At 59.6% G+C, this 243,793-nt stretch overlaps 7 protein-coding genes across 55 annotated transcripts; 3 read left to right on the top strand and 4 right to left on the bottom strand.

Annotated features, from left to right (window-relative positions):
- Positions 1-1,303: 1,303 nt before the first annotated feature.
- Positions 1,304-71,568, top strand: BAIAP2 (BAR/IMD domain containing adaptor protein 2). 5 transcript variants are annotated; one of them, XM_060135551.1, is made up of 15 exons: positions 1,304-1,445; positions 16,656-16,731; positions 18,250-18,336; positions 42,512-42,573; positions 43,263-43,334; positions 43,970-44,107; positions 55,237-55,389; positions 58,038-58,262; positions 58,444-58,645; positions 59,294-59,495; positions 60,452-60,520; positions 60,932-61,094; positions 62,929-62,963; positions 65,644-65,691; positions 71,136-71,568. In XM_060135551.1, the coding sequence occupies exons 1-14, from the start codon at positions 1,392-1,394 to the stop codon at positions 65,669-65,671; spliced, it is 1,566 nt and encodes a 521-aa protein (XP_059991534.1). In that variant the 5' UTR covers positions 1,304-1,391; the 3' UTR covers positions 65,672-65,691; positions 71,136-71,568. The 5 variants fall into 5 exon arrangements, with proteins under 5 accessions (XP_059991534.1, XP_059991535.1, XP_059991532.1 ...); XM_060135552.1 differs by lacking the exon at positions 65,644-65,691 and having other exon boundaries at positions 58,564-58,645; XM_060135549.1 differs by lacking the exon at positions 65,644-65,691.
- A 1,812-nt stretch (positions 71,569-73,380) lies between these two features.
- On the bottom strand, positions 73,381-111,714 carry AATK (apoptosis associated tyrosine kinase). Of its 13 annotated transcripts, none has more exons than XM_060135684.1 (14): positions 111,631-111,714; positions 89,488-89,621; positions 86,177-86,324; positions 83,702-83,781; positions 83,044-83,162; positions 82,799-82,886; positions 81,716-81,849; positions 80,348-80,432; positions 80,150-80,271; positions 78,573-78,722; positions 75,498-78,153; positions 75,255-75,402; positions 74,886-75,062; positions 73,381-74,549 (listed from the first exon to the last, which is right to left on the bottom strand). In XM_060135684.1, the coding sequence occupies exons 1-14, from the start codon at positions 111,683-111,685 to the stop codon at positions 74,428-74,430; spliced, it is 4,218 nt and encodes a 1,405-aa protein (XP_059991667.1). In that variant the 5' UTR covers positions 111,686-111,714; the 3' UTR covers positions 73,381-74,427. The 13 variants fall into 13 exon arrangements, with proteins under 13 accessions (XP_059991667.1, XP_059991668.1, XP_059991665.1 ...); XM_060135685.1 differs by having other exon boundaries at positions 73,381-73,777; XM_060135682.1 differs by lacking the exon at positions 111,631-111,714 and adding an exon at positions 106,475-106,633 and having other exon boundaries at positions 83,044-83,384.
- Positions 111,715-117,088: 5,374 nt separating this feature from the next.
- Positions 117,089-122,022, top strand: PVALEF (parvalbumin like EF-hand containing). The gene is made up of 5 exons (XM_060134827.1): positions 117,089-117,243; positions 119,848-119,960; positions 120,143-120,278; positions 120,618-120,733; positions 121,839-122,022. Exons 2-5 carry the CDS (start codon positions 119,855-119,857, stop codon positions 121,880-121,882), a joined length of 402 nt encoding a protein of 133 aa, XP_059990810.1. The 5' UTR covers positions 117,089-117,243; positions 119,848-119,854; the 3' UTR covers positions 121,883-122,022.
- Positions 122,023-127,462: 5,440 nt separating this feature from the next.
- CEP131 (centrosomal protein 131) lies at positions 127,463-146,002 on the bottom strand. Of its 9 annotated transcripts, none has more exons than XR_009537469.1 (26): positions 145,791-146,002; positions 143,156-143,357; positions 142,309-142,418; positions 141,750-141,864; positions 141,321-141,448; positions 138,840-138,953; positions 138,143-138,298; positions 136,764-136,881; positions 136,290-136,406; positions 135,937-136,087; positions 135,325-135,419; positions 134,680-134,862; positions 134,002-134,322; positions 133,764-133,892; positions 132,557-132,673; positions 132,015-132,117; positions 131,099-131,300; positions 130,730-130,837; positions 130,525-130,642; positions 130,158-130,232; positions 129,045-129,187; positions 128,788-128,965; positions 128,498-128,694; positions 127,914-128,026; positions 127,716-127,776; positions 127,562-127,640 (listed from the first exon to the last, which is right to left on the bottom strand). XR_009537469.1 is itself a non-coding variant. In XM_060133492.1 (25 exons), exons 2-25 carry the CDS (start codon positions 143,339-143,341, stop codon positions 127,566-127,568), a joined length of 3,300 nt encoding a protein of 1,099 aa, XP_059989475.1. In that variant the 5' UTR covers positions 143,342-143,357; positions 145,791-146,001; the 3' UTR covers positions 127,463-127,565. The 9 variants fall into 9 exon arrangements, 7 of the variants coding, with proteins under 7 accessions (XP_059989475.1, XP_059989477.1, XP_059989473.1 ...); XR_009537470.1 differs by having other exon boundaries at positions 127,914-127,948; XM_060133492.1 differs by lacking the exon at positions 127,914-128,026 and having other exon boundaries at positions 127,463-127,640; positions 145,791-146,001.
- Positions 146,003-151,928: 5,926 nt separating this feature from the next.
- On the bottom strand, positions 151,929-162,958 carry TEPSIN (TEPSIN adaptor related protein complex 4 accessory protein). 24 transcript variants are annotated; one of them, XM_060133332.1, is made up of 14 exons: positions 162,880-162,958; positions 160,983-161,636; positions 160,586-160,677; positions 160,325-160,418; positions 159,805-159,919; positions 158,110-158,177; positions 157,840-157,926; positions 157,651-157,722; positions 156,655-156,858; positions 155,494-155,671; positions 155,240-155,353; positions 155,034-155,112; positions 154,743-154,877; positions 151,929-153,792 (listed from the first exon to the last, which is right to left on the bottom strand). In XM_060133332.1, exons 2-14 carry the CDS (start codon positions 161,185-161,187, stop codon positions 153,232-153,234), a joined length of 2,004 nt encoding a protein of 667 aa, XP_059989315.1. In that variant the 5' UTR covers positions 161,188-161,636; positions 162,880-162,958; the 3' UTR covers positions 151,929-153,231. The 24 variants fall into 24 exon arrangements, with proteins under 24 accessions (XP_059989315.1, XP_059989331.1, XP_059989320.1 ...); XM_060133348.1 differs by having other exon boundaries at positions 160,586-161,055; positions 161,554-161,636; positions 162,880-162,941; XM_060133337.1 differs by lacking the exon at positions 162,880-162,958 and having other exon boundaries at positions 160,983-161,074; positions 161,501-162,820.
- A 261-nt stretch (positions 162,959-163,219) lies between these two features.
- Positions 163,220-165,837, top strand: NDUFAF8 (NADH:ubiquinone oxidoreductase complex assembly factor 8). Its single transcript, XM_060132752.1, has 3 exons — positions 163,220-163,379; positions 163,534-163,644; positions 165,587-165,837. Exons 1-3 carry the CDS (start codon positions 163,296-163,298, stop codon positions 165,614-165,616), a joined length of 225 nt encoding a protein of 74 aa, XP_059988735.1. The 5' UTR covers positions 163,220-163,295; the 3' UTR covers positions 165,617-165,837.
- Positions 165,838-168,307: 2,470 nt separating this feature from the next.
- On the bottom strand, positions 168,308-210,799 carry SLC38A10 (solute carrier family 38 member 10). Of its 2 annotated transcripts, XM_060132751.1 has the most exons (17): positions 210,398-210,799; positions 207,642-207,759; positions 202,071-202,116; positions 201,170-201,263; positions 200,823-200,966; positions 199,769-199,893; positions 196,980-197,082; positions 195,765-195,947; positions 193,375-193,486; positions 192,407-192,513; positions 181,791-181,977; positions 175,363-175,530; positions 174,712-175,164; positions 174,016-174,147; positions 172,816-172,839; positions 170,716-170,886; positions 168,308-170,432 (listed from the first exon to the last, which is right to left on the bottom strand). In XM_060132751.1, exons 1-17 carry the CDS (start codon positions 210,494-210,496, stop codon positions 169,393-169,395), a joined length of 3,306 nt encoding a protein of 1,101 aa, XP_059988734.1. In that variant the 5' UTR covers positions 210,497-210,799; the 3' UTR covers positions 168,308-169,392. The 2 variants fall into 2 exon arrangements, with proteins under 2 accessions (XP_059988734.1, XP_059988733.1); XM_060132750.1 differs by lacking the exon at positions 172,816-172,839 and having other exon boundaries at positions 170,372-170,886; positions 181,821-181,977.
- Between the last annotated feature and the right edge of the window lie 32,994 nt (positions 210,800-243,793).

Below are 243,793 nucleotides of genomic sequence, written 5' to 3'. Positions count from 1 at the left end.
CTGCACTTGAAGGGATGACTGTCCAGGGATGGGATGCTGGCAGAGACTGTCAGGTTTAATTAAAGGGAAACACTTAGATCTGGTGTTTTACGATGTAAAGCAATTAATTCCTCTACGTTAGTCTAATTTACGTAAATACTTCTCCAAGGGAATTGTACGGAACCCTCTGTGCCAACTTGGTCAGCTTATGCAGCAGAACCTCCCAGGAATCGCCTTCAAAAACCAGGCATCTCTGACCCCTTGATCCACCTAGGAAGGTTCCCCCTCCCCCAGGTTTTCCCACCCCACCAGAGTCCTCCCTGTCCCCCCTCCCCTTGAGTCCTCCCTCCCCAAGGAAACTGCCCCCAAAGAGGATCTTCTGCCACTACGAGGGTCCTCTGTTTCCCTAAGCGTTCGCCCTGAATCCTTCCCACAGGATCGTCTCCCCACACCCCCTCCAGAATCTGCCCCCCAAATCCCCACTCCCCAGAGTCCTCTTCTGCAACCCAGGGCCCTCCCCTCTCCAGAATCCCAGCCTCAGACCCCCCTCAAGATGCACCCCTCACAGGGTCCACCCTTCTCCAGCGTTCTCCCCAGGGTCCTCCCTCCTCCGATACTTCCTTCAGGGTCCTCCCTCCCCAGAAGGGCTGGCCCGGGGATCGCAGCCACCCAGTGAACTTACCTACTAAAATTCCGGGTCGCGGCCGGACCCCCAGGGCACAGCGGCGGCCTCTCACCATCCTGCACCAAGCCCGTGCGGCAGGCATCCGAGCGCCCAGAGACCCTCCCCTACCCAGCGAGGGCACCCGACCCCGACCGCGTTCGGGGGAGCGGCGCCCAGGACACGGCCACCCCGACTCGCCACTTTGCTGAGTGCCTCCCCCACGCGCGTTCGCGGCCGGCGTGCCCCCCCCCGCTTCTGCTCCCTTCTTCCTGCGCCACCCCGCCCCCGCCTCCCCGCCCCCAGCCCGGCTGTCGCCCGGGCCCCCAAGGCTGTTCCCAGGGCCCCAGCCTGAGCCGCGCCTCCGCCTCCTCCCCCGCGATCGACGGCGCCAAGGGCCAATCGCTGCCTGAAGCCGGCCCACAAGCCCCGCCCCTTACCCGCCCCCTTCCCCGGGCTCCGGAACCCGCCAATGGGAAAGGCGTTGCGGGGTCGGGGCCTGTCGGTTGCCTAGCAGCAGCGACTGGGCAGGGGCGCCAGGCCGGGGGCGGAGATCCGGGTGCGGCGGGGGCGAGCACGAGGTGGGCGGGGCCTCAGGGGGCGGGGCCTGATCGGCTATAAAGGCGGACGCCGGCCGGACGCCGTGCTTTTGGTTTGGCTCTGCGCGCTTCGCGTTGGTAGTCGTTGCCGCGTCCGCAGTCGCAGCTGCTTGCGCCCCCGCTCCGGTCAGTGGTGTAACCGGACCAGCACCATGTCGCTCTCTCGGTCGGAGGAGATGCATAGGCTCACGGAAAATGTCTACAAGGTGAGCTCTGCGCCACCCGCGCGCTCGCGCCCGCCCGGGCGGTCCCTGGGCTCTCGGGGGTCGTCCCGGCGCGGCCGCGGGGACCCAGCACCGGCCCGGCATAAGTTGGCGCGGGCGCCCTCGTCCAGACAGCCCCCTGCTGCCCCCGCGCTCCCGGGGGCTGGAGCCCTCGGACCCGAGTGAGGTGGGGGCACGGGCGCGGGCTGCGGTGTCCGGGGTCTGCCGGGGTCCGGGGCCGTGGCTGCTCGTCGCTCTGCGCTCTGTGGTGGTCCCGCCGGGCGCGGTTACGCAAGCCTCGGGCACTTTTTTCTCAACAGGCTTTTCCTTTCCACAACTCCTTCCCGGGCGTCTGTGGACGTGGCCGGGTGGGAGGTCGCGCAGGGGCAGCTTCGATGGGTGGACAGATAATCCGTCATCTTATGTAACCGCGGAGGGAGAAGACTAATTGTGTAGGAGGCTGGCGCGCCCGCCTCTGCTTCTGATGTGTGAGGAGTCGGCTCGCAGCCCCCGGTGCGGAACGCGGGTGTGCCCGCCGGACCCTCGTCGCCCCCGCCCCGGCATGTTTTGCGCCTGTGTGCACGTGGGCAGACACCCGAGTTTCAGTTTCTTAGCATCCATTTTTTCGGTTTGGACCCCCGCCCCCACCAGCACAGACCCAGGCTCCGGTGGCTCGGGGCTGTTCCCGGCAGTATTTCCTCACAGGAGATTCGTTCCTTGGGCGGTCCACGCAGTCCTCTTACAAAACCGTGCTCTGTTTCAAAACTGTGCCTCGGGGTTAAGCGGTGGTCGGGGGCGGGGAGGGGTGGGGGGTTCGGAGTTGGTATTTACGCGGCGGCGGCGGCTGGTTCATGGCGGCGGAGTGGGTTTGCAGCGCGCTGGCAGAGCAACAGTTTCTAATTGTGTTAAACAACTACGCTGTGCCTCTTTAGCCAGCGGCCTGCCAAGCCCTCTTTGCGCGCGGCGGGGGAGGGCGGGGAGAGGCCTCTGGGGGGCCGTTAGCTTTCAGCTGGAGTCCGGCGCGGCTGGAGTCGATCATGGCTGCTAATAAAGGTTTTTAAAGTTGTAGCTAGGTCACCTGGAAGAATCCTGAAGCTGGGTCAGGGTAGACTAAGTCAGTTCTGAAGCCATGTTAGAGGTGCTGGTAAACAGGAGACTGACGAAGAAGCAGCACGTAAAAGGAACAGCTCTTGGGGGTTTTATATTTGTCTCACGTAGAGTCGGTGGCATAGGTTTTTGGTCGTGTTGCTCTGTAAATGCTCTCAGGGGAGCGAGGTTTATTAAATTATTAGTCATTAGTTCTATTTCGACTTGCTCATTATTGCAGGGGGTAGAAGAGAAATGCCTGGCTTGGAGGTTTTTTTCCCCTGTTTTCCCTGTTTCTGCACTGAAACCACCAAACAGGAACTTTAATGGCGAGAACTAGGAGGGAGTGTGTGGCGTGGCTTTGCTCTGGAGAATCCCATGATCAGCCTTAATAAAACACTTAAAACCGAGCAGTCAGGCGTGTTGTTCCAGCTGAGCAGCTTCTGGATGGAGCTATGATTTGTCTGTAGGTCTGAAGTGAAATCTGTCGGCAGGATGGTGGCAGAAAACGGTTAGGATCCCAGCTTTGGGGGGTTGGGGCACACGTTCAACAGGCTAGTTTGCGGTCTGTGCTCGGCGGGTCAGCTGATGACTGAGCTCCCACGGGAAGGTGTGGCTGAGACCAAGGACTTTCACGTTGGACACATCGGAAAGTGGGTGTCCACAGGCTGGGCACCTCACACACTCCTGGCTGGTGACGGCTGCAGAGCCCGTGGGCAGGTCGGTTTGTGGGCGGTGCTCCCCTGCCACTCTGCGACCTGACTGGTGGGTTTTTGGTCCGGTGCTCTTACTGTTTGTGGTTTGTCACTGGGAGCTCGGGTTCTGCAGCAGAGCCAGGACAGGTTGGGCAGCTTCAGCACACTGGCTGGGCAGAGACCAGGCCACCTGAGGCGCAGTCAGGATACAGCCAAAGCCACTGTGTGTGGACCCAGGCCGGTCCGGCTGGTCCTCTGCTCTGTCCAGGGACGCTGCTGCCTCTGTGCCTGGGTTGGCAACTTGTGGGAGAGTGGCTGAGATGTGGCCCTGCTTAGTGTCACCCCAAGCTGCAGCTCAGCTGTTTGTTTTGGCCCCTGTGTCTTATCAGCTGCAGTTCTAAGTGGTGTTTGTCTTGTCAGAGAAGGGAACGGTGGGGACGCTTGTCCTTGGCCTTGCTGATTAAAAATGCGAGACTGAAATGTACAGTTTTGATTCTGTTCCCTGGAAGAAGCCCTAGCGCCGGATTTAATCTCTCTCCCTGTGGCCCGGTTCCCGTGGGAGCTGTGTCCTCGGGGAATTTCATGGAAGATGAAGGGGCGAGAAATGGAATGGTTTCCAGACATCTGCTGAGAGCTCACCCTCAGACCGCGGGTGCAGGGACAGGGACTGAAGCCCTCTGGGGGCTCCCTGGGCTGGGCCCCTCAGGGGATGGGGGTGCAGGCAGCAGAGCCTGGAGCCCAGGACTTGGCTCTCAGGCAGCCCTGGGTAATTGCCTGGGGTGAGGAACAGAGTTGCGGGGTGGGGGTGGGGAGTCTGCTGGTCAGGATTAAGCCCAAATTGCAGCTCTCTTGGGAGAGGCCGCCAAGCATCCCCTTGTGCTGGAGAGAGAGGGCCTTCTTTAACAGCTGACCCTAGACCCGGCTTCAGGAGAGTGACTGTCAGGTTCGTGTATTTCTCTCGGTCCTGTATCTCAAGAGAAGCCCTGGCTCCAGGCACCCTGATGACCTGGGAGGGGGGCGGCTCTGGCACCTTTTGTAGGAACAGCACCACGGGTCTCCGTCCTGTCCTGAGGATGTGGGAAGGTGGGGGACAGCCTGAGGAGAAGGATGTCTCTGGGAAAGCTTCAGGCATGGCTCTTCAGGGTGTCGTGGGCCTTGGGCCTTGGTCACCAGAGGCCGTCCAGTGGTCCTTACTCTGCAGCTGTGTGGGGAAGCTGGCCTGGCCTTGCGTACCCGCCCTGCGAAGGCTGCTGTGGCCAGCAGGTTCCTGCAGCCGGAGTCGGTCAGGTTTGCCACCATTGGTGCAAGGTGGTGGGCGTCAGCACTGGCAGGAGAGACCCCACCTGGTAGGTGAGAGCCCACTGCTGGCCAGGTCTTCCCCGCCACCCTCCTCCAGGTGGGAGCAGAGGGAAGCACGAGGGCCCAGGTCCTCTACTGCTGACCCTAGACCCCCTTCCACTGCTCAGCAGTCACAGCAAACTGTTGGCCGCCATCAGAAGCCTGGCGCCTAGAGTGGACAGAGCTCCGCCGGCTCCCTGTTGGGGATGGTGAAGTGCTGCTCTGACAGGCGCTTCCTTGGCAACAGAAACGCCTGCTGGGGAGCAGCCCTGAGGGCTGTGTGTGTGCATGTGAGTGTGTGCTTGTGTGACCAGGAACATGTGTGCACATGTGTGTATGTGCAGACGTGTGTGAGCTCGAGCACATGCATGCAGGTGCCTGCTGGTATATTCACAAGTCTGTCCAAGTGAGCACGTGTGTGCCTGAGTGCACGCATGTGCGTGCATGTGGTGCTTTGTTTTGCTTTAAAGGTGACTCGAGTGCCGCATTGGGGTAGAATCTTCTCATAAAAAGAGGGGCCTGATGTCCCTGAGTGGACTCAGAGCTGCCCTTCCATGGAGCGCGCTATATGGTACCCACTCTTTCCACCACCAGCGCAGCAGCAGTACTGCGCCTTCCATCCCTTCTGGAGTAGCCAGGGCAGTTTCTTTGTCGCACTGATCTCTGGGCAACTGGCTTCAGCAGCTGCTTGTGCCCGGGTCACGTCCCTGAGGTTGCTGCTGGACCTTGCCGAAGTTTGCTGATGGTCATGAGGTGGCTTGGTGCCTGGGGTGTGGTGGCTCTGCAGAGTTCCTCACTGGGCCAGGAGTGTTTTGCCTGCGCTGCCATCCCTATTGGTCTCTCCTGGAGAACGTGTCTTTTGTTGGGGAGGCTGCTCGGGACAGACCATGTGCACTTGAGGCTCTGGGTACTGGTCCAGGGCTCTCGGGGCATCAGTGGGGAGGGCCGTGGGAGGTGCTGTGGAAGCTGCGTGCTTGTTGCCACCTTGTTTTAGGCCAGAGCTCCTTTAGGCCTGAGAGCCAGCAGGTCCGTCCACCTCCCTCCCTCCCTCCCCTCCCTCTTCGGCACAGGTGGTGCTGGCTGGGCTGCCCAGGTTTTGGGGCCTTTCAGGGGAGGACAGGCCATTGAACAGAGGGCCCCGTCCCCTCCGGGCAGGAAGGCAGGCTGGCAGGGAGTCCGAGGCCCTCCTGGCACTCCCCCCCCGGTTTGCAGGTCTGGGTCCTGCTCAGGGGAGCCCTGCACAGGACTGAATGTGTGGCAGGCAAGGCTGGCCTTGTCACTCGGCGGTCCCCACTCAGGCTTGCATGGCCCCCGGGACGGGCGCTGCCTGGGCTGCCCTCCAAGGGCAGGCACACCTGAGCAGTGATCTGGTGGGGGGCTCCCTGGGGCACTGGCTGGCTGGCTACCGTCCTCCTTCCTCAACCCTCAAGTGCACCGGGCCAGGGCCCACCCCATGAGGCCTTCCTGGCCACTGTGTTCGGGCAGTTTCCCATGAGGCCTCAGAGTGGAGAGGCTGTCCTCATTACGGTGCAGGCCTGTGCCCGCTGAACACGCTGCACCGGCGTGCCCGGTGGGGCTGTCAGCACTCTGCTACTGTCTGCTGCCTGCGGCCGTGGCAATTACAGGCGGGTGTGGACTGTGCCTGCCCTGTACTTCCCCCACCCCCCAGCTCTGATTCATTTGGGCCCTGATTGTGCTGCACAGCTGTGAGATGACTCAAGGGGCCCCAACCAGAGGGTGCAGGGCGCACGAGGGTATGCACCCATTTCCCCCACCAGGTGGGTTCCCAAGGGCTCCAGCCAGCGGGCCTGGGAGGAGGTTGGCACCCAGGCTTCTCTTATTGGAGAAGATCCTTTTGTCCCTACCTGACGTGCTCCCGAGCAACAAGGTGTGGTGACTCAGGACCCACATGGCCCCTGACTGTGGGGACCCTGGCCTGGAAGGGTGGCCAGCACATGTGTGTCAGTGCTTGGGAATGGATGGACCTCGTTTCTGATTCTGGGGCTCTCGCTTTGCTCACTGTGACCATCTCTGTCGTGAGTCTGCTTTCTTAGCTGTTTGCTCCACAAGCAGTGGCCCAGGACCCCCGCAAGTTCTGAAGGTGGTGCCAGGCTCCTGTCCCCACGCAGAGTTCCTTTTTCTCAGGGCCTGAAGGCAAGCCAGGGTGTTAGCCAGAAGCACCTGGTCCTGCCATGTCCTGGGGGCCCAAGGGGTCAGTTGGTGTGAAGGCAGGGCCTGATGGGAGTCCTGTCTCTAAGAGGTGACCTTGGAAACCTCAGGAGCAGGCAGGGGATCTGCACCTGCGAGTGAGCATGCAGTGGGTGTCAGCAGGACCCCTTTCTGTCTGTCAAGGGGCGGTGGGGTGGCAGGTGGGCCCCTCCAGCTGCCTTTGGCCCCTCCTCCCAACTTTCACCGCAGGAGCCATCCTCTGCCTTGGAGGTCTTGTCTGGTGCTCTGCTCCTGCAGCGAGCACAATGACCAGGATGGCCCCAGGTCCCTGCAGGCTCCCCTTGCAGCTCCAGTGCCTGTCTGGGGCCTGGTGGAGCCAGTCCTGACGCCCTGGGCTGTGAGTTGAGCATCCCGAGGGCCTCCTGCAGACCCTCGGGGCATGTGCGTGAGAGAGGGACCCGCGCCCTTGGGTCACGAGTACCCTGTGCCGTAAGGGGCTGGGAGAGGTTGTACACCGCAAGGAGGAATCAGGGCCAACAGCGGGAACAGCGTGCTTTTTTTCTTGCTTGGGATATTTATTTTCTAGTTATGAAAACAGGTCTTTTAGAATTACTTGGACAGGTTTTTTAAAAGTCATATGTCAAAGGCACATGACATAGGGCTTCCCTGGTGGCACAGTGGTTAAGAATCCGCCTGCCAATGCAGGGGACACGGGTTCAAGCCCTGGTCCGGGAAGGTCCCACATGCCGCGGAGCAGCTAAGCCCGTGCGCCACAGCTACTGAGCTCGTGCTCTAGAGCCTGTGAGCCACAACTGCTGAAGCCCGCACACCTAGAGCCCATGCTCCTCAACAAGAGAAGGCACTGCAATGAAGAGAAAAAGAAAAAGAGAAAGCCCACGCCCAGCAACGAAGACCCAGTGCAGCCAAAAATAAAATAAATAAAATAAATTAATAAATTAAAAAATAATAATAAAGACATGAAATTAATTGGTAGGGTTTTCCTAAAACCTCTTCGGATTCAGAGTCTGACTCTTCGGAGCTTTGTTTCAGCTCACAGTCATCAGGGTCAGGGTGTCGCCTGGGCCTCACCTCTGGCCGTCCAGGTGTTGGAGAAATGGGGGCTTTCCTGAGCACGGCTGTGGGCTTTTCTTCCAAGCCCTCAAACCCTTCTTCTGCCACTTTCGTTTGCTGGCATTTTGTTTCTTGACCAAAGAAGGTTTCCCCACGACAGTCAGGATCTCTTTTCCTTCTTACTCGCTAAGTGGTCTGTAGATGTAATGTCCCCGCTTGCCCCTGCCCAGCGGTGCCAGGAACAGTCACCAAGCAGCCCTGTGCCGGGTGACGACACACATGTAACAGGTTGTGAAACGTGCTGGGATTTCACAGGTGTCTGTGCTGTGAAAGAAATCGACATCCTGACGTTGGAATGGGGGTGGGAGCTTTGTGGAGGAGAGGCTGTGCCCCCCACCTCTGGGAGCTAGAATTCCATCCAGCAGGGCGTTTGCATCTCTGGGAGCCAAGCATGGGCAGAGCTGACCTGCTGAGCCAGAGTGGCCTGGCTGCTTCCAGCGGGGCTATTAAAAGAAGGGGGTGTGGTAGAGCCTGCATTGGTGCTGATGTGCCCCAGGTGGAGGGGACCGGGGGTCCCTCCACACCCACTGCCCCTCTGAACCCACTGTGGGGCAAGTCAAGCCCCTCTGCCCTAGCCAGCACCTTGGCAGAAGCAGTTGTCGTCCACACCTCTATTTATTCCCTCCTGCCCCTCCCACGGAAGGCACATCCTTTGCAATCCAGGGACTAGTGGTTCCCAGGCTGTGGCCAGTCCTGCCCTTGGGGATCCAGGGCCTTGCTGGCCACAGGCAGGGAGGCAGCCAGGGGCTACAGTCAAGCCCCGGCAGGAGACCTGATTTCAGGCTTCTTGCACAGGCCCCCCTGGGCAGGGGACCATGAAGTTGGGTGAAGGGGCTGGACCGTCTCACGCTCTCATTCTGGCTCTGCGCTGTGGGAGGTGCTGTGGCCGCCTGGGCTTTGCAGTTGGCTGGTAATCCTGAATCATCGTGAAGAACCTTCAGTGGGTTGCTCGGTCCAGGCACCATGCTGGGAGTGGTGTGTGTGCCTCATTTATCTCTAAACCTGCTTCACGAGGGGCCCTGGGTGTCCCAGCGGGTGGGGGAGGCTCAGAGCCATGAAGCAGCACATCGCAGCCCGTCCCGGGTGCCCGGCTGAGCCAGAGCCTGCTTGAGCTGGGCCCTGTGGCTTCAATCCTGCTTCTCTGTTTATCCATTTGGGAGCCCTGAGGGCTTCGGGTGAGGGTTTTTAGCTTCTGTGCCACCGCTTTCTCATTCGTGATTAGCTGGAACCAGAGAACCCTTCCTGGCCGCAGGGAGCATCAGGAAAGTGGTGGCTATGGTTGGTAGCTTTCAGGATGGAAAGTTCTTGGAGGAGCTGGAAGTCCGTGGAGAGGGCAGGGAGGCCCAGCCAAGGCCTCTGTTGCTGCCGTCTGATTTCCTGGGTGCTGAGTGGCCTGTGTACCCACCGGCATGACAGCCTCCCCAGCTGGCTCGTCCCACCCGGCGGAGGGCGGCAGGAGGAGAGGCAGCTCCAGAGTGTTCCGGGACTGTGTCCCTGCTTGCTCATCGAGGCTCCTCGTCCAGCGGGGAGCCCAGCCCTGTGAAACTCGGGTCAGAGCCTTGTCGGGGACAAGGACAGGTCAGCGGCCCTAGAATGTTCTAACCAGTTGAGCAGTAACCAGATGATAAGAGAAGTGATGGTTGGGCCTTCATAGGGCAAATGGGGATCGGCCCAGCGACTGGGTCTGCTCAGGCAGCCAAACAGAGCGCCACGGGTGCTTGAACAGCAGAGAGGTGTGTCTCATCGGAGGCCTGGAGGCCAGGGTCCAGGTGTGGGCAGGGTGGTTCCTCCTGTGGTCTCTCTCCTGGGCATGTGCAGGCCACCTTCTGCCTGTGTCCTCACATGGTCTTCCCTCTAAGTGTTGTGTCCTGATCTTTTCTTAGAAGGACACCAGTCCTGTGGGAGTGGGGCGCACCCAGATGACCTCGTTTTACCTTGATTGTCTCTGTAAAGACTCCCTGCAAAAACAGTCACCAATGAGGTGCTGGGGTTAGGCCTAACACGTGAATTCTTAGGGGACGAATTCAGTCCCTGACACCCAGCAGCCGTAAGGCCCCCACCTCAAGGTGCAGTGGGCTGGTATGTGGGGGGCCACGTGCCCTGGGGCAGGGCTGAGAAGTCAGGCAGGTGTGGCAGGGCCTGGATGCTGGAAGGCGTCTGCGGCCTTGCAGCGTCCTGCTCCTCTGAAGTCGGGACTGGCCGGATGTGCCTCTGGATAGGAAGGAAGTGGCCGGGCTGGTGGGGCCCGCGTGTGGACCCTGCTGCGTGGCTCCTGGTCTGAGGGGGAGGCTCTCCCAGTGGCACAGACCCCACCCAGCGCTCACTGGCCCCTTCCCCAACCTGAGCCCACTTGTGGCTTCCTGCCCCCAAGACCTATTCCAGGAGGGGTCAGTCGGGTTGGGGGCACCTGAGGATCCAGGTCCTGAGGGAGAGCAGGGGTGGGAGGCGGGTGTCCACAGCCTCAGGAATCGGTGATGGTGCTCGGTCCCTGAACGTGGGCCTCTGGGGCTGTGGGAGCTTGGCTGCCCCTTCCTCACCTTGCATCGCCTATGCCCATCCCCTGCAGGGGCCCAGAAAGTTCCCGCCCTCAGATCAGGACCGGGAGAGTTGGCCAGAATTTTGTCTTTTTCCTGGTGTCGCCCAGCCCGTGGCTCAGGGCCTCCTGGGCCCCCTGCCTCAGGGCCGTAGGGGTGACGGGAAGGGGTACCCGCCCCTTGGTCCCTCCTCATGGGAGGCCGCCATGCTCCCTTGGTGTCACTCTGGGCTCCATGCCAAAGACATAAGTTGTCACTTTATTCTAATGTTGGCAGCTTCCCCAGAAGCTGGCGGAGGCCGAGAACCAACGTTTCGCTGCAGGGCCGCTTGTCAGCCTCTCACGCCCCGGGGCGACCCTTTGGCCGGGCTGCCAGGCCAGCTGGAGCGCCCCCCGCAGCATGAGGGCCAGCTCGGCTGCCCCCCAGGCCTCTCCTCTGGCTCCCAAAAGAGCCAGCTGTGCTCCCACCGCCTACCCCTCGCTCGGCAGCAGGGGACTGTCCTGGGCAGCATGGGTGCCTTGATTCCTGATGCTGGGTCCTGCTGCAAATGCTCTTTTGTGCGCCCTTCTTGAGAGGCTGTGGTGAGCTTGGCCTCTCTGTGCACTGGTGGGGCCCTGGCCCTTGTCCCCGCTGGAGGTGGTTGGGCTGAGAACATGCATGCCTGGGGGCGGGGGAGGGGTGCTCTTGTGGTCTGTGGGGGGCTCATGGCCCATGGGGGGCGTCTCATGGAGGACGTGGGGAGGGGGGCCTAGTGCTGTTAAAGTGAAATCAGCCGGAGTTGATCCCTGCTTGGTTTGTTCTTGTTCGTTCGGGGACTTTTCTGCAGCTACCACCAGCTTTGACTGTCCTGTCCGCACCTCACAGGCCATTTCATTCTGGAAGCTGCTGCGTCCACTCACTTTGTCAAGTGCAGACCCATTGTTATCTTCTCTCTGGCTGTAACCAAGAGAGATCCAGCGCAAGTTCTGCCTCCTCCAGGAAGCCCTCCCAGCACTCACTGAACTCCAGTTGGTTTTCTTCCCTTAAGAATGGTCCCCAGGACAGATGTCCCAGTTAATATAGGGGAGCAGAGGCAGGAGTCATGCAGAGCTGCAGTGTGAGCTGGGCCCTCTGTCCAGAGCCTCAGGTAGTCGGTGCTCCTGTGGAGGGCAGTTACAGCGGGCAAGGACAGCCTCCCTTGAAGGACGGCTGCCACCTTCCCCTGGCAGTGCCTGGACAGTGGCCCCGCGTTGGATGTGGGTTGTTGGCTGCAAAGCTGGCGCCTGCTCTTCCTGCCACAGAGGTGGGATGAGAGGACAGGTGGTCAGGGGTAGTCAGGCACCAGGCCCCCCCCTCAGATGACCAGGTATCCTGGCATCAGCCCTTGCCCTTGCTCTGACGTTGCTGGAACGTGGCTTGTGAGGGAGCCCAGGGCAGGCAGAGTTGCTGTGTGGCACCTGGTCCTGTCCTGCCTGCCTCGGTGACCTGTCCAGAGAGCACTGAGGCCCGTGTGGAGAAAGGGACAAGCTGGGCTGTGCAGCCAGCCTGTAGTCGAAGCCGGGACTGGCTCCACCAGGACCCAGAAGGCTGGCTCTTAGCCTCCCCGAGCCTCTCTCCATCCGTCTGTAAAATGGACAGTGGCGCCCCCCACCAGTCCAGTGAAGATTCGGGGTGATGGGGTGTAAGGCCGCCCCTCCCCAGATGGCAGATAGAGCCCAGCGAGGTCTCATCCCCTGAGTTTGTTATAACAGGCGTCGACTGTGTAGGGAGGATGTAGCCTGGCTTGGCCACGACACGCGTGCACACCCATACATGCACACATACGCACGTGTGCACTGGACGCAGGCAGACACCCCACCCTGCCTTCCTTGACTGCAGGAGGGCAGGAGGGGAAGCAGGAGGCACGTCACTTCCCTGTGTCAGCAGAGAAACTTTGCTCTTTGTTTGTGGCAGCCCTGCCAGGAAAGTGCTGGAGGGGGGCTGTCGCCAGGAACCAGAGCCGTGAGGGATAAATAGAATTCCCGCGCTGGCGAGTGGCAGACCCTGGGCGCGGGCGTGGGAGCAACTGGAGCACAGTCCCTGGACAGAGCCCCCTCTCTCCTTGCGACCCCAAATTGGGGATAGGGGCGTCCTGCTGCCCCTTGTCCTCACTGGCCAGGCAGACCCGTGATCCAGGTCACTCAAAATGGGCGTCACTGTGCAGACGCTGGGCTGCCCAGGAGCCGGCCAGGCAGGAAGGCCTCTGCGCTCACGGCTGCTGACACCACCGCCCCTGCAGCCAGGCCCGGCCCCTCCCATCGGCTCCCTGGACATGCAGGGCTGGAGGCCCGGGGTGGGGGTGGGCGGGCCAGCCCTACCGTGGAGATTTGGTTTAAGGCCTGGATTCCTGGGACTGCAGGGGTGGCAGGGACATCTAGTGTGGGGACATCTCGGCAAGAGGGCCACCATGAACCGCGCCTGAGCTTGCCAGGGTCTCTGGCAGAGATCCCTCCTCTCCCTGACCTTTCTGGGGCGCTTGTGTGGTGGGGTGGCAGGGAGCCCTTGTGGCAGCCCAGCTTCCTGAGGGCACCTCGTAGGTACTGAGCCAACCAAGGAGTGATAGAAGGTGCTGAGCGCAGTGCTTGGCCCACGCCCCCTGCAAGGGGATCGCACACACAGTCGCCACGTGCCACGGCATGGCGTTTGAAGGGATTTGGTTTCATCTGCGTAGCACAGGTGTCAAGTTTGGAGAAGGCGCTGGTCACTGCCCACGTTGTCGGGTCTCTGTGCCGGCTGCGGAAAAGCGGTCTCAGGATGCAGAGCCTCTCTCAGGCCCTTGAGTTTCACGACAGGCGTTTCACGACAGAGGTGTGTGAGGGGAGGCCGCCCTCCTGGCCTGGCCTTCGTTTGCACACACCCTTTGGCGTCGATAAGGAAATGCATTCCCTTCCCTTTGGGAAGTAAACAGGTCTCCCTCTTCCCGCCCTCCGTGGGAGGACGTCTTGGGGTTTGCATCTCAGTTCCCTCCATTGCTCCAGTAAAGAGTCCCATGGAAAGACACCGTCGTTCCATCACTTCTGAAAAAGTATCGTGGGGCGGGTAATGTGTAGCAGAGCCCCACGGCCTCCTCGCCATGGCAACCGTGCCTCTGTTGGCTTCCGGCTTCCCCTCCCAGGGCCCCCTGGTGCGTGGAGGGGCTGCGCAGGCCCCTGGTTAGGGGAGCGCTCACTTGCAGTGGGCGTGGCAGGGCCCCACTCCAGGCTTCTGATGGTGGGTTTGGGCCCATCATGGGCCTAGCACGGCCCCCTGGGTCCAAATGCCTCTGCCTGAGCCCTAGGATGGCAGTGGACTCAGGCTCTGAGAGGCCCCCAGTGTCGGGGGCCCCCTCCCACAGAGAAATCCCCTGCAGAGAGGATCCCCCACCAGAGGGGCTAGGCCCTTTTTGGGCCACCAGGGTCCCTCCTGACAAGGTCGTCTTGGACCTGGCTGGTCTCTGGTGGTCGCGGTTCTAGGAGATCGGTGACCTGGAGGTGGATGGGAGCCCGCTCTCTGGCCAGGGCAGCATCTGTGAGGAGCCGGGAGGAAGAATGGCTTTTGGCCAGGGAAGGAGGGCCTCCCTGGGACACCAGCCCCACAGCATTTATGCCTCTGCCACTGCCTCCAGGCAGGCGAGTCAGCGGCACCTGTGTGACCCGGCAGTGCCCTGGCCAGGTGTCCTGGCTGACACCCCAGCACCCCTCCTGCCCTGCCCCTCGCTCCCACATTCCTCGTGCCTGAGCTCAGCAGCTGTGCTAAGGAAGCGAAACCTGGCGGCTGTCCCCGTGTGTCACTGGGCGGCCGTGGGTGGGCTGCCGAGGTGACCCTCTTTGTTGGCCTGGGTGGCTGCTGGCCTATTTCCTGCTGTCATTGAGGATGTTTGGGGCTCTAGGGAGGGAGCTGTGGAGCTTCCTCTCCTGCCCCCGGGATGGGTGGGGGCTGCAGTCCTAGAGCTCTGCAGCCCAGGTCTGCCCTCACATATTCCCACCCCAGGGCCCTTTTCAGCCCTGTGCCCATCGCTGCAGCGAGAAATGCATCTTACACTGAAATGCTGTACACACACGCGAGCACATGCACAGATGTGCATGTGCGTGTCTGGAACACCAGAATCGGGGACAGAAGCCACCCTTACTGGGTCTATACCCTGCTTTTGGTCCATTTCCTTTGAGCAGACACATGCGCCCTCCAGTGCTTTTCTGCCCCGACACAGGTCTGGGTGGCGCTGAGCAGCGAGGCTGAGGGCTCAGCCAGCCTGTGCGTGCACCCTTGGCAGACAGCCCCACACTGAATTCCCCTCCGCGCCCTGCCCGGACGCCAGTCCCTCATCTGCTGCCTGTTACGTGACATCCCTGCCCTGACTGCTGGGCACTCCTCAGACTGGATGCATCCAGACTTGGGTTCCCCACTGCAGAGTCGTCCCCAGACCACTGAGCTTCGTACTGCCCCCTGACCCCATCCCACATTGCAGTGGAGCCAGCTCTCTGATCCACCTTCACATCTTAGGTTTCTGTGCAGCTCTGAGGGGTCTCCCGCATCTGTGCGGTCTCAGCTACAACCTGGGCTCCCTGGAGCAGTCAGGGGTACATTTCCTTTTGAAATGTAGTTGGATCGACCCTCGGCTTCCTGTCAGGGAAAGCAGGTGTCCCTGCCACGGGCTGCGAGGCAGTAGGTTTGGGCCATTAACTGCACACTTCCTGCCTCTTCTTACCTCCCGCCACCCTTTACCCTGCTCCTGGCATCCTGTCCCTGACACCAGCAGGCCCTGGCATTGGGGCCTTTGCATGCCCCTGCCTGCAGCCCTCCTCTCTCGACGACATGCTTCTCTCCCCTGCTGTCCCCTGAGCCGTGTCCTGCTGTCTCGTTCTCCAGGTACGGGGTCCTGCCCGGTGTGTGAGGTGGGCCTGCCTTCCCTCTTGGGACTTTGTCCCATGGGGTCACTGCTGCGTCCCCCTGTGTGCCTCAGCCCCGGTGCAGCACATGGCAGGTGCCCTCGCCTTTGTCGCGTCCAGAAAGGAAGGTGCACCTGCTCTCTGGACTCAGGCATGTGTCAGGTGTATCTCCTTCCCCGGTTCCGGGCACGGCGTAGGGCAGGAGGGCACCCAGCCCCGGATGTTAGGAGGCGGTGGCTCAGGCTCGGGGTCTCGTCACCCTTGGGCACAGGTCTCTGTTCCTCTTTGTGCTGGCACTCCAGGCTGCTCCTCAGGGTGGGCGACAGAAGTAGTGGGTTTTTCTGGAGCCCAGATCCCACAGCCCTTCTCGGAATCCATGTCGGTCCTGCTGGCTGAGGGCCCGGAACAGGGATAGAAGGGTGTTACCTGGGGCCGGGGCTGCCTTTGGCCTGTTGGCCGGGATGGGGCGGGCACTGCCTCTGTTCATGCAGAAGCACCTGGGGCTCTGCGGTCTGCCCACGGGGCCAGGCAACTTTCCCTCCCTGGTGACGTTTCTCTCTTACCCTGCGGAAAGATCAGACACATATCACAATAATTGACCCGAAGATGTAGGATGTGGCCGAGGTGGGGTTCTCCTTAGAAGCTCCTTGCAGTGTTCTCGCTGGCTGGGGTTGGCACCCAACCATCAGGGTACATTACCCAGTAGCGCTCACGTTTGGCTGTTGTTTGTGTGTGCCTGTTTTTATGCCTTGTAATTAAAACATTTATTTGGCCTTCGCAGTGAAAATCTAATTTCTTCAGTCTAAGGACTAGTGGTATTGGCACCAAGACTTGAGTCCATCAGGCGAGCGGATCCAGAGCCTGCTGGATTATTCATCGTGTGGTGTTTGCAGTCAGGCTGTGCATTGCTCTAATCAGAGCTGACGTTTCGTAATTGATGTGTTGAATGAAGATCGTGGTGGGAGGGGGCTCCAGGCAGCGATGAACCCTTTGTGTGTGGCCTGCGGAGGGACCTTCCTCGCTGACTCAGCCCTGCCAGACGGGGTAATGGCACCTCAGCGCAGCATATCTGAGCGCCGGATGTATGTCGGGTACTGCCCCACGTGTCATACGCGTGCTCACTTGTTTAATCTGCAAGGCCCCTATGGAGCAGGTTCTGTTCTTTCCCCCATCGTACAGGTGTCAAAACTGAGGCTTGGGAAGGTCATTTGCCCAAGGACATTCAACAGGGGCAGAGCTGGGATTTGGACCCGGGGCCCAGCCATGGCTTCGTGGTCTTGACCCCGCATGTGATGCTTGTGGGATTTTCCCCTCGCTGTTCAGGCCCCCAAGCCGCCGGGTGCCTTGCCTCTGATGCCGTTCCCTGCTCTCTTCCAGACCATCATGGAGCAGTTCAACCCCAGCCTGCGGAACTTCATCGCCATGGGCAAGAACTACGAGAAGGCGCTGGCAGGTGAGGCTGACGTCCCTGGCCCGCGGGTGCGAGTGAGGACATCTCAGTAGGTGGACAGCTCCTGGGGCCTGATTAGGGAGGGACTGCGGTGTTTCCAGAAGCACACCGTGGCAGAGTGAAGGTGTAGGTGCTGCACCACGGAGGGCCAAGATGTTTAGCGCACACTGTGGACATGGGGCCAAAAGTGGCAGGATGGTTCCAACCCTGGAGCTGGGGGGATCGGCCTGCACATTTCAGGCCGATGGTGGTTCCTTTCCTGAAAGCATCACCCAAGGACATCTTACCCCCGGCGGTTTTCTCTCAGAGTGACGTAACTTCATTCTCAGCTGCCCAACGTCAACGGCCTAGGGTGAATCCGTCAAGGCCCGGCCTGGGGTCTCCCACTCACATGCCCCAGCCCTTGGACATGAGGCACAGGCCTCCTTCCAGGCTCCTCCACCCCCACCTGGGCCCCCAACAAAGTTCTGTGGAGGGGGGGCCTGGAGGTGTCCTCCCTTCCCCATTTTCCTGGACTGCCCCATAGGACAGAGCCCCTCAGCTGCCCTCGGCCGCCCCAAGGCCAGGCCTGGGCCCGCTAGGCTTTCCTTTCATCTCTTTGAAGGAGCCCACCCTGCCCGGCAGCAGACGCGCTCCAGCTGCTGGGGTGCGGAGCCCGCACGCACTTCCAGACTGCAGAGCAAATTGCGTGTGCTTAATTGAAAACTACCTAAATAAAATGTGATCAAGTGTCCAGTAATAAGTCCCTAACTGGGTTCTGGAGAAAACTGATTAGAAATAGTAATTGTGCTGCTGGCGGGTGCTCCCCATGGTCCTGCTCCAGAGGCGCCCTCGTCCTCCTTCCAGCGTGAAGGGCAGCTGGGGGGGGGGCTCTTCTGATGAAGGAGTTTGTGGGCACACCCGGGGTCTTGAAGGGTCTCTGAGTTCCTGGAGGAAGCTCCATCCCAGGCAGCGGGCAGCGGGCACCAGGTGTGGTCCCAGGAAGTCAGCAGGCCCGGCGCTTCCCGTGCCAGTCCCTTGCGAAGTCAGGTTAGAGCAGAAGTTGCCCTGGGAAGTGGTGTGAGTCCCCCGGCTCCGTCCCCGTGGTGCTGCCTTTAGCCCACTTTGAGCGTGTGACTCACTCCCACTTACTTGCTCTCTATGAGACCACAGACGGGGACAGAGTCCTCAACCCAGGTTGGCTGGGGGGGGTCTTCCTGCCGACCTACTTTGCAAGTCTCCTGCCTGGGGTTGGTGTTTGTCTCGTCAAGACACCAGGCCTTGTGGTCAGGGTGGCACACTGCGATTTGACTTGAAAAGCTCTGGACCCAAGCGGTACACTGTGCTCTTACACAGAGAAGGAGCTCTCAGGATTGGAACGAGAGAACATCAACAAGAAATGGGCTTAGGTCCTGCCGGGGCTGGAGCCTGCTGGGCACAGGGGAGGCGGCTGACTGCCAGGCAGGCAGGATCGCCGAGTAGGTGCTGCGGGTGTTGCTACTTCCCAGCGAGGGAAGTGACTGCCCCTTCCTCTTCTCTCAGGTGTGACGTATGCTGCCAAAGGCTATTTCGATGCCCTGGTGAAGATGGGCGAGCTGGCTAGCGAGAGCCAGGGCTCCAAAGAACTCGGTAAGACCCCTAAATGTGGCAGAGACCCCGGAAGTCCCTGAAGTCGTTGGATGTCCCCATGCCGATCTGGGACCCCGCCCTGTCCTGTGTCTGGTCCTTTGATTTGGGATCAAGTTTTCCCTGTCCAACAAGGGAAGACTTCCTAAAATGGCAGTTCCCTTGGAGCTGGCGAGGGCTGTGGGGCACACACCCTGCTGAGAATGGGGCGCACCGGGTGGCTCCAGGTCCCCTGAGAAGCACGGTGTGGGGATGAGGAGACAGGCAGATCCACGTTTACGGGGGTGTTTGTGGCAAAACTTGAATGGTCGGCATAGGGGAGCCATGTGAAAAGTTGGACTCAGATGATGGTCTTTAATGGTGTGGGGAAAGGTTCTTGGTATAAAAATGAGCCAAAAAGGAAAAAAAAAAAATGAGCAAAAAAGGATGCAAACCCATAGCATGGTGTGACCAGATTTTGTAAAAATACACTGGGGGCCGTTTGTCTCATAATACAGGAGGAGACCCCAGAAGCTCAGCAGGTAGAATTCCCGGGATGGGTTATCTTCTGGGTTTTGCACATTTCCAGCATGAGCTCACGTTACTTTTATAGTCGAGGCACACAGTGTGAAATGGCAAGAGCTGTGGGCTCCCTTGGAGAGGCTCTCGGTTGTTGGCAGGTTGGAGGGTGTTTGTTTTCTCTGTGTGTCCATTAATTCCAGCTCCCAGAGGTGCCTCTGTCTTATCTATGGTGCGGCCTTTAGCAGAGGCTGCCCGCTCTCGCCCGCAGCACCGCCCTTCAAACTTTTCACACCGCCCTACCCCGTAAGTCAGGCCTGCCCACTGCCGGGCTTTGTGGTGCCCTCTGCTGCTCCCTGTTTGAGGACACGGTGGCCCAGCTGGCCCTGCCGTCCCGGCCCTGGGTCCACACCTTCCCCAGCAGGCCTGCCAGGTGTGTGTGCTGTGTGTCGTGACTGCCACCCCGGCAGAGCAACAGTGGCGTCCGGGTTTTCCTGAGAACAGAGAACAGTGTAAAAGCCAGACACAACTATGGGACCTTCCTGGGCTGGGAGCAGGGGCAGGCGACCATGTGCAGGCGAGGCTGGGCGGAATGAGTGACCAGGGCTGGACTCCTCATGTGGGCTGGGCTCTGCTCACCTGGATGTGGGCCTTTCTTCAGTGTCTACAGAGCTGGCTGGTGTCCGGCTCTGTGGCTCTAGAGGGAAACCTGCTGGCCTCTTGGGGATGCTCAGCTGACCTGCCCTGGGCAGCCCCGTGAGGACATGGAGGCCGGGGTGCTGTGGTCAGGCCTGCGGGCTCGGCCTGGCTGGTGACGTGTTGGATGTTTGGGCAGATGGAGGCCTGGACCCCTTTGTGATCAGTGATGGCCGTGAACCAACCGACTCTGAGCTCAGAGGCCACGCATGGGCCCCGCCCAGCACTCCTGGGCATCCCGGCTGCGACTCCTGCAGCCACTGTCTGGACCCCTTGGAAGAAAGTTGGGTGTTGTGTGTGATCCTGTGTGTTTATACACGGCTCCTGTCTGTGAAAGGGGCGCTTTCCTATCGTGGTTAATCGTGGTGGCCTTCTCCCCGCAGTCACACACACGTGTGGAAGGGGAGGGTCTGTCCACGGGGAGATCGGGTCCCACGTGGCCCCATAGTGAGGGTGGGCATGTGCGAAACCGCAGTGAGATTCCCGTGGGCAGAGTCCTTGGGAGTTGTTGCTACAGCAGGCCCCGTGAGCAGGACAGCAGGCAGACTTCTGCTGTGGAGTCCGCACATGGAAGGGGCGGGCGGGGGGTTGGAACATCCCTCCACCCACCACTCTAGGAGCTGTCTGGGCTCCGGCCTGAATCAGGGAGCTTCTGGTTTACTTGTGGGTTTTTGAACTCTCTCCAGGGGCTTTTGGGGCTTTGTGCGTCTGCGGAGGTGGCTGGCGAGGGCTCTGTTTCCTCTACTCCCAACGGTTCTGACACCAGATGTGGGTTTTCCTGCACCAGCCAGCCCTCCAGTTTCTGAGGACCCCAGCTGGGCGTCCCATAGTTCAGCTCACTTCTGACACCATCTACCCGGGGTCAGTGCAGACCCACAGGGTGAGGGCCCCATCCCGAGGGACTGCCCCCCACCCCAGAGGCTGGCACAAGTCATGGGTCCCCAGTTCACCACAACTCTGTCCAATTTGGCTACAAATCGGGTTCCCATCACTCCCTCCTCAGACCTGGTAGTTTGCTGGAGCGGCTCACGGGACTCGGGGAGGCTTACTTCAGAGTCCCAGTTTGTTGTAAAGGGTATAACGAAGGACCCAGGTGAACGGCCGCAGGAAGGCTGCACAGGGCAAGGTCTGGGAGGGTGCCGAGCGCAGGAGCTTCTGTCCGCGTGGAGTCGGGGTGCCCCACCCTCCCAGTCCATGGCTGTGTCCATCACCCTGGAAGCTCTCTGAACGCAGTGGTTTAAGGGTTTCCAGGCATGAACGATTGTTGGCTCCGTCTCCAGCCCCTCTCCCAGAGGATGGGGGTGGGGCCCAAAGTGCCGCTTCTAACCCTGGCTCGGTCTTTCTGGTGACCACCCCCATCCAGGAGCCCACCCAGAGTTGCCTCATTAGAACAAAGGATGCTGCTATCACCAGGAGATAACAAGGGATTAGGAGCTCTGTACCGGGAACAGGGGCAGAGACCAGTGTGCCTTTCTTCTCAGGTCACTGTCAGCCCTGCTCTGGGAACTGCATTTTTTCTTTTGGCGACAGCTTTACTGAGATGTAATTCACATGCCATACAACTCAGCACTGAAAGTGTACAATTCACTGGTTTCTGATGTATTCACAGAGTTGTGCAACCATCGCCATATCTAGTTCCCAAACTTTTCTCATCCCCAAAATGTAAGCCGTCCCCATTAGCAGTCCCTCCCCTCCCCCAGCCCCTGGAAGCCACTGATCTGCTCTCTGTGTCTGTGGCTTTACCTGCTCTGGACGTTTCGTATGGATGGAAGCGTGCACTGACCCATTGTGACCGTTTGTGTCCAGCTTCTTTCAGTTAACATGTGTCTTCGAGGTGCATCCACGTTGTAGCGTGTCGGCTCCATTCTTTTTATAGCTGAATAATATTCCATTGTGTGGATTCCATTCCCCAGTTGATGAACATCTGGGCTGTTTCCATGTTTTGACCAGTTTCCATAGCACTGGTGTCAGCAGTCGGCACAAGTGTCTGTGTGGACACTTCATGTATGCCTGGGAGGGGAACTACTGAGTCACACGGTTGGAGTTGAATTTATATTAAAGCAGCACACACCCTGGTTTAAAAATAAGTCTCCCTGCCCCCCCACGTGCCCGAGGCCCTCTTCTCAGCCCTGCATGTCGTCTGCCTGTGTTTGCTTCCATACATGTAAACAGGCAGGTTTGTGCTGCTGTTTTTCATGTTTTGTTTTTTTTTTTTAATTTTTCGGCTATGCCGTGCGGCATGCGGGATCTTAGTTCCCCGACCAGGGCGCAAACCCGCACCCCGTGAGGTGGAAGCACGGAGTCTTAACCACTGGACCGCCAGGGAAGTCCCTGTGCTGTTTTTTTTAATTTTGGACATTATTTAATTAATGTTTTTCTAGGAGATTTGGATTTAGCATTTTTATACCACTTCTCACCCCACCCAATAGAACGATGACAACTTTTGCTTAAATCGGTGTCCAGTATAGCCTTTGTGTGGTGCTGGCGGGAATACTCAGCTCAGACAGAGCAGTCTGACTGCAGTGCAGCGGACTGCACGTCTGAAGTGGAAGCATGATGAGATGGACATGAGTGCACACCTGCCTAGGTAGTACACACCTGCCCAGCTAGCAAACGGCCCTGTCACCCCCAGCATTTCCTGGGGCCCCCCCAGAAAACCTCGTGCCTCTCTCCCTCCGTGCCCCCCACCCCTTGCCAGGCAACCACTGCTGTGTATTCTGCCCTGAGACTCGGTGTGCATTTGCTCAAGTTTTGTGTAAATGGACTCGAGTAGTGTGTGCTGTGCTCTCTCTTGGTCTGGCCTCTTTTATCTCATGATTGTTTTGAAAGTCATCCCAATGTTCCACGTACCTCCAGACCATCCTGCCTTCGTGGCAAGTAGTTTCCGCTGCGTGGAGGTGACCCGTTGTTTATACATTCTTCCGTTGATGGACATTTGGGTTGTTTCCAGTTTGGGGCATTTCCATGTCTGCATTTCTCTAACAAACTAACGACATCGAGCATCTTTTCACATAGCGTTTGCCGTTTGTTTATCTTCTTTGGTGAAATGTCTCTTCAGATCTTTGTCTCCCTTTTTTCAGTTGGGTTTTTGTCTTATAATTGAGTTGTAAAAGTTCTCTGTGGGGGACTTCCCTGGTGGCGCAGTGGATAAGAACCCGCCTGCCAATGCAGGGGACATGGGTTCAATCCCCGGTCCGGGAAGATTCCCACATGCCGCAGAGCAACTAAGCCCATGTGCCACAACTACGGAGCCTGAGCTCTAGAGCTAGAGCCCATGCTCCGCAACAAGAGAAGCCACTGCAACGAGAAGCCCGTGCACTGCAACGAAGAATAGCCTCTGCTTGCCACAACTAGAGAAAGTCTGTGCGTAGCAACAAAGACCCAACATAGTCAAAAATAAATAAAATTAAATCTTACATAAAAAAGAAGTTATCTGTGTATTCTAGGTTGAAGTGCTCTCTCAGATACATACTTTGCAGATATTTTCTCCCAGACTGGCCTTTCATTCTTGTCACAGTAGTTTATTTATTTATTTATTTGTTTGGCCGTACCACATGGCATGTAGGATCTTAGTTCCCCAACCAGAGATCGTACCCCCTGCAGTGGAAGCGTGGAGTCTTAACCACTGGACCGCCAGGGAAACCCCTGTCACAGTGGCTTTAGAACAGAAATATTTAATTTTAATGAAGTCCAGTTGAGTGATATTTTTTCTTGAACTGTGGTCCATAGGTTTTTGTTACTATTTTGACAACTTTGTTTTTGCTGGAGTTAATAATTGCTTCCCTTCATTTGCATAGTCATCAGTTTGCGATCATTAACTCGCTCCCAAACCCAAGATCGTGCTCTGGGACTCCTCCCTGCCGGCCGCAGTCCCGTTGATCTGGCTGCTTCTCCCCCTCTTGGAACTTGCCTCCCGGAGCCCCGACCTGCTCTGATACCCTGGGCCGGTGGCTGGGCCATGCATGGGACACCCCTTCTCCAGTCTGGGACCATGTTTTCTGGGTCATGGGTCCTCTTTTACTCCCTCAATTAGGGAGATCATCCTTCCTTTTAATGGTTCCTTAGCGGGAAGAGGGGAAATAACGTTTCTGAGCCCATGTCTGTCTGCGGGTGTTTCTCTACCTCGCACTGATGGCTTAGAATTCCAGGTGGGAGACCGCCTTCCCTCGGGGTCCTCACCCCCGTCCTCTGACTTTTGGTGTTGCAGTCTTCACTGTCGTTTTGGCTGATTTTTTTTTTTTTTTTTTTTTTTTTTTTTTTACCGTGAGTTTTTTGTTTTTCCCTCCTGGAAGCTTTTGAGATCTTTGTCCTTGGTTGGCTGTTGTGAAATTTCCAGACGTAGCTCCAGTGTGTATGTTGGGGGAGGGCCCAAGGGGGCCTGGAGAACAAAGCATCCCAAGGGTGGGTGTGGTGTGTGGCCTCCCGGGCCACAGGAGGGGGCAGGGGTTAAGCTGCAACTCCGACCTTGGGTGAGGCCAGCAAGGGCACCAGGAGGGGCGGAGGACAAGAGCAAGGGTATGTCCACAAGTGCAAGGTGGACAAAAACGAGGCATTCTGGCAGAAATGGGAAAGTCTGGCGAGGCGGGAGGGGGGCGAGGCTGGGGGAAGGGGGCAGGGCCTGGCAGGAGCTGGGGCTTCTGGCCGTGGGAAGCTGGGTTTGTGCAGCCTGCTTGTTGTACCCGCATTCCGATCCGTCTGTTGCCTGCAGTAGCGGGTGTTGCGTTTTCACTGCTGTAGAATGTTCCGTGAACACGTGATGAACACAGTGTATTTCTCTGTCTTCCCGATCGGCGCTTGGGTTACTCCCGGTGGGGGTGGGTTTGCTGCTCTGAACGAGCTAGTCCTCAGGACCATGATGCCACCATGGCCACCCACCATGGGGTGACCTCCACGCGGTTCCACAGCAGCCGCTGCCCCAGGGCTCACCTGTGTGACGCCACGGGGCTCTCCCTTCTGGCCCTGCTGTCCTCCCACATGACTGGTGTGTGAGGGTTCGCATTGCTCCTGTCTGAGTGAGGCTGGGCACCGCTGCCTTCTATTGCCATGCCCTCGTGTCCCCCTCTGTGTGGGCGAGTCCCACCCGGCAGGCCACCCAAACCCCAGGCGCCGAGGCAGCAGCTCTGGTCCACCTGGTGCTGGAGGGGAGGGGAAAACCAAACCGGGACCAGCATCTCGGATACCAGCAGGACAATTGTTTCTGCTTTGTTGTAACTTGGGGCGTTCTGGGTGCCCATGTACCAGGGGCCAATGACCCAGCCCAGGGGGGATGCCCGTCCTGGGGCTGCCCTGCAGTGACCTGCTGAGAAAGCTGAGGGCTTCCAAGTCCTTCTGAGCTTTGAGGCCCTGGTAGAAGTGGCAGAAATTTCAAATTGGGGACCTTTGCCCTTGGCTGGAGTGTGGTGGGGATTGGGGTTTGGTGGTGCACTTTGGCCACCGTCCTCAGGGAACAATGTCACTGGGTCACTTGCTAGGAAACGTTTTCTTCTCAGTTTCTTGGTCTCGTTAGCTCTGCCCGTGGCCCTGGGCATCTGTATGAGCTCCCCCTCCCCAAAAGCTGGTCGGGACCCCAGGTAGGGGGGCCTGTGCTGAGTCCTGAATTATCTGAATCTTGGGCATTCACTGACAGGCTGTTTGGTCTGGCATGTGGCCCATGTTTATAGGTTTCTGTTATGTTTGAAGAGAACATATGTTCCCTGCTTATTCCGATTCTGGGTGCAGGGTTCCTAATTGTGTTCAAATCTTCAGTAATTCCACCTCCTTATTAGTAAGTGAGAGGCATTTTTCTTACTCGCCAGGAAGGTGGGCTCATCAGTTTCTCCGTGAGGTTTTTGCTTTATGTGTTTTCCAGCTGAGTTATTGAGTGCGTAAACTACAAGTTACGTGCGGTCGTGTTTTCCTGACAAGCTGAACTTTATGAGGGGAACTCCTCTGTTCTCAGTAACCCTGTTTTCAGTCTGTTCTGTTTCATGCTGAATTTGTTTTCCTCCACCCTTCCTGTCTGCAGCCCTGGGGAATTACTCGTTTCTGACCACTTTCTTCTCGATAGACCTTACTCCCCAGGATGGAAGGGAAGAGATGCAAGGTCTCTGCTGTCCTGGGGATCAACCAGAGCCCTCAAGGGGTGAGTGCCTCTGGGGAGCTGGTGCTCCAGCCGAGGTGTGGCAGCAGCCTGGAGGGAGCTCTGCTCACACTGATGACATCCTGAGCCAGGCGCCGGGCTTCTGACCAGAGACTTAATCTCGAGGCCCTGCAAAGTGGGGCTTCATCTGCCCTCTTGCTGCCCACTTCCTGCTGGGATCCCTCTGGGTGTGGCCCCTGGTGGCCTTGGGGTCAGGGATTGCCAGGCAAGCAGTGACAGACACCCCGGCCACGCTCCGGTCCCCCTCCTTCCTCCGCTGATCCCTGCCCCATTCTGTCAGCTCTTCTTGCCTTTTCTTTGCCACGAAGGGCAGGAGCTGTATGGCTCCCGCTCTGCTCCCTGGGCCAACAGCCCACTAGGACGGTGTGGGATTCAGCCATGCCGACCCTCGTCTAATGCGTTGGGGGTACTGCGCCCCCCTCCCCATCTCCCTATGAGCCTTGCGCTGCATCCTTCCTGCATAGAGTGAGGGTCCCGAGCAGCACATCACCCCCCCGCCACGTCAGCCAACCACGTACTGCCCAGAGCTGCACCCCTTATCACCAGAGCAGAGGCTTCTGACGTGAGGTCTCCTGCTGTGAGCGAGGCTGAGGCCCGTGGTGGTCAGAAGTCACAGCCCAGTCGCTGTGCTGCTGCCCCTTTGTTCCTCGTCCCTGTGGAGAGCGAGTGGCCACTCTGCCTTTGGTCCCGTGGCCAGGAGGCGGCTTGGGGCTGCAGCTCCAGACCTCACAGAGGAGACGGCCTCTCATCTTCACTCCACTCCGCTCTGGGTTCGCTTTGATAGGCAGGCTGCTTAGTCGGGGTGCAGGGATGCCCGCCTTCCCCATCGCCTCGCCGCCCTCTCATCCCCCGCCACCAGCCACTCACACTTGCCGTGGACTTGTCTCCCTAACCGCCCCCCTCACGGCTCCGTTGAGGCACACCTGGTGCCGCCCCCGTCTCTTTGATCTGTGTACTCGGGGCAGCTTTTCCGAGGCCCTGTCTGCTTGCTTTCCTCACGGATTTCTGTGCTCGTGGGACTGACCGGCAGCTCAGGGCAGCAGGGGTGTCCCATCTGGGTCCGAGGCTCCAGGCCAGTCCCCGGTGTGTGCAGACCCAGGCCTTCCCCAGGCCAAGGAGCCAGGATGGTGGCCCAAGGGAGGGTGACCCCGATTACAGCACCCCGAGGGGGCTCACTCTCCAAACTCGTTGACCACAAACTTGGGGGTTTGCTAAGATCTGGGAGTGAGCATGTTTTCATGCTTGTTTCTCCTGCTTCTGTCTCTACCTTGAGCCTGGGGGCCACAGGGCAGAGGGGGCAGGTGGCTCCTTTGCTGCTGGCCACAGCAGGGTGCACCCAGCCTCTCCCCGTCCCCCTGACACGGGCAGCCTGAAATGCCAGCATGGTGGGGAGTATGGCGCAGAGTGGGCATTTCCAGACTGCTCCGGCCTGGGCTCCGGGGCTGCTCGGGGAGGAGGTTGGATCTCCAGGCGGGCAGGCTCCTTTTGCCCTGAAGGAGGGAACAGTGCAGATGCTGTCCTTTTATCCTAGGCACTGTCAGCAGTGCCATGTCCCCTCTGGGCTCTCCCATTGCCTTAAGCTTTAAGTCACAGGACACTCAGGTCCCGTCAAAGCAGGGAGAGCAGGTGGAGACCCCCCACCGGTGCCTGTCACCTACTGGCACAGACCAAGTGCGGCGGCATCTCAGCCGCGCCGTGTCCCTGTTCCCCTGGGGTGATCCCGATGGCACCCCGTCGCTTCTCCATCCAGCCTCCGTGTGCACCGTCGGCAAGCCCGGCCTTGGCCATGGGGCTGAAAGCACACAGGTACCCCAGTCCAGGCCGTGGACAGGCTGGCTTCCGAGCCCTCTGCTCCAGCATCACGGCCACTCGGATGGGCCTGGTGCAGCATCAGTCTCTGTGTTGTCCTGCTTGCTGGATTCTTCCCCAGTGTTGGCTCCTGGGGTGCCCTGCTCCTGGGGGTGCCACCATGGACCTTGACCTCATCCTTGGTGCAGGGGAGGCCACTGTCCTGTCCCCCTCCCTGAAAGCCGTGCCACCATCTGCAGGAGCCCCCAGGGAGCTGGCACTCCTGAGCACGTCCTGCCCGCTGGGTGGCCCCCTGCAGCCAGGCCCCCAGCTCTACTCCCCAAAGCCACTGTGCAAAGAGCAGGGCTGAGCCCAGCACAGGCAGGAGTAGGAGGTGGAGGCCAGAGGCCAGTGCACCTGGGCTCCGGGCACAGTGCTCAGGTGGGCAGGTGACTCAGGGGCTCTGTACCAGAACCATTCATGCAAGAAAAGAGGGTCAGTCAGCTGCCCTGTGTCTGTGCAGGAGGTTACGGTGACATATCCTGTGGAGCATTCTAGGCGTTCCTGGCCGGCAGCACTAACATGAGGCCATCATTGCAGCGAAGGGCCCAGCCTGCCCTGAGCCCTCTGTTTCCTCCGTGCATGGCCGACCTTCATGCTGGGCCCGTCCCTCCCGAGCCTGTGTCCGGGGCCTCTGCCAGAGCCTCACCTGGACATTTCGTCCCTCTGCGCAGCCGAGGGCCAGCAGCTGAGCGGCTGTTTTGTTTGGGCCTCACCATCTCCTGAGGCCTCTGTTGTGTTCTCTGCCTTTGAAGAGCCCGCTTGTTTGTGATCCCGGGCGTGTGTGTGCTTGCAGGTGCCCTGGGCCTGTGCTTGGCCGCCACCTGCCTGCACCCATACTGGTATCTGCACCACACCCATGAGAGAGCAGGAGCTCCGTGCTGGGCGGGGCCTTGGGGCAGGAGGTGGCTCCCTGCACCTGAAACTGGGCCAGGTTTGGCCGCTGAGTCACTGGATTAAGGTGTGGCCTGAACACTCCCCTGGCGTTTGGCTGCTGTCCACGCCCAGCTACCTGAGTGAAGAACCGAGGCCGGCAGTCCCATGCCACCTTTGGAGACTCGCCCTGTGGGACTTGGCTACCTCTTCTGGTTCCTGTAGATGCCGGCTGACTTTCCCACGACTGCCTCATGCTTAGAGGCACGGGGTGGCCCTTTCCTGTGTGTGGGTCACTGAAATGCAGGGGCCATGTGACCCCAGGGGCCTTTGAGCCTGTTGCCGGATAGTTTCCTTGGCAGAGGTAGTTCTGAGATGGTGCCACAGGCCATCCACCAGGTCGGGGGGCTGCCCACCAGGTTGGCTCCTGTGCTCCCTGTGAGGCCGGGAGGTTGTCGGGCTGCATCACGGCCCCTTCCATGTCATGCAGAGCTGTCAACACCTGGCTGGGGAGCCCGAGTGTGGCCCTGCCTTCCCTGCAGGTGGGTGACGGTCTGTCTCATGTCCACGTGCTGTCAGACCCTAACAGCAGGACCCACCTTTGACTGCTAAACCTGACAGACGCCACTTGGAGGACTTAATTACAGCCGCACAGTGGGAGCCAGGTCGATTTCACATCCCTGAGGGTCCCGACTCAGAGGCCCCACGTCACCCTACACTGTGGTCCCATGATGGCCTGGCGTCCCCAGGCTGGCCTGGAGTGGACTCCTTCACCTCCTCTTCCCAGCTGATAACACCAGCAGCCCCCGCCATGGCACATGGAGGGAGTGTCCCTTAGCCCCTGGGAGAAGTGGCCGGCACACGGGCGGTCACCGGAGCCCCAGGAATAGGGTCCACGCTCTCCTGGCCTCCCTCAGGCCTCGAGCAGATGTTGACACCAGGCAGGTATTTTGCAGAGTCGTGGCCCTCATGTCCGGCTTTGGGTGGACGCTAGACCGGTCAAAGCCTGGGGCTGAGCACAGGGTAAGAGGGCAACCTGGGTCCCCTCTCAGGGCCCCCTGCACTCACATGACTGCCGTGAAGGGCCAGGGGCTCCAGCGTGTCCACTTGGCCTGCCCTGATGAGAGCTTTATGGGGCAGGCTCGAGCCTTTGTCAGGAGGGATTAATAAACGTCTTAATTGGATCTGCCTGTTCTCAGCGACTCTGGCCATAGCAGGAGAGACGGCTCAGGGTGTTTTCATGCTTCCTCGGTGTCCAAGGGCCCACTCCAGGGTGGGAACATCCATAGGGAACAGCGGTGTGTGGCTGTGGTGACCCTACACCCTCTGGCCTGGTTCCTGGGGGTCCTGCTTGGGAGGAGGGGAAGGGGGCCCCCAGCTGTGGTTCATTCTGAGCCTGGTTCTGGTGGTGAGGTAGGGCTGGCAGGGTCTGTGAGGACCGGGCCTGGGGCTTGTTCCCACTGGGTGGGGGGGCATGTGACCTGACCGGGGTCCACAGCAGGAGGCTCGCCGAGGTCTTTTAAAGCCCATACTGCAGCAGCACGCCTGTGAGGGCTCTCCCACCACGGCCAGTCTGACTCAAGTGCCTGGGTGGCTGGAGGGCCCTGGGGGCCCCCAGTCCTGTGACCCCGCCGTGTCTCCCGTGAATTGAGGTCCCGCCGGCAGCGTGTGCTGTGTTCTCAGTGTGTCTGCAGCTCCCCGCCCCCAAGTGAGAGGGCGGAGGAAGCGGTCCTTTGTTTATCCTCCAGCAGGGAGCCGGTGGCCCTGGAGCATCCCACACATGGCGGGGGGCCTGGTGGGCACAGGTGCCGGCTCGGGAGCCTCTGTGGCAGGTCTCCACCTGTTCCGAGGGGTGCTGGCCCCTGGGTCCCTGGCGTTGGCAGGAGGGCAGGTGTGTCAGAGGCACTGTGGACGCTCTGACCGCAGAGGCCTGCTTCCCTGATGAACGGTCCTCAACGGGGCCTGTTCCTGTTTGTGTCTCGCATGATTTAGAGCGAGTTGATGCCTGAGAAACCGTCCCCAGGAGAGCTGATGTCCACTTGGACAGTTAATCGGGGGCATGAGTGGGCAGGTTAATGGGGGTCCTCATGGCACTTGGTGAGGATCGGAGCAGCAGTGCCTGCCCGGCCTGGGGCGCAGCCTCACGGGCTCTGTGACCCCTGGAGGGTGGCCGCCCTGGAGGAGGGTCATCCACGCACCTTCCAGCTCTGGCCCTGGCCTGCCCGCCCTGCCGAGGTCCAGATGGCCTCCTGTGGTCGGGGATTGTGGCCTTGGCCACTCATGTCCCTGATCTGGGTGGGAATGTGGGAGGAAAACCCCTCCCTCTGTGCACACCCACGTTTCCCTGTCCCCTTGTGAGTCGCGTCAGGCAGGAGAAAAGACGGCATTTTGAAGCACGGTGATGCTGGCGGGTGGAGGGTCTGTCGATGTGAGTTCCTGCCCCACTGTCTCCCAGCAGCACAGCCAGTGTCTCGCAGCGTGCCCTTTCCTGCTGCTGCTGCGGGGACCCGGCTCAGCCAGCGCCTACCCGGCCCATGGGCAGAGGACTCCAGGTTGACCCTAAGTCCCCGCCTCCCTGTCGCCCAGGCTCAGCCCACGCGCTCCACAGCCTCCTGTCAGCCAGTTCCTTGAAGCAGCCCTCTAGTCGGCCTGGCGGCCAGCCTGGGACCCCCGAAGCCCCGAGTGTAACTGTGGATGCCTGAGAGCTTGTGGATTGGCCGAGGACACGTCCAAATGCATGTTTGGCTTCAGAAGGCCCGGGGCAGGCCTGAGCTTCTGAGATCTGATCAGACTCCCGGTGTGGCCGACGCCGGTCCAGGACCTGACCCGGAGTAGGTAGGGCAGAGGCTCAGGACAGGAAGGAGGCCAGCCCAGACGGTTGGGCCACGTGTGGTCGGTGCCTCCTCCACCTCATTCCATGACACTCCAGTGCCTGGGCGTCCACTTTGGACACAGCACTGATACCAACACCGAGGGGCTGTGTGGTCTTGCTCTCCTTCAGAGCAGCAGTCAGGGAGGGTCACTGTCCGCTATCATCACCATGGCAACAGCCATCGATTTTTGTCCTGGTTATCCTTTTGGCCACTTGCCATTTTTTGCCATTTTGTAGGCAAGAGAAGAGCCCTGCTTCTACCAGGGAGGAACTGGTGGCTTTGAGGCCAGCAGGGAGGATGGGGGGGGGGGGTTGGTAGCTGATCCCAGAGGGGTCCCTCAGTGCTGTCTGAGCTCCGCATCCCATACCGCTGGCTCTCAAGGCCGACGCGACACCCCCGCAGCCCTTGGCTGTCTGTCTTCCCAGAACGCGAGAGCTCTATATTTGTGCCTTGTTCAGGCGTATGCTAATGAGCTCTCAGAGGCGCCTTTCCGCTCTGGAAGCCGCCAGAATAATTGAGCATTATGGATATTTGCTTCAGAAGGCTTCAGGAGGCAGCGGGCGCTCCCAGCCAAGTTTGAGCAGCTGACCCCTTGGCTCAAGAGCCCCTTGGCCACCAGCAGGGAACGGGAGCTCTGGCTCCTCCTGAAATGACAGATCCTCAAGAAACAAGTGTTTTGGCGCCCTTGGTGGCTGCCAGTGACCAAAAGGAACGCCATGACCACTTGGCAGTAATAGTGCGTCCTGCTCTCCAGGTTCAAGTCCAGCTCTGCGAAGACAGGGCTGGAGGTTTAGTCTCTAAAGGAAGGTCAGACACCTTCTCTGTGCCCCCAGCACCATCTGGGGCTGCTGTACCTGGGAGGAGGCGGAGAACTCCTGCCCACCCCACCGCAGCACACGCCCGCACACGTGAGTCTCGTGGTCTCAGAGTCACGACTGTGCTGCTCTCACCTCTGCTTCTCCTGGAGAGGTAGTCAGGGGTCTGGTGTCAGTGCCCAGGTGGGGTGAGGGCTCCCGGCAGGCCTGTGGCTGCTTTGGTCCTCACCATGGTCCCCCAAGCTCCACCCCTCACACTCTGTTGGGCTCCTCTAGTCGGGGGGAGGGTTGCTAAGGTGGCCCTGGCTGGACTTGATCAGGGAGCAGAGGGGCCGTCCTGGCACCCCTGCAGTCGTGCCTCGTCACCCCACCCAGATCATCCTTCATGTGACACCTGCACTGGTCAGTCGGCTTGTTACTGGTCAGTAACCGTGCGGACGTTCTGCTCTCAATTCCACCTGGGCCACAGCCTCCTGGCCACCCCAGCCTGGTGTTTCGGTGAACCCCAGCCCCTGCCTGACGTGGCAGTGCCGGTAGAGAAGGGCCACTCTCCCTTGGAGAGACCTGGCACTGTAACCCCAGGTGTGGAAGGACTTTGATCTTTGTGGTGCAGCCGACAGCCCTGGGCCACCCTGCCTTTTCAGACGGCTTCATTTCTAGCTGCATCGGGGCTCGGCTGCCCCCTGACCGGTCACCCAGTTTTATCCCCAGGAGGGAGCAGTGTCAGCCACTTTGGAGTTGGGGCGGGGCCTCGCGAGGCGGCTCCTGGTGGTGGAGGGATGGTAGGACCCTCCCCAACGCACGATAAGGCTGCTCCTGGGGACCCGTCTGGGCTGGGAATCTGGCTGGGGTGCTCATGTCCTGGGGTGATCTGGCTTGACATCTACTAGGCGGGGGGCCAGCAGGTTACAGGGAGCCCTTAAGGATGAGCCGTGTGGGCAGCGACTTGGCACTGGATGTTCCCATCCTTCCCACATGTTCTCAGATCCTGTCCTGGAAGGCTTATGCTCTGGGAGTGCCCAGCATGGTCTGAGAGGTCCAGGTCCAGGCAGCTGGGGAGCCGGGCTCTCATCAGCGTTCACCACATTTGTAATGCTGCTGAAGACACCCACTTTCTCGTAGCATCAGCTCCCCCTGCACCCTGACACTGTGCCTTCATGGGAGCCCCCCGGGCTCTTGTCCACAGAGCCCTGTGCAGTGTCCCATCTTCACGGCCAGGGCCAGAGACAGGCACGGCCCTCTCACAGTGGGAAGGACACAGGTGTGAGGATGGGGGTTGTGAGCAAGAGACCAAGCACTCGGGACCCCTGCCCAGGCCTGACTTTGGCATCAGGGACGAAAGGCATAGGCAGGGGAAGAAAGGGCACCAGTGGTGCCCTTGACCACACGTGGGTGGTACCCTCCTGCCGGCCGGGGCCCAGCTCCTCAAAAGGACGGAACATGCATGTGGGCCGGGGGCTTTCCCTACCTTATTGCCCAGTTCCTGAACCTCTTCACCCACCATCCTCCTGCTTAAAGAAAGAGGGGGTGTGTGGCAGGACCGCTGGTGTCAAGGTGGAGCTGCACCCAGGTTCCTGGCTGTCCTTGTCACTGTTACTGGCAGGGGCAAACACTTGCCCAGCTCTGGGGCAGGGGCTGTGCCGTGTGCCTTGTCAGCCCAACCCCCTAATCAGGAGACACGTGGTCTTACTGATTTAATCCCGGGATGAGGTACAAACATGTACGTGTAACCCATGAGACAGTGAGGTCAGCCCAGGCAGGCCTGGAGCCCTTTCCCGCAGATGCCTGGACTATCAGGCATCTGATATCAGGCATCAGGACTTGTCACCCCCAGGCGGCCCCCCTGACAGGCATCCCCTGGCTGGTGGACGGGCACCAGGATGGAGGCTGGTCTCTGCCCTGGGGGGTGGTCCTGCTGTGTGGCAGTGGGTTTTGGAGGAGGCCCCCTCCGTAGGTGGTGTTGGACTCCCCTCCCCACCTCCACACTTCCCACCCCTCCCCCAGCCAGGGCTCAGCCACCTGTGCCTTGCAGAGGTTGAAACTGCCCTCTGACCTCCCCCACCTCAGGTCCCCAGCTTCCTCCCGCTTCTTGGGTTAATCAGGTTTTAGGAGTTTCACCGGGTTGCCCTCTGGACACTGATCTCGGGGGTGATGCTTCGCTGTGGGGGGTCACAGTGCTCTGGGGGACCTGGCCCTCCATGCAGCTGTGCCCAGCCCCGGGGTCCGGCAGCCGGGTCCTTACCCTCTTCATCCCGTGCTGTTGTTCACTCTTGCTGGGGGTCAGCTCAGGCCGCTGGCTGTCTTCATGAGAACCATCTCAAAGCAGGCTTTCTCGGGTCTGTGTTGCTTTGGCAAAAATGTGTTCTTTTTTAAGCCTAAATGGTGATAACTCATCTTCTCCTGAAATCCTGTCCTCGCTCCTTTGGGATTAGGAGTCTAGCATTATGGCCCAGGAGGGGCCCTCAGGTGGAGTCTGGTCCACCCTCGGCTCATAGAACAAGGTGGGGAGCTGCACAGATCTGCCGGGCGCCGGCCTGTGAGCGGCCAGACTCCGGGGCCTGAGCCCCGCTCCCACCCCGGCTTGTTCCCAGTCTCCCAGATCCACGCTCCCTCTCAGCTTCTTGTCATTTGCAGATTATAAGAACATGTGTTTTTTTCTGCAAAAAAAAAAAAAGAAAAGAAAAAACCAGAAAAGCAGCTTGAGCCTTTAAAAATGTCAGCATTGTGAGAGATGCAACTCGAGAGGACCCTTCTGGATTAGAGAGGCTGAAGACTCCCGACTCCACAGAGGAAAGATAAGAATTCTGGTGCCGCTGAACGTTAAGTCCTCATAACCCACGATTAAGCCTGTTTATGACTTACTTGTTCCAGATGCTCACAGAGCAGCATTTAGATAAACAGTACGCTGACTTATTGAGAGAGAGAGAGAGTGAGAGAGAGACAGAGACAGAGAGAGACAGACAGAGACAGAGACCTGAAGAGCCGCGCGTGAGGTCCAGGGTTGGGGAGCAGCTCACAGGCGGCAGTGAGTTGGGGCACCCAGGCTCCGAGGTGCGAGTGCTGAAGGAAGAGGGTCTGTGTCGGTGGCCGCTGTCCTTGGGTCGGGATGGCCGTGGGCCTGTGCACACAAGTCCGTGCTATCCAGGTGCAGAAGCTGACATGCTGGCCACGCCGTGATGTTCACTACTGTCTCAGGTGGTTCCGCCAAAAAGTGTGTGCACGGCTACCTGGGTGCATGTGTCGGAAAGAGAGCCGGGGAACCTGGTGAGGGGTGAGCGGTTACCCGCTCTGTTATTTTGGCCGCTTTCGGGAGGTTTGGAGGTTGGGCTGAGAGGAGAGTGTCTGTCTTCTAAGCGCTGATAAGAACAAATTCACGGCCCCTTTGATCTCCGGGCCATGGATGGAACCCTCTGGGTGTGGCTGTAGACCCGGCCTCCAGCCACACTCAGGTCCCCTGTGTCAGTATTCAGTGCCCTGGGGGACTGCCTGGTGCCTTGTGGAGCTCAGGTAGGAGGTGGGGCCACACCTGTGCTGGTCTGGGGCTCGAGAATCAGTGAGATGAGACTTCCTGCCAGACCTCCCCGCCGTCTCTGTGCCATCTGCAGCCACAGGCATCCTCGTCCTCCCGGCCTTCTGGCGGCCCTCCTTCCCGACCTGCCTGGCCCACTTGCCCCTCACTTTTCCTCGTTCCTCACTGGCCCACGTTTTGTCTGCCTCTCCCAGGAAAGAATGCAGGCACCACAGAGGCAGGGCCTCTGGTTAACTGTCTCACCTGGAGCGGCACCTGCACGGAGCAGGTGCTCACAGCGCAGTCGTCAGTGTGGTGATGATGAAGGTGAACGAGTGCCCCAGGCTGCGAGCGGGTCACCTTTATCTCAGTAACAGCTCTCACATGAAGACACCAACCTGCAATTTCTAGAGTCGGTCCCTTTTAAAAATCTGGTACCTGTAATTTTCTCTAGTCTTCTGGAATCTTTTATCTTTTCCCAAAGAGCCCAGTTTGGGGAAACACTTGAATGTTTCTGAGGTCTGAGATGTCAGTGGTGGGTCCTACGTCCCTGAACACGTGTAAATCGACTGCTCCTCCGAACCGTCTACAAGTTCTGAGGGCACCCGGGGTGGGTGGCTGATCCCTCTCTGTCGTCTGCTAAGAGGACGGGGCCATATCACAGCGGGGTGCTGCCCTGCTCGAGTCCTGACCTTGCCTGGAGCTCCAAGCGAGAGCAGCTCCGCCCCTTCCCCTCCTGTGAGCTGTGGTCCTGCCAACACTGCTCTGCTGAGAGTCTGCCCCACTGCCATCCTCCCGGGTGTGGGGCCTTCCTGCACCTGGGCCTCCCCCTCCTCAGCTGTGCCCTGCACCTTCCAGCTTATCGCCCCGGCCCCTCTGTGCTGACGGGGTCTCTAGTTTCTGCCTTTTTCTCCCCTCAGTGGGTGCCTTCGGTCCCCAGGTGCTGGCCAGCACTCACACTGGCCAGTGCCAGGCCCCTCCACCTTGTCCTTGTACTGAGGTTCTTGCCAGGGGCTGTGAACATTTTTGAGAGTCTGTTGGGAATTTTTTCATATCGGTGGTGAAATAAAACACTTAAGGAAAAGAAGCAGAGCGACTGAGCCGTGGTGCTCGTTCTGGCTCACGATCCCAAGGTTTGGCAGAAGCCAGTTCCTGCTGGGGGTGGCCAGCGGGGGCAGAGGGTCCCCCGCAGACAGTCCCCAACCTCCCCACTCAGCTGGGAAGCGAGAGGGTTGCTGAGTCACCCAGACTTGCTAGAGAGGCGGGCTCCTCGTTGTGGAATCAATTCCTGTTCCTATCTGCAGCCTCATCTTCCCAGGGGGGTTTGGACTAGCCTGGAGCAGGGAGCGGTCCCCTCAGAGATGGCAGTGGGCGCCTGGAGGGGCGCTGACCCTGGCGCCCTCCTGGCAGTGGAGGGCTCGGTCTGGCTCTGGAGGAACCTGGGAGGGCTTGGCGGCTCTGAGGCCCCAGCCCCCACGTGCTCACAGTACTGGCTGGAGACTCCCCTTTTACTCACCTCCCCCCAGGGTCTGCTGGCTAGCGGACTCTTGCTCTAAGCCGATGGGAAAAAACCTCAAAAATCATATTGCGAAGATTGTGTACAAAAAGAATTCAGAGTTATTATAAAATAAAACTGCTTCCTAGGGAGAGCTGATTATCACAACAGCCAACACTATTTGTAACGGCCTGAAAGTGGAAACGCCCAAATGTCCTCCGATGGACATCATGGGCGACTGGATAAACAAAATGCGGCTCATTCCCTGGAATGTCATCCAGCTGGGAAAGGAATGAAGCCCTGCCACACTGCCACGTGGTGAGCCTCAAACACCAAAAACATGCTCGGCGAGGAAGCCAGACACCAAGGCCTGTGTCACGGGATCCCACTGATACTAAACGACCAGGACAGGGAGAGAGATCCGTACAGACAGTAGATTAGTGGTTGCCCGAGGCTGGAGGGAAAGGGGAGTGACTGCTGATGGGGACAGGTTTTTGGAGTGACGAGAACGTTCTGGAATTAGGAGTGGTGGATGCTCCTTGAGGACAGAGTGGCCTATGAGGGGCTACACAGGCCTGGGCCTCAGCCCTCCCTGTCCAGCCACCCCAGCTCCAGTGTTGTGTCCTTGTTGGGGGCCCTGTCCCTGCTGGAAGGCTGGACCAGTTCTTTCTGCCCCTGTCACCAAGGGCAAGGCCACCACCCTGGGGGACAAGGGCACACCCTGGCTCCCGAGGCCGCACAGCCTCTCTTCAGGGGCACACGCACCGTCTGCAGGATGCGCAGGCTCCCAGGTTGCAGTCGTGCAGAGCAAAGGTGGTGGCGGCTGTCCCGACGTTGTGCTGTCTTAGCCACACCAGACAGAAGCAGCCTGTGTCCAGCCAGACTGTGTTGGAGGGGAGGGAGGTGAACAGCACATCGCCTGTGTCGGTGAGGAAGCGCAGCATGTGCTGACGTGTGCGGTGTGTGTGTGTGTGTGTGCGCGCGCGCGCGCGCGTGCGCATGCACTCGCGCTCCTGCGCTTGCTGCCCCAGCCCCTTCCCTGGGGGAGGGGAGTTGCCATGTGTACCGAGTTCCACTCTTAACCCAAAGACACAAGGCTGGTGTTAAAGGTTACCAAGAGTACCAGGAATTTTTACACTCAGAGCTGAAGGGTGTGCAGCCGGAGGTGACTCACTGCTGACCTGGCTGCCTCCTCACAGGGTAAACACTGGGTGGGAGGGCGTCGCCTCGTTCTCAGATGCCTGTGTTTCTGTCGGTGGTTTTGTCCTGGATGAAGCCTCATGGCACCCAAGTGTGCCCTCTCCTGTCCCTGCTCCCGATGGCCTGCTCCCAACCCCTCCTCAGTGCCAGGGTGGCCTGCCCGCTCCCCTCCTGTGGCGCCCTGGGGCCTGGCCACCTGCCTGCCTCCCGCTCTGTTCACACTCCTCGAGACCCCGGCGGTCCCATCGGTGGTGACAACTGATGACCCTCCTCCCCCGCTCTTTGCTCTGGCGAGGCTGGGTCTGGGCTCTATTTTAAACCTGGTTTTTCGAGTTTAGGGCCCACCTGTGCTGTGGACCGAGACCTGGGTTCCCAGATGAGGCCTGGTAGAAAGCCCGGTGGCGGCCTCCTCCACGTATGGGGTGGGCCTGGGAAGGTGTCCCCACCTCGTGCTGGCCTTTGAGCCCAGAGAAGGGGGGAGGCTCTGGCCGGCCCCATGGCTCCAAGGACCTTCACTCGCCCGCCTCCCAGGACCCGGAAGGGACCTGGGTGAGAGGACGAGAGAGTGTCCGTGCCAATGCCTGAGGCCCCCCGCATTCCTGGGAAGCCTAGTTCGGGGCACAGCCTCATCCCCGGGCAGGGGTGACCGCCCCCTGCAGCTGGCCCAGTGCCCCCACAGTGCTCCAGGGTCCATACGCTCACACCACCATCATGTACACGTGGCTTCCTGCAGCTGCTTGTGTAACGTACCTTAAAAATTCCCCGTGTGGACCGGCTTGTGGCAGCCACTGGCTTGCAGCTCAGAGCATGTGCCCACTCCCCGCATGCGTGCGCAGGGACACAGGCGGAGGCTCCGGTGGGCGGAGGCGATGCGGTGCAGTGTCCAGAATCCTCAAGAAGCTTCACACACTCTTCTTGGCAACAGGAATTCTTTATCTAAAGGACTTGGTGTTTGTTGTTGTTATTTTTCAAATGTTTTCCTTCAACTAGTTTTGTGTGGCCGTTCAAGGAAATACATGTGTTCAGTTTGACGGACACTAATTTACGATTCTGGGGCCTCAAGCGTGACCAACGGTGCCACTTGCTCTGTGTCTTATTTATGGACTTCATGTCCCTTGAGAGAGCCCACAGGGCCAGAGGGTGACCTGTGGGTCTGGCTTTCCTGTGCGTGCCACCCTTGATACACAGGACAGCATCCCCTCCAAGCATATCGGATCTGGGGATGCGGACAGGCCGTGGCGGTGCCGGGAGCCTCATCCCACTCGGGAGCTGCGGGTCTGAGCAGGTCAGGTCAGGGTGGTGGCAGCCTGGCCTTGTCCCCTGGGCTGCCTGCTTGTATTTGTCCTGGTGGTTCCTTTTCAGCCAAGGGCGGGGACCAGGCACCTTCTGTCCCCTGTTGTCCTCGGCCAGTTCCCTGATTCATAGACCGCCCCCTGGGGTCGGGACGGGGGGGGGGGGGGTAGAAGTGGGGTCAGGGCCAGGAGAGGATGAGTGAGACTCACATCCTATCCTGCTGGGGCTGCTCAGCCGCAGCTCAGCCCTCAGTGTATGTGGTTGGTTGACCATCGACCATGCTGCCCCCAGGCAGCCGCGGTGGGGGCGGGGCCTTCTTGTCCCCAGGTGCCGCCCCCCCTGCCCCGCCACACCCAACAGCACTGTCAGGCCTGAGGTCAGGCTGCCATTTGGAGCCTGAGTGGAAAGTAACTTCCAGGGACTCTGGGCCCCCGCCAGGCCTCCCCCTGTGCCCTGGTGCTGGTGTCCGTGGCCCTGCCAGCATGCGCAGTGCTCAGTAAATGTTTATCACTTTGGATTAGGGGATTTGTGCATCAGGAGCTCTGGTGTCTGCCCCTGCTCGTGCATCTCCCCGCTCCGTCCTCTCCCTCCCGGCTCATGGACAAGCATGGTCCTAGAGGCAGACCTGTGTGGACCGGCTCTGATCCCTGTGGCCCACCCAGTCACAGCCCGGTCACTTAGCTTCCTGGAGCCGCGCGTCCACGGGGCCATAGCAGCACCCCAGGGCTGCGGGGAGAGAGAATGGAGACTGAGGCACACACAGCCACACGTGTACCCCCTCAACACCCACGCCCAACACAGCCACACACGCTCACACCCACACCCCTGCATCCATGCACGCACTCACCCCCATGCACACCGTGTGCACCTACATGCACACACGCGTACACTCTGGCACCCACATGCCCTCCCCCACTCACACCACACAGACACTACCCACTCACTCACGCTCACACGGCGTGGCACTGGCCCTGACCGCAAGCATCCTTCGAAGCCTCGGGCTGGGCCTGGGCGTCTTCCTCTCTCTGCAGTAGCTGTAAGCAACTTGGTGCCTTGGGTGCCAGCCTGGGCCCCCCAGGGGTCTGTGCTTCCTCATGTGGTGCCTGGGAAGGGGTCTTCGCACTGTCGGCACAGGCAGCCTGCTGGACACTCAGCCCAGGGTCCAGCGAACCACAACTATGTGTGGTCTGACCCCATCCGGAGGGGACCCACCGGCATGCCTGTGTCTCCCTTTTTCTTTTTTATTTGGCCACATCCCATGGCTTGTAGGATCTTAGTTCCCCAATCAGGGATCGAACCTGCACCCTCAGCAGTGAAAGCATGGAGTCCTAACCATTGTGCCGCCAGGGAACTCCCCCGACCTTGTCTCCTGACAGGGACACGCGGTTGGCTTTGCAGGGCCTAGCCCCTGGCACACCGTGGCTCCTCCCGGCTGACAGGTGACCCTTGGGGCTCCTTCGGAAGCACTCTTCTCCCCTCCTCCTCCTCCCTCGACAGAAATCTGTGCATCCGAGGTGAAGCCAGGCCTTTGGGCACTCAGCCCAGCAGCGCACTGAGAGTGAGAACTCAGAACTCAGACGGGGGCGGGGCACCCGCTGGCTGGTGAGGCCGCCCTCGCGTGCACTCCAGCAACAGAGAGTGACCCTGGGAGGCAAGGCCCGGGGCCTGCCAGCGGAAGCCAGCACTGCGGCCATTTAACAGCCCACTGACCTCGGGCAGCCTGCCCCAAGGATTGGCGATCTGTCCCTAATTCTGCCTGTGGTGATCACTGTGCTCTGTGGTCATCAGGGCCACAAGAGCACCAGCAGCTGACCGAACGGCCCGATGACCGGGAGCTGGCCGTCCCCAGAACCCAGCTGTGCTTCTGGGAGGGCAAGCGACCCCAGGGGATCATCTACGTGCTGTCCTTATGACCTTGGAGGGTGGGCAGCGTCACCCCATTAGGGCAGGGGCCACAGGAACTGTTCTGCTTTCTGGCTGGCCTCATGGGGACCAGAGGTGCTCATTGTGGCTGCCCCCAACAGGATCCTCTGGGTCACGTGACCCCTGAGTGGCCTGGATGTGAGCAGGGGAGGGTCGTCCTGGTGTAAGCAGCACCTTGGGACAGGGTTAGTCAGCAGGTGACTGCCCCCGAGGGCAGGGGCGGGCCCTCCTCCATGTGACCACAGCGCATGGTTAGTGCCTGCCGCCAGAAAGGGCTGCTTAGCAAATATTTGCCAATGAAATGAATGGAGCTCACACTGCCCGTTCCAGACCCACCCTCTGCAGAGGAGGAAATGAGCCATTTGTGCAAGGAAGTCCTTCACGCTGACCCTGTGGGTGTGGGCAGTGGCCCTGAGGGTCTTCGGAGGCAGGTACCATGAGTGCCCCAGCTCGGAGTTTCTGTTCCACAGTGTTGATTTGGGGTGGGTGGCGGGACTCTGCTGACCATGACGTGTCTTGGGCCGTGAGGTCCCTCCTTTCACGGCCACCTTCCTTCCACGCCACGTCCCGGGACGCACAGGGGCTACGTGTTGTGGCTACCTCTGCCTGGGCCCGAGGTAGGTGGGCCGCTGGTGGTTGGCGCCTGTGAGAGGAGATGCATGTGCTCACAGGGTCGCACGCAGGGTTGAAACCTGCAAACATAGGGTCTCCGGTCTTCTTACCTCTGCCATGAATCTCAGATCCAGTGCAGATGCCTGAGGCCCCCAAACCCCCAGAGACACCAAGCCACTGTGTATCCTTGTCATTCTAGAATTTCCCATCTCCTCTTGGCGGCATCACCTGGAGAGGCACCCCTCCCCCTGCCCCCAGCACACCCCTGCCCGCCGGTCCCCAGACCACAGCAACCCCAGTGCCTGGCCCACTGGTACCTGCTCCCCAGCCGTGGAGGGAGTGATAAGACTGATTCTGAGTAGCTCACTTTCCTCCTGCTTTTCTCTCCTGCCATCTGCCTCCCAGGGGATGTTCTCTTCCAGATGGCCGAAGTCCACAGGCAGATTCAAAATCAATTGGAAGAAATGGTGAGTCCCAGCCTCCCACTACGACCCCCGGGGAGGGAGGGGCAGATGCAGGTGAGCAGGTGCTATTAGAGGCGAGGGGAAGAGCTGGGCATGTGCTGTGGCCGTGCATCCACTAGGGAAGTATGTGCCTTCCTGTGGTCATACCCAGAGAGGTGGGGGTGTCCCCAGGGCCTGAGAGAGAAGTCACACACCAGGGATGTGACCACCATGGGGGCTGAGGATATACAGACGGACCTGGAAGAAAAGGACACGGGCAAGATGGGGTGTTATTCTCAGCTGGCCGCAGGGCCACATGGGGACATCTCGAGTGGTGGCCTGGGGAAGCACAGGTGCACCGAGACTGTAGGTCCTGCCAGGACCTAGCAGGTCTACGGCTCGTGTCAGCTTATGCCTATGTTACCCACCAGCACGGGAGAGCAGGGACAGTGGGGAGGTGGTCTCTGTCTCCCCGAGGGAAGCGAGGCTCCATGCCTGTCGAAGGCCAGGCTTCAGTTCAGCACTCACTCCCGGGGCCGCCTGGCCCCGCGGGGCCCACTTGTCGCTGCGGGGTCATCGACTCCTGGATCAGACAAGCTCCTCTTGCCCATTGGGGTGCCCAGCGTCCCAGGTGCCATGGTCGTGGTGACCGCCCCCCCTCTCCCGGGGCAGCCACACGTCGGAGCTGACGGCTGTTTTCTCTCCATGTCCAGCTGAAGTCTTTTCACAACGAGCTGCTAACACAGCTGGAGCAGAAGGTGGAGCTGGACTCCAGGTACCTGAGCGTAAGTAGCCCCCACCCTGTACCTGCTGGTCACCCTGAGCTGCTTGGGCTCTGCTGTGTGTGAATCCTTCCCTGTCTGAACGGTTTTCATCTTCCTGTGAGCTCTCCATCCTGTGGGTTTCCTGCAGCTCCTCTGACATTCATGCCCATTTGAAACTAAATGTGACCCCGTGAGTGGACTCTTGTGTCTGATGCCCCACATGCCAGGTTCCACTACTCCCGCCTCTCGGCCGCTTTTTGTAAAAACGATGTGAGGCAGCCGCCCTGTGGAACCTGTGTGAACTCCTCTGACCCGCTGTCGTTTCCTGGAGTTCTTCATGCCCTGACCCTGCCCTGTCACCTCTCCCAGGTTGACAAGAGGGGCGAGGGGCTGGGCTCTGTCAGTGTTCATTACATGATTTGACCTGAGGCACTTCCGGCCCTGCGGTGGGAGAGAGCGAGGCGGCTCGGTGGGAGAGAGGGAGGCTGGCTGGTTTTCCCAGCCCTGATCTTTGCCTCCAGGGTGGGCAGAGCTGAGGCCTCAGGTTTGCAGCTGCACAATTCCTGCCGTCCACAGGGTCCGGGCCGCTGTGGCCCAGTTGAGAGCGGGAGGGGCGCACCAGCTCATTGCCCGTGGTTTTGTTGTTTGAATCTCAGGCTGCGCTGAAGAAATACCAGACGGAGCAAAGGAGCAAAGGTGATGCACTGGACAAGTGCCAGGCCGAGCTGAAGAAACTCCGCAAGAAGAGCCAAGGGAGCAAAAACCCCCAGAAGTACTCGGACAAGGAGCTGCAGGTGGGACTCGGCCGCCGCGTGCTTGGGGCTCTGCCTGGGGACACAGGAGTGTTGGGTCCCCGGTTATGGTTTTGGGACTTCTCGGGCCTTTTAGTGAGCGGTGAAGGGCAGGCGCTCTTGTCTGTCCCCAGCACTCACCCTTCTGGGTCTCGGGGGGGCGAGGCTGATCCCTCCTGATGAAACTGGGCAGAGCCAGGCTCCGCTCTCCTGGGGGATTTTGGGTGGTTGGGTGCCCGGCGTCCCAGAGCCAGCAGGACAGCAGTCCCATCCTGTAGCCTCGGTGGGTGCCAGAGGGCTCTCCACCGAAGGAGCAGAACCCAGACGGAATCTTCCTGCCTGTTGCTCTGATTCCTACCTCGGCCAGAGATCCCAGAGCGTTACTCTGACTGACTTGTGAATGCCTGCTCCCAGCACAGACCCAGAGACCCCGGGGCAGGCAGATGCTGGCTGGTCCAGCATCTCAGTGACTCTTCTGCGTGAGGCAGGTGGCATTGCAGGGCACGGGAGGGGCAGCCCTGGTTGTAGGCGTTACGTGCTGTGGTGAGGGGCAAGGATTTAGGACAGCGTGGCCTGTGACGGGCACGGCCCTGATACACCTGATTCACCAGAACCCTGCAGCCAGTTGACACAGATCAGGCCCAGACGCTGCTCTCCAAGGTCGCACGTCTCAGATAAGGAGGAACAGGATAGCCCCCAGTGGTCGGCAGTGGAAGCTTCCCGTGGGCACAGGCATGGGGGTGACCCCTGGGGTGAACCCCTCACCTCCTGAAGCCCCACCCTTCCTGCCAGTGATCAGGGCATTGAGCCTGGGGGCACTGCCTGGGGCCCTCTGCATGGTGCCCGCGCATGCCCCATGGTGCCCACACCGCTGCCCGCAAGCACCTCTGGAGCACGCCAGGGCCAAGAGGCCGGTCCTGCCCACTTGAGTGCGGCATAGACGAGCAGGCCTCCTGCTCCCCCGGGGCGGCCCGGCCTCTGCGTCCCTCTGTGCCTGGGGCACCCAGTGGAGAGGATGGGGGGGGGGCGCAGCGGCAGCTGAGAACCGCAACCTGCCGTGTGGGAAGCAGCCGCCAGTCTCCTGCAGCCCCTTACTCAGGTGTGTTCCTCATGTAGTCGCAGTGACTCAACTCCCGCCTCTCTGTAGCATCCCTTCCCCAAGTCAGACGCGTTTCCCCACATCCACAGTCTCGTGACCATCGTCTCAAAAGACCGTCTGTAATCCGTCACCACCTCGAGGCCTCCCCTCCCCGCAGCAAGAGCGCTGCTGCAGGGAACCCTCCCGAGTCACCCCCGCCCGGGATGTGCTCCTGGGAGAGGGTCATGAGGTCGGGGCTGGAAAGACACCTGCAGTGGTGTGTGTCCGTTTTTCTGTTCTGTCCCATCCTTGACGTGTTTTGCCATTTTGTTTCCTGAAAACCTTGACCCGCTGCCTGGGAGGGCAGTGGCCTCCTCAGAGCCCTGTCTGAGGGAACCCTGGGGACTGGTTTGGAGGCCTGGTGACAGGGACAGGAGGCTGGCTTTCCAGGGGTTCAGCCTGTGCACCCCCCGCTCCTTAAGGTGCTTTTTTTTTTGGTGACAGCTTTATCGAGAGGTAATTCACATACCATATAACTCACCCGTTTGATTTTGAGTACATTCGTATAGCGTTGTGTAACTGTCACCACAGTCCATTTTAGAATGTTGTCACGGCCCCAGAAAGAAAGCCCGTCTTCACTGGTCCCTCCCCGCCCCCCGGCGGCATGACCGGGATCAGACGACACGTGACCTGCGTCTGGCTTCTTGGCCTCGGCGTGACGTTTTTGAGGTTCGTCCACGTGTGTGTATCAGTGCTTTGTTCCTTTTTATCATCACGTACCCATGCTTCGTTCCCCTTTACGGCCATGGACTTGGAGGCTCCGTCCTGTGCCGAGGCCCTCTCCCTGGACGAGCTGGTGCTGCTGTGACCAGCTTGCTGAGAGCCGTCAGAAGGGACCGTGTCCCGGCCGGTGCATCCTGTGGCTGGGAGGGGACAGGCCGGGCAGACGTCAGTGCATGTGGGCTGGCGTCATCCATGGTGTTCACTCCTACGTGACTCGGAGCCACACAGGCCTGGGTCATCGTGGCTCTGCTGCCTGTGGTTCCTAGTGGCCCACTCCCCTTGCCCCAGAGCCCCTGCCACCCACTGCAAGACCTCTCTCTTCTGGAGAGCCCTGACTGCTCCACTCTGGAGTCTGGGCCTGCAGGGCCGAGAGGGTGGGATCTGCTCCCCCAGCCACGCAGGGCCAGGGGGACACAGCACAGGCTCTGCAAACCTTAGTCTTTCCGTATGGGCAGTTGGGTGGTGGTTCTCTCCTTGGGGGGGGCCTCCCAGCAGTTCCCCAGCTTGGTGAGGCCAGCCATGTCCAGCCTGGCCTCCTGGGACCTGGGAGACATCCAGTGCTGACCTTTCTTCCCATGTCCAAGGGTCACCCCACAACTGAGGCTCCCCTCTGCCCTGTATCCTCAGCACAGCCCTGCTGCCCCCGCTGAGGCCCAGTCCCCTCCGGGTATCTGCCCTGAGGCTCTCGCTCAGGGGCCTCCTCTTCACCCCCCTGTGGCCTGTCACCGCCTGGGCATAGCCATGAGGCCCTGGCCGTTGGGTTTGGATCCCAGCTGTGCCCCGTGTGCACTGGCCGTGTGGTCACGGTGAGCTCCATGTCCTCTCTCGGTTTCCCCGCTTCGGAGGGGTGTACCTCGGCCTTCCTCCCATCTCAGAGCAGGAAGGGCCCTGGGGCCTGAGCAAAGCGAGGTCACCCCTCCCCGTTCTGTGCACTTCCTCGGTTTCCTTTGTCTTTCCCAGACCCACCCCAACCCCCTCTCTACCTGCCCCTTGGCCTCCTGAGGGTGTTACTGCAGTGGTTCTCCCCCAGTAATCGAGTTCCTCCCAGGGAGGGCTGGGGCCTGTGTTCCACGCTGTCCCTCTCGCCGTCCAGCCCAGGCTGCTGACGCGGTGATAGGTGGCATGTGATGTTATTCCGGTTGTGGTTGTCTTTCCAGCGACAGTCCAGCCAGTGTGTTTTTTGTTCCCTGGTGGCGCTGAACCTGAGAGGCCAGGCTGGGGCACCCTCAGAGTCCCTCATCCCGCGTCTGTGCCGGAGGGGGTGGGTGCCCAGTGTGCTGTGAGACCGTGGAAGGCATGCTGGCCACCTGTCCCGTGGACGGTTCTGGCCTACCTGGTGGCCTTGTGGAGGTGCCCAGCCCACCTGGGCATGTGAGGGTCCTTTGGCACCTGGGTCTGTTCCTTCTGGTTCTTGGAACCTTTGCAGACCTGGCCAGGAGCCAGGACCTGATGTCTCCTTTGAGGTGTGGCTGCTGGGGGCTGGGAGGGCCTTAGGCACCTTTTGGTGTGACAGCCCCTCCCCTCCCCACTGTTTCCCCTGGAGGAAATGCCTGGGCAGGGCAGGTGTGTTGAGCCGGCCCTGCCCCTCGCCTTGCCTGAGGTCCTGCTAGTCACAGGAAATGGTCTGTTTAAGACACTTTTTTTTTTTTAATTTATTTTTGGCTGTGTTGGGTCTTCGTTGCTGCACCCAGGCTTTCTCTAGTTGCGGCGAGTGGGGACTACTCTTCGTTGCGGTGCGTGGGCTTCTCATTGCGGTGGCTTCTCTTGTTGTGGAGCATGGGCTCTAGGCGCACAGGCTTCGGTAGTTGTGGCACTTGGGCTCAGTAGTTGTGGCTTGCAGGCTTTAGAGCTCAGGCTCAGTAGTTGTGGCGCACAAGCTTAGTTGCTCCGCGGTATGTGAGATCTTCCCGGGCCAGGGATCGAACCCATGTCCCCTGCATTGGCAGGCGGGTTCTTAACCACTGTGCCACCAGGGAAGCCCAAGACACTCTTTTCCTGAGGAAGAGCAGGACTCTGTTCTCCCTGTCTCCATTTCGTAGAACGGCCGACACCCCAGCTCTCACGCAGTCCACTCCTGTAGCGTATCAGCCGTGGGGGCAGCTCTGTCCGTCCAGACTGTAGTTCATGGCCCTGCCCTGGAGAGCTTGGCCTCACCTGGACCCACAGGACATCCTGGCCACTAGACCTGCTTACTCCAAGCAGATGTGTTTGCACGCTGTCACCAAGTGGGGGCAGGATTCCAGACTGTTTGGGCCCCTGGGGAGGTGGGGAAGGACCCCAGGCACCCGTGCCCCACCCCCCCCGCTCTCTTGAAGCCCCCTCTGTATCCCCAGGGTCTCCACTCCGGGGACCTTCACCGGGGCCTGGGTCACATGTAGCCCAGTGGGCAGTATGTGTAGGTGGCTGTGGGCCTGGGCCCCACAGCTGGCACAGGGGCCACACCTGGGCATCACCGAGCCACAGAAGCCCCTGGGCTGACGTGAGCTGCAGCGCCTCTTGGTAGAGGAGGTGGGACCCCAGACCAACGGAGCCCATGCAGCTCTGTTTTCTAGGTATGGATATGCTGCGGCTCCCACAAGTGGATGCAGGTGTGGGCTGACTCAGTGGTCCCAGGATGGGTGGACTTCCTTGGGTCAATCCCTGGGGTCACCTGTGAGCCTTCTGGCGCCCCTGGTCCATGTGTTTTCCCTCCCTGACTGGAGCTCAGTGTGGGCAGGATGCTCGCTAGGGAGGGTAGAGAGGCCCCCGAGCACCTGCCAGGCAGGGGTTGACCCTTGGAGCACCTACACACCTCCCCCGAGGCACCTCAGCTCCTGAATGGGGCGGAGCCTTGTCCCCCGTGAGCGTGTCTGTCTGTCTGTCAGTCCGTCTGGGATGGGCTCCCCGTGAGTGGGACTGGGCCAGTTTCGTGAACTGCTGATAATTGAGACTGTGTTTTGGGATTTCCAGCGAGAGAATTGATTTTAATTATAGGTCAGGGAACAGGCACTTAGAGGCATTTGGGGCACAAACTAGGACAGAGAGTTTTTTCTAGAAGTAGGGAGCACACCAAGTACTGCCCACACGGCTGAGGTCACGCCCTGCACCTCTGGTCATTGCCGTGCTCGCCGGACCAGGCACTGACCGAAGCGCGCATCTCTGTGGAGGCAGCTACAGGGGACAGTCAGTGGAGGACGTACCGTGTGTCTGACAAGGCGTGGTCACAGGCCTCGTCTGGCGCCCTGTCTCTGGCCCAGGGTCCCCCTCCCCAGGCATGCGGGTGTGTGGTTGTACTTTAGCCTGTCAGGTTCTCAAAGCTTCGGGGTGATTCTGATGGACAGCCGGCCCCTGGCTGGCTGGCGGTCTCCAGGGCTTCTGACGGAAGGGTCCGGGCTGGGGTGGGACTGGTGCCGAGAGCCATCCCGGATGAAGCACTTTGAGAAGCAGTGCTGGGTGGAGTTGGTCAGGCTCTGGGTGCACGACCCCCTTATAGATCCGGAGGGGCTTGGCCAAGGATTTCTCCCGTTTCTGTTTCCTTTGGCCCCACCCCCAGCCCAGCTCTGATTAGGCAGGAGTCCTCGTCCTCCAAGGGACACCATGACTGTTAGAAAACCCAGCAGTCGTCTGTGCCTTTGGGATTCGCGTTGGTGTGTGGCCGGCCGGTGGGGGCCACGGGGAGGCAGTGTGCCCTGTCCACCCCTTGTGTAGGCTCTGAGCTCTGAGGGGAGGGGCCGCCAAGACTGCAGCAGAGGGGAGAGCCCAGGAAGAGAAGGCTGGAGGCAGATGGATGGGCGTGGGTGTGGGGCGGGGTCACCCCCAGTGTGGGCCAAACCTTCTGCCCGAGCGCAGAGGGCCAGGGCCCTGGATGGTCCCTGCCGGCCCAGTGCCAGGCTCTCAGCAGCCCAGCACTTGGAGCTGCTGACAGCTCCAAGGCAGGCTTCTGCTGCTGGGACAGCAGAGGGCCCACCCACCCAGCTGGGGTTTAGGTTGCCAGGGGCCCCCTCCTCTGCCCTGATCCATCTTCCCCGTTCCCTCTCTGAGACGCAGAGAGTGGGGCCTCGAGTGTTCTGGGTGTGGGGTGTGGCTGTTGCCGGGGCCTGTGCTGAGTAAAGCAGGCGGTTCCTGCAGTTGGCTCCCCCTCACTGGGCTCCCTTGTTCCCGGAAGGCGCCTCCAGATTGCCCTCTGAGAAAGGGGAGAGAGAGATTTGTTCTATTTCAAGGGATGTGTAATAAAGCAAAAACAAAATAACCATAATTTAGATCTTCAAAAAAGTTAATGGCAGAGGCTGCTCCTGTTAACCCGTGGAGTTTGATGGCCATGGTTTAAGCCCCTTATGCATCTGCTGTTCTCATTTTAAAAAGCTCTTCAGTGTGAAAGGCGGTCTGTGGACAAGGCACCGCATCCCAGCAGTGGGACATCTTCTTTCCTTGGGGTATAAGCAGTTAGGAGTCTTCCTGGAAAAGAACAACTGAGAAGCCAGAAGCCACTGCGCCCTCTTAGGGCTTCTGTGTCCACAGATAGTATCAGGATTCTCAGTCCTCTGGGGGACTCTTTCCCTTCCCTTGGTCCCCCCCAGACCTACCCCCAGTTCACCAGATCAAGCCACACAATTTCCCCTCCAGACTGGGCTGCCTACTTGGATAGCACCGTGGGAAATCGGGAGCATCTTATGCTGTCAGAGCTGGGAGGGCTCTCGGGGGCAGCACCGGGCACACGGCACCTGTCTTTTCACCCTGAGAGGTGAGCATGTAAAACAGTAAGAAGAAACAGGTGAAGTGCTTTATTTAGCGGCACATGTCTAGAGTGTTATTTAGACACGCGATCATTGTAACAAATACTAGTGAGGTGTTTTGCGTTCCTGTTTTTCTGCTGAGTCTTTGAAGCTGGATGTGAATTTTGTACCTGCAGAACCTCCAAGATCACGTGAGGCAGGGGCTGCCATGTCGGGTGCTGACGACCTGGCTCAGCCCCTGAGGAAACTGAGACCCAAAGGGTCCAGAGACTTGGCAGGGACCACCCAGCAAGGTGGGCACAGGAGCCCGGGCTCCATCCTCCTCCAGGTCCCAGGGCAGCAGAGCAGACCCCAGACCTGGAAGGCATGGATCCTGGAGGCTTGGCGCGCTCCCTGGTGGCCACGCGAGGCCTTGGCTCAGCGCGCTCACAGATTGCTGAGACCCCGTCCCCTTGGACCGCAAGCCTTTGTCAGCATGTCCAGCCCACTGGTGTGGACAGAAGTGGCCCCACGTTCTCTCCTGGGGTCTGGGCATGGGGATGCCTATGGGCGCACCCCTCCCAGCACATCCTTTCTGGACACGCCAGCGTGTGAGTGTGCTGCGCAGGGCGTGGGCAGTGGGATCTGTTTGGTCACGGACCACCACCACCACCCCACCCCACCCTCCAATCTAGTGATGGCTGTGGGCCCTTTCTCAGGAGATTAGGAAGCCCGGGGCCCATGGGTCCCTGATGCTTGCAAGAGGCACTGCACTTTCTGCCTAAGGGTGTGCCCACAGCACATTCCCCGCAGAGCTGCCTGCTAGCTGTTGCATCTGCTGGACCGTGGGCAGGAGGGCGCAGTTGCCCTCTCCCGAGCCTTGCTCTGAGCTCTTGTGTTTAAATGAGATTTTTAAGGGTCCTCCAACAATCCACTGAACCGCTGCCACAGCCCTCACCAAGCTTCACCCACTGACCCAGGCTGTCCTCCCTATTCTTGGCCTGGGTGCCAGGTGCATCAGACCAGGGAGTGGGCACGGGCCCGGTCAGCAGGGCTGCCCCCAGAAGGTGCCCAGTGGCTGAATGAATGCAGCTTGGGGGCGGCAGATTCTGGCTGAACCTTCCTGTACATCGCAGCTAATCGGGTCCCCTCCTTGTCTCCTTGGAGTAATGGTTACTAGTGGTGACAGCTGAGGCCCAAGGATTCCGCTGTCATTCACCAGCTGCAGTGGTTAGGGGCAGCGTTGGGGTTTTGAGAAACGTGGGAAAGCCACGATGGCCTATCCAGTGAGGGAAACCAAAGCCTCGGGTGTTTTCTAGAATGCCCCTCCCCCGCTCTGAGTCACTGGCTTGCTCCACGGAGGAGAGGAGACGTGTGTTCTGATCACTTTTGTCTTCTCGGATTACAGGGCTGTTCAGCCTAGGGTGACTAAGTGGGAGCGTTCTGTGGGTCTTAAATGCTTTCAGCTGGGTGTTTCTATAGCGTGGTCTCCATAGCACCCGCTAAGCAAGGAGCAGGGGAAGGTGGGGGCAGGGAGGATGCAGGACGCCAGGAGCCTGGCCACGGTGCCTGCCCGTGGCAGGGACCGGCTTGGGGCGTTTTCTGGGGCCTGTTGCTAAGTCATCAGAGCTGTAGGGTCAGGCACGTTCTGTCCTCTGCACGTCCCAGAGAGCGCGGCCACTCCTGCACATTTGGGGAGTGTCCCTGCCGACAGCGGCCAGCAGCCAGCTTGGCCTGGAGGCTGCAGCGGGGGGCGGGGCGGGGGTGTGTGTCCTCCTCCTCCGCCCGTTCGAGGGCGAAGCTCCTCACTTGGCCTGGATTTCTAGGATCTGCCCGTGAAGTGGTGGCCTCTCTCCACAAGGAGGCAGCGTCCTGGGAAAGGAGGTCAGGAGGGCCTGCCGTCGTTCCTTGACAGAAGTGGCAGCCAGTGTCCTGGCCGGCTAGCTCTCTGCCCAAGCCAGATGATTGGTGTGGGGACCGTGGAGGAAAGGTCGGCTCTCCAGGTCCTTGTGGCCCCCGCCTGGGCTGGCCCTCCTGGCTGGTGTAGCTCGACGTCTCTCCTGCCCTATCCCAGGCACCTGTGGTCCCTGGGAAGACACTGGGTGGCTCTCGTAGCCCCAGGTTCCCTGCCTGAGACCTGAGCTGCTCCTGGCCATTCTTGGGGCTCGTTTGAATAAATGGAAATCTTAAAAATAAACCACCACTCCCTCCCTCGGCACGGGAGGCTGCCAGGCAGCTAATGAGGCCAGTGCCCCGCGTCATCTCGTCCAGAGCTGGTTTCTCTCCCCTCCAGGGAGTGGGAGCGTTGAGGTGAAAGATGTTACCGCAGCCTGAAAACCCAGAAACCGTCGGCAGGACGGACGGGGACACCGGGCCGGCACGAGGAGGAGCCGTCCTCAGCAGTGGGCTCGGGGCGGGCGGACCCTGGGGGCCCACGTCCCAGTTTACGCTGCTGTCCTGGGGTAACCGCTGGAGGAGGTGCCTTGCCCTCCCCAAAGTCCCGAATTAGGGTACAGTGGGAGGTTTCCCTTGGGCCTTCCTGCATGAGGCTCCGTGCTGATCTCTCAGTGTCTCAGCCCCTCTTGCCTGGGCGTGGGGTCTCCACGTGCCTGGCTCACCCCGCGCCCACCCCTGGCCAGCACTGGAGCAGCCCCCAGGGAGGGTAGGAGGTGGTGACCCCGGTGAAGGGCTGGCCGGCTGGGGCTTACCCTGGGGTTAAAAGCCAAACTCCTTCCGGAGCCTCGCAGCAACTTTTCCTGAGGCTGCCCCTTAAGGGGCTCCCAGGACCCCAGCCGAGCCCCTGTATGTGCCCCTGTATGCAAGGATGGGCAGGACAGGCCAAGGGAGGCGTCTTTATTCAGGGCTGGTTGAAGCCTGCAAGGCCACGCTGACGTCCCACCATCCCCTGGATGTGGTAGGGCAGCCACGGAGCAGAGCGGGCATGGGACCCTCCGGGGGATTTCAGTCTAGCATTGGGTATTGTTTAGGTGATAGGGCAGGCGCAGCGGGGTTGTGCATCAGGGTCCCCCTCTCTGTGAGGGAGCCCAGCCCCTTCCAGGCCCTTCTGTCCAGAGGGTGTTCCCGCCCCCAGGCTTCCTGTCCGCATAAGGGCTTCGGGTGTGAGCCACTCCCCCTTGGTGGGCGGCACCTGAAGGGACCTCCCCACACAGCACAGCCTTGCCCACGGTGGCCTCCACAGGCCCCCAGTAGCACCCCAAATCTGCAGACTTGCTCCCCTACTTCCTGGAGGAGCTACGGTGCAGGGGGTGTTCTGCAGGAGCAGGGGCTGCAGGCTCTGATGCGCACGCGTCCCAGAACCCGGAGGAGAGCACTGGGAGCTGCTGGGCTGCTGGGGTGGGGGGCCGCGGCGGTGGCAGCAGGGCTGCCCTGGAGGCCTCTCTCCTCCTGCACAGACTTTCTCAGGCACACCCACCCCGAGGTGTGGCGGCCCTGCAGCTGCTCAGGAGGACCAGGGCCGGCTCCTTTAGGGCTGGGGTAGTGGACTGGCCCATTTTGGCTGCCCTCCCAGGGCGAGGAGAGGGGGTTCAGTGTTGAAGGCGGGGTGATCTGCAGGCGTTGGAAGGGGGAGCAGGGTCCCAGTCCTGGTGAGGGCGCTGGGCAGGCCCTGCCTGGGGTAGTGTGCTCACTCACGCTGACTGAGCTGAGCTGTGCACTGGTGAGAGCGCTGGGGACGGCCCACGCCCGGCAGGCAGGCCCTCGCCCTCCAGCTGAGCGCGCTGGAGGGGAGGGGAGGGGAGGTGACAGGAACAGCCTGCACTGCGCCCACCGGCTCCGCACCGCCCACCCACGCTGAGTCAGAGCTGGTGGAGGAGCCGGGCGAGTCGGGCAGGGGAGGCCGCCCCCTCGTGGCCTGGACCTGCCCGCGCCGCCGGGGATGGGGCTTGATTGGGCAGAGGCTGCTCCCTGGCCGGCCACAGGACAGCGACACCAGCTTGGGGCGGGGAGTCTGTGCCCCGTGTGGAGCGTGGAGGGGCGAGAGGGGAGACAGGAAGGGGCTGGCAGGGCTCCCACACCCGGGAAGCTGGGCCCTGCAGACCCACACCCAGACGTGGAGAGGGGCCTGCAGGCCCCCCTGGGACAGCTGCCCCTAGTCTTGCTGGTACTTTATTACTGAAACTTTCCAACCTGCAGAGAACGTTCTGGGGTGCCCCAGTATCAAGCGGGGTCTCCTGTGTCTGCGTTCTCTGCCCACCCCATGGGATCTGGGTGTGAATTAGTCATTCTCCAGCACAGTGCCAGCTGAGCTTTCCTGGTCTACCGAGCATTAGGGTGGCTCTTATTAGGTTCGGAGTCCGGGTCCGAGGGAGGTGACCACCGCCACCAGCCTCACCAAGCAACCTGCCAGCATGGTCCCCACATGGACGGCTGCTGGGGCACCAGGGGGCAGTGGCACAGCAGGGCAGCCCCATGGCCAGGGTGAGTCACACGGCCAAGCCCCACACCAGTGCGCCGGCCGGGAGGTGTGCTCCCCCTCCGTGGGGCCACCCAGAACTGGAGGTGAGCACGCGCTGTCCCATCGCTGGCTCATCTGCCTCTTCTATCCCCTCTCCCACCCCCAGTACATCGACGCCATCGGCAACAAGCAGGGGGAGCTGGAGAGCTACGTGTCCGACGGCTACAAGACTGCTCTCACTGAGGAGAGGAGGAGGTTCTGCTTCCTGGTGGAGAAGCAGTGTGCCGTGGCCAAGAACTCCGCCGCCTACCACTCCAAGGTGGGTGCTCACTCTGCGCGGGGCCAAGCCCTTGTTGGCGAAACGACTGCTTCCCCCGGGAGCACCGGGACGCGTCCAGCCTGGAGCTGTCGTGAAGGAACATTGTGCTGAACATCCCATGTGTTTTGGATTTCCCCAGGGCGGGAGTTCTGGAAGGAGAGTTACCAGGTTAAAGCTGCAGATGCTTTAAGACGCCCGTTAGAAGTTGCGGGCTGTGTTTTTGAGAGCACTTATGCTAACAGCCCACTAAGAGGGTCTCCTCCAGGGATCGAGCTCCTTGGGAGGGGCTGCAGTGCCAGGGAACCCCTACAGAGGCCAGCTTAGGCCCCCGGGGCCAGCGAGACCCAGAGGACACACCTCCCCTGCAGGGACAGGTAGCTTCACTGAGGCTTCTGTTCTTGTAGTGCACAGGTAGGAGCTGGGGTGGGGTCAGAGCTGTCTGCGGGAACATTCCAGAACGTTCTGAGAGTTAGGTGTGGTTAGGCAGCTCAGCCAACCAGGGAGGCCCTCGTTTGTGTCCTTTTTCCATAAAGGGCTTCTGCGGGTCAGCACCTCATACACATGCTTGATCTGACTCAGCTTCTGGTCCCCAGGCGGGAGCTGCCAAGGAGACAGATGCCCTCCCTCCGCGGAGAGGCTCCTGCTTGCCTGGGCCTGCCCAAGGGCCTGCCGCCACCACAGGTGCAAAGCAAGGATGGTGACAGGACTTACGTCCTTTGCAGGGTTGGGGGTCGGGCCACCCCACCGAGTGCGGCTTTGCCGGCAGGCCCTGTGCCCCGAGGGCTCACTGGCAGCAGGGCGGTACTTGCTGCAGTTCTCCAGCAGGGCCTCCGCAGCGCCCACGCGACCCCAGGCAATACTGTGGCAGGCATATGCGCCCTCTGGCGGCTGGGCCCCGTGACTGGTCAGGGAGAGCGCAGGCCCATACGTGCAGGAAGGGCAGGAAAGCAGTCCTTTTCCAGGATGCCACCACCTCCGTCTCCTGGGGGGCCTGATCACGTGTATGTGAGACACGACAGCTAACTTTCCAGGGAGCTGGACGCCAGCCCCCTGGTAGGTTTCAAAGAGGCACAAGCCCCCCCGGGCTGGGGCACCAGGGCACGAAGGCAGCACCACCCCAGCCTATTCCCAGCAGCAGGCGCCCGGCATTTCCCTGTGCCTGGGTTCAGGCCCGACAGCGACAGGGCCGTCATCAGGGTGGGAGCCCTGGGCTGCGGCGCCCTGATTCTGGGTTGTCCCTGTTAGTACAGGGTCCCTGCTGACCCGCTTTCTCACCACCAGCCCAGACCCATCAGCTATTTCTCTCAACCAGGAGCCAGTTAGTAAATATCTCGTTCTGGTTATTGCACAAAGAAGTGGCCACAGATGGGTAAACCAACGGACGTGGCTGTGTTCTAGTCAAACCTCGTTCACAGACGAGCAGCTAGCCCTCGGGTGGTTGGTTGTTGGCCCCTGGTTTAAACCAACAGGTGGTAGAGGGGGCCACGGCCTGCTCCAAAGGGCTGTTTGTCCAGCAACCTCCAGTTTCCCCATGTGGGCGCCACCTCCCTGCCCCAGACACAGGTCAAAAGAAGTGGGAAGAGAGACTTCCCTGGCGGTCCAGTGGTTAAGACACGGCGCTTCCATTGCAGGGGGTGCAGGTTCGATCCCCGGTCAGGGAACTAAGATCCCTCATGCTGCGCAGCACTGCCAAAAAATGGGGGGAAAAAAAGTGGGAAGATAAGTGAGGAGACACAGTGAGGGCTGGACAGACCCTTCCGAGGTCCTGGAGACCGTGACTGCCCCAAGCGGGGGGGCAGCTCCACCCGGGGGGGTCTGGGGTCTGCAGTGGAACATGGGTTGTGTCACCTGTTGCAGGTAGGGTAGCCCACTTTGGTCAGAGGGCCAGGAGAGGGGGAGGGCACAGCTGCACCCCAGGCCCTGAGTGTGTCCATGTCGTGGACACAGGGCCCCTGAATGGGCTGCAGGGAACCTCAGGCTGGTGTCTCACTCTGGCTGCACCCCCATCCTGGGGCCCCGGTCAGGCCTGTGGCTTCCTTATCCTTTGTCAGGCCCTGTGCTCTTCTGGCTAGCTGTGTCCTGGGCAGGCCCTGGTGCACACTGGAGGGACAGCTGGGCTTGTGGGCCCCTGGGTGGTGCCCTGATTGTAGCTGGGCTTTGGGCAGCTCTGTCCCTTCCCCACAGTCTCCTCTGTCCCTGCGAGGTTTCCTGGCCCTCAAGTCTGCCCAAGTGGCGCTCTTCCTAGTATCTCATGGTTTGCCCACAAAGGGCCTTTCTGTTCCGTGGCTGACCACTTGAGCACCTGTCCATTTCAGCTCCCTCGGGCCCCTGGGGAGGCCCGCCCTGATCAGGCCTTGGTTTGATCTCATTCCTGAGGGTCCCTCGACTGCACAGCTCACTGCATCTTCTCAGCCCCTTTCCTAGGTCAGGGGTCAGGGACCTACAGGTGGCTCATCTGGCTGTAAGGTACCCCACCTGGTGAAGAGCAGCCCTAGCCAGGTGTGCCCCTCCCGGGGTGCCAGGCGGGAGCCAGGGGGCTGCATCAGTGAGGTCGGCAGCAGGCCCTGGGCTCCCCCAGCCCTGCGGGCAGGCTACAGGAGCCCGCGGCCGGCCCTCACTGCCACGCTGTTCGGCTTTCTCCGCTTCAGGGCAAGGAGCTGCTGGCACAGAAGCTGCCGCTGTGGCAGCAGGCCTGTGCCGACCCCAACAAGATCCCAGACCGCGCCGTGCAGCTGATGCAGCAGATGGCCAGCAGCAATGGGTCTATACTCCCCAGCGGCCTGTCGGCCTCCAAGTCCAACCTGGTCATCTCAGACCCCATTCCGGGGGCCAAGCCCCTGCCGGTGCCCCCTGAGCTGGCCCCGTTTGTGGGGGTAAGTCCTTGCTCTGGAAAGCTTTATGGGGGTGTGGGGGGATGGCCCCCCTTGGCACCAACGGTTGGCATCCCGTAGCAGCTGGGGTGCGCCCCTGCTGGGGGCAAGGGATTCTCCACACTGGCCTCACCCGGGCCGGGCCCTCCTGCCACACCGCCCCCATGCCGCCTCTTCCCGACAGCGGTTGTCTGCCCAGGAGAACACGCCGGTCATGAATGGCGTCTCAGGCCCCGACAACGAGGACTACAACCCCTGGGCTGACCGCAAGGCCGCCCAGCCCAAGTCCACATCTCCTCCGCAGTCTCAGAGCAAGCTGAGCGACTCCTACTCCAACACGCTTCCTGTGCGCAAGAGCGTGGCCCCCAAGAACAGCTACGCCACCAGTAAGAGCTCCGCTGGGGCCCCGGCCCGGGCCCCTCCCGTAGTAGTAACATCACACCTGAGGGGAGGCTGGGGAGGTCCAGAGGCTCGCAAGTGTGCATGCCTGCGTGCAGCACCCCGGGGGCCCCTTTGAGATTGCCTTCCTGGACCCTTGGGCTTGGCCAGGCTCCCCCATTAAGTGAACATGATAGGGCGGGGCAGTGTGGGGACTCCAGCAGCTCAGCTGGTGACAGGAGCAGGTGGATGACGCTGGGGAGGGCTTTGCTGACCGTGGCACAGGTTCCCGCCCTCCCACGTCTGCCGTGGTCGGCACTCTCCCTCCTGCAGCCCCACCGGTGGCCTCGGCCCGTGAGGGTCTCCTGAGTAGCAGATGGGAAAGCTGAGGCTCAGGCCCAGAGAATTGCCCCTGCTGATGAGTGGCAGGTCAGAGGCTGAGTCCACACGCACCCCAGCTCCCAGGCCCTTCCGCAGTGTGAGCCAGCAGCCCTGGAGGCCTGGTAGTCGTCCATCAGGATGGACAGTCCACCTCCAGGCCCACCTGGGGCCTCCTAGCCGCTCACCATCGGGCAGCTGAGCTGACGGGAGGGTGACCGTGCCCTTACCCGCTCGGGGCAGAGATCCCCCTCACACCTGCCCTGTCGTCCCGGCAGCCGAGAACAAGACCCTGCCCCGCTCGAGCTCCATGGCAGCTGGTCTGGAGCGCAATGGCCGCATGCGGGTGAAGGCCATTTTCTCCCACGCGGCTGGGGACAACAGCACCCTACTGAGCTTCAAGGAGGGCGACTTCATCACCCTGCTGGTGCCTGAGGCCCGTGACGGTTGGCACTACGGCGAGAGCGAGAAGACCAAGATGTGAGTCCTGTGTGGGCAGTGGGAACGTCGGCCTCATGACCTGGTCCTCAGACGTCCTGACTCTGGGCTCTGGGTCCTCCTTTGAACTGATGGTCCAGGTCCCACGCTTCTGTTGGGAGGGACAGATGTAGCCGAGGGCCCCCCACCGTCCCTCACTTCCACATCCCCTGACCTAGCCCATCATCCCACGTGTGCCCTCCCAGTCAGCAGAGGCCAGCCTTCCACCCCAAAACCTTTACGTGCATGTGAGCAGCCCTCGCGCTGGGGTTCTAGAAGTGGCCTTGAGCCGGATGGGCCGCGCCGTCACGGCTTAATTGAACGCCTGTTGCCAAGAGGCTGTGCCAACGCCTGGCTCTTGTTCAGCCAGGGCCCGCCCAGGTCAGGGGCTGTCCCGTCCCACCTGCACGCTTCACACCCCACTCCACCGCCACCACCATTGTCTGCATGCGTCTGTCCGCCGGGTGAGAGACCCCTGCCCCGGGGCAGAAGCAGCCTGCCTTAGCCGGGAGGAAGATGCTGCGCGGAGCCTGGCTCTGGCCCACTGGCAGCCGCCACCCTTGAGGGGCAGCTCTGAGGAGCGGGGGCACCGGCAGGGCACCCGCATCCCCAACACCACACCTGCCTCCGCCAGGCAGCCTCTCACGTTGGTGCCGTGGTTCTGTGTGGCCAGTTGGGGCTCCGCCCAGCTGGGCCACGTGGCAGGAAACCAGCCCTGTTTGTTGAAGAAGTAAGAGCCCTGCTTGGGTCCTGGCACCTTCCCTCACCCCCAGCCTGGCTCCCGTCCGGAGCAGGGCAGTTCCGAGCTGCATGCATGCCCCGCGTGGGTGCTGCGGTCTCTTGGTCTCCCTGGAGCGCGCACACGTGTTCCCTCAGGTGCAGCCAGGCCGGGGAATGGGTGGGACTTGGCGCCGGAACGCAGAGGCCCTGGCACACTCTGACAGGGTCTGCTCTTCCAGGCGGGGCTGGTTTCCCTTCTCCTATACCCGGGTCCTGGACGGCGACGGCGGTGACAGATTGCACATGAGGTGAGCATGCCGACAGGGGCAGGTGGCCCATAGCTCTGGGAAGGGGCTGCGCCTTTGAGGCCCTAGGGTGCAGGGGTGCGGAGGTGCTCTGAGGGCGGCGTCTGAGAGCCCCGGGGGTCGCTGCCAGCTGTGGGGGGCGGGGTGGGGGCCCCGTGAGCCCCCCAGGTCCCTCTGGCCCTCGGGAAAGCAGGAGACTCGCTGCCGGAGCCAGCAAGGGGCTGAGCGGCTGCCGTAGGGCTCGGCTCCCCTCCCGCCTGCACGCTTCACACCCCGCTCCTAGGAGGGGGCTGGCCCACCGGGGCGGCGTGGCTGCACCCCAGGCCCCAGAGAGCAGCCTCTCGTTCCGCCTCCCTTGCGGGGCCCGGCGAGGTGGGGGGCCCGAGCTGACGGCCCTGCGCCACGTCCCCACAGCCTGCAGCAGGGGAAGAGCAGCAGCACGGGCAACCTCCTGGACAAGGAAGACCTGGCGCTCCCGCCCCCCGACTACGGCACATCGTCCCGGGCCTTCCCCGCCCAGACGGCCGGCCCTTTCAAGCAGAGGCCGTACAGCGTGGCCATGCCTGCCTTCTCCCAGGTGAGCTGGGGGCCTTGGCAGGGGCCGTTGATGGGTGGGCTCGGCTGCAGTCCTGTGTTGGCACCTCCACTGGAAGGCCGTGGGCTCGGGGGTCTGGGCCTGGCATCTGCACCCCTGCTGTGGCCACCTCAGGGGGCACGGCCAGACGTCCTCTATAGTCTCAGGGCTCTAGAGAAGGCACGGCGGCCCCTCTGCCTGCCCTTCCCTCGGGCTCGGGTGCTGCCGGCCTTGAGACTGCACTGGACGCTGCCTCTCGGGAGGAGCCCCTTCCCTGAGAGCCGTGGGGCTCCTGCCATCATGGGTCCGAGTGCAGACGAGTGCCTGCCACTCAGGGCCTGAGACGTGGCCGGAACCTTCTAGTTAGTGTGTTTCTGGGGCCCTTAGGAGGCAGGGCCGGGCACGTGAGGTCAGGCCACCTGGTACCAGGCGACCAGAGGCAGAAGACTGAGGCTTGGGTCCCCGGTGGATCCCCTGATGGATCCCCCGTGTGCCTGGTGGTCTTGAGGTCAAGGCGGGGCTGGGGTGTGAGTGTGGACGGTGCTGCACAGCTCTGCTGGGGAAGCTCGTGGGGTGGAGGGGGCCCAGGCTTCCAGGGCGTTCATCTGCTGTGGCTGCGTGGTAGGCGGGGGCCAGCAGCTCTGTTCCGGTGCCGCTCTCTAGGGCAGGGCCTCCCTCGGTTTGGGGATTGGGGGGCCCAGCCAGACGGGAGAGAAGAGAAGAAACCCTAGAGGTTTCTCTAGGGTTTGAGCAGCCAGAGAGTTGACCCAACAGCTGGGGCTCTCATATTGACAGTGTGATGTCAGAAGTGGGTGAGGCAGGGAAGGGCTCTGGGTGCGTGGTGGCCGACTCTCCCTTCCAGCTGTCCCTGTCCTGTCCTCGGCCACCTCTCCTTCCTGTGAGGAGGGCTCAGCTGGCATATGCTGTGTGAGGTGTCGAGGGTGGAGGGAGCCGTCTTCAGGGAATTGACGGCTCAGGCAGAGTGAACATGTGATTCGAGACAGCTTAAGTGGTGAGAGGGGAAGGCCGAGGTGGTGTGGCCGGACCCTTGGATGGAACCTTTCAGAGAAGGTGATGTTGGGACCAGTGGCCAGGGCCAGCAGCAGGGAGGGAGAGGCTGATCCCACCTTGGGAGAGGCGTGGCGCCTCGGGGGGCCACAGGGCCAGGCTGCGGAGCAGTGAGACGCTTCAGTCCCTCTGCAGCCTCACCCAGGCCTCGGCTGGCCTGGCCTGGAGAGGTCTGACCACTGCTTGTTGCTCTCGCTTCCTGGTTGCTGGTTTTGGTTTTGATGCTTAGAGAGCTGAGGAGGGTGTCCCCAGTACCCCTCAATGGCTTTGGGGCGGCAGCTGCTTCAGGGCCAGGAAGCTGCAGCTGGGTGTGGGGCGCTCAGGGGCCGGCACAGGCGTGCATGAGGCAGGCGTGCGGGTGACCTTCGGTGCAGCCACCCTCCCCACGCCAGCCTCCGCCAGCCTGGCTTCCCCGATGCCCCACCGTCAGTGGTTTCAGCCTCTGGGTTCCCCAGGAAGCCCTCACTTGCCAGGTGTTCCTACCATGTGAGCTGCAGGGCCTAAGAGCCATAGGGAACATGGGTGGAAGGGCGTCATCAGGTGGTCTGTCTTGTGTGTGCCCGGGAGCGTGAGCTCACCGTCGGCCGCTGGCCAGATAAGGAGACATCCCTGTGAATTGGGAGGTCACTGCTCAGGAGGGGAGGGGCCCCTTCATGTCCTCAGCTGCAGGCAGCACTGCACACCCTGGGGTTAGGAGGGGACCCTGCCCTGCAGATCTGGCCTCACCCCCTGAACCCCAGCCTGACCTGTTTCTTCCTTTCCTCCCCAGGGTTTGGATGATTACGGGGCACGGGCCGTGAGCAGGTAAGGGGTTTTGAGACTCGTCTTGGGGAGCTGTGGTTTTGGGGAGCTGTCCCACCGGAGGCTGGAGTTGGGTGTCTCCCCTCCCAGGCCTGCTCTGTTGGGGCCTGGCTGGAGACCATGGTGTCGCCACTCTGAGTCAGTGAGCGGGGCCCAGGGTGCCTGTTCTCTGCCCCTCACCGCGTTGTGCCTTCCCCCAGTCCGCTCTGTAGGGCAGGGCCCTCGGTGCAGGATGCCCTGTCCCCTGGCAGTAGCCCAGGGTCCCCAGATAACGCCGAGTTGGGGAAGCAGCCCCTCCTGGAGCTGCCTTCATGCTCCCCTTGCGGGCAGGTGGGTGGGTTGGAGCAAGCCGGGCCTGGCCCTGTGCCCAGGCCGGAGTCAGGGACCCACTGCAGCCACTACTGGGGCTCCCATTCTTTCCTGGTGGGGTCCTCGGGCTGCCCACAGCCGCAGCATGACCCCCTCACCTGGTGGTTTTGTGGCCCTGCTCTTTCCTGGCGTCCACACCTGCTTGTCCAGACCTCGGCCAGGAGGGGGGCCCGCCCCTGGGCTCGTCTCCCCGGAACCAGCCCAGGCCGGTGCAGATGGCTCAGGGCTGCAGCCTCCTGAACCCCTGACCCGGGCGCAGCCCTTGTCCAGGCTCTGGGGGTCTCCTGTCACCACTCCCCCAGGGCCGGTGGCCAGTCGCGCGGCTGGGAGGGCAGCTGCGGGGGAGGTGTGCGGCCCGGCAGCTGTCCTGTGCTTTGTTTCACAGCGGCAGTGGCACGCTGGTGTCCACAGTGTGAGGACGCTGACCCCGGGCAGCTGCTGCTCAGAAGAGCTTCCGCCGTCTCCCCACCCCCCCCACCCCGGTCTGTCTGGTCTCCATCGGTTTCCTCCTCGGCTCTCGTTGGTTTCTTCCTGGGTTGTTTCTCTTTCCCACTTGCCCCCTCACCCCCGCCTTTTGGTTCGTGACCCCAGACTCTGTGATCCCCCAGGGTCCATGGTGCTGCCCCATCTCCGCTCCCTGTGTTTACACGCCCCCACCCGTGTGTTGGGACCTGCCGCTGGGCAGCGCGGGCGGGGTGTCCTCGCCGCTACTCCCCATCCGCCGTATTCATGACACGCTGTCCCTCTTTGAAGGCTCACCGTGAGCCAGGTCTAAAAAGTTTGAAGAAAAAGAAAAATCTTTAAAAAACAAAAAAACAAAAAGATAAAAAACAGGAAAAGGACTTTTTTTTCCTGAAAAACAAAAACAGATATGCATGGACTCCGGTGTACGTACTGTTATCTCTGCATCTGACCCCCCAGCACACGCTGGCACCTGTGTCAGGAGAGGGAGGGTGCTGGGGGCTCCACAAGGCTTGTGGCCCCGGGGGCATCCTTCCAGGCCGCATCCAGAGAAGGGCTCGGGCTGAGCCGGGGGGCCTCCTGAGGAAGCTGGCCGCTCCTGTGAGGGAGGCCGCAGCCCCCAGCCCTGCCTGCCCGCCAGGCCGGGCTCCTGACCGCTTCCTTGTCCCGGACGCCATTGGACGATGTACAGACCAGAGCACGGCGCCAGCCTCGGGGCGCCGTGACCGCACAGTGCACTGGCGGGGAGGGGGACCGGCCGCACTCGGACATTCCAAAGACTTCCAGAGACCACCCCCAACCCCACGTGTTCTGGAAATCATTTCTTTAACCAGCCTGTGAAGGAGTGAGGGCGGCTCTGGGTGCTACACCCCTGCACCTGCCGTCGGGGAGCAGGCAGTCCCTGCCCAGTCCTCCCTAAACGCTCTCGTCTCTCTGTGTGTCTTGGTGACTTCAGAAACAGACATGCTGGACTGAGTGGCTGGCTACTGGTATTGCCTCTTCACGCCTTGAATCTGGGAAGTGAGCGAGGGCGCAGCCGCTCCGTCCTTCCCGCCACGGGAGCCCCCGTGAAGCTGTGGACGCTCCTTTTTTTGATGTGATTTAGCAAAACCCTCCCACCCCCTCCCGTGGACTAGAACATGGCTGGTAGCATTTGTGAGAGAAGCAGCTCAAGACGCAGACAGACCCTGTTTTATAATTAAGGAAAAAACAAAGCCAGAACATGGACCTTTGTAAAAAGAGCCTTCTATGTTGGTGTTCTAATTTTGCTAAAAGATCTCAAATCCAGGGGATTCCATGCTCAATGGATGAATGTAGACACAAAACCGCAAAACTTGTATGAAGATGTAAAGTGCTGAAAATATTTTTCCTGTTTCCTTTCGTCTTTTTTTTTTTTTAATCTGAATTGTGCCCTGTACTGCAGTTGTTTGAATAAAAGTTTTATTTATTGCATCGAGTTGGGTGTGGCGCCTCCTTCCAGCCCCTCTGCGTGTGTCCGGGCCACGTGCAAAGCCTGGCCTCCTCGCCGACAGAGTGACCAAGGTGCAGAGCGTGCCAGGCCACACTGCTCTCCCTGGGGGCGCCTGGGGAGGCCCGCACCTGGGGGAGAGCCACGTGGGCCTGATCCAGGGACGCCCTGCTTGAGCTGCTCCTTGGAGCTGCCTCCCTGCAGACCCCTCCCGCGGGCTGGAGAGCCAGCTCTGCCCTGTGGCTGGTGGTACATGCTCCCGGCAGCATATGCTAGCTGCCAGGCGTCCCCCCATCCTCCATCCGGCTTATGTCCCCTCGGAGTCCTCAGACCTCACTCCCACCTGCTCCACGTGCATCAACTGAGCCCTGTGTTTCCTTGCAGTGCCGATGTGGAAGTGGCCAGATTTTGAGCGGCCCCTGACTAGAGTTAGTAAGTTGCCCTGGTTTTCTTATGCTGGGGTCCGAGGGTCTGCTGAGCCTGCGTCTGCTCTCGGCTCTGGGTCTTTGCCTCCCTGGACCTCTCCTTGGGCTCTCGGATTTCCTCCCTCTGGAAGCTTGCGGGTCTGTCCTGGCCCTCTGTCTGGGTTCCCTGTTGCTTCTGCTGGGTGCTTTGGCCATAATCGGGGTGAAGCCTGGTGATCAGCTGCGAGGCTGGCTTTGGGCTCCTTCGGCTGAGCGCCCCTCAGACCGGTCCCTGAGCGTGGGTCTGAGCCCGGCCTGGCTGGCTCCTGGGTTGGTGAGTATCGCAGCCCCTCGAGGGCTGGGGAGACCAGGATGGGTGTGGGGATAGCGCCATGGCCTGTGCCCAGGTGAGAGCCACAGGCACGCGGGAGCAGCAGCATGCATCTGCCCCGCAGGGGATGAGCAGATGCAGTGGCCCCGTTCTGCGCAGGCTCAGCTGCTGTCTGCCCCGACATGGCTCCAGGGGGCTACTCCAGGCTTCCAGAGCAGGCCCCAGGGGCCTCCTCCAGCTCCCAACTGGTGATGGTCCCTTCCCCTGTGCCCTTGGAAAGCAAGCGCCAACAGCTGGGGTGGGGCGTGCAGGGGGAGCCCACTGCTCTGGGCTCCTGTGCCTGGGTCTGGGCAGCACTGCTGCCCCTCTGCCCCACCCCAGCCCTGTCACTGAGAAGTCTGCTGCGCGAAGCTGGCACGTGGGCCCTTTACAAAGATGGTCATCACTTCACCTCCTTGGGTGTCATGGAGATGCCATCCTCCCTCCCTGTGGGCAGCAGGTCCTGGACTCTCCCTCTCCCTCCTTCACTGCCTTTCTTGGTTTTTTTTTTGGTGTGTGTGTGTGTTTGTTTAGGCCACACTGCGTGGCTTGTGGGATCTTAGTTCCCTGACCAGGGATCAAACCCGGGCCCCCAGCAGTGGAAGCGCAGAGCCCTAACCACTGGACTGCCAGGGTTTTTTATCTGTATATATGTTTGTTTGTTTTTTCCTGCCTTTCTCTTTATGAGTTGCAGTGTGAGTTCTGGAAAACTCTAGAGACAAGTGCTCCTGAAATTGGGGGATGGGAGAAATGACTTTGACCCTGGCTCAGCAGTGGGTGACCTGGGCCACTCTCCTCCCCTGCATCTATCCCTCTTCTTCCGAGATGCTTTGAGACACCTGCATCTCCCGCCCCCACCTCTGCTGCCCTCGTGGTCCCTCTGAGCTGGTGGAGCCCAGCTGATCTCACCCACTGGAGGTACTGGAAGGGGGTGAAGGCTCAGGGAGGCTCGTATGGCCTCTGCCTAGAACCCCACCCCTGGATGGAGGGCAGAGCCCCAGGGGCACGGCAGGCGGGGGTGCACTCATCTCTGGGAGCTCACAGCACGGCGGCCGCAGGGTCTGCCTGTCCTGATGATCCTACCAGGTGCGGGGGTGTCACAAGCCACCTCTGGTTGGTTGAGGGACGTTGCTCAACTTTGCCAGAGCTCACAGCCCTGGGAGGAGGGCCGGGGAGGAGAACGACTCAAGTCCAGAAGGGCCGACGTTCTGAAGTTGTGCCACGTTTTAAGAGGAAAACGTGGAGGAAGTTGAAATCTATGCTGTGACTGCTCTTCGCTCCTTCTCTGCCCCGGAGTCACCACAGGACACAAGCCACGCTTCGTGCCGACCGGGCTGTTCTCAGAACCACCCCCTTTCTTATTCAAGAAGTGGATTCAGAAGATAACCGAAGGTGATTCCACCAAATCCTCAGTGACGAATGTTTCATGAGCCTGGACCCGAATGCTGCTTGGCTGCAGGGGTCCCACCTCGTCAGGCTGTGGGGGTCTGCAGAGGACTGGGTGGTGGGGACAGCCATTCCTGGCGGGGGGCCTGGCTCATGCCTCCCTTCACCATGCCCGGGACTTCAGGCCTGCCCCCCGGAGGATACAAATCCATTCCGTATAAAAGCTACCGGCTGTCCCTGTGTCCCTGCTCAGGAGGGGGACAGAGCCCAGCCACCAGTCGGGCACCTGAGTGCCTGGTGGCCCTGCCTGGGGAGGGGCCCTGGCATCCTGACAGCACTGGCTCTCGCATACTCCAGCGTCTCCCATTTGGGTCAAGAAGGGCTTGTTCTGTGTCTGGGTGGTCGTCTGTTGATTGGCCCCGGCGTCCACCCCTGGGCAGTGACGGACGTCTGCAGGACAGCAGGATCAGCAGTGCCTCAGGTCCAAATCTTGTCATGTTTTGTCATCCCAGTGTTGACCCAAGTCCCTCACCTGGGGTCACTCAGGTGCCCTCCCCGGGGGTAGCTCTTAAGCCTGTTCTTTCACAGAACATCCCAGAAGGTGGTGAGCACCCAAGGGGGCCTCACACTTCCTCTGATGCTGAAGGGTGGGAGTGTCCCACCCAGGGGTCTCTGGCTGGGGCTGCAGGAGGGAGTCGCTCCAGAGGTCTGGAGTGATTACAGCTGCCACCTCCTTCCTCAGAACCTGCAGTGTGGACAGCACATGCTTCTTCCATGGTCACACTGTTTTGGGGGACGGTGTGGGTCAGAGGCCAGACACCCTCTTCAGGGAGGTCTTCCTGGTTCAGGTGGTAGTGTGGGTTTGCCACTGACCCTTTTTTTTTAATTGAAGTATAGTTGATTTACAATGTTGTGTTAATTTCTGCCATATAGCAAAGTGATTCAGTTATACCCGTATATATTCTTTTTTATATTCTTTTCCATTATGGTTTATCACAGGATACACTGAATGTAATTTCCTGTGCTATACGGTAGGACCTTGTTTACCCATTCTATATATAATAGTTTTCATTTGCTAATCCCAAACTCCCAATCCACCCCTCCCCACCCCTCTTCCTCCTTGGCAACCACAAGTCTGTTTTCTATGTCTGTGAGTCTGTTTTGTAGATAAGTTCATTTGTATAATTTTTTTAGATTTTATATATGTGATATCATGTGCTATTAGTCATTCTTCACTTAGTATGAGAATCTCTAGGTCTATTCATGTTGCTGCAAATGGCATTATTTCATTCTTTTTTATGGCTAATATTCCATTGTGTATATACCACATCTTTATTCATTTATCTGTCAGTGGACATTTAGGTTGTTTCCATGTCTTGGCTAGTGTGAATAGTGCTGCTGTGAACATAGGGGTGCATGGATCTTTTTGAATTAGTTTCATCTGGATCACATGGCAACTCTAGTTTTGGGGGGAACCTCCAGACTCTTTTCCATAGTGACTGCACCAATCTCCCACCAACAGTGTAGGGAGGTTCCCTTTTCTCCACACCCTCTCCAGCATTTGTAATTTGTAGACTTCTTAATGATGGCCATTCTGACCAGTGTGAGGTGGTACCTCATTGTAGTCTTGATTTGCATTTCTCTAATAATTAGCAACGTTGAGCATCTTTTCATATGCATGTTGGCCATCTGTATGTCTTCTTTGGACAAATGTCTAGTTAGGTCTTCTGCCCATTTTTCGATTGGGTTGTTTGGTTTTTTGTTGTTGAGAGGTATGAGCTGTTTGTATATTTTGGAAATTAAGTCCTTGTCAGTTGCTTCATTTGCAAATATTTTCTCCCAATCTGTAGGCCGTCTTTTTGTTTGTTTACGGTTTCCTTTGCTGTGCAAAAGCTTGTAAGTTTGATTAGGTCCCATTTGTTTATTTTTGCTTTTGTTTTTATTGCCTTGGGAGACTGACCTAAGAAAACACTGGTACGATTTACGTCAGAGAATGTTTTGCCTATGTTTTCTTCTAGGAGTTTTATGGTGTCATGTCTTATATTTAAGTCTATAAGCCATTTTGAGTTTATTTTTGTATATGGTTTGAGGGTGTGTTGTAACTTCGTTGATTTACACGTGGCTGGTCACTGACCCTTTCTGATGAGAATGTAGGTGCGTCAGGACACACCCGGCTGGAACTCCCTTTTGCCCCTGGCTCTGGTCAGCACAGGTGCCATCCTCCCTTCTCTGGGTCCCTTCCCCTGCTGGGTCCCCGACTCTGGATGGACAAACCTGCCCCGTTTCCAGCCCCGCAAGACCCCCCGCCATGACCCTGGCTGCAGACCGCCAAGGGCATGGAGCCCTCCTCTAGGACAAGAGTCCAGTCAAGGCGGCCGCCCCCGTGGCTGCCCTGTATCCTCCGTCCCAGGGCAGATGACGCTGGTCACAGCAGAACCTCGGTTTCAGAACCTCCAGGCTGCCCCTGCCTGGGGCCAGTGGGGCTGAAACACATCTGCTCAGACCCAAGCCTGGGAGGCCAGAGAGGACCTGAATGAGGGAGACTGAGGCCCCGCCGGCTGGAAGGGCCTTTCATCAGGTGCAGATGTTCCGAGGCAGGGGTGGAACGGCTGCGGGTGCTGCCAACTGTCAGGCAGCATCTTGGAGATGCAGATCAGTCTCCTCTCACTAGTTCATCCTTTGGACTCAGTTGTTCAAAGTGCCTCAGTGTTTTAGAAAATGCCAGGTCCTCAGGCAAACACAGGGTTGCCCACCCCACGTTCTATCTTCCTGGGCACCTGGACAGAGCGCCCACCCAGCTCCTGTGGACGCCCAGCCATGTCAGAGGCCACTCCCGCCCCAGGTAACGGCTCCCGTTCAGGCCGAGCCCTCCGTGTCCCACGTGCCATCCGTGCTGTCACCCTTGGGACTGCCTGACGTCCCCTGGCCTGCTGTCCTGTGCCGTCTCCACCTGGGCAGGTCCTCGGAGCCCGCCGAGGAGGAGAGGCCTCCGTGAGCACGAGGCCAGGTGCCAGCCCCACCCTGCACTCATCTCGTTCCATCTCAGCCCCTTGTCTGGTGCGTCTGTCTGTCTGTCAGCCGCAGCCTCGGCACGCAGGGGCAGGCACGGCTCCTCTCTGAGGAGGCGGTCAGCCCCTCCGCAGGGGCTGCGGGCGTCCACTCCTACCAGCCCCGTTGTCGCTGGGGTGCCTGCGCCTCGTGTCTGTCATGTCGGCATGGGACGGGCCACTCTCTGGGCCCCCAGGATGCATGGGCTGGGCTTGTGCGCTCTGCTGAGCTGTGGCTCTATGTGTCAACAGCTGTGTCCTTGCAGATGGGCTCAGCTGCTGCTCCCGGGCAGGTGGCGGGGGCGCTTGGCCTTAGGGGGCGGCGCACCAAGCTCGGGTGCGGCTCATGTGGGGCTGCCTCAGGTTGCAGAGAAAGGACCAGGGCTGATGTGGCGGGGCCCCCCCATGCCCACCCACCCTGCCTGTGGGAGGGTTGACGGTTTGAGGTGGGGCACCTGGGGGGGGTGAGCAGAGGGTGGCGTGCTGGGGCTCAGCTGGCCTTGCGGACAGCGCCCCTTTCTGGCTCTCCCCCGTGGCCTCTGCCACCCCCGGGCCCTGAGCTCAGAGGCTGGGCCATCGGGGTCCAGGTGGGTGCCGTCTGTAGCCACAGGGCGGCACTCAGCACCCCTCCCGAAAACCACTCAAACCACTCTTCTCTCCTCTCCTCAGGAATCCCTTCGCCAGCGTCCAGCTGAAGCCGACGGTGACCAATGACAGGTCTGCCCCACTCCTCAGCTGACGGCCACATCTGCACCCACTGCCTGTGGGGCTCCTCCTCCCACACCCTGACCTGTAACCTGTTTTGTTACAATCTGCTTGCTCCCCATTTAGAGAATTGTCTCCTTCCAAGCCCTTCTGCCCCCACCTCAATCTGGCCTGGGCTGGACCCCGGCTGTTCCTACCGGGTCAGGAGGTGGCATGGCCGTGGCCAAGGAGAGTGAGGGGAGCAGGGACCTGCTGCCTGGGCTGGGCGGCCAACCTTTTGAATCAGGCCCATCTGTCGTGTGGGCCAGGGAGCCCCCAAGGTGCAGGGAGGGCCATCGCATCAGCTTGTAGCTGTAAGGGGAGCCCCTGTCTGGTCAGTAATGAGGCCGCCCACCTGTAGTACTGTGCCTGCCTGCGGCAGCAATGCAGGGGCAAGGGGAGGGAGGGGAGGGGAAGGGGAGAGCGAGGGCCGGCCTCCCTTCCTTGGATTTAGTATGAGCACAACTTCCTGGCAGACCCCTGATTGGGGCTTTGCTGGGTCTCCCCCCTGCCACTGGCAGTTTTGTGGGCCTCTCTGTCCCAGTTTCTCCCTGCCCACACCCTAACTCCCATCCAGAACTGGCTGCAGGGCCCCCAGCTCTCCTCCCTGTCCCCAGGGTGGTCGGTGCTGTGGCCTGGCTCCCCAGGCTGTGTGCCATTGAGGGGGCCTACCCCAGGATTCCTGGGTGGGCCCCCTCAATGCTCTGGCTGTTTCCATATTTCAGCTGAAATATAAGATTTTAGAAGCTATCGGATCCATGCTGTTCGACATTTAAGGCTGAAATACAGCCGTGCTAATAACCACGTTGGTGACAGCAGTCCTTACCTCAGGAGACGTTCAGTTCCGGGCAGCGTTCGCTTGCTCCTCCCAGACCCTCCCAGGAGGGGCTCTGCGCACAGCCCAGAACACGAAGCACAGGGGGTGGGGCCCCAGAGGCTCTCACCTTGCAGAAGCTGGAGGCAGGCCAGGTGAGGCGAGGCAGGGTCACAGGGCAGATGTTTGCGGCGGAGGGGCACAGAAGCCCCACCTCCTCACAACCCACCTTGCTCCCAGCTCACCGCCCCCTCACCCGGCCTCCCCGTGCTGAGGGACAGGGGCCACCCCTGGAGAGGCAGGAGGAAGAGCTTCCCGGAGAGGTTCCCTCTCACCCTTACCTAGGTAGGGCCAGCTTCCAGGCAGGAAGTGAGGGCTGCAGGCGTCAGTCCGCTGGCCCTGTTCTGGGAAGACACCCCAACCTGGGCACCCTAGGGGCCCAAGGTCACTGTGTCCCTCCACCAAGGTGTGCCAAGGACAGCTAGAGGAAGGGGTGGTCTCCCTCCTGCATCCCCCAGTGGTCAGAAGGGACTATAGGGACCCCACCCCAGCACAGCCCATGCTCCCTCCTGCCCAAGGCTTTATCTGCAGACTCCAAAAGAAAACACGCTTAGCATGAAGGCTTTTTTCCTTAGTTTTGATTTCTCTTAAAAAACAGACAAGAAAGGAACAAGACGATCATTGTACCAGCATCATAAGCCTCAAATAAACAAAAAACAAATTCAAAACAAGTCCCCACCCACACCCCCACCCCCACCCCAAAAGCAACAATAAATTTTATGTCTCTTTGGCAACAATAACTTAAAAGCATCCCCTCTTCCATCTGTTCTGACAACAGCGTTACAAAAATACCCCCTGTGCTGCCCTGCCCCACCCTCCCTCCCAGCTCCACCCCTTCCCACTGTCTCCATCCCTGCAGTAGGAACCCCCTGACACCGTGGGGGGCAGCCGCCACTTTCCTTTGGCAGCTGGGCCGGGCTGGGCCCTGCCTTGCAGAGGGGAGCCACAGACACCTCTAGACAGGGGCTGAAGCAGCAGGACTGCGACCTGAAAGCCCCCCATCTTTCGGGCTGCCCACCTCAGTCCCCTCGCAGGGCTCCAGTGGGACCCAGGCAGGAGCCGGCCCATACCCTGTGGGAAGGGAGAGCTTACGGTCTAACTGATTCAGTGAAGGGGAAACAGCCACAGACTTGGAGCAGGGACACACGAGCCCGGTGTCCTCTTCTTGCACTGAGCAAACCCTGAACCGGCAGAAGGGGCAAAGGGGGCAGGGAGAGGCCGTCCTAGCAGGCCTGTACCTGCCCTCTCACCTGGGGTGAGGACACAGCAGCCTGTAATACACCACAGGAACCTGTAGGCAGGGCGTGCGAGGGCCCCTGGCCTCAGAGGCCAAGCAGTCTTGACAGCAGGGGGCCGGGGGGGAGGGGGCAGCTTCAGGGTGAGGGGCGGCTGTAGGGCATCCCTAGGGCCTAGCAGCAAACCCAAGTGTCCAGGACAAATCCTGCCCCCAGGGCAGCACAGGGCTGGTGTGCACAGATGCTCTTATGTCCAGCGCCTGCCCTGCTCCTCCAGGGTGCTGCATGGGGCACCGAAGCGCTTGGAAGCTGCTGCTGACCACTGCCAAGATGAAAGTCCCCACCACTCTTGGTCACCATCCTCGCTGCTGCCGGGGAGAGAACCGGCAGGGGATCCAAGCAGGGGCTGCCTGGGGCTCAGGCCTCTTTACAGCTGCCCCCAGCACCTGCTGTAGGACCTGGCAAACATGTTTAGGGAGACACTGGGGCCACAGGGACTCCTGAGAGCACCCTCCCCTCCAAGGACAGCCAGAGTCCCCTCGCCCAGGGCTTTCACCTGGCCTCAATCCCTGGCTTACGGGCCACTGAGCAGCTGGGGCTGCAGCAGGCCTGCCTGCCTGCCTATCTAGGTAGGAGCCAGACGATTATCCTTCCCGCCACATCACCAGGGATCGGGCCCAACAAAGCTCAACGTCAGCCCTCTGAGTCCTCTTTTTACAGGTGGGAAAACTGAGACCCGAGCAGGACTGGGCTGGCCAGGGTCACACACTCGCCTCCTGGTGACCTGCTTGCTTGTTCAGATATCCATTAAGGGCACACTGTGTGACACAAACAGACCAGCACATCCTTCCCTAGAGGCTGCAGCCACATGCCAAGGGCCGCAAGGGAGGGGCTGGGTCTGCCAGGGGAACAAGATAAGTAGGGGCATCTTAGTGGAGGTGAGCTTTCAGGGAAGCCTAGTAGAATGGGGTGGTGGCAACTGGGCAGGTATGAGCCCACCTGGTCTGAGGTTGACAGGAGTAGAGCTTGGAGGGAGGAGTGAGCTAAGGCCCCTGAGTAGGGCCCCACGTGGGCACCTGAGCCACCACCACCATCTCTGGACAAGCCATTAGATCTGAGATGGGGGGCTGGTGGATGAGGCAGACCAGCAGGGGCTGGGAAGGTTCTGGCAGGAGAGGCTGCTGCAGGTCAGAGAGCAGGGTGGGGGGCACTCAGTGTCCAGCCTGGTGCCTTCGGAGGAGGGAGAAAAGAGCGGGGCGGTGCGGGGGGTGGGGGTGGGGCAGGGAGTGGACATCCAACCTACATCCCGAAGAGTGCTGAGCCAGCTTTGTCTGGGGCACTGCATCTCCTCAGGGCGGTGAGGAAACGTGCCAAGGTGGTCACAACAAAGAGGCCTGGCGTGACCTGACCTCTCTGAGCCTCAGTTCCCCCGTCTGAAAACTGAGCTTGTCCAGAAAACACGAAATAACGAGCGTAGGGCCTCGCGCCCAGCAGGTGCCCTTCCCAGCCGCCCTCACCACTGTCCTGACTCAGTATCCCCTCCCGCCAGCCCCACCGCAGCCTCACCTCCCACGGACCCGGAGTCCGAGTCGGTGACGTGTGTGATGGAGAAGCGGGACGCAGGCGCTGGTGAGACAGTGAAGCGAGAGAAGGGGCTGGGCTTGGCGGGCGCAGCGGGGACGCACGGGGCAGGCTCCTGGGCCGGCGTCGGCGGGAGGCCATCGTCCCACTCGAACCCTCCGCCTGCGAGGTGCCCGCCGTCAGTTGTGGACCGGATGGGGGAGACACCGCCCGGAGCAAGAAGTCACGTCCAGGCCCGCCCACCAGCTAAGTCACAGGCCCACCCCCACCCCGCCATGTTGCCCCGCCTCCATGAGGGCCCCACCCACCCCGTTGCCCCACCCTCGCCGCCGCGTCACCCCGCCTCCAGCTCACCCTCTTCGGCCGCGGGGCCGTCGGGGGAGCGGTCAGCCCGCCGAGGCCGGCCGGGGGTGCTGGGGGAGCCCGGGCTGCCCACCGGGAACGTGGGGGACGACTCCTTGGCGCCAGGGAAGGGCTCCCCGAGCTCCCGGGTGGGGCTTTCCTGGAGGATCAGAACAGCACGAGTCTCCCATGGCTTCCCGTCCCGCCGCAGACCCCCACTCCGCCACGCAGAGCCCACCCAGGGCGGCTGCCCACCTGGTCGAAGAGGTAGACGGTGACGTCGTCGAAGAAGGACACGGCTTTCTTCTTGCGCTCCAGGTCCTCGCAGAAGGCCTCAGACAGGAGGCTGGGCATCTTAAGCAGGCTGCGCAGGTTGCGCGCACTCTGGCTCTCCGCCACCACCACTGGCACAGGCGGCGCCTCCTCCTCGCTCTCCTCGCTCGGCTCCTGGATGCTGTAGCAGCGGAGCTCCTCGTCCGACTCGTCACTGTCTTCGCTGTCGTCCTCTTCCTCCTCCGGCCGCCCCTCTGGAGCCGCGGGGACTGCCGGCAGGGCCAGGCAGAGTGGGGTTCTGGGGGCACCTGGACCCCCTGTCCGTTCCTGCAGGCCCGACCCTGACAGCAGTCCCAGGGTCTCCTGGAGCTCGGGGCGGTGGCCTTCTGAGCTGGGCCGGACCGGAGTCAGCAGGAAAATCTTAGAGTGCCCGGGGCTGGGCATGGGTGGCACCTGGGCTGGGTCTTGGGGCCAGGGAGGCTCCAGCCTGGGGCCCCTGGGGCAGGCGCTTGGCTCTGGGGAAGAGTCCTCAAGCAGTGGCAGTGGCGGCACCTCCCTGGGGCCAGAGCCCTGTGCCTCCCCAAGCATCCCCAACTCAGGGGAGGGCAGTGCAGACGGCAGCCTGGGGCTCTTCAGGCTCTCCAGATCGGGCTCTGGCCCGGGGACTGGGACACCTCCTTGCTTCTCCTTGGGGCCCAAGGGGGGCTCTGGCTCCGTGTCCAGGTCTGAGAAGTAGGCAGAGTCGCGGTAAGGATTCTTCTCGCTGAGGCCACCCAGGGAGGCGGAGAGACGAGTCTCTGGCCCGGGGCTCTCACCCTCTGAGGCCAGCTCCTCCAAGGCCTCAGGCTCACAGGGCTCATGGGCCTCCTTGAGTACAAACTCAGGGGACTCATAGTTCTCTGTGTCATAGCCGCTGTCCAGGGCTCGGGGCTGCCCGCCAGGGGGGCCAACAGCTAATGGGCTGAAGACCTCAGAGCCGCCATCACTGGCTGAGGATGGGATGTCCAGGGAGTCCAAGGAGTCGGGGGTCCCCACCTGCTTCTGTAGGGAGCGGAAGGCTGGTGTCACATCTGGTTTCTCAGCCTGCGGGCCGTCGCTGGACAAGTCAGTGAAGACACCAGAAGTGGCCTCAGTCGTGTCTTCGTCTTCACTGCCTGGTGCCTCCAGCTCAGGGGAGCTGCTGCCACTGTCGCTGTCCAGGGCCTGGACTGGCTCAGTGGCAGGCTGTGGGCTGCCAGTGGGCGTGGGTGAAGCAGGCAGGGTGGGCGGGGTGCTGGCCTCCTCGGCAGGAAGCAGGGCTCCCTCTTGGGATGGGGATGGGATGGAGGGAAGGGGCAGCTGGAGTCCAGCAGAGCCCTCGGCCTCCTCTGCAAGCCTGGGCTCTGCCTGGGGGCTGTCACCACCACTTCTGGCTGCCTCTGTCCACGGGGATGTGACCAGGCACGGGGCAGGTGTCAGGCCCTCAGCAGGATACAGATGGGGGAGGCCAAGGCAGCGGCCCATCTCCTTACCAGAGGAGGCCCCCTTTGGCCCAAGGAGAGGCTCTCTGAGGTCCTCTGGGATCAGAGGATGGCCCAGCTCAGGGACGGTCTGTAGGGCCTGCTTCACACCAGGGCAGCAGTCCGTGAAACCTGAGAAGCCCGGGACCCAGAATTCTGGTGCTCGGTTGCTGCTGTTGTTGTTTGCAGATACATTGGAGCTCCAGTGTCTGTGCTGGGCAGTCCTGGGCATCCCAGCCTCTCCCAGCTCTTCCCCACCTGGGGATGGTTGGGCCCTGGAGCTCGCGGAGGGGGATGTGCCCAGCGGGTCCTCAAAGAAGGGCGGGCAGAATGCCCCCACGCCCCAGTCAATATCCTCTGCTCTGGGCTCCGCCAGCATCGGGGTCTCCGGGGGGGGTGAGCGTGAGGTGCAAGGCAGGTCACGGGCATGGCTCCTGCATAGGTGGTAGTCGCAGTGGCCCCAGGGGCCATCAGCGGGCGGCGCGTGGCCCAGCAGTGGCTCCATGACCAGCGAGGCGGCCGTGCTGCCGTCAGAGTCGTCATCATGGTCACTGCCGTCGGGGCGCAGGGTGGCAGCGAGGGTGCTGGGGGCACAGCCGGCACAGTCGGGGTCGTGGCCTGCGGCAGGCGCGGGGTCTTCCAGGCGGATGAAGTACTCGCTGCCCACCGAGGGGCTGTGAGCGCTGAGCACCGGCACCACGCCTGGGGGAGCACCGTCAGGGACGCAGAGCTCCTGCAGACGCGCGTCTCGGCCCGGGCTCAGTGCGCCCTCAGGTGGCGGGAAGGCATCGGAGCCGCGGCCGGCTTCCCACTTGTACTCGAAGTTGAGGCCACGGCTCGTCTCAGTCACCGTCAGCACGTCATCACCATCCGTGTGGAAGCTGTCGCCAGCAAACTGCTCCAGCAGTGGGAAGGATGAGGTGGCCGCAAGCTCGCCCATGCCCCCCAGTGCCATGCCTGCCGCCCCCAGCCCGGGGCCCACGCTGCCCCCCACAGGCCGCAGTGAGCGCCAGCGCCGCTCAAACTCCTCCTCTGCCTCGGTGGCACCCTTGGCACACAGGTAGGACAGCAGCAGGTGCACCTCCTCGGCCGTCGGCCGCTGCTCAGGCTGAAGCCAGCAGAACTGCATCACCTCATACCTGCGGGAAGGGATGCCCTAGGGCTCAGTCCCTGCCCCCCCCACGGGTGGTAGTGCCTGGCCAGGACCCCAACCCCCAGGGAGTGAGCCAGTCCGCCCTCAGCATGAGGGTCTGAGTTCCGCCCCTTCTCACACTCAGAATCCCGAGGGCAGTTACGGGCATCTCCTGAAGTGGGCGCGGTGGTGTGGGAGACAGCAGTGGACTAGGGCACTGTTCCCTCAGCTCATCCCTGCCAGGGCTGCAGGCAAGTTTGTGTTTTGGATAAAGCGGCCATTCCAGTGTAGGCACAGGGTGGGGCCCAGAGGTCACTGCTGGCCGGGGGGAGCCACTTACGCTCTGGGGACTCGAAGCACCCCCCTTTGTGTTGTCCTTCCTGCTGGGGACACCCCCAGCCCCGCCTGGCCTCACAGGGTCCTCACCAGCGGTCAGAGAGGGTCAGCTGCAGCTGGGGCTTGGGCAGCTTGAGCTGCTGCTCCCGGACCGCATAGGCCAGCACCTGCCGGTCGGAGTGGTGCGGATAGGGCTGCGCTCCCAGCTCGAAGAGCTCCCAGATGGTCACGCCCAGGGACCTGTGGGGGTGACAGCCATCAGAGGGCAGGCACGGCTGGCCAACGCACGGCTCCAAAGGGTCTCGAAGACTTGGGTGCCAAGGGCAGCTCCTGTCATCACACCAGCAGCCAGAAGACGGTGCCTTCCTTCAGTAAATGGGCAGCGTGTGCCCCCTGGCCGGGTCCGAGCCCACGCCCAGGTGCTTGGACAAATAAACGCCAGACTGGCCTCCCACAAACCCAGTCCATTTGTTCACTCGTTCACTCCCGTGCCGGGCTGAAGCGCAGACACTGCCAGGTGCAGGAGATGCCCTGGAGAAGCTCCCAGTCCTGCCAGGCACCTGTGGAGGCCAGAGGGAGGGAGTGTGCTAGGGTGTGAGGTGGAGAGAGGGGTGAGTCTAGGGACACCCCAGCCAGCAGGCCAGGCAGCCAGTGCACGCGGGGCTGTGAGAAGGCAGCTGGGATCTTTCCAGTGGGCGGCAGCTTCACCCAGCTCCCAGGGACCCCAGGCTGTCCCACGAAACTGGGGGCATGAGGGACAGCAGATTTGGCGACAGAGACGTCACAGTGGCCCTGGCCAAAGCCGTCTAGGGGAGGGACCCCAGTCAGTGTGGGCTGGTGGGCAGGCAGGGGAAGGTCAGCCAGAGGGAGAGGCGAGCGGGGGAATGGAGTGTCCGTGACGGGTACAGTTAATGGCTCAGGGGAGACCCCTGGAGAGCTCAGGAAGGGGGACTGGGCCCTGGATCCAGGCCCTGAGGGTTTATCAGGAGCAGAGGGGGGCCAGACAGGCCTGGGAGGCTGGGAGGAAGCAGGAGGGGGAAGCAGAGGCTAGTCAAGGCCGGGGACAGGGGACCACCACAGCCAAGCCTCTAGAGGCTGTAGTCCTGGGTCCCAGCACCCGCTCTGTGCCCAGCCCCAAGCCTCCAGGCTGCAGTCACAGGAGACCCCAGCCCCACTGTCCCCTCTCAATGGGAACAGGTGCTACCACGAGGCCCCACGTCTCATCAACTTGCCCGAGTGCTCTGACCCTGATGTCTTCGGGCATCGGCCCAGCGGGCCCTGGGAGGGGCAGGGCTTCCTCCACAGACCCCACCGCTCTGCCAGCCCAAGTGCTGTGGGCCGTGGCACCGGGCAGCGACAGGGGGCCCCAGAACCCCCACGACCTCACCTGGGGGTGTATGTGGCCACCTCCCACAGAGCGACAGGGCTGCACAAACACACACGTCCTCACACACGTGGCCTTGCTTGGCGCGGCCAGCCTGCATCCCCTCCAACACCAGGGAGCCGGCAGGCGGGTGGGACTCAGCCCCCCAGCGCCCCGCATCCTCACTGGACACTCACGCGGCACCGGACAGGGCAGCCATGAGGGCTGACAGCCGCAGGTGAGCATCAAGTCGTCGGCTCTCAGGGGTCCAAGTCCTCATGGCGACTGCCGGGCCCACACTCACCACACGTTGCTGGCCTTGGTCTGGTCCACCACCAGCAGGTTGCAGTGCACCTCGTCCACCAGCTCAGGCGCGATCCAGCGCAGTGGCACCCACAGCTGGTCAGCCGTCACAAAGTAGTCCTCCTGTCGGCACACGGGACAGTGGTACCCCGCGGGCAAGTGTGGCCGGCCCTGCCCCGGCCCGAGCCGGCCCACTCACCCTGTATTTGCCGTGAGACAGGCCATAGTCGCCGATCTTCACCGTCAGGTCGGCTGTGAGCAGGCAGTTCCTCAGAGCCAGGTCACTGAGGGTGGGAGGATGGGAGGGTGGGGTCAGCTGGCAGTGCCGGGCTGGGGCATCCAGGGCACTGAGGGGACTGGGCCGCTTGTCGCCGAGGGCATCCTGGGCTCGGTTCGGTCGGTGGGTGGGTGGAAAGGGGCATCTCAGAGGCTGCCCGCCCTGCCCCTCACCCAGCACTGGACACTTTGAGGGTCTGAGTGGATGGGGCCACACATGTTAGAAGGCAGACAAGGAAAACGAGGCCCAGGGCCAGCTAGAAGGTGCCCAAGGGCTCTCCTTGGACGAGGTCTGCCTCACTGGAACCCCATCCCCTGACCCCAGTCCACTCCCCTGCTTCTCCTGGGACACCAGTCTGCTGAGCAGTCCCTCGGGGGCGAGCCAGCCCAGGGACACCGCAGTCTCCTCCCGCCCGCCACACTGCCACCCTCAGCTCCCTGAAGGCAGGCATCAGTGAGGCGACTGAGTGCCCCAGGGTCCTGCCCCTGCCCTGTGCACACACGGCCCCTGGCAGGGTGGGGGTGTGGAGTGCCCGCCCAGCAGTGCCGCTCACCCCCGCCTTTGCCTCCCACCCACGGCCGGCCTTGGCTGCCGGCTCCTCCCCTGCCTGCCTTGTGGCCCCATGGGTGTCTGGGGCCCAGGGCACTGGGGCAAACGCGGGGTCAGCACACATCGGCCAAAATGCTGCTGTGCCGGGGCCACAGATGGGCGCCTGGGGCTGGGTGGGCTCGGCGGGCCGGTCGGGAGGCTGGCAGCGGCCCTCTTCAACAAAATCACTGATGCTGGAGTTGCCTTGTCATCACTCAGCACCAGGATATTGTTGGGGAGGACGGCCCGAGTGCTGTCCGCGGCTGGCGGGGCCACGCAGCGCCACTTCTTCCGGCATGTCCCCCTACGCTGGGCCCTGGCCCGTCTGTCCGAATCCAGGGGCCAGGGCGGGAAGCAGGACAGAGCCACCCCTCCCTCCGGGCCTGAGAGAGACAGAGGAGAGTAGGGGCCGCCGTAGGGCCACCAGGCGGCGCTGACCACCCTGGCGACAGAGGATGGGCTTCAGGCCCTACCGCATGCCCAGCCAGGCCAGCTGGACAGTGGACGTCGCCTGGCTTAACCCTCCTGCAGAAGCAGGTGTTCAACTCCCATCTGCCTGGTTATTATTTGACAAGATCCCTTTGTACAGTGGTCCCTAGAGGCTGAACAAAGACTAACCCGGTTAATTGAGGATCCACCTCACGCGGCCCCCGGAGCAGGTGCGGAGGCCCTGCAGAGCTCGTGGGCCACCTGCGCCCTCACCTGTGCACGTAGTTGTTGCGATGCAGGTGCAGGACGCCACAGGCCACCTCACAGGCCATGCGCTGCAGGGTCAGAGGGTCGGGCGCCATGGACTCTGCCACCCGACAGCTCCGCAGGTAGCCCTTGAGGTCCCCCTGCCGAGAAGGGCAGCACTGTCACCTGCTGGTGGGGAGTGGGTGCCCGTGCAAGCCCACCACCCGGCCCCGCCCTCCTCAGCAGGGCCCACGGGGGGACCAGGCATCCTGCTGCTGCCACAGGGCTGCCGCTGCCCAGAGAAGCCCGTGTCCGCCCCCCAGGGGCCAGCTCTCAGTAGGATGACCCCGCAGGCAGCGGACACTTTCCCCACACTGACAGCCCCAGCCCCAGGCAGCCTTGCGGGCCAGCAGGGTCACATCCCGCATACAGACCCCTGGGGCCCAGATGCTCGCCACCTCTCAGCTGGTGGGTGGCAGACAGGCCACACGAGCAGTGACGCTGAGCCTGGGCGGAACCCAGAGCCGGTGGCCAGAGTGTCCTCTGGCAACTCCTTGACCCGCTGATGACCTGCTGACGCCGCTCAGCTCCAGGGAGGGCCCAGGCATCCTGGGGAAGCCCTGGGAGGCTACGCCAGGAGTCCAGAAACTAGATGGTGGGGGGACCCACGTCTGTGGAGGCCGCCTCCCTGTCGGCAAGCGGCTCAGCCGTGTGTGTGTGTGTGTGTGTGTGTGTGGCGGGGGGCCTGAGAGCAAAGTACGGGCGAGGCCGTGGACTCGACGCAAGGGCCGTGAGCCCCCCGAGCGGGCCGGGGTGCCTCTCAGGAAAACCTCCGTGACTGGGAGCAGCACAGGCAGATGGGGGAGACCCCTCCCCTAGGGTACAGTGGAATCCCAGCCCGGACGGCCGCTGTCTCTGAGCGGGGGCCACCTCCTTCCTCCCCCAGGCCGCCTCTGGGAGGTAGTGGTGCAGAGCCACCTGGACCCCACTTTGGGGGGCATGTGAGGCCCAGAGGGTGGGGGTGAGGGGTCCCCGGCTCAGCAGGAAGGCCAGGCCCACCTTCCAGTAGCGTAGGGCAGGGGCTGGAGGGGCAGGGAGCGGGCGACTCACCATCGGGCAGAACTCCATCACCAGCAGGTAGGGCGTCACCTCGGCGCACTGGGCCAGGCACTGGAGCAGGTTGCTGTGCTGCAAGGCCCTGCGGGAGCCAACAGGCTGCCCCCTGACTCGCACTCAGGGCAGGGCAGGAGCGGGGCAGCACAGAGCTTGCCTTTGTCTACAGGGCCCACAGCCCCACCTCCCGGCCAGTGGCCCACCCCCTCCTCCGGCTAAGCCTGTCCCCAGGTGCCACCCACCTGTAGGGCTGCGCCTCCTCCAGGAACTGCATCTGCTCCTGCACGCTGGCGCTCACCTTCAGCTCCTTCACCACCACCTGGGTGCTACTGATGCCCGAGTTCACCTCCCCAAGGAATACCTGCGGGGCAGGCGTCACCAGGTGGGCGGACTCCACCGTCCCCAAGCTCTGCCCCCAGCCTTGCTCTTCCAGCCAAAGCAGTCTGTTTCTGTGCCTCAACGTACTCATCTGCAAAATGGGTTCTGGACCGCTCCTGGGAGAGCGAGCCCTCGTGGCTGTAATACTCCGTCTTTTGTGTCTGCCTCCCCTAAGGTCCCCGGCTGTTCTCAGAGCTCTGGGGGTCTGCAGTGAGGAAGATGGACTCCTTGTCCCACCCAGGCTGGTGGTCAGGGAGAAGCCAAGAGCCAGACACTGCTCCCCATCCCTGCCCACTCAGAGGCATCTCCCAGCATGACACCAGGATCTGCAAAGAGGCTGCCGGACCCTGAGGTCCCCAGGGAGGGGCCCAGTAGAGTGCGCCTTGAGAGGGGACCCCAGGGCTGGGGAAGTTTCTGGGAGAAGCAGGTCGCCAACCCCCCCTCTCCACCTGCCAGGCAAAAGAGCGGACCACGCTGCCAGTCCCTCCCCCATCCCCACCAACCCCTGGGACGGCAACTCACCTTCCCAAACCAGCCGTGGCCAATCTCCTCCAGGTACAGGAGGCTGTGCCGGCCCAGATCTGTGGACTTGAGCAGCTGCACTGTAACAGGGCAGGGGGCTCAGAGAGGCCAGCTCAGCCTCCATCATTGCCCCATCTTCTCTCGCCTGGCCCCTAGAGGGGCTGCCTGCATGGCCTGTTCTGGGGAGCCACCCAGAGCCCCCTGCTCCCTCCTGATGGGGGCGGCCATCAGGAGCAGGGCACCTGCTGCCCAGGGGAGCTGTGGATCTGCAAGCCGCATCCATGCATCTTTCTGAGTGGGTCTGGGAAGGCTGTGCCCCAAGCTACAGGGACAAGCCAGGCTGGAAACATCAGGGCCTGGAGCCGGGACCAGCGCACAGGCAACGCTGGGCAGGCAGTGTGGCTGGGGCGGAGGCCATGGGGAGGAGGGCAGTGGAGTGGCCCGTCCCCTCACCCCTGCCGCAGGCTGGCATTCCAGCGCCAGGCACGCCAAAGGCTCCTTTGTTGGGGGCTGCTTGGCACAGCCCTGTACGGAACACACTGGGCCCATTCTCCTGCAGGCTGGGCTGGGTGAGGTCAGCAGGCAGGAAGGGTCAGTGAGGGCCCCAGAGGAAGGGCCAGAGCTGCTGAGCCCACCCACACCCCGCCTGTGCCCCAAGGGATTCCCCGAATTCTGCTCCCACGCCAACTGCCCAGAGGGCCCAGGGGACAGGCTGAGCCTGGCAGCCAGTAGACTCCAAGGTGAGGGGCTGCTCCCAGGGACTGGAGACCCTACGGAATGTTGACCTTGATGCTGAGCAGAATTGGGGGTAAGGGGTCCCACTGGGGCCCTGAGTCCCGGGGCTCCTCCCCCTGAGGTCCAGCCTGGGGTCTCCCCAAGCAGGCTCAGCAGTCTTGACAGTGGGGCAGTGATGGAGGTGGAGCGTGCTGACTGCCAGCCAATGGGAAAGGTCTCCTGGCAGCTGCAGGAGGCGTGGCAGGCCGGGTCCCGCGGTTCTGGGGTCCGCACCCAAGGGGCAGCACCTACAGAGCCAGGCTGGGGAGCCTGAAGGCTGGGCCATCTTCCCCCACGGTTTCGAGGGGTAGTACTTGCTGCCCAGGTTTTTAATCCTTGACCTCCACGTGGGCTGCCCTCCCAGCATCACCCAAATCTCTCCCCTCCCCAGAAGCAGGGCACCCTATAAAGGACAGAACAGGGCTAAAAACTAGAAAAAAGCATGCAATCATCTGCCCCCTCCTGGATCCCTGTCCCCCCGCATCCCCAGGGACAGTCCCTTAAGCGGTGGAAGACACTGGGTCTCAAAGATTCCTTGGGGTCCCAGGCACACACTGCCAGGGGCAGGTGACAGGCCCAGGCCAGGGGTACAGTGTCCCCTGAGGGGACCCCTTGCTCCGCAACAGCTCCTAGCGTCCAGCACTGTCAGCACAGGCTCAGAAACTCCCATGGTCACCCAGGAAGGTTGGGGGGCTTCCTATAGCAGAGACCCCACCTTCAAGATTTTATGGGGTGGACCTTTGAGTCACTCAACAGAGTGGGACCTGAAATTCCTGCCTAACTAGGTGAGGTCTCCTCTAGGAGACACCTGCAGGGGGGTGGGGAGTGACAGTCATGGTGCAAGGGGTGCTGGGCCCAGGCCAGCACCTTGGAGGCCCCCAGCCCATGGCGAGGGCTGGGCTTCGGGGTGGGCAGCACCGTGGTCAGGACCAGCAGAGCCCAGAACACACGCAGGCGGGGCAGGCCTACCCATCACAGGTCCTGGTGCCAACAGAGCCCCCCCTGGGCCTGACACCCTACTCAGTGAGCCTGGAGGAGCTGGGGGTAGGCACAGGCCTGACCTAGGAGCTGCCAGGGAGGGGGCCTGGGGCCAGGGACCCCACCCACCAGCCTCCAGACACAACTGGGGGGTTCTTGCAGTGCTGAATCAGGCAGATGTGGGTTCAAAGCCCAGGTTGGCCACTGACCTTTAACCTCTGGAGTGTGGGCCCTGCATCTGCCATGTGGGTTGCCAGCCTGCTGGGGGGACCACGGGATGGGGCGAGTGGGAGACATGGCAAGGAAGCCACAGGAAGAGGCCCCGCCTGCACCTGCACGCGCTGGGGGGACCCAGGCCCCTCCTTCCCCCACCCCAGGGTCCTGAGCAAAAGGCTCCACCCACAGAAGGAGCCCCAAAGAGCCCCTCCCCCCCAGTGGGTGGGCCCTGCTCCTGGGCACCACGGAACCCATGTACGAGGTCCAGCATCCCAGGGACCGCAGAGAAGTCCCTCCTCCCAGCACATAGGTGCCCACCCCAGGACCAGAGGGAGTAACCCCCACCCCCTTTGCACAGTAGCCCCAGCTGGCCCAAGCCTGCTCACAGCGCCCCAGGTCCCAGCAAAAGGGGACACACACCAGCTCCTTGCCTCCCCTCCCCGGGAGCACTGACCCCAGAGCCACACCCTACGCCCACCACCTGGGCCCACCTGGGGGCTCACTCACCTGAACGCCCGGGCTGCTTGGCCATAGGCAGGGAGACCTCGGTGAGGGGCAGGACATACACGTCGGGCCCGTTCTGAGCCGCTGCTGCCGGGGAGCCCTGTGCCGAGAAGTCGGCCGGGTACTCTTCCCCCTCGGCATTCTCAAACTCCTGGGCCAAATGGGTGACACATGCGGTGAGCTCCAGGGCTCCCCAGAAGGGGGAGGGGCAGGGGACAGGGGGCAGGGCAGGGAGAGAACAAGGGGTGCAGGCCAGCTCTGAAAGGCCCCTTTCTTCCCAGAGCCCCGCTCCCCCCAGCAGCCCTGCCAGCTGCCCCCTCCACCCACCTCCTCGCTCCTCAGGGCAGAGAACAGACCCCACTCCTCGGCTGCCCCCTCCGCAGGGGCACCAGCTGCCCCAGGAGGGCGGGGTTTGGTTTGTGTTGGGTGGGGAGTGGGGATTCACCTCCCACGGGCAGAGCCTCAAGGGTGGTGGCCGTGAGCCCCAGGGCAGCCATGCCTCGCCCAGCCTCAGCCCACCCACATCCGCGCCTACCAGGCTCAGGGCAGGGTAGGCAGCACTGGTGGGGGGGGGGGGCGGCTGGAGGCCAGCTGCCCCTGCCCATCCAGAGTCAGCCCTCCACGCCGCTCAGCCACCCCACCTCCCAGCAGCCTTTGCCCTGGGCGGGGGTACCCCATGGTCAGTGGCTTCAGGGTCGTGGCTGGGGAATCCAGGACAGGGGCTCCATCATCCCACCCACCCTGACCCAGCAGACAAGAAACTAAGCGCCCCTGCTCCTCCCAGACAAGGAGCGTTCCTGAGAGCCCACCCCCCGGCTTCACCCCCAAGCAGGTGGTAGCTGGCAGCACCACCTACTGCGGCCATCTGCCTGCAGGGCCCCTGGACTTCGACCCAGGAGGCGGGCGTCTGTCCGCTCCCCGGGCTCCTTAAGAGCCTGGCCCTGGGCACCGGGCTGGGCCCCACCTGGCCCGGCTATTTTCAACTTCAGCTGCCCCTTCGTCTGTCTGAGGAAGCCCCCTCACATTCCTGAGCCACGGCCAAGTCTCCCAGGAGCCCTGGGCCACAAGCAGAACCACAGTACTAGCGCCACAGGCCTGCCTGCCTGCCTGACCAGGACAGACCGCTGCCAGGTGGGGAAACAGGCCGAGGGTCGAGGGACTTCCAAGCAGCTGCAGCGGGGCCGCCCCTGTGGCCAGGCGGCTGGACTAGGAGCCGCAAGGCCTAGGTTCCCTGCCCGGCCCTGTGACCCGAGGACACTCTTTTCTCTGGGCCTCGATTTCCTCGGCTGCAACAGGGAGGCTGAGAGCCCTCTGGGTGTCCTTGCGGGCCGGTCCCGGCCTGTACCTAGAGATGACAGAGCCACTGGGGACAAGGCCTGCAGGGACTCCCCCTCTCCAGGGCCCGGGAGACCACCCTTGGGCCCCGGGGCTGTCAGAACCAACCCCCTCGCCCTGTAATCCCAGCTGCGGCTCCGCAGAGGCACAGACGCCCGCCCGCCCACTCATCCACCTCGGGGTCTGGCCCTGGCCCCAGCCTGTTACCTGACGGTGCCACCTGGAGGCCCACCGGATGGAGCCAGCAGAGCGGGTGATCAAATAGGACAGTGTGAGCATCACTGCCCAGCCCCTTCTCCCAGCACAGCTCCAGGTGGGAGAGCCCAGCACTGGCCCCCCAGAGCCCAGGCGGGAGCCTGCTATGCAGGCAGGCCCTCCCACTGAGGCGCACTGGTGCTGGAATGTTCCGGGCACCATGTTCCCAGGAGGTGAGGAGGGCACGGGTAGGAGGGGGCCACACTGGCCCTTGTTTGGGGCCTTGTTCTCACAGCATCCTGAGAAGGGGCTGACATACAATAGCCTCAAGGCCCAGCCCTGGCCCCCCCCTTCCCCTCCCTCCTTCCCCCTCCCCTCCACCCTCCCTTCCCATCCCCCTTCCCAGCCCCCTTCCCAGCCCCCTTCCCAGCCCCCTTCCCCCTCCCGCTTGCTTCTCTGGCCCCAGGATCCTCCAGGAAAATGCCAGCATCGCCTGGCCCAGCCCACTGTGTTCCTGCAGGCCAGGGAGACAGGGCTAGGCATGCGGATACCCAGGCAGGGGCTTGGATGCAGAGCCGAGGCTCCCAGGGCCATGGCCCTGCTGCCCAGGCCCTGAGCTCCACCAGCCCACCCCTCAGAGAGCTCTGGATGGCCCTGCCGTGAAATGTGGCAAAGACACCTTTGTAAAAGGCAAGTGCTGCGCAGATGCCAGCTCCCCGGCCCCCCTGTGATGAGACACAGCAGGGGGAGGTGGAGGGCACTGCTTCTCTAAAATGGGGGCGACCCGGCTGCAATGTGGGTCACTTAGTATGGAGATGACTGGGGTGGCGGGCTGCTGTGCTGGGCCACAGGACAGCCCCTCCCCTCCTGACCTCGCCAGGCCCGGGAATCTGACCTCCAGCCAAGGGCGGGGCAGCTGAGTGGGCGGGAGAATGACCACAGGCGGTGCTATGTGCTAAGTTGGCAGAACTCAGCCCACAGGGCTAGGGGGGGCTCTGGTTGGGCCCCTCAGTTCCCAGCTTTTTCTCCTGGTCCTCCATGCTCAGAGCTGCAGCTAAAGGTAGGGAGCAGCCATGGGCGCTTCTAGGATTGGGGAACAGCGCCCCAGGGATGCCTCTGGGCCACCATCCTTAGGAGGGGCACCTCAGCCCTGGAATCCCGCCCAGGATGACCCCGGGAGCTTAGCCCTGCCAGGGCGGCCAGAGAGAAGGCAGGCCCAGCCTTCTAGCTGATGCTCCATGAACAGTAATGATCACTCCTGCTGTCCTACCGCCCTGATTCCTATGTGGCGCACAGTCCTTTCCTCGTGGGGCGGAAGACACCCAAAGTAAGGTGACCCCAGCCAGAGAGGTGCTTCTGATGCCGAGAAGCGTGTCTGGGCAACTTTGGTTTCCCTTTGCTGATTCGAACAAGCAGGGATTCAAGGACCCCCTAGGCATAGAGACCCCTCCCACAGCGGCTCAGGAGCCCCCGTGGCCCCCTTGAGGCCCATCCTCACCGTCCCGGGGCGCACCGCACACAGAGGCCTGACCCTGAGCTGGGACATGACAGCATGAGGCCATGCCCCCCCAACAGGGGGACCCAAAATGGGGGAGGCAGTGGGAGGGGTCCCTGACAGCCCCTAGGCCTCTCCCATCGGCTGCCCCCAGAGGAAGGGCTGTGGGGTCCTGGCCTCTATAGTCCCCAGAGGGCCCTAGGAGGGAAGGAAGCCCAGTGCCGAGTGGACACCAGAGGGCCAGCCCTCAGGATCTCGTCCACAGCCTCCCCCGACCCCCAGCCCTCACCTTGAACCCGATGCCGCCCTTCTTACAGCACAGGCAGGCCAGCATGAGGGCAATGACGGTGAAGAGCCCGGAGAAGGACACGGCCACCACAGACAGGGAGGACGACCAGGAGAGCTCGCTGAGCGGGGCGCCGTCTGCCGAGGGAGAGAGAGTTACAGGGCAGCTCTGCGACCCGGCCCCCATCTGCACCCAGTCCCCCAGGCACACTCCGGGGCCAGCCGGATCCCCACACCGGGCTCCGAGGCCCCCCGATTCATCGCGGTCTGAGCCTCAGCACCCTTACCCTTGCTCCAAGACCCCACACTCGGAGGCACAGCCGCCGGCCCAGGGCCGGTGGACACACGGGTTGGCCACGGTGGCCCAAGCCTGCAGTCCATGGCCGGCCCCTGGGTGCCACACTGGCTTTGCCAAGGGACAAGGAGCTGGCTGAGCTGGCGAGGCCTGCTCAGCTCCCACTTCTGGGGGGCTGTGGACATCCCTCATGAGCTCAGGGTCTTGGGGCTATGGGGACCCTCTCCCACGTCTCTCTCAGACTGGCCAGCCCACTCACCCCTGTGGAGTGGGCCCCGGGGGCTGTCATCGTTGCCATAGCTATGGCATGGCACTGGTAAAGGCTGTGAGACCCGGGATGGGGGCTGCTGGGAGACGGACCAGGGCCCCGCTAAGCGGGAGAGACTGAGGACCTGGCTGCTGGCCACATGCCAGGCTCCAGGCAGCTGGGGGTCAGGGCCGGGACCTGTCCAACCTCTGAGGACAGGGATGTCACCGTCCCCAAGAAGGTGAGGCAGCAGAGTTCCTCCATGCAGTCTGGCGTTTCCAAGTCACCCTCTTACTGAACGCCCACCAAGGGACCCCCGGTGCTGTTTCTGTCTTGAGGACAGCAGGGTGCCTCGTTCTGCAGCACCTGGTCCATGTGAGCCCCTCATGGCTCACCCTCATGAGGGTGGGGTAACTGTGATGGGGTAACTGTGGTGCCCAGGACAGCACAACGTGGCCCTCCAACACACAAGCATGGCCCCCAAATTAGGGCTCCAAGCTGCCCCCACTCCCCCGCTGAGCCAGGGCTTTGGGGAAGCTTGGCCCATCTGGTGCCCGCAGGACAATGTGGTGGGGCCAGCCGGGGTCCCCTAAACGCTGGGCAGGCAGTTCCACCCCTGGCCTGCCCTCCTGTCCCACAATACCGGCTCCAGTGCACGCCCCTTTCCCGAGGACTTTCTTTCTGCCCGTCCTCCCTTCGGACCCTGGAGGCTTCCTGCCTGTCCCCAGCTCCTCTGCCCACTGTGTACCCCAGCCCCCCAGCTCCCAATGGCTGATTCCTCAGGACCCCATCATCCCACCCAGCACACCTGCCATCACTGGTCCCTCAGGTCAGAGCAGGTCTCAGCAGCGCCTCACCGGGTCCTAATTGGCACTGAGGCGGCTGCCATGCCTGTCTCCACTGGACAGGAGGAAATGGAGGCTCAGCGAGGGTGAGAAGCCTGCCCGAGGTGGCACAGCTGACCTCTGACTGATGTGCTTCTGCTCCTGGGCATTCTGCGCCCACATGGGAAGCCAGAGCTACCAGTTAATGGGGTATCTAGGAAGACTTCCTGGAGGCAGTGTGAGCCCAAGAGGCTGGAACAATGGCAAGTGCGGCCTGGACTCCTACTCAAGTTTCTGAGCTCATTCCAGATACCCACACACAGGGAAGAGAGGCGAGGCTGAGGGCCCAGGAGGGCAGGGTCACCATGGCAGGGGAAACCAGCTCAGCCTGCCCTTGGAAGAGACCCTGGAACTTTTGGCTGTATTCCCCAGTCCCGTGGGGCTGCAAGCAGATACTTTCACAGGGGCCTCCACAGGCCAGGTTTCGGGTGGGGGTGGGGGGCCCACCCAGTGTGTAAGCATCACCCCCCCAACTGGGCTCTCCCACCCAAACAGCGTGTACTCACAGGTTGCTGAGCAGCGCTGGCTGCCGCACCCCCAAGAAGCCATGAAAGCCCCCAAGGATGTGCTGTTGCCATGGCAACCCATGGGCGTTCAGCAGGCTCCCCTCCCGCCACCTCTGCCTGCACGCGCACTCCTGCATCTCCATCTCCTGGGTGGTCCCAGGGCCTGGAAGAAGGCAGCAGGCACCAGGCCCATCACCCACCTGCCCCTCTGGGCCGCACAGGCTGCTGTCGGGCAGGATAACCTCAGATGGCCCAGCCTCAGCCTCTGCCCTCAGCCTCCTTGATGCTAGTCCTGGGGTGCGGCCCTCCTGTGGGTCCCCTCCCAAGCCCCTGGCGGGCCCTGGTCACAGAACTGGGCTGAGGGTGGGTGGGCACTCAGCATGATGTGCTCGACTCAGCAGCAGAGGCAGGTGGCGGGTGGGGCCCCGAGTGGGCCTCCCCCACCATCCAATGCCCACGTCCCTGAAGGTGGATCTGCGGGGATGGGGAGAAGACCAAACAGATGGGCAGAGGCAGAAGAGGCTGAGAGGCTGTGGACTTGAATTTTCAAATCCACGAAACATGTCAGTTTCTGGAGCCCCACCAATGCTGGAATAGTTGAAACCCTGCCCCCCTCCCCGAGACTACAGCAGGCGACAGGAGTGTCACCCTCAGAACCACTCTGCAGACGAGGACACGGAGGTCCGTGTCAGAAGCTAGGCGACTGCTCTCGGTCCCCAGGGAGCCCCTGCCCTGCCCTCCGCGGTCAGAGGATGATCCTGGTGGGAGAAGGAGGGTTCCAACAGCCCCTCAGTGTCAGACGGACCTGTCCCCTCCAGTGTCACCCCCAGATCCCAAGGCCGCACAGGGGCCACTCAACCCTGCCCTCACATGGGCATCACTCACTCACTGCACCCTGGCCACCCCCAGGAGGGAGCCACCAACGCCCTCAGCACCTCCAGCTCTGGCTCCCGGAGCCCTTCTCTGAGCCCGCAGGCCGGCGCCTACAGCCTAGGCCCTGCTGGCCGTGAACTCCTGAAACAGACCAGTGTCTGGCAGAGACACCTGTTATATCAACACAGCGTGAACGAACACACACACGGGGGCACACACACTATGTACGCACACACACATACCCTCTCTTCCAGTCCCCCCGACAGGCCTGCTCAGGAGGTATCATTGTGCCCACTTTAGAGGTAAGAAAATTGAGGCTCAAGGAAGTTATAGATGCAGCCAAACACTGACAGGGCTGGTGCCTGGGGGCCTGGGTAGACCCACTCCTGGCTCCTGGCTCCTCCACCATCCACCAAAGATGCCTACGGGGAAGGTCCCGCTCGTGCCCTTAGGATCAGCGCCCACTAACAGTCTGGGAGGCCCATATGGGGTCCCATTCACGCCCCACCTCTTCCCAGAGGGCAAGAGGGGTCAGCACCTCGTTTCATTCTTTTGACAACCTCAGTGAGAGGTGTGACAGCCCAGGGATGCTCTCTGTGTCAAGGGCTAGAGGAACACTCAGGGCCTGGAAACACCAATAAGCCTGTGTTCACTGATGGAGGAAAGAGAACAGTGCCAGGACCACAAAGGGCGCAGAGGCCCATCAGGTTTGACGCTGGGGCAGTGGGGCCACGAGGAGGGGGCAGAGCAGCCTCAGGTGGGTATTTGGTTCCGCAGAGCAAATAAGCAACATACTGGAGCCAGTGCAGGACGGGGAAGAGCCGGAGGTGCCCGCGGCGGGTGGCAGCGCCTGCATGACCCCAGCGTATGGGCACCTGGCCCACCTATAGCGCACAGACAGCAGCTGACCTGTGTGTCGGTACTCGTGCACCTGCACATATGTCCTTCCATGCTCTGTCCACTGAGGGGGCCTGGCAGCGGTGACCCCGAAACCATCCCCCCAGTACCAGGCCACTCACACACCAGAACGACACCACGAGTGCCCGGGAAGACAAAAGTTGCAAATGGCTTTGTTGTTTGTTTCAGAAATGAAAAACCCATTCAAACAAACCTCAGGCCGTTCACCTCTGCAGCAGAGAGCATCCAGCCACGGCTTTGCTCCCAAACTCCGAGCCCTTCACCTCGCTGTGGCCACTCACCCTACCGTGACCGTCAGCCCCACGCGAGCCCAGCACGGGAAGGCCCACTTCCAACCGTACCCCAAGCCCAGACGCCTGCCGCTCTACCCTTGGCCTGGGGGACAACTACACAGGCCGCGGGAGGGCAGCTTGGCAGTGAGACACAGGTCGGGTGGTTGTGGGGGGGGGGGGTCCTCACCGCCCACCAGGTGGCACTCTCTGGCCATTTTATGTCCAAGGGTTCAGCGGGGAGAGCCTTCCTGTAGACTCTGGGCAGGTGAGAAAGGATCAGAACACCAGCCCCTGGACATGGCCATGAAGCCCAGCACACACATCACCGTGCTAGCCCCCCTGTACCGTGAGGGGCTCCAGAACTGAAGCCAAGGTCTGGGGGCTGCAGGGCGGGGCACCAGGCCCCTGGATGTGGGGAACAAACGCCCCGCTTGTGCGGCTGGTGGCTGGCTCAGAGGGGTGCATGCCACCCGGGGGTCCAAGCTTGGGGCTACTGCACTTGGGACCCACCAGCATCGTGGCACATGGCCTCAGCTAACACCCTGTGACAGGAGGGTCCCCTGAGGCACTGCCCTGCTGGCTGGCCGTGCCTAGCCTGGGCCCCACTCGGGGGACCCTAGGCCTCCACGGGTGTTTCTGTCCACCCAATGCCTCCGGGACCCATTTCTGCAGCACTGTCACCAGAGGTTCCATCCCTGCCCCCAAAGCAGAAGGGAAGGCCAGACCCTCACGGCACCCACAGCTACTGCCCAGCCCCACAGAGCACAGTGGCCACGCATGGACAGGCACCGCCTCGGAGGGCCCTGGCGGGGGCAGCAGCTCCCAAGTCAGGTCATAGTCAAGGGCCGCAGGCTGGGCTGCCCAGTGCAGCTCCAGGAAGGGAGGGTGCCGGGGCCGGAGGTGAAGGGAGCCTGCTCAGCAGAGGAAGACCATCCCCTGCCAAGAAGCCTCCCTTGCACACTGGGGCACTCAACCACCGTGGGGCCTGGCCCCGCGGTCCTCCCCACAGGAGATGGGCACCTGGCGGGCAAGTGCCGGCACGGCTCTGTGACCATATGCCAGTATCAGGGGGCTCCTGGGCATGGTGGGAAGAAGCTGCCTGCTCACCCGCCCCAGGCTGCGCTGGGGCAGCTCCAGGCCAGGCTGGGAGGGGGCTCAGGGCCTCGCTGGGCTGGAAGCTCCACCAGCTGTGGGACCCTGAGCCTCAGCTTCCCCATCTGGAAATGGGGCCACCCCACACCGAGTGTGCAACAGAGGAACACCAACCCAAGATGTCAGCTAGGCCTGACACACACCACACACCCCCTACCACAAGACCCCACCCCCGCCCTTTCCCACTCCAGCTCAGCCCCAGGTAAGGGGTGAAGGGTGGGCTAAAAGGTGCTCCAGGCCTCCTGCTAGCTGAGCGGAGGGTGAGGAGAGGAGGAACAGGGGCAGAGGCTGGTCCCGCAGCGAGGCCACAGGGCGGCCACTCACCACCTGCTCCTCTCTGCCCCCATACTCCTGCCCAGAGGGCACGCCAAGATTATAAAAATAACCCACAGACCCAGGTGAAGTTCAGACCACCGGGAGTCACCTGGGAGTGGCCAAGGGTGGCCCTGCAGCCCGAGCCCTTGGTTGTACCCCATTCAGTGAGCCCCCCGCCCCTGCACTCGCTCACCTCCAGGCAGGAAACGTAGCCCCCGCGGGCACCCAGATCCCAGAGCCCCTTCAGGCCCCACTTCGCCAATCTCAGTCCAGCTGGGATGGGGGAGGGCTGGCCCACCACACACGGGGCAGGGCAGGCAGGACTGCTGAGTGCTGGCAAGTTCTCTCTTAGGGTCCATTTCATCGTCCAGGTCTGCCCTGGGGCTGTGCAGACCTCCTCCGGGGTGTCCAAGCCTCGGGGGCATCAAGGCGGGGGCAGGGCACTCATGCGGTGTGGCCTCCACAGCGTGGGGTGAGGCTCCCACTGCTTCAGCACACACCCGCCTTCTTCTGAACTCTAGACCCTGCCTTCCAGGGTCTCCAGGGTCTGCTCACTCCCCATGTGTCCCGCGTGCCCCACAGCGGGGTGAGCTCCTCAGTCCCTGGAGCCTCGTCCCGGACGCCGAGCTGCCTGCGTCCCCGGAGCCGCTCTGCAAGCTTCCTCCATCCGAGCCGCCCTGGGGCGGGGTCAAGTGGCCTCAATATGAACTGCTTTAAGCAGGGGCAGGTGGCCCCCATCAGAGCCTCCTTAAGCAGGGGCAGGTGGCCCCCATTAGAGCCTCCTTAAGCAGGGGCAGGTGGCCAAAGTGGTCCTTCACTGGGAGGGGGATGGGTAGCATCTCAGCCATGGGCTAGGTTCCTGCCAAGTGACCGTGGGCGTTGGCACACAGCCCTCCACCGTTGTAGGGCTCACTCCCCAAGACCCCTTTCGCCGTGGGGGGCACCCACAACCGGGGGCACCCACAGCCAGGGTCACCTGGCAGGCACATAGCCTGCCTGTCTTCACCCAAAGGGCTGGGGTGAGGAAGTAACAGACAGGAGCCTGGGGCCCCCGGCCAGGACCCCTCCCTGCCCTCCCCAGTGCCCCATGCCCGCTCTGTGGGCAGAACTGGGGCCAGGGAGCCAGGACACTGGGAACAGGGTGGTGACATCACAGGGAGAAGCAGCGCCCGTGGGTGGCTGAGAGCACACAGGGCAAACCCTGGGCCCAGACCCCTGAACGGGCCCACAGCCTACGGGGCTGGAAGAGGCAGGGGCTGGGCCGGGGATTCTGGAAGGAAACCTCACGGGGTGGGGGTGGGGGGTCCCTGGGGTGGTGCTCCCTGAGAGCAGCGGCCAGCCCACCCCCACCTCCACTAGCAGGGGTCACGTTTCTGGCGTAAGAGGAGCTCTTTTTTGTTGTGATTAAGGCTCTACTTTAATCAGATGAATTCACACAGGAAAGGACTGAGAGTCCAGCTCCCTTATGTGAAAACGCAGGTTGTAAAAGCCGACATGGTCATACGATACAAACACCTGTTAACCATCGACCATCACAACAAAGGTGGTGTGTGCGGAGCCAAGAGGCGCCTGTCCCATCTTCCCTGACACCCAGGAGTATTCACACCCCAGGGTAACAAATGCTCAGCAGCTCACCTCTGACACCCACCAGCCCCTACAACACCCCAAAACCCACGCAGCATCTGAGCCAGAGCAGCAGGTAGACCAGAACCACCCCGCGTTCCTGGCCGCTCCTCTGTCTGAGGTCCCGCCTCTGCGGCGCCCTCCTGTGGGGATGATTGATGGTGGACCCTGTTTCGTTAGATACTTCTTAAAATAATAATTCTATCCACCTGCAGAAGCAACAGAGAAAACAAGACAGAGACGACCAGCTTCCCCCCGACCCAGCAGGCCTATGGCCTCCATCGGCCCAATTCTGCTGCTTGAACGGGACCCTGCCTTCCTGGCCAGCCCGGTGGCCTGACGAGCACTGCTGGGCAAGGCCCCGCCATTTCCAAGGAGGCACAGCGTTCGGTAAAACTGCATGGCCACGTTTAGGAAGAGTAACTCACGCTTACCGGGCACTGCTGTGTCCCGAGGGTCTCCCGTGGATGCTTTCTTTGCCAGGAGGGGCCCCTTTCCAGTTCATGATGAGCGAACAGAGCCCGCCCCCACCCCCCAGCCTCATGGGTCAGATCTCACCCGTACCACCCAGCTTCCCGCCTGGAACCACCCTTCTCTGGCCCCACCCCACCTCCACTGGGCCAGGCACATGTGGGGGTCTGAACTGCAGGCCATTTCAGGGTGACAGCCCCCCACACAGCTGCAGCCAGGCACCACCTCCCAAGGCAGGGACACCGGGTCCACCAATGGGTCCCCACCCTTCCTTTCCCTCCCCTCCCCTCCCCCTCCTTCCTCCCCCTTCTCCCTTCTTGCTTTTCCTGCTTCGTTTTCAAGTTCAACACATTCTTTGAGGATTCCCCCCTCCCACACCTTCTCTGCTGTCCCCCAGATCACCTCAGGGACCTGCAACTGGGGTAGGGAACCCAAGGGACACAGGTGGGCCAGAAGACCCTCCTTCCAGACCCCACAGGGCTAGAGTCCCATGTCCCCAAGCCCTCCTTGCCTCCTGGACATCCCACAGTCCCCCATAAAACCTGCCAGGTGCTGGCTCTGGGACTCTGCCCCCACCCTGTCCCCCAAGTACACGACTGTAACACCCGCCACATGACAGGTCCTATCCAGTTCTCCAGGACCAGCCTGATCCCACTGGGAGGGCGGGTAAGCAGGGGGCAGGAGTGGGGTCCAACGTCAGGGTCTGGGCACGAGCCACACCACCCATGGCCCTCAGTGGATGGACATGGAAGGGGAGGGGGGAGGGAAGCTGGTTTAAGCTGGGGTGGAGGCTGCAGGGCCAGGACCTGGGTGTCCCTTGGGGACAGATCCCCCCATGCCCACCCTGGAGGCCTCAGGGCCCTTCACAGGGGCTCCTTTTTTGGGGGGCCTGGCCCTGCAGGTGACACGGGAGGGGGGACACAGATCCTATGCTCCCCAAAGGGGGTGGACATCAGTACCTAGCAGATCCCTCTGGTGAACCACCCTCGGTGCTGGTGCTCTCTGGTCCTGGCCTCGGTCCGTCTCCAGGGAGGGCTCCGAGGGGCTGGTGGGAGGAGGGGGATGGACCATTTGTGGGGGGAGCTGTGAGGAGGGGAGGGAGCAGTTCTGAACACAACCAGGTACCATGCCGGGCTTCTTGTAAAAGGAGTGACTTGTTCCACCAATGAGTGGGGGTGAGGTCAGGTGAGTGGTGTCCATCAGGGGGCTGTCACACGACTTGGGTCACCCCACCTCCCTCACCCCCTCCCAGGCACCCATCAACAAGACCCATGGCCTTGTAGTGGATGAAGCTCTAAACAAGAGAAACTAGAAAAAGTGCAGAGAGAGGGATCTTGCCTTTCTAACTCTTAACATGTCCAAAAGCTACAATCATTAAAACCATATGGTTCTGCGGCAGAGATGGGCCAACAGGTAAAGAGCGAAATCACAGCCCAGAGCCAGGCCTGGCCTCAGCAGAAGACCCTGCAGAGAATGCCCGGCCCCGTGTGGTCTTGCCTCAGACCACACACCAGGATAACTTCAGATCGACATCAGTGAGTCAAATTATAGCATCTGAGAAGAAAATAGATAAATATCAGGCTTCTCAATGGAGAGGGATTTTTAAGCTAAAAGCAACGGAAGGAATCATGAAAGATCAATGGGTTTGGCCACATAGAAACATATGTTCCATAAAAGCCCCAAATTAAAAGGAAACAACAATCCAGGACAAATGATTGACAGAAAATTTGTCAAGGACTGATGTGACTACTTTTGGGAGCACACAATCAGCAAAAACTAAAAAAATACATTAAGACCCCAAAACAGAAACAAGCAAACACCACACAGTCAGTCCACAAACAAGGAAATACAATTTGACCAGCCCACAGGAAAACGTGCAGCCTCGTCCATAATAAAAGGAACGAAATGTCACACCCGATGTCAGCTTCTCGACCATGTGAATTCTTAGAAGCTGGTGTCTGGCCGAAGCCCACACACCAGGACCAGCTGCCCAGGCGCTCTGGTGGGCGTAAGTTGGAGCAGCCTCTGGAAAGTGATTTGGAGACATGCATGCAGGGCCTGGGAGACCTGCCAACTCCCAGGCCTAGTGATTCCAGGTCTGGGATTTTAAACGAGAGAGCAGCCTGGATGGCACACAAATCCAGACTAAAAACAAAGGAAGGAGCAAGTTAACATCACAGGCAGGAATCGCTTCACACAGGGATGTTCCCTGCAGTGGTGTTTATAAGAGTAAAAACCAGCCTAAATAGTCACAATAAAAAGATTCCGTAAAAACAACAGTACATTTGCAAAAGAAGCCACAAAGAGTGAATTTAAGAAGATGTTTTAAATAAATGAGGAAATATCAACTTTATGCTAATTTTAAAAAGTGGATACACAAGGAAACGGTTGGGCTCAAAGCAAATGCTTGTTATTTGACCACGGAGTCAAGGGTTCATGGGGTCTCCCAAATATATATCCTTCATGAGTTCTGACATATCCGTACACCAAACCCATCAAACCCAACACTTTAAACATGCTCAGTTTAGTCTATTTCTATTATGCCTCAGTAAATTTGAGAACAAGAGGCAGGACATAGAATTGTTTATAAACCCTGATCACAACCATGTCAAAAAAAAAAAAAAAAACTAACTGAAAGAAAATATCTCAAAATGTGAACAGTGATTGTCTTGGGTGGTAGAATTCTGGGTAGTTAATACCTTCTCGTCTGCAGTTTTCATATTTTCTACAATAAGCATGTACTACGTCGAGAGTCAGATGTGTATAATTTTATTTAATTATCACCCACGCCTAACCCCATCCCTCTCGTCTTTAAAGACCCCCACGGTCTCACCGTAAACAGAATGGAGCCCAGATCCTGTCCTGGCGTCACAGGGTCCTGGGTCTCCACAGGTCTCTGTCTGCCCCCCACCCCACACTCAAACCCCACCTGGGGGAGCCACATGGCTGGAGGTCAGTAAGGTTTCCCCAGGGAAACAATGGGGACACAGAGGTGGAAGGTGGAGGTGGCCTGGATCGGCGAAGAGAAGGGTCAGTGACTCCAGCCATCCTCAGGTCAGTGGAGCCACGTCTCGCGGCCAGAGTGCAGGAAGGAAAGCAGGTTGTGCCTCACTCTGGGTCCCGGGGTGGCGCCTGCACCCTCCACCTCCTCAGCCGCCCCCTTCACTGTCCTGGGCTACACGCCATCCTCCTCCCAAGTGGACCCAGGCTTGGCCTACATCCCCTCCTGACCCCGTCAGGGCCCCAGCTCCCACCCTGGTCCCCAGCTTCTTCTGGGGCCCCAGACCCCGATATCCACCTGGCCCTGGCCCTTCCCTTGGGTGTCCTGGAGCATCTCAAACCAAAGCCAGCATGGAGTCCCTGTCCCCCTCAAGGCAAACCCAATCCCTGGGTCCCTCCCACCCCCTCCCCAAGTGGGAGACCCCAACTGCCTCTGGATTCCTCTTGCCCCCTCCCCACATCCAGCCCTGCTGAGGCCAGTGAGCTCCACCCCATGGCCCAGACCCTACCCAACCTCCTCGGGGGTCTGTGGTTTCCAGGCGGTTCCTCACCTGGGACTGAAGCCATCTTCCAAAAGCGCCACCCATGAGCCCCCTCCGAGCCCTCTACCTGCCTGCCTGCCCACTGCTGGCCATTCCCCCACTGCACCTTCATCCTCACTGGCCCCTCGGCCTGGCCCCGTCCCAACATCCCCAGCAGCCTGAGACACACGGCACTCAGGAAGCATTTCCAGTCAGCCCCCTCCAGCCTCAAGGCCCAGTGCCTCGGTCTCCCAGTCTGCTGGGAGGGGCCGCGTGCTGCCGCCTGGCTCAGCAGCCACTCTGAAGAGTAAGTGAGCCATCTGAGCCACTAGGACGGCCATGATCTTTAAAGCAGAAAATAACCAGTGTTGGTGAGGATGCAGAAGAAAAAGGAGCCCCGCGCAGCTGGTGGAGAAGCCGTGGGCGAGTCCGACGGCCCCTCCACGGCACTGCATGGTCCATCCCTATGGAGTGTGCAGAACAGGCGGGTCCAGGGGACAGGGCCCGGGACGGGTACTGCAGTGGCACAGGGCTTCTTTTTGGGGTGATGAAAAGGCTCTGGAACTAGAGAGGTGGTAGCCGCACAACACTGTGAACGCACTAAATGCTACTGGCCCGTACACTTTAAAGGGGTTAAATTCACATTATATGAATTTCACCTCAATTTAAAAAGATGTTAAGCAAGCGGTCTGACACCTGTGGAGACCAGGTCAGGGGTGTGCCAACCCTGCCGGCCCCCATGGGCGGGCACCCCCAATGCGCCCCTGGCTGGCTCACTGCTCCCCCCAAGAGCCCCTTTCCAATCTGCACCAGACGCCCATAGCCTCATCCTTCACCCACTCCCTTGGGGCGCTGCCCAAACCCTCCTGGAACAAAGGCCACTTCCACAACAGTGAGGGTCCTGGACGACCCCCCCATCGCGGCCAGACACCATGGGGAGCCCACTCCTCGACCAGCATCTCTGCCGGGGGCCGTGGGCTCCGAGGCCAGAGTACCAACTGCCTCCCTGCAGCCCCGTCTGGCCCTTGAGGTTCACTGGACGTTCCATCCTACTGTCGGAAGTCAGGGGGAACCCGGCCCCACCCCTGCTACTCAGGACACACACAGGCCAGGACCCTGTCCACTCGTCCACCCTGTGCCCACCTACCACCAGGGCCCAGCACCCTTCCTGGCCCCCAGCTTGTTCCCCTGTGGAAGGAGGGGAGGTCTCAGATCCCCGCCGTGGCCAAGTAGCCTCGAATACCCCCACGGGGTCACCCACCCCAAGTACAGCCAAACTGCTGTTCTGAGCGCCTGGCAGCCGCCTGCGTGCCCCCACCTCGTACCGCACCTAGTCCAGGGCCGGCCACAGGCTCTGAGGCCCTGAGGATCTGCTCCCGTGGCTCACACCGAAGCCCACGGCACCACGGTACCACATGAGGACACAGAACAGCCGGCCCAGCCCCCACTGGCCTACGGTTCCAGTGGGGGCAACCAGGCCCTCTGAGGGGCCCCGCCCAGCCCACGCAGAGAGCCTGGCTCCGAGCGAGACAGCCACGCCCCCTGGTATTCCCAGTGCCCCAGCCGGCCTGCCTGGTGCGGATGCAGCCGACAGGGGCTCACACCCGGGGTCACCAGCAGGCCTGGGGCGGGGCCCTGGCAGGGCATCGGAGGGCATCCTGGCACCAGTGCCCCTGCCCAACAAGCCCGCCCGGCGATGCAAACAGGATCTTGTGCAGGAAGAAGCTGTGCAACCTGGGCGGGCATCTCTGAGTTACGAGGCCGAGGTGAGCGGACAGCACGAGGGGCAGAGCTCTGCGTGCCCAGGCCTCCAGGGGCCCATCATCTGTCCCTTATACTCCCACCTCCCAACCCGCAGCTGGGGCAAGTGGCAAGAGTCTGGGACTTCCCCGGACAGAGGGCAAGTAGGAGGGGCATTCATACCCCCATGAACCATCCGGAAGGTGGACCCGGCGCTGAGGGGCCCGTGGGGTGGAGTTTCTTGGCAAATGTTTGCCCAAAGGCCCATACATGGACGTTCCCCTGGAGAGGAACAGAATCCTCTTGGCGGAGGAAGGGAAGCAGGTCACTGGACTTGTGTGGCGCCTCCCAGGCAGGACCCAGGCCCACCCCATCCTGGAGGACCCAGGCCCATGTCCTCACTCCTCCCCCAAATCTCTGAGGTCAAGTAGAGAAATGAAAGGACGCTGGTGACTGATATCAGAGCCCTGACTGCTCGGACGCAGGGGTCGCTTGGGTCCCGGCACACCCACCTCCCCCTGGGCCTCCCAGGATGAAAGCCGCAGCTGAAGGATGCCCCCATCCCAAGAGCTGGCGCTGGGTGGGGGCAGTCACGGACGGCTCTCAGTCCCAGCCCGCCACCCCACCAGGCTCACCCTGACCACCTCAGAACGCAGCTCTGGGCAGGGGTGCAGCAACCCCACCTCCGCAGCCGCCCAGGCTCCACCCCGGCAGGTGAGAGGGGCCCGAGACACGTCTCCATGGGGAGGCTGCGCCCCACTGCCCCCACCCCAGGACCTTCCAAACCTCTTTACCTGCAGTCTGGATGTCCTAATGTACAGAGACAGGTGTGGATGCCACCTGCGGCATGGAGTACAGACGGTGTTGGGGCCGCATGGGGGCCCCATCACTGGGGGAAAGGGGCCGGCAAGCAGGCATCCTGGACAGTCTTGCACCCCAAGGACTGAGGGGAGGGCTGGAAGGTGGAGGGCGCTGCCTCCGGGGGAGCGAAGCTCAAATGTCCGGCGGCTAAATGGCTGCAGCCATTCTGCCGGCTTAAGTGTCAACCTGAAGTGACGGACCTAGACCCGGCAAAGTCCACGGACACACAGACAAGCAGCTGGGAGCCCCCCCCCAAGGCCCCCACGGACACACGGGTCACAGCAGCCGCCTACACAGGAGGGTTCTTTCCCCGGCCCCGGACCGCAGACCCTTGGCAGGTGGCTGGACGGTCGGCGTGGTCGGAAGGGGGTGTCATCCCCCCTCCTGCCGTCCACAGGGGGTCAGGAACTACACCATCACCCAGAGCCTAAGAGGGGAGCCCGAGGGCTCTCACTGCCCAGCGGCAGGGGAGAGCCGGGGGCCTGGGCCTCCCCCCGGAGAACAAGAGAGGGGACACACTCACACACACATCCCCACGTCCTCACACAGGTGCACTCGTATGTTTACACGTGTGCTCACCCACTCCCACACACACACTCCCCCCACATCCTCACCCCCACTCAGACCCCTGCACACATGCTCACACTCACACACTCCCAGCACACACATCACACCCACCCACGTGCACGCACTCTCACACCTCTCACGCCAGGAGACGTGCTGGCAGTATGGGTTTGGACACCCAGCCCAGTCCCCCTCAGGCCAGGACCAGCGCTGGGCATAAACACAGTCACCATGTGTGCCACGAGCTCAGCACCAATGAGCAACACCCCTTCTGCCGGCATGTGACAAGGCCAGCCTGGTCACCACCAGAGGCCCCTTGACTCTTTCCCAGGAGCTCCAGGACCCACCCCAAGGCTAGTCCTGGGGCAGGGTGGGCACGCAGGATGTCCTCAGCCCTGGCCCCCCAAGCCCTGGTGACCAAGCAGCCCAAGGCACACAGCAGGAGTGGTTGGGTGGGGGGTGGCTGGGTGAGAACAGGGAAACATGGGCACTGCAGTCCCGTCTCTCTGCTCCCGGGGCCGCTCCCACTGACACCGTCTCCCCTACACAAACGGCCTCTCATTGGCCCCCAGCCTCCGTCTGCCGGTCCCTCCACGGCTTGCACGTCCCTCGGCCCCCACTCCCTGCAGGGGCTTGAGGGTGACCCCCTCTGCCCACCCTGTTCATCTGAGGACACTTCCCTGACACCTGCTGGGCACGGGGTCGCCCCGAGGGGTACTGAGCTGGATGAATGAGTCCCTCTCACAAGCATGGGCGGGGGAGCAGCTGTGCAGAGGCCAGAGGCAGCCAGGCTCAGATCCACCCAGGAGAAAACCTACAGATGCACGGCTAGACCCAGGAAGCACTGCAGCCAGTCAGTTTCAGACAGGACTTGCAGGGCCGCCCATCACAAGAAGGAAAAATAAAGCAGAATCCGATGCACTGGCTCCCACTCCAGCACCAGCTGCTGAGGGGTGGAAGGGCAGCCCAAGCCCAGAACTTCCTGCCATCCTGGCCTCCAAGTTTCTGCCTGGAACCCAGTGCGGGCAGAGAGTGGGGTGAGGTGGGCTGGGGCAGCAGGGGCAGGGCTCAGGTCAGGTGCAGCCTCAGCCAGGGGCAGGACTGTGCAAGCCCTGGCCCCGCCCTCCCTGAGCGGGCCCCGCCCTCCCTGAGTAGGCCCCGCCCTCCCTGAGCAGGCCCCAGCCAGGGGCTCCCTCTAGGGCTGAGTGGCCCAAGAGGGGCACGACCATCCCTCTGGGTCATTCATCCCCAGGGGCCAGAAACTGCCTCTTGAGGACGCCTGCCTCATGCCAAAAGGATTCCAGGCGGCTTCCTGGGATTAACAAGCTGGCCTACACCCCTGGTTTGCTGGTAATGCTTAACAACCGGCTCTCTGGAAGAAAGAGACGGAGGAGGTTTCTGACGTGGAGGCTTTGCAGGCTCCTGGGGCGCAAATTCTCCCACCACAGCCCGTCTCAAGCCACCAACCTGATGCCACTGAGCACGGGGGTCGGGAAAGACTCGCCCCAGCGGTGCCTGCATACCCTGCCCCAGACCAGTGAGACAGCTAAGGTGTGAAAGCATCAGCCCTGATGCACACCTCTGACCTCAGTTTCAGAACATATAAATACCACCCACAGCCGGGCAGGCCTGGCTCACACAGGGAATCCCAGAAGACGACTTCAAATGGCCAACAAGCCCCCAGAAAGGCACCCAGGGCGTCAGGCAGCAGAAAAGGCAAGCCACGCTGTGGCCCTGCAGGAGCAGGGCCCCAATGCTGAGTGCTGGGCAGGGGCCTGCGTGTGGTGGCCCAGCCCTCAGCATCCACGAAAGCTGCCCCCAGACCCAGGCCCACTCCCTATGTTCCAGTGATAGAAAACGGAGGGCCCACGGAAAGAGACACAGACACCCCTGAGCTGCACGCCTGCAGGTAGGAAATGTCCAGACAGGCGATCTCCACAGACAGGCGATCTCCAGAGACAGGAAGCACATGAGGGGCTGCCGGTGGGTGTGCGGCTAGCACGAGGGGGACAAAAGTGTTCTGAAACAGTGGCGACGGCTGCACACTTCTGTACATACAGTAAAAAGCACTGAAGTATACACTTGAAATGGATGAATCATATGGTACGTGAATCATATCTCAATAAAGCTGTCAGAAAAAGAGGGAAGAGACGGCGTTGGGATGCCTGGAGCTGGGCAGAAGGCAGTATCTGCCGACGGCTGGGCAGAGAACCTGCCGTTTCGCTGTCAACAAGGAGTGACCTCGGGCATGAGGCCGAGCGCGCCCAGCCAGACTCCTTCCTATGAGCATCCTGTGCGGGTGGCGTCCCCCAAAAGCAGGATTCCTTCTTCCCAGGGGGGTGCCCGGACAGCCAGGTGGGCCTCACAGCAAGTGGAGCCGAACCACCTGCCCGGGACTACAGGCAGCTCCACGCAGACAGCCACCAGCCCATTACACAGTCACCACACATCTCTCTACCAGCGACCACCTGCCATATCCCACCATGAGAGGCGACCGGGGACCCACCCCAGCCTCCAGATGCCGGCCAGCATCCTGCTGCCCCACCTCACACACCCTCTGTAGCAAGTGACCCCCAGGCTGCCCAGAACCACCCAGTGCCCTGGCCCTGCCCATTCCTGTCCTGCCACTTCCTCTGGCAGAGCCAGAGCAGGGGCTGGGGACCTCGCGAGTACGAGCCCCTGTCCGCTCATGCCCGGCCCCAGGGCTGGCAGTGGGAGAGCCCACACCCTCCCAGAAACCCCCACATACCTAGCTCTGGCGGCCGCTCCCGCGCGGCTCCAACTGCTGACTCCAGAGTCACCCTCAGCAGACCTTCCCTGACCCCAGGGCACCCTGGCCCCTGCCCCTCAGGCTGACACTGGCAGAGGAAGGCAGGGACCCGGCGGGGACGCTGCCTACTGCGACAGGCCAGACAGGCTGCCTGGGAGCTGGCTCTGGCCCGGCGTCCGCTGCCCTCATTTCCTCTGCCGGCTTCCTCTGCCGGGGGAGGGGAGGCCACGGGCCGCCTGTCCTGCTGGTGCTGGCTCCTCTGCAAGACGCAGCTGGACGCCGAGAGCGAGGCCCCAAGGTGCCCAGATGAGGGCTACTGGCCTGGGCCACAGCTGCCTTCCTATCACTGCGGTCCAGTGAACTCGCGTGTTCTGAGGCGCCTGCACACGTGTTACCTTGCTTTCCTCCTAAGACATGTCCAGGTGGGTAGGGCTGTCCCAGTTTACACAGAGGAGATGGAGGCTGGCATCAAGGCAGAGGCAGGCTCGGCCCCAGATGAGGCCCCGTGGGGCTCAGAGCCGCCCTGCAGGAGTGTCCTGGGGCAGCTATCGCAACGTGCCACAAACTGGGGCCTTAACGCACATGGAGTGTCTGACGTTCTAGAAGCCGGACGTCCTGCATGAGGGCCACACTCCCTCCAGAGGTTCCGGGGCACAGCCCTTCCTGCCTCTCCCAGCTGTTGGAGGCCCCAGGCCTTCCTTGGCTCGTGGCTGCATCAGCCCAGCTTTGCCTCCATTGTCATGTGGCATGGGACATCCTCCTCCCTCCTGAATCTCCCCCTGCTCTCTTGTAAGGACCCAGCCATGGAATTAAGCCACCTTAATCCAGGATGGCTTCATCTTAACTTATTACAGCTCCAAATGCCCTATTTACAAACAAGGTCCCATCCTGAGGATCCAGGTGGACATGAATTTGGGGGGATGCTATTCCACCCATGAGCCCTTGACCTGGGGAAGGTGCAGAACAGGGAGGAGGATGGAGAATGGGCGGACCTGCTCAAGGGCAGTGACTGCAGGTGGCCGGGTGACAGTGGGGCAGTCCTTCAGGGCCAGCCACCGAGAGGGACGGCTCCAGGCTCCTCAAGCCTCAGGCCACCGGGACCCGGTGACTCAGCCCATCAACTGAAATGAGAGCAGGGGTGAGGCTGAGGGCCAAGGGTGGGGCGGGGGTCTGGCTCCCCTCAGCCATGACCTTGACCACCCCCCGCAGGAGACCACAGCGCCCACGGCCCAGCCCAGGCTCGCACACAGGTGAAGGCATCTGTGAGCATGCGTGCATTCGTGTGTGTTCATGTGTGCGAGTGCCTGCGTGAGCCCGGGCACCGGCGCATGTAAAGCTACCCAGCGTGAGGGAGAAGCAGCCCCTTTGTGAGAAGAGCATAGGCTGGAGAATGTGCTAGAATGCAAAGAAACTGCCCAGGGGAGGACTGTGGCCTCCCTCCTGCCCTGAGCTGGCCCACACCCCCAGACTCAGCCCCAGAGCCACAGCTTCCACCCTGGGGCCAGCCTTTCTCGGGGCGCGGGGAGGGAGTAACACTCCGGCCCTTGACGCCCCTCTCCCCCCAGCCTGAGTCGATCTGGGGAGGGCCTGATGGAGGGGACGGGGGGCGGGTTGTGTCAGGCAGCATCTGCCTTCAGCTAGGCCCCGTGGGCAGCAGCCAGCGAGCGGTGGGCCACCAAGTTCAAGAACCACTGCCAGCACGTGTCCGTCAGCCAGAGAGAGGGACCCCCAGGGCTGCAAAAGCCCGTTCCTGGGGGCCTCTCAGTCCTCAAGTCCCCAAGCGCACCTGTCCCCGTGCAGGATAGATCAGGCCCAGCCGGAATGCCCTCCCTGAGCCCTGTTCCCCAGCGACACCTTCTCCCTAAGGCCCGGGCATGCCCAGCCCTGAGCCGGCACCTCGCGTACATTAACGCTGGTGAGCCGGCTCCCAGGGGGGCCAGGCGCAGGACGAGGATGCGGGCAGGCAGCAGCATGTGACCGAGAGGCTGGGGGCTGCCTTGTCTTCCACGAGCTTCCCCAAACTCCAGGTCCCGCCAAATGGTCCACGGTGACCCCTGCCCCAGGGTCAGCCTTGAGTGGTGCTCCCTGGGGACTGACCCTCACCCAGCGCTCCAGTCACCCACATGTGACCCTCAGGAGGGGACACCACAGTAATGCCCACCTACAGATTAAGAAACAGAGGCACAGAGAGGGCCATGGGATCAGGGAGGGGTCGGTCCACTACCTGCCCCACGGGGTCCTCAGAAGCTCCAGGCCCCCAGGCTCAGGACTGCAGAGCTCTGACTGAGGCCTACACCTGGCAGGCACCTGCTGAGGGCCTGGGCTGTACCCAGTCCCCCCGGGGCCGGAGAGGGTAAGAAACAAGGGCAGCTCCCTGCCTCAGACATTCCAGCAGGAGAGGCAACCCCCCGCCCCGCCCCTTAGAAGCCACACCTTCCCCCCACCAGCCAGACCCAGGTGCTCCCGATTCCCACGTGGCACCCTCATCACCCCTCAGCTCTTGGCTTCCATACCCCACCACCTGGTCTCCCCAGAGTGAGGTTTCACCTATGTGGGGCTGAGTCTCAGAGAGGTTGAGTGACTGGCCCAAGGCCACACAGTGCTGAGGTCACAGGGCTGTGACTGCCCAGAAATCCCCCAGGGTCACCCACATCCTAAGGAAGAGCTGGACCCCAGAGGAGGCAGCCCTTCCGGATGCCCACCTGCGCCGGCCCATCGCCCCAGGAGCACATGCTGGGCCTGGCCCCCTCCAGTGGCCTGCCCTGCCCTTATCTGATAGGTGGTAGTGGCCCAAGCAGGAGAGCAGTTTAAATGAGGTCCCCCAGCCCCCAGGCCTCACTCAAGCGTGTGCCTCAAACTCAGCCCCTGTCACTCTCTACATAACCGCACCATTTTCACCACCTATGTGGAGAACTGCCACAGGACCCATGACGGACAAAGAGCTGGCGGTAGGCAGCAGACCTGGCCTGGTGACACTGTGAGGACCCTCGGCCCGGGCCAGGCCCCTCTGTCCATCCCTGAGTGTTGAGTGACCACAGAAACAAACTCCGAGACAGCCACAAACACGACTGTCCCCTGCCCTCCAAGTTTGGAGGACCCCGAGCAGGGTCCCCCCTTAGACAGGAGCCAACTTCAAACAGAACCATCTCTCCCCGCTGTGAGGACGGGAGAGCCGCGCGCCACTGTGGCCTTGTCTCCACACCGCCCCCCCATAGGAGCAGCCTCTGCTCATTGAGAGTCAAGTTTTCACCAGGCGCTTAACCGCTAACAGCTTGGGGGTAGGCACAGCTATCCCATTTTACAGGTGAGAAAACTGAGCCTCTGGAAGGCAAGGGTGGGCGGGGGGGACTCCAGGGGGTGGGAGCTGGGCTCTGAACACTGGGCATTTAGCAGGAGGGCAGCGGACCCCACCCCACCCCCTCCCTAATGCCCACTTGGGGGCCAGCACAGAGCCCTGCACCCCAGCCAGCAACCCATTTCCACCATCCAGGGTGGCCCCTCCCACAGTGGGGCACAGTTCTCCCCTTCACTCCACCTGCAAACAGAAGATCTCCCCTTGCCTCCTGACAACTTTTTTCCCTCATAAGTCCTTAAACTGACACATTATAATTACATTGATCACAGCTGTTTACAGGGCCGCTTGCAAGAGGAGCCAAGCTCAGCTGTCTCTCTGAGATGGGGGAAGGGCCTCGTGCTGGGACACACACACAGGGCAAGTCTGGGCCCCACAAAGAGTGCAAGCGGCAGGGCGTGGGGGAGGGCGTCGCCAACCCTGGGTCAGTCCTGGCACACGGCCCGCCACACTGCCAACGGTTCCAAGGCTGGACCCTCACTCCCCAGCAGCCGCACTGCACGGAGCGCTGGCTCGGAGCCAGCAGGACACGTGTCCCTAAAGGTTGTCTGGGCCTGGGACTGCTGAGCAGGGCCACCTCCAGCCGCTGCCCTCAGAGCCCAGCCAGGGCTGTCGCTGGCAGATTCTGGGCCATCCACTGGTGACTCCACGTTCTCCAAGCTCCAGGAGTCGCCTTGGGAAGTCATTTCTGAGCCAGTGACACCCACACCCTAAGCCCAGCAGAGGAACCTGCTGTCAGGTCCCCTCCCCCAAGAGCAAATGCCTTCAGATGGGGCCGAATCCAGGGGACCCTGTGCATCACTGCACGAACTGGACCCTACTCCAGGGAGGGAGACCCAGGAGAGGCCGTCACGTGCTCACCCGGCTTTGATTTGGCTGGATTAGCCTGTGCCAGAGCCCCAGTGACATGTGGGTAGGACTCTGGGCCCTTCGGCCAAGGCTCCAGGGCAGGGGTTTATCTCCCACTCGGGCCAAGGAGGGGGGTGGTGAGGCCAGCGAAGACAGAGGGAAGAAAGCCTACACCTTCTGGTGACAGATGCGGGCCTCCAGCTGCCCCTGGTCCCTCTGCCCACCACGGCCGCCCACAGCTGCCAGGAGGTCAGGCAGCCATGGGTAAACAGGCTGCCAGGGCCGCCAGCCTGGCCCCACGCCCCCTGCAGCCAGCTTGACAGCGCCACCTGGGCCTCTCCCTGCCCGGAGGGCCTGGGCATCCACTGAGGCCCATCTCTTCCGAGCCTCTGCTCAGTGGGTTCTGTCCTGTGGGTTGACCACTGCTCCCACCTCCCCATGCGGGTGACTGGGTGGCCTGGCAGGGCTCCCCAGAACCAGCTCCCAGCCTGGGGAGATGCCTCCCATGCTAAGACCGTCGATCCACGAGGGGCCATGGCCACCTGGGTCTGGGGGGGCGACATTCCCACACCTCCCGGGGGCCCTTCGTCCTGGCCACCTCCTCCTCTGGACACCTGGGGCCAACACGGGCCGTCCTGCCCGTTACCTGAGACGGAAGCTTCCACAGAGACAGGGCAGTGCCCCACTGCCCACCCCCGCTGCTGGAGGCCGCAGCCGTGCAGTGCCAGCCCCAAGGCCTGCCCGCCTCCGGGCTTCCAGGGGGTCCTGCGGGGAAAGCCGCTCCTTCTGCGGCTCCACTCAGAGTGGGGAAAGGGTTAACTTCCATGCAAAATAGGAAACCGGGGGCTCTGGAAGCATCATGTCCGCAGTTGGGCAGGTTAGGGGCAGCCGCAGCGGGCAGAGGGCTGGCAAGGGGCGCGGCCAGGGGACTCACCGGGGTCGAAGTGAGAGCTGAAGGCGAAGCTGGGGTTGAAGAAGGACGACGACATGGCCAGGGCCAGCAGCGCGTCTTGGCATCCCCCGGCGGGCGCTGCGCTCAGGACGCCCGCGGCCCGCGCCGCGCCATCACCCGGCCGCCGCAGGTGCGAGCGCGCCTTGGCCGCCGCGCCCGCCCAGCGCCCACAGCCGCAGCCGCGGGGCCGGCGGGGTGCGGGTGCGGGTGCCGGTGCGTCTGCGGGCGGCGGCGACAGACGAGGCGCCTCCCCCGGCCGGCCGCGGCGCCGCGGGGCTCCCGGGCTGGTGCAGTCCGAAAACACCGGCGGGAGCGCGCGCGCAGGGGGGGTTCTCTACACGGCTGGGGGGGCACGGAGACGCGCGGTGGGGGTACCCGAAGGCTGGGGGGGTACGGAGACGTGGGGGGGCACGAAGGCACGAGGGGACACAGGGACGCAGGATGGGAGATCCGGAGACGCGGGGGTGGCACGGAGAATGGGGGGGCGCTGGGAGGCGGAAGGTGCGGGGAGAAGGGGGCGGGGAGGGGGATACTGAGGCGCGGGTGGGAGCTCAAGAGACGTAGGATGGGAGACCCGAAGGCTCGGGGGCACGGAGGGTGGGGGAGGGGTGCTCGGAGGCGAAAAGTGCGGGGGGGCGGGGGAGGGACGGATACTCAGGGAGGGGGCACCTGGAGGCGTGGGGGTGGGCAGAGGCGTGGGGGGAGGAGCGGGAAGGCGGGGGCGCGGCGGCGCGCGCGGGGGTGGGCACGGTGGCACGCAGGAGCAATACGAAAGCGCGCGCTGGGTGGCCCGGAGGCGCGGGCCCCGGCACGCGGGGGTCGGGGCCCCGCACGCGGCCTGCACACGCCGGTTTCGGAGGCAGCTTGGGTCCGGCCCCGCGCCCTCTGGGCGGCGCCCGCGCCGGCGGGGTGGGGGGGCTATTTTTGCCCAAACCGCCCGCGCCTGTGCCACGCTGCGACAACCGTGGAGAAGGAGCGGCCGCCCCCGCCCGGGAGGGAACAGCGCCGGGCGTTTAGGGCGGACGCGGCGGCGCCGGGCACCAAGGGACCGTCCCTCCCCGCCGGCTGCGCGCCCTGCCGCGCCATCTTGCGTGGATGAGGCGGCTTCATAGCCGGGTCAGGGGCCAGGCCCGACAGCGGTGAGGGCTGGGGTGCCCCACGTGGAGCGACCACTGCCTCAGGCATGCCTCCACCTTCAAAGGCCGGGATGGTGGGGATGCCTCGTCTCTGCTTCTCTTCCACGGGCATGAGAGCACCCTGGGCCTGTGGCGACCGAAGCCTCGGGCAGGAGCCTCAGGAAAGACAATATGGAGTCAAGGACAAGCCAGGGGTAGTAGGGGGGGAGCACCTTCCCTAGAAGGAGCCGACCCCCAGGGAGTCTGGGCCTAGAGGATTTCCAAGAGGGCCCAAGGCCCTGGGACAGAGGGGAGAGGCCTCCCAGGTCAGGAGCAACATGGGGGCCAGACCAGGGCTCAGGTGAGGCGAGGGAGGCACCACAGGGCACCAAAAACTCAGTAAAGACCTCCATCGACAGATGAATGGACACACAAAATGCGGTGGATCCGTACAGGGGAACATTACCATCAGTAAAAAGGAACGAAGCGCTGACGCGCTGCAGCGGGATGAGCCTTGGAAACGTGCTCGGTGGAAAAAGCAAAAGGACGAACACCACAGGCTTCCACTCGTGGGAAAGACCCAGGCTGTTCAAATGCACAGAGACAGGAAGTAGATGGATGCTTGTCAGAGGTCCAGAGAAGGGGAAAATGGGGGTACGGGGCCTCTTTTGGGGGTGATGAAAATGGTCTGGAATTTTATAGAGGTGATGGTTGCACAACCCTGTGAATATACTTAAAAACAATGACATGTACACCCTGAAATGGTCAACTTTACAGCATATGAATTATATCTCAATGAAGCTGTCAAAAACAAACTTGGTCATCAAGGTAACTAATATTTTAATGCAATATCTTAAAGAATCAAAGTTAATGAGAAAAATCCGTTATGAGCAACATATCGCAATTCTGAATCAAGGCAGGAGCAGAAACAGTGGTGAGCCATCTGGAGCCTGAGGCCAGAGACGCTCTGGACAGCTCACCTGTCGGCCTGGTGCCCCTTAAAGTCACAGCCCTGGTAGGCACCTGGTCAGCCTGGTGGACACAGCTGCCTCTGTGTCCCTCCAGGAACCTCCAGGCCCCAGGCCTACATCCTACCTGGGTCCTCACCCAAGGCTCAGGAAGGGGGTCAGAGGGGGCGGTGGGCCGGGGGTCGGGCAGACAGCGGCAGGAGAGAGGGCCGGAAGCAGGGGGGCATGAGAGGGTCCCGGGAAGGGGCTGTTGAGTGTCCTGGGGCGGCCATAACAAATGACCACACACTGGGGGCTTCAAACGACAGAAATAGATTCTCTCACAGTCTGGAGGCTGGAAGTCTAAAACTGAGGTGTCAGCAGGACCGGGCTCCCTCCAAAGGTCTAAGGGAGGACCCTCCCTGCCTCTTCCAGCTCCTGGCGGCCCCAGGTGTTCCTTGGCCCATGGCCATATCATTGCAACCTCTGCCTCTGTCCCTCCGTCGCCACATGGCCTTTCCCTCTTCTCTGTGTCTCTCTTCTTATAAGGAACCAGTCACTGGATTAGGACCCATCCTAATCTAGTGTGACCTTGTCTTAAGGGTCACATCGGCAAAGACCCTATTTCCAAACAAGCTCCCATTCAAGGTACTGGGATTAAGACATGGACATATCTTTTGTGGTAAAGGACACAGGGGCAGGACCATGGGGATGGCCAGCACCTCTTGAATCCTTCCTGTAATAACCCGCATCAGCATTTCTGCACGAAAGGCTGCCCCGGATTCAGCCCACAAACCCACACGCTGGGCACCAAAGTGCAGGGCCCCAGGGACCCCCCTACCTGCCGGGATCTCACCCCCCAGCGGGCTCCCCCAGCCCACCCCTTTCTGCTGCATGGGGATGTGGTCCCGGCCTGGTATGGAGGCAGGGAAACAGATGTCCCTTGTTGTAATCACGCTTCCCCACCCCCACTTCTGTGTGCACAGGAGGGGTGCCAAGGGGAAATGCTGTCCCCCACCCGAACTTGCCCGCAGATAGGCCCCAACCTCAGGCGAACCTCTCCCCCACAAGCCCACCCACCACAGCTGTGCTCTGCAAAGTGGGGGTGAGAGGGGTTCCAGCATTTGCCAAAGAGACCTCAGAGCAGGTGCACCTGCCAAGGGTGCCCGGCCTCCCCAGGAAGGGGAAGATGCTGCCTGGTGTTCTGAGCCAGCCAGGGGGAGACACCATGCTCTGAGGAGGCTGTGGCTTGAAAGAGCTTTGTCCTTATATAAAAACGGCTCCCTGGAAAAGAAGAGCTAATTCCTCTTAGGTGTCTAGTACTCACGTCATGGGGCAGGGCTGGGCTGCGGGTCTCTGCAGGGGTTTCCAGTCTGCAGCAGGAGGGCCGAGAGCCCACAAGCCCCCCTCCCACGAAGTTGTTCCAGGCAGGCCGGGGCGGGGGGCAGTGCCAGCCCCTTGAGGTCCCGAGAGACCAGAGTGTCCCAAGGGGACAGAGCCTGCCGTGCCTGGGCACAGGGGACAACGGTATCCCCAGAGCTGTGAGCTGGTCCCCGTGGCCCCCTCCAGGCCAGCTCAGCCCAGAGGGGGGCCGGTAAGCTAGGGCCAGGGCTTCAGGAGAGGAGGGGCGGCCCAACTCTGAACCGAAATGAAACGGGAGGGACTGCCCAGGGGACTGGCCATCTGTCAGCTCCGGGCAGGTGCTGGTCCAGGAGCCCGCCCACCCGCTCCCCAGCCCTTGCTTCATGGCCTGGGCAGGGGTGGGCACGGATAGGGCCTTCTGGAAGGTGCCGGCGGAGGGGGTGCTCAGCTAACATAAGCCATTTTAATGTGCACAACTCCGTAGCGTTTAGTGCATTCACGATATTGTGCAGCCGTCACCTCTATCTAGTTCCAGAACATTCTCATGACTTCAAAATAAACCCTGTACCCGTTAAACAGTAATTCCCCATTCCCCCAGCCCCACAGCAAACACCAATCTGCTTTCTGTCTCTATGGATTTGCTTCTCCTGGACATTTGATACCAACGGCATCACAGAATATGTGGCCTTTTGTGACTGCCTTTTTTCACTCATTGTGGGGCTGTCAGGGCTCATTCGTGTTGGAGAGCGTCGGTGCCTTGCTCCTTTCATGCGGATAACATTCAACTCTATGGACAGACGTGTTGAGAGATGTCCCTGCTGCCTGCTGGGGACCAGAGTGCAGTGCAGGTGTGGGTGTGCAGGGGGCGCGGGGCACCCAGCCTCGGCTGGAAATCTGTAGGGTAACCCTTTTGAAAAGGAACGTGGCAGGACCATGGAAACTTCCATCATTCATCCTGGTCCTCCCACTCTGGTCTCCCACAGTGTCTCTGATGACAAAAGCACTGGGACCTGGGACTTCCCTGGTGGTCCAGTGGTTAAGACCCTGCACTCCCACTGCAGGGGGCGCGGGTTTGATCCCTGGTCGGGGAACTAAGATTTCACATACCGCGTGGCATGGCCAAAAAGAAAGAAAGAAAGGAAAGCACTGGGACCTGCTCCGGGTCCAGCAGCAGGTGGTCAGTCAAGGAACTTACTAGAACATCCTCAGCCTGCTGGCCTAACACACAGCTGTCTTACGTCATGGCAGAGTGCGGCGACACATGATAAACTTTTGTGCAGAGAAAGCAGATCTCAGAGCTATAGGAGCGCCATGTAAAACGACGGGGGCAGAAACCCCCGCAGGGGACAGCTGGTGACGGAGGGCTGGAAAGAGGCTGCACAGACGTCTGCACCGTCAGGGGCACCACTCTGTAAAATACTGAGGCCAAGAAAGTGAATGGACAGTGAGCCGTTCCCCTCCAGGTGGGCCACGGCCAGGGGGGGCTCTTGGCGATGTGTCCCTCTCTGGTCCCCCGTCCTCACCCTGGTGACTGCCCTGTGAGGGTCCTTCCCAGGGACAGAGACCAGCCCCGCCCGGGGTCACACAGCCCTGCTCCCTGTGCCTTCAGGAGTCATCCTGCCTGACGGAGACCTCCCTCTCCTCCCCTCGCCTTGACAGCCAGCCCTGGCATGGCTCCCAGCCCACCACAGTGACCCAGGGACAAAGGACAGCTGCCCAGCCTGACTTCTCGTCAGAGGAGGCCCAGTCGTCCAGTCTTCTGCTGCCATCTCGGACACGCTGGCAGCCTGTACCCCCTGGGCCACCTCCTGGACCGCCGCCCCCTCTCACCCCCACGAGGCCAGCAGGCAGGGTGGGACCTCTTGCGACAGATAGCAAGTCTACTCACTCGGCAATGTCATCACTCTCCCTACCCCCACCCCAGGCTCGGGGAGGCCAGGCGCTGCTCATGGTCAGTCTGCCCAGCCTGGTGTGGACGTGCCAAGTGCCAACGAGCCCCTGGGGGCGGCCAGTGCCAGGCTGGAGTACCCAGGAGAGGCAGTAGGACAGCTGCAGCCCCAAGATGTAAACAGGCCGAGCGGCTGCAGGTATAAAGGCTGGAGCCCCCACAGCCTCTCAGCAGCCCCAGCCTGACCCGCCTTCCCAGAGCCCTCGAAGAAAGCCAGGCGAAGGTGAGCCCTGCCCGGGGAGCGGTGGTGTGGGCACCCAGCCGGGCCAGAGCTGCCCGAGCTGCATGGCAGGGGCTTGGGCCTCGTCTTTCGCTGGACAAGGGGAGGCCCTGGGTGCTGAGGGACCCCCAGGGAGGTCTAGGAGAGGAAGAAAAAGAAGAGGAAGGAGAGGGGCAGCCCCAAGGTAACTGGGTCTGCAGGGGTGGGCACGTGTGCACGCACGTGCCTAGGCAGGCCTCTGAGAGCATGGCTGCAAGCTGGGGTCACTAGGGGGAGGCTGAGACCACCTCACAGGGCTCCCAGTGCTGAGTGGGGGAAGGGCCTGGCAGAACAGAGGCTCCAAGGCCCCCAGACCCACCAACTCTGGCAGGCATGCTGAGCCAGCTCTGGGCCCACGTGCCCAGCCCCTGTCCCAGTGGGGCCCCAAGGCCTCCATCACCCCTTCCCACCCTCTCCAGCCATGAGGCCTTTTTCTCACTGAGCATCTGAAGTTGGTGATTCAGTCTCAGGGGCTAGATGCAGACCACAGCCCCCAGGAGGGCCACATGGGCGGTCCAGAGTGGTCTGGGGACAGGGGAGGGCCCTGCCAGCCTTGGAAGGGGCACAGAGAACGCAGCAATACTGGGCATACGTGGGGGTCTGCGGGGGGGCGGAGCCAGGCCTTAAAGCTATGACCAGTTTTGGCTATGGAAGGCAGTGAGGGGGGAGGAGAGGAAGGAAGGCCTTTTCAGGGGGAAGGGCGAAGAGGGCAGGGCCCTTCCAGGCGCTGGGGGCACCCCAGGAGGTGCCAGGCAGCCCCCTCCCCACCCCCCCTCCCCGCTTCCTGCCCTGACTAGGTGTGCCAAGTGAGACTCCATCCCAGGCCCTGGACCAGATGCTATAAATACACCAACCACGGCCTGAGGCCCAGGCCCTGCCTCTCCTGCTGTCTCCAGCTCTGATCTCAGGCTCCCCTGCCTTCATGGGGGGTGGGGGTGGGGGGATGCCCCAGAGAGCAACTGGGTGGGAGCAGGGTGGTAAACAGCCCAGCACAGGGCGCCCACAGCGCTCTGCAGTCAGGATGTCAACCCCAGGCTTGGCCAGACCTGGCCTGGAATTTGGCCCTGTCCCTCTTCCATAAAGAGGGTGACATTGGCCCTGGGCAAGGCCCCGAGTGGCAGGCAGGGAATCCCTTCCCTCCAGAATGGACCCCATGATTCCAGGGTATAGAGGGGAATCACGGTCTCACCATGGGATGCAGGGTAGTGGGGTCTGTTCTGGGCCTCCAAGGCCTGGGCCTGCCCTTGATCCCAGCTGACCACCCCCACCCCACCTCCCGGACTGGCTGCAGGGACTTGCCATTACGGGTGACACGCACCACAGGATCCAACACCCTTTCCCCACCATCTCCTTCCCTCGTGGCTCCTTGCATGACCCTGTGAAGGGGCAGGGCAGGGCGGGCAGGGGTCTCTCCATTTCACAGATGAGAAGCCTGAGGTCCAGTGCAGCTGGGAGGCACGCCCGGGTCAGGAAGCAGGACACAGCCCTGGGCAGGATCCAGCCCTCGCTGCCCCTCCGCTGCAGCTTGAGTTGCAACCTTTGACCCGTGGCTTCTCCACTGGGAGGAAGGAGCCGCCTCCGGCCACTGCCCGGCTGGCTTATGCCCCGCAGGTCACCGAGCTGCCTCCCCTGGCGGCGGGAGTAGGTTCCAGAAGGCTCACCACCCCGTGAACTTCAGAAAAGGCCAACGAGCCTCTGAAATAGCTGCTCTGCCACAAGCCCCAGAACCCAACCCGCCCTGGGGACAGCAACCCGAGAGCTCCGCAGGTCACAAGGCACTGGGTGGGGGCACGGGACAGCCCGGTCCCTGTGCCCAGACCCCACCTGCCCAGCTGGAGTCCCGGCCTGCCTCAGTGGCTCCTGCCTGAACCCCCAAGGAGGGGGGACACTGCCGCGGGCACCTCCTCAGGGCAGATGCACAGCGGGCCGCCCTCCTGAGTGCCTGGGAAGGGGGTGGGGCCATCCTGCTGGAGTGGGTCTGGGCCTTGCTCAGTCCAGGGCCGGCTCAAGGCTGGCCTGCGCGCAGCATGCCTCCCAGCTGGCGGCTAGTGCCCAGCCAGGATGACCAAGGCCCGCCGGTCTGGGGTGCGGGAGAGAGAGACTAAGGCCCTGGGCCCTGAGTCCCGGCAGGAGGAGGTGGTGCTTCAGGTAACCAGGAAGGCTTCCCAGAGGGGGTGGCTTTGAGGTGAGCCTGGAAGGACAGAGGAAATTACCCAGCAGCACTGAGGGGTCAGACAACGCCTCCTCCACCTCTTCCGAGCAGAGTGAAGGACCTCGTGTCTATCACTTATCATCTCAAAGTCTCGGTCTCTTCTGTGAAGTGGGGTAACACCTCAGGGTGGCCAGCTATCTTCCTCAGGGCCTGGCCACGAAGGCCTCTGCAAGGCCAGGGCCCCAGGGTGCTGAGAAAGCTGGCCCTTCCAGCCACCCTCTGCAGCCAGAGGCCCGCCTGGGTCTGGGTGCCTGGGGTCCCCAGTCTAGGGCCAGGAGCTGGCACCAGGCAGGGTCCAGGCAGAGCACCCTTTCCTGCCCAGCACACCCGCCGAGCCGGCTCCCTGTCCCCTGCAGGGCCAGGATGGACGAGGACTTCTCCTCCCAGATGAAGAAGATGGCCTTGGCCATGGGCACATCCCTGTCGGACAAGGACATAGACCTGCTGCCCACCGACATGAGGCACCATGGTACAGCCCGCCCCCGCCCGCCCTGGGCCAGCCCCACTGTGGACGCAGGAGCCCCCCCGGGCTGGGGGAGGGCACAGGACCCGGCAGCCCCCACCGCAGGGCAGGAGTCCCCCTCTGGGCTCAGGCCCTGGCAGTCCAGCCCCGAGGCGGATGGCCCTAGTGACACGCCCGGTCATCCCCAGGCTCCTTCAACTACATCAAGTTCTTCGAGTACATGCAGAAGTTCCCGGCCTCGGGGCAGCAGGAGAGTGTCATCCGCAAGGCCTTCCAGACCCTCGACAAGGACAAGAGCGGCTTCATCGAGTGGAATGAGATCAAGTAACAGCCAATGGCCGGGGACAGGATGTCCTGAGCCCTGGGCCCCCTCCCTGGTGGTGGCTGGGGATGAGGGGGTACTGAGCTCTGGGCCCCCTCCCCGACCTACAGCTACCACGCTCACCCCAGAAGACCTGGTACCCCCACTGGGCTCCAGCAGGCCTTGTGGGAGATGGGGCCAGGCTAGAAACAGGGGCACAGCACTGGGCCTAGGCCCAGAGACCCCGCTCCAGCTGGGCCTCAGTTTCCCCAGCTGTAAAGAGGGGAGCAGGTACCTTGTATACCATTGGGCACCAGCCAGATGCCCCCTCAGCCCTGACCCAAGCCCACCCCCGGCCCCAGGTACATCCTGCACATCATCCCCAGCAGCGGGCCCACCACCCCACTGACGGACGAGGAGGCTGAGGCCGTGATCCAAGCAGCCGACACGGATGGGGACGGGAGAATTGACTTTGAAGGTGGGGCAGCAGAGATGAGAGGGGCAGGGATACCTCTCAGGACCTTCCTGCCCCCCACTGCCCGTCACTCGCACTCAGTTTGCTCCATGTCCAGAGCCTGTCTCTGTGCAGGGCTGACCAGGATCCCCACTGCCAGGCAGGGACCCCATCCCCCAAAGCTTACAGCCACCTGTGGTGGTCACCATCGTCCCCGTTCACAGATGGAGAGGCTGAGTCTCCGGGATGCTGAGGGGGCTTGGGCATTTCACCAGGCCCAGGGGAGCTGCTGCAGGTTTCTGAGCAGGGGAGAGGTGGCCCAAGCCAGCTTTGGGGAAGGTCAAGGGGGCAGATTAGATGGGGGGTTTCCGAGATGGGGAAGAAGGTTTGAGGCAGAGACCAGGGCCTGAGGAGCTGCAGAGGTGGACGCAGGTGGAAGGAGGTCAGGTGGGCCAACAGCTGTGTGTGAGTTGAGCGGGCGGGAGGGGGGTGCCCAGGAGGAAAGGCATTTGTGGGGCAGGCCTTCCCTGAGTCTCCCCATGGCTGCCCTGGGGTCTGCATCATCCTGCTGCCCACCCACCCAGATGCTGACCCGAAGCCTGGAGGATGGCCCTGGGAACAGGCAAGCACAGGCTCAGAGCCCCAGACAGACTGGGGACCTGTCCTCACCCCCCAGGCCTCCACTTGCTGCCCGCAAATACCAGCAAACCTTGACTTGTGGGGTGGTCGCAAGACTTAAAAGAGGGGCAGCCAGGCCAAGGGGTCTGTTTAGGATGCAGCCCCCCAGCCTCTCTGTGCCTCAGTTTCCCCACTGAAGGCATGATGACCACAGGAGCACCAGCTCAGAGACTCTGAGGGGAACTGCTGAGGGTTGATCGTAAGACCCAGGGTGGGTGAGCTCCCTACCGCCAAGCTGGCCGGGCACAGGGCACATGACAACGGTGTGGGGCACTCGGGCAGCCAAGTTCCGGTCCTTCCTGCTCCCCACCCAGGACTCAGGAGGGCAGGATGCAGGGCCCCCCTGGACCGCGAGGTGCCCCGTCATAAAGGAGGCTTCCTGCTGGGCCTGCAGGGCTTGGTGGGGCACGAGCCAGGGGGTTATTTACTAGAAATCTGTCTCCTGTTCTAGAATTTTCTGAATTGATCAAAAAGGAGAACATTGCCAAGAAGTAGCACCACGTCCAGCCCCGGCCGGCTGAGCACCCCCCGAGGGGCACCGTGGGTTTCGCGAGTGCCCCATGGAGGCCATGGGAGCGGACGCAGCTTGAGCCAGGAAAATGGAAGAAAAACAGCATTAAATGAACCGCAGCCCATGTGTTTGTTGGGTGTTGCAGCGTCAGCTGGGGCAGGGGCAGGGTCATGGGTCTCTGGGCGACAGGTGGCGGGCAGGGTGGCATGGGGGGTGCAGGAGGGAAAATGGAAGACCGGGTGGTGGGTGTGTCCAGCCTCCTCTGCCCCTTCTTGTTCCTGCCTCACTGGGGGCACCCTCAGAGGGCAGTCCCCCCTCCAGCCCCGGCACCTCCTGGATCTGCCCTCCCAGCGTGGTGCTCTCTGGGCCCAGACCCCCCACCCCCCACACACACCCAGCCCCGGCCTCCACTGGGCTCTGCGCAGGCTGCTCACCAGGCTGGGTCTTAGGCCGCTTGGAGTCCACAGCGCAGGGACAGCTTCAGCCCCAGGGTGCCTCTGAGGGGTCCTGGCACCAGCCCTGCATCCTGCACTCCGGGCTGGACGTGTCCAGGGCTCAGATCTCTGCCGATATCTCCTCGCCTCCTCCTCCCGGTCTTTGAGAACCCTCCCTCTTTTTTTTTTTTTTTTTTTTTTCGGTACATGGGCCTCTCACTGTTGTGGCCTCTCCCGTTGCGGAGCACAGGCTCCGGACGCGCAGGCTCAGCGGCCATGGCTCACGGGCCCAGCCGCTCCACGGCACATGGGATCTTCCCGGACCGGGGCACGAACCCGTGTCCCCTGCGTCGGCAGGCGGACTCTCAACCACTGCACCACCAGGGAAGCCCCCACCTCCCTCTCTTTGAGGCCTCCTCCCCTTCTCCCCAAGCTCATCCTCCTGTAGGAGTCCTCCCCCACCCCACCCGCCTGCCCCAGCCTCTGCGCCAGCCACACTCGCCCACCCGGTGGGCTCCCTTCTTGTGCTTTAAGCACCTCCCTCCTGTACTCCAGACTCCTGTGGCCATTCTGGCTGCCTGACACCCCGTTTCATGTGATGGAGGCATCTCAAGCTTAACGTGCCCAAGGCTGAGCTCCCGTCTTCCTCCCACAGCCCCACCCTCAGTCTTCCCCCCACAGCCCCACCCTCAGTCTTCCCATCTGTTAGCTGCGTCGTTCCTCTGCTGCTCAGGCCGGGAGCTCTGTGGTCACCATGCAGAGGGTGTGGATGTGCTTCCCACTCCATCCTGGGGACGGGTAGCCGGGAGAGCACTAGGCCCCCATCTCAGCCCCCTGCATCCACGTGCGTGTGATGGGGTCCCTCCTCCAGCTGCCACGGGACTCCAGACTCTCTAGGATGGAGGGGCCAAAGGTGGCTGGATCACCCCAGGGTGAAGGCACTGCTCTCAGGAGCCCCCAGGCTGGGCTATCGCAGGAGCAGCAGCCTGCGAGCCAAGCTCACACACCATCCTCGGCTCCTCTCCTTTTCACACCCACCTGCAAGGTAATCCCACTAGCTCCGCCCTCAAAATGCATCCAGAGCCCCATTCCCCCACCATCTGGGCCACCACCAGCTCTTGCCCAGATGACCACCTTGGCCCCCAGACTGGCCTCCCTGCCTCTACCTTCCAACAGTGGGTTCTCAATATAACGACCAGAGATGTCCTTTTAAAATACAAGTCAGACCCGTGGCTTCACTCGGAACTTTCCAGAGGCTCCCCTCTCGTGCAGAAGAGCCAAGTCCTTGGGATACCCACATGCTCCCTGACTTTAGACCCTCCCACCCTCACTGCAGCCACACTGGCCACCCCACTGCTCCCCAGCCAGGAACCACCCTGCCCCAGGGCCTTTGCATGTTCCTGGGCCTGCTATGCTCTTCCCTAGACATCTGTCTGTGTGACTAACTCCCTCATCTCCTATGTTTTCCTCAAATGTTACATCCCAAAGAGGTCAACCCTTCCGCCCTGTTTCACATTCCACTCTACCTTGCCCAGCATTCCGCATTCTCCTTAATCTATTCTCTCCATAGCACTAGCATCCCCTAATATACCATATGAGTTGCTTATTTATTGCCTATTATGAGCAAGCAAAGCATCAAGGACATGGGTTCTGAGATCCCAGAGAGGAAAACCCAAGAAGTAAGCCTGACGTTGGCACAGGGTCCCTGCCAGGGTTTGCAACTGGTGGAGACGCTGAGTGGCTGAGGAGGGCGTCCGGCAGTCTCCTGGGTGTTCAGTACCTGCCAGGGAGGAGGGTCTTTGCTTGTGGGTCCTATGGGGCTAGGAGTGAGGAGGGAGGACAAGAGTATGAAGCCAGTCCTCACAGAGACTGGAGCCCAGCCTCAGCCAGCCCAGTCCTGTCCTAACTGCCACCAGAGCAAAAGAAATCCCTCTGGACCAGGGTCCAAATTCAGCTCAATGCAGACCACACCTGACTGTGCCCATTCGTGTGCATATTGTCTGTGGCTGGTAGAGAAAAAGAGAAAGCTGGTGTGGCTGCTACTATCAGATGGGGGACACTTTAAGGCCAGAAGCTCTGCTAGGCAAACAGGGACAGTCTGTAAAGATAAACAGTCAACTCACCAGGAAGACACACAGCTCTCAATTTGTATGCACCTACTAACATAGTCTCAGAGGATAAAGCAAAAATGGGCCAACTAAAATGAAAAAGAGACGATGCACAATCACAGCTGGAGATTTTAGCATTCTTCTCTTGGGAACTGATAGAGCAAGTAAGAAAGAAATCATCAAGGATATAGAAGACTTAAAAAAACACAATGGATTAACCAGAGGAGCTAGAAGGCCAAGGAGACCTTTCTTGGGAGGCTGGGGCCTAACAGATACCCTCACCCCTGCGTACGGTGCCACCCAGCCCACTATCCCTACCCCAGGGAACAGGAATGGCGTCTCAGCCCCCCTTCTTTGGGGCACACCTGTGCAGGTGGAACAGTCCAGCGGGGCAGGCCTCCCACCCCACCCCCAGCATTGTAGCCTCTCAGGGACACGTTTCCACCAGCTGGGACGTGTGAGATGCCACCACAAGGCCCATGGGCAGTTCATGGGCACGACGGAGACCCAGGATGACACAAAGCTCCAAACCAGTTAATGTCAGGAGCAAATTATCTGTGACAACAAAAACTTGAATAAAATTAAAGCAAAGAGCTGAGATAATAGCAGAAATGAAGGAGTATAAGGGATGCAGAGACTGGTACAGAAGGACACCCAACCTGTCCTTGTGAACAGATGAATGAATGGATGAATGGATGGGTGGATGGATGGGTGGATGGATGGATGGATGGATGGGTGGGTGGATGGGTGGATGGATGGATGGGTGGATGGATGGGTGGATGGGTGGATGGATGGGTGGATGGATGGATGGATGGGTGGGTGGATGGATGGATGGTGGGTGGATGGGTGGATGGGTGGGTGGGTGGATGGATGGGTGGGTGGATGGGTGGATGGATGGACGGTGGATGGGTGGGTGGATGGGTGGGTGGGTGGGTGGATGGGTGGGTTGGTGGGTGGGTGGGTGGGTTGGTGGGTGGGTGGGCGGATGGGTGGGTGGGTGGGTGGGCGGATGGGTGGGCGGATGGGTGGGTGGGTGGGTGGGCGGATGGGTGGGTGGGCGGATGGGTGGGTGGATGGGTGGACGGGTGGATGGGTGGACGGGTGGGTGGGTGGACGGGTGGACGGGTGGATGGGTGGACGGGTGGGTGGATGGATGGGTGGGTGGGTGGATGGATGGGTGGGTGGGTGGATGAACAAACAAATGAACAGATGAATGGAAACCCGTAAATCAGAAGCTAGGGAGTCAGGCACCATCTCCCTGATTGGAAAGTCACCACCATCCATTCCTCTGCTTCTCTGGCTGTGCCACCATCTTTCCCTGAAAGTCACCCCAAGTACCTGTCTTCCCATCTGCTGAAAACCTTACTTGCAAAAATACCATAGTTTAGAAACTCCCAACGACAGCTTCAGGTAAAACTACATTTTGGGGGTGGATCAGAGCATCCAGAGGCTGCTTCTCCCCGATTTGGTCCCTGCCCTGCCCCCAGAGCCTCTGGCCTGGAGACCAGGGAGCAGCCAGCGCCCTCTGCTTCTGTGCAGCTCAGGGAGGGTCGAGCAGACCCAGCCTCTGAAGCCCGCAGCCTGCTGAGCTGGTGACCCACCGCCCCTCGCCTGGCAGAGCTCACTCCCAAGACCTTGCCCCTGGGGCCCAGCCCCTCCCCACCTCTTTTCTGGGACTCAGGAGGAATGCCTCAAATGGCCAGCCTGGCTTTTAGAACAGCAGGCAGAGACAGCTGGTTGGTTGAAGTGGGTGGGGAGCTGGGAGGGGCTCTAGGCCCAGTGGGAAGGGTTCTAGGAGCAAAGCTGTCCCAAGGGGAGATAGGCAGGGGCCAGGAGCGCTGTGGGTGACTAAGCAAACCTCCTCCTCACCTTGAGCCCCAGGACTGGGAGCCCCAATTGGAGCTGGAGGGGCTGCAAGGCCTGCTCTCTGCCCGGTCATCTCATGGTGATGAGACAGCCCCGCAAGGGAGGGAACATGGATGGCACACATGTGCTCTGCCCAGGGACCAGGCCAGGCACTCCACCTAGGAGGGGTCAGGCCCAGAGCGGCCCTGCTCGTCTCACTGCTGTATCCAGCTCTGGCCTGGGGTTCTGCGAGCAATCAGCTCTGGCACGAAGGAAGGAAGGAGCCGTCCCGTGCAGATGAGGAAACTGAGCCCCCGGTACCCCAAAGCAGGGGATGCGGGTGCCGGGAGGGCCTGCAGGTCAGCGCTCCTGTGAGCTGCCTCAGGCCCATGGGGCATCTGCCTATGCCCTCCTGGTGGTTGAGACTGAGAGTGATCGCTGCCGGGACTCACACTAGCGAGAGGCCAGGCCCCAGGGCCTTTCAAGGGCGCAGGAGGGGCTCCACCTGCACTAGGGCCAGCCCTGCGCCTTCCCACAAGTAGGGTGGCGCCTGGGCCAGTAGGAGGGCTGTCCTGGCCAGCGCCGGCTCTCCCCAGCGACCTGGTCCCAGCACCCTCGGCCAGAGCAGCAGCAGCGACGAGTGCCTGGCGGGAGGGCAGCGGGGGAGAGTTCCCAGAGGGGGAGTGTCCCCTCCGCTGCCCTCCCGCTCCCCTGCCCAGACCTTCCAGGAGGGGCCTCCACCCTCCTCGTGGGCAGGGCCTGTCCAGTGCCCATTTCTCACAGGTTCCAGGTTGTCACCTCCAGGGGGTGTCCTGAGTGGGGGAAGGAAGGAGAGGCCCTCAGGGAGGCTGGCCAGTTCTCTAACCATGGAGGGGGCACACAGCAGCCTGTGCAGGGGTCGGGGAGGAGGCTCAGAGCTCCATCCCCAGGGGCGAGGGGTGCGGTGAGGGGGCACGAGCGTCATGGGGCTCGTCCAGGCCCAGGCTGGAACAGAGGGCCATTCTCTCTGCTTGGGACTGGGGCCTGAGTTGCGGAACCGCAGGGCCAGGCAGGGAACATGGGGGGCAGGCCAAGAGCAAAGCTAGGTCGGGTCACCTCACACCTGGCCCTGAGCAGCCTCCAGCCCCGCCACCCCAGGCCCCAGCCCAGGAGAGACAAATCAGGGTCACACAAAGTATTAAAAGACACCTCTTTACTGTTACGACGTAGCCTCGGTGCTCCACCTGAGGGGCGGCCAGAGCACTTCCCGCCAGGCGCCCTCAGCCTGCTGCTGTCGGCGGTCACTTGGCACTCGGGAACGGCCGCCTGCGCTGCTCCAGCAGCTCCTCCAGGTGGTCGGCCCTCTTCATCGCGGCCTGCAACAGGCCGTTCACCCTGGTCAGGCCCGAGCCACCCCCGCTCCCCCAAGGAAGGCCGGCGTGGGGACCCACCTCGTGCTGCTTCCGGAGGCTGCTCACGGCCTCCTCCTTCTTTGCCAGGGCCAGCTTCACCCTGCGGGGGAGCGCACGGTGGGCCTCTGTGCGATGCCCCTGCCGGACCCCCACGCCGGCCTGCAGCTCTGAGTGCAGCAGGGTGGCCGGTGGGGAGCCTCCATCCCCCAAAGAACAGGAGGGGCCACTCCTGCCCACCTTGTCCCGCCCTGCTGACTGCGGCACTGGGCCGCCTGGAGAAGCCAATGACAGGATCTGTGACCCCACGGCTGACCCCGTGTGAATCCACGCCCCTTGGGAAGGGCTCCCTGCTGAGAGGAGGACGAGAAGCCCCCACCACGTGCCTGCGTTGCAGAGCACCCACGGAGGGCAGGCAGGTAGGGACCAGGGAAGGACTGAGGGATCCACGGCGACAGGGGGAGTAGGGGGTGGAGGGTGTCCATCCTTTCTGCATAGCACCCACTCCACCCAGGCCCAGGGGGCTAAGGGCCAGGGAGCTCCTCTCCGGACGCCCACACATAGGGCACCTGCCCTGGCTGGGGTTGGCTGGGCTTCTTCCCAGGCTCTGGGGCCAAGCATCACATAGAGGACGACAGAGCCTCAAACACAGAGCCTGGAGCAGCTGCGGTGATGGGGCCCAGTTCTGCGTCGGCAGGAAGCTGGCAGGAGGGCACACAGCCTGCTCACCTTCCTGGGCCCAGCGTCCTCTTTGGAGCCACAGGGTCCCGCCTGCCTCCCCCAGCCCTGTGCTCCCCAGGACCCCAGTCAGCCCTGCGGCCCACCTCCCGTGAACCTCCTCCAGCTCCGCCTGCTTCTCCCGCGTGAGCTGCTCCAGCTCCAGCCGCTGGCGGGCCCGCAGCTCGGCCAGCTCGGCCCTGACCTGCCGGTTCTCCTCCTCAGAAGCTGCCAGCCGGTCAGCGAACTCCTGGCGAAGGACCTGGGCCAGGCTGCTGCGCTCGCCAGCCAGCTGCTCATTTACCTGGGGTGGGGTGGCGGGGGGGACGACAGGGACGGCGTGAGGGGACGGCGGGGGCTGGGGGCTGGTGGTCGGCCACCCCTCCCGCCTGCTCACCGCCTTCACATCCGCCAGCTCCTTCTCCTTCTGCCGCACCAGGCCCTGCAGACGCACATTCTCCCCCTCGGCCTCCCCAAGGCGCCCCTTCAGCTCTGCGCACCGTTCCTGGAGCTTCCGCTCCGACTGTTCCAGTTCTGAGAGCTCCGCCTCATACTTATCCCGGAGGCGTTTGACCCTGGGGGCGGGAGAAGCAGGGTCAGAGGCAGCCCCATTGCCAGTCTCTGGGCCTCGCTCCGGGGTTCTCGGGGCCTCACCGGCTCTCGGCGGCCCGCTCGTTCTCCTCCCTGGCCAGCGTCATGTCGGCCTCCAGCCGGTGGATGACCAGCTCGATCTCCTTGTCCCGGCCTCTCCGGATCTCTTCCTTCAGCTCCCGTTCCCGGTTCAGCAGCCACGCTTCCTGCAGGGGAGGCCCAGGGGGTTTGGGGGGGCCGGCTGAGGTTGGCGGAGGACGAGGGATGGCCACATGGACTCTTGGGAATGCCCTGATGGCAGGGAAGGAGAGGCCTCGCACTACCCCAGGCCCCACCTGTCCTCAGGGGTGGAGGCCACGTCCTGTCATCAGCACCCAGCGTGGGACACAACAGGGGCTTGAGTAAGAACCATTAGCACAGCCTGGTGCTTCTCCCCCGCCAGAGACCTGGGACCAAGGCCACAGAGACCGCGTCTGCTGCCAAACTGACCCTCCTGATACAAGAAGGGACCTCATCTGGTTGCTGAGGGCAGGGCCGGGTGCCCCCAGCTGGGGGCAAGAGCGTCAGTGGGGCAGCCTGTTGGAAGGCAACCTGGAAAGCGCCATTAGGTTTAACATGCCGCACCCTTTAACTCAGCAAACAGTCTGGGAATGTGTCCCACAGATACGGGGACCCCTCCATGCGTGGCTGGGGGTGGGGAGTAGCATGGCTGCTGGGCCACTGCTCAGGCTTTGTCCCCAGGCTGATGCCTTGTGTGGCCCCGGGTGCCTGTCCACCACAGCCTCCTTCCAGGACAGGAGAGGTGACACAGCACACCTGGTAAAAGGCATGAGAGGACAAGGAAAAGCCTGCTCCTGCGTGGGCCCCTTACACTGGCTGCAGGTCAGCCTGTCAACTTTGAGAGCAGCTACCTGGGCGAGGGGAGGGTGAGGAATGCCCGCCACCATCAAGTGGGGTTCGCTCCAGCCTCCTGGTCTCTCCCGAGGCCACCTGGAAGCTCACTCAAGTACAGTCAGAATCACACCGCCAGCCCTGGGCAGCCAGAACCCACATGTGCCCGAGGGGAGGCCACAGAGGTGGAGCCTACAAGCCAGCTTTGAAGCCTGGGGTGCCGGGCAGGAGGGGAGAGAGGGAAGGAAGACCCCACCCCCTGCCCCAGCTTCACCCGCCTCCCACCTCCTTCTTGGCGGAGTTGGCCTCCCACATCTGTTTCTCCACCTCCAGCTGGTCCTTCAGGGCCTTCAGTTCCATCTGGGGGCCAGTGACAGGGTGAGAGCAGCCCCCGCTGGCTGCTCCCCACCCAGGGCAGTGTCTGCAAGAGCCTGGATGGGGCCTGCGGTCAAGTTGGGGGGTCTGTGGTGAGCTAGCTGGGGAGCCCCGTCACAGGAACCCAGGCTCAGCGTAGCACTCCAAGTGGCTGCCACCCTGGCAGGTGGGCGCTGCTCCTGGCAGTGGCCCCTCTCCACGGGTGGTATGGGTGCTCTGCTGCTGGGCTGGGCTGGCCTGGAGGGGCGGGGCCCGGGCAGGATGGGGCGGGGCTGACCTGGTGCCTGCGCTCCTGCTCCTCCCTCCCCTTCTCAAACTCGGCCCTCAAGGCCCGGCCCCCTGCCGAGCTGCTCTCCTCCAGCTGCCGCCTCAGCTCGTCCAGCTCCGCCCGCTGCCTGCAGGTGAACAGAGGCCAGTTCTGTCAGGCTGGGCGGGGTGGGGCGGGGCTGGGCGGGGCGGGGGCCCTCCCCTCCCCGCGGTACCTGGCGGCCTGCTGGCCCAGCCGCTCCTTCTCCTCGGCCACCTCGTTGTAGAGCCGCCGCCGATGCTGCTGCAGCGCCCGCTGCTCCTGCTCCAGGTGCTGCTCGAAGCTGCGGACACAGGACCCGCTGGAGGTGGGGCCGCCGGAGTGCTCGAGTCCCCGCCCCATCCACCCCAGCCGCCAGCCGGGCACGCCCCTCAGAACTGAACTGTCCAGTACAGCCGCATCCCTCAGTGTCCTACACCGCCCCATTTTCTCTGTCCTCCGAGGGAGGCCACTGCGGAGGAAGTGCTGTTCGCTCTGGGGGGGTCTGCGCACACCCCAGGCCTCACCCCCACCCTCCACGTCCCCAGAGGGCTGGGCCCCTCACCGCTGCTGGGCACGCTCCCACTCCTGACGGCCCAGCGCCTCCTTCTCCCGCTCCAGGTGCTCGCGGAGCTCCTCTGCCTGGCGTCCGTAGCGCTGGGCCGCGCGCTCGTCCGCCTGCAGCAGCTCCACCGCGTGCAGGCTCTTTAGCTTCTTCACCTCCTGCTTGTGCTTGGCGATCAGCTTCTGGATCTCAGGCTCCAGGCCTGGGGGGCGTGGAGGGAGACCGTGCTGCAGGGACCCTCCTCCACCACTGCGGGGGCGCTGCCCCTCGCCCCTCTGTACTGTGGGGGACCCCTGACCTCTACCCACCATGACACCAGGGCTGCAGTCCGGGTAGAGGACCCCCCCACCCCGGGCTCCAGCCCAAAGCACAGCTGAGTCCACCAGTGCCCATGGCATCTCTCCCTGCCCACTGCACCAAGACTCCCTCCTTGGTGCTCTGGCCTGCTGGGTCTCCCACTGGAGGAGGGGGCTCACTGGAGAGGGTGTCCTGGGGCAGGAGGGCCGGGCATGGGCAGGCACAGCTGGGGCTGCCCCATCAGCCCTCAGAGGGATCTCAAAGTGGGAGAGGAGCGACTGTGCCGCCAGCAGGCGGCCCCCACCCCGAACCCCCATATGGCTCGCTCCCCTGGAAGCTGGAGGAGACCAGGAGACCCAGCAAGGGGAGCCCAGCCAAGGGAAGGTGAGGCCCCCCAACCCGGACCGGGCCCTCTGTCTGGACGCTGGTCTGTGGCCAAGCTCGTGTGCCGCCAGCCTCCCTTGCTCCTCCTGGCCTCGAGCCAGCTGGGCCGCATCCCTGAGTCTCACTGCTTCCCAGGAAGCCTCTCCGCCACGTGTGCAATTGGAACTACTGTTCTCACTCGAGACCCCCACGATTACTCCGCCCGAGTGGCAGCTCTGGGCACAGCGGCACCCACCTTTGACCGTGATCTCCTTGATCTTCCGGGTCTTCTCATTGATCCACTTTTCCCTGCGGACTTTTTCCGTGGCGCTCATGAGTTCTTTGAGTTTCTTAATCTCCTACCAGCAAGGAAACAAGAGTCAACAGAGCAGCTGTGCGAAGCGGGAAGATGCAAATGACAGCCCCCTTCTGGCCATCCCCTGGGTTTCAGGAGGCGGCCTTTCAACAGTGACCTCGGGCAGAGCAGGAAGCACCAGGGGCTGCGGGTCGTTGTCTGACGAAAGCCAGGAGTAGTAAGTGGCATCCCTCTGACCAGGGACCAGAGCGGCGGCATGTCCTCGGTCACCTCCTCTGAACCCCACCTCCTCATCTGTGACATGGGAGGGGTCACGCGAGTCCCTCAGCCCCTGCCCCGGCGTGTGCCACCTGCTGGGCTTGCGGGAAGCAGCTCGGAGGTCGGGGAATGAGGCTCCGGGGCCACCTGTCCTGGGGTTCCTCGCACAGGGCCTGCAGGCACAGCAGGCCTGGGGTCAGGTGTCAGGAGGGCGAGGGGCTCACCAGCTCGTGCTGCTCCCGCATCTGGGCCTCCTTGTCCTTGAGCCTCTGGTCCCCCTGCTTCAGCTCGGCCACCAGGGCCTCACACTTCTCACCCAGAGCCTTCTTGTCTTCGATCAACTGCGACCAGGGGCGGAGGTGAAGCTGCTGCCCCACGAGGCCAGGAGATCCCGCCTCCCCTCACCCGGGGGCCAGCGCACCAAATTCCCAAACACCCCGCTGCTCCTGGGTCTGTGCGGGACCCTGGGTCTGGGAGGGTGTGCACACATGGACAAGGGGCTGCAGCTGCCCCCGGCCCTCAAGCCCCGAGACCTGGCTGGTGTCAGCGGAGCTCAGGCAGGGACGGTGCCTTGGCCACAAGCCCTCCACTGTGGCCACATCAGGAGCTTCCTGGAATGGGGGTCATTCTTTTGACCCCGTCACCTGGCCTGTGGAGAAGGGCCTGCCCGTCGCCTGCCAAGGGGTCTCTGTGAAGCCCCATGATGGCACCCAGCCTCACTGAGGGCTCCAGGCAGACCCCCAATTTGGAGACACCTATGACCACCAGGCAGAGTGTCGCTAATGATCACGGGAGGCCGCTCGGTTCCTCTGGGCGCCTGCCTCTCTTCAAAGACCCCGCACCAGAGTTTTCCTCAGAAAAGGACCCGATGGGGGGGCTTGACTGAACACAGCGTGGGGCTGAAGCTTCCACCACCCTGTCAAGGGAGCTCTGGCTGCCCCACCAGCCCCAGCAGACCAGGAGTGGCCTCCCCGGGACACGGACAGTCTGGAACGCACAGGAAAGTTCAGGGTGTGTCCTGCTGGACGCCTCCCACCAGGCCCCCAGAGGACCAAGCGGTCCTCTGAGTGATCCCACACGCCTGGACCCCACCCTGGATGTGCTCTGCCCAGCAGCTCCTGCTGCCCGCCCACCATGCTGGGCTGGGGAGCACGGCCATGGGTGGGGGGAGGATTATGGCTGGGGGGAGCATCGCTGGGGGCTGGTGAGCAGCACCCAGTGGGGCTGGTGTGCACAGACAGGACCAGCCCTGGTCCCCACAGGGGAAGATGCTGCCCGTTTCTACAGAAGGAGAAGGAGACCCACAGGGGAGGCCAATGGCTCCAGAAATCTCCATGAGGCCCGAGCTGGTCGGGAACCCAGTCCCGTTCTCCTCCCTGACTGCTCAGGTCCTGATAGCCCTGCCCTCAAGCCCCGCCTCCCAGGCAGCACCACCTGGTCGATGAAGGACAGGTGCCGCTGTATGGTGGCCTCGTAGTGCTCCTTCTGCTGCCGCAGCTGCCGACCCAGCTCCTTCTCCGTCTCTTTGACCCGCCGGATGGTGAGGTCGCGCTGCTGCGCCTGTGGGGGGTGCGGGAGATGAGACAGAGATGAGGCCCTCAGGGGGCAGGCCGGGCACTTGCTCCAGCTGGGGACATGGGGACGGAGGCAGTGCTGGTGGCGACGTTACCAGCGCCCTCTGCAACAGCACCATCGCCTGCTTCTTCTCCTCCACTTCCAGCTGCAGCCGCATCACCGATGTGCTGACCTCGGACGCAGGCTCCAGGCGCCCCAGCCCCTCCTCCGGCACGGGCCCCTGGAGACCCCTCCACACCTGGGGGGCCGAGGCCGGCGGGCCCTGCCCAGACTTCTCCATCTCATCCAGGAAGCTCATGATACTCTGCAGCTTGGCCTCCGAAAGCAGGGGCCCGTCCTCGCGGGGGCAAGCAGCCACACTCAGCTTCCCAAATTTCTCCAGGTTGTCGGCTGTCAGGGAGCTGGAATCGTCCTCCTGCGGGGGGCGGGGGCGCAGTGGAAGACTCTGGGCTGGCCTTCTAGGAGCTGCTCAGGGCCCCCTGGGGCAGGGGAGGGCCTGGTCTGGAGGGAGGGCCTCTCGGGCTGCCCAGACCCTGGCAGGGCATCCATCACCTGGGGGCACCACTGGCAGAGAGGTGGTGCCTACCCCATCTCCACCCCTGGGTTATTCTGGGGGTCCTAAACCTTAGTGAGCCCGGGGATGACAGGGGGGTTCAACAACCCATCTGGCCCTCGTTAGCATCCTGACTAGAGCAGGGAGGAGCCCGGTGGACTTCCCTGGCCCCCAAAGTGCCCCTGTGACCACGTGGACAGTGGCAAGGCCCACGGTCACCTCGTCAGTCCAGGCGTATTTGTCCTTGTGGTAGGCCTGGGGGCGGGGCAGCGGCTCAGGCTCCTGCTCCAGCAGCTTCAGCGTGTCCAGCAGCTCGTCCAGGGTTGCCCTGGACTTGGCCCTGCTCCCAGCAGGGCCCAAAGCTTCCAGGCCCTCGCCAGCCACGTCCTGGGAGCTGGCATCCTGCAGCAGATGGGCCATTAGAGGCAGAGACCACCAGAGAACGGTGTGGGGAGAGGCCGGGGTGAGGCTTCCTCCACACGGGTGCCTGCCCGCTCAGCCACAGGGACTGGGCTTGCCCCCCAACCCACCTCCAGGGAAACAAAAAGGGTGGCCGAGTGAGATGGGTCCGGACCTGGCCTCCTCGTCCCTCAGGCTGGAGGCACTGGCCAACACCTAACCTCTGAGCTTCCAGCTCTCTTCTGTGGGTCTGCACAGGCTCCACCCCAGTGTCCATGAAGACCCAGTGGGATTCCAGAGCAACCACTGAGACCCCAGCCCTCCACTGGAGTGACAAGACCCATCCTGGGTGGCCTTTCCTGGTGTGAGTGACCCCACAGCCGGGGAGGGGCAGGGAAAGGGCAAGCACAGATGCACCCCAGAGCTGAAGCCAGGCAGGGAGGGCAGGAAGGGCTGTGCCGAGACCTGAGGCTTGTCCTCTGGAAGCTGCCGGGGCTCTGGCGACGAGTCGCGGGCAGGCTGGCAGGGGTCCTCCGGGCCCGCAGTGCGGAGGCGAGCCCCTGCACAAAGGAACGCAGCGTCAGCCCACCTGGGGGCAGCGAACGCGGGGGAGCCCTTGGGAAGAGGCCAGGGAAGGGGGATGCAGGCCTGGGACAGCACGTGCCACAGTGGACCGCATGGAACAGCGGGGACAATGGAGAGCCCTGACCTCCCGGGGCGAGAGGTCAGGTAGCTGGTGCAGCTGCTCTGTAGGGACCCTGTGTCCAGCTCCAGAGTAACTGGGGCACAGGTGGAGGAGCAGGGCCTGGCGTCTGCTGAGAACGACGCCCCTCCTCCACGGATGGAAGCCACAAACAGGGCAGTGGCACAGGGGGCCAGAGGACACTGGCAGAGGCCACACCTCCTTCTCAGCCACGGGCCTCCCTGAGGGAAGGGGGTGGAGAGGTCTGGGCATGGGGTGTCCGCCTTCAGGGATGGTTGCAGCTGGGGTCACCATACCCGGGGTGCCTGTACATAGAGCTGGAGGCAGAGGTGGGCAGGTGGCAGGGCAGCCTCCGGGCTCTCAGACCTGCTCACCAGCGTTATTGGCCTTGCGGGTCTGCTGGGTGGCGCTCCCCGGCCTCAGGCTTGGCTCCTGGGTGGTCTGGGGCTTCCCCGGCTCCCCCGGCCCCTTCAGCAGCCCAAGGTCAGCGTTACCTGACTTCTGGGCTCGCTTCTGCTGCAGTTCCTGCCGTGGGGAGCACCTGTAAGCAACCCCGCCCAGGGGAGAGGGCGGCCCCCTGTCCTCCCCAAGCCATGCTGCCCAAGGCCCCACACCCAGGGACTCAGGGAAGGGGGCGGCGGGGCCCCCAGGAGCGCAGTGGTGCTCTCGGCACCCGGGGGTCCTGCCTTAGCACCGGGCTCCCCATGTGGCTCAGGTCACCCCTCACCTGGATGGCTGCCCTCCGGGCCTGGCGCGCCTTCTCCTCCCGGGCCTTCCTCCTGGCCACCTCCTTCTGTTGGTGCCGGTCCAGGAGGGTCCCCTCTCCTAGCCGCTGCCGCTGCCCCTGCAGAAGCCGAGCCATGGTGGGTTTCACTGGGAAGATGGGGTTGCCCCATCCTGCCATTTCTCTGCCCCACAGAGGACAAGCCCCCCCTCTCCCAGGTGGCCAGCGGCTCCGGCAGGTGGGAGATGGCTCTGCATCCCAGCCAGAAACCCACCCCACCTTTCAGCAGGGGTGACCTGGCACCCAGGCCCTGCCAACCGAGTGACTCAGGAGGGAGGAAGCTGGGCCCCCAGATGGGGGGGACCCATGGGGCAATTCTAGGTTCAACCCCACTGGTCCGAGAAACCCTGCCATATAGCTGGACCCCTGGGATTCTCGCCCGTGCCCTCAAGGTATGGCTCACACACCCACGCTGACCTCTTGCTTGGACGCCAGCAGGTGCTCCAGGCAGGCGGCTCCAGCTCGGCGCCGTTGCACTTGATGTCGGTACCAGCGCTGGATGGTGATGGCGGCCTGGTTCACCTGGTGGATAAACCTGCCAGAAAGTGGGGCTCAGGATGGAGGCGGCTGAGCCAAGGCCTCCCTCCCCGGGTCTCCAGAAGGCCCGGCAGGCAGAGAAGCCGGCGGCTGTGCACGTGGCCCTTCTTCAGGTGCCAGCGTTCCCCAGGGAAATAGAAATGCTCATCCACACAGGTTATTCACAATTGCTAGAAACAGAAAGTAACCCAAAGGCCCACCACCTATGGGTGAGCACCGTGTGCTCCTGACAGCGACATTACTCACAGACAAACAGCAACAAACCAGGGACTCTGCAGGCCAGGCACAGGAGGCCACAGGCCAGTGCTCTAGTCAGGGCCTGCTAGGGAAGGCAAGCTGCAGGGGACAGGCTGGTGTGGCCAGGGTCTCGGCCGGAAGGGGCTGGGTGAGAGGCATGCGAGGGGATCCCAGGGGGTGACATCATTCCGTCTGCACGTGCATCAAACTCATAGACCTGTGCCCTAAAGGGGGCGTGTGTTGTTGTACGTAAACTATACTCAGTAAAGCGGGTTAAACCCAAAGCCTTCACCTTGGCTCTCAGGGACACTTTGTTGATTCACTCAGCAAAGGTGCTAATGGACCATCTAGGATGTGAGCAGTCACCGGCCGTGGGACATGCACGCAGAGGGGAGCCCTGGCGGGGACCCCCAGGCCTCACCCAGCTCGTCCCGCTTGCCCACTTCCAGGGCCCAGTCCCAAGCTCTACTGGGACAGCAGGGGTGACTGCTCAGCCAGGTGAGGCTCTCAAAGCCCAGCCTCTGATCGCTAAGTGGTTCCTGACGGGGCACAACGTCACAGACCCGGGGCTGCAGCGAAAGATCCCACCACGCCCACCCTCCGCGCTCGCCTGGGGCAAGATTCTCGGGGCGGCTCCATCAGTTGTTTGGAGTTTTTCAGTTTTACATCTTCTTTCTGCTTAATGTTGTTTTAACTAATGGTTTTACTGAGGTATGGTTTACATACTTATAAAATTCACCCATTTTGAGTATACGATTCAATGATTTTTAGTAAATTTACAGAGTTGTACGACCGCCAGCATGATCCGGTTTGAGAACGTTTCCATCGCCACCCAAAGCACTCCCCTGGCCCCAGGCAGCCACCGCTCTAATTTCTGTTTCTGCAGATTTGCCTTTCTTGACGTTTTATATAAAAAGAATTGTACGTGTGGTCTTTTCAGCCTATATATCTTAAAACAACTCTTAAATGGAAATTTCTCCCACTGGTACCTCCGGGCTCCTCCCAGCCCCAGCTGCGGTCACCTCTCAGCCTCCTCCTCGGTCACCTCCTTCCGTCTGAGCTGGCTGGCGGTGCCCCCCGAGTTGTTCTGGACCATGTGGTTGCTACGGGCTGCGTTCTTTTGCGGCTTCCCGAGGTTGCTGCCCTCGCCCTCGTCCGTGGCTGCCTTGATGATGTTGCTGACCGGGAGGGCAGAGAAAGGCTCACAGCCTCCTGACAGGGCCCCCATCTCCTGGCCCCCGGGGGACGGCTCTGCCCTCAGCCCGGGGAGGTGCCTCGGCCTGGTCCTGGGGCCTTGGGCCTGGCAGGAGGCACCCACAGATCCTGTTCCCTGTTCTGACTTGCTGGTCATTGCCAGGGTCACCTACTCTGCCCCCACCAGAGCCCGTCTGGTGGCACCCAGGGTTAATGGGCACTGCATTTAAAACAGCAGAAAGGTCTCAAATGTTACAGGATCCCAGAGCCAGATGGTGACTCAAGACACCCATGGGCCGTCCCTGACCTGAGCACACTATGCAGCGGATGTAGGGGTGACGGACTAGGGGCTGCTCTGCTCAGCTCAGCCCTGCTTGAGACCCTCCTTGGCTTTGGTCTTAGCCAGGGACCGGAGACTCAGGGGGTGGCTGCGGCTTCCTCGGCAGGACCTCAGGCTGGAGTGAGCCCGGGCCCACCTGTGTGGCCCAGGTTGTGCACCGTGCAAGGCTGGAGCCAGGGCCTTACTTGAGGGAGGGAGCCATGTGGTTGGAGCTCTTGGGAGGCGGCACCTTCTCCGAGGGGGTGTAGTGGTTGTGCACCATGGTGGTGACGCAGTTGCCCACGGCGCCCTTGTTGCTCCTGCCAGGAGAGACCGGGGCAGGGGGGTCAGGCTCTGGGAAAGACCCCCGAGTCGTGCTGCTGATGCCAGGGCTCACTGTGGCATCGTCTCAGCGTCCCTGCCGGTGGGGCCCTTCTTGGGACCCGAGAAAGCTCCGCCAGGGCATTCCACCGAGCAGAACCCAAGGTCTGAGGGTGAAAACTGCGGCCCCTGACTTCGGACATGCCTGCGACAGGGTGGGGGAACGGTCACAGACCAGTCAACAGAGAAAGGACCTCCCCTGCCAGTTACATGTGATGGATGGAATACACACTGTTTTCTCTCTGCCCCTCTCAAACCCGCCAGAAGGAATAAAAAATGTACAAACACACAAGGATGAGAAGACGAGACAGCGGCAAAGAGATGTCCACAAAGTTCTTGAGGACGAGGAACAGAGGGCCCAGTGGTGACTGACTCGCAAAGTGAGTGAGGGGAAACCTGGGTGCCACAGGGGCCACGAGGTGGCTGGTCTGCACCCCAGAATCCAGGGAGGTGCGGGAAGCAAGGGCACCTGGCTCTTCCAAAGCAGCAGCTGCGCCTGCACCCGCTTCCTCACTGAGCATCAGGCCAAGCCCGCCCTGCCCCACCCCTCCTCCTGCAGAAGACAAGCAGCTAGGTCTCCAGGTGAGAGTCTGTACACTGGACCAGGACACCCCCAGCCCTTTCCTGCCGGCCCGCAAATAACCCCACGGGGGAGACAGGAGGATCTCTCCCTGGAGACACTGGGCAGCCCCAGCAGAAAAGTCCCAGACGCAGACAGGTGGGGAGCCCCCAGCACAGCAGCCTGGTCCCCACACAATCACCCCAAAGTGAAGCCTCCAGGCAACTTTTAGGGCCTCCCTCTTAAATTCTGACAGAGCCAGTATTCCAGATATTTGGGGAAAGACCCACATGTAAAAACTCAACAAACAGAATATGATGGAAATAAGGCCAAGCAAAGAACAGGACATTTCAACAAATGTACACTCAGTGTCAGGCTGTGCTGATAAATCTTTAACAGCCAAGGCTCTAGAGAGAAAAGCTCTTATCTGCAGCATCTGCCAATGTCAGTGACAATAGTTCCCACCATGGCTGATTTCAGACACCCTGGAACCAGAGCCGGGCAGAGGAGGACAGTCGGCCTAGTGAGCCGGTGTCGGCAGCTCCAGCCGCCGCTGCGTGGAATCCTCAAACACGTGAGAGACGAAACAAGAACAAGATGCTGCGAAAGAGGAAGGATGGAGAGACACTCGAGAACAAGAGGAGCTACAGGAGAAGAAACAAAGCGAGCAAAGGGTTGAAATACACGGTTAAGTGCATCTATCAGAAAGCAAATCCCAAAGCTGAAGAGAAAGAAAAGGGAAAACGCCAACTTTGTAGAACCAGCCCAGGAGGCCCAACGTGCAAATAACCGCAGTCGCAGAAAGAACGGGAAAAAGAAAAGGGAGAAAACTGTCAAAGAAATGACAAGAGGAAATTTCCTAGGACCGAACAGCACAAGTGTGCACAGGGACCAGCCACCAAAGCCCAGTGTGATGAGTGAAAGAAGCACGTCGAAGGCCTGGCCCTGGGACCTTCCACAACAGAGAAATGAGAGGATGACTCAAACTGCTTCTAGAGAGAGGAAAACAGACACGTGAAAGGACTGGGGATCAGGAAGGCAGTGAATTCACAACAGCTCTCCACGGAAACTGAGCAATTGCTTCAAGATGTCAGGAAGGCTTTCCAACCTAGAACTCAGCGCCAGCCAAACTCTCAGTCGGTGGAACGGTCACGGCATGTTCAGACACACGTGGTCTTAGAAACTTTACCTCCCACACATCCTTCCCGAGGAATCTACGGGAGGATGTGCTCCCCGAGAGATGGAGGAAACGGAGGGCCTACCAGGAGGGAGGGGGTAGCAGAGGGAGGCCAGCTCGGACCCAGGCAAGAGAAGACAGGGCTCCGAGAGGTTTCTCTGGAGGAAGGTGGACGGGCAGGGCACCTGCTGGCCTGCTGGAGGGGAGTTCTAAGGTTCTCTTGCCAAGTCTGGGAGAAGAAGTGACCCACACACAGACGACGAACCAAGGAGGAAAACAAGAGATCATTTTTAACTCCGGGAAAAACAAAAGTGTGCCCCAAACATCAACGTCTCTTGAGCAGATTCTGCTCTGAGGTTCACATCCTGGATTCCTCAATCCTCCTGACTCTGGGGGGCAAACACAACCATTATCCCCTTGGTATAAATGAGGATCCTGGGGCCCAGGAGGGTTAAGCAACCTGCCCACAGAAATGTTCCGAGGCACCCGGGTCCAGACACAAGTAAGACAAGGCGGCCACCCCCGGGAGCTCTGGGTGGGCAGGGCCGTGTGGCCCTGCAGCTGGCGCACCTGTTGTTGGCGGTAAAGTTGGGGGCCAGGGGCACCGTGCACTCTCTCCTCCGTGGGCCCACCGGCACGTCGAGGGTGCCAGGACTCTGGGCATCGGGTGGCAAGGTGAAGGCCCTGGGCTGGTCATCCTGCACATAGACGACAGCCTGTGACCTCGCTGCACACGCCACTGACACAGGGCCCCTGCCCTGCCCCCACTGTCCCACACACACATGGGGAGCGGTGGGATGGCCTAAGGGCTGGGACATTCTTTGCTGCTCCTTCTTACGTTGACCGCTGTGGTCAAAGCTGGCTAACTAACACTGATGCCCCCCACCCCCTGCTGGCCCACCCTGCAGGGGCAGCGAGAACGAAGCCGGAACCAGGTGTCACTCCCAACGGACATGGGCCGCGTGACGTCCTGTCCGCTCAGCTCAGCTGCAGCCTCACCAGGACATTCCACGTGGCTCCCTTCTCGCTGGAAGCTTTGCTCAGACTGACAGGCCTCTTTCTCCCACCAGGGCTGCCCTCGAAGAGTGTCAGGAAGTCTGGGGGCTCTTCTGGCCTGTGTCACAGAGAGGACAGCAAGCACGGATAGTCACTGGGCCCGGGGAGCCCAGCTCCAGGAACCCGGACAGGGGTCATCTTACGAGGGGACAGGAGGGACCAGGTCACCGGTGGGGACTCCTGCTCCCCAGCCCACAGCATAAAATATCATTTGTCAGCCCCGATCTGACAACCGCGCCTGGAAGAGGTGCTCACACCTGTCCTGTGGCCACCACAACACCTCAGGGAAAGCACAGCAAGGACAAGGAAGAGGTGCAGGCAGGGGGATGGTGGCCTTGAGGTCCACATCCCTGCGCGGGAAATGACGGGCCAAGACTCATCCCACCCGCCCCGCCCAGGGCTGGCCCCCCGTCCAGCCAGCGCTCACACCAGTGAAGCTGGGAGAAGGGCTAACAGAGGGAGGAGAGAGCAGGCCGGGGGTACCTGAGGGGTCAGAGGTTACCTTAGGGGGCCAGGCCATGCCTGGTTGGCTTGTGGCTGGTTGACCTGCGTGGCACTGTTAGATCTGCGAAGGTTGCTGATCGCCCGGGAGCCTCCGGGCCCTGGGGCCTCCTGCCAAAAGGAGGGAAGCAACCAACCATGTGGCCAAGGTTTTAGACCCTCGCCAGTCCATGCAGCACCAGGCCAGGCTTGGACACAGATTTAGAGAGAGGCCCTCCTGGGTCACACGTAGACAGGTGGGCAGGGGAGCAGCATGGGGGTCCTGGGTTTGACCCGCTGAGCGGGGGCAGGTCCTCGGCCTCTCACACGAAGTGGGAGCTCCTCACCCCTGGCAGATGGAAGGTCCGAGAGGAAGTGTGTGAGGCCCGCCCGGGAGCCGCAACAAAGGCTGGCCATACTCCTCATCACCTTCTAACCAACGAGCCTGGCCGCTCACTCCCCCTGCAGCTCTCGTCCCGCAGCTCCCGTGGCCATCCTGCTGCCCGCCTGCCCTGCCCTGCCTGGTATCTCAAGGCCACCAGGAGCTCCTCCTTCCCCACACATCAACCCCGTTTACAGAGGAATCACACAAATCCAAATGTTGCTGGAACAGGAGGGACAGAGGGCTTGGTGCCGGCAGGATCTAGGCTCTGCCCGGGGCCAGCCGACCCCAGTCTTGACCTCTTGGTGAGTCAGCTCCCTGGTCTCCAAGCCGGAGTCCTTCCTGCCCCGGGGTGGCCCCAGGGACGCACCGGATGATGGACATGAAGGTGCCTGCTGAGGTGTGGAGCTTACCCAGGAGTCAGACGCCACCCCGAGGTAGGGGGCCCTGGACACCCCTGGACCTGAGGCCCAGCCCTAACACTCACCAGCATCTTCCTCCTTGGCTCGCTGCCAGTGACCACGGAGATGGAGCGGGCGATGGGCTTGGCGGTGGAGGCACTGTTGGGACGCCGGGACATGGGCGGAGGGAGGCCTGTCAGACTCAGGTCCATGCTTTCCGGGCTGCCCTCGGGAGGGCCGGAGGGGCCGCTGAGGGCCCTGGAGCCTTTCATGGTGGACAAGTAGGCCCTGAGCAGGGAAGAAGGGATGCGAGGAGGTGTCCTCCGAGGAACCAGATGCACACACATAACATCTGGCCCGGCCGCAGGGGCCCAGGGCGCCTGAGTCTGCCTGCCACCCAGCTCCCCAGAAGCCTGCCACGCCCACCACTCTCCTCACTGGGTGGCCATCTCCTCATTAGGAGCAGAAGCAAGTGACAGAGTGGGACCCCGAGCACAAACGGCTAAAGGAGGGCCTCCTGGGGTCAAGACGACCTTCCCCGGAGGGGCACTGCTGGGGGTGGCTGGGGGCTGCGGCAGTCATGGCTGTGAGCCCCCACCCTGTGACAGGTACTCCACCCACCTGGGCCGCATATGCCTCACCTGTAAAATGGGCCTTTAAAAGTGCCTCCCCAGGGGTTATCATGAGGCTCAGACAAGACGGCTGTGAGGCTGGCACGTGGTGAGCACCCCACAGGCGATATTCTAACTGGGGTTAGGGCCCCCAAACTTATCTGACCACAGAACCCCCTCCATCTCCTCAGAACCACCCAGAATATCCACGAGCTCCTGGGAGGCAGCATCTGCTCTCGTGTCCAGGTTCCCCTCCTCCCCTCCTATGTTGGCCACCTCTGCAGCGTCCCGTGTTGGCCCTTCCTCTTCCGACTGCTCAGCCCTGGGCCTCTCTCTTCGTCGCGGGGGACTGCCTCTGGCCTCCTGGCTTCAAACACCATCCATGGGCTGCCGGTTCCCACAGGCATACCTCCCGCCCCCCTGTCCCCTAGTTCCCAACTTAGCTAACCACGCAGCCCCTGGCACCTCAGACCCAAGCGGACTCCTGACCACCACCTCCAGCGCCCTTCCCTGGAGGGCATTTTCTGAAACCGGCTCAGACCGAAGATCCAGGTCTCGTCCCAACATTCTCCCCCTCACCTCCACACCTGCCCCCTCAGCAACCCAGCCGATGCCCCTTCCCCATCAATCCCTTCCCTCCACAACCCCCATCCGAGCCCCCATCTCCTCAAACTGGACAACCGCAGCAGCCCCTCCTCTGGCCCTGCCTGGCCGGCCCAGCCCCTCCCCGCAGGGCAGCCACAGCTGATCTTTCTGAACCGGGTCTCAGATCAGGCTCTGCCCCCAGTGAAGACCCTCCGAGGACTCCCAGGCAGGGAGAATAAAGTCCACATGCCTAATGCCCCTCAGACCTGACCCTAACCTCTGTAACCTCCTCACTGCCTCCCTTTTCCCTCCTCAATCTGCTTGAGACCCTTCCCTGGGATGTCACGAGGCCCCCTTTCACTCAGAGGGCTGCCTGTCGCTGTCACTCTTCATTCCCTCATCCTGCTTCATTCTTCTTCACTTGACCACCTGCGCACGCAGGTTGGTCTGTGCACTGCCTGACGCCCTCGTAAGAATGTAAGGTCCACGAGAGTGGGGACCATGCGGCCCCAGAACCCGGCACGTGGCAGGTGTTCAGGTAATAAGAGGGGGTGAGCGGCACCAGGAATGACCAGAGAGGAATGAGCACAGCCCTCTGTGCCACGGAGGGCTCTGGTGGGCCAGCGGGCACACACCATCGTCCCCCAAGGTCAGCACTGCAGCCTCCTTCAGCCCCAACACCCACAGTAGAGGCTTTGCCCCTACTCTCCAGCGTGAGGGCAGAGGCTGTCCCTGCCACTCACCAGGCCAGTGTCCTCAGTTATGCATTTCCGGTAGGGTCCTGGGGGTGAAATTTAACACCCTCCTCTCCTCGAGGCACTGGCCACACCCACGTGGACCCAGGCTGGCCCACTCAAGAAGGAGCGTGCAGGGCTCCGGGATGGTAAACACCGCCTCTCCGTGGAAACCTCCAGGCCAGACCTCACCTTGCATATAGAGGTGTCCCTCCCAGGACCTGAAGGAGGGTGTCCAGAGTCTCTGCCTGGACCCCTCAAGATGGGCTGTCCCAGGACCCCAGGCAGCTTCTCTGCCCGGCAGCTCCCCATCTCTCTGCGGTTTGGTTCAAGGTGGTAAGACCGGACTGCTGCTGACTGGTTTCCACCCCATCCTCCTGGGAAGGCAGGAGGAGCTCAACGGCCCTGGGGCATGAGCCCCTCCTCACCTGTGCGGGGGCATCGATAGGCCCTCACCTGCACCCTCCCCCTCATCTGGGCAGACCCCTTTACCTGCATAAGAACCCCCCGGTCACCTGCGTGGACCCCCTCACCTGTGCGAGGGCCAGACCCCTTCACTTGCGCTGGCCTCCGCATCTGGGCGGGCCCAGGACCACCTCACCTGCGCGGGGACGCCCTCATCGGAACGAGGCCCCACTCACCTGCACGTTCCACCTCACCTTCGCAGCCCGGGATGCCCCTCCCTGCGCGGTCTAGGAACCCTCTCACCTGCGCGGGCCCCATCATCTGCGCAGGCCCTGGACCCCCCCTCACCTGCGAGGGCAACCCCACCAGCACAGGGATCCCCTCACCTGCGCGGGTCGGGCCTGGGACTCTGGGCCTGCGGGGCCGAACGGCGAGGGGTGCGCGGGGCCCTCCAGGCGGGGACCGGCGGGGCCCAGGCTTCGGGCCGGCGACTTCACGCCCCCGGCCCCGGCGCTGACTCCGAGGCCCGGTGACAATGAAACGGCCGGGAGGCCGGGCGAGCAGCCGCAGCTAGCAACCAGCAAACAGCCTAGCACCTCCTCCCCGTCCGTCACGGAGGCCCGCCTTTCCTGCCCGCGCCGCTTTCGAATTGGCCCTCCGGCCGCCCGCTCCGGACATCCCGGGAGCTCATTGGGCCGCTCGGCTGTCCTTCGGGAAGTTCAGGCGTGGGAGGAGCAGCAGAGAGCTGGGAGCCCGTGGTGGCGGCGGGCTGCCGATTGGACTTGGCTGCGGGAGGCGGGGTCTCAGCAGACGTGGGGGCGGGTCCTGGGCGGAGCCTGTGGGGAGGGATGGGGGAGGAGGAGTAAGGGGCGGGGTACGGGGACAGCAGCCGGGGGTGTGTGGTCGCTCCAAGCTTCTCTTTCACCCCAGCTCAGCCAGCTTGCGCGGCTGCCACAGGGTCCCCGAACTCCCACGCCGTCCCCCGGCTCCCACGCATACCTCGGCTCCCACGCCGCCCCCCGGATCCCACGCGGAACCTCGGCTCCCACGCGGTCCCCGGGCTCCCTCCTTGCCGAGACCCGTCTGGACACGTGGGTCCCGCTACCCTCTGAAAGCTCCGTTTGAGGGTCCAGACCTGCGAGTCCCAGGGAGGCCCGCCTTGGGGGAAACGTGAAGCTGTCAATAGGGTGCCCTTTCTCGGGCGGCCCTGACACTGACTCCCACACCCAGTGCGCGGTGGCGTTGCCCTTTTTGTCTCCATCTTTTCTGTCTTGACGATGCCTTTTTTTTTTTTTTTTTTGGCCTCCTTCTCGAAAGTTTTAATCCTCCCACCTCCACCCCCGCACCTGGGGGTTGTTTCCTATTATAACCCATGTCCACAGGCCCCACTGGCAGGGCCTCTCCTCCTTGGTGTCCCAGGTGTCCCACGAACGGCACGGTGCGTCCTCCCCAGCGCGCAGGTGGACCCAGCACGCCCAGCGCCGCGCTGCTCGGTCAGATTCCACCGGTCTGTGATCCCTTCACCAGGAAAGCGCCCTCTCCTCCACGAAACTTCTGATCTCACCAACAAGTCGTCTTTCCCTTCAAAATAACAGCACTTTGCTGATTTTTGCCCCACTTTTACAAATCAAATACTTTTTTACTTTAAAATTTTTAAATTTATGTCAATAAAAATCACATTTTGGGGTGTACAGCTGAGTTTTGATGATGCCTAGAGTTGTTGTACCACACACAAACAAGGCACAGAACATTCTCTCCCCTCCCCAAACCCTGGGCTGCCTCTGTGTAGCCAAACCCTCCCCACCCCTTGCCTCAGCCACCACTAACCTGTCCCCTGTCACTAGGATTTTGCCTTTTCCAGAGTGTCGTAGAAATGCAGTCCTGCGGTGTGTAGCATTTTGGGTCTGGTTTCCTTCGCTTAGCGGTGTGAGAGGCATCCATGTTCCTCTTCATTGCCGACTAGTATTCCACAGTATGCGTGAACCATACTTTATTACTCAGCAACCCGAGGACATAGGGTTGTTTGCAGTTTGGGACAATTATGAATGGAACTGCTGTAAACATTCACTTTTAGGCTCTTGTATAAACATAAGTTTTCATGTCGCTTGGGTAAATAAATACTTAGGAGGGGACTACTAAATTGTATGGTAGGTACATGTTTAACTGTTTAAGAAACCGCTCAACTTTTCCAAAGGAGGTGTATCTTTTTACATTCTCACCAGCAGTGGCTGAGTTCCAGTTGCTCCCCATTGCTCTCACACTTGATATTACTGGGTTTTTTAATTATTATTATTTTTTAAGTAATACTAATAGGTGTGTAATGGTATCCCACGTGGTCTTCAATGGCATTTCCCTAATGATGTCGAAAATCTATTCATGCGCTTCTCTGCCCTATATTCATATACCTTCTGGTGAGGTGTCTGTCCAAATCTTTTGCCAACTTTGTAAACTGGGGTTTTTGTTTTATCATCGAGTTTTGAGTGTTCATTATATGTTCTCGATACAAGTCCTTCCTGAGGGCTGTGATTTGCAAACATCTTCTCTAGTCTGTGGCTTGTCTTTTTGTCCTCTTCACTGTGTCATTCAAAGTGAAGTTCTTCAACTTTGATGACGCCCAGTTTTTTCTATTACAGTTTGAGCTTTTTGTATCTCATAGACGCCATTGCCTAATCCAAGGACAGAACATTTTCTGCTAGGTTTTCTTCTGGAAGTTTTACACTTAGGTCTGTGGCTCACTTTAAATTTTGTGTAAGAGGGGCTTCCCTGGTGGTGCAGTGGTTAAGAATCTGCCTGCCAATGCAGGAGACATGGGTTCGAGGCCTTGTGCAGGAAGATCCCACATGTCGCGGAGCAACTAAGCCACAACTACTGAACCTGCGCTCTAGAGCCTGTGAGCCACAACTACTGAGCCCATGCGCCACAACAATTGAAGCCCACATGCCTAGAGCCTGTGGTCTGCAACAAGAGAAGCCACCGCAATGAGAAGCCCATGCACCACAATGAAGAGAAGCCCCCGCTCACCGCAACTAGAGAAAGCCCGTGCAGCAACAAATACCCAACACAGCCAAAAATAAATAAATAAAATAAATTTTAAAAAACACTTGCGTAAGATATGAGATGGGGCCAAGCCTCATTCTTTTCTTCCAGTTGTTTTAGTACTATCCGGTGAAAGTCTATCCTTTCTCCATTGAATTACCTTGACACCTGTGGAAAACCAATTGACCATATCTGTGTGGGTCTGTTTCTGCACTGTCTGTACTGGTTCATTGATCTGTGTCTGAACTTTCACCCATCTCACACTTCAAATCAGGTACTGTGAGCCTTCTGTGTTCTTTTTCAAAATCACCTTAGCTATTCTAATTGCTTTGACTTTGGCTGTAGCTTTTAGGATCAGCTTGTCTCCATCTACAAAAAAATCCAAGGTGAGTTTGATGGGGATTATGTTAAATCTATAGATCAATCTGGGGAGAATTGACATCTTAACAGTAAAATTTTCCAATCTGTGAACATGGTATATCTCTCCATTTATGTAGGTCTTCATTGATTTCCTTCATCAGTCTTTTGTATTTTCATCATACGGAGCCTACATATATTTTTTAGATTTATACCTAATTATTTCATTTTTCAGATGCTATCGTAAATAATAGTGTTTTTTTGTTTTTCTTAAATAAATTTATTTTATTTATTTTTATTTTTGGCTGTGTTGAGTCTTCGTTGCTGTGTGCAGGCTTTCTCTAGCTGCAGCGAGCAGGGGCTACTCTTCCTTGCAGTGCATGGCCTTCTTATTGCGGTGGCTTCTCTTGTTGTGGAGCACGGGCTCTAGGCGCGTGGGCTTCAGTAGTTGTACCACGTGGGCTCAGCAGTTGTGGCACACGGGCTTCAGTAGTTGTAGCACGTGGGCTCAGCAGTTGTGGCACGTGGGCTCTAGAGCGCAGGTTCAGTAGTTGTTGTGGTGCGTGGGCTTAGTTGCTCCGCGGCATGTGGGATCTTCCCGGACCAGGGCTTGAACCCGTGTCCCCTGCATTGGTAGGTGGATTCTTAACCACTGCACCACCAGGGAAGCCCTATCATAAATAATAGCTTTTTAAATGTCAATTTCCAATTGTTTATCACCAGTATACGAAAATACAGTTCATGGTATAATTTACTCTGTAGCCTGTATTCTTGCTAAACTCATTTATTAGTTTTAGGGTTTTGTGTAGATCCCATGTGATTTTCTACATAGACAATCATGCTCTCTGTGAATAGAAAGTTTTATTTCCTCCTTTCCAATGTGTTTGCCTTTTATTTTTTTCTTCTTTTATTTTGTGGCTGGAGCTTCCAGGACAATGCTAAACAGAAGTGATGAGCGTGGACAACCTGGCCTTGTTCCCAATCTTAGGGGGAAAACATCCAGTCCTTTGCCATTAAGTATGGTGTTAGCCATGAGATTTTTGTAGATACCCTTTACCAGGTGAAAGAAATTGTTATATTTCTAGCTTGGTTTTTTAAAAAATCATGAATGAATGTTCAATTTTCTCTGTTGCTATTTCTGTGTAAAATGATAATGTGATTCTTTCTCCTTTAGTGTGTTAATATGATGAATTGCACTGATTGATTTTCAGATGTTGAACCAGCCTTCCTTCCCCAGGAAAAACTCCACTTATTGTGGTGTATTACTTTTTGTATATTGCTGGATTTGTTTCGCTAATTTTTTTTAATTAATTAATTTATTTTTATTTTTTGGCTGCGCTGGGTCTTTGTTGCTGCGTGCGGGCTTTCTCTAGTTGCAGAAAGCATGGGTTACTCTTCGTTGTGGTGCGCGGCTTCTCATTGCAGTGGCTTCTCTTGTTGCGGAGCACAGGCTCTAGGTGCGCAGGCTTCAGTAGTTGTGGCTTGCAGGCTCTAGAGCGTAGGCTCAGTAGCTGTGGCACACGGGCTTCACTGCTCCACGGCATGTGGGATCCTGCTCTGCGGACCAGGGCTCGAACCCATGTCCCCTGCATTGGCAGGCGGATCCTTAACCACTGCGCTACCAGGGAAGCCCTGTTTTGCTAATATTTTGTTGAGGATTTTTTTTTTAATCTATGTTGATGAAGGAGATTGGTCTGTAGTTCTCTAGACCAAGCGTACATGGAACATTCACCAAGATAGACTATATTCTGGGCCACTAAACAAACTTTAACAAAAGTTTGAAATCTTTAACAATATAATGGAAGTCTCACAAAATATGTTCTCTTACATCAGAGTTAAAGTAGTAATAACAAAAAAAAACACTTTAAAATAATCCATCAGACAAAAAGAAAGTCTTATGGAAAATTAGAAAATATTTTGAACTGAATAAAAATAAAATATTTCAAAATTCATGGGATGCAGCTAAAGCAGTGTCTAGAGGAAAACGTGTGGGATTCCATGCTCCCAATACAGGGGGCCCAAGTTTGATCCCTGGTCAGGGAACTAGATCCTGCCTGCCGCAACTAAAAGAGCCCACATGCCTCAACCAAAGATTCTGCATGCCACAACTAAATATCCCACATGCCTCAACTAAAGATCCTGCATGCCACAACTAAAAAAAAAAAGAAAATGATCCCACATGCCACAACTAAGACCTGGTGCAGCCAAATAAATAAATATTTTTAAAACGTTTGTATTAGAAAAGAATAAAGTTCTCAAATCAATAATCTAAGCTTTAGAAAACTAGAGAAAGAAAAACAACCAGAATGAATGAAATAATAAAGAGCAAAAATCAATGAAATAGAAAACATAAAACTAGTAGATAGAATTAAACCAAGTTAGTTCTTCGAAAAGGTCGGTAATATTAATAAACCTCTAATCAGACTAACCAAGAAAGGCGAAAAATTATCAGTAACAGAAATGACAGGTGGGACTCTATAGAAATTGAAAGAATAATGAAAAGTAGGCTAGAAAAACTCTATAGCTGGGGCTCCCCTGGTGGTGCAGTGGTTAAGAATCCGCCTGCCAATGCAGGGGACACAGGTTTGAGCCCTGGTCCAGGAGGATCCCATATGCCACGGAGCAGCTAAGCCCGTGCGCCACAACTACCGAGCCTGTGCTCTAGAGCCCATGAGCCACAACTACTGAGCTCACATGCCACAACTACTGAAGCCTGCACGCCTACAGCCGGTGCTCCACGAGAGGCCACTGCAGTGACAGGCCCGCGCACCGCAACAAGGAGTGGCCCCCGCCCACTGCAACTGGGGAAAGCCCGCATGCAGCAACGAAGACCAATGCAGCCAAAAATAAATTAAAAAAAAAATTACTTAAGCTCGCCTATGAAGAAATAGATAACCCAAATCATCCTAAATCTACTTAAGAAATTGAACTTCATAGTTAAAAACCTTGCAATTTAGAAAATTACAGGACAAGATAGTTCCACTAGGGAGTCTTACCAAACATTTAAGGAAGAAATACCTGTCCCTGCTTTTAGAAGTCTCTCTGTGTGCCCCTTAGGGCCATTTTCACACACACACACACACACAGACACACAAAGATGGAAAATTTAAAAAAAAAGCAAACAGTGCAGCTTTGTGTGAACAGCAGTGTTTATGTAGGAGGTGTGACCCCAGGTCAACCCCAGTTCTTCCAAGGACCACAGCCATTGCTCTGAGGTGCCCGTACAGTCTGCAGGCAGTGGTCACGGCAGGGGGGAGCTGACATGGGTCACACAGGGATCCAGTGCTGGAAAGGACCCCATCCTGCTGGACGAGAAGGTGTGACGCTGCTTAGGACACCCCCGCTACCCCCGCTGAGAGAGGGATCTGACCTCAAAGACCCAAGCAGTGATTCCAAATCCACCCAAAAATCCTTGTTTCTGAGGGCCAGGCAGGCAGGGGTTTCCCCAGGGGACCCCGAGGTCAGCATTTGTGAGGCCCTGTGCCTGCCTGCTGCTATAGGAATTCAAGTCCAAATGGCCAGTCTCTGGCCAAGGAGACAGTGGGGGCAGGGGGGAATGACTGAGGTGGCCCTGCGGTCCTCCTCTCAGGCCTGTCGTCTGGAAACAGCAGAAGCTTGGCTGGGGGCCGGGCCTGGGCTCAGCCTGCAGACAGGGCCTGTCTGTCTCCCCCTGGTGCCCCTCTCTGTGTGCCCGTGAGGACCCTGGGGACTGAGGACAGTTCCAAGGGGCGTCTGGTCTCTGAGCTCGGTCAGCAGGCCTTCCCGCCCACACCCTCCAGGCAGGCCACGCCATACACCCACCCCACTGTCCTCCCTTAGGATCCCTTTGGCAACTGGGAAAAGCGGGTGGTGTGCTCATCCGGCCAGACCAGATGGCTGTGAGGTGGGGGACCCGGCAGCCCAGGGCCCGCCGGCTGCCAGTCTCAGCAAGCACTCGGCTCCTCATTCTGTGCCCGTCCCGCCCTCCCTGTGTGTCCTGCGGGCTGCTTGGGGGGCTGCTCCTCGGCCATCACACCCACGGGGTGGGCTGGGGGGGGGGTCCTGCCCCCCAGCAGAAAAATGGGGAACCCACCTCAGGGACAAGGTTGGGGAGTAGCCCCCACGGGCAAGGATGACCCTTCCAGCAGTGCCAGCCTGGCTCTTGCTGGTTCGTGGACTCCTGAAATATTATCTGTGTTTTACTGGTGGCTATTCTCGTCACTGGGTGGGCTGTCCACTCTGAGCTTACCTGGCTGGGTGGCTACCCTCACCAAGGCCTCAGTGGGTGAGGGGAGGAGGCCAGAGGAGGGCGAGGCCGACTGCAGACACCTGAGGGGAGCCACTCTTTGGTGGGACACAGAGGCTGTGGGCACATGGGGACAGCACAAAGTCACAGAGTCCTAGGAGTGAGGGGCTGGGGGACACAGACTCTGCAAGTGGCCCAGGCTGACAAGATCATGAGTTTAAGAATGCGAAAGCTGATGGCTCAGAGCCAGAAGGCTCCTTTGCTGCCACCCTCTGTGACGACGTCCAGGGAGCCTGGCAGGCTGGGAGGGGTTCTTCTGCAGCAGTCCCGGCCCCCACCAGGCGGGGACAGGCCACCAGTTCCATGCCAGCGAACAAGGAGTCACAGCTATCCCCGGGGCCCGGGTCAAGCTCTGGCCCTCTCTTTGCAGTGTCTGTGCCGAACGGGCCCCGCTCGGATCCAGCCCCCTGCTCTCTGGAACCTGCCAGTCTGGTCTTGGCCTCCCTGGCATCCGCACGGGCTGGAAGGGGGCAGCCCTCCAGGGAAGTCGGGGGCACAGGGCCGGGCTGCAGCCCCGATGGGGGAGCGGTGCCCTTGGGCGAAAACAGAGCTGAACTCAGAGGCTGCAGGAAAGCCTGGCCCCCCGTGAAAGGCAGAGTGTCGGTCAGCAGGTCTGATGGGCCCACATGGGCGACTGTGGGGCCAGGCTCGGCTGGGGGCCTCCGGGCAGGGGGCCACTGTCGGCAGGAGGCTTCAAAGTGTCTCAGGATCTGAACGAGGGAAGAAGAGGGGAATCAGTGAGGGCTCCTGTGCTCCTCCAGGAATCTCAGAGGACATGGCCCTCCCAGATCCCTCCTCAATGCTGCTGCCCAGAGCAGGGGGCAGGGCCGCTAGCCGCTCACAACTATTCTCGTGTCATTCCCCCAACTGCAGCGCTGCTGCTCCCCACCGTCACACAAATGGACACTTTCCCGGCGTCAAGCTGCCGTGTGACCTGCCAGAGCAGGAAAAGCCCCCCTGGTCAGGTGCCACACGAGCACCTGACACACACGCGGAGAGAACAGACATGTCTAAACCCCCGATCGTTCCCACCTGCCAGACTCCTGGGTCCTTCCCAGGTTTTAGAAACACCACCGTGACATGCCCACAACGTGTTTCGTGTGTGGCAGGTTCACTAGTGCTTTGAAGAAGGGCAGTTTAGGGACAGGTGACTAAGGATCTGAATCTTCAGCCACCACAGAGGAAACCAGAAGCCGAAGGATGCCAACAGCGGGCGGAGGTGCTGGGGCCTGGCTGCTGCCGAGGGGCCCCCAGCGAAGATCCCGGGTGGCCTCCCCACATTCATCAGTGGAAAGAAGACTCAGACGAACGGAACCATTTCTGTCCTCCTGGAGCTGGGGATCTGGGAGCAGAGCTCAGACCCACGAGCTGTGACCCAGAGTGCAGAACAGAGGGACAGATGCATCCAAGCATTCGAGGAGAGCTTCCCACAGGAGACGAGCCCTGAGGGAGAGCGAGTCGCCCGAAGAGCAGAGCTGCTGGGCAGAAGGGCGGGGGAGAGGCCAGGCCCCCGACCGCTGTCCTAAGGGCATGACCTGTCCCTCCTGTCCAGCAAGGGCAGAAGGGGCGGGTCTAGGGAAGGCAGTGGAGGGTGGGGGAGACGGTGTGGGGCTGCCGAGGCGTCCTGTGCCCGCTTCTCTGGGTCCCAGAGGCTGCCCACCTTGGTGGCCTTGTTGGTCACGGGTCCAGGGCTGCCCACACTGAGCTCTTGCAGCCGAGGCCGGGCAAGGAGCAGGACTCGCTCCTGGGAGAGCAGGTCGGTGCACCCGAGGGAGGCGATGGCACCCAGGGCTCTCTGCGGGGCGGGCTTGATGTCAGCAGGGTCCACCCCCAGGGAGGGCTGTCTGACCAGCTCCCTCCCTCCTCTCGGCCCTCAGCCGAGCTGGGCGGTCCACCAGAATCCCGTGCTCACTCCCCCCTCACCCACCGCCACCCCCGCTCCCCCCCTCACCATCTGCACACGCTCGCTGGTTGCGCCCAGGTGGCGGATGAGCAGCTCCAGCACGGCCTCACAGTTGAGGAGTCCACACCTGCATGAAGGGGGCACCGGGCAATGCGGCTGGGCCAGCAGAGCAAGAGGGGGGCGGTGTGCAGAGCCAGGGTGAGGGGCGGGGGGGGGCGCAGGGCTGGGGGGCCTGCAGTGGGTCAGGGGCTCACTCTTTGACGAAGTGCTGCACCTCCTCTCGGCTCAGGAAGCAATGTGGCCCCCGTGTCACGGCCCGGACCAGGCTCAGCTCCTGCTGGCAGTCACTCAGGATCACGGCCTCGACCCTGTCGGGGTCACGCAGGTCAGGAAAGGGAGTGGACTCCACCCATGCCAGGAGGGGTTAAGCCTTTCCGGGTCAAGTCTCCCCCATCGGGGTAGGACCCTGGAGCAGGGCAGGGAGGGGTGCCCTGGGGTGCTGGCTCACCTTTCTGCCAGGTCGCGGGGTGCCCGGCTGGCCCCTGAGGGGCTGTCACTGCCCGACGGACTACCTGAGTCCGAGGCCTTGCCCAGGTCGTCATTTTCCTGGGAAGAATCCTGAGAGTTTGGGCTGCTGTCCAGCTCCTCCCAGCCGCCTCCGGCCTGCCCAGGCTGGTGTCTCATGGCTGGAAGAAACAGTGACCAAGGGTAAGACCCTTGTGGGCCTCAGACTGGCCCCATGTCCATCTTCCAGGAGCCCTGGATGGGGAGACCCAGGGAAGGGCCTGGGGGCTGGGTCCCGAGATGTGGACAGGGTGGCCGCCTGGGCTCCAGCTCCAGGAAACACCAGGCGAGAGGAGACGGGACAGAATGGGGCACATTCTGACTCAGGGCCAGGGTGGGGGGTCCCGCACGGGACACGCCCAGCCTGGAAGATGCAGGAAGCAGTGCCAGGCACCACAGGCCAGGCGGGAGGCAGGACACGCAGGGCAGCGGGCTGGGGCAGTGGGGCGGCGCCCAGCACAGCAGCTCTCAAATCCCAGTGAGTCCTGACATTCTTCCTTCTAGCCAGACAAACGTGACAGCAGCTTCTGGGAAAGGCGGAGATCACAGACAGATGCCCCTCCTTCCTTTCTTACAGCTCACCACTAGAACGCACGTGCCACGGAGCCTGGCCCCTGTGGGGGGCTTCCCTGTTGTCCCTGGGCCCTGATGGGCTGCACAGCCACTTGAACGCGCTGGGTGAATGCACAAGAGCTGGGGCTGGGCTCCCGTCCCAGCTCAAGTCCTGCTTCTGTGTCTGAGCAGCTGGGATCCTGGGCGGACCCCGCCTTCTCGTGGGGCCTTACCACCCAAGTTCCCACCCAGAGCAGACTGACAGAGACGTCAGACAGTGCAGGGACAAGGCAGCCACCGCAGAGGCCCCAGGGAACTCGAGTCGTGTGGGCGGCCGGCTCTGTGGGGGTTCCCACGTGGCCAATGGAGCATGCTGGCTCTGAGAGATGTCGTGGGAGCGGCAGGGTGTGGCTCGTACCCCCTCCCACCATGAGTGGGCTGCTTTCTTCCTCCTCCCCCATCAGCTCCGGCCTGGCCCGAACAGGTGACAGGAAGCCCAGGGCCCTGGGAGGGGGAAGCCAGACCCCTCCAGGGGAGGAGTCTCGCTGGATACCTCGGGCACCTGGGCCGGCTGTGGGGAGAGGGTTCCCAGGGGTTGGAGGGCCGAGGCCGGCTGAAGGTGTCACAGCCGGCTGGTAGGCGTCACCTCGCAGAAGGGACCTCTGGGAGCTGGGGCTCTCAGGCCCAGGGCGCATGGCGCTGGCCACCACCTCTGCGGCCTTCTGGATGGTGGACAGGAAGGCTTCGCCTGCAGAGCCTGCACCAGAGACGGAGAGGAGACGGCGCAGCCCCTCTCAGTCCTGCCCCGTTTTCCCAGGATGAGGTGCCCCTGCCTGCTCCCCACCCAGGACTTGGAAGCAGGACACAAGCTGCAGTCACAGAGCAGAGACCGTGTGGAGGGACAGGGCCCTTCCGGAAGCTTCCGTGGTGAATTCACTTCAGTGCATCCTGGCCCCGTGGAACCGGGACGCTCGGCAGCTCACAGCAAAGCTGTGCCGCTGGGCCCCCTGGGTCCCCGCCTCGGAGCAGGGGGCCACCTGAGGTGCTTGTCCTGAGAACCACAATCTCCGTGGCCGCTTAAGGAGTGCTCACGCCCAGGGCTGAAGGGCCTTCCCACGAGTGCCCCACAGAGGGTGATCCGGCGGCCACCCCCAAATTAGGAACAGGTGGGGCCTCTGAGGCAGACCCACTTCGGGAATTACAAGTGCCAGGGAACTGGGAGCCGTGACCACACAGTCAGCACAGCAGCCTGACACGGCCCAGTGGCCCTGCTGGGGCCTCAGGCTCTCCCAGCCAGCAGCGCCGGCAACCGGCCTGCTCTAAATCCCCTCTGCCACAGCCGGGACCACCACCCTCTGCCCTCGGCTCCTTGAAGGAGCCAGCGCTGGGGGCCCGAGTGCAAGGCTGACCCTCAGCCTGGCTTCTCACCTGTCGGTTAAACAGAGCCGGCTGCACCTGCCCTGCCGCCCCAGGGTGGGAGGGAAGTCAGTCGGGGGGCGCACAGGCCCCGCCCACCCCTCGCCCGGCCCCTCATCCCCACAGCACTCACCTGTGTGGCCCCGTTCCTTGCTGTAGCCGAAGCCCTGTAGGGAGCTCTGGGGCCTGGACTGGGAGCCCATGCCTGTGGGGAGGCCCACGTCAGCAGCGGCGGGGACCCCCACCCTCAGTCCCGGATACTCAGGGGAGGAGAGGCCGTGAGCCCCCGCAGAGTGGAACCTGGTGATGGGGCTGGACGTACTTGCATACCTGCTGGAGGCAGGGCCCTGGGTGGCTGGGAAGGAGGCAGAGGTGACAAGGCGTCCGAGAACAAGGCAGCCCCCAAGTCCTAGGCAGAGGCAGAGGACACTCAGCACAGCCACACGCCGCTGTCCTCCCGCCCAGCCCTCTGCTCTGCACCCCTGTCCCCTTCTCCTCTGAGGGCCACACACAGGGGCTCCCGTCCCGCAGCAGGAGTGGAACCAGAGTCCCGGATGGGAAAAGCAGGGAGAGACCTGGGTCCTGGGCTCACCTGGGCGGCTGCCCGCACCTTCTGGTACAAGCTGTTCCCATGGAGAGGATCCGGGGGTCCCGTGAAAACTGCGGGACGGAGGCAGAGGGGAGCAGAGCTGAGCTGGGCTATGCCAACCACCCCGAGGGGCCCAGCCTCAAAGCCCATCCCCGACACAGGTGGTGAGCCTCGGCCCCGCCCAGCCCCCCAGGAAGCCCCTGCTCAGCACCCCCACCCCCGAGTCCCTGGGGGCTTCCTAAAGCACAGATGCACCACCGTCCCCAGGCCTGAGGTGGCTATGCCCTCACAACCCCTCGGCTCCCCCAGCCCACACCCCCAGCGGCGAGGCTGCAATCCGACCTCCAGAACATCATGGGCTGCATCACTCCCTGACCCCACTGCCGCCCCCGCCTGAGCTCCTGCACCCGCGGCCTAACTGCCTCCCCTCAACCCCTTCTCCACCCAGAGGCAACCAGAGGGGGCTCTTGTCCGATTCAAAACACTTAGCGCTTCCAGGGGCTCAAAGATGATAAAACTCAAGTTCCTTACCACGTCTGAAAAATCTCCTGCTCATAAAACTTCAGATGTGGTGAATCAAACGAGCTTAAATCTCATTAAGCCACTCGCGGGCTCTCCCTGCCGCAGGGCCCTTGCACTAGCTGGAGGACACCTTATGCCTGGCTCCACCTCATCCTTTCAGAGCTGAGAGGAAGAGCAGGGCCTCTCTGTTTCCTCTGTCCAAACACATCGCACTTTTCACCCATCTGGTGCTGTCTCCACCCTGGCAGGCCAGCCCCGGGGTGTGCAGACCACGGCCCTGCAACCAGGTAGGGCGGGCACCTCCCTGCTGCCGTGCCACAGCTCCCACCCTCCCTGTGGGGCCCAAGCCTCGAATTGCAGGGGACCCCCACCTGGCCCCCAAAGTAGGGCCGTCCTCTCTGTGTACCTTCCTGCTCCCAGCACCACCTCTTCTCACAGCCTATGCAGGCCTATCTGGGCACCCGTCCTCTGGGGGCAGTGCTCAGAGCTCAAGCGATTTTGGTGCCAACAGAAAACCACGGTCTGCTGTCCCTGTTCTGCTTCATCTGCCCTCTTTGGAGACCAGGATAGAGGTGACATCTGGCACCAGCCATGGTCACATGAGCTGCCCAGCAGGACAGGCCCATTCTGACCAGCTGGCTGGTGAGTATGAACCAGCCGTGCTGCTTCAGTGCACAAGCTCCGGGGAGCTAAGCTGTGACAAGTGCACCCCCCGCCCCCTGGATGCCTCTGGGCATCTGCTGAGTCACGGTCTGTGCCCGCTTCAAGGCCATTCCCTGTCTCCAAGGCGCTGGCATAGTGGCCCAGGGCCCACGGGCAGCCCAGCCCCACCCCAGCCTCAGTCCTGCCTGCAGTAAAGGGGGGACAGTGGATTTGGGGTGTGGGTGGGATAAGTCCCAGCACCTGGCGGGTGGGACTAACTCACTAACTGCTGAGGGTCTCCTGCAAGCAAGCAGTGGCCGAGGGACTCAGTCCCCTCCGTGGCATTGCCCCTCAGGGACAGCTTGGCAGGGTGGGTTCTTGCCTGAACACCAAGGCCCTCCTGTTCAGTTTGCCCCACCCGAGGAGAAGATCTCAGGCCATGTCCCCACAAGTCCTTGTTAACAAGAGATGAGAGACGCACGGACACCTCCGGCCTGGGGGTGGGTGAGTGATGGGGCTCCACCCCAGACCCACCTGTCGCCTGGACCACGACAGGCCAGAGCCCCACCTCTCCTGCCGGCCTCACCAGTCCCGTCCTCCCACAGCCCTTCCAACAGCGGAAGGCTTACTAGGGCCCTGAGGAGCAGCCCTGGGGAGAAGAGAGAGCCCGTGGCAGGGATGGCAGTGCGGACGCTTGCCGAGCGCCCACCGTGTGCAGGGCACAAGGACAGGAAAGGTCCAGGCCGCAAGGGCCTGGCAGGGCTCACGGACAGACACCAGTCATTCTGTACAGTGCGGTGAACACAGGGGAGGAGCAGGGGGCTAAGCGCAGGGAGGGCTTGGAGGAGCCCCCAGCTGAGCTGGCCTGGCCCTTTGGGGAGGAGGGAAGGGTCCGGCACAGAGGAGCTGGCAGCAGAGGACAGGGTGGATGGAGCACAGGGTGGGAGCATGAGTAAGGGGTGGGGGAGCGGGGGCCCGGGTTATGGGATTTGGCCAAGACCTGCCCTGGCCACCCTCCTCCCTGCACCTCCACTGGGTTGTGCCGGTGCTGTACCTGCGGCTTCCTGGATGAAGGCGGGGTTGCGCTTAAGGATGAGCAGGAAGGACGAGGAGCCATGACCGCACAGGTGCAGCATGATCTTCAGTACCTGGGGGAGCAGGCACGTGGAGCAGAGCTGGGCCCAAAGAATGGCACCCCTCCCGACACAGCCACCGCGCCCCCGGCTCACCCCTCCCCTCCAGCCTCACCACCGGGGGCAGGACTGGGCCCTAAACTAACCCCCAGGAAAGTCTGCGGAGCCGCTCACGGACTCACCTTGAGCTTCACGCGGCCAGAGCCGCTCTGCAGACGGCTCAGCAGGTACTCCAGGAGGCACTGGCTGCTGCCCAGGGACTCGTGGGTGATCTCTGGGAGGCGCTCGGTTAGGGAAGGGGCGAGCTGACCCTGGGCCGCACACGGCCGCTGGCCTGGGAGAGAAGCCAGGCCTTCCTGCCACACGCTCCTCAGTGTGTCCCCCCAGCAGGCGCCCACCCAGGCCCTGGTTTCAGGAGCATCAGGCTTCGAGGGTTTCCTGAGCCTCGTATCATCAGTAGTGCGGCTTTCAGAGCCCGTTCACACCCGGCTACTACGGAAAAGGAGCCGTGGCCCGCTCAGGGTAGAAGCCCAGGAACCCTGCTCCAGGGCCCCCACACGTGTCCACAAGGAAGGATACTGGTGATCTCCTCAAATAGGTAGCCTGGACACGGGACGTCATCATCCGACGTTCCCTTCAGGAGAATCGGGAGCTGAAAGGGAGGGAGAGCCCTGCCCACAGTGAGTGGCCATGCACACAGGGGGCCCCCGGACAGCAAAGGGGCCACCCATTCCTGAGATGGGCCACAGGAGCCCTCGTTCTCGGGGCACCAGTCTCCACACATCTCGTTGTTGGCATGCCACAGGGTGAGGGGACCCAGAGAGGGCAGTTATGGTCCTACGGGCCACAGGAAGCCTGCAGGAGCCTCCCTTGTGGAGGTCAGCATGAACGCCTGGGAAGAGGAAATGGGTGGTGGTCTCCATGGTGACGGGCCCTCTGGGTCAGGATTCGGCATGGCCCCCAGACCCCTATGCTTACAGCCGCACAACTTAAAACCACCTTTAGCTTACCTACTTACTGACTGGCAAAAAAAAAAAAAAAAAGCCTTTGGGGTCAGCCCCCTTCCCACTTCCCACGCAGGGCACTGGGAAGATTACATTTTTCCGGAACACAAATCAGCAAAGTGACATAACCATTCAGCCTGACCGACCTACAGCTCCACTTCTATGAAAGGACTCCACGGAAACAACCCAAAGCAAGAACAACCAACTTAGTTGTGTGTCTCACGTTTACCTGTTGGCAGAAATTAAGAGCTGACTCAGCACAAAGACCTACAGCTTATAGGGATAAAACCCAGAAACACCCGTTCCACATCATTGAACATCTGGGGGGCACAAGCCTCAGTGTAGACAGACTTCAGGTGCACTCCGGGAGGTGCTGGCCACAGATACGGTCTGCCTGAATGTCGCACGAGGCTGTGTGTGTACACACTCTTTAGCTATTTGTCCACCAAGACCCAGAGGGGAGCTGGCAAGGTCTGCAGAACCGTAGAATGCTTGGCACATAGCGAAATCTCTGCTCAAAGAGAACTGACTGTGCTTCTGGCAGCACGAGGGTGAACGGGGAATCCCCCCACCCCCATCCCCACCGCCTGCCTGAGGAAGCTCGAGGTGCCAGGAGAATTTACTGGGTCATTTCAGAAGCATTTTCTAAGAAGGACCTACAATTGTGAACACGGAACTCCTACAACTCGGGAGTATCTTTCTCAAGGACCTGAAGGCCACTCCTCTAAATGTAACCATCAGGAAGGACAGGGGCTGTCTCCCAGTCGCTACTGGACGATGGGATCCTAGCTTCTGTAACCACCAGCTATCAGCACAGCAGCCGGTATCCCGTGGACACTGCCCAACTGCCTATAATTTTTCACTTGAGCTCCACCCGTCCCTCCTTCTGTCCTGAAAACTCTCAGTCCTCTCTGCACAATTTGGAGTGGAGCTCAGGGCTTCCCCCACCGCCTGAGCCACTGAATAAAAGGTTTTCCCCTGTTTCCCGGACCAGTGTCTGGTTGTTTATCTTAGACAGAATTTGGGGTCACTATGCTTCCTTTTCTGTAAGGTTATTGATACTTTAAGTCGGGTAAGAAAACAAAAACTGGGGTCCCACAGCTCTCTTCTCCAACTTGGATTTTGTTCAAGGGCGTCTCACTGTCCCCAGTGGACCTGACACACGGGTAGCCTGACCTGCCCCCTCGACGTACGTGCTGTGGGATCCCCCAGCTTTGGGAGGGGCCGAAGAGTAGGAGGGGAGAGGAGGAGGGGTCTGGGGTGTAGGAGGGGACGGAAGGGGGTGAAAAAGAGTAGAGAGAATAAGTGGGAGGGGCCGGGGGACGACGGAGGGGACGCCGAGCTCAGGAGCAGCCGGAGAGCCCGGCGCGGGGACGCCGCGAGGGTCGAGCGGAGCCAGGGAGGCGGCCGGTTCGGGCCGGGGGCGAGGCCAGGAGGCGGCGCGCGGCGGGGCCGGGGCCCCCCGCACTCACCCGGTGCAGGAAGCTCAGGCGGTCCCGCAGCGGCACCGTGGCCGCCATGGTGCCGGTCAGCTTCCGGCCCCGCCCAGCTCCCGCCAGGCCCGAGCCCCTTCCAATAACTGCGCGGGTCTGACCCCGCTGGCCAATCACTCGCGTGAGGCGGGCCCTGCGGCTGACTTCGGGAAACAATTTGCACATGAACCAATCCAAAGTCCAAGGACAAAGACAGACAAAACCGCGAGCCAATTGCAAGGCTCTGGAACACCAGGAGCGGTTCCGGAGGAGAGGCGGAGGCGAGGGCTGAAGCCTGGCCAATGACAAAGCGCAAGAAAGGTTGTGGGCGGAAGCTCCGACCTATTAAGCTGTTGGGTGCCGGAAGAGGCTGGACCTAAGATGGCGGCGCCCACGGGTGCCAGGAAGAGCTGCTCATGTCGGGGAACGGAGCAGTGTGGGGTCGCGTGCGAAGCCGCCTCCGCGCCTTCCCCGATCGCCTGGCGGCCTGTGGGGCCGAGGTGCGGAGTCGTCAGGCGGGGCAGGAAGGGCCGCGCGGGGCGGGGTGCGGGCTGGCGGGGTGGTGGTGACTGGGGAGCGGCGACGGGGTCTGCCCGGGTGACCGGCGGGCGTGGGGGCCGCCGCGACCCTCGCCCGTCCCCGTCCCGCCCCCAGGCCGCGGCCTACGGCAGGTGCGTGCAGGCGTCCATGGCCCCGGGCGGCCGCTTGAGGAAGGATCTGTGCGCGCAGGAGTTCGAGGCCTTACGGAGCTGCTTCGTTGCCGCGGTAGGTGGGCGCCGGCCCCGCCCGGGGAACGGACCCTGGGAGGCTGGCACCCACGTGCTTGCGCGGGCCCTCCGGCTTTCTTTCCTTCTGGGTGCGGTGCTGGGCGCCAGCAAGTGCTTCAGACGCGGCACACCCTCCATCAGCCGGCGCGACCCCCGCCGCCATGGAGCGCGCGTGCCAGTGTCCGTCAGGTTGGGGGAGCACCGCTCTCAACGTGTACCTGCCAGTGCCTTGTAACCCTTTGCGGGAGTGTTGCTGGTGGGGGGTCCCGGCCCCTGCTGTCCTAGTTTCTCTGGTGTTTAGGACCCCACGTGTGTGCTGTGCGTGGGCAGTTGCAACCGGGCACCCCGACACCCCCCCTTCCTTTCGACTACCCCATTTCACAGAGGGTGAAAGGAGAAAAAACGAGTGTATTTTAGGTTTGTTGTCATGACCAAGGTTACAGAGGCTGAGAAGTCCCCCACCCAGCCGCGCTGGTTGGTTCTCACTGGCGCAGAAGCGGGCTGTGGTGACAACAGTGTGTTCCTTGGCTCTGGACTCAGTTCTGCCTCTAACCCTTCTGTAACAGGTGGTTTCTGTTTCTGAGCTGTGGCGTTTTCTGATCCTCATCTGATCAAATGCTATGCCAGTGAAAATAGACACCGTGCACAAGTAAAGATTTATGGTGTTGTGTTGATGCGTTTATTATAAAGGATGGGGAGGAAGTAGAGTTGGAAGAGACCCACACTGACTGAGGGAGAGGAGCTCTCTGGGGAACCGAGATGGGAGTTCCAGTCTCTCAAGAGGAGGGTGTGGAGACCGCCTGTAATGAGGCTTTAACACAGGGTTTTGAGCTGGTGTCATGGCCTTGGGTGCCCCTGGCCCAGTGGGTCTGGGGTGGGCCACGATGCCAGTGGTCAGCTCTGTTTGCCAGAACTGCTGATCTCGAGAACTGGACCCAAGAAGGGGCAGTTGGGTCAGCCTAGCAGAATTCAGGGAATCCAAGGCAGTTTCCTGATGTTCCAGGATGGTTGAGAATGCGTGGGCTATCCCTCATTTCCTGGAGGGCTCAGAGAACTCCTTGCACCTTCCTTGCCATCGTTGTGGCTGGGACGTGTGGCCTCAGCCCTTGTCACCAACCTCTGATCTGACATGTGCCCTTCACCCAAGCTGCGTGTGTCCCTTGGACTTGCTTCCTGCCTCTTGGCAGCTTCCCTGCTTTACTTAGAGTGTTCCCTCGGGGAGGGGACAAACCTTCATTCTGTGGTCACTGGTTGGAAGGATTCACACGTGAGATAAAGATCACACACTTCTGGCCACGCTAGGCTTTTCTCTACCGCCTATGGTTAGTCAGGAATCACCCATTACAGGTATCTGGTCACCTGTGATTCCTTACGCTCCTTTGCCTCTGTCACGTCGTCCTGCCCCCGGGAGCATGTCGCTGCCTCTCGTGCCATTTTCCACTGAGGGTAACCTAACTGCAGGCCCTGGGCACTGGAAGCTCAGAACAGGGAACTTGGGGGTTTCTCACCTAAGAACACAAGCCGGTGAACGCATTTTTGCCCACTCTGCCTGGACCCTGAGACTCCACGGGGCTGAACGAGGAGGCAGAGGGCTCTGGGCGCCACTTCCAGCTCCGTCCCTGGGAGCCCTGTCCCTGGGCAAGTGTTTCAGCATCTCTGACCTCAGAGTTTCCGCTACAGGGGGAAAACTAAACGTAACTCGTTGGTGCACAGTGCCTGGCACAGGTGGGCGTGGCTTTGAGGCCACAGAGCAGGTTGAGCTCTGTGGCCGGTGGAGGTGGGAGCAGAGACCCAGCCCCAGGGGCCCCCTGCTGCAATCCATGGCCAGGCTCTTTGTAAGTTATTTGCCAGAAGATGGCATTTGGTGTGGCAGTTTTCTTACTTTAGAGCCACGTCTAACTTGAAAACAACTCATTCAGACAAAGAACTTTCTCTTCCAGGCCAAGAAGACCCTGACAGGAAGCCATTAGGAAGGACTGCGAGCTCCACTCCACGTCCCCGGGTGTGTGGTACTGATGGCCCCGAGGGGCAACTGTCTAAAACCTCAAAAGCTCTTGAGGCTAAAAGGACCGGAAACACTTTAGGCGAGTGCGGGCAGAGGGGAATGGGTTTTCCAACTTTGCTCACTTAAGGATTCAGGAGAGAATAAGATGAAGTGAACCCACAATAAAGACCAGATCAGATGCTATAAGATCTATTTTGTCTGCAGGGTGAGCGCGTGGGCCATAGAACACCCTGCCTCTCGAGTCTCTCTCTTTTTTTTTTGCGGTACGCTGGCCTCTCACTGCTATGGCCTCTCCCGTTGCAGAGCTCAGGCTCCGGACGCGCAGGCCCAGCGGCCATGGCTCACGGGCCCAGCCGCTCCGCGGCATATGGGATCCTCCCAGACTGGGGCACGAACCCGCGTCCCCTGCATCGGCAGGTGGACTCTCAACCACTGCACCACCAGGGAAGCCCGAGTCTCATTTTTTAAAGAATTCTCACCAAAGGCGTGTCGTCTGAGTCTAGCGAGGCCTCTAGAAGTAACTACCAATTTACAGCACGGACCAAAGAGAGAAGAGCGACACCACGAGGGAAAGGTAACCACTGTAGGAATCTGATACTGATGGTTTTTTCAGACTTGGAGAGGAAAAAAGGCAGGGGTTGCTCTTCCAGACTAAGGCATGAGTCGAGGGAGGGTCCGGTTTAGGAACCCAGCAGTGAGACCCTCCCCATGGGGTCTCCTACCCACCCTTCTGCAGCCTCTGGAGTCCAAGCCCAAGCCCATCCCTGCCAGGCTCCTGCTGGCTCTGGTTCCACCTGTCATCCTGAGATTAAGGTTAGGCCGCAGCAGCGCCCCTCCCAACATGCACATGCGCAGTCCAGGGAGACCTGACAGGACCCTGGTGCCACGGCCTGAAGATTCCAAGGTCCTGAGCACCGCCTGCTGGGCGCGTGGGGACTGTGCTCCCAGAGCCCCCTCCCCGGGGTGTGGAGGTCACACTGTCCTCTGGCTCCATCCAGGCCATGGCGTCCCAGAGCCTCGTGCCAGGGCACCCTCGCCCTGAGTCCTGGAGCTGTTTCCTCTTGTAAACGCTCCTCCAGAATCAGCCCGACTTTCCCCCAGGTGGTGAAACCCCTCATCTCTTGAGACATCATCCCAGTGAAATGCACTTCCCAGGGCGGCCTCGGAGGGGAGCCACACGCCGTTCAAGGGCTTCAGGGCTGTTAGAAACTGTCCCGCTGGGCGGTCACATGTCACAGTCAACACTGGAATTCAGGACTAGACACCGATGACACGACCCCCATCCCTGCCGGGGGTGACGAACCCACAGATAGGCTGAAGGCTGTGGGGAGGAGTGGGCCTCCCCACTTTGGCGTCCACCCGGACCTAGCGTCTGCCCAGCACGTGCTTCCGGCCTGAGGATGGCCTTCTCTTCCTGATCCTTCGTGACCTTTGACAGGCTGCTGGCTAGGGCTTCCGGCATCTCTGCTGGGCACAGGTGCTCTGGCCCCTTCCAGAACTGTGCCACCAAGTGCTCTCTCCTGCCATCCCTTCAGACTCCAGTTCTTGGAGGCACATGAAGCTGCCACCTCACGTCTCAAGCCTAGGGCTGCAGATGTGGTCCACTGACGGGGCCAGGCCGCTCACCACACACTGAAGTCACCTTGCAGGTCTCCCCGGCTCGCCTCCCCAAACTCACCCTGTCTTCAAGACTACTTATTGAAGGGAATTCAACCAAGTTGTGTCAGGATGCAGGAAAGATGGTCTCTGCTGCTTCTGCAGCTGCGTCACCATGAAGAAGTCACCCCATGCGGCTCTGTACTCTCCACCTGTCTTGACCTTAGACCGAGAGCTCAGCTGCACCAGTGGAGGCAGTATACAGCCTCGGCCTTGGCTTATTCCTACCCTGGTCTGGACTCAGTGGCCCTGCTCTCGAACAGGAGCATGGACAGGGTGCTGTCCCAGTCACCCAGGCCAGCATGGCCCCATGTCTGCCAAGTGTAGCTGCCAGCACAGAAGGTCGCCCACTGGTGGCCCAGTGTGCTGCTCTGGCTGGGACCCCTGGCCATACGTGCCAGCCATGGGACCCAGATGGAGGAGTGGTCTGTGGTCAGAAAGCAAAGCACTGTCCCGGGGCCCTTCCTAGCTCCCTGCATTACTGGTAATGGTGACCCCACCCAGAGGTCTGCCCAGATTCTGGGGAAGATTCGGGTTCCTTTCCCAAGGGGCTGCCAACTGGGGAGGGAAGTGGAGCTGAAAGCCAGGAGGAGAGAACAAGCGTTAACTGGGACAGAGGACCCCGAGTGTCAGGGTGTGTGGGGATGGCAGGCCGCAGCAAGAGGCCCTGCACTGCTGCTCTCACCCTAGGCTTGGGCCGCCCTGCTCTAAGAAAGTTATCTTGGCAGAAAGAACAGGAGGGTGGTATGACCTCCAGAGGACACGAACACCAGGTCAAGGTAAGACATTCAGGTAGAGAGAGCTGGAAACAAAGTCCCACTACAAGACCTTAACAAATGGAGTTCCAACCTGAGGGAAACTTCCACTGAGCACAGTTTGTTTGGAATTGCTTTTAGTTAAGAATGGAGGGTGGGAAGCACTGAGACCCGGCCCCCTTTCACAGAGCTTCCCTCTATGTGAGCAGTTCCCGGGGTTCATGGGGAATCAGCTTGGCCTCCAGAAGATTCCACTCCTTTTATTACTCATTTCTAGTCTTCAAGATGACACAGAAATTTCAGAAGGCGCAGGGGAAGAGTGTGACCTGAGGCCGAGGCTGGAGCTGCCACATGCCCTGGGCACCCCTGGCCAGTGGTCAGCAAGTGGCCCACTCATGGACCCCTCGGGGCAGGGTCTGGAGCTGCCCCTAGCCCCAGAGGGCAGCGAGGCACACACAGCACAAAGCAGGTGAAGGCCCCGGGCTTGCAGCGGGACGGCCTGGCATACTTGCTGGGTCACCTGCTGACCAGCTTCAGGGGTCGGGCGTGACCATCGGCCTTTCTGCCCCTTGAGAACAAAGTACAGCACGAAACCACAACCCTCTCAAACCACAACCCTCTCAACAGATGAGCAGGTGCCAGAGGTGCAGACTCGGGAGAAGCTGCCCCGGAAGAAGTGAGAAGCAGCCTCTGCTGGCCGTGTACTCCCACCCCCGACACCTGCGGGTCTGGCACCCAGCTGAGGCTCCGAGCACGTGTCACTGTGGGGTTTGACGGTCATGGCTTATGTCTGTGGTACGGGGTCCTCTGGGTGATTCACCTCCACACCAACCGCACTAACCAGACGTCAGCGGTGTGTTTTACTTTTTAAATCTCACAACCACTCGACTGGGAGACCAGAGTATGCAGAGCAGAGCTCTAGGGCAGAAGCAGTTGGACTCACAGGCCTGCCCAGCCTCTGAGATTTGAAGCAGCATTTGCTGTGAAGAAGGGTGAAGGCAGAAGCATTTCCTTAGGTTTTGTATGACACTCACAGAGAACATCAATAAAGAAAGTTCAGGGTAACAATAGCCGTGTGGCTGGTGGCCAGTCACGTTTCCTGGATCTCAGCAAGCGGCTATTTCTTCTTGAGGCCACTTTTTCTCCCGGTGGCCTCAGGGAGCTAAGTCACTGGGAAGTGTAAGAGGAGAGAGGGATGGCAAAGCTGGTTTGGAAGCAGGGTGCAGCTGGAGAGCTGTCACACTCCACCCTGGGCCTGACTTCCACGACTTCGCGCCCACCGTGGTCCAGGTTCGCCGGCTGACAGGGAGCACTGTGGCCTTAACGGGGCTCAGGGCTCCTCCAGGGCCCCGAGCAGCTGTTTGATCTGTCGGCCTGGGACCACTCGCAGGGCGCCCCCCGCGGCCTGGTGCAGCTGGGTCTCCAGGGCGCTGCGGAGGTCACTGACCTGCACGTCAGGCAGGGGGTTGAAGCTGATGATGACCCTGTCCTTTGGGGCTGGCCCCGCCTCTGCACGAGGAGCCACGTCCCGCCGTCTCCTCCGAAGGTCAGAGCCGGCCTGGACTTTCAGGTCCCGGTTGGGTTTGGCATTGTCTGGCTTCTGATCCCCCAGCATGGCTGGTTTGGGCCCGAGCTCAGGGTCCAGCCTCTGCTCGGGCTCTTGGATGGCAGCGTCCTCCCTGGGAGCAGGCACGTGCTCCTTCCTCGCCTCCTCGTGACCGCCCTGCTGCCCGCCCTGCCCTCCGGCAGAGACAGCCTGTTGTTCCGGCTGATGTAACACGGCTTGGGCCCGAGGGGCTGCTCCCCCCGACCTGCTGGACAGGCCTCCGGGTGCCCGGTCTTGGCTTGCTTGCTGGGACTTTACCTGAGGGCCCCCAGCTGCTGCCCCCGCCCCCAGCACATCTGCCTCCTGAGCGTCTGTGCCAGCGGCTGCCTCGTCCTTTCCAGACTTCGTCCTTTTGTGGGAGCCTCCACCAAAAACATTCCGACTCTGCTGGGCGACGCCTCCAGCGCCGTGCTGCTCGGGGCTCCCGGGTGCCCTGGCAGGGTCCCGCACAGGGACCCGCTCCTGCAGGCCAGCGTCCACGCCCTCGGGCACAGCGCCCCGCCGGCCTTCCCTCGGCTCAGCCTGGGCTGCCCAGGGCTGCAGGTCAGCGCCGCCAGGAGGCGCAGCTGGGGCTCTACCCAAGGCCCCCTCGGGCTTCTCCACAGAGTGTTGGCTGTGCCCCTGGGGAGGAGCGGGGGGACGCCCAGGAGCACCGAGCACAGCTCCCAAAGGCTGTGGTGGGGGACGCTCTGCCATCCCCACGGCGTGGGCCTCCTGCTCCTTACCTCTGGGCCCGGCCACCCCCAGCTCAGGCTGCACGACCGCTGCAAATGAAGTCAGTCACCGGTTTAGCCACAGAAATGAACAGAAGCTACCAATGCAGGGACTAAAGAACCCAGCTTGCCAGCAATCAAGAAATACAAACCACAGCTTAAATTTGCCCAGCAGGACTCTAGGCATGGAGCCACAGACCCAACCGCGCAGGGACCCCCGGAGACTCTGGCGTTCGTGCACTAAGGGACAACCCCTCTTCCCCGAGCAGATGCAGCAACTGTCCCCTGCCCTGCAGGCCCGGCCCCCTCCCCCTGCCGCCTCCCCCGGACTTGCCGTCCTCGCCGTCCTGGCCGTCCTGCCTCTGCTGGTGGATCTCCTTATGCTGCTCTTCGATCACTGCAAGCAGCTTCTCCTGCTGGTCCAGGAGGCGCTTCTGCTGCACCTGCTGTTCCTTAATCACTTGCAACAGAACGGCATGGTCCAGCATCTCCGCCCGGCCAGCTTCTGGAGTTCGGAAAACACACGCAGTCAGAGCCTGAAGGCTGCAAAGGCGCTCTGCTGGGCCGAGGGTGACATGATGCATGCAGCAATGCCAAGGCGGCCTGTGGGCCCCTCCCCGGGACACCACCCCCGGGACACCATCCCCGGGCGTTCCTCTCCACCCGGCTAAGCTGGCGCCCAGGCCACCCTGGGGCACAGCCATCACCTCTCTCCAGCGACCAGACACCCTTCCTACTGCTTCACTCCCACAGTGGCTCAGGGGTTATGAGAGCCAAGAGAGAGGTCACGCGCCATAACCACAATGATGGTGATCTGGGCTGGGTGACGTGAACTATGAACTACTCTAAGAAAGAACATCGGTGCTTTAAGAAAATTTCCTCCAAGGTGTGTATTTTAAAAACAAACAGAACCATCTTCCTCTTCCTCTTCAGCAGAGACAAGAGCTGGGACCTCAGTGAGATGGGGGCTGTGACAGTGCTCCCACCGGCCCCACCTCCCCCAGGAAGATGGCTGCAGCTGGCATGGGAGGAGCGCCAGGTGAGCTAGGGGCAGGCCGGCTGCAGCAGGTGTGTGTAGGAGGGCCCCCCACAGACTGTGGACCAAGAGGAGGCCCCAAGGCTGGACACCTTGGGTGCGGAGAGCTCCCACTGCACTACAAACACCTCAGCGCTGGGTCAGTTCTTTACAGCCAGCAATCTGGGTTTAAGTAACTTTTACAACACAGCTTCCTGTCTTTAGACAGGAAGCTTTGAAAGATGATGTTAACTGTACAGGTTGTCAGATGTAGAAGCTCAAATCCAAAGAAAGAAGAGCATTTTGTGAGTGGTGAGAGCTAACACCCAGCGAGGGCCCTGAGTGCCGGGCACACGCGGATGTGCTGACTTGTCCTCCCCAACGGCAATCCGTGACCCACCAGAATAGAGTGGGCTTGGCCTTCTGTCAGGGACTGCCATGGCTTCTCCCCTGCAGAGGCCGGTGCCAGGACGTACAGGCAGGCAAGCCCATGAAGAACATGCTGAGGCCGACCACAGGGAGGACAGGCCCCTCGGCCAGCCCAGGCGCTCCAGCCCCCTGCTCCCCACCAGGCACACATCCAGACACCCTAAGGTGACCAAGATGCCTGCCTGAGAAAGCCCATGTTCCGTAGATTGGCTCGTGGCTCCGCACACCCCCTTTAGACAAGGGATGTGCACAGTGCCATCCCACAGGGTTCTAGACCAGCTCCCTTGGCCATGGCCATGCTGTCACCCTGGGTGCCCGTGGCTCATGACCACCTAATGGTCCCACGTGCTGCCAATACCACCTGCCCCCAGGGAGGGTTCCTGAGGAGCAGGCCCCCTGCCTCACTGGCTCCTCGGAGGACCAGCCCTGGACTGAGGCTGGAGGAGGGGGGAAGTGCGCCATGTCCAGCCAGAAGCAACATGGGACAGACGTGAAGCAGAGTGGAAGTGACAAAGTGAGCTCCCAGCCAGAGCCCCGCATGTGGCTCTGGGTTCCTGCCCGGCCCACCAGGACCACAGGGACCAGGCTCGTGGATGGGATAAGAGCCGCACGGATATTAACATACGTGCAGAGCACATTAATACCAGGCCATGCACACGGTGGAAGTCACACACAGGCCCCGCCCCGTCTCTGGGGGAGTCCAGGCGCTCACAGGCTGCACCTGGCTGTCCTACGGTGGCAGTGGAGCCCCAGCAGGGCTAAGAGGGACCAGGGTGTCTGTACAAGAAGGGAGTGGGCTGGGGCATCGGGGGGACCCCACCTGAGGGGCTGTGGCTGAGCCGGGGTGGGGGGCAGACCGTGTGTGGCTCCCGGTCTCTGCCCCATGCGCCCCATGCGAGGCGCTACCGGATGCGGGGCCCACACCATCTGCTCTCGCGTCTTTAAACCCCCCACAGACGCATTCACTGTGATGCTCCTCCCGACTCCTACCTGCCACCATCTTTCTGATTTCAGCTGTGCGTGTCCCATTGAGAGGCGTTTGGAGAAAGGCAGAATAGGAAACCATGAAAGTTCTTTTCAGAAAAGAAAAAGCCAAAGAATCAAACAGGCTTACATAACAGATTATAAGGACCGGGACCAGTAAACAGACTGAAACCAAGTAACATGCGGAATTCCCACGGCTCCCGAGCTGCAGGAAACCCCAGGACCCTTGGCTCTGCCTTCCTAGCCTTGGTGTGCAGAGGCTCAGCTGGCATCCCTGCGCAGTATTCTGGGCCAGCTATCCCGAGGCTGCAGGATCCGCTGGGAAGCAGCTCATGGGGCAGCAAGGCACGAGCATCCCATGAACCCACCCAAGTCTGCTGTACCGCCATCCCCACGCACAGATCAAGACTCCCAGAGCACAGAATGAAACACCCAGGGGCCGTTCTGTGGACACTGCTACAAAATGTGACACCGCAGCGACTCAGATTGGGCGGGGACCAAAGAAACCAGGATGGGTGATCATTCGCTGGGACGGCCGCCACCACCTCTAGTGCAGGGGCAGTGCCCAACCAGGTGGGCCCACGAGGAGGGTAGTCAAAAGCCAAGAGCTGGGAGCACCCCAAAATGGGCATGAAGGTATGGAGGAGGATGCAGAGCAAGTTTTGTTCACTGGAGAGAAAAGATGAGCTTTTGCTTTGGGACAGGTGCTGGGTCTTCACTGCAGGTGGACACAAATGTCCCCCCTCCCCCACCCCTGCCCCAGCTAAGACAAAGGGGTGGGAGCCGCTGCCACAGGGTTGGGGGGAGAGCTAAGACAGCAGTGAGTCACCAGCCCTCCCACCCTCACTAATGCCCCCACACTGCGCCGACTTGTTGGAAATATTAACATATCTATTTTGAAATGAGATCCAAATGGTAACAGAAAGTCACGTGACAGTGAGAGGTTATTTTAAAAAGGGAGAGAAAAGGAGATAGAAAACGTTCCTAGGAAGGTGAAAAAGGAGCAGAAAAGGTTGTTAGTGGGCACGGGAGCTATTTAAGATCTTTCCTCAGCAGGAAACTGGCAAGTGTAGAGGCTGAGGCCCTGGAAAGGCCCCCAAGACAACGGGCACCTGTGGCTCCTTCCCTACATCACTCCGCTTCTGGAAGGAAGGGGCAGGTGTCTCCAGGCCCCCAGAGGATGCAGAGAGAAAGTGAAGGCCTTACCCTCCAGCTTGCTGCCCGCGTGGTCCCCGGCGTGGTCCCCGCCCTGTCCCTCCAAGGTCCTCTGCTCTCGAGGCTCTGCCTGCGGCACTGCCCCTGGGCCTGGCTTCTCCTCCGGGTGGGGAGCCTTCCCACCTGCACACACGGCAAAAACTCAGGAGGCTGGCAGGAGACTCAGAAGAACGTAGAGAAGGGACAAGAGAAGGAGGCAGAGGTTTCCTAAAATCACCCTCCACGTCGCCCCTCCCTCCCCTGTGGCAGTGTATACTCAACCCGATGAGTACCAAGGAGGTAATAAAAGATACTTAACATGTCACAGGCTGGCGGCAGGGAGCCAGTGTTAACTACCTTCGCCAATTAACACGCAGGGACCGTCCTCAGCAGCTCTGAGACGGCACTTAACCATGCACCACCCACCCGGTCAGGCCTGCGCCGCACCCCCGTGTGTGTGCCCAGGCACCCCGTGTGTGCCCAGACACACAGGACTGGCTCAGCACCTGACGTTTACGGGTCTGGCAAACAAGCGTGTGGCAGATTGATCAGGAGAGCTGCCAAGCCCCCGACAGCTGCAGAAGGGCTGCTGCACGCACGTGCCAATCTTGCGAGAAAAGACAGGCAGTAGGACAGAAGTGAGGACGGTCAGCTTCTGCCCCCTCCGCAGCCTCTCCCAGGCCCCACATGGAAGGAGCCCACACCCACCGTGCTCGTTCTTCTCCACCAGCTTGCCCATGGCCCCCACGGCATGGCCGGGCAGCAGGGCACCGTCTGCTATGGCCCCTGCACCTGCCACCAGGACGTCCTGCCCCTCAGGGAGCACTGCCTGGGGCCCTGGATGCGCACCCCTGTCGACCAGCCCCAGGTCCTCCTTCAGGGGCTCAACGGCTGGCTGACCATTTTCTTCTGGAACCTTCTGGGGATCTTTAGGAAGACCACCCGCTGCCTCCAAAGCCTGGTCCTGTCTGGGTCTCTCTCGTTCTGAATCCAGCAGTGGTAGCACCATCTGACCCTTGCCCCCCAGGGCCCTTTCATCCACACGTTTGGACGGATGCTCCTTCTCCAGTCCTTCTGGGTCTTGACCTTCGTCCACCACCACCTTGTCGTGAGGGACTGGGGGTTCATGGCGGTGGGCCTCGCCCAGAGGTACCGCAACTCCTGGAAGGAGACGGCCGAGGTGGGGGAGTGGGTGGGGGTGGGGTGGGTGGGGTGGCCTGGCCTTCCCTCCCAGGGTGGCCTTCCCTCTCCAGGCCTGTGAACTGAGTTCGTTCCCGACCAACCACGTGGCTGATGTCCAGCTGAGGTCCCTCCCCCGTGGACACCACCCCCCAACCCCCGCCCGGGCCGTCACAGCACCTTGACCAGGGCGATCCAGCTGTGCCTCCTCCTGCTTCTCCTTGGCGTCTTCCCTTGGGGGCACATTCACGGGGCCCTTAATCTGGGCCTGCTCCATCTCATCTTTCTCATTTGGTAGCTTCGGCTTATCTCGGCTGTCCTCGGCCACGTCCACAATTGGATTCTGGCCTGTAAGCACGGCACAGATAATTGAGCGGTGTTTCCACATGGCCACACCGCCAATCAGCACGGCAACTGGGCAGTTTTCCCTGGATTGTAATCACATTTCCCAGTCGAATGGCAGAGCCTAAGCAATTATATTTTTTCCTGTTCAATCATTAGCAGCTAAGTAGTATAGAAACCTGTCATTTTTCATGTGTGTTCGTAACAAAAATACGTCAAAATGCAATTTACACCTAACTGGGTGCAGAAGAGCGACATCCTGCATAAGCCTGGCCATCACCACCAGGTGGCAGCACGAACCCACCGTTTGAGGCCTGGGGACAGCCATCCTGCCCAAGCGCAACCAACCCCTTGCTGTAGGCCAAGGGGGAAGGGGAGGACGAGGGATGCTTAAGGAAAATGCCTGAGGGAGGTTGATTTGCAATTCTGTCAACTTGTTGCTGCAGAAGTGAAAATTCCTATCAAAAGGAAGGTGAGAAAGAGGTGTAGCCCACAAAGCTGGACCCTCTTGCCTCCCACACATGCCTGCATCCCACAAGCCATCTCATCCTCCAGCAGGTCCAACAGCTCACCTGCACAGTCACCGCGGGTCCTCGGGGAGAGGTGCACGAGGATGGCCCGCCGAACTGGGCCAAAATGGAGCCTATTAGGAAACTCTCTCCATTAACAAAACCACTTTCTACCTGTTAGGCAAACGTGGCAGAAACTAAAAAACTATCTGGGGAAAAAACACGTGTAAAAAGAATCATTTCGGGGCTTCCCTGGTGGCGCAGTGGTTAAGAATCCGCCTGCCAATGCAGGGGACACGGGTTTGAGCCCTGGTCCGGGAAGATCCCACATGCCGCGAAGCAACTAAGTTCGTGCACCACAACTACTGAGCCTGCACTCTAGAACCCACGAGCCACAATTACTGAAGCCTGTGCACCTAGAACCTGTGCTCTACAACGAGAAGCCACTGTAATGAGAAGCCCACGCACCGCAATGAAGTGGTCCCCGCTCATGGCAGCTAAAGAAAGCCCGCACACAGCAACGAAGACCCAACGCAGCCAAAAATAAAAATAAATAAATAAGAATCATTTCATCCCAGAGGCCTGAAGCAACTGATTCCCCCCTTCAGGGCACAAGCTGCATGCAAAAGGGGAGGCGGAATCCCGAAAGGGCCTCTGGGGGGATTCACAACAGTCCTGTTCAGGTGGGCCTGCTCCCTCCCCCAAAGGAGGAGAAGGGACCAGGCTGACCTGCCATGCTGGCCGGGGGCACCTTCAGCAGCTGAGGTTTAGTGTCCAAACTGTAGGGGGGATCGTGCTGGGCAGGAGCCAGACTCGGGACTCCACAGTTCAATCAAGCAGCTGTTTCTAATAAGCATGTGGCTCTTCGCCACACCACAGTTAACACCCCCAGCCCCAGCCCGCAGAGAGCCCTGTGCTCAAAATCAAGAGGTGTCTATCCAGCGGATCACAAAGTGAAGAAAGGGGGCAGGGAAGGGAAGGAAGAACACAGCAAAACAGAAAACTACTCCATTACGTCATAAGAACAAGTCATGTTCTCAGCAGGGAACAAAACCCGTTGGTCGTCAGGCAAAGGAACGACCTGGAGACTCAGGTGTGCAAGGGGCACAGAGTGCACAGCGCAGCCACCCTGCCTGCAGCGGCCGGGCCTCCGACACTTCACAGCTGTCCTTGGCAATGGACATAGCGCTTCCTAAAAGGAACGGAGCTCCTCATGAGGACAGTTTGCCAGCAATGCCTCTGGGCCACAGTAAAACTAACACAGAACTTCCTAATTAGTAACTGAAAACCAGCCCACACTCCGTCTGCCCTGCAGCTAGGCTCTGGAATGAGGCGCCCGCGGTGGCACAGACAGGAAATGGCCCGTGCGGTCATCGGTCATCACCCCAGGGAAGGACGAAGGCTGCCAGGCCGACCCTGGACCGTTTCTCCTCCTGGAGGCGGCAGTGGGTCAGCGGGGGGTGGCCAGCAGAGGGCGCCTCGGCCTGGAAGGGCCTCCTCTCATTCTCAAGGTCATGGCCTCCGCTCCCCAAAGTGGAAACCACACAGACATACGCCATGCCTGCCTCATTCTGCCAGGCGGTAGAGTATCCCGACATGCACGGCCTCATCCCACACTCAGACCCTCCTGATGGTGCTTCTGGCCAGGAGCTCCCAAGACACACAGGCCGATGGACGGTCACCCATCAGACTCTCCTTCCCATGTCCAGTGCAGGCGCCAGGTGGTTCTGTAACTGGCTTAGGGAGACAGGGGACCAAAGGCCATAGACACCTGCAGTTCTAAAATCTGGGTATGTGTGTCAGGTTGCAGGTGCGACGTCCTGAGTAGGCCTGTCCACGGCAACGAGAATCTGCCTTCAAGGCTGGTTCCACCTTGGAAGACAGGGTCTGGGCTGGGGGCTCCTCTTTGTCGACTCTCCCCTGCAGGACCCCATTCTGAGTCCAGGGGCGTCTCTTTCTGTATCTTGTGATCAGTAAAGATGGAAGCAGTCCTCTCTGACTGCCAAGCACAAAAATGAAGTGACTTTCAAAATCACACCTGAGTCCCATAGATGGAGTCCCTGTTGACTGGAGGGGAACCGCAAGTTCAGGAGACACACGGGACCCCAGGGCCATGCGGAGAGCAGGAGCAGCCACCAACGCTCCTTTAAAAGGCCAGACGCTGCTCCTGAGTAACTTTCCTGACAGCCTTCGAAGTGCCCGCCTCGCTGCTGCCCTGAGAAGGTTTTACTTGTTACCCCCAACTCTTCTCGGCAGGCAGCAAGAGAAACGCTGACTATGACACCCTTTTGAATGTGCAGGAATCCCAATGGGCCCCTGACCCAAAGTCCTAGCCGGGTGGCCCGGTGGCCCCATCTGGCTCACCGTCACAGCTCTCCTGCAGACAGGCACGTCTGCCCGCGGGCAGCAGGTGGAGGGGGCATGGGCCGGTCACTCGGGGCTGGACATGGGAGGCAGCACCCCTCCCGCCCCCAAGGAGTCCTTCTGGGTTTAGCCGCGGCTGGCATGGTTATCTTAGCACCGGTGAAATAAGCTCACAGCCTTGTCCTGACAAACGGGCAGAAAAACTGAAGTCACTCGGCAGAGCGGTGTTAATAGCCCCTTCTCTGCAGGGCACAGGGAGAGCTGTGGGGGACCAAGGAGAGAAGGCAGGCGTGGAGCCGGGCCTCCCCGTGGGCATGCCGGCATCTGTCGCAGGAGTCTGGACGCTTTCCTGTCTGCGTGCACCGGCAGCTGGCGCAGCAGCACAAGGGACGCATCCTCGGAAGAACAATTAGGTAGGAGCTTGTGGGGGGCAAGCTCCCGCTCAGGTCACCTGTGTCCCCACACGAACGGATTGCTGCCCACAGGCCCCGTCCTGGCCCTTCCTCTTCTTCCCCATCCAGCAGAAGCTGGGCCGTGTCCCTGATGGGGAAAGGGATGAGTTGTGTAATGGGTGTGGCCAAGGCGGCCCCCAAACACCAAGAGAAGCTGCAGGCTGGGCGGGAGAGGAAGAAAGGGGACAAGGCCACATTCAAAGGAGGAGCTGAGAGTATCACCAACTCTGAACCCACCCGCCAGAGCCTTGAGCAGGCCATGAGCCTCAGGTGAGCAGCCTCGTAGCCTTTCCTAAAGGGCTCGGCCACCTCTTCTGTCCACACCAGGTGCGTCCTGGGCTCTGCACTTGCTGAGTGACAGGCTGGGGGTGGCCAGTCCCGCATGTCCCCAGGAGAGCAGGATTCCCCCAGTCCTAAGGCCAGCTCGGGCTCTAAGGAAAGTTCATACCATTTTGGCCTCTTCGACATCTAAGAGGCCAGTAAACCCACCTCACACGCTGATGGGCAGACATCTGCAGGGCACGTGGCCAAGGCCCCACGGGCCCAACTCTGCTTCAACGAGGCAACCCATCAATGACGGGGAGGCCGGGGGCAAGAAACACGGAGACTGAGTTAAACAAACGGCATGTGGTTCCAAGAGAGGCCATGTGTTTGTTACAGACTCGTGGAAGAAATGGAAACCAGATGTGGCCGCGGCAGCTCCAGGTGAGCCGGGGGCCTGCCTCCACGACAGGATGCAGCTGCTCGTGCAGGCCGTGGGCTGGAGGCTGCACAGCGCCGTGGGGACAGGTAGCCCAGTGCCGACTATGTCAACTGATGCCGAGAAGCCCTACTGGGCGGGCCCACAGCCAGCTGAGATGCGAAACTGGTGTCCGAGTCTAGTTTTGCTGGAGGTGCCCTTAAAGCACACAGGGCCAGGACACCCGAGAGTGAGGGACCCAGTGGGGCTGTCAACAGGGGTGGAGGAGCAACACCTATCTCCCTCTTCAAGGAGGCTTTTTTCCCATCCAAAGTACTGAATCCATGCAACTTGCTGTGGGATGCCCAGGCAGCTTATTATTTTAATTTTTATAAATTTATTTATTTTATTTATTTATTTTTGGCGGAATTGGGTCTTCGTTGCTGCATGTGGGCTTTCTCTAGTTGTGGCAAGCAGGGGCTACTCTTTGCTGCGGTGCGCGGGCTTCTCATTGGGGTGGCTTCTCTTGTTCTGAAGCACAGGCTCTAGAGCGCAGGCTCAGTAGTTGTGGCACACGGGCTTAGTTGCTCCGCAGCATGTGGGATCTTCCCGGATCAGGGCGCAAGCTTGTGTCCCCTGCATTGGCAGGCGGATTCTTAACCACTGTGCCACCAGGGAAGCCCTCTTCTTTACTTTTGAATATTTATTTATTTATTTGGCTGCGCCAGGTCTTAGTTGTGGCATGCGGGATCTTTGTTGGCGCATGCGGGATCTTCGTTGCGGCATGAGGGATCTTTTAGTTGTGGCATGTGGGATCTTTAGTTGTGGCATGTAGGGTCTTTTAGTTGCAGCATGCGGGATCTAGTTCCCTGACCAGGGATCGAACCTGGGTCCCCTGCATTGGGAGCGAGGAGTCTTAACCACTGGACCACCAGGCAAGTCCCCCAGGCAGCTTCTGACCACTCTGATTAACTTCTCTGCTGAGCCCCGCTATTCCCAGGGGTCCTCTCTGCAGGGGACCCCCAAAGGGAGAGTCTTCTAGCCGGCTCTCGCCACCCCAGGAAGGCAGAGGAGAGCATGCCCAGCTACTCTGGGCTCAGAGCTCCCCCAAAAGAGCCCCAGGATAGACTGTTCTGCAGGAAGTTGGTGTGGGGTGCTGGCACTGCAGGGCCTTTCTGAGCACAGGGAGGTAAGGCTGGAACAGAGACAGCAACACATCCAAGAGCCCCATACCTCCAACTGCGGGTAGCCCAGCCCTGCAAGCACCCAGCACGCTTGCCTCCCTGGACAGCCCTTGGGACCTTTCCTTTTGTCAATCACAGTAGCTGAGGAGACCAGGGCTCCTCTGGGCTTCTTAGCCATCACCACTCAAAGGGACCTGGAATCCACCAGCAACCAGCACTGCTCCCCCAGAGGGGAATGCCAGGCAGGCAGCCTGGGGAATCTCAATCCAAGCCAGGGGTTTCTTTGCAGGGAAGGTAAGCAGACACGCACACACCATTAGTATGAATACACAAAACCCAGCCCTTGTCAGGGCAGAAGCCCCTGGAATGAACGTCATCATAGACAGCACCACCGACCAGTACCCGAACCTGATGCCGCTCGGAGCTCCTAGAAGGCGAGAGGCCAGATGGAGGGAGCCCTCCCCGCACCCCTCCCATCTAAGGCCTGGGAAGGCCACAGGCTCCAAGACACCTCTTCTCTCCCAATCCCCCCAGACGCAACGGAGCTCCTACTGTACCCCAGAAAGCCGCACTTAGAAACCACCCTGCACCCCATGGGCCCTGCCACATATGGGCGATGGGGCCACTGCACTGGGGGGCCTTCCAAGGCAGGCCTGCAGCTCACGAGGGAGTGTGGCTCATCCCTCTATCAACGGGCAGGTCAACAAGTAATACATAAAGTGAAACACGAAACAAAGCTGAGGGGCATAACTGACTTTGTCCAGGAAAACCTAGCTTAAAATTTACACCCTCAAAACAAAACAGGCAAACGTGAACGACACCCCCAAGTTTACTCACCTGTTAGCGCTCTGAACGGGGTGCTCAGATCTTGGCCCGGCTGCCTGCCATCTGTCTGTCCCCTGCATGCAGGTGGCCGCACCCGCCAGCCCCCTGGAGGCCCCCCACCCCCTCCATCACCCAAACAGGATGGAGGCAACTGGGCAGGTGAGACAGCCTGGGAAGTGCCACCTGGGTCCCCGTGACCCCAAGATGACACTGCTGGGGTGTCCCCAAGAAGGCTGCAGGCCTGTGTGCATACCTGAGAGCCGCGTACCTGGGAGCCACGTACCTGGGAGCTGGGCTGCCTCTGCCTTCATCGCGCCCTCAGCCTCTCCAAGTCTGCTGCCTGGGGCTTCCTTTGCCAAGTCCACAGGGGCCTCCTGGCTCACGGACAGGGTGGTGTGTGTGCTGACCACCAGGATGCCCAAGCCGACCCAGAGCACCACCTGGACAAGACAAAGACCCCAAGAGCTAAAGGGGTCATGCAGTCCCTATGCCCCTGCCCTTCTTGGGGGGTGGGGCACAGCCCACAGAGGCCCCAACCACACTGACCACTAGATGATGGTCACAACTGATCAGCGTGACCGAATCATGGGCCACATCTGCAGGAGCCACACTGGTGATGGGGCCGGTGGGGTGGCAGGGGTGCCGTGAGGGAGCCTGAAGACAGCAGGGGCAGCAAGTATGACATGGAGGGGCCTGCTGGCTGGAGAGACCCAAGTCCACCAGCCAGGCACCCTGGAGAACCCAGCAGCCACGCCTCCCCACGCCTAATGCTGCAGAGATTGGGTCCCTTGATGGTTCTGGCCAGGAGAGCAAGAATCTTGGGGCATCTGCCTAACCTGAAGGGGGCCCTTGCTTGTCCCACCCCCTCACCCAGTAGAGGGCCCAGACCACTGGGTGCCCGGCTACAAATGACCTATCCCCAACATCACCCAGCAAGCCAGACACACCTGCAGCTGCAGGGCACAGCCGGGGAGACGGCTGGGAAGGAGGTGGCTCCTCGCCCCCTCTGGCCGTCGGTGCCCATCGGTGCTGCCCAGCGAGCTGAGCTGAAGGCACTACTGCTCGCCGAGGGGCCTCATCCCCACCCGGTCCCTCCTGTTGTGGCCCCCAGGCTGATCATAAGTGCTGCCCTCGGTGACTCAGTACACGAACCCCACGTTGTGTAACTGTCTCCCCTGCAGCTCCTGTGCACGTTGGGCCGACACTCTCCATGTTACTTCTGCTGCCACAGCAGTGGACACTGCTTGTTCTGCCCTTCCCAGCCAGGCCCAGCCCATGCAGCTCTGCCCAAGGAGCCGTAACTCCTGGTGCCGCAGAGAGGACCACAAGGCGGCCTGCCTGAAGAGCCAGGGGGCCCCACCACCCACCTCCACGTGCTCTCAGAGTCAGAACTCAAACCTTTTCCGAAAGGCACATTGACTCTTTGAAATATATCTGTTCAGAAGAACCACTGAGACTTTCCCAGGCCCAACACAATTAGAGAAGAAAGATTTTGTGCAGGAAGAAAGGACCTGTGCTCCTGAAGGTGGGTCCAGCAAATGAGGAGAACCTTGGGGAGAAAGTCTGTTTCAACCGCTGCCACTCTGAAAACACTGAGCTGGTTCAAGGCTCATGGAAGCAAAATGCTGGCCGTGCTCCGGGCTCAGCCATGGTTCAGGGAGGCCTGGTCAGTACCATGGACTTGAGAGGCCCCTCCGGCACTGACCACCAGCCGGCCTTAGTCAGGTGCGCATGGGGACATTGTTGGATTTGAGCCCCTGGGGTCTGAGCAGCATCAGAAGACTGTACGCAGCTTGGGGTCAAGAGCTCCTGACTCTCGCCCCCCACCCCAAGTTATTTTCTTAAAAATGTGTGGATTCCCAGCTTCAGCTGTGTGCTCAAAGAGTAGCATGTTATACCCACTCGCCATGAAGGGAAGATTCAAAGAGCAATGGTATCCAGAGGCGACCAAAGTAGTTTTAAAAAATTTAAAAGAAACTTTAAATCCCTTGCATCTCCCATTTCTCCAGAGAAACAACAAAAAGAACTTCACGTCCCGACTTGGACCCCGTAGCACTGACAGGATGAGGACAAGACCGAGTGAGAGTCCTGAAATACTCAAACGGCCAAAGTGGTTCTGCCTGCGTGGCCGGCCAGAGGGGGGGATGACAGCTCCAGAAGGGCCCCCAGGACAGCGCCAGGTGGGGATCCCAATGAGTCTGGGCTTCACCAGCAGAACCCCATTCCCCTCCAGGCCCTGATCTGGACAGCCCCTAAAATGGTTTTGACACAGAGATGAAGACATCTGCTTGGTTGTTTTTTGTTGGGTTTTTTTACGGGGACATCACTGAACATTCCACGGGAGACGGACAAGCCAAAGGCAACATTTCATCCCTGGCTTTGAATGATTTATTTCAACCCTTGGCTTTCTGGCCTTAAAGAAACAAATTGCGCACAAAATAAAAAACGTTAACTCCATCAATGCTGGGAGACAGCAAGCTTCCCAAAAAAAGACCAAGAAAGCATCAACTTAAATTCAATTTACGAAGAAGAGCCTGCACAGAGCCAGGAAGCTCCGCCTGGTGTCACACACACACCTGCCACTGCCCCCGGCCCAGACATCCCACGAGCCCACTAGCCAAGTGTGTTCCCTGGCTCCACCCTGTCCAAGAAGATACCCCACCCACGCTCCCCCACCCGGCGGCAGTCTCCACCCCACCCTTCGCCGAGACCCCCCCTCGTCCCCTGACACACCTGGCTCTCAAGCTGCCCTGGGCTTTGCGGGGTACTTGCCAGCTGACCACTGTCTGAGCATGAGCAGCCTGCTGGCCCTGCCAGAGCCTTTGTAACTGGTCACAGTCCCAGCTCTCCACTCTCACCCTTTGCTTTGAAGAAATGCCACAGGTCCGCAGAAACCTCCAGGCAGGGAAGCCAAAGCCACCCCAGCTTGAGGGGAGCAGAGGATTAATGGCAGGCTGGCGTCAGTGAGGACGTGGGAGGGCCATGCCTCACACCAAGGGAATCTAGGTCCACGGGTGATGCTGATGCAGTGACCAGATCACAGTCTGCAAGCAGGCATGTGTGGGGAGGCAAGAGTCAGCCAGAGCCACGGTGGGCACAAGGCCCCCAGGGCAGTGTCAGGAGCTCCAGGTGGGCCAGACTTTGGAAAGGGCACAAGTGTTGGCCAACTCCCTGGGGCAGCCATGACAAGTATGCACTGACCACAGACCCCCACCACTACCCCACCAAAGGCCTGAGGCGTCCATGAGGCCCCAGGGTCACAAGAGGCCAGAGCTCCCAGGTTGCCGCTCTGCCATGAAGTTTGGGAGGCTGATGCCGCACATGTGTGAACAGGGACAGTCATCAGTTCCCCCAAAGTCCTGATAAGGAAGAGATGCTGCTCCCAGAAGAAGGGGCCACAGCTGAGGTGCACATCACCGCACCAGCCAGCAGTGAGGGAATGATGGGGAACACGGGGGAGCCAGCTGGGGTACAGGGCTGTCATGGCCTCAAGACGGGGACAGGAGGGCACCTGTGCCTGCAGAACCCGTCTTCCAGGTACAACTTCCTGCAAATCCAGAGCTGCTTTGAAACGGGACAAGGTTGGTGAGCGAGCCGGGTGCACCAGACGTCTGATCACGCAGCCCTGACTTCTGTTCTTCTTAACCAGTTGCAGAGCCGCCAGGAGAAACACAAACACATCCTGACGTCTCAGCCCAGGTACATACGGCAAAACCAGGGGCTTGGCCTGGGGACCATGTGCGATGCGACACCCCAAGGCTCCCAATCTGCTGGGGTCCCCGACTCAGAACCAGAGACAAGCCCTGGCTGGGAAGAAGGTGTCCCCTTTCACTGCTCACATATGAGACTGAAGATGTACACGTTCAAACGAAACCACCTCGAGGCAGGGGCTCCGGAGCCCGCCCCGTGCACCCCAATTTGGGTCTTCAGGGCAGTGTGATCAGGGCATGGCAGGCATCCTAGCCCAGAGGCCAGGGCGTCACAGCCTGGGTGGGGTCCAACAGGTCCTGGTGCGTGTTTGTGTCCCTGTCTCAGGAGCACAGCGGCGCCTTCTGGCCCTCCCTGCGGATGCTCCCCAGTGCTCCACACAAGGACAGCTATGGAGGCTGGTGCCGCTCTGGCTCAGGGCTCCACTGCCTCTCGTGAGTCCCAGGTGGCCCTGCTACCCCTGCCGGCTCCCGGCCGCAGCATCAACTCCGGACGGTGAAACCCACCCCTTCCGCCTCAGCCCCACTGGAGAGACCCTCTGAGTTCTCGAATTTTCAAGATAAAGGATGAACTAGTGATGACAGATAAGGTTCTTTTCGATTTGCTAGGGGCCAACTGTTGTTTTCGCGGTCCCTGCTTATTCTTCTGAGGACGTTTCTCAGAACACTCTTTTATGCTTTTCTCCGGCACAGCTATGATGGGCCCATCACCCGTGCCCCCTACCTTCCCTGGCTCTTCCCAAGGTCCGGGGCCAGTAACAAGCACCTCTGTGCCAGCAGCGCTCAGGCATCTGGGGCAAGTAGACTCGTGCTAACGCCAGGTCTGTGCCATCCTAGGGAGCAGCAGCCGGGGCTCCCAGGACAGGAGGGACACACTCCAAGCGGGTACCCTCCGGGCCCTAGGTCTGCACACCAGACTCCAGCCACATTTCTTTTTTTTTTTTTGCGGTACGCGGGCCTCTCACTATTGTGGCCTCTCCCGTTGCGGAGCACAGGCTCCGGACGCGCAGGCTCAGCGGCCATGGCTCACAGGCCCAGCCGCTCGGCGGCATGTGGGATCTTCCCGGACCAGGGCATGAACCCATATCCCCTGCATCGGCAGGCGGTCTCTCAACCAGCCACATTTCTGAGCATGCCCCTTGCAAGGTTCATTTTCCTCAAAACATGAAAACTCCGTGGGAAATAAAACAGCAGGGCATACAAACGGTATGCCACAGTCAGATGGTCGATTCTACAACTGATCTGCGATGTACCTCACCAAGACACTAAGTCCAAAGGGGAAATTTTCCATCTTCTCTGCACGTAGTCCGAAAGTAGTTAATATAATTTAATATGCTTTCCAGTTTTAAAAATCCATAGTAACACAGGCACAGATAGACGTCTCTTTAACGCGATTCTGCATGTGTTCACGTCTACAGACACGTGGGGGCGTTTGAATGCGCATGTTCATTTCTGTACATGAAGCCAAAACCAGCATTACGCTCGACAGTTCAACACTGGAAGCTGTCCCAGCTGAGTTGGGAAGACGACTAGCTGCCCTCCCCCGCGCCCCCGCCAGCGCCACGGCGAGAGGTGTAGGACGACACAGATGAGAGAGAAACAACTGGAAAGGGGGAGGTGAAATTAACAAAAGATGCTGTGAGGTCAGAAGGTAAAAAAAGTTAATATATGAGAATCTATAGCCTCCCTACGTACAAACAATCAGGAAAGCCAGAGGAAGGAGAGGTCCCAGTATCACAGGCACATGTAGCAGAGGGATGCTGGTGCAGCAGACGGGGAAGGAGGGCTGAGTGCAGCTGTGACGACTGAATGCCACACCCCATTATCACACTGGGAGGCTCACAAATACACTCTGCAGATTAGCCAGAGCATCAAGGGAATGATTCTCTCCAAAGTTATCTACAGCTTCAACGAATTCCAATTAGACCAAAACCAAAAAGGTGGATTTATTTTTGTTAAGAGTCAGATCAGCTGACTGGAACATTCACACAGAAAGTAAACAGGGAGTTCCCCAGTGGCCTAGTGGTTAGGATTCCGGGCTTTCACTGCCGTGACCTGGGTTCAATCCCTGTTTGGGGAACTAAGATCCCGCAAGCCACATGGCGCAGCCAAAAAAAAAAAAAGTAAGCAAGCAAGAACATCCAGAAACGTCATTAATGAAAGAAAAGAGATTAGAATTCAAACGTTTTCAGAGCCACACAACAAGGGAGCACCATCACAAGGCCGGGTAATTAAAACAGCGTGGACAGCCACGTCACTGGACGGGACATCCAGGAAATTAAAATACAAGTCCCAAATGAGCCCAAATACATACAAGAACTTAATATACAGGAGCAGTAACATTTCATATCACTGATGGACGAACAGTGTTCTGACAACTAGAAAGCCATCTAGAAAAACTGAGGATACCTACTTTGTTTCTTACACCAAAATAGAATGCCGATGGGTCAAAGATTTAAATGGAAAAATGAAATCATGGAATTACTGAAAGAATTGAGGGAAGAATTCCTTAAAATAATACTGAAGTGGAAGGGTCATTTTAACAATGACTTTTTTCTCTCCTACAAAGAGTCTGATAGACTAAAACACTGGTACTTCACAAACTGGGAAAAACATTTGCAATTTGGCAGGCAATGGGCCAATTTCCTCATATTATAAGGAGTTCCTAAAACTCACCAAAATCCCCAATTGAAGACTGGTGAACAACCTCAGCAGCTAAGACTTGAAGGGTGAGAGACTCCAGAGAACAGATAAGCACCGAGGGGCCACCAGGCCAGGCTTTTCCCAGTCAGCAGTGCTGAACAGCCCTGGAGCCTGCAGACACACAGACTGGGCCCCAGGCATTAGAAGTGAGGGCTCCCCGGCAGCCAGAACCGGAGCGGCTACAATCCTGGAGAAGAGGAACCCTCCAAGGATGCACCCACGTTCTGTGTTCAGTTCTCCCCTGAGGCACGTGCCAGCCACCAGCTGGGCAGAGTCGTGCAGAGAGCAGTTGCCAAGAGGATGAAAGCTAAGCAGATAAGTTAGCAATCTGCGGGGGACTGCACTGAGACTCAGGAAGGGCTCCACTCTAGGGGTGAGGGCAAACCTGAAACAGATTGGCCTCAAGTGGACACAGGCCTTCTGCCCATCCTCTCCATCTGCTGGACAGTGGACAACATCATCCAGAGCCTCCATGATTTCTCACATACACCTACACAAAGTACCAAGCATGTCAGGGGACAGGACCAGGCCCCAGAAAACCAAGAGGGTGCAAAGGATCAATATAAACAAACCGACTATTTGAACAATAATAATGATGTCTTGTGGTGTTTAAAATATATGTAAAATTAAAATACATAAAAACAACAGCACCGAAGGCCAGAGGAAGGTAAATGGAGTTAAAATATCATTGGATAGTTGCCTCATCTGGGAAACAGTCAAAAAAAACTAACTTATGGTCAACTCTAATAAGCCGAGGATTCACATTAAACTGCCTCGTATAACCACTAGTAGAACAGAAACGTACAGCAGCTAATGGAAGAACAGACAATAAATACCTAAAATGCTTGATTTATCCAAAAGGCAGCAAGCAAAAAAGAAACAGAAAAAAGAACATATGGGACAAATAGAAAACAAAGAGTAAGACGGAAGCTTTAATCCCCCCAAATCAGTAATTTTATTAACTGTAAATAGTCTTAAATACTCCTATTATCAGGATGGATCAAAACAAAACAAAACAAAAGCCAACTAAATGCTCTTACCCGAGACATACCTTAAATATAAAGGCATAGAGAGATCAAAAGAGAAAGGATAATAAAAACAATATTGTGCAAATATAAACCCCAAATAAAGCTGGATTAGCTACACTGTTCAGACAGGGCTGCCTATAAGGAGAGAAGCATTTCCAAAGATAAAAAGGGACATTTCACAACCAAAAGGGTCAGTTTAGTAAGATATAGCCATTTTAAAACTGTATGGTCCTAATAACATAGCTTCAAAACAAAAAGCAAAAATTGATATAACAAGACAAATAAGCCTATAATTAAAGTGGGAACTGTCATACCTTTTTCATAAGTGATACACAAGAAGATTAAAAAATCAGTAAGAATACGTAAAATCTAAAAATCACAGTTACTAAACTCAACTCAACCACATGTTGGATGCATACTGCATCCAACAACTGCAGACTCTACAGACAGCTAAACAGCCATCAGAATAGACCATCTGCTGGGCCCCAAGAAATGTCAGAGGACTGAAGTTCTTCAGCTTGTGTTCTCGAATCACACTGGGACTGTGCTCGAAATACAAGAGAGTCCTGGAAAATCCCCCAAAGTTTGGAAATCTAAAGAAGCTACTGGTGACAATCAGCTAGAGTCCCCAAAGGGCTGTAGACAGAAGGGGGTTCCGATAAGGAAAGGTTTGAGATCTGCCTCAGGAGGAGCACAGCAGTCAAGAGCAGAGCTAATATAACCTAATATATAGGACCCAGTGCAAAATGAAGATGTGTGGCCTTTTATCCAAAAATCAGGTAAACAGTACCATTAAAAGTACTAGAATGTTTTCCCTTTTTTCTGTGGTCTCTCTCATAACTCGTTACAGTGTTTTTTCTGTTTGCGATTTTGCTGTTAGAGAAAAAGTTAAAATTTTATATTATTAGCATTAAAAATACATAAATAAATAAAGAAGCCAGTGGTGAAATAAGAAATAAGGATGGGGCTTCCCTGGTGGCGCAGTGGTTGAGAGTCCACCTGCCGATGCAGGGGACACGGGTTTGTGCCCCGGTCCGGGAAGATCCCACATGCCGCCGAGCGGCTGGGCCCGTGAGCCATGGCCGCGGAGCCTGCGCGTCCGGAGCCTGTGCTCCGCAACGGGAGAGGCCACAACAGTGAGAGGCCCGCGTATCACCAAAAAAAAAAAAAAAAGAAAGAAGGATGGAAATTAGGAAAAACTGCAAAATGATGATGTCAAGTCTTCAATCTATAGTTTGATGCAATCCCAGTCAAATGCCAACAGCTGAGAAGCCACTTCTAAAACTGACTTGGGGGACGTCCCTGGCGGTCCAGCGGTTAAGACTCTGCACTTTCACTGCAGAGGGCACGGGCTCCATCCCTGGTCGGGGAACTAAGATCCCACATGCTGCGTGGTGCAGTCAAAAAATTTTAAAAATTAAAAAAAATAAAATTGAGTTGGAAATGCAAACAGCCAACAATAGGAAAGGCCATCTTTAAAGCAGCCAGCATCAAAACTCCCTACAAAACCTTAGCAACCAACACAGTGTAGCGCTAGTGTGGGAGAGACCGACAGACCAGTGAATGGGAGTTCCCAGCCTCACACGTACACAGGTGACTGATGACAACGGTGCCCAGCAACGCTGGGGCAAGGGGTTGCTGCTCAACTGGAGAGTCACACAGAACACAACCCCTGACCCCTGCCACACACCAAGCGTTCCAGATGGGAAGTAGATCTAAATGTGAAAGAGAAAATACAAGGCTTCTACAGTATGACAGAGTAGACTGTCTTCAGGACCTGGGGATAAGCAAATTTCCTAAGTAGTACATAAAAAGCACACAGCAAAAGAAAAACTCAAAAAACTGAACTACATTGAAATTACGAACATCTGTTGATCAGAAGGTGTCATTTAGAAAGTGAAAAGGCAGCCAAGAATGAGACAAAACATTTGTAATATATACTTCTGAAAAAAGTCTTATATCTAGAATCTTTTACAAACCTCTACAAATCAATAAGAAAAAAATAACCCAATAGTTAAAAAATGGGCAAGACTTGAAAGGCGTTCACAAAGAAGACACCCACACGGCTAACAAGAGTATGAAAAGGTGCTCAACAGTCATCTGGAAATTGCAAATTAAAACCCAAATGAGGTACTGCTACACGTCCATCGGAAGGGCTAGAATCTAACAAAGGGACAGTAGATGTTAAAGCAACTAAAATTCCAATATGGTGCCTGAGGACCACTTTGGAAAGCTGGAAAAAGTCTGGCAAAATCTACTAAAATTGGACAGACATAACCTCAGGACCCAACAATTCCGCACCTAGGTGAATAACGAACAAAAGTGCACACACACTGCACCAGGAGAGACGTGCAGAACGGCCCGTCCAGGACACCCTGCTCTGGGTGACTGTAGATTCCTACAGTGGAGAATCACACGGCAGGGAAGACGGGCAAACCACCCCTGGCCACCCTGGCAGTAACGCGGAGGAACTCAGGCATGATGCTGAGTAAGGAGGCTAGACACACGCCGACACTTCCTGTGAGACTCCATTTGTACTAACTTGAAAGGCAGGTAAAATTATTCCAAAATGTTAGAAGACAGACAGGCAGTAACCTTAGTGGAGGAAAGACTGTGGGGCGCCCCAGGGAAGCTTCAAGTGCTGGAATGTTCTGTATCTGGCCTGGAGGTGGTTCCAGGTGTGGAACTTAGCCGACATGTATCAAGCTGTACCTGAGAATTATGTGTTTTGCCATATGTATACTACGCTCCTAAAAAATTTACCAAAATCAACCGATAAGAAAAAGCTCAACAACTCCATTAAAGGTGAGCAAAAAGCACGGACAGTTCATGGAAAGAGAAATGCTCACCTTCACTCCAGAGCAGCCGAGACCTGCCACCATCCTCGGGCTGACGGAGGGGAGAGGCAGAGCTTGGCTGCTAACCTGCACACGGGTCCTTGGGGGAAAGCTCCCACTCCTGACATAGGGATCCCGGGGCCCAGAGAGCTTCCTATAGGCACTTTCTCAAATATACAGAAATGCTCGTGGGCACAGATAGTCACCCTGGCATTGTCTGTAACAGTGAAAGACTGGAGAGGTGACACCAACAAGACAGTCCCCAGCGAGACAGTGTGGATGTCCTCAGTAGGGGATGGAGATGGGGACGTGAGCGTGTGGCACACACAGATAATCCGGTCACTGTACAGAGGCGGGGGAAAGCGGTTCAGCACTCAATGCTCAGATAAGCGTGGTCAGCAGCTCGGCTCGGCGGCCCTGCGGTGCAAGGCTGCTCACCTTGCCTTAACCCCACGTTTCTCAGACCTACAGGACCACGATCCTTTTGTGCTAAGAAACACAACGAGTTCACAGGAACTTCAGAGAACACCGCCTCCTGCTCTCCCCGACCCAGACCCGCCCTGAGTGGGGCTGAGAGCGCCGTGCAGCACGCACCTGGGAAGAGAGGGAGTTCTTGTGGATCTTCTTGTAGATCAGCGCCGGGCAGATGAAGCAGATGAGGCTTCCCATCGTGGCGCCCGTGAGGCCCAGGATTGTCTCCACTGGGAACAAGAGTGACAGGGAGGGGTGAGCTTCCAGCGAGCAGGGTGAGGAGCCTTGCCACTAAGGCGCATCTACGCGTGCCGCCGGACAGCAGCGAGGAGCGGGGCACAGCCTTCTGTGCCTGCAAGGACCCTTAGGGTGTCCGATCTGACAGCGTCGGGCCAGGCGCCTCAGGCAAGTCCCCTCCACTCTGTACCTCAGCTTCCTCGCCAGTGAGGTGAGGCTAACAGCACTGCCCGCCCCATGCTGGGTCCACAACGCTGTTATGGCTCCTCGCGGAGCGTCTGGGCGGCCAGCGGGGGCTTCTGGGCCGGATCATCTTACATCACCCCACCTGCTGCCCAGCAAGTGACTGAGCAGGGCCTGTCCTGGTTGCGTGGGGAAGCTGGGAGCCTGGAGTGTGGGGCCTGGGGGTCGCTCCCTGGAGGGCATGCGGGGCCCACTCGATGTCTGAGGACAGTGAGCTCTGTCTGTGCTGCAGCAGGACATCGGACAACAGAAATCTTGCCCAGGGCCCTTCCCTTTTCCCTGGGTGACGTGTCAACGAAATCAGGAGTCAGCAGTCAGGAGCTTCTTTATAACCACTAACTTCACACATCAGGCGGGGACCCCGCATCGCAGCTTCCACCCACGTGTTTGTGGTCACATCAAGCTGCGGCCTTTTCTCCCAAGCCTTTCTCAGGCCAAAGAAAAAAGCGCCCAAGAGTCTCTAGACTTTTTTTTGACCAGAGAGGACGGTGGTGAGATTCTGAGCGTCTTGGTTGAACACGAGACTTGAGGCAGGGGCGCACAACAGCAGGAAGGGGGCACGGGGCAGAACAGGCCAGCAGGAGGCCAGCCGCTGCAGCAGCCCCACTTACCATTTGGGATCATGATTCCACCGACCATGGTTCCAAACACAACCGAGAGGGTGAGGGCTTTAAACCGCAGGGGCGGCATGTAGCCTCCAGCGGCAAAGGTCCCATCTTTTTGCTACATGAAAGAAAATAAAAACAAGGTTCTGAAGTGACCAATTTCCTGTCCACCCTGCAGTGAGCAAGTCCTTAAAGGGCTCTGCCAACACCCCAGGTAGGTCTGCCCGGGAGGTGGCAGGCAAGTACTCTGGGCACAGGCAGATGTGCCTGAACGTGAACCTGCAACCAGAACTGCGGACCCCAGGAAGGTCCAGGCTGCTCCTCACAGCAGCTACGGTGGTAAATAACAACTTCGTTCTGAGACGAAGAACAAATCCTTCTGTTCTCCTTTTAGAGCAATGCTGTGAGAGAGATTTTTAAAAATACTGCATAGCACGGGAAACAGAACACATCCCCAGTTCACAGTGACACACAGTGGGTTTCAGGGTGCAGTGGGCCCCTCATGCACACAGAGAGGCTCGGCTGCACCATCCTCGTCTCCAGCAGGCGCGTCCAGGGAGAAGACAAGGGGACAAGTCAAGTCATTACATGCTGTAATCAAGCCAAAGAGACCACCTCTGGCCTCACCTCCACATCCATAGGCACAGGGGCACCGGAAGCACCTCATCAGGCTGTGGTGAGGACCAAAGGAGGTGATGGGAGTGAAGCTTCTAGAACAGTGCTGTGCACACAGGAGGGGCTAGCCATGATTACTATTGCTGGGCTAGGAAAACAGCACTCAAGTGAAGCTTCAGACCCTTCCAGAACTACAGTTTGGAGGCACCCAATATCCAGAATTGACTTGCACAGGCAGCTTTCTTAGGACAGACTAGTGAGGGAGGTTGTTAGGTCTACACCCTCTGACTCAGAAACCTACAGAAATTTACCCAAGAAACACTCCAAGAGGAGAAGAAGAAATGGGCAGCTACATGCAGGAAGGGTGTCACGAGAGTCACCCGTGATAGGTCAAGGGTGAAAGACCAGCAATGAACAGGAAGTGAGAGCAAGGGCTTAGTGATGCTGGGGGTTTCTATGGATACACATGGACTAAAGATGGGAGAAAACACAGCGAGAGGAAATCTGCAAAGAGATGCACACAAACGCCAAGGGGAGCAGAACGGGTCATTCGAATGAGGATGGAGGCATGCAGGTAAGTTTTCCACTTGAATTAACGTTTCCTTTAATACCGCTACTGATTTTCTAATTTAAAAAATCACAAAAACATGTTATTTACAGAAACACAAATGCTGTTCAGATATGAAGTACATGTTTGCATCAGAGGACCCCATGGCCGCATAAGCTAGGCTGCCGCGCCCCCCAGGGGACAGAGCCTTGCTTGGTGCCCAGGTGCCTGAACAGCTAACAGGGGTGGGGCAGGCAGCCAGTTCTTCAGGACTGGAGCTCTGCCTCAAGGTGTTATCCCTGGTGGCAGAATCTGTGGGAGGCTGCCTCAACCATGCGCCAAGCCACATGGACGAGCCCAGTTCCAGCTGTCCTTGAGGCCTAGGCAGCCACCCACCCCGTCTGCCTACCAGACTCTCCCCTCCCCGCCACCATGGCCTAAGCAGTTCAAGTGGCCACCAGGAGTCCTGGCTGACGCCACAGACCAGGCTCAAGGACTCAGGCAGGAACACAAGAACCACCGCAGAGAGACAGGGCCAACCCCATGCCCTCGCCCTTGGGCACGAGCTACCACACTTGCACCTCTTGTTGTCAACCGGGCAGGAGTTAGAGAGCCAGGGGAATGTGGGTTCCCACTGTACATTTGGAAAACTGCTTACACAGGACTACATGGTGCTGGGCCTACACACACGACAGCAAACAAAACTCAGCCTCTCCCAAGGTTCAGATGTCCTTTGTCAAATTATCAAAACTTTCCCTTACACAAATGTAAAGAGAATGGTGGCCTGAGCCCAGCGTTCATCTGCCCACCCGGCCAGCCATTATCAGCTCCTGTCAGTTAAACCAGCTCTTCTGAGTTCCCAACCACTCCTTTCCCACAGGGTTGTGCTGAAGCAAGCCCCTGATTTCCTGCTACTTCTCCGATGTGGGGGACAGCAGGGAAGTCACAGGACACGAGCCTAACCTGCTTGGACACTGGGCCTGACTCCACATCTCCTGCTGGAATCGACCCGATTGATCTGAGGCTCTGTTCTCCAAAGTTGGTTAAAAAAAAAGATCCCTATTAAAAGATTTCATTTTAATTGGAGTTTTTAATTTTTAACTAGGAAAAACTCTTCCTACTACCGCCCAGGAAAATAAAGAACTAGCAAAAGCCACTTGAGGACAACATAACTGAGACCAGGGCAGAGACAATTTCGGGCAGAACGCCGTCCGAGGGGCCCTGAGCACCTTACCTGCTGCTCGAAAAGCAGCGTGTTCAAGGCCTGTCTGCAGGGCAGGATCATCATGGGGAAGCCTACGGCCACGGACATCATGAAGCCCACACGGATCATCTCGGTCACCAGGTTGGAAGGGAAATGCATGAGCACGTTGCCCGCGGTGGCCTCGGTGAAGCTCACATAGCCGAAGAAGCCCACCTGCAGGGGGACGACAGAGGGATGGAGGGGGCATGTGGTGAGAGGGGCGCACCCTCCCCGGAACAGCCGCGAGCCTCATCACGAGCAGCTGCAGCAAGACCAAGGCCCCCCAGCTCCTGGCTCGTAAACAACCTCCTTGACAAGCAGAGGCTGAAGGTCTAAAGGTGAGAGTCCGATGTGGCTTCTCCCCACTTGGACAACAGGGCACCAAGAGAAGGGAGCTGCCTGCATGGAAAGGGAGCATCGGAATGCCCCATGAGCCCCGCAGAGGGGCTGGACTTAATCTGGCTCAAAACCCAAACCATGGGGTAAATCAAGGTCCCCACGAGCTCAGGCTCAGCGTGGACAACAATCTGACGGACCATTTGTAAAAACCAACAAGAATGGTGGAACCACAAAGTTCAGGGAAACAAGCCAGACTCTCAGTGAATTTATATCTCTATTTGCCATGTAAAAAAACAACGAAGGGGCTTCCCTGGTGGCGCAGTGGTTGAGAGTCCGCCTGCCGATGCAGGGGACATGGGTTCGTGCCCCGGTCCGGGAGGATCCCACATGCTGCGGAGCGGCTGGGCCTGCGAGCCATGGCCGCTGAGCCTGCGCGTCCGGAGCCTGTGCTCCGCAACGGGAGAGGCCACAGCACTGGGAGGCCCGCGTACCGGGGGGAAAAAAACAACAACAACAACAAAGAGGAGAATTAAGAAGACTGGAGGGAAAATCTCCCAAAACATGAACTGTATCTGCATCTGTGGGCTGGAACCTGTGATATCCTTTCTCTGCTATTTCACTGTCTCCCACTTCTCACTGATGGACCACCTTTCTACAGCACATCAGCAGAGCTCTTGGGGAGGCTCCAGGCCCTGCGCTGAGGCACCCACGCTCCTCCCGGGATGGGGACAACACCACCACCTGGGGAGCGGGCTCACAGGTGGCCCTGGAGCTGAGCGGGCACTGGGATGGGAAGGAGAGAGGGCAGGCCTGCGCTGGGGGACTGGAGGAACTGTGCAAGGGGGTGGGGTGTGAAAGGGTTCCTACCATGACATAGAAGGTGGTGACCACATTGAGGGAGGAGGCGAAGATGGAGCTCATGGCTTTCACTGATGGCTCATCCAGGCTGTCATAGGTGGGCAGGACCTGGCTGTATAAAAATGAGCGACTTCACGGAGCCGATTCCAGAGACAGACACACCTCCCCCGGAGCCCCAGCCGAGTCTCCAACACCTGCCTTCCCACCACGCTGGCCACCACTGGAGCCGAGGCCGAGCTCTCACAATACTACAGACAGTACTCAGAGCCCTCCCTGAACGTGATCTCTGTAAACATTTCAGAAGTGCCACAGGATGAAAGGCCGTTTGTTCCACTGCAGCAGGAGCGTGACCGCTCCGGGCTGGGCTGAAGCACCCCGTGTTTACAGGGGAAGCAGGAAGCGGTTCAGAGCATCGCTGTCAAAAGAATGGAAAGTTAAACAAACAAGCCGGGCTGCCTGCCCATCTCAGCGCCTCAGCGAGGGGCTCAGAGCCGGCGTGGACCCAGCTCTGCGACGGGAAGAGTGGCTTCAGTCCCACGGCCCACAGCCAGCAGGGCAGTGCCGCCAGGCCTGGGAGGGATGCGTCCATGCAGGCTCTCTGCAAACAGCAGGCAGGGACCCTGCACCTGCGAGACGTGGGCCCCACGGAGGCAAACAGGAAGGGGCAGGGGGGTGACGGGGGTCTCCTGTGCAGCCCTGAGAGGAGAAAGCAGGGTGACGCTATGCTGAAGGCTCAGGCTCAGCACCAAGGGAGACGGGGCCAGCGGTCACGCCACGCGGGAGGCCGGGAGGGGGCGCGTCAGAACATAAATGAAACCACAATAGTCAGTGGAGCCAAATCCCAAAACCGCCTTTAAAAAAGTGAAAGGAGAACAAAGAGGACCCGCTAACGTTATTAACAGCAAACGACAAGGATGAGGATGGGGGAGGCCTGGCCGGCAGAAGCTGGCACCATCCCCCGGCCCTGCACACCATCCCATCAGCTACCCCCAGTGGGCAGGGGTCACAGCAGACAGCTGTCCTCACCTCGGCCCGGCAGAGGGCAGCGGGTGGCCACACGCCCATGCAGCCCAGGGAGGCGGCAGAGGACCTGCAGGGGAACTGGCACCATCATCTGGGTGCTGACCAGCTCCTTGCACCAGAGTGGGGTCCATGCCAGGGAGCCCCAGCCCCCAGCACACAGGGAGAAGTCCCTGCCCAAGAGCCACTGACACTGAGGGGAGGCGGCTGTGCCCTGAAAGTGGGGATGGATGCGTGTGGAACGACCACGGTCCCCGCCTTGCTCCCATCCTGCCTGGGCCCCAAGGACCCCTGATGGGGGCAGCCAGACCCCTGTGGTGGGCCAACCCAGCACCCACAGAGCACTTGCCCACCTCGCTGAGCAGCCCTGTGACTCAGTTTACCTGAGTCAGAGGAGTCCACCTGTCTCCCTGCACAGCCTGGGCCTCCATGTGCTCAGTGCTCTCTCCGAGCTTCTCTGGGCCGCAGGGCCAAGTGGTCCTGCACCAACACGTACTCATTTACTGCGAAGTCAGACCAGAAAGGGCCACACAGTGATGCCACAGTGGAGGCACGGCCTGTCCAGGATGGGGAGACCAGCCACACAGCCGGGCCCGTGGTCACTCGGCAAGAGCAGCAAGGTCCCCGCCCCACACGTGCTCTGGGGCAGACTTGCAGGGGAGGGAAGAGCCGTCTCTGCCCTTGGATGCCCCCAGCTCTGCACCCCTCAGCACCGCTCCCTAGGGAACGTGAGTGCCTCTGCAGGCCCCGTGCCCTCCATGAGCAGCAGACGGGACATGTGCTCACAACCCCTCCGGAACCCATAATTCCACCTGAGAACCAAACCCAGCAGACGTGCCTGACTACAGAGCAGCCACCACCAAAAGCCCGACCAGGGTTTATTTTCAAAGAAGCAAACTCAGACAAAAAGGACAACCGGTAACTAGGTACATGGCAAAAGGATGTAACTTCTGTCACTGATTGTAACGGGGACATTAAACAGCAAGAGTGGAGAGTGTTCTGGTGGAAACCAAGCTGCCAAGAGAGACGAGAAGTGGGAAACCACGATTTGGATCTCGCGTGTGGGTGTAAACACAGCAGTCTGAACAGTCTCATCTGTCACATTAGTTTACGACTGGCACAGTTGATGCCCGTAGAGTTGTGGGGGGCTGCTCTGCCAGCCCCCCGCCACCGATGGTCCCTTCCTATCCCCGCCGGATTTATGCCTCTCTTTTGAGCGGGTTACCACCTGACTGGGCATGAATCACAGGCTCCTGTCATTTGGTAGAGAAGATAAGGCTGCTGGAATTAGGGAAATAGCTGCTCTGCATTTACAAAGCCCTGCGTGCCGGAGAGCGCACGCCTGCTCACGTGCACGCGCACACACACAGGCCTCCGAAAGCATCCCAGCGGCAGTCTGAAGTCAATGTTTGTGCAATTTCCTCTTAAATATTCTCACACGAGCAGCTAAATTCTGGCAAAATGCTCGGGACTCTGTGAGTCAGATGGTTTGGGGCTGTTCTGTGTTCCCCACAGCCAACTCTACTCGTGGGGGATTTGGCAAACTCGGCGCTCTCACCAACGTGCCGGCAACACATCTTGGGAATAAAGTCGATTTCTCCCTCACTAAACATCTAACTCCCACCCTGAACCCAAAGCAGGAAGGCCACGGTGAAGAACACATTACTCCTCGTGGCCTGGATCAACCACTGAACAAAACAGTGCTTCCCTCTCCCAGGATCATAGCCCCACCTCATAACACACTCACACCCAGGGCCCTGGGAGCAGGCAGTACTTACGACTGGCAGGCAAAGGACATGCCAAAGATGGGGATGCAGCGGAAGACACCCTCCCAGCGGATGTAGCTGACTCGCCGCAGCCACTGCCCACCAAAGAGGCCGTGCTTGAGGGAGGAGAGCATGATCTGTGAGGAGAAGAAAGCGGAGCTTGGCACCAGACAGCAGACACAGGTGGGACTCAGGCCAGAGCCAGGCGAAGAATGGATGCTGCCTGCACCACAGTGGGAAAGAGACAGCCTGCAGCCTCTGGCACAGTGCCGCCTGGTGCCACCAGCTGGAGGGGCCGGGGGTGGTGCACGGTCCCGGGGCCACCGCCCTCTGCTGTGCTGCAAGCTGGCCGGGTGCTGCCCAGAGAAGCGCATGCTGCAGGGCCTCCTGACATCGGGGGCAGCTGCCTGTCCAGGGATGCTTAGCGCAGACGGTAAGCAACGAGGCCCACTTGGTGGGCCCCAGTCGCCTCCGGGACAGGACAGTCCCCCAACCTGGCAGGTCCTTGCCAGTCCTGCATGGACATGATTTAAAAGACAAACCCATCAAAAAAAAAAAAAAAAAAAAAAGACAAACCCATCAAGGACAGGGCTGTCTGGAAAGGAGGGGAATGGTCACTGGGCTGGCCCTCACAGCCAAGGGACGCTGGGAACACCGCCGGGTGCTTGGTCTTCTAAGGAAAGCCCACTGCACAGATTCTCACGTTCTGCTCCCGCAGGACTGATCAGGAGCTCAGGCCCAGGGGCTCCCACTGAGGGCCTCCCAGGCTTGGGAGGAAAGGGGCACCCTGAGTGTCAACTCCACGCCGTATCCCACCCCCAGCCTGTGATAAACACTCACTGGAAAACAGCTGCTCGCCCCCTTGTGACAAAAGGCTGGCCTCCTGACTCCTGGCCACAAACCCCATATGAAAGGTCTTTCGTGAACTGAGGAGCATCACACTTTCACTCCCTGCCCTGGAGGCCTCCCCTCCCCTGCCGGCCCTGTCTATCCACCGCGCCCCTGTGGACGATTCTGCAGCACCTTCCTGTCATCCTTGGAAGGCAGCTGGCAGCCCAACACTCACCACGAACATGAACACGGTGTAGAAGATGAGGGCCATGGCGCTGAAGGACTGGATGGAGGCCATCATGTTCCTCTGCAGGCTGAGTGGCAGCACGATGCACAGGGACACTGCGAAGAGCAGGAGCATGCGGAAGGTGCCCGTGACCTGCAGGGAGCGCCAGGCGTTGCCCCAGTTAATCCCTGGGTTTCCCACCCAGAGCCCCGGAACTGACCCAAGGCCCTTCACCACACAGCATGCTGGTCTCGGCCCCCCTCCCACTACCCGTCTGAGATGTGGACTTAAACAGTGTCCCTGGGCTGCCACGCAAGCAGCCACAAGCCTTCCAACGCACCTGCAGATGTCCTTACCTGAAACCCAAACAGCCGAGCAAAGAAGTTGGACCCCAAGTCGCCAATCACAACGTAGAAGGCGATGCAGGTTCCCAGCATCAGCCCAATCATGCTGCAAGGAAGGCAGGCGCGGGCTTGAGAGCTGAGCACCAGGGTCCCGGGGAGCCCCAGACGTGCCCCCATCCCTGCTGGGTGGCCGCTGACACGCAACAACCCAAGGGAGGGGCTGAGTGGGAGACGTGGTATCAACATTCAGCGGTTTACAGGGTTTGGCTGTGGAGTTTGCTATTTTACTCAGAATGAATATTGAGTAACACTGAACTCTTCTTTATGTGGCATTACATTTTTCTCTCCACAGGAGGTTCCAAAAGTTCTTTCAGGTGCTACAAAAATGCACTGTGATGTTAGACAAGTTAAAAGAACAATCGACTGCTTTAGAAAAGGTTATCCTTTTCAGTTTGCAATTCCCTAATTTAGAAGCCTAAAAGTGCAATTTCCCAGCCATTTTTTCATCTCATAAAATTTTACTCCAAAGGGAGAATATGAGTTTAATGCCACCTTTATGCAACAGTGTCTGGGGCAGGGGGCGGGGTGGGGGGTGCGTACGAGCTTCAGGAACAGAACCAAGAGATGAAGTGCAGCCGTGGGAGCGCCCCCTCGCTATGTTCCCTGGGTTTTCCATTTTTATATTTTTCTTAGTAAGACTTAAATAAGGCTTTCAGCCTTGACACTAATCATTTTAAGAGTACAATAAACTGAACTTTCAACTATTTAGTAAGTAACACTTCAGAGAAATATTTTAAGCTATGAACCAATCCGCATCTAAAACATACGGCTCATTGTGTAACAATCCTCCAGTTTCTCTTTGGCCACAGGTGAAGAACAGAGAGAATTACCCCAACAGAATGGCACCACCTACCTGGTCTCCACCAGCATCTTCCCTGCTTTTCCGTAGGCGTGCAACGCTAGTGGGCAGAGGGTGGGGGAGAAAATGAACAGCTCAGTCCAACAGTGGGAGAAGCACATCAGTAAAAATGTTACTAATAAAAGCTGTGAAAGGCAATTTGACAAAAACCTGCACGTCTGGAGTTCCATGGATGTAAAGGGGATATTTTATTTTATTTATTTTTTTTTTTTTTTGCGGTACGCGGGTCTCTCACTGTTGTGGCCTCTCCCGTTGTGGAGCACAGGCTCCGGACGCACAGGCTCAGCGGCCATGGCTCACGGGCACAACCACTCCACGGCATGTGGGATCTTCCCAGACCGGGGCACGAACCCGTGTCCCCTGCATCGGCAGGCGGACTCTCAACCACTGTGCCACCAGGGAAGCCCTAAAGGGGGTATTTTAAAATCTTGGTCCCATACTCTTTTTCAGATCTACCTTCAACAAGAATCACAGCAAATAAGAACAAAGCCAGTGTGGGTTGGTTTTCTCACACACAAAAAAAAAGGAGAGAAAAGAAAAGGAAAGAAAAAAAGACAAGAAAAACGATCCCAGCGAAGTAACAGTTTATCTCTGGGCAAGCCGGGCAGCTGTGAAGGAAGCTGAAAGAGGCCTGCCTGGGGCAGGAGCTGCACAGGGGTAGGGGGTGCCCAGGAGGGCTTTCAGCCTAGCCCCAGTACATCTGGTTTTCACAGCCACACCAAGGGGACCTGGCTAAGGGCCGCTATGTCTCCTCTGTGATTTCAGAAGAAAATCTCAGATGTGGTACTTTGGGACAGGACGGGACAAGTGCATTCGGGCCTGCCCCCACTTGCCCTGCTGGTGAACAGTGCGTCCTACAGCGGAGAGGAGCCCCTCTGCCCTTCCTTCCTGACAGTGGAGCTGCTTCTAGCAGAAGCAAGATTAAGAGCTGACTCAGCAGGTCCCTCCCAGGACCTAACAGTGGCCGGGAACCCCTGTGTCCCATCCCCACAGTCCAGCAGGACGAGAGCAGAGAGAAGCTCTGGTCTCCCAGGAGCAAGCAGAAGGGGGTGCGTGTGACAGCACAGCCCCAGCTTCCTGCCCCTGTCCCTCCCTCACACAGCGCCAGGGCCACCCAGGAGACTGGGAAAGTAGGGAACATGAAGGCCGACTGATATGAATGAGTCCAAAGATGCTTGTTACTTTCAAATTACTTAGGAAAAGGCATGACACTGCCAAAAGCAAGTGAGCGTGGCACCTGACCCGGGCTACACAGCCACAGGGCAGGTGGCCTTGAGAAGCAAAGGGGGTCAACTCTGCTGGGGAGGTCACTCCAGCCTCCCAGCTTGTCTGACTACTGCACAGACACTCGCACCTCAGGTTCATCTAAGACACAGAGCCCGGTGCCCCAAACGTGAAGGTGCCTGGGACCCAGCCATCCCATTCCTTTTCCTTCTCCAAAAAGAAGCTGAGCATCTCAGCGTATTCCAAATGCTCAGAGCACCCTGCCACAGAAAGTTCCAGAACACACCTGCATTCTGGACAGAGGAAGCTAATGTTGCTCCAGGAAGCCAGAGGTCAAGTCGGGAGGTGGCACCTCGTCACCCAGAAAGACTCGACTGGTTCCTAGAACGACACCCTCACAGGGCTGCCCCCAAGTTGCTGCTTGTGCTGAGACGGCCTGTGGTTCCAGCCCCGTTCTCACCCTTTCCTCACCTGGGCCAGCCCCACACACACCCCACCCACCATTTCAAGTGTCCATCCCTCAGTAACCTCTAATCCCGAGTCACAGATACAAATACCTGGCAGCCCCCCGGCCCTCAGCCTCTTGCCTGGCAAGCCGGGGACTGCCCTCCTGCCCCTCTGGGCCAGAACCACAGCACCAGACCTGCCCTGAGAGGCTGGGAGGAGTGTGCGGGGTGGTCTCTGAGAAGGTGCGTCCCTTCCCCACGCTCCTGGGTCGGGCCTTCCCTCTCCATCTGTGATAGGCTCGCTGCGGCTCACGGGCCAGGCCTCATGGGGGCCAGGAGCCGGCACTCCCACCAGGTGCGGAGCCAGGACTGGTGTCAGGAGGGGCTCTCCAGTCTCCCCGGAGACGCTGGCTCAGCTCGTCCTCCTGGGGCCATGGCCTCGCTCACGGCTCCATGGCCGCTGTGCACACAGAACTGACTCTTAGCCCGCCTCGTTGAGTGTGGGACCCCAGCCCCACTCCCATACTCACCACCCACAGTCCAAAGCCTCCTGCCCGGCAGGCAGAGCGGGGAAGCATGCAGCAAATCGTGCTGTTCAAGCTGAGGGTGATGACCTCAACCCAGCCCTCCCCAGAGCCAGGCCATCCGCCAGGGGGTGATGAGCATTTGCTGGATAAATGAGGGGTAGGGGGTGCAGAGAATCCTGGGTGTTAGAAAGGTTGGTTTTACGACCCTCATTTCCCAAGCCAAGTATCCACAGGTACAGGTCACGCAACCGCAGACAGGTAGGGAGGGACAGGTCCTCTGCAGGCCCCACCCAACCCATGAGCGGGCAGCAGGCTGACCAGGGCCACAGAAACCCAGGCGGGCGGTTGACAGGACCACAGACATGGTGCCAGAGCATCTGCTGCGCACAACTGAGCACTCCGAGGTGGCGGCGAGGCCCGGCCACCCTCCTCGGGCAGGGCCCGGGTCAGAGTGGCCTCGAGGGGGCCACGACTTCTAGGGGCAGTTGACTATCTGACATAGCTGTATATCTTCTGAAAATGGGGTTTGAAAAGTCCACTCAAAAGTAGGCCATGCAGGGCAAAGGAGGAGCAGGTAAGAAGTGGACCAGCCCATAAGCAGCAAACAAGATACCACAAAAACACACACAAAACACCAATAAAAAATCCACCAGTGTTTATTTCCCCAAACTGGCAAAGTTCATTCTCCAGCGATGCCTACGCACTGGCCAGAGCGGAGTGAGCAGAGCTATGGTTATTTCCAGGGAGGGACCAAACAGAAATATCGCAAACTCAAACGCTAGAAAACCACCGACCCGTTCCTCGGAGCGTGGACAGTTTAAAAAGGTTATTTGTTCAAGCTGCGAAAGCCTTTCTAGGAATTTCCGCACCATGGCCTGCACTGTCTCCAGGTCTGTCCATCTCCTTGACCCCCACCTGCCTGATGCCCATGGGCCCAGCAGACAACATGTGTTGGGGGCTCCGTTGACAGAGACTGTATTTCCCCAGGCCCGAGGCACGAGGATGCAGTGAGCACTCTCCTCCTGGGCCACCTTCTCTGGCTGCAGCGCAAGCTCTGGGCCAGGAGAAGGCAGAGGCCAAGAGAAAGGCCTGCAGGCAGCAGGAGGTGGCTCAGGAAGTGTGGGAGGGTTGCTGGCCCACAGGGTCCGAGAGATTCCCATCTCTTCCTGTCTAGGGCTCCTTTCCAAGCGGTGGGGCCTGTCCATTTCTGAGACTATGCCAAGACAGAGCCAAGATGAAGGGCAGCTCATGCTGCAGGCTGGGCCTGGGGGACTGTGGAAGTTCACACAACTGAGCCATCTTGTTTGGTACCAAAGACATAACCAGAGACCACTGGTGGTTTCTGATCCTTTTTGCTTCTAGCAGTTAGAATTGGGCTGCAGTCACCACAAGCAGTTAAAGGTAGAAGCCCTAGCCAGCCATGCAGAAGGGTGTCCATGGATAGTTTTCTTCAATCTTTCACAACTAGCCAAACCAGTTTGCCTTCTCAGGGACTTTCTAAGAATACTCAGACAGGCAGCTGTCAAAAACCACGGCCTGCCCAGGCCAGGGTCACCCATCCTCTTTCAGGGCACAGCCAAGCACTTCGTGGGATGTCTGCTACAGGAACCCTCAGTGAGGAGAAAGAGTCACCCTAAAGGCCATGGCCCCACAGACGGAGGAAGGAACCTGCCCAGGAGCACATTTAATCCCAAGTAGAATTTGGTCTCATGTGTGGGGTGGGGCGGGGCGCAAATTTAGCTGATGAATTTCACTTCCCCAAATGACTCCAATAGCATTATAAGAGTCTGACAGGGACTTCCCTGGTGGCGCAGTGGTTAAGAATGTGCCTGCCAATGCAGGGGATACGGGTTCGAGCCCTGGTCCGGGAAGATTCCACATGCCACGGAACAACTAAGCCCATGCGCCACAACTACTGAGCCTGTGCTCTAGAGTCCATGAGCCACAACTACTGAGCCCACATGCCACAACTACTGAAGCCCGCGCGCCTAGAGCCTGTGCTCTGCAACAAGCGAAGCCACCGCAGTGAGAAGCCCACGCACTGCAACGAAGAGTAGCCCCTGTTTGCTGCAACTAGAGAAAAGCCTGCACACAACAACAAAGACCCAATATGGCCAAAAATAAATAAATAAATTGATTACTTAAAAAAAAAACTTAAAGAATAAAAAAGGTCTGACATCACCATTCTCATCAGAACGGAGAGAGAAGGAAGCAGCCCTTCAGTTTTGAGGCCAGAACAAATGTAAGTACCTCCATGCCAATGCAAAGTAGGCAGACTGGAAGGAAACCAGAGGTCACGCTGCCAAAAGCCCACATGTGGGGCCTGCAGATGTTTTTATTTTGTTTGGCCCCTGGAACTCTGCACACCATTTCCTCTTGCTGCCTCCTCTCTGCCGTGAGAGCTGTGAGCTGAGGGCCCAACCAGGCCCTCCACGAGTGGACGCAGCATCCTGGCCACACACTAGCTGGAGGGTCAGAGACTTCCAGCCAGAGGACAGGAATTTTCCCTAGAAGTGCTCAGGGCCGGCTCCTGAGACCACGTGCATTGGTATTTCAACACCCACACCACGTATCCCCAGAATGGAGTGCAGAGCTGAAAGTTCCGAGGCAGTGGAGAGAATGCAGCCTGCACACATCACCCTGAGGTGGGCAGGAGAGTGAGGGACCCTGCCCTCAGAGCCAAGTTTCCCAGGAAATAGTCAAACTGAAAGGAGGCGGAAAGCACAGCCTTCTCTGCCTCGGCTGAAATCAAAGGAAGCAAGAAAAATCTAGAGGAAACGAAATTGCAACTAACAACAGGAAACAGAGGACGGCACTGAGGAGATGGTGACTTGCTCCCAGCTACAAACCCGAGCCCAAGGACAGTGTGCCCATGGCATTCAAAGTGGGGATGTGCAGCAAGATCCCAGTCAGGCAGCTCGGAAGGAAGGTTCTGGGGACTCTTGGGCACAGGAGCGGAGGCTGCTGAGGCTGCCTGAACTGAGAGAGGGCTCTCTGTGTGGATATGCATAAAGGGGAGACAGGAGAATGAGTATCACCTCAATTTTAAAATATGTGTTGATGTTAACAGTTTTTTTTTAATTGCATTAAATTTTAAAATAAGAAACTGCTGTTCAAAGGAATAAAGAATAAAGTGGAAGAAAAGTAATTAAAAGAATAAGACCCAGGGACTTCCCTGGCGGTCCAGTGTTTAAGACTCCATGCTTCCAATGCAAGGGTCACAGGTTCAATCCTTGGTCAGGGAACTAAGATCCCACGTGCCGCATGTACGGCCAAAAAAAAAAAAAAAAAATAAGGCCCAAACCACTGCACTTCTTAAGAAGGTACTGAGAAAGGTCCAGCGCTCCCTGGGGAGGCGATGCACTCACCCAGGCCAGCGTAGGTCCTCCGCTTGCTCAAGCTGGCGGCTTTCACCAGGAACATGCACGACTGGTGCGTCATCCAAGAACAGAAGACCAAGAGCAGGGCCCCCAGGACGATGCCACACTGTAGGGTTGGGAGAGAAAGAGATGTTAACAAAATAAAGCTACCCGGCATCTTTACCTCTCACACTGAACATGTGCATGTGCTACGTAGCATGTGCTACGACCAACAGCCCTCCCCACGGCCCCCGCCCCCTAGACACGAGGCCCCAGCTCTGTTTAGTTCCCGTGCCTATGGGCAGCGGTTCCTAGCATTAAAAGGACAATTTCCTGGATGTGGTGGCCACAGGTTCTGTCCAAAGACATAAAGCCTGTGCATGACCCCAAAAGAGCACCAGGGACACTGGTTCCTTCCCAGCCCCTCCCAGAGTCTCAAGGAACAGCAAGGGGTTGCCAGTCTCCCCAGTTCCCTGCAGACACCCTACAGCAAACCACCTTCCAGCCACTTGGATCAACAGCTACGAGTGATAAACACATTCTGGAAGGAAGAGATTAAAAATGACATTTACGCCTTTCTTATAAGTTAAACAGACACTCACCATCTGACCAGCAATTGCACTCCTAGGTATTTACCCAAAAGAAATGAAAACATGTGTTCATGCACAAACCTGCATGCCAATGTTTACAGCAGGTTTATCTGTAATCCAAAAACTGAAGAAACAACCAACTGTCCTACTAGCATCTAGCAGAGCGGAACGCACACACAGCCCACGACCCAGCTCTCCTGCACGCAGGTCACCACCCCACAGAATGCGTCCACGGGGTCAAAGCCTGTGCACAAGTTCCAAAGCACTCCAAATAGGAAACACCATGCCTGCCTAGTAAAGGTTAAAAACAGATAAATTGAGGAATGCTAGCCAGACATCGAAATGTACCAACATGACCCATTCACGTAAAGTTAAAATCTGGCAACACTGACCTGTGGTACTGGGGGTAGGAGGGGGACCCTCAGTAAGAAGGCAGGGCTGGAGGGTGCTGGCAATGCCGTGCTCCTTAAGCTGGGAACTGGCTACATGTGTTTGTTAACGTTAGGAAAATCCATCAAGAGTACACCTAAAATGTGTCCACTTTTCTATACGCATGTTACACTTCAATAAAATGTTAATTCTTTTGGAAAAGTACCCAAATTACTAAAACCAAACAAACAAAAAATGCAAACCAAAACTTTCTTTAAATGACCTGGCTGCCAGATCAAAACACACATCTCCAAATTGCCCATTGGCCTCACACTGTGTTCTGGCTGACGGTTTCTCACGGAGAAGATGCTGAGAGATGGGTGAGAGTGTCCTAACTCAGCCAGGCCCTCGGGGCAGGGCAAACCACTTCCAGGTCTTGGCTTGCATGCAGACCCCCACCTCTAAGCTCTTCCCCAGGCAAGTCAGCCTGGCCCATGTTTAAATGCTCTGGCAGGGGCCTCGTGCCCAGCACATGGCAGATACTCAAATCTGAATCACCAGAGCCCTACCATGGTGGCACTTGACAGACAGGCATCAAGGATGACAGCACTGCATTTACAGACGCAGGACCAGCCAACTACACATCCCAGGATGCAGTTCTGCGCCAGGCAAGTCGCAACGCACGCTGGGACATGTAGTCCTTCCAGAAACAGAGGTGGCTGGCTCACACTGGGATTCACATACCGAGACACAGATGTTGCCCCAGGGCTTCTAGAAGCCGCCAGCGTGGCCTTCCACATAGGCCTGCAGTCTCTGTCCTCCTGCCAACATGCTCACCAACCAAGTCAGATCAACCACTCACATGGGAACCATAAACTCATTTTCTTTCTTTTTGTTAGTTTTATCCAAAAGATGCTAAATATGAAAAATGCAAAGTCTTAATCTAAAATTAAACGACTGGTGCCCATTTTCAGTTCCAAAATGTCCATCTTATTTTCACTTTTTTCCACCTATTTGGTTTCATCATATAAGAGTGGTCTTTGAAGCCTTGCTGGCCACCTGTTCTTCTCTGGTGTCCCACTCCTCCTCCCCCAGCCTTAAGCAACCCAGGTAGTGGACAGCTCCTGTCCTAGGAGGCAGGTGGAGCGGCACCTCCACCGTGGCACACAGGAAGCTAAGAAGTTCATTTTTAGGAAAGAGGTTACCCAATTTGATAATTCCATCAATCTCCCTTTTCTAACGTACCAAATGCCTGTCTATTTGTGAATTAAACAGAAGCCAAATGAATTCACACCTCAAAAATGGTGAGTTTCAAAAAAAAAAAAAGGTGAGTTTCTTTCATGCAGTATTTAATGTTGGGATGACACCAATTTTTTAACATTTCAGATTTTTTCAATCAAGGTAACATTGGCATACAGTGAAACGCAGAGATCTTAAGCGTACACTCTGGAGAATTTAGTAATCACCTTGTAACCAACACCCCAATCTAGTTCCAGGGCCTGGGGGTTTGACTTGTGTGCTTCTGAATACAAGTGCAGTCAGGTCAGAGTTTTAAAAAATAATAGTAAAGAAAAAGAACACTGAATCCTGTGGTCACTTTCCATTTTTGAAGGATCATTTTCTTTTGCTACACTTGCACTTCGGTCTGTTATTAATTGTGCTTAAGTTTTTCACTGAGGAAATTCCTTCGGTTTCTCTTGCAGTCCCGAGGCGGAAGAGCTGCAGGGCCGCCTCCCCCAGCCCTAGTTCCCGTGAGGGGATGAGCCCGGGGCGGCGAGGGCGGCGACCACTGCCCACTGGACTCACCTGTTTGAAGCAGAAGGGCATGGTGAGGACACTGACACCTACTATGCTGTTCACTATGTTCGTGATCAGCCCCCAGTTGGAGGCGGTGGCCGCAGTCATAGCGTGGGGGCTGGGGGCCCGGGAGCCCCAGTCCAAGGCGCCGGGACGACGGCGGGGCGCGAGACCCTGAGGGGAACGGGTGGCTGCCTGGAGGAGGCGGCCTCGCGGGAAGGCGGCGGGAGCAGTCAACCTCCAGACCCCGCCAGACCCCGCGGCCGCCTCATGGCTTCGTTCCCCGCTGGCTCTCGCTGACCACCCGCGTGTCCCCACGCCCAGACCCAGAGCAGCCGCGGGGTGCCAGTCAGGAACACCTCAGCCCGGCTTCGCAGCCCCCCTGGCACACACACTTCCGCCTTCCGCGGGCTCCTCTTCCCGGAAGTGACGACAAGGAGGCGGGGCTCGGGCAAGGCTCTCAAGACGAGAGGCGGGCCTGGGTGGAGCCTGCGGAGGCGGGGCCTGGGGAAGGCGGGAGGGCGAGGCCTGGGGGCGGGGCTTGACGAGGCGCAAACCAATGAGAGGTGGGGGCTGGGTCTGCAGGGTAGGGCATGCGGGGCGGGGCCGGGCGGCCGCTCACCTGTCCCAGCGCCCCGCTAATCCTCCTGTGGACTTGGGATCCTGAGCCGTGTCTTTCCGGGCCTGGAGCACAAGGAACTCGACCCTGAGAGTTCCATTGTCACATACATATGGTATCATCAGTTTGGCCAACATGGTGAATAAAATGGAATCTCACTGTGGTTTTTAATTTGTTCTGCCTAATTACAAATGAGGTTAATCATCTACTCATATTTTTACTGTCCATTCACATTTCTTCTTGAAATGCTTATTCATTTTTGCCCATTTTTCTAATTAGCTGTTGATCTTACGAATTTTGCGTTCTTTCAATGTGCTTAGTAAGTAGCCCTGTGTCCCTCAATTGGAGTTTGTCTGATTTCTCCTCATTATACTAGTTTTTCATTGCTGTCGTAACAAATCACCACAAATTTAGCAGCTTAACCAACACAAACCTGCTCTTACCGTTCTGGGGGTCAGAAGTCCAGAATGGATCTCACCGGACTGAAATCAAGATGCGAGCAGGTCGCCCCCTTTCTGGAAACTCTCGTTCAGACTCCATTTCCTACTCATTGGGTGGCTGGCAGTATTCAGTTCCTTCGGGTGGTAGGAGCACGGCCCCCGTTTTCTTGCCAGCTGAAAACTGAGGCCCGTTCCCAGTTTCTAGAGGCTGCATTCCCTGGCTCATGGCCCCCTTCCTCCAACCTCAAATCTGGCAACAGGGTGAGGGGGTCAGCTCCCTCTCGCTTCACATCTCTGACCCAGCCAGGAAAAGTTTTCCAATTTTAAGTATTCAAGTGATTAGATTGAGTCCATCCGGATAATCCAGGATAATCTCCCCATCGCAAGGTCTGTAACCTTAATCACAGCTGCAAAGTCCCTTTTGCCATGTAAGGTAACATATTCACAGGTTCCCTGGATTAACGGGTGCACATCTTTGTGGGGAGCCAGTATTCTGCCTACCCACACCCATGATGAAATTCAAGTTACGTTTCTTTGGCAGGAATATCATGGATGTGCTGCTGCGTTTCCACTGAATCCTATCAGGTGCCGGATGATTTTGATTTGTCCCATTACTGGTGATGTTCTCTCTGATTGCTTGATTAGATAGTTACATTAAAGTTACATCTTTCTCCTTTATAAAAAATGAGTGGTTTGTGGGGAGGTACTTTGAAACTAACTGTCCTGCTCCTTGTCAAACTTGCAACGTACTAATGTATCGATATCACTGTGGTTTCCTATTGTATTCAATGGGTTATCATCCATTACTATCACTAGTTATTCTGATGCTCAATTTTCCCAGACTTGGACGGTGAGAGCCCCTTCAGCTGGCTCCTGTGTCCTGTGCTGCGTCCCCATCATTCTCTGAGCACTTCCTTGCTTTCCTGCACAATTAGATGTTCCTAGCTCATCCTGTACTTTTCCAGAATCAATCATTTCTCCAAGGAGCCCTGGGTCCTTCCAGTGGGAGACTAGTCATAGAGACCAAGATCTGGGCCCTGGGTGTGTGCTCAGCCATTGGGATGCCACTGCTCCTGGTCCCTCAATGGACAGAATTAGAAGACACATGTGTGTACCACGCTCACATACAGGTTTCTTCCAACGTCCATCTAAGTATATTGAAAGCCACACTTTCACAGCAACATCGCCAAATAACCCTGAGGGTCCAGGTCCACAGCGTTCATCTTGGTATTCTCCCTTTCCTTACTTGTAACGCCTGAGTTGATGCTCCCCCACCTCACTTGGGCTCCAATACCCTCCCCTGGGCTGCCCCACCCCCATCCCGGACTCCCTCTCTTTCCCACTCTGGTTCTGCGTGGCCTCCCACCTGCAATTCCCACTGACACAGTCACTCACCTCGCCCTGCACCACCTAAAGGTTTAGGGACTGAAGTGTAAAGCAGGGAAGGGCAGGGCTGTAGCTATTTCTGAACCTACACCCCCTCCATTCTCGATAGCGACACATGAGTTCAATCAGCAGAGCTGACAGGACACCACTGTTCCATGGGAGCTTTCTGGAGCACCAAGGCTTTGTGACCTGGCATGTTAATGAACCGCTCTGAGCCTGTTCTGGGGCACCTGGGGCACCCATCACTGAAGTGGCAGCAACTTTCCATTTGGTCGCTGGAGGTGACAGCCATGGGCACCAGCGGGGGAAGGAGGGGAAGGGGGCTGGATGAGGGTCCCATCTCTGGAGGCTGGCGACTTAGGTCGTCAAACAGAGGGGCATGCTGACCCCACCTGGCACGTCTGTAGTGAGGAGAAGGATCCTGTTTCTCCCACACTGGGGTGGAGGGCTGGAGGTGGTGCCTGCTTTACCAAGGGTGAGCCCCTCTACCACCTCCTTCCCCTTCCCCTCCCTCTCCCCCACCTCAGTCCTCACCAGAGAAATGCAGGGACCCAGCCTGGGTTAAATCCACATGAGAGTTGTGGCTGCTTCAGAGAAGGGCTCTTGGAGAATGTGGCCTGGGCCCCAGGAGCTGGTGGTAAGCAGAGCCAGGGCCATGGAGCTGGCTGTGCCCTGGCTACCAGGACACTGGATCAATCCTCAGTGTTTTCAGGTGTAAAATGGGGCTGATGACCCTGCTCTCCGATTCTCTGTGAGGTCACAGGTATAAGCCCCAGTGAGGGCTGGTCCCTTCTCTCCTGGAGAGCATCATTGTTTTTCGGCAATCCTCTGCTTTTTCATCTGTGTCTCTAGCTTCTAAACCAGAGGCATGATGGGGGGCCAGGAAGGTCCCTTGGAAATGAATACTAGGGGCCCTGGGGGGGCTTGAGCGTCAGGGACCCTGGCATGGGGTCTGGGCTTTCATCACCCCAGCAAGCAGGAGTTAAATGTTCATGCCAGCCCAGTGGCTGAACTGTCCAGATATCCAAGTTCCCATCCCCCTCTCTGGTTGGGTTCTCCCACTTTCAGGCTGTGTCCGAGCAGAGCCTGGAGGCTGCCCTGAGCCCAGGGAGGTGGCCGAGGGAAAGAAGAGGGAGCCCAGGCCTGTTAGGCCCCTGGCCCTGACTCCCTGTACTCTCCTCCCGCTGTTTATATAACCCCAGAGCCATAAAACTGACAACAGGTCCAGCAGACAGGAATGGATTTCATTTAGCATCCGCTGGGCGGGGTGCAATTAGATCACATGCTTGGGGGAATCCACCAACCCCATCCTACCGCCAGGCCTCCTCCTCAGAGGAAGGGGCAGTGCTGGAACCACGTGGAGTGACTGCATTCACAGGGAACCTCGTGACTGCCGCCCCCCCGCCCCGCCCCCTGGCCCCCCCCACACACTTGGCCGTGACCTTGGTTTTCTGGGTGGGGGTGGTAAGGTCTTAATGAGGTGTGAGAGGAGAGGGGAGGCCCTGGTGTTTTCCAAAGTACGTTTGCTCAGTTCATTTCATAGGCCCCTTTGTGTTGGGAGAGGGGAGCATGTGAGGTGGGGAGGCAGGGGCTGGCTCCACTGTGGCCTGGAGGATAATGATTATGTCCCCTCCTCCTCTGTCAGGGGCTGCCCAAGTTGGAGATGCCTGGGGAGCTGCCCAGGTGCAAGGGAGCTTCGCTGGGGCTGACAAGGGGGAGCTGGGTGGGCCACCCTTAGCCCCCCACTGAGTGGGCCCAGTTTTGAGAGTCCATCCTTGGCCCCAGCCCCTAAAGCCACGGACCAAGGGTTTTTCCCAGATCTCAAGCTGTTGGTGACCAATGCTGGCTCGGGCTCTGGGAGGAGGGCTAGGGGCCAGCAGCCGGGAGAGGAAGACAGGAGAGGAGCTGCTCATGGGCACCTGGGCTGAGTGGGCCTGGGAGAGCCTTGGGGGCCGGCAGGGTCTTCCAGGGGTCTTGACACTGGTTCCCTCTGCCTCCAGGGGCCTCTGTCTGGAGCAGGGACAGCCATGAGACCCTCTGTTGGAAAAACCACAGACTAACCATCCAGTCCTCCAGGGCCCCCCATGCAGGTCCCAAATCTCTGGAGACTGGGAAGGCCAGAAGCCCAGGAGGCAAGCAGACCCTGTCCACACCAGGGGCCAGGCCAGCTGACCCAGACCTGAGGGAGACCAGTAGCCAGCTGGGCCAAGGGTAGACCAGGTCTCCCCTCCTCAGGTGGCTCTGGGACCCAAGGGGGCACCCAGGGAGGCCCCCCTCTTCCCTTTCCTGGAAGGCAGGAAGCCAGAATGGGGTACGGGGGAGAGGCACCTACATTTTCTCCCAGCCAACAGCCTGGCCCAGATGCCCTCCCACAGCCCTCCCCAGGGACCTCACTGGACAGATCCATCCCAGGATGCCTGGTGGGGGAGGGAGAGGGCCAAGGGGTGTATTCTACAAGAAATTGAGAAAGCTGCCATCAGCAGAGCTGCCTCCCAATGTCCCAGGACCCCACACATCCGCTAATGAGGGCCTGTGACCTCCCAAGCCTGGGGCCATTGCTGCAATCTCCACCCTCACCTTCCTACCCTGCAGGTTTAAGGTGGATGTGACCCCCCCCACCCAAATTCATGTGTGCATTCCTAACCCCAGTCCCTCAGCATATGGGGGGGGCCCTAATCCAATATGACCGGTGTCCTTACAAAAAGGGGGAATTTGGACACAGGCACCCACACAGAGAGAACACCTGTGAACACAGAGGCAGAGATTGGCGTGATTCACCTGCAAGCCAAGGAACGCCAAGGATGGCCGGCAGTAGCAGGAGCTGGAAGAGAGACGTGGAAAAGATTCTCCCTCAGAAAGAACTGACTGTGCTGACACCCTGATATCAGACTTCTGGTCCCAGAACTGGGAGAGAATAAATTTGTTAAGTACCCCAGTTTCTGGAACTTTGTTACAGCAGCCCTAGGACACGAACATTACCATGCTGCCCATTCTGGACACTCCCGGGTTTCAGGCCCCTCGGTGTCCACACAGCAGGCCTCCCGCAGACATAGCCCCTGCCACGGCCTCACCTGCTCCGTCTGACAGGTTCATCCTTCCCCTCCTTGGCCAATGGTTCCCTGGTGCCCTTCTCAGCCACCCCGCAACCCTGCCTTGGCCCTGTCTCTTCCTTTTTCCTGGCCACCCCTCGCTGCCCAAGCCATCCATGTCCTCCTATGGGGCCAAGTTCACAACACCACCTAATTTGCAGTGCTCATCTGGAGAACCACAGAAACTCCCGCCTAATTCCTGCAGGTGGAGAGGGTCCGTGGGACATGCCACCTGGCCCAGGTTGTCAGCGCTCAGGGCATCGCCTGTGCCCACTGGGAACTGACCCTGGGCTAAGTGTATAGTGATCAGCATCTCCAAGTGGCTTCCTGACCAGTGTCCATGCTGTCCTTCTCCCTATTAACAACATCTCTCTGTCCTTGTCAATGGCATTGTACCCAGCAAAGAGATTACTCTTCCCATCCCCCCTTTGCAGTCAGGACAGTCATGTGACTAAGACCTGACCAATGTTAGCAGAAGTGTTGGGTGAACTTCAGGAAAGCCTTTTCAATGGTCCTTTTTATCTCTCCCTGCCTCATTCCTGTTGCCTGGAATGCAGATGTGATGGCTGGAACTCCTGCAGCTGCCCTGGACCCATCCTTGACTTCTCCTTTTCAGTCAGAACCCTAATCCAATCTGTCAGGAAATCTTGTTGAGTCCATGTTCAGATACCCATGAATCTTACCACTTCCTCTGTTTCCACCATGGTCCCGGTCATCATCATCTCTTTCCTGGACCACTGCAATGCTCTCCTCACTTGGCACTTCCTGGCCTGCTCGCAGTCTGTTCATCACATGGCAGGCAGAAAGTCAGAGCTCCAACTCTTCTCACTCAGAGTAGAGCCCAGGTCCTGGTAGCAGCCTGGCCAGGGCAAACTTCTCGACTTCCTACTAGAGGCAGCCAATGGTAGTCCCTAACTGTTACCCTCTCCATTTTACAGATGGGGAAACTGAGGCTCAGAGAGGCAAGGCGATTTGCTTAAGGCCACGTAACAGGAGGCCAAGTGCCTGGGCACAGGTCATTGTGGCTCCAAGCTCCCTGCATGAGGGGCTGCTAGCCTCTGCCCCCTGAGCTGAGACAAGGGAGGCAGCATCTTCTAGCGGGTGGTGGAGTCCAGCACCGTGCCTGTGGGACTGGCTCCTGGGGATGCTTTAGGCCACGTTAGGGGAAAGGAGACACAGAGAACACTACTGCACCACTCCAGACCCGTCTCCAAGCTCGCCTTCATTTAAGCTTTGGGGCCTCATGTGGCCTCTGTAGACCTGGTCCACCCTGGGGCCTCCCCTTTCCCTGGTCTGAGGGGGGAGCCCTTGGCCAGGTCCTATCCAGCAGCGGGGAGTGGGAAGTGTGTCCCCAGGCCCATCAGGGAGAGCCTTCTGTGCAGCCAGGCTGAGCTGGAGAGACAGTGTGACCTTTATGATGTCCCTGGGCTCAGACAAAAGCTTCAGATTGTAATCTTGGCCACCAAGAGAAAACTTCCCCTGAATCTCATTATCATGTTGTAATTAGAGGGGGTGGTTGAGAATTTGACAAGATGGAAAAACTGCTTTCATCTACTTTATCTTTCCCCCCCACCTTTTTAAAAAAATTCCAGACACGAGGCGAGAGCTGCCTGGGCACATAAGGTGCAGAGTCGCACGTCTGGACACAGGGACCCCCAGGCACCATCCCTGCAGGCCCTGCATGGGCGGGTGGGTTCCCTACCTAGGTCCCTGGGAAATTCACAAGGTGTTTCCCTTCTTGTTGGGGCTGGAGGCAGATCTGGGGGTGCAGGAAAGTCAGGGCCATGTCTGAGCTCATTCTCCTGGCGCACCAAGCAGATTAGGAGCTGGTACTTGACCCCAGCAGTGGCCAACCCCTAACCAGCAGGCCATGTGCTCGCTCCGCCTGCTCTGGGATTCCATCCTCCTTAAGCCAGGATGCCAGGCTGTACCATGGCCACCTTCCGCTCAGCCTCAGCCTGGCAGATTGGGGCAGAGCTGGGCTGAGACCCCAGCATGCACTCAGCTCACCCTCCTCCCTGCCCCATGGACCCTCTGTGGAGCAGGCCAGCAAGAGGCATGAGGCCTCACGCCTGCTCCCCAGGCTACATCTGAGGAGTGGGGACAAAGGGTGGGGTGTTCTGGCTACAGATGTGCGTGCCCCAGGCTTGCCAGGGTGAAATGCCTCGAAGGTTTTGTGAGCCGGCAGGAAACTGTCATTTCATGCTCCAGAAGGGAGGAGCCAGCAATGGTGGCCGGAGCCCAGCAAATGCCCGCCTTCTTCAGCCCCTTCTGCATCTGGTCCTCCCAGGCCACAGAAGCGGGGAGATCTCCCCAGGATGGGCCCCCTTCCAGGGCAGCGTCCCTGGGATCAAAGGTGTCACTTATCTCTCCTAAAAGGTGTGCCCCAAACACGGCTTGCCCAGGCACCACAGGGCCCATGGGTCCTGCTCGGGCTCCAGGGAAGGCTGTGACCCACAGGGTGGGAGGCAAACCTGGAAGGTCAGACGGTCTCCTTCATGTGGGGAAGTCCTGCCCTCGCCCTCGCCATTAGAACACTGAGCTCCGCCAGGTGGCCCCAACAGACCCAGAGTGATAAATTTCTGACTTCTCTTTGCTAGGTCGGGGGACAGGACTAGGATGGTGGGGTGGGGGGTGAGGGAGACACAGCTGGGAGACCTGGGGCACAGTTGGGCCGCATTCAGGCTCCCCCATCCAGCAGCGGCAGCCCCCACCCCCCGCCCCAGGCTCCCTGCACCCGTGGCTGCCCTGCAGTTGGGCAGGACAGCGGGGCGGTGGGGAGGTATACAGGAATGTGACATGCCCGGGCGTGGGGTGCAGCTTCTGAGAGCTTCCCCAGCTGTGCAGAGGCCCAGGCAGATGGAGCCTGGGTAATTAGAGCCGGTGACAGCCGAGAGCTGATGGAGACAGGGAGCGCAGGACGGGCTGTCCCTGGGGACACAGCCCCCTCTACTCCCCAGGCAGAGGGCCGGAGCTGGGTCTGAGGGGACGACAGCCTTCACGAAGGCAGGGGTCCCGGGCAGGGAGGCTACAGATGGCGGGGGGGCAGGGCTGAGGGCAGGGGGCCTGGCCGGGCCCTCTGGATCCGCGCCCGGGCTTTGTCAAATCCTCAGGCCCCCTCGCAGGGTGAGGAACAGTATCTGCTCCAACAGGACCTGGAGGAGCCCCACCTGGCGCCTGGCCCGAGGGTAGACTCACTCTTCGTCTCTCCTTCAGAAGAGCTGCTGCTGACAGGGCTGTAGCCACCAGGCGACCTTCAAAGCCTCTCCCCATCTTCCAGCCATCGGGCTGGACAATCATCTTCATCTGGCCTTGGTTTCCTCACCGAAATATAGCGCTAACCACACACACACACACCGCCCACAGCCATAGCAGTCAATTAAGTGAGGCCCACAGAGGGCCTGGTACACAGCACGTGCTTAATCAGTGAGGAGCCGCCTCCGCTGCAGCGCTGCCCACCCCTTCCTCTAGAAGTGGCCACAGTGGGCCCTGCCACCACCTCTGCAGGTGAAAGGCCGGCCTCCGCTTGTGGACACTTGGCAGCTCACAGGCCTTCGACCCCGGGGATGGAGAGGTGGTCACCACGCCTGCTCTGTCAGGTGCCATGGAGGTGGAGTGGGCCACGTGTTTGGGAAGCAGCAGATATGCATGGGACGTGGGTGCTGTCACTACCCGCTAGTGTTATTACCGTTGTTTGGGTGCCCAAACACAGGCTGAGTTTTCAGATAACAGGAGAGCCAATGAAATTCCAGGCTAGCAGGTGCTGAGCCCCAAGCCAGGCACCCGTTGCACGTCCAGGGCCCATCAGGGACCGGTGATGATGACAAGGGCCACCAGGCTCGGATTCCAGCCCGGGCTCCTCCAGCTGTCCCCACACTACCTGGGGGTGTGGCCTCCTCCCTCTGCGCAGGGCAGGCAGTCGGACAGGCCGCATACGGATCCAGGAGGGTTTAGAGCGCACAGCCTTCGGTCACACATCAGCCCAGCCCCCAACCCGTCCAGGCTTCACACAGACGACTCCTGTGCTCAGCATCCCTGGGGATGGAAGCAGCCAAGACCACGGTGGGGGGGAGTGGGGGGGCGATTGGGGGTGAAGCCCAAGCAGACAAGAAGCCTCTGGCCTCATTCCCATCCTCCAGCCCCTGGGGAAGGCAGTCACAGGACGGAGCTGCAGGATGCTGCCCCCACTCTTCCTGGGGTCCCCTAGCTCCAAGCAGGGGTCTTGAAAGGGCCCTTTTGTCTGGTGAGTTCCTCCCTGGGAGCTGGGCCACAGTCACCTCAATTCGCGCTGACAGAGATTGAAGTCACCTGTGTTTGAGGCTAAGGGGGGAGAGTTGCCCCAGCAGGCCAGGCCTTCCTAACACTGCACCCAAAACCCACAGGGAAAAGTGAGTCCCTTCCGTCATCTGCAGGGCCTGCTACAAAACCTATGAGGCCCAGTTAAAGGAGAGTGTGCCCACGTGCCACAACTACTGAAGCCCGCGCGCCTAGAGCCTGTGCTCCACGACAAGAGAAGCCACCGCAATGAGAAGACCGCGCACCACAACGAAGAGTAGCCCCTGCTCGCCACAACTAGAGAAAGCCCGCCTGCAGCAATGAAGACCCAGTGCAGCCAAAAATAAATAAATAAATAAAATAAATTTATTAAAAAATAAAAAATAATTTTTTTTAAAAAAAAGGAGAGTGTGGACCCTGCTCAAAAGTCACGGAAAATTCCATCAAAGGAGGGAAAGCATAAACGTTTTCCCTTTCTTCCATGGTCTCTCCACTTGTCATGGTGTTTTTTAGTTGCTATGTAATGTCATTCTAAGTAAAGAAAACTTTAAATTATTAGCATGCATTTAACATTCATCTTTATAATGTGTGATGCCCGTTTGAAACACAAATATAGGCTGAATCACTGAAATCACACAACTCGTATTTTGTAGCTGGTACCTGCTCTCATATTCCGTTGTTATGAACACAGTACAGACAGGCCACAAAACTAACTCTGCTGTCTTTATTTCACTTCCTGCTGTGCCCGAGTTCTCCTCCAGCAAACTGATGGGGGAAGGATCGGAAGAGGGGCTGTGGCCCCTCTTTCCTTCCATGTCATCATTTCCAGCGTGAGTGGTTGGCTGATACTGAGATGGAACACCAGGAAGGAAGGATATGATGGGTTCCTTGGTCGGTGGTCACGCCTCTGCCCTTCCCAAATGGCCTGGGAATGAGGCCCGCCACATCAGCTCTGCAGCTCCAGCTCGCATCCTGCTGTACTTCCGGCCCCCTACTCTGTTCTTCAGGCTTCTCAAGCCACCCACCTTTCCTGGCCTCTGCCCAGCAGGCCCTTCCTCACTACCCATCTTGAAGCTCCACAGACTCCTCCTCCTGGAAGACTCCCTGGCCCTCTCTTTCTTCCAACTGGGTTATACATGCCCTGCTCACGTGCCCCAGAGCCCCCTGGATTTACATGTTATTTCTTCCACCAGATTGGGACTAATGCAAGGTCTCATGTACTGTTGTGGCCCTGGTACCTGATACCAGGCCTGGAATATTGTCAGTGCTCCTCATAGAAAGGTGGCTTGCTGGAGTGGGGACTAGATAGATAAAGGATGGATGAGCAAATGAATGGACACATGGACGGGTGGGTGGGTGAACAGGTGAATGAATGAGTAAGTGGATCATGGGTAGATGGGTGGATGGAAGGGGAGAGTTGGTGGATTGGTGGGTGGGTGACAGATGGGTGAGTAAATGTACATATGATGGATGGATGGAGAGATAAATGGGTGGGTTGGTGGGCGTGACCTGGACTATAGTCCTTTCCAAGTGGAACTGCAAGTCCCAACCCTGTTAATTTCATCTTGGTGGGTCTTGAATCAGCAAAATACTTTCAGTTTTTGGAGACAAAAACCAACACTGTTCTCACCATTTAAACAGGATAAGTTTGGAAGGATAACAGGATCTCACAGTTGAAACAGGTGGCTGGAAAGTGGAGTGGGGAAACGGCCTCCTGGGGAGGCGGGAAGCAGGAGTAACGTTACTCACATTTGGTCAGGTACAGTCGGGCCAGGACACCTGGTCAGCCACACCCACAGATTCTACCTGTCCCTTTACCTGGTGACTCGGTCAGGCATCAACACCAAGAGCCAGGGAGAGTCTGCTGGCCAAGGTTTGGGTCACACACAGGTCCTGGCTGTGCATGTGTGTCTGGGCTTCCTGTGGGGGCAGAGACCACATGGCCATGGGGGTCCTACCTCAGCAAGAATCATGCATGGCCCCTGCTAATCTCGAGGCAGAGCCCACTGCTCAGGAGTGGGGTCTGCTGGGAGGCCATCTGCCCATGCCGGGCCCCCCAGTGTGCCATGTTTGCATCTCCCCACCTCGGGGAGCCCTGGTGGTCAGGGCAGGACTCACCTTCTTCTTGGAGACACCCACACAGACTCTGGGTTGAGGATCTTAATCCACTTACTTGTTTGACCACCGATCAAGTGATCATCATATCGTGGGCCCCTGGGTGCTAGGTGGCAGCGCCTTGGGGGCGAGACCTGGGCATTGGTGGAAACAGGAGGAAGGTGGCATCCAGCTTGTTTGTTAGCAGTGGTCACCTCGGTTAGCACCCGGAGTATGTGACAAAACCACACGGAACCTGTGGATGGTGCGGAGGAAGAGACCACAGTCTCAGGTTCCCAGAATCCTCTTGGGAGGGGGTGGGGGGTGGCACCTGGGGGAGGTGGAGGCGGGGCAGGAGCCAAGAGCTGTTTTCACTTGGAATGTCCGCTGAAAGTTTTCTAAACGTGCTCTGCGCCACTTTCTAAAAGACTGAGAGTTTGTCAATTATACACAAAAGATGTTCATTATTTCAGAAGGTGGCTGCTAAAATCCTCCAACTGCTGCCCCCCCCGAGAGGAGACCAGGGGAGAGGCCCGCATCCCGCCTTGGCCCCATGTGCACTATGACACCAGGGAAGAACTCAGTTTGAGAAACAAAAGTCAACTTAACATGTAAAGAACACAATTACCCTAACCGTCCCTTCCTTCCAAACCCAGGAAGCGTTGCTAAGGGACACGGCCCTCCCCAGATGTGGTTCCCCATCCTTCTCCCCACATCACCATTCCCCTCCCCCAGAGGGCAGCCCCTCTGCCAGGAAATTCGAAGTGCCCCCAGACCACCCCTTTCCCAGGAAACAAGCCGCTCGGACCCTCTTCCCAAGTCAGAGGCGAGCTCAGGCTGGGCACAGTCGGCCCCAGTCCCTAGGAGGAGCCGAGGGTGGGGACCCCTGCGGAGGAACTCAGGGCCTGGACACTTGCACAGGCGCAGCACTGCAGAGCAGGGGACCGCAGAGCAGGCTTGTGAACAAAGACCAGGTAAAGACATAAATCAGCCGCCAGATCACATTTCCTGCTCTGAAAGGTCCTGTAAAACACGGGAGAAAATTGACCTGTCAGGGGGATAGATGGGCAGCGATAGTGGCCGCCAGCCAGGGGCCAGGTTCCCCTCCACCCTTGGGATCTCACCTGCACCGGATGCCCTTCACCCTGCCAAGGGTTGGGTGCCCGTGGCTGGAGCAGTCCCGTAGCAGAAGCCAGGGATGGGGGTGGGAGCAGAAAGGAGGTGCGTCTACCAGGACGCCTGGTCTGGCTGGTGGGGGTCTGGCTCCTCACCGCCCCCCAACACACACACACACACACACACACACACACACACACACACACACACACACACACACACACACACACGCACACACACGCCCTGACGGCAAAGCCCAGCGGCCTGAGCCGTCAGGCTATAAAACAGATGGAGACCAGAGATGGTGTCAGCAGACAGCTAGAGTGCCTTTTAAAAAAATGTAATCTTTTTTTATTTCCCCTCCCCTGGCCCCCTCCTCCCTCGCTGTAACCTCCTGATCACCCCTCTCCCTTCCTGCGGTGTGGGCTGGCAGTGACCTTGGTGCCTGGACCTTGGCGTGGGGCCGCCAGAGCCTTCAAGGATGCCCTCTTCACCTTGAGGAGCTCCGAGCTGAGAAGAGCTTGGCCAGCGAGCCAGCACGTGGAAGGTTGGGGGGGAGCAGAGCCCAGCTCCAAGGTGACCCCACCACCTGCAACTCTGGCTGCCCTGGGCTGATGTGGGACCTGGGCCCCGTGGATGCCATCTCCAGGAAAAGGCAGGAGGCTGGCGGCCGTCTGCTCCTGGGAACCATGCAGGGGGCACTCTGGCCTCCTCCCACAGCCCCACCCTGTAGCCACGGGTCTCGGGCAACTGTTTAATGGCTCCTGGGGACTCCATCACCTGCTAGAGTTGTGGTGGGGGGCGGGGGGAATGGCCACTTGTTCTCTGAGGGGAAAAGCCAGGAGAGATTAAGGGAGGGGCCTCGTCCTGAGGCACTGTGCAGCCTCCCACAGGATTGGGGAGAAGACAGCAGGAGAGCCACACACATCTTCCTGCAACAAGGGACTGAAAAAGGTGCAAACATCCCCATCCCCTAGGAGCGAAGGGTCTAAGTAAGCACAAGCCTTCGAGGTTCTCTGGAAGGTGCCTAGGTGTCTGGGGGTGGGGTGGGCACAGAGACCTGAAGGCTGGGGAGCAGGTCAGAGTGCGGGGGATGGGCAGGCGGCCACATAGGCCAAGAATCAGGGTCCAGGCCTCCAGTGGGAAACTGTCACCTAGGGCGCGGATCTTTGGCAGTGCTTTCCCTCTGTCCCTCCAGCAGACTGACTGCCCTGGAGGATGTGCTTTGGGGTGCAGTGTGGGAAGGGGGTGCAGAGATGGAGAGATATCCAGAGACAGAGAGACAGGAGGGAGAGACCAACAGGAGGAACACCGGGCAGGGCAGAGGGCAGAGGGCAGAGGGCAGAGGCCGGATGGCTGTGCGCTGAGCAGAGCCAGGCAGAAAGCACCCTTTCCCCATCCTGGCCCTGCGCTGCCCGGGAAGTCAATAATCTTAGGTTCTTCCCCCGGGGTCTCGGCTGGACCAGAGGCTCCAGGGGACTTGGGCCCTCAACTTGCCACAGCAGCCAACTCTCCCTCAGGCAGAGATGGGGATGAAGAGGCAGAGAACAGGAAAGGCAGCCCCTGAATTCAGGCCTCACTCCAAGCACTGTCCCTGGGTCCCCGTTGGTTGCCCAGGCATGGCTGGTCCTGGGGAGTCTCCTGAGTGTGGCCTAGCCCAGGCCCTTGAGTCTGACCCTGACTGGTTGGCCGACAGCTGATGTGTCCCCATGCCCTTCCCCTTCATCCCGTCTGGAACAATGGCTCTTTCAGCATGTGGGCAAGAGGCCACTCACTGGCAGAGGCAGGCCTGGCTGGGGGCCTAGGGGCTGGCCCTGGGGCCTGGCAGTGAGCAGGCAGATGATCGATAAGACAAAAGAGAGTGAGAAGATACCGGAAGATACCTTCCCAGGGAAGGCGGGGTCCCCCACTCCCCCAGACCCCTGGGATGGTGGGCACCTGGAGCCTGGAGGGCAGCTAAAGAGGCCTGGGCTCAGCCACTCCCTCTGAGCCACTCTCCATCCTCAGGGCTTGGGGGGCTTAAGGGGTGTCCCCAGGGTCATGAGGATCGGTGAGCCCGAGGGCCCTGGTGTGGTGGGTGAAAAGGCACAAGCTGGGGAGCATTGGTGTAGGGCAGAGCCGTGGGTGGGGATGGGGCTCTCCCAACATCACAACGCCCTCTTTGTAGGACCTTCCCCAGCACTCAGGCGGCCCATCAACCCCTGCTCCCCTGGGCTGAGTCTCTGCCCCCCTCCACTGCCCAGAGGTCTGCTTGCTGGCCTCCACACCCCCAGCTACCCTCCCAGCCCTGTGTCTCCCTCTCCTGGGCTCTCCCAGGCTTGCTGTGGCCCCAGCCATTGCACCTACTCTCCCTCCCTGGGACTCCTTCCTGTTGTTGCTGAAGCCCCAAGATCACACCCTAAATGGAGGTGACGATCCGTTTCCAAGCAGCCTCACCACTCATTTGCACACCCACTTCTGGGCCTGGGAGCGCATGCTGCCCCAGCCTCAGGCTCCCAAGGACATGGGGGCAGGCAGTGGGAGTCGGCGTGGATCCCGTGTCTCAGCCGCACACACATGTACACGTGTGCACACACTTGCATCCAGGAATGTGGCCCCTTCCTATCCTCCCCATCAGTCTCTCTTTTTTTTTTTTTAATAAATTTATTTATTTATATTTGGCTGCTGTTGGGTCTTCATTGCTGCACGCGGGCTTTCTCTACTTGCGGCAAGCGGGGGCTATTCTTCGTTGTGGTTCGTGGGCTTCTCACTGAGGTGGCTTCTCTTGTTGCAGAGCATGGGCTCTAGGCGTGCGGGCTTCAGTAGTTGTGGCACACAGTCTCAGTAGTTGTGGCTCGCGGGCTGTAGAGTGCAGGCTCAGTAGTTGTGACGCACGGGATTAGCTGTTCCGCGGCATGTGGGATCTTCCCGGACTGGGGCTCGAACCTGTGTCCCCTGCATTAGCAGGCGGATTCTTAACCACTGTGCCACCAGGGAAGTGCCCCCGTTAATCTCTTGCCCCAGGCTCTCAAACGGGGCTGAGGGCCCGACGGAGTGAGGGCTTGTCTCCCAGGTGCATGGGCACAGCAAGTTTGGGGTGCTCGTGGGGTGATGGAGGTTATGAGAGCCTAAAGTTCACTCACACCCCCCATGGTTCCATCTTCCCTACAGGTCACCCTGCGATGGTCCCTCTCCAGGTCGAAGGGGACCCCCTCCCTCATTTCTCCTCCCGCTACAGCCCTTTGGAACCTCTGAGGACCCCTCTGTACAGCATGCCCAGATTGGCCCTCTCTTCAGCCTGTCTTGGGTCTGATACCCCAAAGGGCAGAGGGGTGTTGATTCTATTTGTTTTTTTGTGTCTGTATTGTAGTTTAACCCTTCACTGCCCCAGCCCTGGAAGTGGGGGGCCCTGGCTTGTGCCTTAGGGTCGCCCCCACCCCTGCTGCTCAGCCTGAGTCTCCACCCGTCCATTTGTCCACTGGCTGGTTTTATATTCTCTGGCCAGCGACCTGGCCCAGTGACCCTGGACATTCTGCCCAGCAACAGCCTGTCTGACCAGCCCTTGGGCCCCAGCCCTTCCTCCTCCTCTTCCTCGCCTCTGCCTGAAATCCTTGATATTAAGTGCTGGGTCCTGGGCGGCCCAGGCACAGGCTTATGTAGGACAGGCCTCAGCTCCCCGGGGGGCAGCAGACTCAGAAAAGCAGGTTACAGCCAGTGAGCCTCAGGGCCCGCACGTTCTTAAGAAAGCGTCAGGAAATGCGGGTGGGCACTGTCAGGCCTCCAGGGCCTCCCTGGCATCTCGGGGCAGCTGGAAGGTGGTGGCTGAATAAACAATTCCCAGTGTCATTTAGGATCCTCTCATCCAGGGGCTCTGGGCCTGCAAAGGGCTGCATGAAGAGCAGGCATCGAATATATCCCCGTTTAGGCCCCAATTTTGGTGGTGTGGTTGCTTTTAATACACTGTATTTTCCCATGCCTTCAAAAACTTGTTTCCTAACTGTAAAGAGACAAAGAGAAAACTCACGGAGCCAAGGGGATTAGGTGCCCACATCTGGATTGGCACCTGCAGGGCCACCCACTGTCCCACTGTGGGGGGTAGTTACAGAGCAGTGAATCATCTGGGAATAAAAATTCGGCGGGGGGCATGCATAGGGGACCTTGGGGCTGGGGACTCCCAGGCTGGTCCTGCTACGTGGGGGAAGTCTGCGGTTCCTCTTCACTATCTCTCAGGGCTGAGAGCAGGAGTCCCTCCCCCAGGCTCGACTCGTCACACCTGACCCCGGGCCCCCAGGGAAGCCGGGCAGGACCACAGCTCCCCTTTCCCAAACACACCTCTCTCTCCCACAAAATAATTTAATGCAACTTAATGGCTTGAAGTTGATGTAAAAATTACAGGCGTGTGAGGTTGGGGTGGGGTGGGGCCCACATAAGAAATCCTTTTGAAAATCTAATTGAGTTAATGGACCCATAACTGTGTCTCATTTTGGGGGTAATTGGCCTGTTTTTTGTCACTCTGTCCATTTACATACTCCTGTTTTCTTTTAGCTATTGATTTTTTTCTTTATAAACTGGGCCACTTTACTGCAATTTTTAAAGCCCCAGTGATGAATAAAAACCTCATCTTCCCACTCATTAAGACACAGGAATTAGCTAGGCTCAGGGCCCCACCAGTCCATTTGCGTAACAACCCTGGGCTGCTGTGTTTTGGTTGGGGCCCAGGGGCTGCCTGCTCATGGCAAGGGGTTCAAAGGCAGCAAGAGGGGCCGAGTCAGTTTCCGGGAGGCGGGTCCTGGGTGAGGGGCCCGGAGGACCGAAGGGATCTTCTAAGCCCTGATCTAGGGATGCCTCTTTCCCCCCTCCCATCCAGAACTTCCTCCGCTGCTGAAGAGGCCTCGGGCCCCTCCCTCGCCCTGTACCTGCCTCCTTGTGGCTGTAACTCAGAGGCCCCACCCACCTGCCTTTGACTACAGACCAAGGTCACATGTCCTTTAGAATCTATTTTTAAATTATACAACCCATACACGCACAAAATAAATGAAGCCAACGGCACAAAGAATACAAAGCGAAAGTAGTATCTTCCGGAGCCTCATTCTCCAGAGGTGGCATCTGTGGACGGCCCCACGTCACCTGCAATTTGGTTGTTTGTTTGATCTCACTCACAGAGGCTCTCGGACACCTCGCCCGTTGGCACACGTAAACCCACCTGTCATTTTTCCTGACTTTGTATGACTCCCTAGCTTGTCTATACCGTGGTGTGTCCTGGTATGAGGGGGCTTGGGGTCCCAGGACGTGGGATTGTCAGTGCTAGTGCCAGGGAAACTGAGACGGTTGGTTAGGATGGGTCAGCTTCCATGTATTCAGCCAGCGGCTACTGTTGGATGCTTCAGTTGTTGCTAGTTTCTCAACCTAACGAAGGACATCTCTGTTCACATATCTTTGTGCCCTTATGCACATGTGTCTGGAAGATAAAATTCCTAGAAGAGAAACTGCTAGGTGAAAAGCATGCATATTTCAAATTTGGATTGCTATTGCCAAACTTCTGGGCAAAAGTGTGCCAATATATACCCACCAAGTGTGAGAGCTTCCGCTTCCCTGCGTCCCTGGCAAAGCTAAAGATGATCGGTCATTTTGGCCTCTGTCATCTGATAGGTGACAAATAGTGTCTGGTAGGATTTTTTTTTAATCAGCTTTAAGTTATGACTTAGATACTATAAAAGTGCCCATTTTAAGTGTCCAGTTGGATGAGTTTTGGCACATGGGTACAGTCGTGTAACCACCCCGACAGTCAAGATACAAAACTTCCCAGCAGCCCAGGGATCTTCCTTCAGGTGCCTGGTCAATCCCCATCTCCTGCCCAATCTCAACCCCGGGCCACCACGACCCGCGCTTTCTGCCCCTGCGGAATAGTTTCACCTTTTCTCGAATTTCAGATAAATGAAGAAACCATGCAGAATGTATTGGCTGCTTTGCTCAGCAAATGACTTTGAGACTCAACCAGGCCATTGCTGTGTGTGTTCTCTTCACTGCCAGGTAGCATCCACGGCCTGGTGGCCGTGTCTGCACCGTTCACCTGTGCTTGGACACTTGGGCAGGTCCAGTTTGGGGCTATAAATAAGCCAGGCTGCTAGGAACACGTTCAAGTACAAGGCTGTATGTGAACGTGTTTCATCTCCTGGGCAAACACCTGAGAACAGAATGGCTGGGTCACAGGGCAGATGGATGTGACCTTTTCCAGCGCTGTCACCTGCTCCCCCCCCCCCCCCCCCCGCCCACCAGGCTGCACCATTTTCCGTTGCCTCAGGCAGAGCAAGAGGCCCAGCCTTCCACACCCTCACCAGCATCTGATACCGACTGCTTCTTGCATTTGTTCCCATGGGGAGGTGCGCAGCGGCATCTCTTTGTGGCTATAACTTGCATTTTCCTGGGTCAGTCTGCTGTCTGACATTTGTCAATAACGATGTTTTTATCATGGAGAAATTTCAAACATTTTGTGTGAGAAATTTCTTTTTCTGTTTATGGTTTTGGGGTTTCATCACATTTTCCTTTTATACCCCAAGTGTGATGGTTTCAGTCCCCAGAAATTGTCCCCTCAGGCTGATCCCACTTATTTTTAGGAGTTTCCAAAGTGATGGAACTGACACCCGGGCTCAAAAACCCCCCATCTCCCCAAGAACCAAGCAAGCTGCTCAGTCTTCCTCTGCCTTAGGGTCCTCACCTGGAAAAGGGTTTGAAGAGGGTCATGGGGCACAGGCACACCACCCCTGGCCACCGTCCTTACTGTACGGAGCAGAGAGCCTCAGGGAAGAAGGCTCGGAGAGGCCTCTGCCTGGTGGGAACAAGGGCTGAACAGGACAGGGTCAGAGGCCATGCCCTGGCCCTCACGCCCCCTCTCCCCTCTACAAACCTGGGCCAGGAAGGGCTGTGGTAGGCAAAGACACAGAGACCTGGCAGTGTCCCTCTGAGAGATGGCCTCTCCCTCTGAGAGGCCAGGAGAGCAGAGCGCCAGTACCCAGAGAGCACAGCTGGGCCTCCCAGAATGGATTGGGCGGGGGTGGGGCTTGAAGAAGCAGAAATGCTGGGGAGGATGGGAGAGCTAGCTTTCCACATCATGTGCCTTGGGCTGGGGCCCACAGGCCACTCACCAACTCCCAGCCCAGCCAGGTAGCCTCCCCATTGCCAGGCACACCTGAGGTTTCAGCTCCTGGACCTGTATTTCTGTTTCGTGTCATAAGGCAAGAGTCACTGGGAAGCATGAAGCTGCCCCGGGCTGGAGCAGAGGCCGGGCAGAGAGCTGCAGTTCTGGGGAAGGAACAGCACGGGCTGAAGTGGGCAAGTGAGCAGAATTCCAGGAAAATCCCATTCAGAAAAATTTCCCTCAAGTGCTCAGGAAGCATTAGAAGCATTCCAACGGCAAACGAGCGTTATCAGAATTAAATTGGAAACCTGATAGATACTGTGATCCTGTTGCAGAAGGCAAATCCTCCCCTTAATTCTGTTCTCCAGTGTGGGGGCACCCACATGCCCATCTCAACACAGGTCCTGACCAAAGATGCAGGCGGGAGGCAGGGAACGGCCCCGGTACACCCCGGGCAGGGTCTCCAGCAGGCTGGAAGATCCTATCTGCAGGAACACCACTGTCTGAGAGCTGGGGGGATTTGGGGGGCTGAGAAGCGGAGCCCCAGTGACACTTGCCCACCCAACTGGGGCAGCCCTGCTACCAGCCTGGCTCCGCCCCCACCCCAGGGTCCCAGCCTGGTTCCAGCTTCACCCCAGAGGCTGTCCCAGAATGCTTTGTGCCAGAACTGTTGCCTATAGTGTGACCTGAGCTCCTCCTGAAGGGAGGGAGGTACCACACCTCCACCCCCATCACCCCCATCTCCCATTCTGCACAAGTCCCCAGACTCAAACTGGTTTCGGGTAACACCTGAATTTAAAAATCCTCATCTGGGGCTTCCCTGGTGGCACAGTGGTTAAGAATCTGCCTGCCAATGCAGGACCACGGGTTCGAGTCCTGGTCCAGGAAGATCCCACATGCCGCAGAGCAACTAAGCCCGTGCGCCACAACTACTGAGCCTGTGCTCTAGAGCCCACGAGCCCCAACTACTGAAGACTGTGCACCTAGGGCCCGTGCTCTGCAACAAGAGAAGCCACCGCAATGAGAAGTCCTCACACCGCAATGAAGGGTAGCCCCTGCTCACCACAACTAGAGAAAGCCCGTGCGCAGCAACGAAGACCCAACGCAGCCAAAAATAAATAAGCAAAATAAATAAATAAATTTATAAAATAAATAAATAAAAATAAAATAAAATCCTCACCTGCAGTCACCAGCCCTTCTACGTGGCCCTGCCCGGGGTATTGCTGGCTGTTTGTAGGGGAGCATGTCTTGGGTCCCACTCTGCTCCCTGTGCCTGGGTCTTGTCAGCTATCCCCTTCCTAAGCCTGGGCCTGGCCCCAGGGGCCCCCTTGCATCCCCTCACCCCTTGTAGATGGACGCTGAGCCCTCAGCATTTCCCGAGAGGCTGGGTAGGGAGTGTGGTTCCCCAAAAGTGAGAGGAATAACCTGGCATCCAGGCCTCTCTGCCCATGGTGTGGTGCTAGGGGGGTGGGCAGGACAAGAGACCCCCACCCAGGAGTTGGGCCGACCTGGCCTTGGCTGTCCCCTCCCACCCTGGGGTCACTGGGTTTGGGTTTTGCTCCTGGAGCATGCAGTCTGGGGGTGCTGTTGGCTGGAGGGGGGGCGAGGGGATGCTTAGTGCATTCCTCTGCGGGGTGGGGACAGGGATGTCCTGAGATAATGTTGGGGGGAAGGGGGTGGCCTTCCAGCCTAGAAGTCCCACTCTGGGCCCCCCAGGGCCCCCTCCCTACCTGCCCTGGGAAGCCTCCCAGCAGCTGTTTTCTGGAACAACTAGAGGCTGTGGTCAGTGGGAGGCCAGTGGGAAGAGCCCTGGTGAGGGTGAGGATGGAAGGCCCTGCTCCCCAGCAGAAGGGCCCCCGGCCCCTCGCCTTGCGCCCCGGGGCCCCAGGAAGACTGGGGTGGCCTGGCCAGCCCGGGAGCCTCAAAGGGCATGGAGAGTGCAGCGCTGCGGCGAGCCACCACCAGGGCCGAGACAATGTGGTTTCAATCTAATTGTCCCAAAATATTGTTACAACAGAAACCACGTGCCATCTACTCACCTGCAACTAATCAGCGGCAAAGCTACCGAATAAATCGGTTCCACACCCGTGGGGCCGGGCAGCCTGGTGCGTGAACCCAGGCGCCCAGGCCAAGGCCACTGCCGCCAGGGCCTGTTTCCTGTGGGGGGTGAGAACGGTCAGGGGGCTCCTCCTCTCTCTGCAACCCCCATCCCACTCTTGAGGGCAGAGCTGGAAGGGCCAGCCCCTCCTGTCACACCCATCCAGACCCCAGAGGGTCAGCCAGGGAGCTGGGGCCACACTGGGGCTAAAGCCAAGGTCTTCCCATGGTTCGAGGGCCCAGGGAGTCCCCAGCATCCTCTCTGCTCCCTGACCATCCCATCTCAAGACTGGGGCCTTGGGGACTTCACCCCTTTGGGAAATACTGGCATGCCCACTGCAGTAACACAACTGCCTTTGAAGGCACTGAGGCCTTTTGGTAAATACGATTGAGAGATTCCTCCAACACTCACATGAGCCGAGGATACCCTCCGCTTAGCCGACCAGGAGACTGAAGCTCACAGAGGCCCCCTGATGTGCCAGGGCCCGTTGCTGGCGGGCTGGGGCACCCACCCCCGGTCCTTCCCGAGGTCCTCGTTGCCCTGCTGGCACCTTGCACACTGCCAGCCAGTTGGACTGGACACAGGCCCTCTGGGAAGGGCCTGGGTCCTGAGCTCCAGGGGAGGGGACAAAGCAGAATCTGAGTGCTGGAGTAGCAGGCAGCTCTGATCCCTTCCTGGGAGGCTGGAAGGTCCCCATAGCAGCCCTTGAGCTCAGCCTTGAGGGCAAACGCTGTGTCCATGGGCAGGAAAGACAGCGCAAGAGTGAGCTCCACAAACCCACCCTCAGTGGGGTATTGGGGGGAGGCTGGCAAAGACCTTCTTTCCAAATAAGGTCACAGTCACGGGTTCCAGGTGGACATATCTTTTTTCTTGGGGGGGGGCTGATACCTACCATTCAACCCCCAACACAGTGACAGCCTCACCTGTAACCACCCTTGAGAGCACAGTCTATATTAAGTACCATGCAAATAAGCGCTTTCCCACATTCATTTTCACAATATTTCTGGGATGCAGATGTTATTATCCTACTTTATAGATAAGAAAAATGAGGCTCAGAGATGTTAAGCAGCCTCTTGGAAATGGCACAGCTTGGAAACAGTGGAGCCTATTCTAACAAGGCCTGTGCTCTTTCTACAGGATATTGTGCTCTGTTACAGAATAAAGCTTGAAAAATGGCGATAAGGCCTCATTACAGAAGATGCTGAACACGCACCGAAACACCCCACGAGGAGGAGCAGCATCTCTGAGTGCCACCACGCACCACCACAAGCCGGTGACTCCCATTCACATGCGGAGATGACTATTCCCTGCATGTTCCGTGGGTGACTCCGTGTAGAATCAGCGGCCCAGAAAGGTTGCAGGTGTTCCCAACGCCACACAGCTGGCAGTCGCAGAAGAGGTCCTAACTCAGGATCACACTGACCGCAGCATCAGGTCCCCCAGGACAGGTTTTCTGGCGACAGAGGTGGGGGGGATGGTAGAGAGGATACCACCCCCGAAACCAGGCAAAGAGGATGGTGGCAGCAATGCCGCCTCCTGGCAGCTACTCCTGCTATGGGTGCAGAACGTGAGACATCCACACAAGACCCCCAAACCTCATATGTGCCGATGGTGTCAACTTCTCCTCCATCTGTCTTTGAATAAGGAGCAAAGTGGACAGAACTGCTTTTTCACTTTTTTTTTTTTTTTTTGCGGTACACAGGCCTCTCACTGCTGTGGCCTCTCCCGCCGCGGAGCACAGGCTCCGGACGCGCAGGCCCAGTGGCCATGGCTCACGGGCCCAGCCGCTCCGCGGCATGTGGGATCTTCCCGGACCGGGGCACAAACCCGTGTCCCCTGCATCAACAGGCAGACTCTCAACCACTGCACCACCAGGGAAGCCCCAGAACTGCTTTTTATCTCCGGTTAAGCTGGACCTGCCTGGCAGGGGAGCTGCCAGGGAGGTGGACTCTGACTCTCAGAGGGATGGGACAGGGACGGGGAGGCCCCAGGGTGTCGCCTACATGTCTTTCACTGGGCCCCTTCCTTCTAAAAAAATCTTTTTATTGTGGAAAAATACATATAACATAAAATTAGCCATTTTAAGTATTTTTTTAAAGTGTGCAATTCAGGGACTTCCTGACACTCCGACGGTTAAGACTCCACGCTTCCACTGCAGGGGGCACAGTTTCGATCCCTGGTTGGGGAACTAAGATCCCTCAGTCTGTGTGGCGTGGCAAAAAAATTTTTTTAAATAATAATAAAGTGTGCAATTCAGTGCCTTTTACTACATTCAGAATGTTGTGCAACCATCACCACTATCAATTTCTAAAATTTTCATCATCCCAAACAGAAACTCTACTCATTAAGCAATAACTCCCCTTTCCCCCCTCCCCACAGCCCCTGGTAACCTCTGTTCTACTTTCTGTCTCTATGAATTGGCCCATTCTAAGAACCTCATATAAGTGGGATCATACAATATTTGTCCTCTTTGGTCTGACCACTTTCACTAGCATAATGTCTTCGAGTTCATCCACGTTGTGACATGTGTCAGAATTCCCTTCCTTCTTAAGGCTGAATCCTATTCCATTGTATGGACCAGAGCACATTTTGTTTGCCCTTCATCCATCAGTGGACCCCTGGGTTGTTTCCACCTTTCGGCTGCTGTGAACACCAGTGTGCAAATATCTGGTTGAGTCCCTGCTTTCAGTTCTTTTGAGAATATACCCCAAAGTGGCATTTCTGGGTCACATGGTGATTCTATGTTCGAGGAACCACCAGACAACCCTCCCTTTTTCAACCCAGATTCTTATTTATTTATTAACATGGGTTTTTTTTCTTTTTCTTTTTCTTTTTTTTTTTTGCTGTGGACCATTTTTAAAGTCTTTATTGAATTTGTTACAATATTGCTTCTGTTTTGTTTTGGCTTTTTGGCCACGAGGCATGTGGGATCTTAGCTCCCTGACCAGAGATCAAACCTGCACCCCTGCATTGGAAGGCAAAGTCTTTACCACTGAACCACCAGAGAAGTCCCCTAACCCAGATTTTAACCTTTTAGAGGAAAATATTTTGTCTCCATTCCCTCCCCTGGGCCAGAGGGGAATCTGTGAGGGTGAGAAATGCCTGGGGAGCTGCTGCAGGTGGGCAAGGGGGCCTGGAAGGCCGCACACCCAGGACCCAGGCCAGCAGGGGGACCCCAGCAGCCCAGGCCCTGTGGGCTCTGCCTCTGAGTCTCAGCTCTGACCCTCCGGGGCTTCTGCAGGGCCTGAGTGGGTGGCTCCGTCACTCAGTGCCTCAGTTCCCTCGTCTGTCAAAGGTGGATAGAACAGCACCCACCTCTTAGTAGGCTCAGCGCAAGGAGCCAGGTACAGCGTGGAGGCCAGCGTTGGTATGTCGTGAGCACTCAGTAATATCAGCCCTCACTGCCCACAGCCTCGCTCTTGGGGACACAGACCACGGTGGGCCGGTCTAGCCCACCCTGCACCTGGCCTGTGTCTCAAGGACCTCATCAGCTCATTTCCTGCCTCTAAACTGCTTCCAGGACCCCAGGGCAGGGGCTGAGCTCACTAACCCCCAGAAAGAAGACCTACTTGCCACCCGGAGGAGGGACCCTGGGGGCAAGGTTGTGAGCAGATGGGGCAGGGGCCTCCTCCGTCCTCTGCTTTCACAGTGGCCAAGGGCTGGGGGGGGCTGCATGCCATGCAGGTTCTCTCCAGTAGGGGGTACGCTCTGCATCTCGGCCTCACCCTTGCTTTTCCTGAAGGGCTGCAGGGACTCTTTCTCGGTCTAGTGATTCTATCAGCTGGCAGTGGCCTGGGGCAGGCCAGGGGTAGGGCCAGTACAAAGCTGGTCACCTGGCCATGTGGGGGCTCTCCCAGCTGCAGGGTTCTCAGGGGCTGAAGCCTCATCCCGCACAGGAGGAGGTGCCTGGAAGGCAGGGGCTTGGAGATGAAGGAGGGGTGCAGCCCAGAGGGGTGAGCCGAAGGGAGATGTGAGTGGGTGTGAGGCCAACTGGGAGCCTGCTTGGAGTGTACCTGACCTTGCCCACTGTTCCCAGGGCGGAGGGGACCCCAGGCTGCCTGGAGAGGCTGCTTCTGGGCAGGCCTGTGGAAGGTGTGTGTAGGGGGGAGGGGCTCTGGACTGGACTCAAGACCACAGCCTCCATGCTCTGGGGCTGCCCTGGGGAGAACCCCTTCCCAGATCATCTCAGCTGCAGCCAGACCCCCTCTGGGCTCTGCGTTTCCAAAGGAGGAGCTGGCCTTCCCCCAGGCCAGTTGTGCCTTACCTGATCCACAGATGGTCCCGACAAACTTTTTTAAAACACGTGATTTCTTTTAGCGTCTGTTAAAAAAAGCAAAACCAACAGATCAAGCCGGCGATTTCACAGATCTTAACACTTGGGACAAGATCAGGTGAACTTACAGAACTCTGTTGAGTAAGCAGTGGTACAAGGTCTGGCGATGGTCGGGCCTTGACTGACTCAGGTTTGGGAGGTCCCCCTTTCCCACCACGCAGGGGCCTGAGGAGGGAGGGGGATACTGGGCTGGGTGGGAGGGCCCCCCCGCCCCCCACCCCCTCCCCGCCACCGCCCCAGGCCCAGCTAGGATACTCCCAGCATGGCCCCTCCCTACAGGTTTTTCTGTCTGTCAGGAGCCCTGGCAGGCTGGCCGCAGGCTGGGCGATGACTCACGGCTGGCCGGAGCCTATTTGCCCTGCACCCTGCCTCGGGGTGAGGTGAGAAACCTGATCAGGCTCCAGCACAGATGGGAAACCCCACCGCAGGGCCCGCAGCGGGACAGGTGTGGCTGGGCTGCGGGCTCCCTCCCACGCCCACACAGGCCTTGGGCCAGGGCGTCTGAGCCCAGCTTGGCAATGTCCCCACGCTGACACAGCAGCTGCAGCTCCTCAGGCCTGGAACCCAGGATCCAGGCCGCTTTCCCGGTGAGCTCGCGCTCCGGCTCGGGGGCTCTGCCCTGGGCAGGGAACACCTGCTCTGATGGCAGGCCTGAGGAACCGGGTTTCCCACCCGAATCCGCAGTTAGCTGTGAGGTCTCAAGCAAGTTGCTTTGTCTCTCTGGGCCTCTGTGTCTGTCTCTGGATGGGTCACCTGCTCAACAGGCATTTACAGGTGACCTCCTCAGGCTCCTGAGACCTAGAGGCTGCCCGCCCTGTTCCCCTCTGCCCCCTATGTCTCAGGGACCAGGTGTTCCAGCACCAGGAGGGAGGGGGGCCGGGATCAGGGTCTTCACAGTCACAGCTCTCCCACACCCTCCCTGGTGGAGGGGCCAGGACCACGCAGGAGTTGGGTGGCCTCCCACCCGGGAACCCCTCCCACGGGAGCTGCCTTGAGAGCCCAGGGCAGGGCCAGGCCTGGTGCCGCTGAGGTCCCCCCTTCACTCCTTTCTTCCTCCACTGGTTGCGGGCACTACGCTGACACTGGGGATACGCGGGGAGGGTGGGGCAGGGTTCCGGCAGCAGCAAGGGAGGCCCAGCAGCACGAGGACACCCAGCCTCTCCAAGCAGCCGAGGACTCACAAAGGAGGTGCTATTGGAGGGCACGGAACAGACTCCTGGCAGAGCAAAGGCTCCCAGGGAGGACGGCGCAGATGGGGGAGGGGGGTGACTAAGAACGAGGATGTGGGAGCTGTTGCAGGGAGCAGGGTGGGGGGCGGCCAGCACCCACTGGTGCCAAGCCCCCTGCCTGCCTCCGTCTCCGGCTGGGGGCCCCACTCCTGTCCTCAGGGCTGAGGGTGCCACGGTATTAGCAGTCCTGATGGGGAGAGAGGCGAGACCCAGGAGATGGGGGATGGGCTTAGAGTCTCCCCCCACCCCCAGCTGGGGGGTGCTGCCAGAAGCCCTGGCTGAGAGGTCCCAGTTGGCAGGTGCAGGTGGGCATCTGAATTTATAGCAAGTATCCCGGGTTTCAGGCCCACCCAGCATCTTCAGAGAGTACGGGTTCTCGTCTTGGGCCCACTGACCACTGCCACGGATGCAGGGGTGCCTACTGGCTGGAGGGGTGCCCAGGAATGGACGTCAAGGGAGGGAGGAGAGGAGGGTGGTCCTGACCAGGAAGAAGGCTGAGGAGGGGCAGGTCAGTGTGGCCAGCCATGGCCACGTCCTCAGGTGTGCCTGGCAGAATCAGGGCCTAGGGCAGCCACCAGCCTGGAGCTGGACAGGGGCTATGATGTGAGCTCTGGGGGCCGGGGCCCACCCCTTCACCTACCCAGAGAAGGGCACTGGGACGGCTTTCTGAGCTGTCCACTCCCCCACCTTCCCCCCTCCGCCACCCCCACCCCCCCACCCCACCCCGGCCCTGTGGAGCTCCTTGATCTCATGCAGAGCAGGGGCTGCAGAGAGTGAATGAGCCAGGCCTGGAGGCTGGACTCAGAGCCTCTGTCCTGTCCCTTCCCCCTCTCCCTTCCCCTCCTTCCCCTCTCCCTCCCCTCCTTCTCTCCCTCCCCTCCCCTGCCCTGGCCTCCCCACAAGGTCCCACAGCTACCTGCAGGGGCAGAGATTTCATTCACACATATGAAAGCAAATCAAAGGAGGGACCCTGGCCTCCAGGCTGCCCTGGGGAGGCTGCGGGGTCTCTGCAGGCTGACTGGGGTCCCGAGGAGCAGGAGAAGGGAGGCTCCAAGCTCTAATGAACAAAGGTGGTGAGGAGACTCTGCACGGGCCTTAGGAAAATGCAGAAGGCCCGGGCTGCCCGAGCCACAGCTGGCTCACCGCGCCCTCCTCACAGGGACGGACCCTAGTCCCTAGTGGCCCATGGCCAGTTGGGTTATAGGAACCTGCCCGGAGCTGCGGAGTGCAGGGCGTGTTCGAGGTTCCGGGGAATCCGCCTCAGCCCAACAAGCCTGTTTCCTCTTCTGTGGTTTGCACTTTGCCAGCATGAGATGCCGTGTGCACATGGCGGTAACGCACTCAGCCCAGCACAGGGCCTAGAGCAAGCCCCCCTGGGCAGGCTCCCTCTACCTCCTCCTGGAGGCGTGGGTGCCCCTGTGTGGTGCCAGGTCTGTGGGCATTGACCTGTGGGAATGTCCCCAAGTCTGTGTCTCTGCAGCCGAGACCTGGAGTGCCCAGGCCCGGTTCCCCTTTCCCTGGCTGGGGCCTTGGGCTCGGCGTTTAAATTCCTTACACCTCAACTTTCTCATCTGGAAAATGGGATCAGTATTCAACACCTTTCTCACGGCGTTGTTGTGAGGGTTGGAAGAGGCCGCGTGTCTGCAGCCTTGTTTTAAGGCCCTGTGCACAGTGAAGTTTAAATCAACGCCAGCTGCTCTGTCCTTTCCCCTGAGCTTTACGCTTTCTTAGCCTCAGTTTCCTTATTTAAAAATGGCTTAATAACAGCAAACTCCCAGTGGCCATGGGGACCTAGCATGTCAGCGTTTGCGACCAGACTGCGTGACTGGTTTCCTCTTCCAGCACCTTCCTGTAAGCCCCAGGAGTCTTTCTGTGTCTCAGGGTGCAAGGACAGGCACCCAGGGAGATGCAAGCGCTCCTTCCAGGAGCATCTGAGCAAACAGACCCTGCCCTCACCCTGCCCCGCCACGAACAGTGCAAACACCAGCACAGCGCTGCGCTGTGCGTGGCTCTCTCTTGTCCTCTCTGGGCACCTCCCAAGGTCCCGTGGGCAGGGCAACAGTGGCATGGGGTCTTGCGGAAGCATCTGGGATCTGGCCCCTCCAGGCCTCGGAAGGCATCTTTTTTTAAATATATATAAATAAAATGTATTTGTGTCTATTGACTCTGTACCCAACAGCTCTTTTTTAAGCAATACTGTTGCATTTGCTGTTTCTCTCCCTTTACACAAAATTGCTGAACCACTTGGGAGTGAGTTGCAGACACCGTGACACTTCACTCCTAACTATTTCAGCATTTCAAGTCCAAGAAGGTCTTTCTAACTTCATCATGCCCCGGAAATGTAGCTGGCACCACCTCTCAGATCCCATGCAGCCCCTGTGCAAAACTCCCCAGTTCTCTCTGAAATCCTTCAGAGCCGAACCCCCATGCCTAGTGGCGTCTGGAGCCTCTCCAGGGTCTCGCACTAACCTCTTTTCCTCTAGAACAGATACCTCACCTTTTCGTCTTTTTTTTTTAACGAAAAGTTGTACTTCCTTAGCCTATTAAAGAGTATCTACCAAAAATCTTCAGCAAACATTTGTATATAAGAGTAGCGTTAGAAGCGTTCATTTTACTATTTTTTATTTTTAAAATTAATTTTTATTGGAGTATAGTTGCTGTACAATGTTGTGTTAGTTTCTGCTGTACAGCAAAGTGAATCAGTTATACATACATATATACCCACTCTTTTTTAGATTTCCTTCCCATTTAGGTCACCACAGAGCATTGAGCAGAGTTCCCTATTCTGAACAGTAGGTTCTCATTTATCTATTTTATTCATAGTTGTGTATATATGTCAATCCCAATCTCCCAATTCATCGCACCCCTCCCTTCCCCCCTTGGTAACCATAAGTTTGTTTTCTACATCCGTGACTCTGTTTTGCAAATAAGTTCATCTGTACCATTTTTCTAGATTCCACATATAAGTGATATTATATGATATTCATCTTTCTCTTTCTGACATACTTCACTCTGTATGACAATCTCTAGGTCCATCCATGTCGCTGCAAATGGCATTATTTCATTCCTATAGCTGAGTAATATTCCATCATATATATGTATCACCTCTTTTTTTTTTTTTTTTTTTTTTGCGGTAAGCGGGCCTCTCACTGTTGTGGCCTCTCCCGTTGCGGAGCACAGGCTCTGGACGCGCAGGCTCAGCGGCCATGGCTCACGGGCCCAGTCGCTCCGCGGCATGTGGGATCTTCCCGGACCGGGGCACGAACCCGTGTCCCCTGTATCGGCAGGCGGACTCTCAACCACTGCGCCACCGGGGAAGCCCTCTTTTTGTCTTTTTTAACAATGATCACTTCAAAGCATCCAGAGCACTTGTTCTGCTGAATGTCCTTCATTCTGGGTTTCCTTTATTCTTCCCTTGTGGCTTGACTCAGGTTAAGCGTCCTGGACAAGAGCATCACACAGGTGGCACCGTGAACTACCTGGAGGAAACTGAGGCTCAGAGAGCTGGAGTGACACAGTCACCACTACTGGGCCTGGTCCCCCACCTGCTGCTGCGGGCGCTCCGATGGGTGCTGTCCGCCACCTGCAGGCCTGGATGGCAGGGCTCCCACTTGGAACAGTAGCTGTTTGCTCACATATCTGTCCCTTTTGTGGACTTGGGGCTCCTTGAGGTGGCACCTGTCTTTTGCTTCACCTCTGAGCTGGCCCAGAGCCAGCAGGGAGCAGAAAGGACCTGGGATGGCTGGCAGTAAGGGGTGGGGTGCCCAAGGAGCTCGTCAAGGTTACCCCCAGGGCACCTGATCCTCAGACCAAAGCATCTGGGGCTCAAGCCAGAGCTCCTTGGAGGACTGGGGGCAGAGCAGAGCCAGGAAAAGTCCAGACTGGAATCTGTATATCCTTTTCCTAAGAGGAGTCTCAAGAAGGATGCAAAGGGCCCAGGCTGAGGCCCCTGGGGCGCAGGGTGGACCCGCAGTCTGGCTGGGACCAGCCTGCATTCCTCCCTCTGCAGCCCCAGTGCCCAGAAAGGAGGTGGGAGGGGGGGAAGGCATCACCAGTTTCCCAAGATCTTCTCCCACGAAGGCAGAATCCCAAAGGTGGCTGGAAGAGGAGGGACCCCTGTCAGCTCATTGTGGGGGGTCTGAGGCCTCTGGGGCACCTTCACGGTGCTGTCTCTAAGGCAGTCCAAGTGCGTAGGGCTTGCTGCTCCCAAGCAGGCCTCTGGTCATCAGGCAGGTGTGCGGTTTGGGTCTGTCAGGGCCCCGCAGACCCACCCAAAGCGAGACGAGGGGAGCGAGAGCTTGCTGAAGGACCTGGTGCACAGAGGTGGGCAGGGCCAGGCACCCTCACCCTCCTGGGAGGAAGGGCAGGAGAGAAGGTGCTGTTGGAGCTGGCGGGAGGGCACATAGAGGGCACTGTGGCCCAGAGCCTGGGTGCACGTAGGTGGGGTGCACACAGCTCTCCCCACCCTCCTGCCCTCAGCTCTCCAGCCTGCATCTCCCCCAGCCGCACCCGCCCAGAAGCCAGAGGGCAAGGAGGCCACAGGATCAGCCCCCAGGTCAGAGCAGGGCACGGAGTGGGGCTCTGCGCCCAGCAGGTCCAGTGCCAGCAAGCCACTCCCATCAATTGACTCAAATCAATAAACAGGCATAGAACAAATTCCATTTTGATGAAACATCACCAAACAGCAGATTCCTAAGCCCCAGGTTGGCGTTCCTAGAGTTGAGGGCCCCCACCTGGGGCTACTCACACCCCTGTTAGGATCCCGGCTGATGGGAAGGGGAGGAGCCTGTGTCTTCCACTGTCCACCCCGGTCCCAGGCCTTCCCACCAGGCCAGCAGCGCCCTCTCAGTGTCCCACGGTGCTGCAACGTAGGAACAGCTATCCTAGGCTGGGCTGGGCAGGTAAGGCCAGGGAGGACAGAGGACCTCTGCGTCAGGAGCTTGGGAATGGTTTGTGGGTTGTCAAGGTGCTCTGGCTGGACAAGGACCACTGCAGAGAAAGGCTGGGTGAAGGAGGCCAGGGTGGGGGGAGGGCAGTGACCTAGTGACACATAAAGGACCAGGCTGAGAGAGAGACCTTGAGCTAGAGACAAGATATCAGGGGACAGAAAGGGCAGGACTCAGTGAAACCCAAGGTCAGGGGCAAGGAGAGGGGGGCCACCACAACTCGAGAGAGAGCCGACACCCCTTTGCTTCCATGCTTTTGCTCCACACCCCCATGGCGCCCGGGAGGGAATGTCTTCAGGACCAGGGACCACGCCAGGATGGCTGCATCTCCAACATATGCCTAAGTCCATGGAAACTTCCCTCAGCTTTCCCTAGGCCAGGACACCATTACCTGCAGGGACCAGGACAGGGGCCCAGCCCAGGTGCTCAAGGCCTCCAGTCATGCTGGTGGTGGCGGCGAGGGGAGAGGAGGGGACCCAGATCAGAGCCGAATGGCCAAAGGGTCACGGCAAAACTTAGAAAGCAAACAGGTCCGATGTGACCTCAACCAGAGCTGGAACGCCAGAGCTTGAGCGTGTCTGCTCCAAAGGGCCACGTTCCCAAGTTAAGGGTGTAAAGGAAGCATCAGACCAGTGAGTCCCACGCTAATCTAACCCAGGCACCCAA

This window comes from Lagenorhynchus albirostris, chromosome 20 (genome assembly GCF_949774975.1).
Source record: "Lagenorhynchus albirostris chromosome 20, mLagAlb1.1, whole genome shotgun sequence".
NCBI lineage: Eukaryota > Metazoa > Chordata > Mammalia > Artiodactyla > Delphinidae > Lagenorhynchus > Lagenorhynchus albirostris.
Note: the sequence above shows the minus strand (reverse complement) of the source record. Positions and strands in the feature narration are given on the sequence as shown.

Excerpts from the sequence above, each read along its gene's own strand:
- TEPSIN (XM_060133331.1), bottom strand. The coding sequence starts at position 162,927 with ATGGCGGCCACGGTGCCGCTGCGGGACCGCCTGAGCTTCCTGCACCGG. Across the intron at positions 160,678-160,982 it reads CCTATTTGAGGAGATCACCA|AGATCACCCACGAGTCCCTG; the intron begins GTATCCTTCCTT and ends AGCGCCTCCCAG. Across the intron at positions 155,672-156,654 it reads AGCCGGCCCAGGTGCCCGAG|CCATGAGACACCAGCCTGGG; the intron begins GTATCCAGCGAG and ends TGTTTCTTCCAG.
- CEP131 (XM_060133490.1), bottom strand. The coding sequence starts at position 143,341 with ATGAAAGGCTCCAGGGCCCTCAGCGGCCCCTCCGGCCCTCCCGAGGGC. Across the intron at positions 132,118-132,556 it reads TGCGGGAGCAGCACGAGCTG|GAGATTAAGAAACTCAAAGA; the intron begins GTGAGCCCCTCG and ends CCTTGCTGGTAG. Across the intron at positions 127,777-128,497 it reads CTGGAGGAGGTTCACGGGAG|GGTGAAGCTGGCCCTGGCAA; the intron begins GTGGGCCGCAGG and ends GCTCCCCCGCAG.
- NDUFAF8 (XM_060132752.1), top strand. The coding sequence starts at position 163,296 with ATGTCGGGGAACGGAGCAGTGTGGGGTCGCGTGCGAAGCCGCCTCCGC. Across the intron at positions 163,380-163,533 it reads TGGCGGCCTGTGGGGCCGAG|GCCGCGGCCTACGGCAGGTG; the intron begins GTGCGGAGTCGT and ends TCCCGCCCCCAG. Across the intron at positions 163,645-165,586 it reads GGAGCTGCTTCGTTGCCGCG|GCCAAGAAGACCCTGACAGG; the intron begins GTAGGTGGGCGC and ends TTTCTCTTCCAG.
- SLC38A10 (XM_060132751.1), bottom strand. The coding sequence starts at position 210,496 with ATGACTGCGGCCACCGCCTCCAACTGGGGGCTGATCACGAACATAGTG. Across the intron at positions 199,894-200,822 it reads ACACCGTGTTCATGTTCGTG|ATCATGCTCTCCTCCCTCAA; the intron begins GTGAGTGTTGGG and ends TTCTCCTCACAG. Across the intron at positions 192,514-193,374 it reads TGGAATCATGATCCCAAATG|TGGAGACAATCCTGGGCCTC; the intron begins GTAAGTGGGGCT and ends TCTTGTTCCCAG.
- PVALEF (XM_060134827.1), top strand. The coding sequence starts at position 119,855 with ATGGACGAGGACTTCTCCTCCCAGATGAAGAAGATGGCCTTGGCCATG. Across the intron at positions 119,961-120,142 it reads CACCGACATGAGGCACCATG|GCTCCTTCAACTACATCAAG; the intron begins GTACAGCCCGCC and ends GGTCATCCCCAG. Across the intron at positions 120,734-121,838 it reads CGGGAGAATTGACTTTGAAG|AATTTTCTGAATTGATCAAA; the intron begins GTGGGGCAGCAG and ends CTCCTGTTCTAG.
- AATK (XM_060135675.1), bottom strand. The coding sequence starts at position 87,925 with ATGGTGCCCGGAACATTCCAGCACCAGTGCGCCTCAGTGGGAGGGCCT. Across the intron at positions 86,325-87,715 it reads CCTCCAGGTGGCACCGTCAG|GAGTTTGAGAATGCCGAGGG; the intron begins GTAACAGGCTGG and ends CATTTGGCCCAG. Across the intron at positions 75,063-75,254 it reads CGGCCCCGCGGCCGAAGAGG|GCGGAGGGTTCGAGTGGGAC; the intron begins GTGAGCTGGAGG and ends GGCACCTCGCAG.
- BAIAP2 (XM_060135549.1), top strand. The coding sequence starts at position 1,392 with ATGTCGCTCTCTCGGTCGGAGGAGATGCATAGGCTCACGGAAAATGTC. Across the intron at positions 42,574-43,262 it reads AAAATCAATTGGAAGAAATG|CTGAAGTCTTTTCACAACGA; the intron begins GTGAGTCCCAGC and ends CTCCATGTCCAG. Across the intron at positions 59,496-60,451 it reads GAGAGCGAGAAGACCAAGAT|GCGGGGCTGGTTTCCCTTCT; the intron begins GTGAGTCCTGTG and ends CTGCTCTTCCAG.